Source organism: Kogia breviceps, chromosome 19 (genome assembly GCF_026419965.1).
Source record: "Kogia breviceps isolate mKogBre1 chromosome 19, mKogBre1 haplotype 1, whole genome shotgun sequence".
Classification (NCBI taxonomy): domain Eukaryota; kingdom Metazoa; phylum Chordata; class Mammalia; order Artiodactyla; family Physeteridae; genus Kogia; species Kogia breviceps.
The window spans coordinates 48,832,856-49,057,340 of NC_081328.1; the positions used below are offsets into that span (position 1 = coordinate 48,832,856).

General features: G+C 56.1%; 3 protein-coding genes and 2 long non-coding RNA genes across 18 annotated transcripts; 2 read left to right on the forward strand and 3 right to left on the reverse strand.

Annotated features, from left to right (window-relative positions):
• Window positions 1-386: 386 nt before the first annotated feature.
• On the forward strand, window positions 387-111,205 carry DNAH17 (dynein axonemal heavy chain 17). Of its 5 annotated transcripts, XM_059046474.2 has the most exons (80): window positions 387-731; window positions 1,919-2,112; window positions 2,864-3,056; window positions 3,237-3,336; window positions 3,617-3,702; window positions 3,905-4,030; window positions 4,797-4,949; window positions 5,076-5,165; window positions 6,880-7,047; window positions 7,447-7,563; window positions 13,913-14,178; window positions 14,923-15,118; window positions 17,429-17,575; window positions 22,147-22,255; window positions 22,572-22,675; window positions 24,517-24,657; window positions 26,613-26,756; window positions 28,567-28,749; window positions 31,343-31,597; window positions 33,174-33,343; window positions 33,869-34,091; window positions 35,945-36,061; window positions 36,157-36,243; window positions 37,596-37,748; window positions 40,695-40,943; window positions 42,654-42,776; window positions 43,684-44,031; window positions 44,132-44,223; window positions 44,601-44,727; window positions 45,480-45,632; window positions 47,221-47,346; window positions 47,490-47,597; window positions 48,259-48,390; window positions 48,720-48,880; window positions 49,483-49,639; window positions 50,729-50,833; window positions 52,655-52,812; window positions 53,272-53,410; window positions 53,595-53,822; window positions 54,252-54,389; window positions 55,267-55,399; window positions 56,933-57,060; window positions 57,775-57,923; window positions 61,668-61,950; window positions 62,052-62,225; window positions 62,473-62,680; window positions 63,118-63,283; window positions 65,942-66,044; window positions 66,729-66,876; window positions 67,250-67,341; window positions 68,741-68,902; window positions 69,398-69,562; window positions 69,663-69,854; window positions 74,678-74,944; window positions 75,898-76,059; window positions 78,125-78,358; window positions 79,554-79,718; window positions 81,353-81,448; window positions 81,595-81,812; window positions 84,094-84,301; window positions 84,529-84,644; window positions 85,416-85,608; window positions 85,852-86,087; window positions 86,726-86,848; window positions 88,347-88,551; window positions 89,143-89,307; window positions 89,917-90,057; window positions 90,271-90,441; window positions 92,006-92,128; window positions 92,698-92,891; window positions 95,937-96,085; window positions 96,840-96,967; window positions 98,788-99,015; window positions 102,065-102,256; window positions 106,125-106,304; window positions 106,673-106,858; window positions 107,972-108,154; window positions 108,548-108,691; window positions 109,097-109,322; window positions 110,378-111,205. In XM_059046474.2, the coding sequence occupies exons 1-80, from the start codon at window positions 387-389 to the stop codon at window positions 110,623-110,625; spliced, it is 13,395 nt and encodes a 4,464-aa protein (XP_058902457.1). In that variant the 3' UTR covers window positions 110,626-111,205. The 5 variants fall into 5 exon arrangements, with proteins under 5 accessions (XP_058902457.1, XP_066877772.1, XP_066877773.1 ...); XM_067021671.1 differs by lacking the exons at window positions 387-731; window positions 1,919-2,112; window positions 2,864-3,056; ... (32 more) ...; window positions 50,729-50,833; window positions 52,655-52,812 and having other exon boundaries at window positions 53,287-53,410; window positions 54,264-54,389; XM_067021672.1 differs by lacking the exons at window positions 387-731; window positions 1,919-2,112; window positions 2,864-3,056; ... (33 more) ...; window positions 52,655-52,812; window positions 67,250-67,341 and having other exon boundaries at window positions 53,287-53,410; window positions 68,784-68,902.
• PGS1 (phosphatidylglycerophosphate synthase 1) lies at window positions 104,435-148,994 on the reverse strand. Of its 9 annotated transcripts, XR_010838265.1 has the most exons (12): window positions 148,822-148,984; window positions 139,666-139,855; window positions 136,530-136,607; window positions 134,475-134,574; window positions 133,486-133,675; window positions 132,244-132,422; window positions 129,719-130,240; window positions 119,837-119,985; window positions 115,252-115,380; window positions 106,721-106,792; window positions 106,218-106,352; window positions 104,435-105,058 (listed from the first exon to the last, which is right to left on the reverse strand). XR_010838265.1 is itself a non-coding variant. In XM_059046475.2 (10 exons), exons 1-9 carry the CDS (start codon window positions 148,959-148,961, stop codon window positions 115,261-115,263), a joined length of 1,668 nt encoding a protein of 555 aa, XP_058902458.1. In that variant the 5' UTR covers window positions 148,962-148,991; the 3' UTR covers window positions 109,814-110,470; window positions 115,252-115,260. The 9 variants fall into 9 exon arrangements, 5 of the variants coding, with proteins under 5 accessions (XP_058902458.1, XP_066877778.1, XP_066877777.1 ...); XR_010838266.1 differs by lacking the exon at window positions 119,837-119,985 and having other exon boundaries at window positions 148,822-148,979; XR_010838267.1 differs by lacking the exons at window positions 104,435-105,058; window positions 106,218-106,352; window positions 106,721-106,792 and adding an exon at window positions 109,814-110,470 and having other exon boundaries at window positions 119,837-119,912; window positions 148,822-148,994.
• A 4,098-nt stretch (window positions 148,995-153,092) lies between these two features.
• LOC136793194 (uncharacterized) lies at window positions 153,093-158,499 on the reverse strand. Its single transcript, XR_010838156.1, has 3 exons — window positions 158,334-158,499; window positions 155,935-156,017; window positions 153,093-153,407 (listed from the first exon to the last, which is right to left on the reverse strand). It is a non-coding gene; the product is annotated as an uncharacterized lncRNA (long non-coding RNA).
• A 3,642-nt stretch (window positions 158,500-162,141) lies between these two features.
• SOCS3 (suppressor of cytokine signaling 3) lies at window positions 162,142-165,315 on the forward strand. The gene is made up of 2 exons (XM_059047302.2): window positions 162,142-162,340; window positions 162,899-165,315. The coding sequence occupies exon 2, from the start codon at window positions 162,987-162,989 to the stop codon at window positions 163,650-163,652; it is 666 nt and encodes a 221-aa protein (XP_058903285.1). The 5' UTR covers window positions 162,142-162,340; window positions 162,899-162,986; the 3' UTR covers window positions 163,653-165,315.
• Window positions 165,316-169,951: 4,636 nt separating this feature from the next.
• On the reverse strand, window positions 169,952-177,107 carry LOC131745886 (uncharacterized). Of its 2 annotated transcripts, XR_010838032.1 has the most exons (4): window positions 177,012-177,107; window positions 172,829-173,008; window positions 170,337-170,453; window positions 169,952-170,004 (listed from the first exon to the last, which is right to left on the reverse strand). It is a non-coding gene; the product is annotated as an uncharacterized lncRNA (long non-coding RNA). The 2 variants fall into 2 exon arrangements; XR_010838031.1 differs by lacking the exon at window positions 169,952-170,004 and having other exon boundaries at window positions 170,043-170,453.
• Between the last annotated feature and the right edge of the window lie 47,378 nt (window positions 177,108-224,485).

The following is a 224,485-nucleotide window of genomic DNA, read 5'->3' on the forward strand; positions in this document are numbered from 1 at the left end:
ACCTTCAGACTATCTTGCTATGTATGATCCTTTCCTTTTCTCCTTTTCCCCAGAGCCCATCTCAACCTTTCCCAGCCTATTAACTTCCTGGTCACAGTTAACACAAGCACACACCACTGCCGTGTGGCCCTGCTCCATGGTGATACCCACAGCGGGGCAGAGGGCAGCCGTCCAGCCAGAGCAGACAGACACAGCCCCCTGGCCCTCCCTCACCCGCAGCCCACCCTCGGCTGAAAACAGTATATTCACGATGACCCTTTCCTTTCTCGATTGGTTAGAACAGGGATTTCAGATGGTTCCAGCGACAGGAAGGAAATGGAGATTCCCCAGGAGACTGTGCTGTGTCCGTGTCTCTGTTCATTTAACAGGTGTGAGTGAACGTCAAGATGACGCTTATACCAGACGTCAGGTTAGAGTATTTGGAGAGTGTCGCTTCCATCATCCTAAAGTTCAAGCCGGACAAGTGGAGTAAAATGGTCGGAGCAGAGGAGAACGTGGGTTTGTTCACCGAATTCTTTGAGAAACCGGATGTCCTAGTTCTGGTGCTAACACTCAACCCCGCCGGCATGATCATACCCTGCCTGGGCTTCCCGGCCTCCCTCAAGTCCAAAGGGATGTACTTCGTCAAGAAGAAACCTGAGAACATCAGCAAGGACAACTACAAGGACCGTCTGGTCTACGGGGACATAAGCCCCAGTCCTGTGGACCAGCTGACCGCCATCGTGGAGGAGGTGGGTGCATCCCGGCCTCGCTGGGGCGGGGCAGAGGGCTCAGGAGGAGCAACACCTGTTTCTCATACTTTGAGGGAGTGGCCGTGAGCGCTGCTACTCAGGGAGCAGGTCCAGGGGCCAGCAGCGCCTGCGTCACCTAGAAGCCGGTCAGGTATTCGAGAGCTCAGGCCCGGCCGCCCTGACGGCTGAGACAGATCGGCATTCTACCATGACCTCCAGCTGATGCTGTGCGTGTGAAGGCTGAGTGGTCCTGGCCACCACCTGTCCTCTCTCAAAATCATTAGAACCTTCATACTGCACTGGGGACATCCCTGCCTGTAGCCTCAGAAGGCATGGGCCATTTGAGATCCAGTAGATGGGTTTCCTAGTTCTGAGACTTCAAGCAAAGAAAGGGAACAAGCAGGTGCTGCTCTGTGTGTCTCTCCACTGTTGGCAGGCATGGCAGGTGCAGCTCCCTCTGGAGAGTCAGACCAGCCAGGGTTCCAGTGACTTAGCTTTCCTAGTCATCGTTCTACTCCTCTGTGAGATGGGGACATGCGTCCCTGCCTTGTGCAGACTCAGGCCACAGGGCTGCTCAGCCAGGACCCAGGCCAGCCTCCTCTCACATCCACTGAGGCAGCTGGCATGGCACAAAGCTGGAGCACATGGGTGTTTGTTGTTCTCTGCCCGGGCTGCCCTAACAAAGCACCACAATCTGGAGGCTGCAAGTCCCAGATGAAGGTGTGAGCTGGGCTGGTTCCTTCTGAGACCCCTCTCCTTGACATGTAGATGGCCGACTTCACACGGCCTTGAGTCTTCACGTGGCCTTCCCTCTGTGCGTGTCTGTGTCCTCGTCTCTGCTGAGGACAACTGTCATATTGGGTTAGGGCGCCCCTTAATCACCTCTCGAAAGGCCCTCTCTCCAAATACAGTCACATCTGGAGGTGCTGGGGCTCCCACGTGTGACCCGGGGGCGGGGGCACAGTTCAGCCTAAAACAGCACTCTGAGGCAGCGCGAAATGTTTGCTTTCAGCCACGAGTGTGTGCTCTTGGGGTCTCCCTTCATGGAGATGGCACAGGGGCTGGGCTGTCGTCCCTGGCCTCAGCACCTCGACTGGCCCCACCTCCTCCTGCAATGGGAGAAGGGCTCGGTTCCCCCCCACCCCCCGCGGGCACCCAGGCACCGAGGACCCTGCTTCTCCTTTCAGGTCCTCTATTCCCTGTTAAACCAAAGTGAAAACGTGAGCGGATGGCCCCGTGTGGTCTCAGAGGACATTGTGAAGCAAGTCCACAAGCTGAAGAACGAGATGTGTGTGATGGGCGGCAAGATCAAGGGGAAGACACTGCTGCCCGTCCCGGAGCACCTGGGCAGTCTGGATGGCACCCCTGAGTCCATGGAGAGGTAGGGGCTCGGCGGGGAGCTGGCTGGAAGGAGGGTCATCTGGTCCCCGACCACCAAGGGTCAACTGTCTCACCGAAAACTGGTTTCGGAGCCGATGAAACCGAGGGGGGCAGGATGGTGCCTTTAGGTGCTGAGGCTGAGATCGAAGGCACAAGGACAGAACAGGACGAGACACTGGAGCCCCTGAGAGTCCAGCTCTGGCAACTGCTGGACACCTGTGCTCCAGCCCCTCCTCCGTCAGACACAAGGACTAGGCCAAGGACGTCACATTGTCACATGTGACACAGGAAAGGGGATACCCAGCTTTGGGACGTGGGTACTGAGGGACAGTGAGGGGCGTGGAAGGGGTTTGCAGCAGGTGGAGGCTGGGCTTCTAAATCGAGGCTGAGGCATCCCAGTGGCCCACAGAAGCACGAGGACTGCGAGGTGTCGCCTCGCAGCTGCCTGAGCGCCATTTGCAACCACCTGGTGTGTGCGACGCTTGAAGCAAGTTGCAGTGACAATGTGTTCCCTTACTCCCATCAGAGGGCGCCCGCTCCTGCAGGGCTTATCACACGGCAGGTCCTCTAGGCCCCCAGCACATGCCCCATGGTGACCCCTATCAGAACTGCTGGAGGAGCCGTCACGAGCGTGGATTTTATTCCAGAGCTGGCCCTCCTCATCCTCTTTCTTGGGAATCCCTGGCAACACCCGGTGTTGGTGCAGGGTCTCTCCTGGCTGACAGCCTCTCCCCGCCGACTCTGCCTGGCAGGATCCCCTCCTCCCTGGACACCTCGCTGCTGCACGCCATCGAGACCATCATCATCGACTGGTCCCACCAGATCCGGGATGTGCTAAGCAAAGACTCGGCCCAGGCCCTGCTGGATGGACCGCACCCCCTGCCCCGAGTCGAGTTTGAGTTCTGGGACGCCCGGCTGATGAACCTCAAGTGCATCCATGAGCAGGTGACGCCTTTTCGGCCCCTGGCGACCGGGCGCCCACTGGAGTCCTGAGCATCCAGCCTCCCCAAGGGGACCCCTGAGGGGACCCGGGTAACCCGCGTAGATCCCTCAGCACTGGCGATGGGGTCAGGCAGCCTTCGTCTAGAATCTGTTGAAAGGCTAATTTTCTTCTTTCCTTCTCAGCTCAACAGGCCCAAAGTGAACAAAATCGTCGAGATCCTGGAAAAAGCCAAAAGCTGCTACTGGCCAGCCCTGCAAAATGTGTATATGAATGTCACTGAGGGTAAGAGGGTGGCCCTATGAGAACACCTCCCCCCTCCAAGAGGAAGGTATCAGCCCCTCCTGGGAGGGGCTGGGCAGGCCCCTTGCTGACCCTGGGGTGGAGGCACCTTCCGCCTCCCCCATCAGCAGCTTCCTTGGGCCCCGCCTTTTGAGGAAGGCCCGTTCTTGAGGCAGTGGGTGTCCATAAACACACAGAGGGGCCCGTCACCATTTCTGACCATCGGGGGTGGGGTCCGGCTTCCGCTCCCCTGTGGATGAGCCCCTGTTCCTGTTTGGGGCAGGCCTGAAGGAAGCCAACGATATAGTTCTGTATCTGAAGCCTCTGCAGATCTTGTTGGAGGAGATGGAACGGGCTGACTTCACGATGGTACGTTAGCAAGAGAAAGGTCACGTGGCAGGGGCTGGGCTTGTGTCTTGGGGGAGCAGGGGCTGCAGGCTTCCTGGCTGTGGTCAGGCACGAGGACCTGGCCAGTGCCTCTTCCTTCCCCCTGGGGGTCCCCTCCTGGAGCCGTGGGGAGGGGCGTGCTGAGGCGCTGCGACAAAGCGCCTCCCGGCCTGTCTCTCCCCAGCTGCCGAACTTCATCGCCAAGGTGCTGTTTACCATCTGCTCCATCTGGGCCACGTCCGAGAACTACAACACGCCCTGCCGGGTCCTCGTCATCCTGCAGGAGTTCTGCAACCAGCTCATCGAGATGGTAGCCCCCCGGCCCTGGCCACCTTCCCTGCCTCCTGATTGGCGCCCCCCCATCCCGCCCCGTGTTCCCCAGCAGTTTTAAAAACAGGCAGACATGCTGGTGCAGGGATTTATAGGCTCCGGGCTAAGGCTGGGCCCTCTTGGTGGCCACCCAGTGTTCTCCCAAGACCTGGGCAGTGCCAGCCCAACCTGCCCCACGCCAGCAGTGGGGGGGGAAGAAAGTGGGGTGGCCCACTGAGTCCCGGCACCCCAAGACTCGGCCGGGGCTTTGTGGGGTTTATCTGCTCCGACACCAAGCCTCCTCCCGTCTCCCTCAACACCGATTCCCTTTCCTTCTTCCATTTCACAAGCACAGGTTACGCAGCCTCCAAGGTGTGAGTTGCAGCCTCACGCCGCTGGGCTGCCTGTGTGTGTTAGAATCATGCTCGCAGCCCTGTCTGCAGGCCCAGAGGGACCTAGTGGCCCAGGATCCCGCAGCCGTAGCAGGACTGCGTTTCTGGACCCCTAGAGGGCCCCTAGTCATCTACCATCAAAATCCGGCTGTGCTGTGGCCTTAGCCCGGGGTGGGGGTCCCGGTGAGAGAAACGGCTCGGGCGCCTGCAAATGCCCCGCAGTCAGCAGATGGGCTGGGACAGCGGATGTGTCAGAAGAAGTGGCCCAGGGACCCGGGGTGGGTCATTCTAACCAGTGAAACAGCTGTGGACAGTGCACCTGGATGTCACCCCTCCGGCCGGTCCGAACTTGGGGACACCTTCTCTTCTGCCCAGACTCGGACCTACCTGAGTCCCGATGAGGTGCTGAAAGGCCTGCAGGGTGAAACTGAGGCTGTGCGGAGCAGCGTCTCTCTGTCCGTGAGCGTCCTAAAGGAGCTGTACCGAGCCTACGAGTTCTGCTGCACAAACATGAAGCTTTTCTTCAAGGTACGGTCTGGTTTGTAGAGAGCGAACCAGGGGAAAGAGGTCGGGGTGACGTTGGCCCCGGCGTCGGACCCCATGGACGTGTCAGAGGCAAACGCAGCCTTTTCTCTCTCTCTCTCTCTCCCCTAGAAAGACAAGGAGCCGGTGCCTTGGGAATTCCCTTCTTCTCTTGCCTTTTCCAGAATGGATTCCTTTTTGCACCGCGTCCAGACTATCGAGGTAAAGGTGGAATTTGTCTCACCTCCCCTTGTACCACTCCGGCTGCCCTCACCTTAGGAGAGCTGTGTCTTCCGTCCTTATCTCGCTTGCAAGTAGGCTGCCATTAGGGAAATAAAAGTCACCCCCAAACATCTGCGTCATGGGGAAACCGAGTCCCTGGGCCGCCTCTGCCAGGCCCAGAGCTGTTAGCCCGGAACAAAGAGACCCATTTTGCTTACTTTTCCCCTTTTTCCTGCTTTCTGTCTATGAGCAGGTTAATGACAAGGGCAGTGACCCTGGTCAGGAAGCCTGCAGGCCAAGGGAGAGAGTTAGTGGGACTAAGTTAGCCCAAGTGATGATTTAAGAAGGACCCTATTTGGATACATGGAATGACACATGGCAAATTAAAATTTTTTAGAAGTTTCAAAATGATTTCCTCTGGGGAGAAGAGGTGAGAGTTGAAGGCATGGGTAGGGCAAGAAAGTGTTTTTTAATTTTTTTTCAAACTCTGTGCACATTACATCCTTTAAAAAAAACAAAAACAAAAACAAAAAACGAGGCACCATTCATTCATTGGGCAGTGATTTTATGATGGACGCCATCAACAGTGGCTCCAGGAAGGCAGGTCTAGCTCTCATCCACACCCTCTGGGAGGCAAAGCAGGAAGCCCCCTTAAGACTCCCAAATTCCCATGATGGAGTGTTTCTTCATGCCTGACGTCTCGAGCCCAAGAACTGGAAGGTCCCAGCCAAGTTTCTGGCCAAGTAGCCACTGGTTCCTACATCATAGATTGTGAATCAGGAGGCTGCTTCTAGGAAAAGAGGGGCTTTTGGGGGTGGGGGAAATGGCCGTGCCAGCCACCCCCTGCCTGAGGGCTGTGCCACCCATGCCGCCCTCCTTGGGTGTAAGGGCCCCAGAGCTCAGCACATGAGGATGCTGTTACTTTGCGTTAGGTTTGCTTGGGTTATAGCTCGATTCATGTTGGACATCTGGGGGGACGTGGCGTCACCCTGGGCACTGGCTTAGGGGAGGGGCACGGGTACCCTACAAGCATCTTCCGTCTAAGCAGTGCCAGGCACTGGGTCAGGCACCTGGGGGCTGCTTGTCATCCTAAGAAGCCTTTGGGGTCTCGATCGGGGAATAAGAGCTACACACAGAAGCGTTAGATGACGTGATAGGACTGAATGGAGTCAAATGCCAAAAGGAAGAGCGCAGGTAGCAGTTGGGGATTCTGGAAGAGGAGGCAGCACCGTGGGCTAAAATAGTTGGGACGGCTTCCAGGAGAAGGCGAGGTGAGACCCACACCTCGGAGGGAGTGAGGGAGTGGGATATACACACAAACATCCATCAGGCACCCTGTACGTGAGGCCATCAGGAGCCCCCGCGTGCCTTTCCAGCTGCTTCATCCCACAGCTGAGGAAGTGGGGCCCCGGTAAAGTGTGATTTATGTAGAGGCACATTTCGCCCAGTGTTGGGTCAGGACAAGAGCCCGACCTTCACCTCCTCCTCCTCCACGGTCACAACTTGGAGGTGACTCATGGGACCCTTCCTTCCATCTCCTTTCTGCTACGGCGACAGCTTTAGAGAACATTAACACCAATACACAGAGGGCCCCTCCAGACTGCTGTGTGGCCCCGGGGCTCCTCCCTGCCGGGGTCAGAGCTGGATGAGTGACTGAACCGTTGGCGTAGTTAGGAAGATGAACTGACGAGGGTGCTGGGGTTTCCTCCACCAGGAACTTTATAAAACAGCCATCGAGTTTCTGAAGCTGGAGAAAATTGAGCTCGGGGGCGTGCGGGGCAACGTCCTCGGAAGCCAGCTGACTCAGATCTCTGATGAGGTCTTTGAGCTGGTGAAGGTTTTTGCCGACTGCAAATATGACCCCTTGGACCCCGGAGATTCGGTAAGTCGGGGGCCTTGGCAGGATCGATGGCAACTGCCCCAAGAGTGGGAAGGCACATGGAGGGAGCACGTGTGGCAGAGCACAAATGGTGCGAAAGATCTGCCCCGGGGCCTTCCCTGGCGGTCCAGTGGTTAGAACACTGCTGCCAACACAGGGGGCGAGGGTTCGATCCCTGGTCGGGGAACTAAGATCCCACATGCCTCACGGCAAGGCCGAAAGATAAAACAAACACCCAAAAAACCTCTGCCTGTGGAGCAACCTCCTAGACGGTGAGCTTGCTCAGCCCGGATGTAACGTGAATCCTGCTGAGGGCGCGGGGGGTGCCCATGGGCATCAGAGTGAGCCCACCCCCCTGCTTTGCATGCCGGTTACAAGGTTGGTGTTTCAATTCGCTTTCAGAGTTTTGATGACGATTACGCTGATTTTGAGACCAAAATTCAAGATCTGGATAGGAGGCTGGCCACGATCTTTTGCCAGGGGTTTGATGACTGCAGTTCTATTGAGTCCTGTGCAAAGGTACGGGTGGGCGGGGACTCTGCATTGACTGAGAGTTTGTCACAGCAGCACTGCGATGCCGAGAACGACTGTAGAGATGGTCTAATCATGCAGCCTCATTCATAGGTGAAGAGCTAGGCCCAGAAAAGGCCAGGGACCTTGCTCGGGGCCTTAGAGCAGGTCAGCAGTCATCACCTTGAGTAGCACTGCCACATCTTAGAGTAAGAGAGGAAAGTGAACACGAGGTGGTTATTTTACTGAGTCCTGTTGCGCTCCATTTATCCTTATATGATTCAGTTCCCCCACTCCTTATAAGGAACAGAAGTTAGAGAGAGGCAAAGTTGCTATAAAAATAAAACACATCCACATTTTGAGCCACTGAGCCACACTGACACTTTCTTCAACATTTGAGACCCAAGAAATAAACACAGTATCATTACGGGGGGCCGTCTCTAGGTGGCGAGGTGATGGCTAATATTTGTCTGTCTTCTGTGTGCTTTTCTACAGTTTCCGAGTTGTGTGCGTGAAGTGTGTAGTACTTTTAAAGTTAGAAAAAAAGCACTGATGTTATAAAAATATTTTAAAATAGATTGCAGAAAAGCACTAAAACCCATAGAGAATGTCAACTTGAAAGAGAAGCGCAAATGTCCAATACAGACATAGGTTGTTGGTTTAGCCTCTCAAACAATCAGGAAAGTGCAAGTTAAAACAGCAAGGTGCCTTTGTTATGGGTCAGGCTGGCTGGAATTGTGAGGAGCTAGACACTCAGCCCCACTGCTGGTTGGCGCCCCCCCCCCCCCCGAGGATCCCTCAACAGCAGGCACATCGGGGGGCATGGAGACGGGCCCCCGGACCTGCTCGGTCCAAGCTCACAAGGCAGCCAACATTCAGTGCCAACACACCAGTGCCAGTTCACCGACCTGCAGGCAGAACACCCAACACCAGGCACATTCTGTCTCTGCGGACAGAACTCTTTCCCTAGGGCACGCTCACCCTGCTACTCCCAGGATGGTTTTGAAACAAAGTCCAGCATTTCAGAGACCCCCCCCACCCGCTCTGTCCCAGGCAAACCAGGACCCTCACCAAGCAGGCAGGAGGGGCTACATAAGCGTGGGTGAGAACAGAGTCTGTGTGGTAATCAAATGTTCCACAACATCAGCCTGTGTTAACCTTTCCACTGCTGCTGTGACAGATTACCGCAAGGGAAGCCAGCTAATTTAAATAGTAAACTCAGAAGAACATAATGAAGAGAGTAAATTTGCAGACCCCTTACTCAAAAGAGCAGTGCTCAGAAGTTAGGCAGACATGGTGATTATCGGACTTTCCAGTGTTTTGCAAACATCACTGTGTCATCAGATAATTCAGAACTCGGGCATTTACACCCGTTTGTCAGAGTCACAAATGGATGGCTTGGGCTGCAGAGACCACTGGTGGGTTTCTCCTGGCTCACGTGGGACTTTTGAGATACAGTTCACATAGCATACAATCCACCTGTTTAAGGTGTACAGTTAAATGGTTTTTAGTGCATTTAGAGTTGTGCAGCCATCCACAATCAATTTTAGAAGATTTTCATCACCCCCAGTCATTCCCCATTTCTCCCCGACCTCCCCAATCTTAGACAATCACTAATCTACTCTGTCTCTCTGGATTTGCCTATTCTCACATGGCACTTCTCTAAAACCTTGAGTTAGTCACCAATATTTAAAAATGGAGAGAATGCACATAAAAATCCAGGCTTTCACTCTCTTTTGGAAAAACATCTGGCCACACGGGACACACAGTCCCTCGTGGTAACAAGTGGCTGCAGGGGAGGAGCTGTTCCTCGCGATAGGCAACACATCTGTGCTTCAGTTTGCCCCGCTTCTTATTGGCCTAGCCCAGCATTTGTCACGCCTTTATGGGACCTGCCTTGCCCCTAGGATTGAGAGGGGGGATCTCTGCAGGATGTAGTGTATGTGGCTACAACTCATCTGGACAACAGATGTTGAGTATTTCAGTGGGCAATATATGTATCTGCTTGGGCGGCTTTTTTATTTCTCTGTCTAGTTTTATGCATGTGTATCATCCTTGACTCTGCAGGTCGGAACTATCTCTTCCCCTCACTTTGCAAGCCTCTGGGTTGCTGCCAGTAACGCAATGCCTGGAGGAGATGACCGATAATTAGCCCATTACCTCATTTAATTCTCACAAAACCCAATCTCTTTGCTAAATTCATTACCTACATTGTCTATCCCGTTTTACCAGCTCAGACAGGTCAAGAAAGCTACTCAAGGTCACAGGGCTAGCCAGCAAGTAGGGAAACCAGGGCTCCAAACCGGCTCCAAGGTTCACTGCTGGCAGGATCCCTGTTCTAAACCACTCGTCTGGACGGGTCCCGTGGCCAGGAAGGCGGTCGGCTCGTCCTAGGTAGCATAGGGCAGTGGCCGCTCTTCCAGAGGATGCCGGGGCTGGGGTTGAGTTGGGGACCCGGGAAGCCCGCCACCCCTGAGCACAAAGATCTCTCTCCTGCCAACGCCAGGCTGTCCTTTGCCTTTTAGATTCTTTCAAAAAATGCAAATGCTTGGGGATTTGAAGCTCTGCAAATGTAATGATCAATTCAGTCCTGGATGGAGTTGGTGCTCCAGGCAAAATACCAGTGAATGCAAATTAATGCAGTGCCCGCATGCTGTTCCCCCGGAGCTGCCTCAGGCGCCTCCTTGGAGAGGCCTCCCTCACTTCCTCCTCCTCGCGGGAGCCGTCCCCTCACGGGAGCCGTCCCCTCGCTCCGCTCCCCTGCTTGGTTTTTCTTCTTCATGCTTGCCCGACCCCCCACCCCCACCCCGGCCCCGGCATCTGTGGTGTTTTGATCTCCATGAAGTTTGTCGTCTTCCAAACTAGAATCTAAACTCCCTATGGGCAGGCGCTTGGTTTGGGTTGACTCAGAACCGAGCCTAGCACACAGCAGGTGCTTTGGAGCTTTCCCTGTGGAGGGGACTGGCCCCAGCCGAGGGAGCGGAGCCGTTACCACTGCCCAGTCCCGGGGAAGACCTTAGGCGGAACGGAGAGGCTCTTACCCCCAGGGCTACCCAAGCGCAAAGAGTCCCAAGTAGGGTTTGCAGCCAGTGCTTTTAATGTGGAGACACCAGGTCCTCCCCTGTGGTGGGGTCTCTGAGAATTAAGACGATGCTGGAGCTGACAGACCGGGGTGCCAAGCGGTAAGTCCCTCTCGCCTCCTGCGCGGATGGAACCAGGAGAAGCATCCCCAGACCTTCCGCTGGCTGGGTGCCACGTTGCACTGTCTTCCAGTGATGGGGAAGGAGGTGGGTTGATGTAGCCAAACGGAGATGCCTATTCCCCTCGCGATCGAGAGACCGTAGGCCCCCCCTCGGAGGGGAGGAGCTGGTCCAGGAGGAAATCCGGGTGGCACCGGAGGGACTGAATTCCACCCCCAGGGCCTCAAACTGGCAAACGCCCTAGTTCTACCCCCAGGCGTTCTTGTGGGGAACTTCCCCACTCCTGTCGTGGCCTAAATCGGCTTCTGTACTGCACGAGGTAAAGTGCGTTTCTAACACGTGGCTTTATGTCTGTGCTAGATTAGAAAGAAAAGAAGGCAGAAAACGCTTGTCAACCATTTCTGTCCGCATCCATTCATCCTCCCCTCTGTGCCGAAGAACATTTCCTTCCCCCTTGGCAACACTGTGCTCTAATCAGGACAGGCCCTTGGGGTCCCCTCCCTGCCGTCCCCTTGATCCCCTGCATGTTCCCAAGCTGCCTGGATGCTCTTTCTCACTGTCAGTAATTCACACGCAGCAGGAACAGTTCTAGAGCAATTTTCCACATGAACTCCTCCTGGCGGAAAATGAAATTAACCTCCTTCCTAGAAGCCAGAGGCCAAAAAACATGTAAATGTGAAATAAAAGGAAGAGGAGTGGGAAGGAAAAAAAGTCACGAGGGTCAGCAACCAATAAGAGGAACATGTTTTTCCCAACTGTTACATGTCAGTTTTCAGAGAAATGTCGCTGGTGACCTAATATGTCCGGAGCCCCTCCGCAGGTATCGGTGCTTAGCGGCTCGGAGTTGCGGGGTCTTCCCGGGAGGCCGTGGCTGTTCCGTCTGGTTTTCGGGGACCTGAAAATCTTTCCTCCTTTTTCTGCAGCCATTATTCCACTGTTTCCCCAAAAGGCCAATTTTAGGGACAGTGGTCTTAGTTTTCATACCAAAAACTAGGACAAATCTGAGACTTGGGTCCAGCCCTTCCAGGCACCAAGGGCTGCAGCCCATATCCCAGAGAAAATGGGGCCGTGTGGTCTGAGCCCTGATGAATCCCCGTCTGTCTCCAGGCGTGCTCTGCCGCGGGCACCCCCAGGCTCAGGCACCCCCTCCCCTGGTGACCTCAGGCTGGCTCGGAGCTGCCCTAACATGTCACGTGTCACTGTCCAACCCCACGGCCTCTCTCTCCAGGCTGCAGTAAGGGCCCCTCCCTCACCGCTCAGGCTCAGCCCCGGCCTGTGCAGCCCCTGAGGCCTCCCTGGACACCCACCGCTGTGAGAGGATCTTTTAAGAAACTCTCCTCTATGGCCCAATTTGAGCCATCCTCCAATTCCAGCCAAGACTCTTAACTGAAACACCCAGGTAACTCTACCTTATTTTCTCCTACTAAGCTTTTCTTTTCTTTTTCTTTTTTTTTTTTTTTTTTTTTTTTTTACAATTGCCAGTGCGTAGCATCCGCAGACCACAGGGTGATGAGCTCATTACTTGCCAGGTGCTGGGGCATGTTTATGGTTACCACCCTCAGTTATGTGAGGTGATGTCCCCCACTGGAGTAATCAGGTCAGGGCTCTCGGGCTGACAGGTCATGGAAATGACACATTGAAGGGGACCCGGGCTGTCCCGGCTCCTGGGGGAATCAGGCAGCCCACGCTTGAACCCCTGGTGTCACGGCCTGGGAATGTGCCAAGCTCTCCCTGTAACTTCCTCAAAGCCTCAGGAGCTGAGCTCTCCCGGTCAGCGCTTCCCTCTCTCAACACCTATGCACGATGTCTGGGCCCTGTCCCCACTGCCACCTCCACTTGATCAGCCCGAGGCTAAACACGGGCCCCTTTATTGGTGGGTGGAACTGTGTCCTCCAGAGAGAGAGGATGAAGTCTGGACCCCCGGGACCTGTGCATTATCGGAGATAGGGTTTGTGCAGATGTAACTGAGATGTAAATTGTGGTCCTACCACAGCGGTGTGCACCTTAATCCAGTGTGTCTGGGGTCTGGGCCAGAAGAGACACACACAGGGAAGATAGCCCCATGACCAAGGAGGTAGAGGATGGAGTGATGGGTCTACAAGCCGAGGGTTGCCACCCACCCCCAGGGACCCAGGGGCTGGGACAGACTCTTCCCTGGAGCCTTCAGGGTAGCGCAGCCCTGTCCACCTTGATTGTGCACTTATTGCCTCCAGGCTGTGAGAGGATAAATTCTGTTGTTGAAGCTGCCCAGTTCACGGTGCTGTTATGGCAGCCCCAGGACGCTCCTACAGACCCCCCACACCCAGCCCTTGGCGACTTTAGTGGTTTGGGGACCCCACATGGTTAAGATTGGCCTCCCTCTCACCTGGTTTGTTCCTGTTTTCCCCAGAGCATTTTTCAGAGCAAAACAAACTTCCCCGTGGTGGCTTTTCTTGCCTGGGTGGGTCCTTGAGTATCAGTGCTCTTCCTAAAAGGAATAATTCTCATGACTAAGACATTTCTCTGAAGTGAGAGAGTAGCACTGACATATGTACATTACCAAGTGTAAAATAGATAGCTAGTGGGAAGCAGCTGCATAGCACAGGGAGATCAGCTCGGTGCTTTGTGACCACCTAGAGGGGTGGGATAGGGAAGGTGGGAGGGAGACGCAAGAGGCAGAGGATATGGGGATATGAAGAAACTAACGCATTGTAAAGCAATTATACTCCAGTAAAGATGTTAAAAAAAATACAGAAAAAGAAAAAAGACATTTCTCCATCCAGTTATAGCGTAAGCCCTGGTTATGTAAGTGTAGTATTGTGGCTGCTTTTTTTTTTTTTTTTTCCAACTTTTGAAATGGTATTTCTTAAATGTTTAAATCTTCTTTGCCCAAACCCTGATTTCTCCTGGGCCCAGAACAAATTTTTCCAGACCTTGGACCTAGTTTGTACTGTTGGTTTATAAGCTAAGTATGTAGGGACCCAGCGTACATGAACATGGAAATCATTGAGGTGCCCAGTTAGCCAGTTGCTACACAGAGAGCTTTGTGTGGAAGGCATGTATCTTCCTGCTCCGGGAGGTTGGCTGCACATGGCGTCCCAGAACGGCAGCTGGGGGTGACGCCGGGGACGGGGCAGGTGGTGGGCCCTGGCGAACGTGCGTCTCTCATTTCTCCCCAGCTCCTGCACATGTGTGGCAGCCTCTTGGAACGGCCTCTGATTCTCCCCGAGGTGGTGCCCAGGTACTCGGTCATGCTGGAGCTGTTTGACGCTGAGCTGGACACCGCCAAGACCCTGTATGACATCCAGATCGCGGCCTCGGCAGACGGGAATATCCCCCCCATCCATAAAAACATGCCCCCGGTGGCCGGGCAGCTCAAGTGGAGCCTGGAGCTGCAGGAGAGGCTGGAGGCACCCATGAGGGACCTCAAGCGCATCAAGCACCCGTGAGTGATGGCCCCGGGCAGGCAGCGCTCCTCCACACCTGTGGAGTTTGCGGTGGGTTGTGGGGACGTCTGCCCCAGCTCTGAGGCAGGCCCATGCTTACCATCGGCCAAGCCTTTCCTTCCCAGGGCACGGTCCCAGGAGAGACCCTGACTGCACCTCCCCCTCCTCTGCGGGCCTTCCCAGTGGGCATGTCGGGAAGGTGGCCTCGGTGGTCACCCTCATGGAAATGAACAGAGACGCCCGAATGAGAACAAGCAAAGGCTACTTCCTTGGTGCTGGCCAGAGCAGGGAGTCGGCCACTGTCACTTGTTCTTGGCAGAGCCTGGAAAGCAGGTGGAGGAGTGGAAGAGCCTACAGCAGAACAGAGAAGGCTCCAGGCCTCCTGGACTGGAGGCCATCAGCATGGGGACTGGAGGGGGGCGTCCTGTGTGTTTGCTCAGGGGGCATGTCTGGCGCACTGGTTGGTCCTAAGTTGGAAAGGAGGACAGAAATTAAGGAAGGGGGCAATTATGAATCAAGTCCTGGCCACTCAGGGCCAATGTTACAAGGCTTATCATTTGACTTTCTGGGCTGGTTGCTGCCTGTGAAGGGCATCGTCCGTGTGTATGTTCAGTGTCTCAGCCTGGACAACGCAGAGAGCTGGCTGCCTGCCGCATCGCCCCAAGGTCTGGCAGGCACGGTTGGGGTGCTGGCGAGGCCCCGAGGGAGACGGCACCTGAGCCTCCTCCTAACTCTGATTCCAGGGTCATGTCCGGCGTGGAGGCCAAGCTGATCTACCAGAAATACGATGAGATGGTGGAACTGCTGAGACGCTACCGTGAGAGGATCTACCAGCAGTGGGTGGCGGGGGTGGACCAGGACTGCCACTTCAACCTGGGGCAGCCCCTGATCCAGCGGGACCCCGTCACCAGCCTCATCCGCGTCAACTTCAGCAAAGCGGTGGGTGTCGTCTGGTGGCCGCAGCATCGGGAGGGCAGCTGGGCCAGAGGCTGTCCCGGGGACCTAGGGTTCCCCACGGGACAAGCCCACGTGACCCCGAGGCTGACGCCCCTTCTACCAACAGCATGGATTGTGGGGTTGATGTTTATGTCATATTTAGCCAAAGCTTTATTATTCAAGTGTTGCTTAAAGTATGCCCAGGATGTAGTTAAGATATGGGACAGTCGTAGCCTCCTTGGAAATAGCTGGAACGAGTACGCTATTTTAAAGCTGGGCCACCTTTCATGGGATCCCAAGAGGAACCAACAATTTGAGAATTTAAAAGAAAAGAAAAAAAAAAAAAGGTCTTTTCGGGATCTGAATAAGTGGACCCCCCGGTCAAGTCGGGAAGGCTGGAGGGAATCCACACCGTCCAGGGCTAAAGCCCAGGTAGTTAACCATGTACGCGGGCAGAAACGGGCGCAGCCTGCGTCTCTACAAGCGCCCGCCTTACAAGAACGCGTCTGCCCTGCTCTGAAGTCAGCGGCTGTACCAGGAAGGCAGGGAACCCAGATGTGACTCTTCCTCTGAAACCTTCTTTCGCCCAAATTCGTGCTTTCATTCAACAAATAGTTACTGAGCACCTACTTTGTGTATGTGTTTGGGATAAATTAGTGAACCAACAAAGATCTCTGTCCTTCTGGAGCTTGCCTCCTATGGGGAGAGGGGGAGACAGAGAGAGACAGAGAGAGGGGATGGAGTGGTGGGGACCCGGTGGGAGGGCCAGGAGAAGAGGGGGAGGGGACGATGGAGCAGTGTAACGTACGACACAGGAGAACGTGATGGTCGGGACCTCGAAGAATGGGAAAGGCCGGTGAGCGGGGGATGGACAGCGCCGGAGGAAGGGGGTAGGTCGCGGCTTTGGATCTGAGCAGAGACTTGCAGGAGGTGAGGGAGTTGGCCAGCAAAGATGGGAGGAAAGCCTTCGAGGAGAGCAAACAGGTAAAGCAAAGGCTAGGAGGTGTGCGTGTGCCTGGCGTGTTGTGGGAGCAGCGAGGAGACCAGCGGGGCCGGGGTGGAGTGAGCAGGGCAGGTTCAGGGAAAGGGGGTGAGGAGAGGGTGGAGCACAGAGAGCCTCACGGGCCCTGAAAGGGACTTGGGTCTTTGTTCCAGGCAAGATGGCAGCCGTTGCAGGGTTTCGAGCAGAGTAGGACCCCGATCTGATCGATGCTAGGGTCCCCCTAGATGCTGTGTGTGAATGGACTTGCGGGGGGAGGGCAAGGCCAGAAGCACGAGACCACTGAGGAGTGTTTTGCTGGAATCCAGCTGAGGGAGGATGAGAGGGTGGTGGCCTGGACCAGAGCCCCGGCAGTGAAGGTGCCCAGAGGTTAGATTAGATTTTGATCACAGGGCCGATGAGATCCTAGACAGGTTGGAAATCACGTGTGCAGGAAGAGAGGGGTCAGCCCCAGCATTCTGGGGCTGGGCAGCTGGAAGAGGGGAATGGCCATCAGATGAGACAGCGGGTGGAGGCGGCCAGTGGGCGAGACTGCTCTGTTTCAGTCATGTTGAGTTTGACATGTCAACTGGACCATCCACGTGGAGACGCTGAGCAGGCAGGTAGATACAGGAGTCTCACGTAGGAGAGAGACCCGAGCTGGGGACGTGAGCACGGGAATCATTCACACATAGATGGTTCTTAACGCTGTGACGCTGGGTGAGGTCACCAATGTGAGAGCAGGTCGAGAGGGACCCCATCCGCGGTTCCCCAACACTTAAATCTCAGAAGCATCAGAGAGACTGGTAATGGGGACCAGGAGAGCCTGGTGTCCTGGACACACAGAGGGGACCATGTGCCCAGGAGGGGGAGGGACCAGCTGCTGAGAGGTCACGAGAGACGGGGCCTGTGAAGTGACCCATGGATTCAGCAATGTGAAGGTTACTGGGGCCTCCACAAGAATGGTGTTGGCTGAGCGGCGAGGGCAGAAGCTCTGTCGGAAGGGATGCCCTGCTGTTGGTCTCCTGGGCTGTAACCAGGGGGTGGAGAGGGACAGGGAATGTCAGAGCCTAGGGAGGAGCCTTTCTTTAGACCCCTGGGGGGTTCGAATGATGGTGTGCACCACGCTGGTGATGCCAGCACTTCTAGACATCAGGACCAGTCAATAGGGTGAAGGTATCGTGATCCTGCCGGTGGAGCCCATCCCCAGTCAGACCTCCCCCCAGCTTTGGGGGCTGTAGAAGCATCCCAGGGACAGACCCTCACTTGTGCTGCTAAGTGCCATGCCACTGAGGCCACCCCCTGACCTCTTCTGTTCTCTTCATTCACCTTAGCTGGTGGCAGTGCTGAGAGAGGTCAAGTACCTGAACTTCCAGCAACAAAAAGAGATACCCAGCAGCGCCGAGAACCTGTACTCACAGTACGAAACCTTCCGGAAGTTCGTGGGCAACTTGGAACTCATTGCCGGCTGGTACAATGAGGTGAGCTGGTGTTGCTTTGTTTTGTTTGCCACGTTGGAGGTTTTGTTTAGAACAAACACAGGTGTACGATCCCTACACAGAGTAGAACTGAGAATGTTTTCGTATTTGAAGGTGTTTTCGTATTTGGAGCCACCCTATGGGGAGAATCCATGTCCTTACCTTTTCCACCTTCCAGAGTTGCCCGTGTTCCTTGGCTCGAGGCCACATCACGCCCCCTTCGGATCACAGCACCTTTGCTTTTGTTGTCATGTTCCCTTCCTTTGTTCTTCTTGGCTCCCTCTTATAAGGACCTTGCGATCGCATTGGGCCCACCCGATGTCAAGGTCCTTAACTGATCACGTCTGCGAATTCTCTTTTGCCAAGTGCAAGGTGACATAGTCACAGGTCCTGTAAATTAGGACGTGACGTCTTTGGGGGCCATTACTCAGCCTACCGCAGACACCTCATCCAAAAGGGGCCAATGAGATTCCCTCTCCTTGAACTCTGGGAATTTGGAATTGGGTCCCAGCATCATTCACACTGGAGTCTCAGAGAAACCAGAATGAGGAGAAACACGGGCCGCAGAAGGAAGGGAGCAGACAGGCGGAGAGGCCCCACGAGACAGCGGGGAGCCCGGACGTGGGCTTTGTGGGTCCAGTCCCCGGGGCTCCACCAGCGCACCTCCGCATGACCTGAACCACCTTTAGTGGGCTTAAGTTTCTTGCAGCCAACTTGACCCCAACTGGAGCCACTGTGTGGAACCTGGAATATTTCTGTTTCTGGGTTTTGTATCTCGATCTGTTGGAGAGATGCCTACATGTTCCCAAATCCCTGATGTGACGGCCCCTTTCCTAGAGCCCTGAGGAACATGCCTCGGTCGCCTTCCCTGGCCTGTCTTGTGGGGGCCTTGAACTTAATGCCTGGTTCCAGCCAGAACGTGGAGAGGGAGATTCCTGTCCTGCCCCTCCCCTGCCTGCTTGTTAAGTGCTCTCTGAGTCCGTAGTAACTGGAGCACAGCTCTGCCACGCACCTCCTCCCTATGGTGGCCAGATGCGACCAAGCCTAGGAATTCCCTGCCAAAAAAGAGAACGGTTGGAACATCAAAAGATTCAGAGCAAGGCCTTTGGGACACTGGGGAAGCCTCCCGGTCTTGCTAGAAGTGACCGCCTCCTACCTGAACGTGAAGTGAAGCATGCCAGGTCATGCCATCGAGTGGATTTGTCAAAATGTATCACTCTCCCACGGCTCACCCCGACACACCTACCACAAAACCAACCATAGACCCATTCCTTACTCTGTTCCACAAATTAGAGCACGGGGGTGACGTAACCTGAAATGTGTTCAAGATAAACTGGAGTAAGCTCCTTTTCACTAATTTCATTTTTTAAGATAAAATTTTAATTGACGCACTCATTGGCGCTGCGAACTGTGAAAGCCCAGGGCCCGCCTTAAGTGCGTTTCCTTGAATTAGCTTCCTCCAGAACCAGCTCTCTTCAGATTCAAAGAACGCTGTGTTCATCCGTTCCCTGGAATGCCTCCTGGCCACGGTGTTCAGGAAGCATGGAAGCCTTAGAGATACAGTCACGTGGAAAAATGTTTGTGGGTTACTTTCAATGCAAGAGCTTTTTTTTTTTTTTTTTTTTTTTTAACAACGATGCAATCAGAAACAAACAAAAAAATCCAACAAATGTTATTTAGAATGAAACAAAAAAAATTGATCTTCCACTTCTGAATTTCCAAACAAAACCCAACCAGTCACAAGCGGGGAAGGCGTGTTAGCTTCCACTGTGAATGACATTGTTCTGCTAATAAAAACATTAGACAAGGATGGGGAGTCGGGGAGTGAGACCCAGAGCTCAGCGCCTGCAGTGACCCTTATTACTGATGCCGACTCCCCTCTCTGGAGAGGCTCCTGGTCCCTTAGACGCGCTGCTTATTCTTAACATACTTTCTGTTGCCGAGAGAGACCCCAGGCCCCCAGACTGCTACTATCTATTAATGTTTGAGCTAGGTGAGTGTTGGAGTGGGGCGTTAAGGAATCTGCTGGGCGGGTCTGGGAAAAATGCCCTAAAGGTGTGGATTTATTACATAGGCTGCTGAAAAATAATAAACAGGGCATATTAAATGGATCTCATCGCTGTGAGCTTTGTTTACTCTGGGCAGTCACAAAGGCATAATAACATTTAGCTCTTGTCTGGGCCATTCGTGTAATTGTTTAATATCCAAACTCTGATAAATAGAATCAAGATTTCACATTGACTCACTTTATAATTCCATCAGTGCTTTCTTTTGCTCCTGTCTGGTTTCCACTGGTAATAGCTGTTAAGCTTTACTTCTCTGCCATACTGTACCTTTTCTAAGAGTTAATTGTCTGAAAAGGGGGACATGGGTGGGGAGGGGGCACCATTTAAAGAACCAGATATATGTCAAGAATTATTGTGAGTGGTGCTGGGAAAACTGGACGGCTACGTGTAAATGAATGAAATTAGAATGCTCCCTAACACCATACACAGAAATAAACTCAAAATGGATTAGAGACCTAAATGTAAGGCCAGACACTATAAAACTCTTAGAGGAAAACATAGGCAGAACACTCCATGACTTAAATCACAGCAAGATCCTGTTTGACCCACCTCCTAGAGAAATGTAAATAAAAACAAAAATAACAAATGGGACCTAATGAAAGTTAAAAACTTTTGCACAGCAAAGGAAACCATAAACAAAATGAAAAGACAACCCTCAGAATGGGAGAAAATATTTGCAAACAAAGCAACTGACAAAGGATTTAATCTCCAAAATACACAAGCAGCTCATGCAGCTCAATATCAAAAAAACAAACGACCCAATCCAAAAATGGGCAGAAGACCTAAATAGACATTTCTCCAAAGAAGATATACAGATTGCCAACAATCACATGAAAGGATGCTCAACATCACTAATCATTAGAGAAATGCAAATCAAAAGTACAATGAGGTATCACCTCACACCAGTCAGAATGGCCATCATCAAAAAATCTGCAAACAATAAATGCTGGAGAGGGTGTGGGGAAAAGGGAACCCTCTTTCACTGTTGGTGGGAATGTAAATTGATACAGCCACTACGGAGGACAGTATGAAGTTTCCTCAAAAAACTAAAAATAGAACTACCGTACGACCCAGCAATCCCACTACTGGGCATATACCCTGAGAAAACCATAATTCAAAAAGAGTCATGTACCAAAATGGTCATTGCAGCTCTATTTACAATAGCCAGGACATGGAAGCAACCTAAGTGTCCATCGACAGAAGAATGGATAAAGAAGATGTGGCACATGTATACAGTGGAATATTACTCAGCCATAAAAAGGAATGAAACTGAGTTATTTGTAGTGAGGCGGATGGACCTAGAGACTGTCATACAGAGTGAAGTAAGTCAGAAAGAGAAAAACAAATACCGTATGCTAACACATATATATAGAATCTAAAAAAAAAAATGGTTCTGAACAACCTAGGGGCAGGACAGGAATAAAGACGCAGATGTAGAGAATGGACTTGAGGACACAGGGAAGGGGAAGGGGAAGCTGGGACAAAGTGAGAGAGTGGCATGGACATATACACACTACCAAACATAAAATAGATAGCTAGTGGGAAGCAGCCATATAGCACAGGGAGATCAGCTCTGTGCTTTGTGACCACCTAGCGGGGTGGGTTAGGGAGGGTGGGAGGGAGTTGCGAGAGGGAAGAGATGTGGGGATATATGTCTATGTATAGCTGATTCACTTTGTTATACAGCAGAAACTAACACACCATTGTAAAGCAATTATATTCCAATAAAGATGTAAAAAAAGAGGATTATTGTGACAGGCAAATAGCATCTAATGTACAATTTAAATTCTATGTACATCCCTCACTTTAGAGAGTAGACCTGTCCTTGAAAACTTACATGTAAATCAAAATGTTGCCAGATAGGACAATATTCCAAAGCATAACTGGTGCTTGTTTTTTAAAGGAGTAATTAATAAAAACTGTATACACACTCTGTCTTTTTTTTTTCTGTTCTGTGAATTGAGGTTTTCGAGTGTTACATGAATTTCTTAGCTCAGGGTAGACGCGTATCAAGCCTGTATGGAACCTACCCTTCCGTTCACTCTGATGCTTTAACAAGTGAAACAGCTTCCCCACAGATCCTGGACCTCCTTTGTATAATCACATTTTGAGCCTTAGATCATAGGCAAGGTGATGTTCTGAGAAATGCCCCAGAAGTGTCCCAATTACCAGTGTGTATTCCTCTGATTTTCTTTTTATGACTGTAAGCCAGATATTTTAAGTTTTGGATTATGTATGCACTGTTTCTGCATTAGTGAATTTCCTTCTCTTTCTACCCCATAACATGGGTGATTAGGATTTAAGTATATACATAAATCCTTGGTGATAAAAAATAATTTTAAAAGTTGGAATCTCCTGAACTTTGATGTACACATAATTCCCAATTAAATAACACTAACTGCAGTTGGTTTGGTTGGTATTGAGTAATAAACAGCCTTACTAGGAGAAGATTTTAAATCTGCTTGGATTTGGAACAAAGGCCCTGAAACTGTAGCCCTTGTTTTGCAGGTAAAGACCACTGTGAAGGATGTAGAATTTCCACTGATAAAGTCAGAATTGGAAGCAATCGATGTCAAATTGTTGGACGCTGAGACGACCTTATTCTGGAATGGCAAAGGTACAAAGGTGACAGTCATTTCCCCTTAGGTTAAACTTGGGTGAGGGGGGTGGAGGGGCGGGTCTAACCTGTCGGCCTCTGGAGTTCCTCTGGAATTAGTGATCCGCCTACGTAGAGATAGGGAGGCCCTGTTTCCAAAGACACGATGTGCTTTATTCCTCAGCGTTGCCTTTTAGGAAGCTCTCCTGCAATTTCCTCTGCTTCAGGCTCTGGAGAAGCGGACAGACTCGCTGAGCATTGTGTTGTAATAATGAGTGTTAAGCCAGCCCTTGCTAAATCGTTCATTTTGTAAGATCCCTTTATGCTTCTATCTTAGGTGTGTTTGAATATATTCAAGAGACGCGAGAAATGCTATACAGCTTGCAGAACAGGATACAAAGAGCAAAGCAAAACACAGAGGGGATTTCCCAGGCCATGAAGGTGAGTAACCTGCAAAGCACAGAGCGGGGCTTCAATGGGGACCCCGGAGAGGGTCCTGGGGAAACGGGCCCCCTCGGAGATGATCACAGAAAGTGCCCAAGGCAGTGGGGGCCTGCTGTGTGAGGCTCTGGGCTGTACCATGGTGACGTCGGGTGGCCCCAAGGCAGAAGAAGCCCTGATCACTCTGCAGAGCTCCGTTCCGTTTGGGTCTGTTGAGCTCAGCAAGTGTGTGGGCAGGTTCCTCTGCCAGGCGGGTGCCAGGAACGAGGGTGGGGGTGGAGACGCGCTCAGACTCAGCCCCGCCGGGAACACACTCATCCCTCGATGCAGAGCAGCACAGGTCCTCGCTCTCAAGCCTGATCCAGAAAACCGGGGGAAAGCCTTCGCTAGCACTACCCTCCCCCACCACGGTTTGTCATCAGTGCCTGAATCTGCAGACACCTGCCGTAGGCCAGCGCTGGTTTGTTCATTAGAAAACACCTCTTCTGTTTTGAGACTCCTTTGGCTTATCACCGTGTGAAACTCTTTCCTTCGTTACAATTGGCGTTCATTTCATCACCATCCGCTTAGATTTAACTCAATACATTGTAAGCAAAAGCCATTGCTCACCCCACTTTTTTTCTGATTCAGTTTTCTTTCAATCAGACTATTTCCTCCAGTAATTGCCTCAGAAGGGGTGCACTGATGGCCTACTTTCTGAGTCCTTGCTTTCCAAAACTATCTTTCTTTGGATCTCACCTACGGCTGTCTTGTCCAAGTAAAGGATTTTTTGATATGGTCCTTTTCTTTCAGTAGTCTAGAAGCATCCCTGTACTTGTCTGCTCCGGCTGCCATAACAAAGGACCAGAGACTGGGCAGCTTAAACGGCAGAAATTTATTGTCTCATCGTCCTGGGGGCTAGAAGTTTGAGATCAAGGTGCCAGCAGGGTTGGTTTCTTCTGAGGCCTCTCTCCTGTGTGTGTAGACGGCCGTCTTCTCCCTGTGTCCTCGCACGGTCGTCCCTCTGTGTCTATGTCCTGATCTCCTTTTATAAGAACACCAGCCATATCAGATTTAGGCCCACCCTAATGACCTCACTTTAATCACCTCTTTAAAGACCTTCTCGCCAAATGCAGTAACATCCTGAGATGTTAGAGGTTAGAACTTCAATATGTAAATTTGTGGGAGGAGGCACAGTTCAGGCCACAGCCACCCCTGCTTATAGCCTCAGTGTTGAAAGAGCTGACAAAGGTATGACTTCCCTTTGCTGATATATTTGATATTTCCTTTGAAAGATATTTTTTGACTTTCCTGTTCTCTCCGTCCAGAGGTAGGTAGAGTCCTTGGTCATCTTCAGGGTTCAGACATGTCACCAGAGTGTATCCAGACGTGTGTCTCCTTTTGTTAACGTTCCCTGGATCCATAAAGTACTTTCAATCCGAAAATGGCAACCTTTCCTCAGCCCCCGGGTGCCTTCTCCAGTCACTCATTCTCTCCTGTGTGTCCCTTTCTGGCCTGGACTCTGAGCATCTCCGCACGTGTCTCCAGATCTGGCTGCCATGTCCCCTCACCCCCAGCTCCTGAGGTTCCCCGACAAGAGGGTCAGATGCTCCTTCCCCTAGAGGGGCTCCTTTGGGGCCTGACTGGGGAACATGCACAGGGGTCTCTCTGTGGTCCTCCAAGGCCCTGGTTGGTTTTGAGTCACATCATTGGAGGTTGTCTGGCCGACAGTCCTCGGAGGCCCCTTGGCCTGTGTGAGGCCAGCCTGGGATGGGGACACTCCCTCTGAAGGTGTGTAGGAGGGAGTAGCACCAGAAGCTTTTTCTCCAGACACTTTTCTCCCGCTCACCTGTTCCCTCCAGGACTGGTCGGCCAACCCGATGTTTGAAAGGAAGGACAACAAGAAAGAGGCCCTGTTAGACTTGGATGGGAGGGTGGCCAACCTCAACAAGCGCTACACCGCGGTCAAGGACGCCGGCCTCAAGATCCAGTCCATGGTCCTGGTAAGGAGCTGCCCGGGAGGGCCGTGGAGAGGCCATGGGCTCTCAGCAGCCGGGGAGGGAGGAGGGAGAGCTCGAGGCTTCAGAAAACGTCAGGCGTCTAAGACCTTTAATCCAAGAGTCCGATCTTACAGTAGCAAACCCTGCTAACCGCTCACCCAGAAACCTGATTCCTCTTGTCACGTGTCTGCCCTCCTCCCCTAAGGGTGTCAAGGCCCCCTCCCCCAACCCCACATGAATCGGTGTGGACAAGTGACACCTTCGTGCCAAGTCCTTGGGAGTTGTATCAAGCTTCCCACCCTTGTGTGAGGAAGGCCCAGCAGCACGGGAAGAGAGAGGAGCACGGAATGTGGGTGCCCTGTGGTGTTTGGGTGCCAACACGTTGAACCTGGGATAACGTGCGGACACGTGCCCGCCGGGCTGCCCGGCGTGCAGGTTATTCCTTTCTGCCAGCTGTCTCAAGGGTCCACGGGCCCGGGGCCCCACGGGCACGGGCACGGGCACGGTCGGAGGGGGATGCAGACCGGGAGCCTCACGGCCCTGGCAGCTCTGCCTGATTCCCGGGAGCGTGGGGTTCTCACGCCTTCCTCCGTCCGTGGCCACTTTAGCCAGCTTGCATTTTCGCCTGCTTCTGAGGCAAATGGGAAAGGTGCAGCTCTGCGTGGGCCTGGGAAGGAGAAAACGGCCCGCCCCCCACCCCACCCCACCCCACCCCACCGAGCTCAAGATATTTTTGGGACAGTTTTTCGGGGTTTCCCAGTGCATGGTGCAAATCATTGCTATGGCCTTAAAGTGATGGGTCGCCACATCCAGACAGACCAGCAGGCCCCCCAGGAGGAGGGTCTGTGCTGGGCTGTTCTCATGGTCAAGTCATTGATTGGAAGGTCATTGCCCCTGTGGAGTGACTTGACTGGACCAAGAAATATTTTGTCTTGTTTCCAGATCCTCTTCCTTTCCCCTTTGCCCTGGTGCCAGAAGGTCCAACGAAATTAACATGTTAGACTGCAAAAAGGTTATTTGGAAGAGTTAACCAATTAACCTGTTAACATTACCAGATGTGTTGGGAACAACATGGGAGAGAAAAATCTAGCTTAGCACTGGGAAGAGGTTCACAGCACACTAGCCCTGCTGGAGGGCGAGCCAGGAGGGAACAGGAACCCCAGTGAGGCAGAGGCCAGTGAGCAATTGACAAGGCTTTGTCATCCCAACATTTGTCAGAGTCCTCTACTCCCATAATAGTCGTTTGAACCATTGTTACACTGAAGTTATTTAAGCCTGTGTCTTCTCTCCCCTATTAGAATATAACTGCCTGAGGGTACAGACTGGGTCACAGTCATCTTTGTGTTTTCCCGTAGCAGTCAGTGTCTTACAGTTTCATCTATCCACCAACCCATCCACCCACCCACCCAAACATCCACCCACCCAAACATGCATCCACCCATCCACCCATCCATGCATCCATCCACCCACCAGCTCCTGCTCTGTTCCAGGCATACTCCTTAGTGCTGGAGGTATAATGGTGGCAAGGACAGTCATTCCCTGTCCTCGAGATGCTTGACCTCAAGGGAAGGTACAGACCCAAGACAAAATAACTCAGAATTGTCATCTGTGCCATCACAGGCACGAATAACGAATTGCTAGAGGGAACACAGGTCGGGCGGCAGGGACAGGAACCAAACCTGAGATGAACGGGGTGGGGGGGTGGTCAAGAAGGGCCTTTGTGAGGAGCTGACATTTGAGCTGAAACCTAAAAGATGAGAAGAAGCCACACCTGGCGTGAATGGGAGGGAGCAGCCTGTAGGAAGAGCCTGGAGCGTTCAAGAAGCCAAAAGCAGACCACTGTGCGTGGGGGGTGTGAACAAGGATGAGGGTAGCCCAGGGAATTGTTGAATAAATTGCCTAAAGAGGGAACAGGTGGACCAGTGAAACGACAGCCAGCCCTGTGGTTCTGTCTGCAGGAAAATGCGGAACTCTTCAGAGCCAATACGACGAGCCAGTCCTGGAAGGATTATGTCAACTACATTGACAGCATGGTCTTGGATGACTTTGACCATTTCATTCGCAAGTCTCTAAATTACCTAATGGACAACATGGTTGCAGATGTAAGTTACAAATGTGAGAGATATATGTGCATATACATATACGTGTATTATGATATTATAAATATGAGAAAGGTTTACACTGGAATCTATAATCTGTGGTTTCCTGGTGAAAGAACAGACTGTCATGTTACAAATGAACAGACTTATTAAAGTCTTCCCAGGGTGACCAGCTCGTCCCGATTTTAAACCTGAAAGTCCTGCGTCCTGGGACCCTGCTCAGTCCCAGGTGCTCAGGACATCTGGTCCTTAAATATGCTGCAGCGTAAGTGGGCTATAGAACACCTACAGGGATCTGAGTTGTCCTATGCTGCTGCCAGGTGAGGAAAAGCAGGTACCACTGCCCCCTCCTTATGCTGACTGGGGGTGGGAGTTGCCCTCCTATCGGCAGCATCAGCCACTAATCCGCTCAACCCTCTGCTGAATTGAGTAGAAGCTTAAACCAGGTCAGCAAAGTGGATTTGCTGGTTAATTGCATCCCAGCCTGTTCTCCGAGAGCTATTCCCTGCCCATGTCATTTTCACTACAATGGTTCCCAAGTGATTTTAAATACTGCCGGGAGGGCAAGATGAAAGACACTCTCCCCCAACAGCCTACCGGCAGGAAAGAATGCTGGCCACTGCAGTGAGATGCCCTTACACGAGCTGCAGAGGGCGGTTGTCACCAGAAAACAGACCCCAGATTCTGTTGATGAAAGTAGTCGGCATTACCAACTGCTAAGACTTACCAGGCAAGGCACAGTGACACGGTATCAGCAATGAAGGTAGCTAATTTATAGTAAACTTATAAACTAATGCATCACTACGAAGAGAGGAGAGTCACAGATCAAAAGCATGATGAGACCCTCATAACAAAGCATCCTCAAAACATCCCAGGGAGTCCCCGTATTTGCAAGTAGCCAAACAGCGGGAGCTTTAGAAAAGTCTGGTCACCTGAGTTTGTGACAACTGACCTTGCCCACTTAGCAACTCACTCAGGCACTAGTGCAGACCCCCCACTCCTCAGTCATAGAACCAGGGGTCTGTCAAGCCAGCCCCCCACAGGGCCAGCATGGGACTACGTTTGGAGGAAGATCAGTGGCCGTGGAGCAGGTCCCGAGGGCACCCGTGGGCCGTGGCCCACGCTTTGAGACTCGCCGGTATGTTGGGCGAGCCTCTACCCTGTCCCCTTACACGTGAGGCTGCACCTCAGCCTCGCAGCCTCCCAAGAGGGAATAGACAGGGTTATGGCGTGTGTGCTTTAGAAACAGAACCTCCAAGGGACGTGAGGGCTTGTCCTTTCTGGAGCTCAGCGGAGACCATCCTGCCTGTCTGCGACACTCCCTGCCCCACTGGGCACTGGCCACGGCTGCTGACACTTACACCTGACACAGCCACCACCCCACGCACTCTGTGTGTTAGCCATCCCTCTAGCCCTCACGGTAAGCCGACGAGATGGGGACAGTGATTGCCTCTGTCCTATAAAGCAGCTACACTCATTTTGTATATTTGGGGAAACTGGGAAGCCGAGGGTCTCGCCCAAGCCCACGCAGCTAGACAGTAGCAGATATGGGCTTTGAACGGAGGTAACGGGTCTCCTCAGCACTCATGATCGCTGCTGTATCCCGCCCTGGCAGCCAACCTGCATTTGGCCCGATGGCGTTGCATTTGGTTGTGTAGTTCTCGCTCAGGGGCCCTCGGGAAGTGTGTTCTCTGCAGTGGCCCCAGCCAGCAGGAGTTAGCCATATACCTTGTCTGGTGCTGGGGTGAACATCCGGGCGCTGAAGATGGTTCGGCCGAGGGCAAGGCTTTGACCCCTTGACGGGCTGTTTCAGGAGAGCATCGCACCGCTGTTTGAGATCCGCATGGAGCTGGACGAGGACGGGCTGGTCTTCAATCCGTCCCTGGAGGTGGGCGGGGACCGAGGCTTCCTGGCGCTGATTGGGAGCCTGGTCACTGACATCTACAATGCAGCCAAGCTCATCCCCAGGCTGGCCAAGGGCAGGATGAACTACAAGGTCAGTCTGGGCTTGGTATGGCCCCACCCCCTTTCCCTGCCACCAACTGCTACCCCTAATGGGTCCTGAATGTGGAGAGGAGCCCAGAGGCTTCCATTCCATCGGGTTCCCCGGGACGGTGGCCCGGATTTCTCTCTCCACTCCTGAGATCCCATCTTTCTCCCCAGAGCGGCTTCTCCTCGGTCGACCTGGTTGTCATTCCCCTGACGCCTCCCCACCCCCAATAAGACGCCAAGTTTGCGTCCCCACCCTCACTGGTATTTCACTCCCTCCAGTAATTTAAACCCTGTGATCCTCTGAGCATGCAGACTCTTTGACAAATGTGCTCTTGCATGGGCTCCCGCACCCATGTGCTCTGAATGCATTAAACACCTAATGTGCGTCTGGCATGTAAAATGCGGTTAGATCAGATCCTGGGGAAGCGAAGGCGTGGGAAATTGAGCCCCACCCCCCGCCAAAGGGAGGTCTGAGAAGGTGTGTTTGTCGGAGCATGGTTTGTGGGGCAGTTAAACAAAAATTGGAAAAGACCTAAATGACCATCAAATACAGGTGTCCTTCAGTAGATTCCGGCCCATCCAGACAAAGGCATCCGGATGAGTCCCATAAGGGAGCCCGGGATGGAAAGCTGCTCGTGACACGTTTGTTATTAAGTGTTTACGTTGTGGAACAACGTTTAGAATGTGATTTCATTCGTTTAAACCAAACAAAACCCTGCCCTCCTATGGATACACTCCAGACTGGTTAAGAGTGCTTGCTTCTGGGAAACAGGATGGGGGTGAGGAAGGTAGGAGGACAGGGGATGCCAAGGGAGCTTTTTATTTTATATGCTTCTGCCTCATTTGAGCTTTTTGATAATGGGCGCGTATTATTTGTAATAAATATTTACAGCAAGATGCTCTGTGCTGTTACGGACAGAGGCGTGTGTGCATACGTGTGCATCTGTGAGTGAAGGTAGTGATGTGAGGACATGAGGAAATACCTGGCAAGGTCAAGGACAGCTTCCCAGAGGAACTGACGTGCGTTCTGAGTCTTGAAGGGTGGAAGGGGGTTTCCAGGCAGAGAGAATGGCTTGAGGATTCCGGAGCAGCAAAAAGGTGGTATTTCCGGCCCAAGGGCACGCAGCAAGCTGTTCCACAGCTCAGGATAAAGTGAACTATGCCCCCAGTGGTCAGCTCAAGAATAGACCCGGCACAGAGCTGGACTCCCACGCGTGCTCCAGAATCTGACAGGATATGCATCCGGGGCTCCTGCACCCACCCCGGGGTCCTGAGGGGCTTGCCATGATGAACAGGACAGAACAAAGCAGAATAAGGGTCCCGGTGATCAGGCCATACCCCAGGCTGTGCACACCCCGCTCTGGTCTCACTTGTGTCCATGAGATTTTAATTTACAGAAGCGACCGAGTGACAACATGGGGAGGTCAGTGCCATCGATAGAAAACGTTAATGTCGCTCACAGCTCCCCCGGAAAGGAGAAGCACGGCTGGCTACTCGGGCTCTCCGGGGAGGCAGCAGGTTTGGTCAGAAAGCAGAAGTAGGACGGAGGGCGAAGCCCAGGCCAGAGGCTTTGCTGGTGTTTCTGCGGGAAGGCAAGACAGGACCAGGGCTACAGCTCGGGGCCAGCCAGTCTGCACGGCGGCGGCTCGGGGCTATGGGGGTCGTCTCCAGTTATCTGGTGCCTGGCCCTGGGCGATGGGGCGGGGGGAACATGGGCTTGGAGCGCGAGGGTTAGTTAGATAAAGTAGGCGGTTGGGGGATTGGCTGGGTTTCACGTGAAAGGTGTGCTCCCACCCCAGCCCTTTGCTCTCTTAGAATTGGCTGGCCCTGCGAGGGGCAGTCTCTCCCCAGCCAGCAAGATTTTTTAAGATGCCAAAGCTTCTTAAGATACAGGAAATTTTAAAAACATGGTTAACACACACCCTCCACCTTGAGATTCTCCAGTTACATAAGGCCATCACTGCCTTTTCGCTAACACCAATTTGGGTTGGATTTTCTGTCACTTGAAACTCAGAACATCCTGTCCAGCCCGGGCCTCCCGTGCTCCTACTCTGGCCATCCATGTGGTCTCCACTCAGGTCCTCAAACATCTGCTTCCTCCCGGCACAGGGCCTTTGCATGTGCTTTGTTGGTACTCTTGCTCTTTACCTACAGTCCAGCAGCTCTCAGACCAATGGTCACTTCCTCAGGGAGCTGTCCCCGACCTCCTCCCTGTTACACCTGAATGCAAGGGTCAGAGTCGTGATGTCTCATTTCTGTGATTTTTTCTGACGAACATCTGACCCCACTCCTGGGCTCTCTACATCCCCATGAGCCCTGTCGACACCCCTAGGGCCCCCTCCCACCGCGTGCCCATAGCAGATGCTGAGTAACTACTTAATGAATGAAGCTATGTGTGAGTCGTCCTGGGGTTTGCCTGGCAAAAGTCACGTCCAGTGTATCTCCTCACGGGAGAATGTTGCAAACATTGTTTGCAGATGTCCCCATGTCCCATATTGAGAGGTTAGCAACACTTGCACCAATGGGGAGCCACTCTCCAGGGCGGGGAGACCACGGGCGAAGTGCTCACCCATCTGCGCCCCTCCTGCCCCTTGCAGACCGACCTGGAAGACATGACCGACCTCATAGAGATGCGGGAGGAGATGTCCAACCTGGTCCTCAGCGCCATAAAGGAGGCCGAGGAGTACCAGGACTCCTTCGAGCGCTACGCCTACCTGTGGATGGACGACCCCCAGGAGGTCATGAAGAACTTCCTCATCTATGGGCACGCCATCAGCCCGGAGGACTTGGACCCCCAGGCCGAGGAGACCCTCCCCAAGATGCCGCCTACCCTCTCCCAGTTCCAGCAGCAGGTGCGTGAGAACCTCACCCACCGGCTTCCTCACCTCCAGAATCCCTGCCGTGGAGGGGCACTGGACTTGATTTAAAACTTGGGTGAACTTTTTTTTTACATTTTAATTAATTAATTTATTAATTAATTTATTTATTTATTTATTTATGGCTGCGTTGGGTCTTCGTTGCTACGCGTGGGCTTTCTCTAGTTACGGCGAGCGGGGGCTACTCTTCGTTGTGGTGCGTGGGCTTATTGCAGTGGCTTCTCTTTGTTGTGGAGCACGGACTCTAGGCGCCCGGGCTTTAGTAGTTGTGGCATGCGGGCTCAGTAGTTGTGGTGCACGGGCTTTAGTAGTTGTGGCATGCGGGCTCAGTAGTTGTGGTGCACGGGCTTAGTTGCTCCGCGACATGTGGGATCTTCCTGGACCAGAGTTCGAACCTATGTCCTCTGAATTGGCACATGGATTCTTAACCACTGCACCACCATGGAAGTCCAGGGTGAACATTTTTTAAATGTAAGTTTTATTATAATTCAAGTATGGAGAGACCAACAGATCAGCAGACGCCTGCTGTGAAAAGAGAGGTTGTGACTCACGGCTCCCAAGAGGAGGGGTCACTCCATGCCATGTAGGGCCATGCGGGGAGGCACCAGTGTCAGGCAGGAGGCCCAGGGAATGAGGGGAAAGCGTGGCTGAGAGCCTGAACTGTGGTCTTCATGGGAAAGAATGGGCAAGGCGGGGCAAGCAGGCTTAGGATCGGCTAGTTTGAATCATGTCAGTGATTCAGGGGCATACCGGCTGTCCCAGGTTGTCAGGAATCTGGCCCTGCGGTGATTAGGGCAGGTGGACAGTGGCCTGGAGTGTGAGAGCCCCATAGAGGAGGCGGTTGGGTTGTGAGCTCTGGTTGGTTGTTTGCATATGAAAGGTGTGGTCCTGGGGGGTTGTCTGCCATCTCTAGGATTTAGCCAGCCAGGGGGCAGGGGCAGTCCCTCCAGGGTCAGCGAGGCCCCCAGTACCAGAGCATCAGTAATGTAGAGCATGATGGGAATTCCCTGGCAGTCTGGTGGTTAGGACTCAGAGCTTTCACTGCCATAGCCTGGGTTCGATCTCTGGTCAGGGAACTACGATCCCGCAAGACGTGCGGTGCGGCCAAAAAAAAAAACAGGATGTGTAGGACATGAGAAAACATAGTGAATTTACAAAACTTCACCTCTTTTCCTGAAGCTCAGTGAGGGTGACCCAGCCACAGGGGAGATGCACGTGGGGTGGGGGGACAGCTGGCTGGTGGAGCTTGAGAGCGCGAGGATGTGCAGCAGCATAGAGAGTTAAGGGGTGCCCCGTGGGCGCCCAGCACCCCATTCACCCCTTGAAACTTTCGGCCTGCTCTTTTCAGAAGCCCTGCTGGCCTTGCTTGATGACGTCCCTTTTTGACAGGCTGTCCGGTGTCAGGGATAGACTGCTGGGCCGCAGGGGACCCCGGGGGTGCTGGGAGAAGGAAACTAGTGCCTCGTGAGGGCCTCCCCCACACACGTGTGCTGTGCTGGGCCTAACCCCTGGCCCCGGCAGCCCGACAGGTGAACGGGGTTGTGTCTTCCAGATCAACTCCTATGAGGAGCTGTATGAGGAGGTGTCCAAGTGCGAGAACACCAAGGTGTTCAACGGCTGGCTGCAGTGTGACTGCCGCCCCCTTAAGCAGGCCCTGCTCAGCACCATCAAGCGCTGGAGCCTCACGTTCAAGCGGCACCTGAGCAGCCACGTGGTCAACAGGTGGGCACCAGGACCGCCGGCCTGATGTTGATCGCGCCCCAGAGAGCCACGTGCTAGGGGCACCTGCAGGCGGCCTTCCATGAAGTACCGGTTGGACACCTCCCCCAAACCGGGTGGCTGTTGGGGTGAAGGTCAGGCTCAGAGGCCGGCAGCCCCACGGGGGGTGGGTCCCAGCAGGAACGTGTCGCCTGGCAGGGCGTGGAGGCCCTGGTCCCTTGGTCATTGCTTCTTTACTGAGCACTTACCGTGTCTGGGCGACAGATGCCAAGGAACCCTTCAGGAGCCCTGAGTCGGGCCGGGAAGCCTGGCGTGAAACGTGCGGGTGGTACCTGTGCAGTTACAGGTGGGGTCGGGGCCGGAAGGAGCGTGGAGCCAGGAGAGCGTGTAATCCAGCTCTTCTGTCCGGGAGGCCCAGCAAAGGCTGCCCTGAGACGTGGCTGCATGCGGGACTCGCCGACCAGTCGAGCCGGTGAGGCACGGGGGTGCTGGGCAGGCACCCATCGCAGGCGGCCTCTCGCCCACCAGCCTCGTGGACTTAGAAGCCTTCATGAAAGTCTCCAGGGCGGGCTTGACGAAGCCTCTCAAGGAGGGGGATTATGACGGCCTCGTGGAGGTGATGGGGCATCTGATGAAGGTCAAGGCGAGGCAGACGGCCACCGACAACATGTTTGAGCCCCTGAAGCAGACCATCGAGCTGCTCAAGTCCTATGGGGAGGAGATACCTGAGGAGACGCACGTGAAGCTGCAGGTAAACAGGCCTGCGGGGCCCCCGCTGGGGGAGCTGGAGCTGCGGGCGGGCTCTTGTGACCCGGAGCCTGCAGGCTAGACTTCCTCTTCTAGACATGGGGTCCCAGTGGAATGGCAGGGTGGGAGGACAGAGGCTCTCTGGAGACTAGGGGACAGTGAGGTAGCCTCCAGAAGGGTTGGGGGGGGAGTAGCTCTTCCATTCGATTAGAATTTCAGTGGATAAAAAGTGCCTTCAAGTCCCACGCCTCCTCCTGAGCACAGCAGGAGCCTGGGCACGAGGGATGGGAGACCAAGAATGGTGTCAGGGCTTCCCTGGTGGCGCAGTGGTTGAGAGTCCGCCTGCTGATGCAGGGGACACGGGTTCGTGCTCCGGTCCGGGAGGATCCCACATGCCACGGAGCAGCTGGGCCCGTGAGCCACGGCCGCTGAGCCTGCGCGTCCGGAGCCTGTGCTCCGCAACGGGAGAGGCCACAGCAGTGAGAGGCCTGCGTACCGCCAAAAAAAAAAAAAAAAAGAATGGGGTCAGCAAAGACCTGACCGGGTGAGGCCTGGGCCGGCGCCTCAGTAGGGCAGTGGGGTAGCTGCTCTGGGAATCTCCCAACCCAGAAGGCCCGCAGCTGGCCCCGTCCCCACATGGGACAGGTGGGCCACAGCAGGGAGGCTGAAGGGGACTTCCAAAAGCCCAGTGCTTTACAGCTAATTCGCAGAGTGTCAGCTGTCGGTGTCAGAGCAGCTGTATGTGCAGCTGCGCTGGGGCGGTGGCAGTGCAGAAGCTGGGTCCTGAAGCAGGGCCCAGCCACCCCGCTGGAGTTTGTCTCCTCCCAGACCTGGCTGCCCCCACCCCTTCTCTGCTCTGGCTCTGAGTCTGGTCAGACAGGCCTGACTCCCCGGGCTGGCAGGCACTAACTCCAGCCAGTGCCCGAGACCCCACAGCACAGGGGTGACAGGATTGTGTGTCAATCGTGTGTCGGTGGCCCGGTGGTCTCCACGGTGATCTCGTGCTGCCCAGGCCCTGCTTTAGAGCAAGTTGTGTTTTGCCCCAGCTGCCCCGCCCGGGGCTCAGCTAAGGACCAGGATTCGAAGTGTTTGTGGCCGGGCCCCAGGGGCTCCAGGGCCACGGACAGGGCGAGTGGTGAGATAAAAATTCTGACAAACATTTGAGGCGTGTTGCTGCCAACAGAGATTGTTAGTTAAATCATAGAAGAATGTGAAACAATGTCTATTTGTGGGTAAAGAATTTGGGGGCTGACATTTTTTTCTTTAAAATATTGTATAATAAGTACAATATTTGCTGAAGTGTGGAGAACTTGGAAAATACAAAAATTCGTCTGACTGCTAAAGCCATTCTTGCCATGACAAAATCGTAGAAACGGAGGACAGGTTAGTGGCTGCCCAGGTTGCCGGTGGCGGCGGTGCTGGGTACAGGTACAAGGAGGCAACACAAGACAGTTCCCTCACAGTGATGGGCAGCGAGGGATGTGGATCGTGGCGGGGGCTGTGGGAATCTGTGCACGAGATAGAATTGCCGAGGGCTGCACACGCCCACGACGCACGCATGCCCACAACACACACGTGCGTGCGTGCCCACAACACACGCACACGTGGATTCAGCTTAAAACACAGGGTGAAAACCGACAAGTTCCATCACCTGCTAACAGAAACGCCCCAGTGTCGGATGCCGGTTGGGGTATCGAGCCTCCGCTTTGTGAGATGCCACCACCACGGGAGGTTGGGGGCAGGCACACAGGACTCTGTGCTATTTTTGCAACTCCCCCTGAGTCTGTAATTATTTCACAGTAAAAAATTTTAAAAAGAGCAGGAAAAGGGAGTGGTCCTTGGCCTTTGCCTGTGTAGGAACTGCCGGAGCAGTGGACAAACACCAAGAAGATGGCCATCCAGGTGAAGCAGAACGTGGCACCCTTGCAGGCCAACGAGGTCAGCATCCTGCGACGGAAGTGCCAGCAGTTTGAGGTACCACAGCCTCAGGGGGTGGGGCGGGGCCCAGCGTGCACCCCAGCTGGGCCCTGGGGCGGGAGCCTGATGGTTTCCACGTGGTCCTCCTGCAGCTCAAGCAGCACGAGTTCAGAGAGAAGTTCAGGCAAGAAGCCCCATTCAGCTTCAGCGACCCCAACCCCTACAAGTCCCTCGCTAAGGTACTTTTGCTCAAGGGGGAGATGGGCTGGTAACTCTGGGGACCCTGACGCTTTCTCATCCTTCCTCAAGCTGTCGTTCTCACGAGCCCAGAAACACGGCCGTGATGGGACTGGGCTCGGGGCTGTACACACGTGTATGTTTGTGCGCGCGTGTGCACATCTGAATATCCCACGAGCCTCACAAACCCACCCTGTGGCCCAGCCCCCTCCCCCTCCTAGGTCCCCACGTTCAGCAGGTCGCTGTCCCCTCGGGCTTTGCACTCACCCTGCTCCCTGGCACCACCTTCTCCCTGACTCGCCACGTGCAGCCAAGCCTCTCCTGTGTCCCCTGGTTCCTACTGCCCAAGTTCATGGGCAGTGTCCAACGTGCAGGCCCCATGGACTTCCACCTGGCAGGGGCGTTTGGGGTGCATGGGGCCTGGGCGGCCCCCAGGAGCACAGGGGAGCACCACAGTGCTCCCGGTACGGTGCTCTGCCCCCACTGTGCCCGGGCCCCAGCCCACACCTCGACCACACTCTGCAGTACCACAGGCGTGAGTGCAAGGGAACCCCAAGATGTCCTTTAGGGCCACCCCACAGTTTCCCTCCCCCGAGCCTCTGCTCTTTGCCCTGCTCAGCCACGAAGCCCACCATTCCCAGAGGCCAAGATCCTGCCCTTTCTCCATGGGCATTTTCTCAGTCACACCCCCGATCCACAACATAGACGCCACCGTTCTCTCCTCGAGCCCCCCAAGCACTTAGCCGTGGACGCAGGCTAGGTTCTTCGAAGAGCTCCCCTGTCAGGTCTGTTTAGGAACCATGTCCATGGTGAGAGAGGCCAGCAAGGCAGGGTGCAAACACTCGGGACGCCCCTGTGCACCCAGTCGAGCGTGGTACACACTCCACACCAAAGCTTTCGCAGCTGCCCGCACTTAGTCGTGGGGCTCAGGACGAATCTTTTTTTCCTCCTCATTGCTTATCTAGATTCTTCTAGTTTTCAAAGCCATCAAGCATTACTTATATACATTGTAATACAATACAAATACATACAGTGAGAGAATGGCGGAGATTCTGGGCAGTCAGGAAATGTTAGGAAGAAGTCTGGCGTTCATGCCACGTCCATTAAGAGTCAGTCCTCACACCTGAGCTCGCCGAGATGCCCCACCCTCCCATCAGAGGAGAAGCTGGGGGCGGGCGGGGGGGCGGGGAGGGCGCTGCCCTCCCAGCTGGAAAGTTTGCCGCCACCCTGTGTGCGTGGTGTTGGCTCTGGCAGCGCGCTGATGGCTCTGGGCTTCACGGGGATGTGGCGGGGGAGACGGGGAAGTCTCCACCGAGTGCCGGCACCCTGTTCACCGGCTTCTGCGCGCCCCCAGCAACAAAAGAGCATCGCGGCCATGGAGGGCGCCATGGAGGCTCTGTGCAAATCCGGGAGCCTGTTCGAGGTCACAGTCCCAGACTACAAGCAACTCAAGGCTTGTCGCAAAGAGGTCCGCCAGCTGAAGGAGCTCTGGGACGTGATCATCATGGTGAGGGGGGTGCCAAGCCTCAGGGGGTGGGATGGGGGGGCTCCATGGGCAGCATCCCAGCACCAAGAGGGGGCGCTCCCGTTATCCTTCCGTAACAGCCGCCTCTGATGGTTGATGGAGGCAAAAAGAAGAGCAGGAAGCCCCACTGCTCCTGGTATCAAGTCTGTGTGTCCGCAGCGGATGTGCACGTGTTACCTCCCCACGGTCTCACCTCTTGGCTCCTGTATTTCCAGAGATATTTTAGCTCTTCTCTCTTTTTATTTTTTATTTCATTTTATTTTGTGCTGGAGTATAGTCAATCAAGAGTGTTGTGTTAGTTTCAGGTGTACAGCAAAGTGGTTCCGTTATACACATACATGTATCTATTCTTTTTCATATTCTTTTCCCATTTATCACAGAGTATCGAGAGGAGTTCCCTGTGCTAGACAGTAGCTCCTTGTTGGTTATCTTTTTTTTTAAATAGATAATGGCTTAATTTTATTTTTTTATTTATTTTTTGGCCATGCCGCAAGGCATGCAGGATCTTAGTTCCCCGACCAGGGATCGAACCCGTGCCCCCTGTAGTGGAAGCACAGAGTCCCAACCACTGGACCTCCAGGGAAGTCCCTGGTTATTTTTATTTTTATTTTTTTTAGAGAAATTAAAGTATTTATTCCATATACGATTTAGGGTTATTTTTAAGTTTTTATCTTATATTGGAGTATAGCCAATTAACAATGTTGTGATAGTTTCAGATACACAGCAAAGCGACTCAGCCATACATATACATGTATCCATTTTATTTGTTTTGTTAATGTATTTATTTATTTATTTATTTTTGGCTGCGTTGGATCTTCGTTGCTGCGTGCGGGCTTTCTCTAGTTGCGGCGAGCGGGGGCTACTCTTTGTTAACGGTGCACGGGCTTCTTATTGCGGTGGCTTCTCTTGTTGTGGAGCACGGGCTCTAGGTGCGTGGGCTTCAGTATTCGCGGCACTTGGGCTCAGTAGTTGTGCCTCTCGGGCTCTAGAGCGCAAGCTCAGTAGTTGTGGCACATGGGCTTAGTTGCTCCGCAGCATTTGGGATCTTCCCAGACCAGGGCTCAAACCCATGTTCCCTGCATTGTCAGGCGGATTCTCAACCACTGCACCACCAGGGAAGTCCCTACACATATCCAATTTTAAATACAGCAGCGTGTACCTGTCAATCCCAAACTCCCAATCTATCCCTCCCTGGTCTTTCCTCCTGGTGACCATATGTTCGTTCTCTAAGTCTGTGTTAGCTCTTCTGTCTTGTGCTCTTGAACGAACTTCAGAGTCTCTGACAAACCCTCCTTCCTCCAAAAGAAAACTCTTACAACTGTAGCTAGAGTTAAATCTACTCCATAGGCTAATCTGGGGAGAATTCCCCTCTTGACAGCCATATACACTGTCCCCACCCAGGAGCAGGCTCTGTCTTGTCAGGTATCTTATTTTTTTTATTACATCATAGTAAAATTCTGTAAATGTCTTCATCGTGACCATGCTGAATCTACCTATTTCTCACAGAGAGGGGGAAAAAAATCTTTGGAGCCCCAGGCTACCTCACAACCACCCCCAAAGAGAGAGAACCCATCGATGCCTCTCGATGCTTTCTTTTTTTCGCAGTTCACTGAATTCAAGTCTCTTGTGCATGAACAGTCGGTGAAGTCAGATTAGGCTGCTGCACTTTCCCTCGATAAACAACACTTAGCGCAGACCCAAGAATACAGGTTACTTTTCCCAGGAGATAACGATAAGCATTTCTGGTCAGGGTGTTGCAAGAAAAATTCTCCAAAACAAACTAGCCAGGACAATTTTATGATAACAGGATACAGAGCAGCTTAAACCCACCAGAAAGGGCCATTAACTCCTGTGGGGATTAAGGTTTCGGGTCTTGGGATCTGCAAGGTAAATCTCTTGTAAACACCCCAATCGTTTGTCTTTATCTGACACGGATGTCTGTCAAGACCACATCTTGCCACCCGAAGCCTGTCTCAGCAACCTCTGACCCCCTCCAGGACCGGCCCACCCAGCTTCACAGCTGTTCTCAGCCTACCCTGAATTACAGACTGTGGCTTCACGGGGTTCTGTCTCCACTCTTGGTAGGCTTGTCCCCCAGTAGTGCCTGTGTCTTGTTTCATCCTGTCGTCAGTGAAATATCTTCTGGTGTTTTTAATCAGTCAGTATAAGCTAGGTTACTCTGCAGTGACAGGCAGCCCTAAAAAAACCCCCAAAACTGTGTGGTCAACCACAGACATGTATTTCTCATTCACGCAAAGTCCACACTCCAGTTCTAAGCAACCCTTGGGCAGCTCAATGCACGCATCCACCGTCGCCAAGGCAGACGGAGGGAACTGTGGGTAAAGCGTTGGCAATCCAATGCTTCTGCCCCCAAGTGTCAGGCATCACCCACATTCCATTGGTCGAGGCAACTTACGTGGTGCACCAAGAAGTGGGACAGAACGAGATCCTGGTGAGCAGTGACAGGGCCCACGTTTTGCCAAAATATCTCTTAACTGCTGACTTTTGTTTGTTTGTTTTGTTTTGTTTTGCGGTACGCGGGCCTCTCACTGTCGTGGCCACTCCCGTCGCGGAGCACAGGCTCCGGACGCGCAGGCTCAGTAGTTGTGGCTCACGGGCCCAGCCGCTCCGCGGCATGTGGGATCTTCCCGGACCGGGGCTCGAACCCGTGTCCCCTGCATCGGCAGGCGGACTCTCAACCACTGCGCCACCAGGGAAGCCCTAACTGCTGACTTTTAAGTTGAATCTTTCACGATAGAACTGGGTTGTTGTTGTTTTTTCCCCTTGTGTCCACACGCTTGACCAAGCTCTGTCCTTAGTTTTCAAGACTCATTGGATTTTGCTCCCTGAGAGCAATGGCAGGAAGGTGGCACGGGTGCCTCCCTGAACCGTCCCCAGTAGAGGAGACTGTGAGCGTCTCCGTCTCAGGTCCACACCAGCATCAATGACTGGAAGACCACCAAGTGGCAGGACATCAACGTCGGGCAGATGGACGTGGACTGTCAGAAGTTCGCCAAGGATGTGAGGTCCCTGGACAAGGAGATGAAGGGCTGGGATGCCTTCGCGGGGCTGGACAACAGCGTGAAGAACATGATCACGTCCCTGCGCGCCGTGAGTGAGCTGCAGAACCCCGCCCTCCGGAACCGCCACTGGCAGCAGCTCATGCAGGCCACCCAGGTACCGCGCCCGCCTCGGGGGGAGGGGGGAGGAGGGCGCTGCTCCTTGGGAGCTCGCTACAGGGTGGGCGGGGCTGACGCTGATAAAGCCGGCTTTGAGCATGCTCGGGCTCTGCACTCAGAGGGGCCCCCGCTCTGGGCCGGATGCTCTGCTGTCACCATGTTGAAGTCCTTAATAATTTTTTAACAAGGGACCCCATCATTTTCATTTGCACCAGGCCCCTCAAATTATGCAGCCAGTTCTGGTTGTAAGGTGAATGTCCCTGGGGCTCAGGACGTTTGGGGCGGAGGAATAGCTCTCCAGGTCCCCCATGCGCCACGGGAGCACAGAGTCCTAGCACCCAAACTTTCCCAGGGATATTCCCCAGTGGAGGGGTGGGGGGTCACTGGCCTTGACACTCACAGAAGGCAAATAGGAACATCCCCACCGTCAGCAAACATTGAACAAAACTCTGTGGAACGGCTGCTCTGCAGAGGCCCCACGTAGATGCCAAGGATGCAGAGAGACAGAGCACGGGCCCTGCTCTCAGGGGAGCAAAGGAAGAAGGAGCAGCGTGGGCCACGGCGCTTGGGACGACAAATGGGGTGCTCAGGGCTGCTTCTAGGAGCATATAGAGCAGGCAGAGTCACCTCGACGGCGAGGGAGGAGTAGAACGGCTTCAGGAGCACACGGGATGTGGCCTGGGCCTCGGCGGGGAGAAACAGACTAGCGGAAGCGTTATCCCGAGTACTGAGACCGCCGGCCAGCAGGCTCGTGTACCCCATCCAGGGCCTGGGAGAGACCCCCGGGCGGTGATCAACAAGCAACTGAAACGTCCCAGGAATTGGGCATCGCCGAGGACTGTTGAGACCCGGGCAGGCATTTTCCCAACCGTGATTGAGAGACACTCGATTCCATCACTTGGTTAGGCCAGTTTCCATGGCAGGCTTGGAATCGGGGCCTGGAAATGTCTATGTGACAGCAAGAAGGATTTGAGGACTGGGTGACACCATGAAAATACCTGGTATTGTAACTGGAGTAATAGTACCTGTGACTTGGCCACAACTGTTACCAACACGGCAGCTTCCTGAGGTGGTGGGTCAGGTCCTGCGACTGCTGTAACCGAGTCCCACACCATGGGGGGCTTAAAACCACAGAAGTGTACTCTTCCCTGGCTCTGGAGGCCAAAACCCTGAAGTCAAGGTGTCGGCAGGACCGCGATCTCTCTGGCAGTCTAGGCGAGGGCCCTTCCCTGCCTCTTCCAGCTTCCGGTGGCCCCTGGCGATCCTTGGCTTGTGGCCGCATCCCTCCGATCCCTGCCTCAGAGGTCACGTGGCCTCTTCTGCGTTTCAAATCTCCCTCCCCGTCTCTGATGAAAACACCTGTCATCGGATTTAGGTTCCCTGCAGTTGATCCAGGACGATTTCATCTCAAGATCCTTAACAGCTGCAAAGACTCTATTTCCAAATAAGGTCACATTCTGAGGTCCAGGTGGACATGAATTTGGGGGGGACAGTATTCAATCCCCTATCAGTGGACTCTGCTGTTACCAGTTTTACAGGGAAGAGATGTGAGGCCTGGAGAAGTGACTGCCCAAGTCACGGAGCTTCCAGCTGCCCCCGCCATGGCTTGGGTTCCTGCCTCGCCTGCCTCTCCATGAAGGACAAAGCGGTCCCTCAACTGGAGAACATGTGTCCTTATGTGGAATGTGCCTATTTTTTTTTCCCGTAGGTGAAATTTGAAATGTCAGATGAGACCACCCTGGCGGATTTACTCCAGCTGAACCTACATAAATACGAGGACGAGGTCCGAAACATCGTAGACAAGGCTGTGAAAGAGTCTGGCATGGAAAAGGTATCCCTTGTTGACAGCAAAGTGCGTTTTGTAGGGGATGATGCTGAACCCGATCCACCTGCCTAACCCTACGGAACTCTCCTCTCCCCCGAAGCACCCTCATTCGTGGTCCATCCTGCCTCTGCCTTCTGAGAAGCTGAAGGGGGGGCGGGGACAGGAGGGCTGGCCATCAGCCAGTACCTGGGGCAGTTCCAGGACACAGAAACTCTGGATGACTCCTTCGCAATTCAAACCTCTCTCCTCACCTGTTTTTTGAGTTTGAATTTCCACATTTGGCTTTCTTTTTTAAACACACTTATTGAGCTCTAAATCACGTACCATACCATTCACCCATTTAAAGTGTACAATTCAATGGCTTTTAGCACATTTACAGATATGTGCAACCATCACCTATTAGAATTAGTCAATTTTAGAACATTTTCATCTCCTCAAAAAAAACCAATGAAACCCAGATGCTTTGGCTATGACCCCCCAGTCTTCTCATACCCTCCACCCCAGCCCTAAGCAACCACTAACCCATTTTCTGTTTCTATAGGTTTGCCTTTTCTGGACATTTCATATAAATGGAAACATATAATATGTGGGCTTTTGTGTCTGGCTCCTTTCACTAAGCATGTTTTCAAGTTCCCTTCATGTTGTAGCATGTGCCAGTGCTTCATTCTTTTGTACGGCCAAATACTATTTCATTATATGACTACACCACATTTTGTTGATCTGTGCGTCCATCGAGGGACACTTGGGTTGTTTCCATCTGTTGGCCATTGTAAATAACATTGGCGTGAACATTTTGGCTTTCTGAAAAGCCCTTCCTTTCTGAAGGGGTTCCTTCCATGTTCTAGGAAACTCTGGGTCCTTTTCAGCCCCTCATGCCAGACACTTGCTGACCCGATTTCTGTTCCCCCAAAAGGTGCTGAAAGCCCTAGATAGTACCTGGTCCACCATGGAGTTTGTGCACGAACGGCACCCGCGGACAGGCACCGCGATGCTCAAGGCGGACCAGGTGCTGGTGGAGACCCTGGAGGACAACCAGGTGCAGCTGCAGAACCTGATGACGTCTACGTGCCTGTCCCACTTCCTGAAAGAGGTGACGAGCTGGCAGCAGAAGCTGTCCACGGCGGACTCGGTCATCTCCGTCTGGTTCGAGGTCCAGAGAACCTGGAGCCACCTGGAGGGCATCTTCGTTGGTTCCGAAGACATCCGCGCCCAGCTGCCGGAGGCCTCCAAACACTTCGACGACATCGACCAGCAGTTCAAGGTGAGCACAGCTCTCTCGCTTCTGCCTGGCCGCTTTCGGAGATGGCTCCGTTGGAGAAAACAGGGCTCCTGATGCCGTGGCGGTCCCTTTCTCGTCCCAGGCCTTGATGGAGGAGGCGGTGAAAACACCCAACGTGGTCGAAGCCACCAACAAACCAGGTCTCTGTAACAAACTTGAGGACCTGAAGAAGAGGTGGGTCCCACATGGTCCAGGGGAGGGGCTTCACTGTGGCAGAAACCCGAGTCATGTGGCCCTTGCTGGCCAGGATGGGGAAAGCCCCGGGTTGTGGGCTAACACATCCCCTTCCTCAGAGTGTGAGCTCTCAGGCCCGCCGGCCACAGAGCGGGCCTTCAACCTCAGAAGAAGCATTGGCTACAGAGATTGAACCATAGCCCATCCTACCTGGGGACACCCACCAGGTCAGGGGCTAGCAGAGGACACGTGGGGGAGACTTGAATCAAACGGGCTGTGAACAGCCGGGGCCCCTCTGTCTGTCTAGCACGTGGAAGGATGGGCTGGAAAAGACCCTCTGTCGAGCAGGACTCGGCAGCCTTGTTTCCTCCCCCAAGGTTGGCCGTGTGTGAAAAGGCCTTGGCCGAATATTTAGAGACAAAAAGACTGGCCTTCCCAAGGTTCTACTTTGTCTCCTCAGCCGACCTCCTGGACATTCTCTCCAACGGAAATGACCCCGTGGAGGTAGGTGGGCCCCTGGCATTGTGAAGAGAGGCCGACCTCAGGTGCAGGCTCCAGGCGGGTCCCTGCTTGGCTCCATGTCCGGGTGGCCCTGGGATGTCGGAGGAGTGTCCACAGGTGTCCCTGTGGTACCTCCACGAGGTCATCCACACCTGAAACCACCCAGGGGCTGGGTCATGACAGAAAGACCTGGGACTGGTCTCAGACCCTGCCCCTCCCTCCCCGAGCCTCATCTGCGTGTGTCCTCTGGAAAATGGGTGAGATGCCCGTTTCTGAGAGACACGCCCGCTCATCCTAATAAATCCCAGGCACCAGGAAGAAAAGGTCCCTTGAGGTTCCTCTTCTACGAGAGAGGAGGGTTAGCTACCCCGGCGAAGGGAAGTGACTGTATCTTATTTTAATCATGAAGTTCCAGACGCACAAGAAGGTAGCCACAGGGTGGCCCACAATTTAGGTTCTGAGCGTCTGACCTAGGCACGCGGGTCCCATGCCCGGGACAGAACCTTCTCAAGGAAAAGAAATCTTCAGGAACAGACATTCGGAAGGTTCCGCCCGAGAGCAGTTTTTGCCATTTGTTGGCTAAGTGCGTTCAGTCAACATCCCAGAGGCGAGGTGGGGGGTGGGGGGGGAGTATAAGCCAAAAAAAAAAAAAGATGCTTAAAACCACCCAAGGAAGACCCAGGCTGCGTGTCTCCCACCTTTGAACCCCTTGGCTGCAAAATCCAGTGATTCCCCCCCACCCCCGCCCAATCCAGGTGAGCCGCCACCTGTCCAAGCTCTTCGACAGCCTGTGTAAACTGAAGTTCCGCTGCGACGCCGACGGGAAGCCGCTCAAGTTTGGCCTGGGCATGTACAGCAAGGAGGACGAGTACGTGGACTTCGACCAGGAGTGTGACCTCTCGGGGCAGGTGCGTGCGCGCGGAGGGACGCCCCCGCCCCAACCCAGGACGACAGTGCAGCGCGTATAGGGCCACACGGCCTCAGGCAGGCTGTCGCCCCCAGCCTGGGACCACCCCTCTCTCCTCTTCCCACTGTGCCTCTCAGAACAGATGCCTAGGGGGCTTCTCTATGGAATTTCCAGCACAGCCTTACCTACACTGTATGAGGTGCATTGTGAGAAAAAAAAAAAAAAAAAAAGAAGAGAAAGGAGGGGAGGGAAGGGGAGAAAAGGTGTATTAATGCCATTGAGTCTTTATTATTTTATTTATTATTATTAATGCCAAGGGGTTAGGGTTAGCGGCACCCGCACCCGCTTTGAAGGGGGCCCCACACACCTGAACCAACCAGTTCTCATTCCTGCTCTCAGCGTGAGGGGCTTTACTGCTTTGCTTTAGCAGAGGGGTCCCTTTACCTTGGGCAGCCCGGCCCCCTTTCCAGCTTACCCCCCACCCGGGAGGCTGCTCCCTTCTGCTGACACCAAGCTTCCTGGCTGCCCTCCACACACCCCCCTCCCCCAATCTCTTTGCCCAAGTATTGAGCAAGCCTCCGAATCGATCTTGACATTAGCCTAAGCAAAATGTAATTCGGAGGTAAGTCAGCTTGGGGGGTAAAAATCGCACGCAAAAAAACCCGAGCTCCCACAGCTTGAATTCGGAGAACCTGGCCAGATGGGGTTGACAGGCCGGTGGCAGGATCCAGTCCTCAGTTTGTTCAGATGCTTCCCACACGTAACTGCTTACAGCCATAACCACGAACCACCGCGAGCCCTGCCTGCACTGTCGTTGTGGTTTAAAAGAAAAGCCAACCCAATTATCTCATTTGGGTATTTCCCCACCCCACCCCCCGGTTGCAGTTAGTTGAAGTTTTGTATTTTAAGATACACACAAGGTGGGCTTCCCTGGTGGCGCAGTGGTTGAGAATCCGCCTGCCGATGCAGGGGACACGGGTTAGTGCCCCGATCCGGGAAGATCCCACATGCCGCGGAGCGGCTGGGCCCGTGAGCCATGGCCGCTGAGCCTGTGCGTCCGGAGCCTGTGCTCCGCAGCGGGAGAGGCCACAACAGTGAGAGGCCCGCGTACCGCAGAAAAAAAAAAAAAAAAAGATATACACAAGGCTTGTCAGTAAGTTTGTCCACGTGACAATCTAAGACCCTGCGATGACGCACTAGGGGAGCTAGTGGGGGCCCCACTAGTAAGGGACACGGGGCAGCGGGGCTGCAGGGCCAGGCCCCGCGTCTCTGCACATCAGCACCACTTCACAGGGTCAGACGTAGACTATCTTCTCCTCTTGATTTTCCTCTGGTCTCCCCTCCCTTCTCTGTGTAGAAACAGTTAACGCATACGAATGCCCAATGCAACTGGTTTTGCGGGTACAGCTGGGCTTGCTGACCCCGTTTTTCAAGCTGGTCATTCTCACTGCTCTGAAAACCTGGGTATTTCTACCGCTGGGATGAGGAGGAGGAGGATGACAAATGGTCATTTGATTTTTCAATGACAAAGCAAGCGGTCGGAACGAGCTGTGCCCACGCCTCTCTGGTCCCCGTGGCTCCGTCCGCAGGTGGAGGCCTGGCTGAAGCGGGTGTTGGACAGGATGCGTGCCACGCTCCGCCACGAGGTCCCGGAAGCCGTGGTGACCTACGAGGAGAAGCCACGGGAGCAGTGGATCTTTGACTACCCTGCCCAGGTCTGGGGCCGGGTGGACGGAGCTCACCTGTCCTGGGTTAGCCGCGGTGGGCGGAGAGCTGCCACCTGACTGATGTGAACTCTTCTGTCACACTGAGAAGGTTGCTCATGGGGCCGGGGGGCCGGGGGCCGCTCTCTCTTCAGATTGCACTCTTGTGCACCCAGATCTGGTGGACAACCGAGGTGGGCCTGGCGTTCGCCAGGCTGGAGGAAGGCTACGAAAACGCCATCAAAGATTACAACAGGAAACAGGTGTGTGCCCCCAGCCCATGTCCGTCCAAAGCTCGTGCTCTGAGGCGCCCCCTTGGGCCACTGCCCTTTCTGTGGGTCAGAAGCAACCAAATACTGGCACCCCCCAACATCGTCCTGCCCAAGAGTAACCGCTTTAGAGGTACATGACTTTAATTCTCCCTTTTGATTTAACTTTTGAAAAGATTCTTGGTTCGAAACTAAAGATTTAGAAAGGCTTAGAAACTAAAGGTTTAGAAACTAAAGATAATTTTTAAAATAAAAGCGAAAGCAACCAAAAACCCCACCACCCATGTGTAATCCCGTCAACAAATTCTTATCTAACATTCTAATCTTTTGGTGTGCATATAATCAATTTCTAGGCAAAAATATGTAACTGTCCACACAGCTTTAAAATCCTGGTTTTACATCACGTCCGCCGTCTTTCACGGCATCCGATCTTCTTCTACACCATTTTTAGTGGCTCCTTGATATTCCATGGGGGGGCCTGTTCCCCAGCGTTCCCCACCCCCAGTTGGGGGATAGCGAGAGCTGCTTTCTGTGTTTCGTTGCTGTGAACAAGAGCACGGGGGTCTTCCCTACCCTACCGTGGGCCCCCACCCACCCCCAGCCCGGAGTCCGCCCCGCGATCGGCGTCCCAGCCGAGGTGCCTTCGCTCCTGCAGATCAGTCAGCTGAACGCGCTCATCAGCCTGCTCGTCGGAAACCTCAGCGCTGGGGACAGGATGAAGATCATGACCATCTGCACCATCGACGTCCACGCCCGGGATGTGGTCGCCAAGATGGTCACCGCCAAGGCACGGGTGCCAGGAAGGGCCAGGAGCCCCCCTGGGGGCTGGTGCCTGGGACTCCAGCCCACGCCCCATCCCAGTTATTGCTGCCTCATCCTGGGTTGAGGGAGGCGGGTGACACTACTCCGGGCAGCGGCTACCGCCTCCCTCGCCCCTTAGTCTCACCCCTGGTAAGCGATTGGACGAGCAGCCCAATCAGGAGTGCCCGTGGTTCCGCGAGACTCAGTGACGCACGGAGTTTGGCTTGACGTGGGCACCGCGGGAGGAGCAGGAGGCCGGGGAGCACCCCCGGGCCAGGGGCCATCAGGAGGCAAACCGGCCTGCTCCTCGCGCAGGTGGAGAGCTCCCAGGCCTTCACCTGGCAGTCCCAGCTGCGGCACCGCTGGGACGACGAGAAGCAGCACTGCTTTGCCAACATCTGCGATGCCCAGATCCAGTACTCGTACGAGTACCTGGGCAACACTCCACGGCTGGTCATCACCCCGCTCACCGACAGGTAAGGACGCACCGGCCGCCTGCCTGCCTGCCTGGCCCTGAGCGGTGCAGCGGGGGGGCTCACACTGTCCTCTGGGCTCTTCCCCAGGAGCCCTTGCGCCGTCAGACCCGAACGTGCCCTGCTGAGGCTGACGGGTCCGGGCACTTGGGTCAGATTCAGTCCTGCTACCAGCCAGGCACCCAGACTCGGGGGCCAGGATCTTCCTCCCTCCCTCCGGCACTGGCTGTGTGGCCTTGGGGGTGTGGCTCAGCCTCTCTGAGGACCTGCGAAGTGGGGACGTTATTTTATAAATCCTCAGCAGCTCGTTGAGGGTCAAGCGAGTCATTTAACAGCAAAGAGCTCTCAGACCAGCAGCTGCTCAGAGTGAACCGTCAGTGTCTGTGTTAGGCAGTGGCCGCCTCCTCTAACGCCCTGGTGGGTACAGACCCCATGTGGCATCCGCCCCGGCAAGACGGTGTCTGCTCTTTGGTGACATCACAAGTGCTTCCCACTGGCTGCCTTTGGTGCCTCCTTGGGGCTTGGGGGGTGTCACTGAACCACAGTGAAAGAAAGTGGGCGGCGGTGGGGTTGCCGCCCGCGAGGTGATCAGAGGTCCTTTGCAGATGCTATATAACCTTGACCCAGTCCCTCCACCTGATCATGGGCGGAGCCCCCTCTGGCCCCGCCGGGACTGGCAAGACAGAGACGACGAAGGACCTGGGCAGAGCCCTGGGCACCATGGTCTACGTCTTCAACTGCTCCAACCAGATGGACTACAAGGTACGCAGCCCACGCCCGGGGGACCCTGAAGTCCCCAGGGAGGACCCCCCACGGCCCCTCCCTCAGAAGGCACAGCCTCCACGCCCCAGGTGAGCTCTAGATGTGTGGACGCTGCAGGCCGGGCCCAGGCAGGAGGCACCAGCTCCCCAGTTTGCTGACGGCGTCCACCAGACGGACAGGCTGGGTGGTGGTGCCCCCACTGGCGGCCTTGGCCCTCCTGGGAGGCTGGGCCTCTGCAGCATGACCGCGTGTCTGGTAGAGGCTCTCAGGGTGGGCACAACCGGCCCCAAACGTCCTGCCCCCCCCGGGGAGGTCACCCCTCCCAACCTACATTCCAGGCTTGTCCCCAGCAACTGGGGGCACCAGACAGAGTGAGCGCCTTCGAGAGCTTGGGGGGCGGGTTAGCATGAGGGGCGGGTAGAGGGTAGGGGCCGGGTCCTAGCGGTCACTGGAGACTGCAGGACAGCCACGGTTCTCAAAGGGCCCGGAAGAGAGGTGACCATGGAGGTCAGGTCAAAGCAGCCCCTGGGGGCCGGGGGGACACTGAGATGAGGGGCTCGGGCCTGCAGGGGGCCTCCCTGCCCCACCCCCATCGGAGCCCCGCAGCCCGGGGTACTCCATCTTGAGGCTGAGGTGGGGACAGCTGCCCCTTCTGACTCTCAAGGCCACAGCCCACACCGGCCTTCTGGGTTTTAGAAAAGTGAAATCTGAAGCCGGATACCCCCAGAAGGAATCCTGTATATAAACACTGAAGAATCATCCTGATTATCCGGTTGGGGCCTGCTGTCCGTCCCGCTACCGTAGAGGGAAGCCCCCTCTCTCGTGTGCTAGTGGAAAATGCAAGGCTGAACTTCACACAAACTCGCTAATCTGAGCCCAGGCAAAGCCCCCATGCCAGGGAGGGTCTGGGCTCTTCCTGGCACCTAGCTCCCGGCAATATTAACCCTCCCAGGGAGTGAACGTCCTGCCTCTAGCCTTCTGAGGGCCCCAAAGTTCCCAAGCCCGACCCTCGGCCAGGGGGCTGATGGGGCAGGTAGGGGCTCCCGGCAGGGCTCTCCACGCGTGCTTCTCCCATCTCACCCTTTCTAGTCCTGTGGCAATATCTACAAGGGCCTGGCCCAGACTGGAGCCTGGGGCTGCTTCGATGAGTTTAATCGAATCTCCGTGGAGGTCTTGTCCGTGATCGCCGTACAGGTAGGGCCCGCGTGGTCTCTGGGTCACGTACGGGAACTCACTGCCCTGCCAGCTTGGGGCTCGTCAGCTTTCCTGGAGGGTCAGGTCAGCCTCACTGAGTTGGGGGTGTGGCACAAAGCTGAGTGCAACCCCAGCCCTGTCCTTCAGGGGCCCGCAGTCTGGTGGGGCCCACAGAAGGAAAACAGTAAGTATCAGACCCAGTGGCACATATGTAACCGACTACAGGCGAGGGGATAATCAGTTTTGCCTAGGGGGCCAGGACAGAGGGCTCTGTCGCAGTTACCAATGGAGCTGGGCATTGAAGGATGTCTAGAAGTTTATCAGTTAGACAAGGGTGCTGGGAGGGAGAGAAGGAGGAAATGAGCCCAAGTATTTTGGCAACACCCATGACAGAGTGCAGGACTGCCTAGTTCTGGGCTTTATTTGAACTCTCTGTGCCTTCATCTTCTAATCTGTAGAGTGGGTTTGCTGGCGGGATTAGGGGTGAGTACAGGTAGCTGGGCTTCTCCACTGTTGTTTCCCCACCTCGGCATAGACATGGAACTATCCCCAAGCCCTGGGGCTGGAGGCCAGTACGGCAAAGAGAGGACGAGGGCAGCCAGCGCCCCCTGGACCCATGGGCAATGCTGACGGCTGCCTTGGGGACCCCCGCCCCCAAAGTCAGTGCACAGAACCCCAGGATAATTACGGAGAGCTCTGTTGACTCCGATGGAGGAGCAGGAACTGGAACAGAACATTTGGAGAGGCTCCACGTGGAGGGGAGGGGTCCCACCGCCAGCCCCTGCCCTGCTGGGTCGTGAGGCATACACTGCAGACCCGTCTGGGAGGAAAGTCCTGGACAACTAGGCGTGAGCTTTGCTCCAAAGCCCTGGGCTCGTAGGTCAGGGCTTAAACTGTGGCCGCAGGGCGCCCTCCAGTGGTGGCTTGGAGCTTTGCATCTGCTCAGCACCACCGAGGGGCAAAGGCAGCTAATGGTCCCTGAATTCAGATTTCACCTGGGGCTGACTTTCTGATGTGGGGATGGCTACTGATCAGCCCTCCCACGGCTCACACTGCCCGAGCAGGAGCGGGACACACGGAATGGCTAGGGGGTGGAACGCCACTCAGTCGTATCAAGGAGCAGCCACAACCTGGAGGAGTCCCCGGGGCGTCTCGCTGAGTGACCAAAGCCCGTCTCAGATGACACACTGTACCGTCCCTATTACTAACGCTCACGGAAACGGGAGCAGACGAGTGGTTGCAGGGGGTCAGGGGAGGGCAGGGTGGGAGAACGGTGGGGGTGGCTCTAGACGGTGACAACACCCGAGGTCACAGAAATCTCCACGTTGCTGTCCTGGTGGTGCTGCTGCGCTACGGTCACCCTCGGGGGGCGCCGGGGAGGGGCCCGTGGGATCCCCTCCATGTTCGTTCTTACAACTGCATGTGAATCTACAGCTGTATCAAAGTTTAAGGTTTAGGGGCTTCCCTGGTGGCGCAGTGGTTGAGAGTCCGCCTGCCGATGCAGGGGACACGGGTTCGTGCCCCAGTCTGGGAGGATCCCACATGCCGCGGAGCAGCTGGGCCCATGGGCCGTGGCCAGTGGGCCTGCGCGTCCAGAGCCTGTGCTCCGCAACGGGAGAGGCCACAACAGTGAGGCCCGCGTACCACAAAAAAAAAAAAAAAAAAAAAAAAAAAGTTTAAGGTTTAATTTAAAAAAAGAAAAAGGAATCAGGAAGGTCCTCTGCAAATTCACAGCCACACGCTTTAGCACAAACGAAGATCCGTCCAGCCCCTCGAAGGTGGCCATTCCCCCATGAACGCGTCTGTGTACCCACTGTTTAGGTAAAATGTATCCAAGATGCAATTCGGGCCAAGAAAGAAACGTTCAATTTCCTGGGAGAGATGATAAGCCTCATTCCCACTGTTGGCCTTTTCATCACCATGAACCCCGGGTACGCCGGACGTACGGAGCTGCCCGAGAACTTAAAGGCCCTGTTCAGGTGTGTGGGGGGCGGGGATGGCATGAGGAAGTGCCCAGGAGCGTGCTGCGGAGGGCGAGGCCGACCAGAGGGGGCTGTGGGAGAGGAGGAGTCTAGAGACAAGGCCCGAGCGAGGGGGGACCAGCCCGCCAGGGCCTCTGGCATCTGGGGTGGAGGTCCCGTTTCAGGCACAGCCGGCCAGTGAGGGAGGACAGGGCTCAGGTGACTCTCAGAGGAGTTGAGTAAAGGGTTGCAGGGCCTGGAGACGCCCCCGTGCAGGGCGTAGGAGGAACAAGCGACGCGGGGAGTGGAGCCAAGCGGCGGGTGGGGGCCTGGGAACCCGGCTCCGCGCCTAGACTCTCAGCCAGTGATGCTGTGCTCCTCCTGGCAGGTGAGGTGTGCCCCTAGGTGACCAGGGGCAGGCGGGGGCGTGGTTGGAAGAGGAGGAGAAGCCAAGGCAGACCCCGCTGACCCCCTCAGGCCCTGCGCCATGGTGGTCCCCGACTTTGAGCTGATATGCGAGATCATGCTGGTGTCTGAGGGCTTCCTGGAGGCCCGCCTCCTGGCCAGGAAGTTCATCACTCTCTACACCTTGTGCAAAGAGCTGCTGTCAAAGCAGGTGTGTGACGGCGTCCTGGGCCCGCAGAGCTGGGGTCGGGAGGGGTTACAAACGCAGGTGGCCCGGATGCCTCCCAGACAGCCTGGTGGAGCCTCCACGCGTCGCGGCGGTGGGCTGGCCTCGGTCCCAGCCCCCCCGCCGGCGCGCTCACGCCCGCCCGCCCGCCCCTGCCCTCCGCTCGCAGGAGCACTATGACTGGGGCCTGCGAGCCATCAAGTCTGTGCTGGCGGTGGCCGGCTCCCTGAAGAGGGGCGACCCCAGCCGGGCGGAGGACCAGGTGCTGATGAGGGCGCTCAGGGACTTCAACGTCCCCAAGATCGTCACCGACGACCTGCCCGTGTTCATGGGGCTCATCGGGGACCTCTTCCCCGCCCTGGACGTGCCTCGGAAACGGGACCTGAATTTCGAAAAGGTGAGTACAGCCAGGGCCGCGCCAGTCCGGGAAGCCACACCCGGGCCTCCTTCCCGCCGAGGGTGCCTCTTTCCGCCACACGCCGGACGGCTACCTGCCTAAGCAGCAGGCACCACGCTGGGGTGCTGCTCACGTCTGCCGGCGGGCAGTGGCCACATGTGTGCACGGCTTCCTCTGCCCCGAGGAACGTCCTGAGGCTACGGGTTGCCTCTCCAGCCCCTCTTGCAACGCTGGGGGATCGGGAGAGGAAGGGGAGGATGCTTTGGGCAAAGCCATTCCCCTCACGCGGTTCTCGGTAGCACCCACGGCAGAGCACGTAAACATCCCCAGGGGCGGGGCTGCTGTTCCCTTCTGATCTCTCCGCTGGGCAGGGGGCTCCCTCGCCCTGTGCGGCGGGCCCAGCACCCCGTTCCCACGCGCCTTCCCCAGGTCATCAAGCAGAGCGTGGCGGAGCTGAAGCTGCAGGCGGAGGACGGCTTCGTGATGAAGGTGGTGCAGCTGGAGGAACTGCTGCAAGTCAGGCACTCGGTGTTCGTCATCGGGAACGCGGGCAGTGGCAAGTCCCAGGTACACGCCCACCCGGGGACCCGGCCCGGTGCGGCCCCGGGCGGAAGCGTGTCACGGATCGGGAAGGAAGCTGTGACGGGGGGCCAGGGGCGGAGAAGGAGGCTTGGAGTGGCCAGCAGACCCTTGTCCCACCGATGAGGCCCTTCTCCCAGGTCCTCCTCTCCTCCTCCTCCTTCCCCCTTGGTTTCAGTCACCCCGCCTCTCTGCAGCCAACCCCCCACCCTCCTGTCCCCCACCCCCCGCCATTGCCTGGGGCACAGTGGAAAGCAGAGGCCGGCGGCCAACATGACTGACGCCTATAACGTCGGAAAATTCTAAACCAGCCGAGTATTCAGCCAGCCACCCACAGGGTGGGCTGTTACTCTCTTACTAAAGATCATTTCCAAAGACTGTGTAACATGAGGGGCGCTCACTGCAAGTTATTTTTAGAAGGCAGAAACTGTACGAACCAGTTCTCTAAAAAGGAACGTGTATATGTATGTCGACACATATACCCATGGGAAACATCCTCAGATGTCCTCAGAAACCCTTTTCTCTGGCGGGGGGGCGGGGGGGGGGGAGAATTACAAGTAGTTTCCTTCCTTTAATTTTTCTTTCCGCGAGCACGTTACTTTGATCATCAGGGAACTAGTATGAGTTTCACCCGCTCCGGGCACGAGCAGCCCTCTGCTGTGCACAGGAAGGAACAATCGCAGGGCGTCTTCCTGGATGTTGTTTGGGGGTCGCAAACTCACCTGCGTGTCGCCAAAGCGAAGCAGGCCCAGAGCAGGGATTCTGCCTGTGGGTCTTCAAGAGCCCTTGGAGCTCACACGGGGCCCTAGCGCAGGGTGTGGGCGCGGGACGCGGCCCTGAGTGAGCGGCCCCCGCCTCGGTGCAGGTCCTCAAGTCTCTGAACAAGACCTATCAGAACCTGCAGAGGAAGCCGGTCGCCGTGGACCTGGACCCCAAGGCCGTCACCTGTGACGAGCTCTTCGGCATCATCAACCCGGTGACCAGGGAGTGGACCGATGGTAATCGGAGACGCATCCCCGGCAGGGCCGAGAGGGCGAGGGCTCGGAGCGGGCGTCCCAGGCCTGCGTCCACGGCGGGCCCGCTTTCTCGTGGCCGCTCGGCCGGCCTCTGTGCGGCGAGCACGTGGCCGAGCCCCCGAGGGAGCCCCTCGGCAGGCCCAGCGGCGGTGAGGGGGCCCCACACATACACGTGGTGCTCGTGGAGAGCAGGAAGATCACAGAGCGGGGCTGGGTCACTTTCCCAGGCGGGAGGAACCGGGGAAGCCGTGGACACCAGAGCATCGGCACACCTGCCTCAAGCAGGGCTGAGGGGAGACGGGGCCTCCACCTCATGGCCCACAGGCGGAGAGCCCTGAAGCGCAGGCTGGAGTCTCGGGTGCTGGGAATGGTGTTTGTCTGGGGAAGGGCCTTGATGAGATCTCTGCTTTATATTAAAAAAACCCCAAAACTTGGGACATTGGAGAAAGGACAGGTGAGGGGCTAGGGGAGATGGGGGGCCCCAAGGGTGGTCCAGGCGGAGGAAGGGGCACTGGAGGGGTTGGAAGAGGCGGGTGTGTGCGGCTTGCCAGGGGACCATCCCCACCCCCACCCCACCCAAGCTTCCATGTGTCCCCCTCCCGGGACAGGAAGCCACGGAGGTCCTGCTCCAGTCTCCCCTCTGTGAGGGGCCCCCTGCCCTCCACATCCCCCTCTACCCCTCTCCCTGCTTTCTTTTTGTGACTTGGCATCTATTTCCGCACGTCGTCACCCCCTCCACTGGGATGCAGGCTCTGTGGGGTGGGCAGGGGCTTCAGTTGTCCCCACGCCCCCTGCTCTGAGCCCGACTCTTTTTTTTTCCTGTTTTGTTTTTAATTAATTAATTTTATTTATTTTATTTCTGGCCGCATGGGGTCTTCGTTGCTGCACACGGGCTTTCTCTAGTTGCGGCGAGTCGGGGCTACTCTCCGTTGCGGTGCGCGGGCTTCTCGTTGCGGTGGCTTCTGTTGTGGAGCATGGGCTCTAGGCGTGCAGGCTCAGCAGTTGTGGCGCATGGGCTTAGCTGCTCCGTGGCATGTGGGATCCTCTCGGGCCAAGGATCGAACCCGTGTCCCCTGAATTGGCAGGCGGATTCTTATCCACTGCGCCACCAGGGAAGTCCCTGAGCCTGACTCTTTAAGACCACTCAGCAAACTTTACTGAGTGACTGAATGAAAGAGGGAAGGAATGAGTGAAGGGGTGCAGGGCCGGGCAGTGGCCTTCCACGTAGGGCTGTTGAATCTGAGAACTGGACCCGACTTGGGGGGGATGTCGGGGGGCAGGGGCAGGGGTGGAGTCACAAAGGTGGGTCCTCGGGGTCAGAAGGGCAGGAAATGAGCCAGGTCCCCTCCTGTCTGAGGGCGTCCGCTGTCCCTCTGAAGCAGGGCACTGGCCACCTGTGAGAGAGAGGCCAGTGTTGGCCCAGAGGGGACAAGAGGGGGCGAGCTTGGTCTCAGCCCCCGTGGCCCCAGGGCGAGCCGCCCGGAGCTGGAGCTGACAGAGCCCCACCGCCCACAGGCCTCTTCTCCACCATCATGCGGGACCTGGCCAACATCCCTCACGACGGCCCCAAGTGGATCGTCCTGGACGGGGACATAGACCCCATGTGGATCGAGTCCCTCAACACCGTCATGGATGACAACAAGGTACGAAGGACCCCTGGATCCCAGAGCTGACCCCCCAGAATGGCAGTAACGTGGGGGAGGGGAGCATAAGGGACGTGCCACGTGTCTCGCCTGCCGTGCTCAGCAGACAGGACCCGCTGTGCATGGGGACTCGGGGGGGGCCTGCCTGGAGTCCTGCACAAAGCGTTATGGGCGAGGGAAAGCGCCCCCCATCACAAGACACGTTCCTCGCAGGACGCGGGCCCGCGCGCACGCGGCTCACCTGCTTTTTGGCCGCAGCGTGGGCGAAGGACGCAGGCGTAGAGAGCGTTCCTGTCCGACTGACGCGCGGCACGATGTCGGAGGGGTAGCTAGTATCTTGGAAGGCGCGGACAGTGTTGAGAATTATCTAGAAGCAGCTTAAGATAGTGGTTCTCAAGTGGGTGCAGGAGGGAACCCCAGAATTCCTGGGGAGAGGTCGGGGTCATGGGTTGAAAGGCAAATTTAGCCTCAGAGTGAAGTCCTACGTCACCCACGCACATCCGGACGCTCTCCATGGCCCCCCCGGGGGGGGGGCGGGAAGGGCGGGCGGGGGGAGGGGGCGTGGCATCGAGGACGGCAGGGAGACGCTGGATTAGGGAAGCTGGTTGGTGGCTGGCGGGGGTATGGGGAGTGTCCCCGACCTCCTCCTCTTCTGAGACCCTCAGGACGAGGGTGCTTTGGGGCTGAAACCCAGAGGCCTGTGTCCCTCGCTAGGTCCTCACCCTGGCCAGCAATGAGCGGATCCCCCTGAACCGCACCATGCGGCTGGTGTTCGAGATCAGCCACCTGAGGACGGCCACGCCGGCCACCGTCTCCAGAGCCGGCATCCTGTACATCAACCCGGCCGATCTAGGGTGGAACCCGTGAGTTGGGCTTTTGTTCTCCTGCTCCAAACTATGCAGAGAAAAAGGAGGCCATTGGCGTTTCAGAGTTTCCTGTGTACGCATTCACTCATCCACTCACTTGTTCGTTCCTACGCTAAATACCTTGTGCTGGGCCCCCCCCAGGCAGCAGCGTGGGGACAATGAAGGATGCGGGGCAGCTGTGTGAATAGGTGACGTAATGCATGGAGACTCGGCCTCACGCAGCTGAGGAAACAGAAGTTGGTACCACATGCAGGGAACTCTGAGGAGGAGGGAGGGAAGGAGGGAGGGAGGGAGGGTCAGGGCCTGTTGTGGAGACAGGAAGTCTTCCTGGAGGAGCTGGAGTTTGGGCTGACCCCCGAGAGGAGAAGGAGCTTTCCAGGCAGACAGACAGGGGAAAGCATTCCAAGTGAGAACCAACGTTTAAGGGGCTTCAGGGCAAGAGTGTGAGGTTCCCAGGAACCGGTGGTGGTCAGGTGTTCGTGGATGGAGCGTGAAGCGTGAGGGTGCTCTTGGCAGGAAGGGACTGACCCTGGACCAGCCTCCAGGGCCGGCACGGGGCCCTTTCTGACGTGACGAGGAGAGTTCATGGCGGCAGGTGATGGGTGGCCACTGGGGACAGGGGAGGAGGGGTGGATGTGAGAAACGTTTGAAACCTTAAGAAATGGAAGGCTTGCTGTTGATCCTGGAGGCATGTTTTTGTACTTGGACACATGGCTAGTAATTTATACGCCAGGACATCTCGCATGGTCTTGAGCAGAAACCCCAGTGCAACATTCTGGGACTGACAGGCTCAGGAGAAACACCTTGGCTGCATTCATCCAGTCGTCCACTTCATTCATTCATTCATTCTTTGAACCAGTGCTTTGCGCACCTGCTGTGTGTCTGACCCTCGGATGCTCCGTGCTGGGGAAACTGGGTCTCCCAGAGAGATGTGGAGAGTGGTAAGAGATGTTGGGAGGAAGAAGAATCCTTGAAGGATTCGAGAAGGAACAGGTGGAAGGGAAACCAGGGAGGGGACGCCCCACATAGCCAGGGAGGAAGAAGCTTCAGGAGGGAAGCGGCGTCGAGAGGGTCACGTCCGGAGGGTCAAGGAGCCAAGGACAGAAAGTTGCCACTGGATTTGGCAGCTGGGAGCTCACCATTAACTCAGGAAGAACAGCTTCCTGGCGCGACAGGGGCAGAAGCCAGATGGCAATTCATGGAGGAGGAATTGAGAGGAGGCCCTGGCAATGAGGGTCTTTCTGGAAACGTCTCATAGCAGCTGGGGTGAGATGAGCAGGCACGGGTGTTTCCAGGCACAGGCGAGTGTGCCGGTGGGGAGACAGGGGGAGGTGGAGAGTTCACGCTCGCTGCGTCTGTGCATCGAGTGGGAAGTGAGACCGCCATCTCCCGATGCAGCGAGGCCGGGGCCGGGGGGTTACACGAGCGCAGTGACCCTGCAGGGACAGAACCAGAGCTGGCCTGACCCACAGGGGCCTGGGAGCCGCTGAGACCCAGCACCACTATGCCGCCTTCTCCAGCAACACCTGTCATCCTGCTTTGTTAGTGTCCTGTGGCCTCCACGACAAAGGACCACAAACCGGGCAGCTTCAAACAATGGAAGTTTCTTCTCTTCTGGTTCTGGAGGCCAGAAGTCTGAAATCAGGTGTTGGAAGGGTTGGTTCCTTCTGGAAACTCTGAGGGGGAATCTCTTCTAGGGCTTCCCCCCCAGCTTCTGGTGTTGCCCGCAATCCTTGGCTTGTAGACACATCACCCCATCGCACAGCCACCTTTCTGAGTCTCACGTGGTCTTCCCTCTGCACATGCCTCTGTGTCCTAATTGCCCTCTTCTCGTAAGGACCAGTCGTTGGATTGGGGCCACCGTCATCCAGGATGCACCCTCTCGAGATCCTTATCTCTATTGCATCTGCAAACACCCTTCTTCCAAATAAGGCCACATTCACGGACCGTGGGTGGACACGTCTTTTGAGGGGCCCGCGCTCTTCCCGCTACTCATGTCTGGGCATTTCCAGGGTGGGCAGCAGACAAGGCAAGAGAACTGGAACAGAGTCTGAGTGGGAGCCGCTAAGACGCAAGAGTACGGGAAGGAGACGGTGGGGCCGAGGGGCACCCAGCGGCCGCTCAGCGGGGGCGGGAAGGAGAGCGGAAGATCAGCAGGGGTGCGCAAGGGCGGGCCCGAAGGCTCCCGCTTCAGCCGGGAGTGGTTCTTGGGGCTCCCGAGGGATAAGCGACAAGAGACTGAGTGGCACCCTGGAGGCCAGGAGGAGACCCGGGATTTGCTGGAGAGAAGTGGCGAGGCTGAGAGCGTGCTCAGGGCCCCCGCCCGACCCAGAGAAAGAGCAGCCCGGCAGGGGCAGCCATGACTCAAGGCAGGGGTGGCTGCGCATATCCAGGAGGGGGAGGTGAAGCAAAGCTCCAGGGCCAGAGGGGCCCCGCGGCCTCTGGGGACAGGGCAGGAGCCTCCCGGGGTCTGGGTCTGGGTCGGCTTTTCCGATCAAAGCCAGCGTGCACATTTGCATGCAGTAAATGTCTCTAATGAGGCAAAATTTAAAATTTGATATATCCGCCTTCAAGATAGAAGGCAAATGCAGCGGTCTATGTATAGATTTGCAAATTGGTCTCCATTCTGAAGACCGGCTGTATTTGGAACTCAGTTCTCAACTGCACTGTGTTTGCTTGTGGACGTAGAGTGTTTAAAGGTTTGCTCTGTTGCCTAGTGAACCCAGGGACAACGGGGCAGTTTTTGAGCTCTTGGTTCTCTGTTCTGCTAGGGGTGCAGTAAGAGGCAGAGCTTCCAGAACATGCGCTCACTTGCAGAAAGGCACATCTGCTGGGGCTGCGGAGGGCAGGCGAGCTGCGTCGGGTAACGCGAGCCTCCTGCTTACGTTCTGGGCATTCTAGAAAGGACAGCTCACTGAGCTCATCAGCCCGCAAGGGAGCCCGACGCTCTTTGCGCTTTTAGCAGGCTCTTGTTTAGCACTGACCGTGGACCAGGCTCCCCTCTGTGAGCTTTAAAAATATCAGCCCAGGTAGTCCTTCGAATATGGGAGTAATTATCATCGCTCCCATTTACGGATGAGAAAGCTGAGACCCGGACATGTCGAGTAACTTGCCCGAGGCCATGGCTGGCCACGCTAGAGCCATTCAGTCCAGGCAGTGGGGCTCTAGAATCCACACCCCTCACAGCCGTGGTGGGCCACCTCTATGCAACCCACTCCAGAGATGTATGTGTGCCAGACAACCCAACATGGCTCCTCAGGAGTGCCTGTTGTATTCGTTTGGACTCTTCCGTTAAATGTGTCAATTGGCTAAAGTCACCATGTATGCTTCAGGCATGGCTGGATCCAGGAGTCCAGATAATGCAATGATGTGTCCCTGCTCCTCTCCTTTCCTTTTCCTTTTCTTCCCTTCCCATCCCCTCCCTCCCTCTCTCTCCCCCAGATGATGTTATGAAACTTCTCTCTCCTCTCCTCTCCTCCTATATCCAGCTCTGCTGTCCTCAGTAGTATTTGCATTTGGGGGTAGGAAGGATGGCTCCCAGTTGTTCTAGGAGGACAGCACCCCACAGCTAGAATCCCAGGGAAAGAGCACACCCTCATCAGATCCTCTTAAGGTCTGGGACCGGCCCCATCGCCAGGCAGGAGTACCAAAATCATGTGGAGGCGTTCACCAAGCGGGGAGGGTGGCCGGGGGGACCCAACGTGGTGGCCCGGGCCTCCTGCACCTCCCCGTCTTCCCCAGCGTGGTGAGCAGCTGGATAGAGGGGCGCAAGGCGCAGTCGGAAAAGGCCAACCTGATGATCCTCTTTGACAAGTACCTGCCCACCTGCCTGGACAAGCTTCGCGTCGGGTTTAAGAAGATCATTCCAGTGCCCGAGATCGCGGTCATCCAGATGATCCTGTACCTGCTCGAGTGCCTCCTTACCGAGAAGAACGCACCGCCCGGCTCTGCCAAGGAGCTGTACGAGCTCTACTTCGTGTTCGCCTGCTTCTGGGCCTTCGGAGGGGCCATGTTCCAGGACCAGGTGAGCAGCCGGCCGCGGCGGGTGCCTGGCCACCCAGACTCAGTCTCCCGGCATCCCTCTCAGCTGGGCCGTTTCTTTTACTTTATTTTGTTTCCCGACAGCTTGTAGATTATCGGGTCGAGTTCAGCCGATGGTGGATCAATGAATTTAAGACAGTCAAGTTCCCCTCGCAGGGAACGATCTTTGACTACTACATAGATCCCGACACCAAAAAGTTCCTGCCGTGGACGGACAAGGTGCCCCGCTTCGAGCTGGACCCCGCTGTCCCGCTGCAGGTAACTGCCCAGAGCGGTGACGGTTTATGACGATTTAGGAGCAGGACTCAGACCCCATCCCACTCGCTCCTCAATGGGATGTCCAGTCGCAGACGTTTTTCAACGATAGGACCTTTCAAGTAAGCCTGGGGACTTGACAAACTGTCCAGGTCTGCAAGTTTGTTCGGAAGGTGGGAATTGGAGGCTCAGGTGTGTCTGGGGTTACAGCTCCTCCCTCTCTGCCCCCGTCCTCCTGCCCCTCCGCCAGGCGTCCCTGGTGCACACCACGGAAACCATCCGCATCCGCTACTTCATGGACCTGCTCGTGGAGAGGTCGTGGCCGGTGATGCTGGTGGGGAACGCGGGGACGGGCAAGTCGGTGCTGATGGGGGACAAGCTGAACGGCCTGAGCACAGACGACTACCTAGTGCAGGCCGTGCCCTTCAACTTCTACACGACCTCGGCTATGCTGCAGGGTGAGCTTGAGGGCAAGCGTGGCTCCTCACAGCCTGGCCTCGACACACCCAGTCGCTCTCATCCGACGCGACTGCCCCCCCATCCCACCCTGACGTTCCTCACAGCGCCTTCCTACTGCAGCCCCGGGAGCTTGCCGGCGGCCTCCCCACTTCCCACGCCCCCACCCACTGCTCTCTGCGCCCAGAGCAGGGGGACGAGGGCGGCAGACCCCACAGGGAGCTCCCCTCATAGCCAGTCTCCGGCAGCCCCGAGGTCGATGAGTGCAAGGTTCCTGCCTCCCTGCCTGGAGCCAGCGGGGGTGCCCACCACCCTGTCCTTTACTCCTGAGGTGGCTGGAGTCCAACCCACGTGTCTCTGGTGCCCCGGGGCTACCCTTTGGGCCACCGCCTCTGAGATCCACCAGGCGCCGTGGGAGTCACCCCATTCCCTTCTCTAGGTGTTCTCGAAAAGCCGCTGGAGAAGAAATCAGGGCGGAATTACGGGCCCCCAGGCACCAAGAAGCTGGTCTACTTCATCGACGACATGAACATGCCCGAGGTGGACAAGTACGGGACGGTGGCCCCGCACACCATCCTCCGGCAGCACATGGACCACGGGCACTGGTGAGTTGGGGGGTGGGGTGCCACAGGGAGGATGCAGGGCTGGGACACAGGACCACGCTGATGGGGTCACAGGTCTGGGGAGAGGTGGGGGGTCAAGGTCTCCTCCTCTCATACATTCCACAAATACGCCCTGGGCATCTGCCAGGCCCCGGGCTGGCGGCTGTGGCCTGCAGTTCCATGGAGCAGGGACAGACAGGTGCCCCTCCAATTGAAGTGTCCATAGGGCAGAGAAGACAGAGGGTTGCAGTTCCAGGGTGAAGGGAGCAGTCACAGAGGACCCCAGCGGCTGGGTCAGAGACCTGGGGTGGGAGGAGACAGCTGGGAGCTCCCTTACTGGCCTTAGTGTCAGTACTTTGGAGGGAGAGCATCTCGGGCACAGCAGATGCTATGGGCGGGGGAAGTGTGGCCCCTGCAGGGGCCACCGGAGCCCAGCGTAACTGGGGCATGAGAGCCAGAGAGAGAGAGGGTGCTCAGGGCAGGGCGGCCAGACCCCAGGGCTCATGGACCACCGGACAGGGAACACTTTCTCCCAAGGGCAACGGAAAGCCGAGGGTGGCATGTTTACATTTGCAGTCTGGAAAGGTCAGAACATTCAGTGTGGTTAAAACAGGTATCACTTGTGGGCTTCCCTGGGGTGGCGCAGTGGTTGAGAGTCTGCCTGTTGATGCAGGGGACACGGGTTTGTGCCCCGGTCCGGGAGGATCCCACATGCCGCGGAGCGGCTGGGGCCGTGAGCCATGGCCGCTGATCCTGCGTGTCCGGAGCCTGTGCTCCGCAAGGGGAGAGGCCACGACAGTGAGAGGCCCGCATACAGAAAAAAAAAAAAAAAAAAAAAGTATCACTTGAAAGAAGTGTGCCATGATGACCTGGCAAGTGGCCCAGGCCAAAGCTGGGGGTTTTGAGACCAAAGGAACCCGAGAAATCTCATCAGAGGTCAGTGAGGGGATGCGTGGAGCCTGCTGCTTACTGCCGAGAAATAGGGCACAGAGGGGAAGAGTGGCCTGCTGGAGGTCACAGCCCTGATGAAAGGCCCAGCTGGAGGTCAGGCCCCCATGTCCGACTCCATGGCTGGCCTTTCCCCACAACATGACCCCGATGCCAGGGCTCACGGGCTGTAGGAACCCAGCAAGGACAGCGGTGAAGCCATGGGGGCTGTAGGGCTGTGATGTGGGAACGGGGTGTTAGGGACGGCTCCCTGGGGTGGGGACAGAGCTGGGCCGGGGCGGGGCACACTTGAAGAGCAGCCCTGCGAGAGCCCTACATCTGTGAGGACATGAAAGTGGTGTGGGACAGCCAGAGCCCGGGACAGGTCTGGGGAGGGACAGGGCAGGAGGCCAAGGGCAAAGCAGGAGGGATACGTGAGGGCTGCCCGTGCCCCTCTCGGGAGGATCTGCTGGGAGGCCCAGGAGGGCCCAGGGGTGGCCCCTGACTCTCCCGGGCCCTGGTTGCATGCTCTCGAAATGGGCTCACCAGGTCGTGCATCCTTGCAAAGTTTACAAAACTAAGATGTGTTGTACTCTTCTTTAAGAGGGCCCTAAGAGCTGTGAAGCTTCAGCCCTGGGTCCACATCTGCCCTTGAGTTTGTCCTGAAGAATCTCTCTAGGAGGGGGAGGCATAGTCAGATTTGGAAGATCCCTCTAGAATTTCAGATAAAGGGGCCCCACAAGCAACAGGGAAGGCTGGACTGTTCAGAAGCTCTGTCAGCAAGTGCAGAAGAAGCAGCAACACAGACCACCCCCTACCACGTAGATCGGGGGGGCCCCACATGGAGGGCAGACCCACAGGCCAAAGGAGAAACTGCCATGTTGGTGGAAGAACATGTGACCCGGGGAAAGGTGGGAGCGGGAAGGACTTCTCAAACCTAGAGGTTTCAAAAGCATAGACCAGAAGGCCAAAGAGTGGTTACTCTGACTTACCTGAAAACTGAGGAACATTGTTCACCAAGAGACACCACGGACAAGCACAATGTGGAGTTAGCTGGAGAAATTACTTGCAGTGCCTGACACTGGCAGTGGATTAATATGTGGGGCATACAAGGAATCCCCACAAATCAACAAGGGCCGGCACCAACTCCCAACAGAAAACAAAACAAAACGATGGAGGGGAAAGCCAAAAGGTAAAAGGCACATGGAAGATGCACAAGCTCTTTATAGCCTTTGACCTCGTCTGAGCCCCTGGAAGTGTTAGCAGAGCCCCGGCACCGAGGAAACTCTTCAGCTTATTTGATCATCATCACCATCATCATCCTTGATAATTAGAGTGATAATGGGGGCAGTGGTAAACATTTATGGAACCCTTGCTCTATTTCAGGTGCCCTTCTAAGTTTATTTTCATGCATTAGCTCCATTCGTCCTCATAATGACCCATTGCACAGATAAGAACACTGAGGCACGGAGGGGTTAGCCAGCCTCCCCAGAGTCAACGATGCTACTGAATGGAGGAGCTGGAACATAAACCCAGACCTGCCACTGTGTTGCCTCCTGTTTTGAAATTTTTCTTAAGAGCATGAAGTACAATTGGCCATTTCACATGTAATTGTTATTTTGAGGTTCTTTTTTTTTTTTAAACCATATGCAGGGCAGTACTGGGGTGGGTGGGGAGCCAGGGGTGGCTCCTGGGGGCCGGCGGCAGGACATCACGCTGGCCTTGCCCGCGCAGGTATGACCGACAGAAGCTGACACTGAAGGACATCCATAACTGTCAGTACGTGGCCTGCATGAACCCCACCGCTGGATCCTTCACCATCGACCCCAGACTTCAGGTAGGCAGAACCCAGACTCATCTCGGTGAGCTGCAGGAGCCCAAGGCTCACTTGGGCAAATGAGAAGGAAAGCATTGATTTGGGATGGTGGGGCTGCGGGCTGGCATTCCCTGGAGAACGCCCCAGCCTTTCAGAAGATGTCAGGACATTCCCAGTGGGTGGGGGAGCGGGGGATGTTGAGAGGGTAGTCAGCTCTCCCTGTGAGCCCGTAGGGCTGCCAGACTTAGCAAAGAAAAATACAGATGCCTGCTCAAATCTGAATTTCAGATAAACAGAAAATCATGCCCCATATGATGTCTGAGACATATTTGTACTAAAAAAAAAAAAAAAAATTTTCCTATGTGAAATTCAGATTTAACAGGAAATCCTGTACTCTATCTGCAACGCCACCCAGGCAGGACCTCACCTCTGAATTACCTAAGCAGATGGAGACCTGGAATTTGAATCCAGGCTGTGCTCTGAGGCACTCTGGCCAGAGCATGACATGAATTTGGCTGTTTGAGATGTAATCAATATTTAAGGGGGCTTTAGCACACACATGGCACGAGGAGGGACCCTGTCCATTCTGACCATGCCCACGAGACATCAGGCAATGAGGACAGAGTCTGCTCCCCAGGAAGGCGGCCCCACCCCAAGCTGGTCCCTTCGAGCAGCCTGACGAGGGTCTCTGGTTGTTCCGGGCAGCGCCACTTCTGTGTGTTTGCCGTGAGCTTCCCGGGCCAGGAGGCTCTCACGAGCATCTACAGCACCATCCTGGCCCAGCACCTGGCCTATCGATCGGTCCCCATGGTAGTCCAGAAGATGAGCAGCCATGTGGTGGCCTCCGCCCTGGGTAAGCTGACCTGCCTCGCCCCCTCTCCTGTCAGTGAGACCTGCTGCTTTATGGGGCCGATGGAGGCTCCGTACTTTCCCCTGGTAAATATTTTGTTTTTACTTCCAAGTCAATATTTTTTTTTAACGATGCTGTTGAGGTGTTGTGAAATCCAATTGCTTGAGGGGGAGGCAGAGGATAGGAAATTCAGTATACAGAAACAATTTACACATCATTAGAGTAGCGAACTTCCTCCCTCCTTAGCTCTGCAGATTTCTTACTTAAACTGTCACCATCTCACAGTCCATTTGCTTTAGAAACTATAGCTTAAGCTTTGCACTTCCTGAGGCCATTAAGAGTGGGCAAGAACCGATGTGTGTTTTTCCTGTAACAGCCCTGCACCAGAAAGTGACATCAGCGTTTCTTCCCACGGCCATTAAGTTTCATTATGTCTTCAACCTCAGGGACCTCTCCAATATTTTCCAGGTACTGCTTTTAGCGCTATGTCATGTCACCTTATGGCCAAGGCCTGACCCACGGATGCTCTCCTCCTCTGCTGCTCTCAGGAGAGAAAGCAAAGTGACCTATGGACTGATTACAGGGGTGATGTTGATGACGATGGTGACCGTGGTGATAATAATGGTGATGGTGATGATGGCGACGATGGTGGTGATGGTGGTGATGGTGATAATGATGGTGATGATGGTGACCATGGTGATAATAATGGTGATAGTGATGATGGTGATGGTGGTGATGGTGGTGATGGTGATAATGATGGTGATAGTCATGATGGTGATAATGATGGTGATGATGGTGACCATGGTGATAATAATGGTGATAGTGATGATGGCGATGATGGCGGTGATGGTGGTGATGGTGGTGATGGTGATAATGATGGTGATAATGATGGTGACCATGGTGACAATAACGGTGATAGTGATGATGGCGATAATGGTGGTGATGGTGGTGATAGTGATGATGGTGATAATGATGCTGATGATGGTGATGATGGTGACCATGGTGATAATAATGGTGATAGTGATGATGGTGATAATGATGGTGATGGTGGTGATGGTGGTGATGATGGTGCTAATGGTGGTGATGACGTTTCCTCTTATGTACTGACTGAGCTGGCCGATGGGTTTGGCCACTTACATCCCCATTTTCTCCTCCAAACAACATGTAACGCTCGTATATCCCCATTTTACAGATGGGAAGTCTAAGGCTCCCTCCACTTCGAGTGTCAGCTCAAATGTCGTGCCCTCAAGAGGCCCCTCCTCATCCCCACACACTCTGTCTCACGGTCCCTGTTTATGTCATTCATAGCACACATCACAATGTGTAATTGCCTTGTGATTTTGTCTGGTTACATCTCCCCACTAGAAGGCAAACTCCATGAAGGCAGGGACAGTCCCATCATCACTGTGTTCCCAGAGCCCAGAACAGGGGCCTGGAAAAAAAAAAGCACCTGTTGAACTTGCCAGGTCCCTTGGTTAGTAAACGGCCAAGCCAGGACTGGGCCTGGGCAGGCTTGCTGCACAGCCCAAGATCGCCGGCCACTCCATGGCCTCCCATAGTCGGGCTTCTGCCTGATCCGCCCCCTTGTCCCTTTCTCCACCGTCCACCCCCTTAGAGGGGGCAGCCCTTAACTCTGTCTCGTGAGGAGAATCCCCCCACGTCTCTCAGGCCACAGACACACCCTCCAGCCTCCAGGATTTGCGCGGCCTTGGCAGTCCGTGGCTTCCTGGACCTCAAATGGACGCTGTACCACAGCCTAAAGGGTCATCCCTGGGGAAGCGGCCACTTTCTCGTTTAACCCACACGCGGTGCTCGGCTTGCCTCCCGGCCACAGCTAAGGATGCTGACCACCCCGCATCTGGGGCAGGGGCTCCTGTTCTCCACCACAGAGACCCTGAAAATCCCACTAGACCTCGTCCGCCTCTGGCTGCACGAAGCCGAACGTGTGTACGGCGACAAGATGGTGGACGGGAAGGACCAGGAGACGCTGCGCAGAGTCACCATCGCTTCCACCAAGAAGTTCTTCGACGTACGTCAGGCCACCATGTCCCCCTGCCAAGCCCAGGAAGGCTCCGAGGGACACAGTGTCTGGACCCCGTGACGATGCCCGCCCCCCTGCAAGGGCCCTGGGGTGGGACGGGAAGGACCACGTTGGGTCCCACGAGATGACTCTGCCACGTGGGTGTGGCCCGAGCGCGGAGGAGTGGAGCCCTCGACGGGTCAGGATGTGAAGACCTTCCTCTAGCCGCTGGGCACAGACGGCTCTGCTGGGGTCGACGTGCTCCGCCAGTGTGTCCGGGGTGTTCGTGGTAGAATCATTTTTCTGGACTCTCAGTTCATTCCCGATGTGGCAGGGACCGGGGCATTTTGCCCAGTGGTCTGCAGGGCCCCTGAGAGCAGCAGTGTGGGCCCCTGCAGACGTGGCCTGACATTCTGAGGCCGCCGGGCTCTGTGCTCGGGCTGCTGTTGGTGATCTGTGCGCCCGAGGCAGCGACGACAGAAGCATCTTGTCTCTGACGTCTAGGATCTTGGTGACGAGCTCTTATTCGCCAAACCCAATATCTACTGCCACTTTGCTCACGGGATCGGCGATCCCAAATACCTGCCGGTGACGGACGTGGCTGCCCTGAACAAGCTCCTGGCGGAAGTCCTGGACGGTTACAACGAGGTCAACGCGGTCATGAACCTGGTGAGCGCGGCTCGTGCAGGCGGCAGGGGTGTGGGGAGGGACGAGGGAGGCGTGTCTGCGCGGTGAGACGCCCGGGGCCTCTCTGGTCTGGTCTCTCCAGGTGCTGTTTGAGGACGCGGTGGCCCACATCTGCAGAATCAACCGCATCCTGGAGTCCCCACGGGGCAACGCCCTGCTGGTAGGGGTGGGCGGCAGCGGCAAACAGAGCCTCTCCCGCCTGGCCGCGTACATCAGCGCGCTGGATGTGTTCCAGATCAGCCTCAGGAAGGGCTACGGGATCCCAGACCTCAAGGTGAGATGTCGCCTCTCAATAAGCCGCCCTTCGCGAGGGGGAGCGGAGAAGAGTCTCCCCACTCCCGTTCCCCAAATGAAGCATCCAGCGCAGAGAACGTGAAGGTCACCAGCAGGGTGTTTATCTTAGATGGTAAAGGCCAGGGACACATTCGGCCGGTGCCCACAGCCACGTGACAAAGGTATAAGGAAGTGTGGGTTTCCGGTAGATAAGAGCCAGTAGAGAGTCACCTCAGATAATAGCAGCAAAGAGATTTGGTTCTCGTCTCTGGTCATCAAATCGTGCCGCATCTTTCCCAGTTTTCCAGATTAAATAATTCAGAACCGGTACTCACTAGCTGTCTAACTACCTGCTCAGGGCTCTGGGAGGCTGCTTTTTTGAATTAATCAAATAAATATAAGCTTGACTCGGGTCTCCCATCCCCAAGACGTGCTGCCGAGGCTTTTTATTGATTTCTTTTTCCCGACAATTTGCTCCCTCGGGGACCTGTGTGCTAGTCAAACACCATCGGTCTAGAGCTTACCATTGTTGTGTCTCGGATTAGAGCTGAAATTGACTGGACCAGGTTACGCGGCTCATCTCTCTTTGCCTTGGTGTCGAGGCTGCTTCTGTGGGCCAGGACAATGCCAGACCCAGGGCACCCTCCCCTCCGCTCATGGCTCCGAGGCAGTTGCTGGCCAGGTGGCCTTAGGGGGGTGGCCTGGACCCCTGCCAGAGCCTGGCGCCCTGGGACCTCAGCAGGAGGGGGTGGTCTGCGGGCAGAGGCCCCAAGAAGGGCGATGGGGACGGACGGTGAGCTAGTTCTCAGCCCTGCTCTCCCGACAATGCCAAGCAGGCTGTGCCAGGGACAGCAGCCTCCAGGTAAGCGTCCAGCTTGTCCCTGCCCCCAGTGCGTTCTACTCTTCCTACCAGAGGACTAGCCAGCTGGCTGTATTTTTAAAATCCCAGCCTTAAGGGAGAGGTCTCCCTAAGGTAGGTTCTGCCAGACGCCGCCTCCTGAACTGAACCGGCGTGTCCTGGGTCTTAGCGGTGCTCAGCTAAGCCGAGCGAGTGGGTTTGCGCTGACTCCCCCGAGTGCACTCAGGGTGGTTAGAATCCTCGCATCCGGAGCTGTGTAGCTGTACTGAGTTGTCTCCGCTGGAAACGTTTCTAGTCTGTTAGCTTAATTGTATTGCTTTATTTTCTTGATTGCGTCATACTCTTTGCCCTGTCCTTGTGAGGATTTTGTTGGCCTCACTTTGGGGCCAACTGTGGCAGCTGTTGTTTTATCCCCTGGCGTTGGCTGCAGCAACTCTGTGGTCTGTTTCATCACGAGTCATTGCTCCTACGCTCGTGACGAACTGGGTTTGTACTCCTCATTTGTTATCATTTATTAAGTACTTATTATTATATTTGTTATTTATTAAGTAGCTTCTGTGGATTCGGAAGTAAGGACAGCCATAAACAGGTCTATAGGACGTTGCGTCGGACCTTGCGTCACATTAGGGGAAGCAGACTCCTGAACAGTTATAAGATGTACTATTATTGTTCAAATGATAGTGTCACAGTAAGAAGTTAACAGTGTATACGTTATTAGCATAACAGATGCGTTCATGATGATGTAACGTTATTATAAAGTCGTACCATAAGCCACGGGCACCCTCTAGAGTTTGGAGACGTGGCGGGAAAAGGGTCAGGATCCAAACCCAAGGGCCATCGTGTGCCTCATGGAAAATCCTGGACTTGGTCCCAAGACAACAAGATACTGTCAAGGTCGTTTGCGCAGAGGAGGGGCAGGATCTGGTGGTGTTCTGGGACAGAGTGGAGGAGGGCTTGAAGACAGCAGAGATCGCTCAGGGGTGGCGGGTAGGGGGGTACCACAGGAGCCCCGGTGACCCCACGAAGGCTGGAACCAGGCAGTGCAACAAGGGAGGAGGCAGAGACGGAGCGAGACCCTTGTGGTGGGCGAGCGCCCTGCCCTGCCCTGCCAGGAGGAGCGGGAGCCTAGCTGGACTCCCACCTGCTGGGTCCCCAGGCCCACGTCTCAGCAGCAAATGCTGAACGGGGAGGGGCGGGGAGCAGCCCTGAGACCCAGGGGCAGGAGGGGGACTGGGCTGGGGGCGAGGGCGGCCAAGACTCCAGTCCCAGGAGAAACCAAGATAACGTGCGGCCTCGTGTGCGTGGCCGTCAGAGGAACTGAGGGGACGCTTGGCAGGAGATGGCCAAGGTGCCCTGGGGCCTGTGGGGCTGGGAAGTGCAGGAGAGGGCGGCAGGTGGAGGTCTCGGCCCCTCAGCCTGAGCGCGTGCGGGTGGAGGAGTCCGTGCCAGAGAGGCGGAGAGGCTGACGAGGACGGGATCCCGGGCAGGCAGGACGAGGACGACGGGCCGGAGCAGGGATCAGCAGGGACGGAGCAAGCGCCACAGCAGGAAGGCCGGAGAGGGCCGAGCTCCACGACGGTCAAGGCCGCAGAGGCTCCAGGCAGGACAGTGGGCTGCGGCCGAGCAGAGGCCCTGAGGTCTTGGCCTCCTTGGCCCTGAGGTCTTGGCCGGAGCAGGTTCCCCTGGGGGCCCCAGGAGAGAGCCCGGGGGCAGGAGCCAAAGAGAAAGGGCAGCGGCCAGAAGGCGCAGCAAATCCCGATTATCCAGGAGCGTGGCAAGCGGGATAGGGGGAAGAGCGGTGCTGCAGGCCCGGAGCCACCGCGCCGGCCCTCGGCCTTTAGGGACCATCGGTCTTTCCAGGATGTCCCGCTCTGACCTGGGTCCCTGCAGCAACCAGCTTCCCCGGCTCCAAGCAGTTCCCTTGCCTCAGCCAGTGGAACCGGATTCAAGAGCTGAACTTGGTGGAACTTCACGGCCCCTCACAAATTCATTCATTCCCAAACCACAGGAGGGAGGAACACTCAGGGATCAGCATGACAGCGGTGCAGGTCGAGCCCGCACTAGCCAGGAGCTGCCCTCTGTTGTGCAGCCGCCACACTCGCCTCCCCCAGGACGGCCGCCAGGCTCACGCGCGCGGCGAAGCCCCCGCGTTTAGACGCGTACGGCTGATCCCGGCGTTGTCGGCCCCCAGCCCACATCCATGATGGACTGTAAAATGGGAAGAGTGACGTGTCTCAACACCAAGGCCCCGCCGCCTCTCCAAGTAGGACCTGCCTTGGAGGCCACGCCCGAGGGCGCGACCAGGGCTCGGATCCCACCTGAAGCCTCTGCTCTCCCAGGCTCAGGGCTTCCCTTTGATTTGCTTTTTAAGCTTTTCCCAAAAACCTGGAATTTGGAGCTTGCCTTTTTGACCCCAGTTATACCCCCGTCAACGCCAGCTGAGGGACCTTGGTGATGTTTCTCTGAACAGATGTCAGGGAGGTGCGCTGCTTCCAAAGGGCAGGAGAGGGCTACTCAGGATACCTACAGTGGACATTTTAAAGCCTTTAAAATAATTGCAGAGGCTCTCAGGTCTTATTTAAAAATTAGACGGTAAAGAAAAGCAAATCACCAAACCCCTGAAAATTGACCTTCATACTTGGATGACACTGACAGACATTTTAATATATATTTACAAGTTACACACGTAAATTGGCACTTTTCAAACAGAGCAAGCTGTTCACACTGCTCTGTAACATGCTTTTTTTTTTTTTTTTTTTTTACTATTTTCCTCCATTTATTCATCCAGAATTACCATGCAATTGTTTTGTCAAGTTATTTCTTTAAAACCCACTAGTAATGTGATAGGAGTTATGATAAAAGCAGAGGGAATACTTCGAGGCCTATTCGTTCTCTCCAGCCTCCCCCTCCCAGCCGGTGGTGTATTTATTCGGGGCCCCTTCCAGGGTCTCCATTTAAGCTTTATATTCCTTTTTTGTGGTAAAGCACACACAACACAAACTTTACCATTTTAACCACACCAGGGCATTAATACGTTCACATAGTTGTGCCACCATCCCCACCGTCCGTCTCCAGAACTTTCTCGTCTCCCCAAACAGAAACTCCGTCCCCATTAACACTAACTCCCCCTCCCCGCTTCCCACAGTCCCTGGCGCCCACCGTTCTACTTTCTGTCTCCATGAATCCGACTCTGCCAGGGACCTCGTATGAGTGGAATCCTACTCATAGGAGGAAAGTCCTATTTGTCCTTTTGTGACCGGCTGATTTCACTCAGCATAATGTCTTGTAGGTTCCTCTGTGTTGTAGCATGGTCAGAATTTCCTTCCTTCTTCTTTTTTTTTTAATTTAAATTTATTTATTTTTGGCTTCGTTGCTGCGCTTGGGCTTTCTCTAGTTGCAGTGAGCGGGGGCTACTCTTCATTGCAGTACATGGGCTTCTCATTGCAGTGGCTTCTCTTGTTGCAGAGCATGGGCTCTAGGCACGTGGGCTTCAGTAGTTACGGCACACAGGCTCAGTAGTTGTGGCTTACAGGCTCTAGAGTGCAGCCTCAGTAGTTGTGGCACATGGGCTTAGTTGCTCTGTGGCATGTGGGATCTTCCCAGACCAGGGCTCGAACCCTTGTCCCCTGCATTGGCAGGCGGATTCTTAACCACTGCATCACCAGGGAAGCCCTTCCTTCCTTCTTAAGGCAGAATAATATCCCGCTGTGTGAACAGACCCCATTGTGTTTATCCATCCATCCGTCGAGGGACGCCCGGGTTGCTTCCACTTTGGACCTGTGGCGAGTAGAGCCGCCACAAGCCTGGGTGTCCTCCACTGAAGGCCCTGGGTCTCCATCTACAGACCCTGCCCATTTCTTACGGAGCTGATCTCTGGGTGCCCCCGTGTGGGTGGTGGTGGAAGATGCTTCTACACGAGTATCTTCGTGGCAAGACCTCTGAGGGTGTGTCCTCCTCGGGTCCAGCTTGACCTCGGCGCCCAGTACATCAAGTCGGCCGTGAAGAACATTCCGTCGGTGTTCCTGATGACGGACTCCCAGGTGGCCGAGGAGCACTTTCTGGTGCTGATCAATGACCTGCTAGCCTCGGGGGAGATCCCGGGGCTGTTTATGGACGACGAGGTGGAGAACATCATCTCCTCCATGCGGCCGCAAGTGAAGTCCCTGGGCCTGACGGACACCCGGGAGGCGTGCTGGAAATTCTTCATTGAGAAAGCGCGCAGGCATCTGAAGGTAGGGGGTCCCGGGCTTGGTGGGTGGCGGGGGCGGGGGGTGTCCCGGGGACCGTCTAAGGGCTGGTTCTTCACTCGGGGAGGAGTTAGGGGCTGCTCCCACACAGGAAATGGAAAACTGTTAGGAGAGTGTGGTGGGCTGCCTGATGGAGGTGGGCTGTTAGAAGTGCCTTGTGGGGCTTCCCTGGTGGCGCAGTGGTTGAGAGTCCGCCTGCCGATGCAGAGGACACGGGTTCGTGCCCCAGTCCAGGAAGATCCCACATGCCGCAGAGCAGCTAGACTTGTGAGCCATGGCCGCTGAGCCTTCATGTCCGGAGACTGTGCTCTGCAACGGGAGAGGCCACAACAGTGAGAGGCCCACGTACCGCAAAAAAAAAAAAAAAAAAAAGAAGTGCCTTGTGGCTGAAAGAAGTGACTTCTATGTGCACATCCCCCCCGCCATAGAGCACGTTTAAGTAGATTAGTTCACCTTGGCCTTCAACATTCCCCCTTGGGGAAGCTGGCTGAGCTACCCAAGTTAGACCGACAGCACTTTGGGTCCTTCTCTCCGTCCTCGTCCGTGACCAGTAGGACAGCTGCCCCTGGCCAGGCAGCCATGCTCTCATTCCTCCCTCCCCCCAAGGACCAGACCTGCTGAAGGACCATAGCCCTCCCTGTTCTGGTACCTCACCTGCCCAGCGTGGTTGCCCACGCCCCACTCCCTCCTGCACCCAGCCCTCCTTCCCCCTTTGTGGGGGCCACCTCAGGAGGGCTCGGGGCTCCCCTGCACCCTCACATCGTGATGCGATGGCCACACTGCCAGCCCGGACCTGGGAATGTTCTCCCCACCCCCGCACTTGGAGACGGACACCATGCAGAGAGCTTTTGCTTCTCAAGGGCCTTTTCTGCAAAGGCAGCACGATTCGGCCCCAGCACTGCCGTCCCCCAACCAGCAGCAACTGTGTCCACTTCTAGGTAATCCTGTGTTTCTCCCCCGTGGGTTCCGTCCTGCGTGTACGAGCAAGAAAATTCCCTGCCGTGGTCAACTGCACAGCCATCGACTGGTTCCATGAGTGGCCAGAGGACGCCCTGGTGTCCGTCAGTGCTCGCTTTCTCGAGGACACCGAGGGGATTCAGGTGAGTCACGGGGCACAGAGCTGGGAGGGAGGGGTCCCCGTCGGGCCGGGGGTAGGGTGAGGCAGCTGAGGCACTCGCCTTGGGTGCAAAACTTAAGGGGGCACCAAAACCTTAATCAAGTTCAGTGATGTTTTAATGCAGTATTTTTAAAAATCAACATTAATGCTGAAATGCTCCAAAGTATCAAAATTGTAAACAAAGACAGGCTGCCGTTTGTTGGTTTTCTGGCCCCGAGTTACTGCGCCAGGGAAATGGTCGTTTCAATCAGCTGGGGGTTCTGGGCCTCACGCGGCCGCGGGCCCACAGAGCTGGTTCCGGGGGATCCCACGTGCGAACAGTTTGAGCAGCTCGGGCTTTGAACATAGTCCCTGATTGGAGCCGACTGCAGAGCCCGTATTTACCTTGATAAGCGTACACGGGCGCACACTTTTTCCTCTTGCCTTGGGCTCCAACATGGCTCTGCCCAGGGCTGCTCCCTCACCTTTGACCTGCCTTTTATAGGGCATGACAAGTAAGACAGGGTGATACAAGCCTTCTTTTCTTTTTTCTTTTTTTTTAAAGGCTCTTTTTTTTTTTTAACATTTTATTTATTTATTTATTTTATTTTTTGGTCGGGCCGTGTGTTTGTTGCGGCATGCAGGATCTTCTTTGTGGCACACGGGCTTCTCTCTAGTTGTGGCGTGCGGGTTTTCTCTCTCTCGTTGTGGCCCACGGGGTCCAGAGCGCGTGGGCTCTGTAGTTTGCGGCACACAGGTTCGCTAGTTGAGGCGCACGAGCTCAGTCGTTGCCTGCGGGCCTAGCTGCCCCGTGGCATGTGGGATCCTAGTTTCCTGACCGGGGATCGAACCCACGTCCCCTGCATTGGAAGGCGGATTCTTTACCACTGGACCGCCAAGGAAGTCCCTACAGTGTCTTTCTTTCTTTTTTCTTTTTTTTTTTTTTTTGCTGTACGCAGGCCTCTCACTGCTGTGGCCTCTCCCGTTGCGGAGCACAGGCTCCGGACGTGCAGGCTCAGCGGCCGTGGCTCACGGGCCCAGCCGCTCCGCGGCACGTGGGATATCTTCCCGGACCGGGGCACGAACTCGCGTCCCCTGCATTGGCAGGCGGACTCCCAACCACTGCGCCACCAGGGAAGCCCCGAGTGTCTTTCTTTTATTGAAAGACGGTGCCCGCATTCACCGTTTGTGCTCATTGCCGGCCTAGAAATGGGCACTAACCTGTGACCAGCTGATGCAAGTGATACGCAGGCCTAGAATAAGTCCCACGTGGTTATCGTGTCTGATTTATTTTGAACACATATTCAGTTATTAAGTGGAATAAAATAAGCCTGAAGTTAACCTCTTCCCTAGTTTTTAAAGATGGGTAAATCCCCCCGTTTATCACTGTTAGAGCATTCAGTTGCAGGCCGAGCCTTTCCCAGAAATGCCGCCGTCATGTGTCCTCCACACCCCGAGTGCCTGTAGAGGCGGGGGCCTCCTGGGACCGGCAAATGGCCCCACCACTGGCACCAGCGAGGGCTGCAGAGTAGATGCCAAAGAAGGTTGTGTCGGATGAACACATTCCCAAATTAACCTGAATTACAGTTAATATCCCTTGAACAATTCCTGGGGCAAAGCCGCCCCCGGTACCTGTCTTCGGGCAGGTGGGGCAGGCCCGGGTGGTGGGGCCGTGACCCTGGCGTGGACGCGGGCCAGAGGGGGCTGGGAAAGGAGTTGCTAAAACCCCAGGGCCTGGAACAGGAAATGTCCGATAAGTGCTTGCAGAAATTACCTGGTTATTCAAGCATGTTGTATATGCAAGTGTGTGAGTCAGAGAGAGAACAGTAATAACCTTGGCTGTGACCGGGCCCCTTGGTGGTGCAATACCACCGTCACCCATGAGAGCCCTGCAGGCCTTGTTGTCTCGAGCCTCATTTGACAGCTGAACCGCCAAGGTTGACAGAGCGGGTACCACTCATCCAGGCTCCTCAGCGAGGAAGGGAACCGACCTTGTGGTCCACTGAGGCCAGCAGCCTCCTCTTCCACCAGGGCACCAGGCAATGAATGGTTCTGTCTTGTCTTTGTAGCCGGAAGTTAAGGCCTCCATCAGCTTCTTCATGTCCTACGTGCACACGACCGTCAATGAGATGTCCAAGGTGTACCTCGCCACCGAGAGGCGCTACAACTACACCACGCCCAAAACCTTCCTGGAGCAGATCAAACTGTACCAGAACCTACTGGCCAAGAAAAGGATGGAGCTGGTCGCCAAAATCGAGAGGCTGGAGAACGGGCTGATGAAGCTGCAGAGCACAGCCTCTCAGGTAGGAGAGCTGGGGCCTCGGGATGTGCTTCCAGAACCTTCCCCCAGGCATGTGACACAAAGTAAGGGGACGGGGACCCCTGCCTCGGAGAAACTTCCACTGGCAAACCACAGCAAGTGTACGGGTTTTAACCTAGATGGTGGATCCCAAACGCCTTCCGGGTGCTGCTGTTACGTCGGGTGCTTCCCGGGGGTCCCGCGTCTGGTGGGGTTTGCCCATCCAGTCAGGTGCAGCCCGCGGAGGCGGGTGCATCCCGGAGCCCCGTTCACACCGCGGTGCCCACAGGGAAGAGCAGCATCTGCCGTCCTTTCACACCGTGTTAATTTTTAGGTTTTCTGCCTGGTTTTAAATATCCTCCGCGGTGTAGCCCCGGCTCCCTCTTTACTGCCCACTGCTGGCGTCTCCGCGAGACCCTGGCAAACAGCTGCCGCAGGCCTCGGAGCCACAAGAGCACAGGTGGAGGGTGGCCCCTGACACAGGCTGCTGCCCGGAGCCAAGGCCACCCCATGGGGGCGGAGAGGGGAACACGGTGGTGGGGCCGTCCATTCCTTGGACAGAGCTTTGCCGGAGCCAAGAAGCAGCCTGCTCCCTCCCTGGATAGGAACAAGGGAGACGCCCGGCTCAGCAGGCGTTTCTTTTCCCCCAAATGTGCCTTCTGGGAGTGGTCCCGGGACACAGGAAATGCACCCAGGAGAGGGCGGTCACAGCGACGACGGAGTGGCCTCCTCGCGCTAGAAATCATGCAGATGGGGAAGGGTGTCTCGGCCCGTCACTTACCGCTTCCCAGAACTCCCTCCGCCTGGCTGCCTAGGGCCTCACCCGAGTGCCCGAGGGAGCTTTCTACCCCCGGCTGCTCCGGGCTCGCCCAGCCCCACCCGCCTCCCCAGAGCCCCTCAGCGCCTCTGCTGACGCTGTTTTCGTCCGGCCACCTTGATTGCCACCTCCTTGAACGACAGGAATGGGTCTCATGCTTGCAACCCTGTGCACACAGTCGGGGCTCAGTAAATACTCACCTTGGAGAAGCTGAAAAAGCGCTTAGAAATGCGTCACAGGGAGTGGTAAGCCACGGGCAGGCCTGCCGTTCTGCCCGGCCCCGCGGCTCCCACGGCCACCAGCCCGGCCGAGGAGGGGGCAGCGTGCAGTGGCCGGGGCCCCAGCCTGCCTGTCTCCCTGCCTCCCCTACCTCCTCCTCTAGGTGGATGATTTAAAAGCCAAGCTGGCAACTCAGGAGGCTGAGCTCAAGCAGAAAAACGAGGATGCGGACAAACTGATCCACGTGGTGGGTGTGGAAACAGAGAAAGTCAGCAAAGAGAAAGCCGTTGCTGATGAGGAAGAAATCAAGGTGGAGGTCATCAACAAGGTGGGCAGACCGGCTGCGGCAGGCGGCTCTGCTCAGCTGGGCCCCTTCCCCTGGTGGCCAGTATCTCCTATGGGCCCGGGCAAAGCAGCAGGAACCCCGCAGGGAGGGCATCTCTCCCAAGTGCAGGGCCCCCAGCTCAGCAGAGGGCTGCCCTCCCAGGCCCCAGCAGTGGCATCTCCTGAGCTGGTAAGAAATGCGGGTTCCCAGGCCCCAGCTCTGCTGAATCAGGTCTGCATCTTAGTGAGACGCCGGTGGCCTGTGAGCACGTCAAGGCTTGAGAAGCCTTCCTCGGAGCCCTGGCCCCTCAGACTTGCTGCACCCGGAGCCCCGAGATGTTCCAGTGCCACTGGCCCTGGTGGGCTCCACGCTGAAGGTTCATGTGCTTGGGTTGATTTCTCATCGCCTTTTCCTGCATGCCTTTTTTGTCATTAGTCGTGCACCTGTGTGAGTGTCTAAATTAAGAGTCCCGGTAACTGTCTGCTGTCTCTTGAGAGGGAGGACAGCAGCAAGTCATTTCTTGGCCTGAGACAGCCTCCTTCCAAGGCCAACAGGAGGGGGACCTGAGCCCTTCCCTTCCCACCGGTGCTGGAGTGCGGAGGGTCCCGGGCCAGGTGGGGTAGCCAGGAGCGCTGCTCCATCCCTCACTGTAACCTGCATGACCACAGCCCTGTTAGGGTGCTTGGCAATGTGCCCGAGGTCTCAAAATTAGCGAGTGACATAGTCAGGATCCAAGCCAGGACCCACACCTGCACCCTGAACCCAGGGACCTGCCGTCTGATACTCACATGCAGCTGTGAACAGCTGGGTGCCCACCCCTCTCCAACCCCTGATCCAGAAATGGCCCCATCAGGCATGCTCCGGGGAAGCCTGCAGCTTCCCAGCACCACTGGCGAAGCCAGTGCCTTCCATGCCCTGTTCCCTGAGTCGTGTCCCACACGTCCCTAAAGTAAGGTATGGAATGGGATTCTCCAGGAGGTTTTCTGCAGAGAGACCCTCTTCTTTCTGTCCTCCTTCCTCCTTGCCCAGCAAGAGCTCCCAGCCCCAACTGGCTTCTTTATCTCTGTTGTCACGCAGATGCTACTCCTGATTGATAGGTACCAAGCTTCTCCTGGTCTCTCTGCCTGATGCCTGAAGGCTCAGAGGGGTTCTTCCCGACCCAAAGAGCGAATGCATGCGTGAATGAATGAATGCGTGCATGCGTGAATGAATGAATGCGTGCATGCGTGAATGAAGATGTTCTCACTTTAAGGGGAGGGTGGGCTGTACCTCTGAAACGGTCCGTCCTGGAGGGATGACACAGCGGCACCAAGAAATAAGGCCTCAAAGCCAGGGAGGGGCCTGTGTGGCCCCAGGTTTCCCCTCTGGCCCTGGAAGCTGGAGCCAAGAGAAGGAACAGTTCCCCTCCCTGAATCCCAGGTCAGCTGACAGCCAGCTCCTTCTAACCTGAGTGTTTCGGGGCAAAGGAGGCAGGGCGGGGAAAGGCGGGCTTCAGACGGTGACCCAGCAAGCGAGCGCGAAGGGCGACTCCCCTCCTCACCCCTCCTTTGCCCCTCACACCACCCAGGGCCCCCGCTTCACACACGCCACCCAGACGGACCCCTGCATCCATCTCTCCCATCTGCTTTCCTTTCCAGAATGTTGCTGAGAAACAAAAAGCTTGTGAAACAGACCTGGCCAAGGCAGAGCCGGCCCTACTGGCCGCGCAGGAGGCCCTTGACACTCTGAATAAGGTGAGGGCAGGAGGGGGAAGAAACGGGGATCACGACGCCTGAGAAGAAGAGAGGAAGAGAGGAGACGCCGTGGGGTCATCACCGGGGGCCTCCTGGTCCTGCTCGGGGCTAAATCCCCATTCTAGGCTGTCCGTCTGTCTTTGCAGAACAACCTGACAGAGCTGAAGTCCTTCGGGTCCCCCCCAGAAGCCGTGGTCAATGTCACGGCCGCCGTGATGATTCTGACTGCACCCGGGGGCAAGATCCCCAAGGACAAGAGCTGGAAAGCTGCGAAAATCATGATGGGCAAAGTGGACGCCTTCCTGGACTCCTTGAAGAAGTTTGACAAGGAGCACATTCCCGAGGCCTGCCTGAAAGCATTTAAGTGAGTTGGGGCTCGGCTGCCCTCATGGGGTCAGCTCAGTCCTCATCCTGTCGGGAGCACGTCACCCCCGGGCACCGTGTGGTCCCGAATCTTCTCCCGCCCGCCCCCGGCCCCATACCGCATGGTCCCAAGGGAAGTCTATGCTTGCTGGCGCGGGCAGGGTCTCGGGCGGCACAGGGCGAGGTGGGACCCCCAGAGACAGCAGGCAGCAGTCTGGGCGAATCTGCCTGCCCCTGAGCTGCCCAGGCGTCAAGGTGAAGCATGATGCCGAGCTTGTGGGGAGCCTCATCACCCTCTGTCTCCCCAGCCTTGCTCGGGGGGTGGGGGGTGAGCTGATCCCGTAAATGGGGGGAGGGCAGGGGTGGATAGGTGGGGGGGGTCGGAGGGGGGGCTTAAGTAGACTGCCCACCCCCTTGGTGGTGCCCTGTGCAAGGATCACGCACAGGACCCTGCTTTGGCCCCAACACCCCAGAAAAGGCAGTTGGGTTTTAGCTTTTGTATCTTTTTGTTCATAATTTGCCCCAACTGTGCATGTAGTATTTTTAGTCCCTTATAGTTTCTTTGTATTTTGCTGCTTGAGGAGATATCTGTCCAGGTACAAGCACTCCAGCAAAGGGTCCTAGTGGGACTTGGGAAGGGTGTACAGGGGGGACCTCCACGTTTTGCGCCATAAATCCAACGCGCTAGCATTGGCGAGCACCGCACCTGTGAACGCCCTTTGCCTGGCCGTCCCCCGGCACCCCGATTTCAGGGCCGACCTCACCCGACCCCGACTGAGCAAGGGAGCCCCTCTCGTGACCCCAGGTGAGACTCCAACCTCTCTCAGCTCCATCTGTGGAGGAAGAGGGCTGGACGATCGAAAAACATTCGATGACTAAGGAGTAGTTTAAAGTTTAAGAGAAAAGACAAGAAAAACACAGACCCACCTCCAGGGAGCGGCCTGTATTTCCTTTCTGTCTCTTTTCTCGAGGTTTTTCCCTGTAGCTGAAAGAATACTGTGTATATGCAATCATCTGCTCTGCTTTTTACCTTTTACTTAACATCGTGGGGGAGAAAAGACTTTTCCCTATGTTGGCAAAAAGCACTTGATCGGCTTGATTTTTTTGCTGCAGATGAACCGTAATTGACTTACTATACCTGCATTGCTGAGGGTTTAGGCTGTCTCCGTTTCTGCCGTCATAAATAACGCCATGACAAATGTCTTCTCCTTGTGACCCGGCAAACTCCTCAACTGCCACCTCCCCATACTGTCTGGAGTGTGCTTAACAGACGCAGACCCATTGTTCTATTTGCCTAAATGAAGCAAATTCAAATCACACTTCAATCATTATTTTGAACTGTCCATTCAGAATTCGTCCTGCAGACAGCTCAGTCTGTTGTGCTCAATGATGTTGCCATTATTTTTAAAACTCCAGTTAAGATGCTCTAGTTTCTAGAGCATCTTAACTGCATCTATGGACATTTTTCCTCATCCCTCTAGTACAATAACACCTCCATCATCACCCCTTGTAAGTCTCATCCTTAGAGCCTTAGCCTCACTGGTGATCCCTGAAAACCGGGCACTGAGCTGAGGGGACACAGAAGTGGCCCGTTGTGTGTGGGGGGTGCGGGGGAGCGGCGGCGGCCTCTGGGGCAGCCTGGCTCCGTGTGAATTCCCGCACTGCCCGGTCCAAGCTGTGTCACCTTGGGAGAGACACTCAGCCTCTCTGGGCCTGTTACCCAGAGTCAGAATGCGTGAGGACACATGCCAGGGCAGGGGCGGCTCCAGGACCTGACATATGGGCAGTGCTCAGAACAGCACCTGCCACGCGGCCCCTGATGTGAGAATTTGGTGAAGAAACCCTGGTTCCAACACTTCCTGTCGGCGTTACTCTGGGCAAGTTGCTGACCCCCCGAACCCCAGTCTTCTTGCCTAAGACTGGAGTCGTTGCAGAATGAAAATGAGACCAGCCACATAAAGCAGCAGGAACAGAGAGGATTAAAAAAAAAAAATTTTTTTTAAAAACCACAGGTTTTCTTCCATCATCTAGAATATAGGACTTGAAATCACTACTTCCATTCCCTTCACCCTCCAAATTCTACTCCAGAGGCCAGAATTCTGAGTTTCATTCTTTCTTCTTCTTTCTTTCATCACTAAGATACGGGGAAAAAAAAAAAAAAAAAAAGTGAAACGTGCTCCCCGTCCTGTTGCTTGTGATGGGTACCGGAGCCGCGGACGGATGCGGAGGCGGGGCGGGGGTGGCGGGAGGTCTGCGTTCTCAGTGCCCGCTTCCTGCCCCAGGCCCTACCAAGGCAACCCGACGTTCGACCCCGAGTTCATCCGCTCCAAGTCCACGGCCGCCGCGGGCCTGTGCTCCTGGTGCATCAACATCGTCCGCTTCTACGAGGTCTACTGCGACGTGGCCCCCAAGAGGCAGGCCCTGGAGGAGGCCAACGCGGAGCTGGCCGAGGCTCAGGAGAAGCTCTCCCGCATCAAAAGCAAGATCGCTGTGAGTGCCGTGTGAGGCACGGCTGGCCCACGTCTCTGTTTGAGGGGGCGCGGCACGGCCGCTGCCATGAATTATGGAACAGTGCGAGAGCACGCAGCCGTGTGGGGACCTGATCAGCCGGAGGCCGCCGGCGTCGGCCGTGTTCCCGCCCCCCCCCACTGCTGGGGGGAGAGCTGGGGACACCCAGCGTTGCCTGATTTCAGGGCCTGTCTGTCTTGTTCCTTCAGGAGCTCAACGCCAACCTGAGCAACCTGACGTCGGCATTTGAAAGAGCGACAGCCGAGAAAATCAAGTGTCAGCAGGAGGCTGATGCCACCAGTAGTGTGATCTCACTGGCTAACAGGTGCCTTCCTCCCTCCGAGGGACCCCTCCTGTCCTCAGACACCACCCCCGGAAAGGGATGAGCCCACAGAATGGCCTTTCGGGGGGCTACGCCCCAGCTGGAAACAGCAAGGCCCCCAGCCCCCACTTTCTGAGCACAAAGTGATAAGATAAACCCCGGGAGACCCCCAGGCTGTGTGCCTGGCCTCCCGTGGGATGCGGACTCACCTCTGCCAAGGTAACGTGGTCTTTTGGTCCCTGGCAAGGAGGACGCTAGAGCCAGACCTCAGGCTAACCAAGCACAAACCTGTCAACACTCTCAGACTCCTGGGGTGCCATTTAGGGTCAGGGACCAGCCCTCGAGCCGGTGGCCTGAGAAGCATGAGGCGCACCCTGGAGTCCCCACCCCACACAGGGCCAGGTGGCCGCCTCCGGACCTCCGGCTGCCCAAAGCGCACGCTCGGTGGCGTCCAGGCGGCAGCCTTGGCACGTGGGTGATGTGGTCAAGTAGCGTCAGCATCCACGTGCCATCGGCACCTCGGGGAAGGGAGACTCGGCGTTCCCAGCCGCCTCCAGAAGGCGTCCGTTTTGCTTCCCTCAAGCATGTATTCCCCGACACTTCCCCCAAAGCGTGTTTTTCCCTGAAGCGCTGAGCAAGCAGAGTAAGGGTCTGAAACCAGGGGGTCCCTGGCACGTTAAAGGTGGAGGCGCGCCTTTCCCGGCCCTGCAGTCCGTCCTCTCCCATCCGACGCACGTGCTTCTCTTTCGCCCACTGACCCCTGTCCCATCTCAGGCTGGTAGGCGGACTAGCGTCAGAAAACATCCGCTGGGCCGAATCGGTGGAGAACTTCAAAAGCCGGGGGCTCACTCTGTGTGGGGACGTCCTGCTGATTTCCGCCTTCGTCTCCTACGTGGGCTACTTCACCAAGAGATATCGAAATGAGCTCATGGAGAGGTTTTGGATCCCTTACATCAATCAGTTAAAGGTAGGCGGTCCTGTCGCATCCGTCACTCAGGACCTTTGGGGAGGTCCCCGGCAGGGCAGCTCCGGCCACTCAGGATGCAAACGGTGGCCCTGTGAGGCCGACATCCCTTCTGGCCGGGCTCCAAGCCGCTCCTCAGGACGACGCGAATGGCTGTCCTCCCCCGCGCGGCCCGGCGGCCCCCGTGTTGTTCGGAGAGCCGCTTTCCGCTGAGCGGAGGGTAAGGCCACATCGCCCCCTCGGCAGGTCCCCATCCCGATCACAGAAGGGCTGGATCCCTTGAGGCTGCTGACCGACGATGCGGACGTGGCCACTTGGAACAACCAGGGGCTCCCCAGCGACCGCATGTCCGCGGAGAATGCCACCATCCTGTGCAACACGGAGCGCTGGCCCCTCTTCGTGGACGCCCAGCTGCAGGGCATCAAGTGGATCAAAAACAAATACGGCAGCGAGCTGAAGACCGTCCGCCTGGGACAGAAGAGGTGATTGGCCGTGGCGGGTGGGGGAGGGGCCCCGGAGGTGGTGGCCGGCCGGCCGGGCCGCGGTGCTGGGAAGTCCACCCGGGGCCTTTCATACTCGCTGAGTGGCTGGATGGGGTCCTAGAAAACAAACACTGACCCACGTGTGGATTTTTTTTAGTACTTGGCCCTGGGCCGCAGCACTGGTAGTAAAGAATTAAACTCGGGGCCCCTCTGTCCCCCGTTTCCTGCTGCTTCTGCTGGGGGACAGCACTGGCCTCGGCTCCCGCCTGTGCTGGTCCTGCCTGCTCGCTCGCCAGCCGGCAGGCTGCGTCTCCTGTCTCTCACGGTCACAGATGAGAGGCGACGGCCGTGACACAGCTGCACTGGGAGCCTTCCCAGCGAGCTGGGCAGTGAGAGGAGACGCAGCTGTGGAACGTCTGGCTCAATAGCCACGGAGCGGCTCCCCGTTCACCTCCCCCCCGACCCCCGTCAGCCTGGGGGTGATTTACGCAGAAGCCCGGAGCTCCTCTCGGGAAGGAGGCGTTTGGGAGAGGAATGAGCTGTTGGGCCCTCCGTCACCTCTCTCGGTCCCTCTGGGGCAGGCCGTCGCGCCGTCGCCGGGCCCCGGGGCGTTCACGGGCCCTGTGCTGTGCCCACAGCTACCTGGATATCATCGAGCACGCCATCTCAGAAGGGGACACCTTGCTCATCGAGAACATTGGCGAGACCGTGGACCCGGTGCTGGGCCCCCTGCTGGGCAGGAACACAATCAAAAAGGGAAAGTGAGTGGCTGCATCTGCCTCGGCGGGTTCTCCCACGTGGCCGTCCTCAGCGGCGAGGTCTGGCCTCTGGGCTGAGAGAAAGGGCGGGGCGTTTCCTTTCCCGGGAGGCAGCAGGGGCTTCGGCAAAGTGCATGAAGGGACCCCCAGCTCCCAGGGGAGAGACTCTGGCAACTGTGGGACCACATTCCAATCAGGAAGGAAGACCTACACCAACAGTTTATTAGCGACTGCCTGCAGATCGCGATCCTTAATGGTCATCTTTTGTTTGTATTTCCATGCATTTTGCAAATCTTGAGTCTATTTCTTTCTATTCAGGTGAGATTCACGTAACATAAGATTAACCAAAAGTGACCAATTCGGTGGCATTTAGGACACTGGTGCCTGGCTTCTTTCACTGAGTATCTTTTCCAGGTTCATCTGAGCTGTAGCAAGTACCCATGTTTCATTCTCTCTGTGGCTGAATAATATTCCATCGTGTGGATCTGCCACGTTTTGTTTACCTGTTCATGTGTTGATGCATCGAGCTTGTATTACTGGTTTTATTTTTTTGGCTGCACCGTGTGGCTCATGGGATTTTAGTTCCCCGACCAGGGATCGAACAACCCGGGCCCTTGGCAGTGAGAGTACGGAGTCCTAACCCCTGGACCACCAGGGAATTCCCTGTATTGCTTTCCTAATATAAAAAAATTAAATCAACTTTAAAAATGTAAAGGTCGGAGTTGATCTGAGCCACCTATAAATGCAGGGGTGCAGGCAGAAGCCCAAACAGAGGTGACATAAATGTGCTGATGTCCTAGGCTCTGAGAAGGGCCTGGCATGAGTAGTGATGCCCAGGGCTGAAGTTAGAGGCCCCCCAAAATGTGAGCTCGGCCAGAAAGGGGAGAGCAGGGTGGGGAGCCGGAGAGAAGCGACCCCGCCCCCCCCGCAGTGGGTGAGCCGACCCAGCTTCCCACCCTGGCCGCTCATCAGATTCACCTGGGGAGCTCCAGGGAAGTCCCAGTGTTCTGAATTGGGGTGCCGACGTCTTTCTGATGTTAATGGCTTTGGGGTGGAGCCCAGGCCAGAGTGTTTCTGCAGAGGCTTCCAGATAGACAAGATGTGCAGCCAGAGTCAAGTAAATGCTCCAAAAAAATCAGAACAAACCAGCCAGAGAGAGAGCAGGTGTGTTTTCTAGAAGGGCCGGTCACAGCCCAGAGAGGGATGGTTGTGGTTTTTTGATTTTTATTTTTTTTTCCAAGTTTCAGATTATTTATTAGGGTAAACCCCAGCACAATATGCCAACGTGATTTCGTGCATTTAGAGGGGAAATACTTCCCGGTTAAGTGGAAAATTGTGCCGATGGCTTCTGGAAGACCTTTATTCTAAGCAGCTTTAGAGTGAAACATTTCGCTGAGAAGTCTGGACCTTCCTCCCAGGCTGGCGGGAAAGGCGGTCTGTCTGTGCTGCCGTCCCTTGGTCGCTGGGGGCCCTCCTAACCCCTCCCTCCACTGACCACCAGGTTCATTAAGATCGGCGACAAAGAGGTGAGGTACCACCCCAACTTCCGCTTGATGCTGCACACCAAGTGCCCCAACCCCCACTTCAAGCCCGAGATGCAGGCCCAGTGCACCCTGATCAACTTCCTGGTCACCAGGGACGGGCTCGAGGACCAGCTCTTGGCCGCCGTGGTGGCCAAAGAGCGTCCAGATCTGGAGCAGCTGAAGGTATGTCGAGACAGGAGGAGCAGGCAGGCAGCTCAGAGACAGCAGGGGGCAGGTCACCGTGACCTAGGCGTCTGGCGGCTTTGAAGGTGCCCTGCTAGTCACACTGAGTGCGTTTGGTACGACAGAATGAGTCACTCCTCCTCCCCGGCTGCCTCCCAAATCTAATTCTAAATCAAGTGATGGCTTCACTGAAAGAACAGGAGTCGCAGCAGTGCCCAGGCTGCCCTACAGCACCGAACTCCTGCCCCACGAGAATGTCTTTGCTGCCGGCGCCTGTGTGCCAGGCCCTTCCTTGGTTGGCTGAGCCATACACGCGGGCTCACAGGGGTCCCGGGCCCCACTCACGTCCCATGGTCCCCACGTCCTTGCCGCACAGCTGCCCATGACAAGCAGCTGCAAGGCGCAGGTGCAGGGCCCCCCTACCCCGCACTGCTTGGGGGCCTCCACTCCAGCCCCTTTCTTCCAGCCTTGCCGTGTTCCTCCCGTTCCGAGTCCCGGGGCCTTGGCCCCGAGCCCTCCGAGGCCCCCAGCTGGGGGACCAGGCCGTGCCAGCGACTGATTTCCCTTCCCGGGTCTCTGCCCCTCCTGCAGGCGAACCTCACCAAGTCTCAGAATGAATTTAAGATTGTTCTGAAAGAGCTGGAAGATTCTCTGCTGGCCCGTCTGTCAGCCGCATCGGGGAACTTTCTGGGAGACACAGCCTTAGTTGAGAATCTGGAGACCACCAAACACATGGCCAGCGAGATTGAGGAAAAGGTAAGAGACCACCTTGGGGGCTACCCCCTTGCACCCCCAGCCGGAGCACACAGGGGGCATGGGAGCTGGGCCGATGGTCACTGAGAAGAGAAGCTGTAGCCACCCGGGGCAGGGTCAAGGGGCATGGACGCCCGCCAGGGCACATCTCCATCCACTCACCTGTCGATGGACATTGAAGTTGTTTCCATGTCTTGGCTATCATGAATAGGGCTGCCACGAACACAGGGGCGCATGTAGCTTTTTGAATTATAGTTTTGTCTGGATATATGCCCAGGAGTGGGATTGCTGAATTGGACGGTAGTTCTATTTTTAGTTTTCTGAGGAACCTCCATACCGTTTTCCAGTCACTGCACCAATTTACATTCTCACCAACAGTGTAGGAGAGTTCCCTTTTCTCCACACCCTCTCCAGCATTTGTTATTCGTAGACTTTTTAAGGAAGGCCATTCTGACTGGTGTGAGGTGATATCTCACTGTGGTTTTGATTTGCATTTCTCTAATAATTAGTGATGTTGAGCGGCTTTTCATATGCCTGTGGGCCCCCTGTCTTTCTTCTTTGGGGAAATGTCTACATAGGTCTTCTGCCCATTTTTTGATTGTTTGTTTTGAGGTGCAAGAGGCAAAAATCACAGAAGTTAAAATCAACGAGGCGAGAGAGAACTATCGGCCAGCTGCAAGGAGGGCGTCCCTGCTGTACTTCATCCTGAACGACCTCAACAAGATCAACCCCATCTACCAGTTCTCCCTCAAGGTGCGGCTGCATCCGGGCCCGGGGTCTGGGGCCACTGGGGCCCAGGCTGCAGGTGGGCTTGGGGGGTGGGACCCGGGACACCAGGTCTGACCAGCACCAGCACCCGGGTCCGAGCAGCGCCCCAGAGCCCGCGTGGGCAGCGTGCAGCAGCCTCGCAGCCCACCCGCAAAAGCCCCCTGCGTTCGGTGACCCCCCGCCCCCGTCCCCGACCAGGCCTTCAACGTGGTGTTCGAGAATGCCATCCAGAAGACCGCCCCCGCCGACGAGGTCAGACAGCGTGTGATCAACCTGACGGACGAGATCACCTACTCCGTGTACATGTACACGGCCCGCGGGCTCTTCGAGCGAGACAAACTCATCTTCCTCGCACAGGTGGCATTTCAGGTAACATGTGGCCTCGATGCCCCATGAGTGGTCCTTGGACCGGCAGCACCGGAGCCCCGTGGGGTGAGGTGGGGTGCTGGGGGAGAGTGGCGGGGTGGGGGGGTTGGAAATGCAGATTCTCAGGTTCCGGCTCAGACCCCCAGTGGATCCAAACCTGCATTTTTAACAATATGCGGAACACACCTGGGCTCCTGAGTTGGTACCAGGAAAGGTGTCCCAGTGGGAGCCATCAAAGGGGAGGTCAGTTAAAGAGAGACGTCATTCTAGTCCCTTGAAGTCATGCCGAGCCGACAGTCCTGCCTTAGCGGTTAGCCCGCTGTGGATGGGAAAGGAAGGTACTAATGAGTAAACATTCCCCCCGTGTTTACAGACCTCCTGAAATATTTAAAGATTTTGGTTCCACTAAATTGATTAAACAGCTGCTCCGCCACTTTGTTTGCACCGTGTTATAAGTGTTACTGGGGACACGGATTTCATAGCTAGCTTGGGCATCAGTGTCAACCCAGCTTTCCATCCAAACTCCAACTTGGAATTAGGGGTCCAGGTTAAGGAGGTTTCCTTTCCATGTGAATCTCTGAGTAACGGGTCCACTGTTTCTCTCCCTGCTAAGAGCGCATCAAGACAAGTTTCTTTGATGCTCCCCCTAATTTTACAGAGTAATGTATTCTTTTCAGGCCCGAAGAACTTTTTATTTTACTAAGATTTAAAAAAAAAAAAAAAAAAAAGAGACCCTGACTCAGGGGACACTCTCTGTGGAATGTGAGAAAGCAGCTGTGTGAGCTCCTGACCGGGGAGGTTACAGTGACCGCGGCCCCGGCTCCCCTGCCGTCCATCGGACATGCAGGGGCTGCGCCAGTTGCCCAACGAGCCACTTCAGTGACCAAGACAGGGCCTGCTAGAAGCCCAGAGAGCTTGTGCACACAAGTGGCCAGGTGACTTCGAATGTGACCGGAAAACGTATATACCCAAAAGAATTGAAAACATGTATTCAAACAAATGCATGCAGACAAACGTTCATGGCAGCGTTATTCACAACAGCCAAAAGGCCAGAAACAACCCACATGTCCAACGATGGACTGCTGGGTAAACAAGATGTGGTCTCGCCATACACTGGCCCGTTATTCGTGCATAAAAAGAGTGAAGCACTGACACACACTGCAACACGGATGAACCTTGAAAACACGCTCAGATGCAAAAGGCCTCGTGCCCTGTGACTCCATTTACTGGAAATGTCCGGAACCGGCACATTTGTAGAGACAGAGAGTAGACCGATGGTTGCCCGAGGGGGGGACTGCCCGAGGGCAGGGGCTTTGCCTCTGGGGGGATGAAAAAGCTCTGCACCTGGACGGTGACGGTTGTACAACAGTGTGAACGCGCTAAACGCCACTGGACTTTAGACTGTAATAGAGTTAAAATGGTACATTTTTATGCTGTGTGTATTGTACCGCAATTTAAAAACAAACAAGGTGCTGACCAAGCTTTGGGCTGACCCCAAAGGGGCAGGACAGCGCTTCCTGAGCCCCTGTTGTAGGACAACATCTAAGCGAGCCCCACGGCCCCTCAGGTCTTGTCCATGAAGAAAGAGCTGAACCCGGTGGAGCTGGATTTCCTTCTGCGGTTCCCGTTCAAGGCCGGGGTCGTGTCACCCGTGGACTTCCTGCAGCATCAGGGATGGGGCGGCATCAAGGTAGGCCTCCGGACTGGAACAGCGTGCTCTCTCCCCACCTCGCGGCCTTTCCTGCTCGCCCTGGACACGTTTACAAGGTGCTCCGGCCGTAACATTCAGTGGAACGAGGAGGCCTCGGAGGTGGGACGGGGCGCTGATGGGCTGCCTGCCAGCCCACGGGGACTGTGCTGTCCTACGGGAACGCAGCAACTTCACCATCACGTCCCTGCAGGCGGCGAGCTGAGCCGCGATGGGCGCCAGGGTGTGTCCAGGGGTCACCCCTCCGCCGCTTCCCCTCACTTCCAGGAAAATGCAAAGTGTCCAGGCTATTCCTCAGAATCCTGGGGCCCTCACTGTGTCAGTTCAGAAAGACCAGAGGAAGGTGGCCCCCCGGGACGAGCAGGGCCCCTGTTCAAGCCCCCGGGGAGGCAGCCAGGAGTCCCAGCCCCGATCAGATTCCTCCCTCGCGCCAGCCTTTCACCCCCGGCAGCTCATCGTTTGCGCGACAGGCCCCACGGGCATGCTTTGCCCGGGGCCCGCGGGGAAGGCGCCCACGGGACGGGGAGAGCTGAAAGGCCATCTGCCCCCAGGCCCTCTCGGAGATGGATGAGTTCAAGAACCTGGACAGCGACATCGAGGGATCCGCCAAGCGGTGGAAGAAACTCGTGGAGTCGGAAGCCCCTGAAAAGGGGATCTTCCCCAAGGAGTGGAAGAACAAAACGGCGCTGCAGAAGCTGTGCATGGTGAGGTGCCTGCGGCCCGACCGCATGACCTACGCCATCAAGTGAGTGCCCCCGCCCCACCCCCGCCCCCGCCCCCGCCCCGGCCTCCGGGCTGGGGAGTGGGGGCCTCGGCCACAGAGTGGATGGGATCCCATCCCACCCACCAACTCCCGTGCTGAGTTCTCGTAGCTCTGGGGGCTCTGAAGGTGGCCAACGGGAACACCCGCCTCCCCTGACCCTGGGCGAGGAGAGGTGCCCCGAGATAAGTGACGGGAAGATAAAACTCCCCGGGTTGTCCAGCAAGATTTTATAAGAGCCTGGGCGCGCTGCCAGTGCAAGGAACACGGATTCAAGCCCCGGTCCGGGAAGATCCCACGTGCTGCGGAGTGACTAAGGCCGTGCGCCACAGCCCCTGAGCCTGCGCTCTAGAGCCCACGAACCACAACTACTGAGCCTGCGTGCCGCAACTACTGAAGCCCACGTGCTGCAACTACTGAAGCCCGCGTACCTAGAGCCCGTGCTCCACAATGAGAAGCCACCGCAGTGAGAAGCCCGCGCACCGCAACAAAGGGTAGCCCCCGCTCGCCGCAACTAGAGAAAGCCCGCGCGCAGCAACAGAGACCCAACGTGGCCATAAATAAATAAATAAATTTATTTATTTATTTAAAAAAGAAAGAAGCTTGGCACTAATGACCTCCGAGGCCACGACCACACAGGGTTCTTTAAGGATGCTGTGGGGAGAAAACTGGCAGAGCCACCAGCACCCGAGGACTTGCATGGCCTCAGTGGCTGCATTTGAAGTAAATCTTTTATTTTTACGGCTCGTTTGCAAAGAGAACCGTTCTGCTTTCGTGAACGATCTCTCTGGACCTGAAACGCCTCCAGGACTGGAAACGTAACCATCGGGTTTCAGCGCCCGTTCCTTTCACTCCCCAAAGCACAGAAAGACTTCAGGAATATCAACAGCTGTAACATCTGCACGGCCGGCCCGGGCAGGCCACGGCGTCATGGGGAAGGGAGGGAATGAAACAGGCCCCGTTCTGAGAGGGGCATCTTGGTTTTCCGTTTGTCCTGGTGGCCTGAAAGCCACCGGATTTCCCAAAAGACGCCCACGCCCCTAAAAGAATTCCCCTCTGACAAAGCAGAGGCCTGACTCACACCCACTGGTTGTTCCCAGACGTGTGTTTCTGTTTTTTTGCTTTGTTTTCCTGGGACTGAAGAGGAAAGGGACCACGAGGGGTCCTGGGTGCAGGCGGGGAGCGGATGGAGTGAAGCAAGAAATGACGTCACGAGGGAGAGTCGAGCTGGTCCAGGGAGAAAGCAGGAAGGCATCCCGGGAAGGTCGGATACGGACACAGTGTGGGGACGGCCGAGGCGAAGGGCACTGAGCGTCCGGGGGACACCGCCTGCGGGCGAGCCGAGCACGTGCGGGTGTCCAGACCCACGGCCCCCAGAGCACCCTTGAGAGTCACCCGAGTCACCACGGCAGAAAACGCATCGGGACCGCGCGGGCGACCGCAAACGCCAGGCGGACCCAAGTCATGCTCTGCGGCGGCCGCGAGGAAAGCAGATTCACCTCCCGAGTCAAACAGGGCAGTGGAGCTCAAGAGCAAGGAAATTCAACTCCAAGTCCACAGCGAATAGTAATAGCACACAGTCGTCCAGAGCGTGGGTGCCAGGCGCGCTCAGAGCCTTCCCCCCCTCACCCCGGGTTCACCCCGCCCTCCGCCAACCCCTCGAGCCGGGCCCCTCCCCCCCTCCGGGTCCACAGGCCCAGGGAAGGTAACTCGCCCATGGCGGGCCGGGGTGCTGGCAACGGGCTCCCCAGAACAGCGGCCCGGGTCTGTAGCACCTGCCGGCGTGCAAGCCGCTGGGGGCGGCTCCCGCACTCCTGTGCCCAGGACGCAGCGCCAGAAGCAGCGGAGCCCGACCGGAACCAGGCGCCCTCTATTCTGCATCATCACTGCAGCCGCGGAGAACGGCCACGTGGCCGGGCCACGCCAGGAGCAGCGGGGAGCTCAGCTCGTGACGTTCCTGCCCCAGGCAGGACCTGCTCCTTCTAGAATTCTTTCCTGGGCAAGGACTCTAGCACCAACGTGCCGCGTCAGTTCCAAAGGGCAGAATCAAGCACAGCCAGGGGCCCTGAGCAGGAGCCCCCCCACCGGCCTGTGGCCAGCACTGGCTCCGGAGTCTGTACAGAAGCCAGCAAAGGCCGCGGGAGTGGGCAGGCCCGCCTGGCACCGGCCCGCAGGCTCCCCGCTGCCCCAGGGAAGCCTCTGTGTGCGCGGGTCCACCCGCGGGTCTTCACGGCGGCGCTCAGAGAGCTCAGACTGCCGACTCCTCGGGGATAAGTGCGTTCTCTCCCAGGGCGGCTGCCATCGTTCTCCCTTCAAAGACCGCACCGGGCGTCACTTTAGCTCCTGTGGTCCGTTCAGAGACAATGAGCTCAAACGCCTGTGGTCAAGGCGGAGGGGCAGAGAGCTTAGATCCCAAGGTCACCCTAAGAGGGGCCTCGACTGACCCCGGCCTTATCAGGGTCAAGGTGGAGTTTGGGGCTTGGAACAGAGGTTTGGGTTTTTTCTGTGACCTTCCTGATGATCCATGTTTCGCGGTCCGTGGAGCTCACCAAAGCGACGCTAATGCACACATCCGTCCTCCTCAGAGCCCCCGTCGGGGGGGATCCTCAGGACGCAGAGGCCGATCTACCTTCTGCTGCTTGTTGCTTCCCTGGTCTGGAGAGCAGACAGGAAGTGTGTGGGAGACAGGAAGTCACTAGAAACCGATCCCTTCCTTGGGAGCGCTGAGGTGTGGTCACCTGGAACCCTTGTGGCCCGGGTGCCCTCCAGGTTGACCTTGCACGCCTTTGGGAGTGGGGGTGGCATCAGATGACTGAGAGACTCTCACGTGTGTGCGCACAGGTGCACGGGAGCAAAGGGTGCCCGGCGGGCACTCCGCCAAATACCGCGCACGCCCCCGTCCACCCCCTCCCCGCCTGCGGGAGGCCCCTGTAGAGACCGACTTTCCAGCTAGAGGCCCTTCTCTGCCTAGGAAAGTCCCCCAGAACAACGGTCCCTCGCCTCGGGTCTAACCGGGCGTGTCCCCCTCAGGAACTTTGTGGCGGAGAAGATGGGCGGCAAGTTCGTGGAGGGCCGGAGCGTTGAGTTCTCCAAGTCCTACGAGGAGAGCAGCCCCTCCACCCCCATCTTCTTCATCCTCTCCCCGGGCGCTGACCCCCTGAAGGACGTGGAGGCCCTGGGTAAGTGCGGCCGGGTCTGGGGAGAAGCGAGCCCAAGCCGCAGTGAGACGGCCCTTCACAGCCCCTAGCAGGGCAGGTGTCAGACCCACGGGAGTGACGGGTGGCGGGAGGGCGTGTGTGCACTGCTGGTGGGGACGTGAGCAGGTGGTCCCTCCCCAATTCCACTCCTGGGGACGTTCCCAACGGGGCCGAGAACAGCTGTCCAAACAAACAGGTCCCCTCACAACGGCCAAAAGGTAGATGCAACCCACACGTCCATCAGCTGGTGAATGGCTGATGGCAAAGTGGTAAATCATAAAAGGGAACGAAGCACTGACACAGGCTACACCGTGGACGGAGCGAGAAAACACGGTGCCGAGGGCAGGAAGCCAGACACAAAAGGCTCCACGGTGTACGATTCCTGGTATCTGAAACGTCCAGAACTGGGGAATCCGTAGAGGCAGAGGGCAGATTAGTGGTTGCCAGGGGCTGGGGCGGGAGCAGGATGCAGAATGACTGTGTAATGGGTACAGGGTTTCCTTCTGGGGCGACAAAAATGTCCCGGAACCGGATAAACCGTCGCACGACACTGAATTATTAAAAGTCCCGAAGTCGTACACTTTAAGATGGCTTTTAAAGTGGGACATGGGATGTTATGTGTATTTTACCACAAGTTTAAAAGGGGGAGGGTGTGGAATTCCCAGCTGTGGATCACAGAAGCTCCACTTTTGTCATTCAGCCGTCCCCATGCTTTTCCCGTTCTCCTTTCCTTTAGGGAAAAAACTGGGATTTACCATAGACAACGGGAAACTCCATAACGTGTCCCTGGGGCAGGGACAAGAGGCGGTGGCGGAGACTGCCCTGGACGTGGCTGTGGAGAGCGGACACTGGGTCATTCTGCAGGTGCGGGGCTGGGCGGCACCCGTGCCTCTTGGGTGAGGGCTTCCAGCCTCAGCGCTCGGGGGGCTTGGCCTGAAGGCCCGACAGAAAGCAGGTTACGGGATTCGCGTTCACAAGCGGGGCTGGGAACCCTACGGCCCCTGAAGGAGGGGGCAGGAGGCGCCCCCAACCAGGCGCAGCTCCGCCTCGGTCGGCACGTGGGGCGAGGCGTCACCACTGAAAGTGTGCCTCCTTCAGCAGTCAGAGAGACACCCCCTCCTCCCCCTTGATGGCTCGACTGCCCCTCCTCGGTCCTGCAGCCTCCCCAAGCACACAGCCCCCACCCCGACCACCGCCAGGTCCCGGCCGGTCCCACCGCAGGCCTGCCTCAGCTTCCGCAGACCCACGGGGCCTAGCCTGGTGTCCCATGAGGGGACCTCGGGTTCGAGTCAGTTCTTTCCGTTCATTTTCTTTTACAAAATGATCGCCATGACAAGTCCAGTTACCATCTGTCACCACAGACATTACCTCATATCCCCCACACCGTACATTTCATACCTGTGACTCTTCTGTTTTGTAGCTGGAAGTTCATACCTCTTAATCGCCCTCACCTATTCCTCTCCCCGCCCGACCCCTCCGGCAACCACCTGTCTGTGCTCTGTATCTGTGGCTCTCTGTTTTGCTGTGTTTGTTCATGTGTTTTGCTTTTTCGATTCCACGTATACGTGAAATCATACAGTATTTGTCTTTCTCTATCTGACTTATTTCACTCAGCATCATATTCTCTAGGTCCGGCCATGCTGTCACAGGTGGCAAAATTTCATTCTTTTTTATGGCTAGTATTCCATCGTGTACATACAGCACATCTTCTTCACCCACTCACCTGTTGATGGGCACTTAAGTTGCTTCCACATCTTGGCAATTGTGAATAACGCTGCTATGAACACAGGGGTGCACGTATCTTTTGGAATCAGTGTTTTCATTTTCTTTGGATAAATACCCAGAATTGGAATTACTGGATGACACGGTAGTTCTATTTTCCATTTTGTGAGGAGCCTCTAAACCGTCCTCCATAGTGGCTGTGCCAATTTACAATCCCACCAGCAGTGCATGAGGGCTCTCTTTTCTCCAAGTCATTTCTTTTTTTTTTTTTATAAATTTATTTATTTATTTATTATTTTTGGCCGCGTTGGGCCTTCGTTGCTGCGCGCGGGCTTTCTCTGGTTGCGGCGAGCGGGGGCTACTCTTCATTGCGGTGCGCGGGCTTCTCGTTGTGGTGGCTTCTCTTGTTGTGGAGCAGGGGCTCTAGGGCCTGCAGGCTTCAGCAGTTGTGGCACACGGGCTCAGTAGTTGTGGCTCGCGGGCTCTAGAGCACAGGCTCAGTAGTTGTGGCACGTGGGCTCGGTAGTTGTGGCTCGCGGGCTCAGTAGTTGTGGTGCACGGGCTTGGCTGCTCCGCGGCTTGTGAGATCTTCCCAGACCAGGGCTTGAACCCGTGTCCCCTGCATTGGCAGGCGGATTCTTAACCACTGCGCCACCAGGGAAGTCCCTCCAAGTCATTTCTTTTTACCCAAGCCTCTCGGAGGGGTGGGAACCATATAATCCCAGCCCTTATGCCGGTGGAGGGCGGGAAGGACTCGCCACAAGGTTGGAGGTCCTCAACGAACTGAGAACAAGCTTCAACTCTGGGGGCTCAGCTGCTCGGTGAAATTAGCGAGCGTGGCCAGCGCCCCGGGAAGGGTGGACAGCGGGGTGGGGAGTGTGGGCGCCACTGGGGAGGGGCCTGCCCTATGGGCCCGGGGCGGGGAGGAGCGTGTGGGTGCTAAGCCCTGGTCTTGGCCGCAGAACATCCACCTGGTGGCCCGGTGGCTGAGCACCCTGGACAAGAAGCTGGAGCGGTACGGCGTCGGCAGCCACGGTGACTACCGCGTGTTCATCAGCGCCGAGCCGGCCCCCAGCCCCGAGTCCCACATCATCCCCCAGGGCATCCTGGAGAACGCCATCAAAATCACCAACGAGCCGCCCACGGGCATGTACGCCAACCTGCACAAGGCCCTGGACCTCTTCACCCAGGTAGCGTGGCCTCCCCCTGCCTCCCGTGCCTGGCCCAGCGTCAGTGCCTGCCGGTTCCCTGCCGCCCATGCCACCCCCAACGCGCACACACCCCTTGAGCCACAAAATGAACAGATCCCCGAAGGACTGTGCAAAATGCAAATGATCTCAAGTGCCTGGCGCACAGCTTCACAGAGCAGAAATGCGTATCGTCCGTCAGTTTCATGACCTGCATGTCAGCCCCGGTAAGTGCGGGCCGGGTCCTTGGCTTGTCCAAGCACCTTAGGAGGGGGCCAAGCTCCCAAGGTGGTTCCCTGAGGGTCATTCAGCCTTGCCGGGGCCACAGTGCCGCCCAGACCCCTGCTCTCACTCCCCGTGAGACGCGGTGCCGTGGGAAGGCCGGGTGCGGAGGGGATGGGGCCGCAGCACCCGGCTGGAGGGCGGTGGTGACAGACGGGAGGGCGGCAGTGCCCGCCGCACAGGGCTCCGTGCTCTGGTCCCAGGCCCGGTCTAACTCCCTCGACAAGCAGGCCCCACCGCCTTGTGGAGGGACGCCGGGAGCCCTGGCCCTCCAGCGGGGTGGGTAGGGGGCCCTCGGCCTGCCTGTCCACGCTATGTCTGCCTGGACCTTTGTTCACGCGGCTCCTCCCCCATCCAAACCTCCCAGTCCCCGACCTGCCAAGTGGGTAGCCTTCCCCGGCACCCCTGCTCCCCGCTGCAAATCCCTAGCATCTATGTCCGTCCTTTTGGTACCTGATCTTCATCTGTTCTATACTAGAACTTTCTGGGTGCATGCATTTGGTCTCCCAAGTGAGTCTAAAACCGTTTTGAAGAAGCAAGCCCGTATTCCCTGATAACACCCAGCAAAGATCTACGTCTGGAGCACGTGGTGCCAGTGTCGCCTAACGTCTATATCTGATTTCTTTCATCTATGTGACAATATCTGAGTCATCCACTAACCACTCGCTATGGGCTTAAAGGACCCACCAAGGTCAGAGTGTAAAGTCACAGAGAAGGGAAAGCAGGAAAACAGATGTGCAGGTCGGGTCCTTCCTCCAAACAGTACGTCCGTGTGCCCAGGACATGGTAGGCTCAGGGAACAAACAATGAACAAGACCCGTTACGCGGGTGACCGGCCTAGTCTGGTGAGGGGCGTGGGCGCGTTCACAGGAGTGAGAACGGGGTGTGATCAACAGGTGGGGGTGCGCGGAGCCCCAGGGTGACACAGCTCACACTGGGGGCCGCAGGCCAGCGCGGGGTCCCAGAGCTGTTTGCTGCTGTCTGTGCTGAGTCAGCACGGAGGTGGAGAGGAGGCATGCGGTGAATTCTGTAGCATTTCGACATCGCTGCCAATCCGAGCACGTGATCCGTTTTTCATTTCTATCATATTTTGCTAAAATATCAGTCAGTGATGGAGTGGAGGAGGGTGGCGAGGTCGGCAGGAAGTTGGTCCCCCACTTGCAGGAGTCTGGGGGCTGCTCCAGGCCGCAGAGTGGCTCCCGGGCCGGGCTCGGCCGGGGGGTGGGTGTTGAGGTAGAGACAGCTGATGCCCAAGGGGCAAGCAACAGAAAATGCAAGAGCCTCGGAGGCCGGGAACAGCTCCCCACGGCGCGCGGAGCCTGCTGGGGCCTCTGGCAGGGGACATGGGGGCCGGGAGGATGCGGACGGGCTGCCGGGCTTTGGGGAGATGCTCTGGCTGCTTGGAGTCAGCGGGAAGCGCGGTCGCTGTCGGGCAGAAGCGGGGTGGGGCTGCCCGGCTGAGGACAGGCAAACGGGGACGCGGCCGGGGCTCGCTGAGGTGCTTGAGGGCTCCCTAATTTTGTGCGTCACGTAAGGCATCTGCAAAGATCAGAAGGGAAGCCTTGAGGAAAGCTGGGCCCTGCTGCTTCCTGAGGGGACCCTCCCAAGTTCGGGGGCCCTCTGCCCTCGCAGAGTTTCACAGTTAGAGGCAGCAGGGGCTGGGACGCGCCCAGACCATCCTCGGGCACGTCTGTGACCACAGAGCCCAGAGGCCCGGGAGGCCAGTGGCGAGCGGTCCAACGGGAGGGAAGTCTCTGGAGGCAGACGGAACCCGCCTGGCCTTCCCTTGTCCTCGGGACTGGCGGGTCCCTCCCTCTGGTTGGCGGTCTCAGCCTGCACCCTTTCGTGGCCGATGTCTGGAAGGTCCAGCCAGGCCTGTCTCCTGGGCCCACAGCTGACAGGTGACGGCGCCGTCTCTTACGACAGGAATTGAGGAAGGATCTGGGGGGTGCTGTTGGGATGACAGAGCCCCCGTCTGCGCCCCTCCCTTTCCATGTTTGCTGGAGGGGACCCCAGCGGGGCATGTGTGTCAGGGCTTCCCTGGAATCAGGACAGGGCCCCTCCCATGTTAACACCTGGTGCATTTTTTTCTGGCACTTTTCCCGACGATGACCATTTGATAGGCATCTGTCTGTCCGCTGGTCCAGCTTTCTGGCCGCCGTGCCTGCTGCCCCCACAGAGCACCCAGCCACTGGGAGGCACTCATAGGGCTGAGCGGGTGAAGAGGAGCCCAGCTTAACTCCCAGAAGCCTCTGTGTGCAGAGGCACCCACTTAGCAAAGACTAATCCGTTAAAGGTCGCACACACCCCGAGAGAACTGGGCTTCAGAATTTGGGCTGGGTTGGCCTTTCCCAGGGGCCGCCTGCTTTCAGAAAGGGGTTTGTTCAGCATCCCCTCCTCCTTTGCAGGTCGTTTTTGGCGAGTTTGGGGTACTGCTTGCGTGTAGATGACGAGGAACGTTGATAATTGTGGGGGAATTTTATTGGGGAATATTTTATTAGGAAGATGTATCAATAATTTGACTTGTAACCAATACTTAGAGTGATACAGCTGCATTTCTGGAGGAAGCAAGGACGAGAAAGCGTCCTCTACCCGACCCGACAGGTCGGGAGAGACTCACGAAACCAGCTCAGAGCAGTCGATGGCCTTAGACCCCACCCCTCATCCCCACCTGCACCCCCAGCGAAGCAGCTGGCAAAGACGGCCCTCCTGGTCCTGCCCGGCCGTCTGTGCGGACCCTGCCTGACCCGGAGTGCCTCCCCTCCCGCAGGACACACTGGAGATGTGCACCAAGGAGGTCGAGTTCAAGTGCATCCTCTTCGCCCTGTGCTACTTCCATGCCGTGGTGGCTGAGAGGCGCAAGTTTGGGGCCCAGGGCTGGAACAGGTCATACCCTTTCAACAACGGGGACCTCACCATCTCCATCAACGTGCTCTACAACTACCTGGAGGCCAACCCCAAGGTAAGGGCCCACCTACAGCCCAGCTGTGTGGTCCTCCCGCTCTGCCTTCCTTTCAATTATTCTGTCTCATGTTTAAGAGACACTGAATAGGTTTCATATGCCAAAGAAAATCTGAAAACGTGTGACTCCTCTGTGACCCCAGCAATCTGATATAATGGTTACCACCCAGGCCCTGGCCACCACCTCCAGCAGCTCTCAGCCGTCTGGCAATTTTGCTAACTCCACGGAAGTCAGTATCTTTGGGGACCTGCTAGTCCTGCACCCGAACAGGGATTCCCCCAGAAAGGCCAGCCCCCCGGGCGGTGTGAACCGAGAGAAGACACGAAAGGGCTGCCTGGGCTGCAGGCCTTGCCGACAGAACGCAAGTTCAGAGGGAAGGCCAACAAAAATCTCCCTGGAGACACGGAGCGCTTCCTTTCGTTTGTGTTGAAACTTAAAACCAACGTGTCCGGTGCTGTGTAGGTTGTTGCGAGGGCTGCCGCAAGGCGGCTCCGTGGCCGGGGGTGCCCGTCTGCGGGCCCAGAGGGGAGACTCACGCCCCAGGTGGGGTGAAGCCTGCTGCGAGCCCCCTCCAGAGGTGGCCACTCCCTCGGGAACTGGGAGCCGGCCGTTCTCCCCACCCGACGCGGCTCCTCTTGGGATCTTATGTGGAGCGTGGCGCTGGCACAGGACCCGTCTCCGTGACCCCCAGGGGGAGGCAGAAGGAAACGCCGTAAGCCCTGGGCCCCTCCGTGCTCCTGCGGCCGGCGCCTTCCTACACCGACAGAGGTGGACGCTCCACTTACGCAGAAGGCTCCTGAGAACCTGCCCAAGGCGCCCGGACACACCCCTGCGTCACCCCCTCCCTGTCCCAGCGCCCCAGGACCAAGGCGCCCGCCGCTCTGGGGCACGGTGGGCGCCCCAGGGGCCTGGCTAGAGGCCTGAGGCTCACACACCCCCTCCAAGCTTTGGGGACTGAGTGGCCAGGGGCGGAGGGTGTCCCGCCCATCGTAACAAAGCTCAGACGCACCAGGAGGGGAGACCTGGGCCAGCTGCTCCCGGACCCCCGAGGAAGACAACCTCCCGGGACGGCCGCCACCCCAGCCTGAGCCTGGAATGTCGTTGGCTTCGTTCCTGGCCAAACACCGAAAAGTGGGCCCTCCTCGGGGGAGGGGGACAGCGGTCTCCGTGGGCAGGTGCCGGGGGGTCACCTCACCTATGACAGGGTCTGAGCGGAACGCCGGTGGCACATCCTACAACACGCGCACAAGTAAATGAACGCAAGAAGATGTGAAGAAAGAATTTCCTCATCACAGGAGCTTCGTCAGAGTTCTCTCCGGGGAGATTCGAGTGGAAGGAGCAGTCTTGCTAGAAGTTCCTAACGACATTTACGCAGACGCTTCCCTCGTTACACACCCACAGAACCCTAGCTGGGTAAGAAAGTGCTCAAGAACGCACACCGGGTGCTCCAGCGACCAGCGGGGTGAGGCGTGAGTGACACTCGGTGTCCCGCTCAGCAGTGTGTGGTCGGGCCGGGGCCCCAGGCCGGCGCAGCCTGACCTTCCCTTTGTCCCAGCTCGCGGCGGGGAGGCAGCGTTGAATAACCTCCTGTGAGGATGTCGCCCTGGGCCCGCGACGAGCCAGTCCGTCCTCCCGACTCTGAGGAAGTCGACTCAGGCTCCAAGGGCGAGGCGTGGCAGCGTGTCTCTGGCGGCACTCGGACGGCACCGCCCCCGGGGTCAGTGTCACTGCCCCGCACCCCAGGAGGCAGCTCACGGGCACCGGAGAGGCCAACTGGGGTGTGCCCAGCCCTACTTTGCAGCAGAAGCGGAAGCTGTCCCCAAAGCAAATACGCAAAATGCAGAAAAGGCGGCTCGGCACATACCCGAGATAACCAAGCTGGGAGAGAAAGTGCAAGTCACAAGATGACGATCAAGAGGATATTAATGGGATGTGAGGGCGATCTGGCTGCGACATCTGTCACCCCACTGATCGCCAGGGTTGACTCGGCTGATCTGGCTGGCTAGGCGGGGTGTCCCCTTTCTCCCCCACCGCTCCACGTGCGTCCCTCCCGAAGCTGCGCGCTTGGTCGAAGAGGACGACCGTCCCCGATAGAGGAGGACCGCTCTTCAGTCAAGGGTATACGAGTAGCTGTGCTCCCCTGCTAGAACCTCCAACCAAGAGGGTATTAACGGTGTGTTTAGTTTTGTTTTGTTTCTTTATTTACTTTTCTGGCTGCACTGGGTCTTCGTTGCTGCACGTGGGCTTTCTCTACTTGCGGCGAGCGGGGGCTGCTCTTCGTTGCGGTGGCTCCTCTTTGTTGTGGAGCACGGGCTCTAGGCATGCGGGCTTCAGTAGTTGTGGCTCGTGGGCTCAGTAGTTGTGGCTCAGGGGCTCCAGAGTGCGGGGCTCCAGTAGTTGTGGCGCACGGGCTTAGCTGCTCCACGGCGTGTGGGAGTCTTCCCGGACCAAGGCTGGAAGCTGTGTCCCCTGCATTGGCAGGCGGATTCTTAACCACTGCGCCCCGCTGGGAAGCCCCGATATTAATGTTTTAAGCCAGAGTTCATGAGAGCACATCAGACACTTGATAAATCAGCAAGTTCTTATTCAATTAACTTCAACTTGCCCGCATTTGGTAAACAGCGGCCATCCAGGCAAGGCACTGTGGGAGTTACACAAATGCCCACCTTGCCCTCAAAGAGCCACAATCCTCAGAGAAACTCGTGTGTGTGCTGTGCTGCCCAGTGCGTCAGCTGCCTCCACACGTGACATGCAGCAAGTCCCAGCGGAGGGGAACGAGACACTGGATTTCAAAAGCTTGGTCTAAAACAGAAAAAGAATGTAAAATACCGTATTTATAGTTTCTATGCTGAGCGCCTGTTGGAACAATCTTTCCACTTAAGTGGCTGCTGGAAAATCTGAACTTTGAACGTCGCTGGCCCGTGGGGCTCCCACTGCTGGACAGCGCTGTGCAGGAGGAACAGCTACGTGCTGGGACCGCGGCGGGGGACTGGGTTCCTGGCTCTGTGGAGGGGCTGCACTCGAGCCACTCTGGAGGAGGAGCACGGTCATGGCCACGTGGTGGCCAAAGGAGCGGCATCCCAGGCTGAGGGCACAGCGTGGAAGCAGAGGCTGAACAGAGGGCAGTGAGAGTGGCCGAGGGGGGGATGCACGGAGAGACCCGGCTGCCAGGGGGCGCACTTGTGTGCACCACCTGGTTTGGTCCGGTTCCCTCGGGCCCGGGAGCCAAGGTTCTGGCGGGGAGGCTACTTGCTGGAGCTGGCTGTGCCACCGAGACCTCAGGGGCACGCGTGGGCAAGGCTACTGGGGTATAATCGGAACCAGGGCCCTTTGGGGGATCAGAAGGTAGACCCACTCGATAGATCCTGAAGGCACTGGACGTGATTCATGGCCAGAAAGACCTACGGTGCCCAAGAGCCAACACCCCACCCACAAAGAGTTACCGCTCTTGCTGGAGACGGCGGTGAGGGGAAGGGTCACAGGTGGCTCCACACTTGCATTTCCAAGCATGAGGCGCAGGCAGAGGGAGGGTGTGAGAGCTGGGGGGGGAGGGGCGGGGGGAGGCCTGCGGGATCGGGGAGGTCACGTCAAGGGAGAGCGCAGAGGAGAGGGGCGGGCACACGGCCGGGCGGTCCTGGCGGGGGCTGGGGTGGAGGCCGGGGAAGCTGGCAAGCCCCTCGTGCGAGGAGCCCGGCAGGAAGAGGGTCAAGGAGGAGCTGGTGGCCGAGTCAGGGGGGAGGAAGGGCCAGGTGACCAAGGGTAGCTGGTGACCCTGCAGCCCGGGTGGAGGCAGGGGTGACGGGAGGGGCTGGCAGGCCCAGGAAGGGGCGAGGCACAGGGTCCCCTGACGGCCGCCGCCCTTCCGAAGGTGCCCTGGGACGATCTCCGCTACCTCTTTGGGGAAATCATGTACGGCGGCCACATCACTGACGACTGGGACCGCCGGCTCTGCAGGACGTACCTGGAGGAGTACATCCGGGCGGAGATGCTGGAGGGAGAGATGCTGCTGGCCCCGGGCTTTCAGATCCCCCCCAACCTGGACTACAAGGTGAGCGCTCCTTCCAGGGACGGGTAACGCATTACACACGAGCTCCCTCTGTGAAACAAAGCAACAGAGGTCAGTGCCATCCCGCGGGCTCCCTGGCGAGAGCCTCTGTCGCAGATGGACCACCGATAATCGTGCGAGTGGACAGGCAGCCCAAATAAGGGGGCTTGAGAGGCAGCCTCCACACAGGAGAGTGGAAACTTCCTCTGTGTGGCTGGGGAGCAGCCCCAAAAGGGGGTCAGGGAAATGAGGTTTGGTACAGAGGGCAAGACGTGGACAGAACGTTCTGGGAAGCGATACTTAATAAACGGAGGACACGGGTCCTGGCTCGCACAGCTCTCCCTGCTTACCCAGCCCCCCTCCTTTTGCAGGGTTACCACGAATACATCAATGAGAACCTGCCCCCCGAAAGCCCCTACCTGTACGGCCTGCACCCCAATGCAGAGATTGGCTTCCTGACGGTCACCTCGGAGAAGCTGTTCCGCACCGTCCTGGAAATGCAGCCCAAAGAAACCGAGTCGGGAGCCGGCGGCACCGGGGTATCTCGCGAGGAGAAGGTAGGAGCCTGACTACCCATCCGGCAACAGAGGAAGGGCAGGGCCTGGGACCTGGGGCCACACGACGGGCAGCAGCCCCTGGGAACTTGTTAGCAGCCTCGTCAGGCCCCACTCCAGACATCGGGATCAGGAACTCGGCGGGAGGGGAGCCTGCAAGCGGGCTGCTGCAGCCCAGACACAGCAGCGAGGGCTGAGCTAGAGAGACGCGGGGCATCTCACGTACTCGCCCGGGCAACCTCCCTCCCTGCGGCTCCTCGCTTCACTGGCTGGGCTGCCGAGAGCGCCTGCCCTTCAACCCGCGAACACAAGGGCAGCAGCCGAAGTCCTGGGAGGGCAGCACATGTGGCTCAGGCAGGGCAGTCTAGACGCTTAAACCAGTCCCTCCAGATGTGCTTAGGTGAGCACAGGGGACAGATCCCATGAACACTCACGGCAATAGCACAGCACAGACAACGTTAAGAGCATTTGATCAATTCCCAGCTGTCAGGGTTACCTCTGCCGTCTCAAGAGGCAGCGGCTCCTTGGTTCTTCTTAAAATATCCCGGACAAGCTCTACTAAAACTTAGCTAAGTACTGGGCTTCCCAGTTAAGGAGACCACATCCTTGATAGGAAGCCTCTCTGCTCTGAGGCCCCTTGACCTTTTCTTTGTCTAACGACTGAAACCAGAGACCTGCTGATGGTGCTCTGGTGGCAGTGGTGCCCGTGACCACCACGTGGGCCACCCCTTGAGAGGCTGTGCCCAGCACGGTCCCTGCAGACAGCCCACACCAAGGACAAGGTCACAACCCCACGGCCACCAGGTGGTCTGATGGGGGAGGGAAGCAGTGCATTCAGGGACGGCTGAAGGCACCAGGTGAGGGCAGCCTGATGCTCCCGCGGCCAGAGCCATATGGCCTTGACAGCGAAGCCAGAACACTAAAGCCCGATGGCCGAGATTACCTTCCCCTGATCAAACGCAGGGCTGCACCTCCGTGATCCCGTTTTTCTGGCAGCTCTGCCTGCCTTGCTCCTGGGCTCGGAGTTGAACGTCAGGGCAGCACCCGGGCCCTGGCGCTGGGGGAGGACTGGGGTGCGGGCGCAGTGACATGGGCGGGCTGGGGGCCGGCTTCCAGGTGAAGGCCGTGCTGGATGAGATCCTGGAGAAGACCCCGGAGACCTTCAACGTGGCCGAGATCGCGGCCAAGGCCGCCGAGAAGACCCCCTACGCGGTTGTCGCCCTCCAAGAGTGCGAGAGGATGAACGCCCTGACCAACGAGATGCGCCGCTCGCTGAAGGAGCTGAGCCTGGGGCTGAAGGTAAACGCGGGGGTGGCAGGACCTGGGGTGTGACTTGGGCCGCGGGCTGGCCACCGCAGGCTGACTTCCCTTGGACACAAGACCCACAAGCCCCAGGCCACTGGGCCTCGGCACCTCGCGTTCCCCGGTCCGGAGGAGCGGGCACCTCACGGTGTCTGCAGAGGCATCCAGGTGGCCGTGGACGCCATCTGGACTGTTCCCTGGCAGGAAACCCTGGGGTGGCCGCCACAGGGCATCTGCAGGGGCACCGTACAGACCCACGTCAAGTCTCGGGGCGGGGGCAGGGGCGGGGGGGGGGCTCGCCCACCTGACAGCAGGTGAAACAAGGCCTAGGACTGACCGGGTCCGCATCTGTGCCGAGCGCCCCAGCACCCCTGTCTGCGTGTCCCTCAGGGAGAACTGACCATCACGACCGACATGGAAGACCTGTCCACGGCTCTGTTCTACGACACTGTGCCTGACACATGGGTGGCCCGGGCCTACCCCTCGAGGATGGGCCTGGCGGCCTGGTACGCCGACCTGCTGCTCCGCATCAGGGTAAGGACAGGCTTCTGGGGAGCCGCTGCCCTGACTCTCAGCAAACCTGCCCCCGGGGCCTGAGGAGTGAGGCTGGGGTGGGGGGACACGCGTCCCCGTCAGAGGCCTGGAGGCCCCCGCTGGCCTGGCCTTGATCGGAGCACAGCCGGAAGGGCCTGGGCCACACCACGAGCATGCAGGCCCGACAGCGCCAGGAACTTCCTCCCCGAAGCAAGAAAAGGGCGAGCGCCTGGGCGAGAACGAGAAGAGCAGCCTCTTTCAGACCCAAATCCTCTCCGTCGTGAGCCCTCCCCCGCCTCCTGGACCCTGCTCTCCCCGTCCAGACCGTGAAGGGGCGTCTCGGGCAGGCAGCCGTCTGCGCAGAGGCGGGGAGGCTCTAGCGCGGCCCCACTCCTCCCCCTCCAGGAGCTCGAGGCCTGGACGACGGACCTCACGCTACCCACCACCGTGTGGCTGGCCGGCTTCTTCAGCCCGCAGTCCTTCCTCACGGCCATCATGCAGTCCACGGCCCGGAAGAACGAGTGGCCACTGGACAAGATGTGTCTGTCTGTGGAGGTGACCAAGAGGAACCGGGAGGACGTGACCGCGCCCCCCCGGGAGGGCTCCTACGTGTACGGGCTCTTCATGGAAGGTAACAGGCACCGGCAGGGGAAGCACGGGGCACGTGGGCTCACAGTGGCCTGAGGAGCCCAACCATGCGCCGGCCTCCGCTTGGCTCTGCTGCGGTGCAGGCTCATCTGCAGACCTGAGCCCCCGTTTTGAGGCCACGAGGAGCTCAGCCCTGGAGCCCAGGACAGGCATACATTCTGGGGCTGAGGGTCCAGGAGCCCACCTCTGTGAGGGCTACCGTCCAACCACCGCACCCCCAAGGCATAGGTTCAAGGGCAGGGAGGCCCGGCCGGCCCCCTCCCCTGAGCCCTGTGCGAGGCCATCACATGGCCAGGTCCCAGCAGTGGTGGGAGGGGAGGGGGGGGCGAGGCTGGCACTCATTCAGTTCCACCCACGTCACGCCTGTCCCGCACCGGGCAAGGTCAGAGGGGACCGGCCGGCAGGCCCACTCTGAGCTGAGTGCCAGCGACTCCCCCACCCTATGCCCACATCACCAGAGACAAGCACAGCAGCAACCATTCTGCATGTTTATTTTGGAATTACAGACAGGAAATCTAGGCATCATTAAATAGGGTGAGCAGAAATAAGTCTGGCTCAAGGCAGTAACAGTTGTATGTGCATATACATATTTATACTGTGCAGGTACACGTAGGACAGTCGCTACATAGGGAGGGAAGCAGGGAGCTTTAGTCTGCCATTTTCAGCTGGCGTTATGATTTCCTGCCACTGAAATGAACAAGGCTGATGCGTGAGGCTCTGAAACCACCACGCACACAGACAATGGAGCCCCACGCTTTAGGGCTGATCTGTCCCTCAGAGGTGCACAGCGAGACATACAGGCAGTCACGCCGTGTGCACACGACCCCCCACCACCCCGTCCTCTGCCTACAGACGCCCCCCCCGCCCCCGCTTGCAGCAATTCCTGTGCAGCCCAGGCCCTGGCACCTGGCCGATCTCTGCAGGGGTGCGGGTGCAAGCCAGGCCCCGCCCCTCCCCTCCCCCACTGCCAGCACGACAGATGGGAAGCAGTCACCTCACCCTGGGCCACCCCGACCCTCGGCCGTGCTGTCCCTGCAGGGGCTCGCTGGGACACGCAGATGGGAGTCATCGCCGAAGCGCGGCTGAAAGAGCTGATGCCTGCCATGCCCGTCATCTTCATCAAGGCCGTCCCTGTGGACCGCATGGAGACCAAGAACATCTATGAGTGTCCCGTGTACAAAACACGCGTCCGCGGCCCCACCTATGTCTGGACCTTTAACCTGAAGACTAAGGAGAAGGCAGCAAAGTGGATCCTGGCAGCCGTGGCGCTGCTCCTACAGGTCTAGCTGGAGCCCCGGGTCCCGCTGCGAGGCCCACGCTGCCCGGGGCCAGGTCCTGACCGCAACTTCAAATTTACAGTTAGGAACTCAGCCTTGCAACTATCACTTATTTTCACAGGAACTGATGATTGCCTTTTTGTTCTCCTGAATAATCGAGGCACTTTATATAACCACGCACATCTAGACTAGCCAGAGGGTGGAGGGCAGCCTGGGAGAGGGGGGTGTGGATTGGATTAAAACAATGAAGCCACTTAGCCAGGTTTGTCTGATTCACTTGAGCCGGCCTCCGGCCTGATGGCCACCAGGGGCCTGGCACAGGCTTGGGGGTGAGGCCCCAATTCCCAGCAGCCAGGGGAGCATCCCAGGAACCAAACCCCCAAATCCTGACTCTCCACGGGGTCAGCTGGGTTTACTTTTCCCACCGGAGGCATGTAGGGCTAGAGCTGGAGGCAGTCACACCCTTGCCTGATGCTACCTGCAAACACCCACCACCGAGGGCCAGGGTGTTCCATTCCCGTACAAACAGGAGCGGCCACTGCCACAGGCACCGTCCCCTCAAGCACTATTCCTTCTCTCAAGCAAGAAAACCTCCCTCGATTATGGTAATGCCGCCTCCCTGCCCCAGAATTCTAAAAAGCAAACTATTCCACGGAGGGGCCATTTCCATACAGCTCAAGTGCTTCCCTGTCAACTGCCCACTTTCTGAAATTGCTGGGAACGGGAGGGACCACTTTAAACACGTCTGTGTCCTGGGAGGTCACGATAAATGGTCGTCCCCTCTTAGTTCTGGGCAGCATCTTCGTTGTCTTTTGTCTCCCTCCCCTCTCCCCACCATCAGTTCTCACTTCCTGCCACCAGACAAAGTAGACTTTAAAACAAAGTCTACAATAGTAGACAAAGAAGGGCATTATATAACGATAAAGGGATCACTACAAGAAGACAATATAATGTTCACTAAACATATATGTACCTAATATAGAAGCACCTAAATGTATAAGGCAAATATTAACAGATGTAAAGGGAGAAACTGACAATAACACAACCAATAGCAGGGGACTTTAACACCCCTTTAAATCAATGGACAGATCATCCAGAAAATCAATAAGGAAACAGTAGTCCCAAATGACACCTTCGATCAGTTGGACTTAATAGATAACTAGAGCACGTTCCATCCAAAAGCAGAAGAATACACATTCTTTTCAAGTGCACATGGAACGTTCGAAACCAGGACGGATCATGTGCTAGGCCACAAAAGAAGACTTGACAGGTTTAAGAGTACAGAAATTATATCAAGCATTTTTTTCCAACCACAACGGTATAAAACTAGAAAGCAATTCTAGGAAGAAAAATGGGAAAAATACAAACAGAGAGACTAAACAACATGCTACCAAAAAAACACCAATGGGTTAATGAAGAAATCAAAAAGGAAATCAGAAAATACTTCGAGACAAAAATAAAAACACAACTTTCCAACATCTATGGGATGCAGCAAAACCAGTTCTAAGAGGGAAGTTCATAGCGATACAGGCCTACCTCAAAACAAGAAAAATCTCAAACAACCTAACCCACCATCTAGGAATTAATTAGAGTTAGAAAATGAAGAACAAACAAAGCCCACGTCAGCAGAAGAGGGACAGCTGCTCAGCAGCCGAGACACCCTGACTTCCAAAAAGGTGAGCTTGTCCACAGGCACTGCACCCCAGGGCTGAGCGCTGCAGCATGGCAGTGGGCACAGGGAGGCCAGGGCATGGGCGACAGGGCCAAGGAAAGGTGGTATGCACACGCACGCACGCGCGCCAGGAGAGAAGGGGCCAGAGGTGGCCTGCCTCATCCGGCCTCATTCCGTGAGCTCCTGCCCCAAGGGGAGCAGGTGGCTACCGCAGTGCTGGTCCCAGCGCTGCCCTGGGACAGGCCCCCATCTGACGGACCCAGGTAATGGGTGCAGACAAAATGAGACGACGATGAACTGGAAAACCAGGGGTACAGGAAGGCAGCTAGCAGGGCCCACAGACTCCAGCGGGGGCCCATAGGCTGGCACCTCGGTGTTTTCTAGCTTCAAAGCAGAGTAAAGCAAGCACCACCCCACCCCCACCCCCACCTGGCCTCCTTCTAAGTTCAACTTGATGATGAAGTAGTTTTGTGAAAACTTTTTTCCAAGTATTCACTCAATCCATGGGTGAAGAAGAGGTCCTAGAAGCCCTAATTCCGAGGCCAATAATTTACAACAATCCTGGGGCCTTGGTGGGGCTAAGAGGGAGAAGGAAAAATGCCCCTCAAATCCTCCCTCCCTGGGGCCTGGAGAATCCACCCCTTTGGAAGGCAGGAGTCCTGCCCCCAGAGCCTGGGCACCGGGCAACCACCTCTGCTGGCCAGGAGGGGTCACTGTAGCCCTTCGTGTCCAGGCTGGAAGGCCAGGAGAGCCACCACTCTGACTGGAGGACATAAAACTGCCAGTGGCCACCAGGCAACTCATTTTCATCCCTGGTAATAACCACAAAATAGGGAGATTTTCCAGTTTTGCCTTTAGAGCCTGAAATAAAACACTTATTCTACACTCTACACACTGTGGGTAGATGACAAAATTCTCTTCGAACTTTGCGAGAGATGCTTGGAGTTGCAATCCAGCCTTGGGGAGACAGAGCCTGGGACAAAAGCTATGCTGCGTCTGAAGGTGCCGTGACGCCCCGCAGCAGTCCTGGTGGGTGGAAGGGTAGGGGCCCTGGCTGGGGCGAGCGCCCGGGGGCGGGGGGGAGGAGAGGGAGGGCCCCGCCCAGGACCGAACCAAAGGCAACCGGCAGAGACGAAGCGAGCAGCTCGCAAAGGGAGCAGCCACGGATTGCTCAAGCCAGGCCGTGGCACAATGCTTGCTCTGGCCCCACAGCATCTGCAGGAATGCAAACGCTGTTTACCGAAAGCCTCTCTCCAAACAGAAACCCAGTGCCCTGGCACAGGCACATTCTTTTGGCTTCCCTCCTCTCACTGTCCCACAGGACAATTTAATAACTGGTTTGGAGGCAAACAGTGTTAACTGATGTGCTGCTGCCCCCAGGCAGCATGGAGTGGCCACTGCTCCACCCAACTCCCCACCACGAAAGCCTGCAGCTCTGCCCAGGCCCAGGGCAGGGACTGTGGTGCGCCGTCTCAGACGAGGGGCTCCTGGCGCCGGCGCCCCACGCGCACAGCAAGGTGGCGCGGGCTAGGCCAGCCACGGCCTCCCAGGACCCACGGACGAACGCGACCATCGTAGCCGCCAGCCCTTTGGAGGGAGACACGTGAAGCTGCCTCCAGAGCAGGTGGGCGGGGATGGAATCCCGTCTGCTGCCCCCAGCCCCAAGGATGAGCTGCCATGCCCTGGCGCTGTGAGGCCTTCTCTCTGAGCAAGGTTCAAGCACCTGAAGGTGTGGGGACTGGGCAGGGAGGTTCTGAAATCTGCTCCTAGAGACACTGGGGGCGGCGCAGGAGCACACGGGTAGGTATCAGAAGAAACAGGTAAAAGAGTCAAAAGTGGCTGCTAGGGAGAAGGAAGGGCAGCTGCATCTTGTTGGCCTTTCGGTATTTTACCCTCTGAATCCACAAGTTATTTGAATGAAATTAAAGTAATTAAAATGCTGAGAAAAACATGAAGCAAATAAAATTTTTTGAAGCGAGGCTGAAAAGAGAACCACGGTACCGGGACGCAGGCCGCACACAGTGCCAACGCGGACGACGCTCGGCCGCTCGACCCTTTATCCTTGTCCTCCCGCCTCCCCTCTCCCTTCCCCACAGGCCAAAGGCCCAACCATTCCCCACCCCCCCACCCCCCTACCCCCCAGTGTGGGCTGGACCAGCAAAGTCCGGCCCAGAACATCCCACCCGGGAGACTGATCCCATCTGGGGCCACACGGGAGGAGGTCAGGGTCTAAAGGGATCTGGAACCCACAGGTGACTCAGGAGACACCCCACCTCCGACGGCAGCTGCACCCTGCCTGGCCTCCCGGCATCCGAACAGCCAAGGGGCAGCCCAGGAGAGGCCTCGTCTCGTCCTCCCGTGGGACACGGCCAGAGGCCCAGCCGCTAGGGGACGGCTCCTGGGCGGGTGCAGCATGTCCTGCTACCAGCTGCCAGCACGACAGCATCTCATCTCCGCAAGTGCACATCACAGAAACGTCAGGGAGATGAGGCGGCAGCCCCGGGGCCTCTCATGCTGGCAGCTGCAGCGGCCCAGGGCAGCAAGCCAGGACGCTCCTGACCAGGCGCTGCCCCTCTGCTCCCACAGCCTTCGGAACGGCGTGCTCAGTGGCGAGGAGGGGGCACAGAATCTACCTCTGTACCCGCCGGCCACCAGGCCCTCACCCCAGGGCCACCTCCGGCCCCCAGGCACGGGAGAGCATAAGCGTGCCCCACAATACTGACCACACCACAGCCCCAGGACGTGGCAGAAGGTAAAAGGGCTGCCTCACTTAGCACCAGGCTTCCAAAACCTCAACAACCACCCACGAGCCCAGACATACACCCCTGGACATGTAACCAAGAAAAGGACAAAAGGGCCCTGGAGTCCCTGCGAGAGGCCCTGTGGACCCCCGCTGGGGGGAGCCCCCTGTCCCCCTAGTGACCCCCTGGGAAACCGCACTGGGCCAGCCTGGTAGTCAGTACCTGCTGTTCTCAGAAGAAGTTCTTGATCAGCGGCGTCACCATCTTCACCCACAGCTTCACCTGCCGGCTCGGCTGCTCAAAGGTGGCAGAGGACACCACACCAGACCTCAGGTAGAGCTGCTCTTGCTCCTGGGGAAGAGGGACAGACGGGTTAGGGGTCGGCTCCAGCACCAGGGGACGTGTGGCCTGCCGGCCCGGGGGCTCCATGGGGGCCCCAGCACAGGTCACCCCTGTACGCACTCCTTAGAAAAGCTAAGAAGCCAGTGTGTTTAAATTTTTAAGACCAAGCAAGACGTGTGTGGGACAGGCAATTTAGAGCTGAAGAAATACAGCTGGTGGAAAAATTTTTTTTAAGTTCTCCCTCACTAAATGAGGTAGTGCCAATTAAAATAATGAGATTTTCTTTAAATGAGACACAGTTTTTTCTTCTCTCAAACTGGCAAAAAGTTGTTTTGTAACATCATCGCCCTCTGCTGATGAAGGCCCAGGGAACAGGCACTCCCGGACATGCTGATGGAATGAATGGAAAGGGGGCTCGAATCATCTGTCTGTCAGAGCAATTTGGCAACAAGTACCAAAAGCCTTAAAAAGCTCCACTTGCAAGAGTTTATCCGGAGAAAATAACTATGCACTAAGATTTTCATGTACTGATATTTATCACACCAACATTTATGACAGAGAAAACCTGGAAACCCCCTAAATGTCCACCAACCAGCTAATTAAATATAATAAACCCATGTGACAAATCAGCATTCACCATGAGATAATCATACTCTAAAAAACATTTACTTAGCGATACGGGAAAGTGCACAGATATATTAAGTCAAAGACACTGGATATGAGTTAACCTACACAATATAATCCTACTTTCGTTAAGAAGAAGAAAACAAGTTCCACCTCTCCATACGCACAGAGGACGAGACAGGCGAGGCACGATCACAACGATTTCAGTGACTCTCTCTGGATGAAAGGGTCAGCGTCTTGTAACTCGTCTTCATTCTTACAGTGAACGAGTGTTACTTTCATATTTAAAAACAAGTTTAAAAACACTGATGTAAGCCTCGTCTTAAATTGTGTTTAGAACCTTTGAGAGGAGAAACTGCCTCTTTTTTAAACATTACACCCTACAAGTGCTGTGTTTCCTTAATAAGGTATTGAAGCTTTCAAAGGGCACACGGCAGCAGTCAGGGGATGTGATTCTGTTTCCACCCCCAGGAGTGGTGACGTCCCTCTCTGAACCTGTCCCTTTAATCTATAAAATACTGACTTATCCCACACTATGGTGAGGGTCCCCCAACGCTGGCTCTGCAAACACCCTGTCCACTGCGGACCAGGAGCCCCAAGGGGACAGTGGATGCCACCGCACCATCCCATTGGGAGCTGGACGCTCTCTTCTCCGGGGGCAAGAACGGAAGCCACGTCCCTGGCAAACTCCTCTGACCCAGTGAGAACAGAGGATGAAGGACACCGCGCCCTCCAGGCCACTACAGAATCTGTCCACAGCTCTTCCCGTCACGGGCTGGGGAAATCTAGTGCCCGACTTCACGTCTTCCTGCACATTTTTTGCGCTCACTCCCTTGTGAGCGGTGCTCCCAGGGCCGGGGGTCCCTGGCGCTTCAGACTTTGCCAGCCGCCTGCTGACCACGGCTGGATGGGCCTCATGGAGGAGCCAGCCTCGGTCTCAGGGGGCTGCTTTGCAGAAGTCTCCACAGACCCGGCTCCAGCTTTATGTTTTCCAATGAATACACAGCCAAGATTTCAATTAAATTACCAGAAACACTTAAGTTTCCTCACAGACTCCACACGGGGATGGAGAAGGAAGTCAGCTGGTTGAGGTTACAATGCCGTTCAAGGGAGTCTTTCTTAGGTCACAAGTGGTAAAAACCGTGTCCTCTGAACAAAACCAGGAAGCTTTCAGTTTTTATTGTACGTACTAAGTGAAGGGAGGGACTTCGGATTCGGATAAAAATACCTCCCCACTCCGGTGCCCAGTGTGACATGAACAGGGCCCTTCCCTGGGTCCCAAGGAGGACTCCAGAGGCAGCTTCTGAGAGCAGGGACCCGGGCAGACGGGGGTTTTAGGGACTTTCTGGGCTCGGGGAAGGTTGTGCGGCTGGGCAGTCCCAGCACCGGGCATCCTACGGGCCTCTCCGGAGGGTGGCTGCAGTCCCAGTATATGAATACACAGGGGGAGTTCTCCAGAAATGCATTTTTGCACTTCAAAGGCACAGAAATCAACGTACCTCTAAAGAACCGAAGGACTGCAGTCGCATGAACTGCCACCCTCCCACCATCAAAAGCTGCTGGGATTCAGGTTTGGGAAGAAAAAGAAAATATCCCAAATATGTCATTTGGGAAAGCAGCTCCTGACCACAACCGGCCTAGCTTTTCTCAAGATCCAGGATGTGGGTTCAGTCCCCTTACCCAGGAAGTGGGGGAGAGCGGCCAGCACCGGGACCCTGGGCAGAGACTTGCTCCCCCAAATCAGCCCAGACCCATAGAGACCTGGTCCTCGCCAGAGGCCACGTTCACACTGACCACTCGCTACCGTCTGAGGAAACCCGGCTCTCAGCAACCGAGGCGCAAGTCCAGGAGACCCCACTGTTCCTCTCAACCCAGCCCGCTCTGAAGCCGGCCGGCCCCTACTGGCACCTCCTCACTTGCTGGAAGCCTCACCATAGCATCTGTGATCTGCTGAGCAGATCAGATTCTCCCGCTGGCCACCCAGAGCCCGACCGCTGCCACTTCCTCTCGGCCCTGGTCGTGAAGCCCTTCCCGGCACCACGGCCCCACTCAGTCACTGACAAGATTCCCAGATCGCAGGAGGCAGATCCCGGGGAACAAGGCAGTTACCATTTCCTCGTCCATCAACAAAGGCTCCAACAATTTCGCAACAGCAGTTCCCAAACACAAGAATAAAAGCTTAACTCAGTCTATACGCTTCTGAGGGCTGCCCTACGGCAGTGTTATCTACATTCCCATGACTCAGGAGGGAAGCTGGCACCTTCCCTGGAAAGGCTTTGTTGTCAAGGTCACAAATTTGTGAGCCCAAAGGACCATCTAGGTTTCACATACACAGGTGCTGTGCTTGCATTCTCGAAAGTTCAACGGCACTGCTGCAGGTGCTCAAATGCGAAGATTCACACAGAAGCACTAACTTTCACACAGAAGCACTCGACTTTTAAAGTCGAGTTATTCTCGACTTTAAACAGAAGGCCCATCACAAAAGGAGGCCGAGACCGCTGCCCCTTTGGGAGTCAGTGCCACATTCCTATCCCAGGGAGCAAATGGTGCTCTCCCCTGCCCCCCCCTCCCCAACCTGACCATGGGTCTCCAGCAGCCGGCAGCAGGGGCTCAGGGTCCCGTCCCCCATGACTCTCCAGCCCCACCTCGGAAGAAAGGGCCGCTCTCCCGTGAGCCGTGCCGGGAAGACTCTTCCCAGGGGAGCGGGAGGTCCTCGGTGGGCCACCTAACGCGCCCACCAAACCAGACAAAGCAAGTTCGGTTCTCTCTCAGGCTCTAGGTCCCCGCTCTCAAGAAAAATGCCTGCCTTCCCCTCTCACAACTGTTAAGGAAAGAAATCCTGTTACAACTAGGAGCGTGACAAAAACAACACAGAAATTCCAAGACACCTTGGTAACGGGCCTGCCTTGCCCAACCTCCGTCCCCTGACACGGGCAGGAGGCGAGGCAGCCACGAACTTCCACTGCGTCCCGCCCACCACCGGCCCCCACAAACATGCCACAAGGGGCCCCTGCGCCTGGCCAGGCACACCTCTGAGCAGTCCCTCCACCAGATCCTCTGTAGGTCGATCCCAAACCAGATCATTACCAAGTGAAACAATCTGAACTAAAATAAACAGAATTCAAGTTCTCGGCGCAACAGGACCGTGCTTGCTGACTCGAGGGCACAGACAGAAATCTGTGGACGGGACTGTCAGAGCGCTCGCAACGGCTTAGCTCCCCGTGAACCATCTCTGTCTGCACGGGCCTCTAAGTTCCTTCTAAGGTTCGGCTCTTTTTTCCGGGTTCTCTGTCTCCACGTGCAGAGACTCTGGCTCCCTGCGTGCCCCTTCTGCCTGGGTGGCAACGCTGCCTCCTGCCTCTCCCTCCCCCGACTCTGGAGCACCTTCTGGCGAGGGTCTTCATCAGAAACGACCGAGGCCGCCTGAAGCTCTTCCCTAACGGACCCAGGTCCTGTGTAACCCTGGCTCCTTACCCCCTCTCACAGTCGATCCGCAGTCTCAGAAGAGGTTGGGAACCAGCACCGTACTCACATGCCACTGAGAACAGTGTTACCTTCCCGTGCAGGGAAAGAAAATGTCCCCCAGGATATAAGGGGTTGGGGGAGCCCCTGCAGGGCAAGAGCGAGCCCCAGGCCGGAGGCAGAAGGGCCCGGGCTTTGAAGGACAGCCCTGCAGCAGGCGTCCCTCAGGACCAGCCACCAGGACACGCGAGAGGACCCCGGTTCTTTCCCACTGTGCTCAGCCCCCGGCAGGAGACGACGGCAGAGGCAGCCCTCGGGGACCTGGCAGCCAGCTAGGCCCCCCCACCCCCCCGGGGAGGTCCCACCTGCCCCAACCAACCTGGTGAAGCTGCTGCTGCAGGGCCCGGCTCTCCGTCACAATGGCGATCTGGGCCTCCAGGTCCCGGTGAACCGACCTGTACCCAAAATTAGGAGAGCCAATCAACGTGAGACAGGGCAGGCTGCTCCCTGCCAGGTACAGCCAGAGGCCTGCAGGGAAAAGGAAACGTGCAGACAGGAAGTGAGCACAGCAGCTGCCACAGCCTCTCCAGTCGCGCTCCAACCTAAGAGGAAAGCAGCCCCCCACGGGGTTTGCGTGAACAAGACACCGAGGGGACGGGCTAAGCTGGGGCCACGTCTGCCCAGCCCAGGGTGCTGCCAGGAGGCGCAGGGACTGCAGCGTCGGCGGGGCAGCTGGCACTAGGGACGCTCCCCGGGACGCTCCCCTCTCTGCCGCGTGGCTCGCTGTGGCCTCTGCTCCCGACAAGGCGAGGAGCGGGTTCTTCAAAGGACCCTGGTGATGCCGTGCTCAGGCTCTGTTCTCACCCCCACCCAGCCCGCAATGCTACCAGAGCCCCTCCCAGAGAGCACAGGACCTCTAATCCCCGCTCTCCGAACTGCCTCAGCCGCGTCCTGGCCACCATCCAGCCTCCCCTGTCCTTCCGCAGGCCCGGAGGGAAAGCGGCCCAGCAGAGCTCAGGTCACACCTGCTTCTCAGGAAAGAAGCCAGCTGACCCATGGGCTCGGGAACAGAGATGCTTTCACCCAAGCCGGCAGACGTGGGGCGGTTACAGGCGTGATGAAGGACTGGGTTTAAGAGCAGGTTACTTGGCAAGGCAGGCCGTGAGCAGCCTGCGGGGTGGAGGGCATCTGTCCTTCCTCCTAGAACTGGCGTGAGGACGCCCCCACCACAACCCTTACAAGAGCAGAGGGCAGAGAGGCGAGGGGACTGATCCGGCTCCCACCTCCTCCCAGAGGAGCACTCCATGGGCCCCTGAGTCAGAGCCCTCGGTGTCTGGGCTCCTTTGGGATTTTGTCCCAAATCTCTCAAGGTGGAGCCTGGGTCTGGCCGAGCTATTAAGGGTCCCTGCAAGGGGAGGAGCAGCCCAGCACGGGCCCTTTAAGAGGATGTTGGGGCGGGGGACAGCCGATAGAGCCCCGGCCTGAAAACAGAGCTCAGGTTACTCCACGCTGCATCTACCTGCTGCATCTACCTGAAGACAAGCTGGGCCCTGCCTCCCCAGGGCCACTCGACTCTCCCTCACTCAGGGGCTCGGGGCTTTAGGCTAGACAGACGAGAGGTCACGAGAGGCCAACGCACGAGAGAACCTGGGAGGCCCTGTCCGTTTCAGTCCCACCCCAGAGAACACTGCTTCCCCCTTTTTTGCTAGAAAATGAGCCAGTTAATACCACAGACAGAGGAAAAAGCAGGGCTCGGTGCGAGCAGCCATGTGGTAGTGGCTCCTGCCTTGCCCGCCACCCTCCCCCAGCCCCGGGAACTCGCCATCTCTGACAACACCACGGCGACATCTCTGTAATGAAGGTGATGGATTCTCTCAGAATCCTACATATGCCACCTGAAACACGGCAGGCAGGTCCTCTGCTTTGCACCCCATTCCATCCCCTCTGAGTTCCAGGCCCCATCAGGACTACTTCTCCTCAAAAGACTATTCCCCAAACCTAACCTCTCAAGGACACCTGCTGCCCAGACTTCCTTCCTCCTACGGCGAGCCCGGGCTTGCATCTGGCCTCTATCTTTCCCTCCACGCTGCACCAAGAGCGCCCAGGCCAGGACGCCCAGTGTGGCCACGTCAGTCCCAGGCTCCTCTGCAGGCCACCCTGCACGGGGCCGGCCTCCTCGCACCCTCCCACCACCACGGGTCTCTCCCCTGCCAACGTGACCCTTTCAAAGGGCACACAGGCATGCAGGAGCAACACAAGCAAATCAACAAGATGTAACACACACCAAGCTCCTAAAATAGAAGGCCATTTCCTAATTCTCACTCAGAACAGGAGCATTTCCAAGAACGTCTTGGGTAAGAGATGACGACTCTCTGCTGCCTGTTCCTGTCAATACGCCCGCCATCCCCCCAACACACACACACACACGCAGGGGCCACATCAAAGCCACAGGCTTGCCCGTGTGTATCGCTCGATCGACTGTAGCCTGCTCCGCTGGGCCGCTGCATGTCACCTACCGTGTGGCCCACCTTAGCACGCAGCCAGACCACGCGGGTGGGCAGGCTGGCCCTGGCACACCGCTTGATGCCCAGGGGGGTCCGAGCCTCCTCCTCTGCAGTACAGGCCCTCCATCTGCACTAGGCCCCAGCCCTCCATAAGCCCAGGGCGGGGCAGGACAAGGCGAAATTCTCCACCTGTCGCTACTGCTCCAACTCTTCTTTTTTTCAAAGTATTTTATTATTTCGTATATTTTTTTTGGCTGCACCACGCGGCTTGCAGGATCTTAGTTCCCCAACCAGGGATCAAACCTGTGCCCCCTGCAGTGGAAGCCCGGAGTCCTAACCACTGGACTACCAGGCAATTCCCTGTTCCAGCTCTTCTGATGCCAAGATTGGCCCCTTAAAGACACTGGGTCTGCTTGGCGCTACCTGTCCAGCTGGCTTGCCCAAGCCCACTCAGAGAGGGGACAGGTGACAGCCAGGACTAGGGAGGCCCAACACCCACATGGGTGACGTGGGGTTAGGCTGGTGTAAGTCACTTGCCACCATGACCCTGTGTCCCTCCAAGGCTCCCAGACCACAGGGTCTCGCAGGGAAGGTGGGAAGGGCCTGGTCTTACACGTACTTATTTGCAAAATCTGCCTAAATGCAGACCGCCTCCTCTCGAGGCCACCTATGGGTCAGCCATCAGAGGCAGGCAGCCCATCTCAGCCCAGCCCGCAGCTCCCCAGTATGGACCACTGCTTCTCAACCTGTTTCCATTCCTGATCCCTGAAGGAGCTTTTTAGCCCTGCTGAAGACTTTTTCAGCACCCTCCCCAAGAACCAGTCTCCGCTCCGTGGGGTAGCATCAACCCTGTTGGTTAGGTATGACATACACCTACTTCTTCTCTTTTCTCTCTTCCCTCTGCCACCTCTGCCTCCCTCAGCTTCTTTCCTCTCGGGCCCAGGGTGGACTTCAGGTGAGTGCTTGGATTAAAGAGGCAGCACTTTTTTAGCCTACTGACCACTTTGGTGAGGCCTGCAGTCACCCAACCAACTTTCCCTGTAGTCTCATTTGCACGGTCTTTCTCCATCAAAAAGAAAATAAAGACCATAAATGGCGAGACGGCCACCCTTTGGCGTGCCGTGATGGGGTGGGGGGTAGTGCAGCGTGGGAAGCCAGAGGGGGATGCCACGCAGTGCCACCAGCAGCTCCACATGAGGCCCACAGCCTCAGAGAGCCCGGGACAGGGGGGCTGCTATGAACAAGAGTCCTTCTAGATTGAAGATCACCAAGTCAGGAGTTTTTAGCTATTGGTCTGTGCCCTGAAGACAACTGGGAAATTCTCACTCGGGGAGGGGAGGCCCTCCCAAGAGGCCCTTTTGAGCTCTTGAGCCGTCAGAACCTCCAGCCAGACACACAATGCCACTCAGGATGTCGGGGCGAATACACACAAAGGGTGAGACTGCCGGGCAGGGACTCACTGTCAGGAAACACAGCACTTCCCAGCCCGGCCATAAACCTGTTATCAAGCCCCAAGGCCTCATCCCAGGGCCTGACCTTTGGGCCCAACACCTCTAGCATTCCCAGAACCAGTGGATCAGGGAGAGACTCTGCAGCAGCAAGGACGGCACAGGGGGGGAGAAAGTGCCTTTGGGCGGGGGGCGGGAGACTCTGAACTTCAGCACCGGGGACAGCAGGTCTCACCACCAAGGGAGCATGCCGTGGGTACAGAGATGACTGGACTTGGAGGCCAACAACTTCCACTGCCTCCCAGCTCTGCAATGAGACACCCTGCCCCACGCCCTGGCCTCCACTTTAGGGAGAGAGACACCTGCTTCCACCCTGCTCGCGCCGCCGGCCCTTCACAGTCCCAGCATCGTGCTGAGGGGTAAAGCAGATAGACAGCCCCAGGCTGCCCGCAGCCCAGGCTCACCTGGCCTCCAAGCCCCTTCCAAGCTCGGTGCCCGTCCTCCACTCTGACCACCCTGGCCCAGGGGGTGTCCTCCAAGCCTAGTGCAGTCTCGGGGCTCCACGCTCTGTTCCCTCTGTCCGGACATCTCCTGCGCGGGGGTCTCTGCTCAGTGTCACCTCCTCAGAGAGGCCCTCCCTGACCCCCATCTAACAGATCCCCCTCAACCTGGAGCCCCTCCTGCTCTGGTCTTCATTTTTTTTTTTTTTTTGGTGTTACGTGGGCCTCTCACTGCCGTGGCCTCTCCCTTTGCGGAGCACAGGCTACGGACGCGCAGGCTCAGCGGCCACGGCCCACGGGCCCAGCCGCTCCACGGCACGCGGGATCCTCCCGGACCGGGGCACGAACCCGCGTCCCCCGCATCGGCAGGCAGACCCCCAACCACTGCGCCACCAGGGAAGCCCCGGTCTTCAAAGCCCTTTCCACAACCTGACGCTGTATTTGGATAGATTCATCCACTTATTATCTGCTTCCCAGTAAAACCTACACCTTCTGAGGGCAGGGAGTTAGCCTAGGCCCCAGTGATTTATCCCCAATGCCCTGAATGCTGCCCGGCACACAGCAGGCCCTCAAGAAATACTTGTTTGAACAAAATAAATAAAATGCGGATAAAAATACCTCTTCCGACAAATGATTAAGTATAAAGGGCCTTGAGGTTCTACAGCAGGAGCACGTGAACATTTCAGGTTAGAGACCTTCTGTGAGGATCTCTCCACGAAAAATTCAAAACTATGCACCCCTCCCTCTCCTCCCCCCCACAAGATTCTGCAAGAAATTTCAGAGGGTTCTCAGATCCCTGTAAAAACAAGAGGGGACAGAAGACATCACAGTCCTAACCTCAGATGAATGAATAAGCATCACCTATTCTGAGGCCCGAACAGAACCAAAACACTCCAAGAGGCCCGGAGGCTGGTACCTACTCGGTCCAAGGTGAGCGGCACTGCCCCAGGCGCACCCCCATCCCCAGGTGAGAGCTGTCCCACCTGTGCCCCACAGACAGGATGGAGCTGCCCCGGTTCTCACTACAAGTTCACCTTTGGGTGCCATGCCAAGTGGCCTATCGGGAAGGCAGTAAAAATAGTGACAACTCTCACAATCATTAACAGATTCCTCTGTCAGCAGGAGCCAGAAATCTCTTAATCCAATGGCCCTGCCCCACCCTCGCCACACACATCGTGCTGTTAATGCTGGAATATTGCATCCAGATGAAATCAAAGTCAACATCTTAACAGCAGGCAGAGCCCACGTGCCCCAGCATGGATGTGGCCCTTGCTCTCACAGCAAGAAATCCCATGATGGTGCATACACCACCTCTCAGCCCCCTCCTCTCCATGGAGCAGAAAGCTAAGAAGAGGCGAGAACTAGGCTAGACACACTTCATACTCACTCAGACTCCCCTGAAGTTGCTGCCTCTCCAAGACCTCAAGAGGTTAGTTCACTGGCACAAGGTAGACATAACACGCACAACCTCTGACAAAGCCATCCTGCTCCTGGTTCCCTGTACCCTACTCTCAACCAGGACCAAGTTTAAAAGGGGAACCCCTGGAGGCAACTGAGATGTTGTTCAGTAGGCGAGAGGATAAACCGTGGTCCATCCATACAATGGAATACATTCAGCGCTAAAAAGAAATGACCTATCAAGCCATGAATAGACATGGAGGAAACTTCAATGCATGGTAAGTGAAAGAAGCCTGTCTGAAAAGGCTTCAGTATGTATGATTCCAACTGTATAATATTCTGGAAACGGCAAAACTATGGAGACAATTTAAAAAATCTACAGTTGCCCAGGGCGGAGGCTGGGGGTGTGGGGGGAGATAGGCAGAGCACAAGAACACAGGGGCGGGGAGGGGGGGGGGTCCCCTGGTGGTGCAGGGGTTAAGAACCCGCCCGCCAATGCAGGGGACAGGGGTTCAAGCCCTGGTCCGGGAAGATCGCACATGCCGCAGAGCAACTAAGCCCGTGCACCACAACTACTGAGCCTGCGCTCTAGAGCCTGCATGCCACAACTACTGAGCCCACGGGCCACAACTACTGAAGCCCACACACCTAGAGCCCGTGCTCTGCAATAAGAGAAGCCACCACAACGAGAAGCCTGCACACAGCAACGAAGAGTAGCCCCTGCTCGCCGCAACTAGAGAAAGCCCATGCGCAGCAACAAAGACCCAACACAGCCAAAGATAAACAAGTAAAATAAATGTATTTTTTAAAAAACAAACAAAAAAAGAGCACAGAGGGATTTTAGGTTAGCGAAACTACTCTGTACATTTGTCCAAACCCACAGAACGTACACCACCAAGACGAACACTGATGTAAACTGCGGACTCGGGGTGACAATCACGCGTCTCTGTGGGTTCATCAATTATAATAAATGTAGTGGGGGGCCTGTGCATGTGTTGGGGGCAGGGAGAACACGGGAACTCTCTGTACCTTCCTCTCAATTTTGCTGGGCACCTAACACTGCTCTAAAAAAAACCAAGTCTTTAAACTCCTGAGCTGGTGGTGCTCCCCTCCCCATCAGGTCGGAATGCTCCCCCGCTCCCAGAACCCTGTCCCACCTCACCCACCAGGTGAGGAACGAAGGCCGGGCAACAGGAAGCTGACAAACCGTCAATCAGAAGAGCTGCCAACTGACGGATGTCAAAGGTGGATCCCTACCCTCCAACACCCCCAAAGCCCTCCTGAGGCCAAGCAGATGCTGGTAATAAGACTTCCGGGTTCAGTGTCGCCTTTCATTGACCCATGGGGAGATCAGCAACAAAACTACAGGTGAGGAGGATGCCTCTCCTCGCCAGGGGTCCCAGCCCTCCAACGCCACGCACGGCGTCCCTGCCACCACCCCCGGGACTCCGCTTCTCGCCCATAATCGCACGGTCACTTCACAGAAACTCGAATGCATGCATGTCGCCATTCCCTCCTGAGTACAACCCAAAGCCGTCGCCCCAGCTGACACGGAAGTTGAACCTGGTCCCCCCACTCGCGCCAAAGGTACATTTGGGCTAAGAACCAGGCTTCGAGACTCCCATCCTGATAACCTCTCCACCACATCATGCTTACCCAGGGTCTCCTTGACATATCAAATACGCGCCCTTTGCAAAACTCCAAATAAAAACTAACCAGATGGGACCACATTGCCAAAGGGGTCTCTAGTACATGTCTTTAAAGAGTGGAAGGTCCCTCTGGTTCTTTGAAGCAGCTCAACTTATTAAAATGGGATATATCTTCAAGTCTGCTAGGAAGTCAACAGAGTAGCCAGTGAGGCGGCCTCCACTCAGGCCCCTGGGCAGAGCCAGCCGAGCACACACCCCTGGCTCCATGTTCCTGGTGGCACTCGGTGAGCGGAGAACAACAGAGTACACCCCAGCCCTCGGGGCCTCCCGCCACCACACTGCGCTGCTATCCACTAGCACCCGTGGACCAGCGTGGCCGTTGCCCACGAGACGGCTGTTTCTCCCCACCTCGCCTGCCAGCGTCCACAGGCCTGGACCGAGCGCAGCTTTCCTGCATCGCCTCGCACGTGGCCACAATCAGGTTCAACACACAGTCAAGACCCAGAGCCTAGGGGTGCCTGACTCCCAGAGGCGTGCAGCGGTGACAGCGCTCTCGGAGGGCAAGGATCTGGAAGCAGGAACACGGTATCCCCGTTCCCCCTCGTCGCCCAAGGGCTTCTGGGAGCAGGAGGAGCCGCGATCAGCCCCGGCCTGCCCTGCAGGAGCCTGGGGAAGGGAGCTGTAGTGTAGGCTACTCAGCCATGGGGAAGAATTTTCCGGGGCCCAAACGCAGACACACCGCTTGCACCCAGCATGGCCCCTGCACAGGGCAGGCAATCAGTAGATGGTCCACCCACCACTCCACAGTCCAAATCCAGCGCCACCTGCTCCTTGTCCTAGGTTGCTTTGGGGGAAGTGACCATCAAGAGATGAGCCAGAAAGGGGGGCTGACTTAAGACTCCCCACTACCGAGCACAGCCACTAAGCAGGGAAGGGCCTGGCCTCTCATTTCAGCACTGAGTGACCTCTGGCTCCTGCTGTTAGGGTGAGGTGTCGTCTGCGCAGAAGCCCCTCCCCACGTGTCCCATCGTGCTCTCCCCCTCCCCCTCTACTGCACACACCCTGGGATTCCTGGCCTTCCCCACTAAGCCAGCTGCCAGGTGGCAGGGCTCCACCCGCAGCAGGGCGGGCGTGCGGCAGGCAGGAGGGAGCGGCTGGAGCATGCCAGTCCGGGAAAAGGCGAGACACACTGGAAAAGCCGGTTGGGTGTTTCTGTTTCAACGGTAACTGGGGAGTCACTGCACGTTTATCAGCGCAGCTTCACGGAAATAACCCACGGCACACTCAGAACTGATGGGCCAAGCTACACTGGGGGCCCCAAAGTGACAAGGGACCCCCCGCACCGACCCAGCCACAGGGCAGACGAGCCAGCGCTCTCGACGTGCGTCTGTGCAGCTCGCCAGTCACACAGGTGCCCTCAGAGCTCAAAGCTCCTCCCACTATCCAGCTCTCGGTCTCCACTACCCCACCCCAGGCACCACTGTTATTCTCAGAAGTAACAGAGCCAATCCTAAAATACCTTCCACACCCCCGTGGGCTGGCCTGCCTGCCCGGAGACACCTAGCCACCGGCCGGGTTTAGCCCATGACACATCCAGGATTGGTACAATGGAAGAGCTCACTTCCCACACCAGACAGTGCCACCTGCCTGAGCAGGCACGCAGGCCTCACAGTAGCAAGTGGAAACCACCCAATCCCAGAGGGCTGGGCCCAGGAGGCCTAGGGTGGCCTGGGGGAATTTCCTAGCATACCTCCAAATGGAAACCAATGGTTTAAGGAAACAAGAGTCCAACCTGAGGGTTCAAAGTGATCTCAAGTCTAAACAACATAGATGAGTGGCCATGACACCACCATCCCCCTCCTGCCTTGCTCAGGCTCTCCGGAAGCCCCCAGGACCAGCACAGGAGCAAAATGGGTCTCTGAACCGCCAGCGAGAAGTCAGGAAAGCCAGGCACCTTAGTCAGGGCTTGGGGTCCCCACACTGTCTACTATTCCTTCAGACACAGAACTAACCGAGTTGGCCATGGGGTCTCCCGGAGCACAGAAAGGAGCAGTCACACTCGAGAGACAGGTGCCCTTGGCGTGGAGAAGCAGCCGGTGGTCCCACTGCTAAGCACAGGGTGCTAAACCCGTTTGTTCACATCGTGGCTATCCCCTGGGACTGTGCCACATGTAGGCTGCTCCACAGACACACACAACTGTGCAAGAGAGACCACTACAATACGCTGACCCACCCTGGGGCAGCCCTGTACACGTAAACATTCTAAGTAGATAGCCTCAGTTTTCTCAGCTATCAAAAAAAAAGAAACACGAAGGTTTGGCACGTAGGGGAAAAAACAGGACTGGTGAGGAAGGGACTGAAAAAGTGGGTTGTTTGATGCCAAACAAATGATCCCTAACGAATCCCCTCTGTCCCCAAGAAGGGCAGGGCCAATGCGGGAGAACTCGGATGATCACAGAAAGACTAAAGCACGTGCCTTTTCATGTGTTTGAGGGGAGAGGTTACGTGTATATTTTTTAAAACAGCTCCCCAAATGATCTGTGTTTATAAGTTTTGGGAGAGATCTCGCATAACTGAAATGCACATAAATGCAGTGAATGTGATGCGCCCGCAGGGCTGCCATGAAGACAGACGGGGGAGGGCAGGGCTCTACCAGGCAGGCACCGGCACCGGCACCATGGGCGCTAACAAGTGGGCCACCTGGCCCACCCTCCGGCTGTCCCGCATGGGGGCCGTCCTCTGGCCAGCCGGCTGCCACGTACCTTTGGCATGAAACGTCCAGCCCCTCCGCCAGTACTCCTGCAGCTGGACCCGCTCCTGCTGCCCCAGGCTGCACACCTCACTGTAGAACTGCCGCTCAATGTGCACGTAGGCAGCCGGGATGGCACCTGCCACCCCTTTGGCCCCGAAGAAGCCGTTCACCTCCGGCGAGGCCAGCAGGATCTGGTACTCGGCTCGCGTGCCCAAGACCAGGTCCATGTAGGCCTGGGTCAGGTTGAAATAGCCGGTGGTGAGGTAGACCTTTGCGCCTCGCTCGGCCTCTGTCAGCAGGGTCTCGGTGACAATCTCATCGATCTGAATCTCAAAGGGCTTCATCTGGATCAATGGGTAAATCCAGGTGTCTGGGGCTGGCCTCCGGTCTCCAGCGGCTGCTGCATCTTCCTGGGTTAAGAGGGAGTTGCTGTGGAAGGTCTGGGTATGCAGCATCTGCTGGCGGGTCCTGGCTGAGTTGATCACATCCATAACCCTCTTATTGGCTGCCTTGCAATACGCAGCCCGGTCACCTAAAGGGAGACATGGCAAAGGGGAGTCAAGAGCAGAGAAGGGAGGCTCTGGACTCCCATTCAGCACGGGAGACACACCACATGGCACGTGACAGGCAAGCACAGATGCCACGACTGATCCTTCACCAAACACATCTCAATTGAGCACAAGACACCAGGCCCATGTGAGGCTCCTCTGTGGACAGAAATGCCCGGAAAAGGGTCTTGCCACAAGAAGCCTGCACTCAGGGGGAAATGAAAAGGCCTCTACCAATCCACTTACGAAAAGTTCAAAAACAGGCAAGACTAGTTGAGGGCGACAGCAGTCAGGATAGTGGGCACACTCGGGGGGTCATGCCTGGCTAGGGACCCGAGGAGGCTTCTGGGAGCCAACCCACTATGAACACGTACCTAAGCTGCACACCCGTGACTAGCGTGCGTGTTACACGTCAGAAAGAACACATGTCCGACAGAGACACGTTTAAGTATGACCAGAGAGCAGGAAAGGGGGCCACTAAGGGTCAGAGGTGAACAGGCAGGCTCTGGGCCTTGTTTTCACACGGACAGCAGTGACGAGTGGCTGCATGGACACAATGAAGGGAAGAGAAGTGAGTCTAAATTCTATCACGAGATGATAAGAGAGTTAATGAGCTAAGCATCCAACTCAAGAAGTTAGGAGGAAAAACAACAGGAAAAGCCAAAAAATACAGTACAGGAAGGACATTATATAAAGCAGAAATTAAAAGAAAACAACAATATACAATATAAAAATAGGGAACTTCAACATTGTCAAAAGTCGATTCTCTGAAAAACTGACAGAATAGCAAGCCTCGGGCAGGGCTGATCAACAAGAGAGACGGGCAGCACGACCGTCCTGGTCACCGCTCACGCGCTCTGGGCTGGGAACAGGCGCGCACACCCGAGTGCCTCCAGGGCTGGGCAGCCGCCCAGAGGAGGAACGTTGCTTGCAGGGATCCCTCCTTACCAACGGCGGCCACCATGGGGGCCGCCCACTCACTGCTTCTCTTGAGCTGCCCTGGTCCCGAACACGGCTGTGCCCAGCCCCCCACGCCCTCTGAGCGTGCTCTCAATTCTTCCCCAAATGGGGGCCCTTTTTTCTGCATATTCATGCCAGGCCTGTTAAGTTAGATCAGGGGTCAGCCCGTGTTTCCTGTATGGGCCAGACAGTACATATTTCAGGCTTTGTGAGCCAGAGGGTAAAACTGAGAACACTATGTAGGTAACTCATATAATGAAAGAGAAAACAGACTTCCAAAAATTCTCATTGTTGAAATTTAAAACATAGTAGTAATTATCATACTACTCTAGCACACAGGCATAGTGGCGGCAGGCAGGGCAGGCACACAGATGACGGGCTGGCTCCACAGTGCACGGATCCCCAGGCCCCCGAGACAGGGTTCCCGCCAGACATCCCCACTCAGATGCTTCCTTTCTGGCTCTTCTCCGCACATGGGCTAGGTTTAACCCGTTCCCCACATTGCTGACACGGCTGCAAATTCAGCAGCAGGCCTCCTTAAAGGCCACCAGGAAGCCACGGCCACAAGAATCACAGGAATGCAAATAGCCCGGGAACACTAGCTGCCAGGGTTTGCCTGTTTCCAGTGAGCAGGACCGAGGACTCTCTGATTTCACGTTCCAGGCAGGAGGCCGCAGACCTCAATGGAGCCGAGAGCCACAGACCCTCTGTGCTCCAGAGTCACGGGAGGTGGCCCTGAGGGGGGTGGCCATTTAGCAGGCTCCTTCCTGTAAGTGCAGGGCAGGCTCCCGGCTCACTCCCGCGGGCACCCAGACCCGAAGCCCACAATCCCACCTTCCCCGGTGGCTCCCTCACCCACAGAGCATGACCGATAGCCAGTGAGTCACATCTGTCTGGCTCCAAAGACAAAAGCAGAACAAGGCTCTGCCACCCAAGTCTCCTAAACCCGTGGCAAGGCCACCAGAGGCGTGCCCTCCTCACCCTCACCACCCCCAGGCTCAGGAGGGCGAGGAGTCCAGGACCCTACCTTTGTAAGGATGCACCATCCCCTCCACCACCTGCACCGTGTTGTCCCCCCGCAACTGCAGGGACACGTCCCCCACCGCGTCCACCAGCTCCGTGAAGAAGTCTGCAATCTCAGGACAGTCCTGCAAGAACACGTAGCGGTCCTGCCGGTTGGTGAAGTAGGAGTCACTCAGGTTTGCGCTACAGGGAGGAAAGCGGCAGGTGAGGACTCAGGCGACAGGGTGCGACAGCAAGTCCTGGTGACCCTGGTCTCAGGGTCACCAGCAGGAGCAGGGGAGCAACCAACTCGGATCAGGATGTACCAGCAGCAGCAGCAGCCAATTAACAAACAGCTACTGATGGGCTTCCCTGGTGGCGCAGTGGTTAAGAATCCTCCTGCCAATGCAGGGGACATGGGTTCGAGCCCTGGTCCGGGAAGATCCCACATGCTGCGGAGCAACTAAGCCTGTGCGCCACAACTAATGAGCCTGTGCTCTAGAGCTCACGAGCCACAACTACTGAGCCCACGTGCCACAACTACTGAGCCCACGTGCCACAACTACTGAAGCCTGTGCGCCTAGAGCCTGTGCTCTGCAACAAGAGAAGCCACTGCAATGAGAAGCCCGCGCACCGCAACGAAGAGTAGCCCCTGCTCGCTGCAACTCGAGAAAGCCCACGTGCAGCAACGAAGACCCTACAGAGCCAAAAATAAATAAATAAATAGATAAAATAAAATAAACAGCTACTGAGCCTGGCCACTCACAAGAGGTGGGCGAGAGTGACACTAAGGTGACACAGAGGAGTGACCGCAAGGCCATCCCCTCACCGAGCTGACCACCGAGAGGAGATGCGGACACTTACAGAGCCAAGGACCACTCGGGCTCGGCCCCAGTGTCCCCCAAGGGGCCTGGATTCCCACCCGGCCCTGCCTGACAAACTTATTTGTCCTCTCGGGTTTCTTGTGTACAAAGTGAGGGAAAGACCACGCGGGGTGACAGTGAGCGTTAGCTGAGACAGTACACGAGGGGCTCACCCAGGAGCAAACTCAGAGTAAGGGCTCAGTAAACCATGGCCAGCTTTCAGTCGCCCTTCGTGGCTTCCAGCTTCCATGGCAGACAGGACACCGGGAAGACGCCGGGAGGGCTAGGCAACCAGACTAAACACGTAGCAGCAGGCCCTCGAAGGCTCGTGGGGATGGACCTTCCCTTCTCCATGTCCTGCCGGTCTCTGCCCTGGAGACCCCGACGGAAGGAAGCCAACTCACCCGCTCAGGACGACGCTGTTGTCAAAGAGGTACACCTTGATGTGCTGGAGGCCGATGGTCTCGTTGAAGCGCTCGGGGGTGAGGAGCCGGAGGAGCCCACGGAGGTTAGGCGTGTGGAAGAGGGACACTCGGACCTGTTCTGGAAACCTCTGCAGGAGTGGGAGCAGCATGGTGCGAGAGTTTTTCCTTCCTGAAGACGTGGGCAAGCAGGAGAGAAAGGACGGCAGAGTCACACCGGAAAAACACGCAGCCCGCCAGTGCAGCACCACCTACCAAGGGCCTGCGCAGCTGTCCAAGTCAGACCGCCGGGGGCTGTTTTCAGCCAGAGGGGCTCCCAGACAGCTTCTACCTGGACACCCACCACATCTCGGGGCAGGACTGAGCGGCCGGTGTAGTGGACATCCACCCTTCCAGCCCCACGGCACCCATCTAACCGCCTCCTGGTAAATGCGCCCAATCTCCTCCCAGGGGGCACCACCCAACCCGCTCTCTCATTTCTGCTCTGGCTGAAGATGACTCTGTCCGCCCTGGCTCTGGGAAGGCACACAGGCCCAGGGTGGGCCGGTCAGCACACTCAGGAGCCCGGCACAGAGCCCGAGGCAGGCTGCGCAGGAGCTCCAGCCTGACCGCGAGGGAAGCAGATGCTCTTCCAATGGACAAGATGCGGCAAGATGGGCCTGGGACTGCCAGAGGCTGCCGCAAGGAGCCAGAGAATGAAGCCAGCCCAAAGGTCCAAGCCCCAAATCACGACCCAACCGAACCAGATCAGACGTGGAAGTCAAAACAATTCTCTTTTTCCCAAAGTCATTTTTACTTGGACTGTTGGTCACTTGCTGCAGACAGAATCCTGACGGACAGGCCATCCTGGGCCAGCCCAGACGGGCTTCAAATAGCCTTGCTGCTGGCTGAGGACAGGGCATAGAGGGTGTAATTCCTCGTTCTTCCTGAACGAGGAAGAATCAGGGGGCCAGGGAGGGCGTCAGACCTACCTCTTGAGCCCCGCGTGAAGTCTAAGAGAATGGACACCCTGAGGTCGGAAGGAAACTTCGCCTGGAGTGACTTTTCTAGAGTGCTTTCTAGGCAATCCACCTGCCAAGAAAAGACCCCAAAAGAACAGAAATGAAAGATCTGAAAAGATGGTTACGTATTAAAGAAATGAACCAACCTGTCAGCTAATGCCCCCATGGTCCTCTCTGAACACACACATATACACAAGCATGTACACGCACACACCAGCCCAGAAGCTTGCCCAGAAGCCAAAGCTGCAGAACCTCTTCACCTGAGGCCACCACGGGAACCGTAATCCGAAGACACGGCGTCTGCGGCCCGGGCCTGGCAGGATGAGGGCTCTGGGGGTCAGGGACGCAGAGCCCAAGGGTCTGGACCTCGCCGCTCTTGAAAACACTAAGACACCAGCTCCCACACACGTTCCAATGGCTCATCCTTACAGGCACACAACAAACCACGCCCCGCACACGGAGAGCACTCGGTAAGTATTTGCTGAACGAATAAATCCAAGACACAACCTGCCCACTGCCACTCTGCACAGGCTGGACGTGGCATTCTTCTCCCAGGAGAACAAACATGCTTCCCAAGCTGGCAGCTAAGACTTAGCACGTCCTGAAAGTGGGGCAGCCCTTCCTCAGACAGGAAGGGAAGGGGTGGGCACTCTCCTGCCCCCTACCCTTCCCCCTCATCCTCTATCACAGCCCCTGTTCTCTTCCAGCTCTGCCCCGGGGGTTTCTGAACAAGGCAAACCAAGAAACAACACTTGCTATGGGCAAGGGTCCATCTGACTCCCTCAGAGTACAAAGCCATCCAGGGACTCTGACAACACAACAACCTCATTGACACTCACTTCAGCTCAATCTACAGATTCTGCACTGGGCTCATCCTACAGGAAGCACCCGCTACACAACGGGTGACGTCTGCTCCTTCCCAGCCCCACGTGTCTCCTTGGAAGGGACAGGCACGGCATGACAGCAAGTCTAGGTGGAGCCAGGCTGGCTGCAGACCCGCACCCGACACCAGCCCTGGGCGAAAGCAACAGCCAGCTCAACCTGCAATGCTGGCTCCTCTAATACAGACTCAGAAAGCCTTCTCTATAAAGGACCAGAGAGTAAATATCTTGGGCTTTGCAGCTCAGATGGTCCCTGTCACAGTTACTCAGTTCAGCCACTGCAGCAAGAAAGCAGCCATAGACAAAACAAAAATTAATGAGAGTCACTATGTTCCAATAAAGCTTTATTTATGGACACAGAAATCTGAATTTCACATGCTTTTCATGTGACACAATTACTACTCCTCTTTTGATTTTTTGTCAAACATTGAAAACGTAAAGCAGAGGACACGGGTTTGAGCCCTGGTCCAGGGAGATCCCACATGGGGTAAGATCTAAGTGCACGGGCTTCAGCAGTCGTGGTTCGCGGGCTCTGAAGCGCAGGCTCAGTAGTTGGTGGCGCACGGGCAGAGCAACTATTGAGCCCACGCTCTAGAGCCCGCGAGCCATGACTACTGAAGCCCGAGCGCCTAGAGCCTGTGCTCCGCACCAAGAGAAGCCACCGCGATGAGAAGCCCATGCACCACGACGAAGAGTAGCCCCCGCTAGCCACAACTAGAGAAAGCCCGCGTGCAGCAACGAAGACTCGACGCAGCCAAAAATAAATAAATATATAAATAAATTTTTAAAAAAGAAAATGTGAACACCATCCTTAGCCCATAGGCCACACATAAATAGGCGGTGGCCAGATTTGGCCCGCGGGTCACAACTCTCAGAGCCCCGGCTTGGCAGACAGACGGCCTACGGCCCCTGTGCAGGGTGAGGAGGACATGGGCCAGCGAGGTCAGAAGGCCCAGGATCACATCTCCCTACACCCCTAGCTGATCCTCCTGACGTGCCCCAGAATCTGGGGCAACAAGAACAAAAGCTGGCCCGAGACGCAGGCCAAGGAGGGCGGCTCTACCCCAACTCGACGGCTCTGCACAGCCCGAGGTTTTAGGGTGACTCACTACTGTCAGTAGGACCACCCCTGCTTAAACCTTACCAGTTCCTGTTCCAAAGGACCTGTCCCCAGGTAGAGGGACGCCATCACGACCCGCCTCTTGGCTACTTTTATCTGCCCCTGAAGAGAAGAAACAATTCAAAATTCATAATCACCATTTTCACAGTTCACTGAGAAAGATACAGTCCTTTGATATTGGAGGCAAATAACACTCCAAGCTGAACTATCCTGTATCTTCACCAATTAATATTTAAAGCAAGCCCCAAACCTACCAGATAAGGACCCACAACCCTAATTTAAAATACTCTGCCTGAAAGTAAGGCATGATCTAGCCATGCTATAAGATACAGCACAGCCACGAAAAGAATGAAGGTCTGTGTACATTGACCCGAGAGGACGTCCACAGTGCACTGCAGGGACAGAAGCAAATCACTGAATAGAACGTAAACTGTGTTCCCCTGTCACCACCCCATGCACACCTGTATAGGTAGGGTGTGTGTGTGTGTGTGTGTGTGTGTGTGTGTGTGTGTGTGTGTGTGTGTGTGTGTGTGTGTGTCTCTCTCCAAGGAGCAGAGTATAGAGTATAGGTAGGGTGTGTGTGTGTGTGTGTGTGTGTGTGTGTGTGTGTGTGTGTGTGTGTGTGTGTGTGTGTGTGTGTGTGTCTCTCTCTCTCTCTCTCTCTCTCTCTCTCTCTCTCTCTCCAAGGAGCAGAGCCAGACGAGGGAGTGCGGGGGCAAACTTGCACTCCAGCCCCGTCTGCATAGCTGCGGTTTTATAATGAGCATGTAATTTTTTAAAAAATAAATTTATTTATGTTTATTTTTGGCTGCGTTAGGTCCTCGTCACTGCGTGCGGGCTTTCTCTAGCTGTGGCGAGCGGGGGCTACTCTTCATTGCGGTGCGTGAGCTTCTCGTCGCGGTGGCTTCTCTTGTTACAGAGTACGGGCTCTAGGCGCACAGGCTTCAGTAGTTGTGGCACGCAGGCTCAGCAGCTCTAGAGCGCGGGCTCAGTAGTTGTGGAGGACAGGCTTAGCTGCTCCGCGGCATGTGGGATCTTCCCAGACCAGGGCTCGAACCCGTGTCCCTTGCATTGGCAGGTGGATTCTTAACCACTGCGCCACCAGGCAAGTCCAAGCATGCAATAGTTTTGAGATGCAGACAGACAGGTACCTAGCTAGACACACAAACAGAACACACCAACATTCGAAGATGATGCGTCAGTACCAATAGCCAGTGTCCTCTCCCTAGACCTGCTCCAGCCATGGGAGGACACCGGACCCCTCACCAGCGCGGCCAGGCCCCAGAGGAGGTCAAGAGCAGGAAGAGGGGCAGCACCACCCTCAGGGCAAGCTGGCGAGGGCACCGGGGAGGCAGGACACACGCACGTGCTGGCTTTCCCACATGGCCCCCACAGCCTGCACTGTCAACGGAGGAAGAGGGGCATCTTGACTAGATAAACACACCAACACACCACTGGGAAAGACTTATACGCAAGGAACAAACAAAAGAATTTCCTATGCTTGCTGTTTCCTTCATTTTGTTATTTATTCAGATGGTTGCTTGTGGGAAAAGTGAGTATGGAGACAGGAAAGAGAGGAAAACAAGTAAGGTGTGAGGCAATCAAGTTCGGGCAGCAAAAGTCTATGCAATTGTTTGCCATGGCGCCAGGTCCTCTGGTACAAGCTCAGCTGTCACAAAGGCCTGGGCCCAGGCAGAAACCACGCTGCACTCTCTTCTCAGGGAACATGGGCCACTCTGTCCCAGGAAGAAACACATCCCGCTCCACACAGAACGTGCCAGAGAACCCGCCCATGACTCAGTGCAGAAGGAAGGGAACGGTGGCCTTGGCTTCTTCCTGGACTGCTGGGCTGAGCCCCTCGCCTCCCTCCTGGCTGCCACAGCCCCACCCACCCCGGGCAGGTGCGCCACGTGGCCTCACCTCCAGGCCAGGGGACCCCCACGTGGAGACTCAGTCCATCCTTCACCCGGAGTTGATTGGGACACTAAGAACCACCTCCTTTGAAAAACCTGTTTCTTCAAGCCAAGCAGAGAACCAAGTAGGAGTAAAGAGCAAACAGCCTCAGCATCAGTTCTACACAAACAAGGATACACAGGAGAGTCAAGCAGCGTGCGCGCACACACACACACACACACAGCATACTGGAATAAGCCAGCTGGAAATTAAGCTAAGAGTGGATCTACAGAACAACAGGGCAAAGGAGGGAAAATGTGCAAGCATTCAAATGAACTAGAGTTTGTTGTGCAGAAAAAGGAACATCTACATGTATTTCCTGTTATGTCCCAGCACTCCTCCTGACCGCATCACACCTTAATTCTAACATCACTGTATTAATACCAACTCAGAATTCATGTAACTAAAAATTAATTAGCGTTTAATTACTTCATTCCGATGAGCAGTTTAGCCACAAATAACTATACGTGGCATAAACACCTGACTAATGTATTGTAAGTTGAACCCCCCACCCCAAATGCAAAGTTTAGCATCTCTACCAAGAGAGAGAAGGTACAAAAACTTTAGACAGAATTACGGGAAAGAGTCAGGATCACGAGACCTAACACCAGATCATCCAGACTTTCCAGTTACCTGTAAATACTCTCCACTGAACTGAGAGGCTCCCGGCCACTTCCTACATATCAAATCCCATCCACAGGTCATTATGTCTCCATTTCCTGTCGTCTTCTTTATGGAGCTACTGTGTGTTGGAGATGCTGCCAGGGTAGGAGTCTGCCGTGCCCTAACCAGAATGCGGTTCGTTCCCTCCCAGACGTCCTCAGCGGGGACGTGCCTGCTGAGGTCTCCAAGCTCTCAGAAACCTCCCGTCTAGCCTACGCCTCCAACTCGGAACGAAGGGAATCAATCTGTCCACAAGAACCAAAACCTAGGACCTGACCCTCAGTGCCCGCAAGCTCTGAGCTGCTCCACCTGAGACATCCATCAGCCACTCAGGGGGGCTTCTGATCACGGCTCAACTCAGCCGTCTGTGAAGCTGAAACCTAACAGGTGGAACCCACAGGAATAAGCTGAGCAGCCATCAAAAGTTTCTAGAACACAAGGTGCTTCGGCCCAGGACTCGGCGAACCTTATGTCCCCAAACCTCTGATTGCATGTCTGGGCCCACCCCCGCCCCGCCTCTCTCTCTCTCTCAGACGCAACTCACCTTCATGAGCTCAAAAAACTCTGCAGGTGAAGCAAGCAGCCTGACGTGAGAGCTGGAGACTCCAAACTCTGGAACCAGGTTTCTGATCCACTGGAAGCGATGCACGCCCTCCGGACACAGGCAGCAAGGAGGTGAGGTGACGTGGGGGACGGCTGGAGACAGCAGAGGCGCCAACAACAGCCATGGTGGCCTGGGGAAAGAGACATACAAAGGGTCACACTTCTCAAATACTTCCTCACAAGTCTCTCTCAGCTCCTGTGGGCAAATAAGAATTTTTTTTTTTGTGGGGGGCGGGGGGGCGCGAACTTCAGATTTCCTAGACCATCTTAAGTGAGTCCCAGTCAAACTCTGCAAAAGAATTTTTCAGCCCCTACAAGTTGAGCAACTTAAGAACTGCCAAAGCCTATGGATAAGCCCCAAACTTTACGCTGATTCCAAACAACTCAAAATTTAGAGTAGCCACAAGTAAACTCAGAAAAGCCATCGCCTGGTTAATGCCCCCAACGAACCCACCCGCAGAAAGCGGCCAAAGGCTGCCTGCAAGGGCAGGTCTGGTCTCAGTCTGGTGAGTACAACCCAGACCCCCGGTTGTCTGACTGATGAGATAAACGGGCTTTTATTCAAGGAAGGACCCAGAAAAAATTAAGTTTTCTCTTTAATACCAAGATACAGAGAGAAAAGCTGGCGCTGGAAGAGGTCATCTCAAGAGGGGCCAGCAGTGACGACTACTGCCCCTTCACCCCTGGACACATTCTCCTCAGAGGTCACACCCCGTCTCTGGCTGGTTCCCGTCCACTGAGGCCAAGACGGCAGTAAACGGTCCCCTGCCCGCTGAGCCGCATCTTTGTCCGGATGGCGAGACACCTGCGGGGGCCGGGGGAGGGTAGTGCACACCCAGAGCCCCACACCGACCAGCCCCTCATCTGACTTCCTGCAAAGAGCAGCAGGAAAATCCTTTTCAGCGTGTGACCTTCACCACGGCCTCAAGAAGGACTCTAGGGAAAGGACGCTTAAACACCCCAAGGCCTGAAGGGCCACAAATTCCAGGAAGATGATTTCATTCACTTGCCTCCTGATAAAACGCTGAATCTTCCCAGGGTTCCTGAATGTCCCTACACACACGCCAGATGGCCCACAGCTGTGCTTCCCAGAAAGCCCACCAGGCTGTCACAGCGACTCATTGCCAAGAAAAGTTTAGTCAGCGGGTGGAAGACACCGGGTCTGGACCCTGGGAAGCCAGGGGTCACCATGGGCCTCCGAGCAGAGGTGGGGACCACAACTCCCAGCCATCAGCTTGCTACACTCCTCTGGCTTCCGGGTAACAAGCAGCAAATGAAAGGCCTAGACGTGTAAACAAGGGACTGCGGCCTCGATTTCCCCAAAGTGGAGGCCATGCTCCTGCTGTGCTCAAGGCTACCTTCCAGAGGGGAGAGGGAGCGCCTTCAGTCCAACGGAAAACCATGAGAACGGGAAAGGTGCACAACAATCTATCAACGTGAAGCCACAAAGGGGGCCTAAAGTCTAACGTTCGTTAATTAAACATAGTCTGAGGAGGAAAATCCCACAGCACTGTAAGATCAACTGATCTCCCAATCTCACAGCACTTATCGCTCAGACCATATAAAAAATATCCAGGGCGTTGCCTGCAACCCAGGCCACGCAGTCAGTCCCCACGCGTTCTTCAGATGAGCCAACAGGCTCAGAGCCGCTCCCAAAAAGGAAGATGAGGAAACACCTCTTTGGCACACAGCAACCCAGGAGAGGGCAAGTGCCAACTTGGGCCTCAATCCAAGTGGTCCTGTGAGCACCCATGGTGTTCGGGGGAGGCACGGCCGGCCTGGGCACCACTGCCCACAAACCTGGTGGCCTCACCAGCGTACACACCTGAAATCATCTAAGAACACAGAAGAAAATGCTAAGGCTCATGAAGGAAAGGTCAAAATATACATGCGGTGCATGTGCTTCAAGTGACCAAAAAGGGGAGCTGCTGATGCCTGAGCTGCTGGGGAGGCCTCACAACACCCTCCCTTCCAAATGGGCTTTGATCGCCCGGTGGGCTTCAGACAGGAAGTGCGGGGGCTCCAGGTGAGGAGAGCTGCGAGCAAAGGGAAGAGGCAGGAACTGCCAAAACCCACCAGCGCCAGAAAAACCCAGGGGGGGCTCAACAGGCAGTCCAGAGAAGACACAGAGCGACTGTACGGGGGTCGGGCCCCGCCACCCAGGAGATGGGCTCGGCAGGTCGCGGGCCTGTCACGCAGCTCTCCTGGGAAGCTTCAGTCCAAGTCCAGATCAGGGCCTCAGTCCAAGATCTGCTGAGGGCTTTTTAAATGTTGCTTCCTGTTTAACCTGTGTATTGACAGGTTTATTTTTGTTAGAGAGGAGAAGAACTGAAAGCCAATTAGGTTTCAGGGATTCATCGTGGAGGAGACCCAACCCTCGAGTGGTAACTTCACATTCCAAAGAGGAAGGTGCTTGGAAAAGGAGCACAGAGTTTTGTTTTGTTTTTGTTTGTGGTACGCAGGCCTCTCACTCCTGTGGCCCCTCCCGTTGCGGAGCACAGGCTCTGGACACGCAGGCTCAGCGGCCACGGCTCACGGGTCCAGCCGCTCAGCGGCATGTGGGATCTTCCCGGACCGGGGCACGAACCCACGTCCCCTGCATCAGCAGGCGGACTCTCAACCACTGCGCCACCAGGGAAGCCCTGAGCACAGAGTTCTATAAAGGCCCCACAAGGTCAGCAAAGGAGGCGAGACCACATCCAGACCCCAGACACTCAAAATCTAACTGCAGCACCTGGGCTGGGGCAGAAGCAGCCAGTCCCCGTGGGAGCCAGCGCAGGGGCCCATGTTCTCTGTGCATCTCAGCCAGATCCCCACCGGGGCGAGTTCCCGCTTTCCATGACGGACGCCTGGGAATCTTCTCAGAAAACACTTCTCCTCGTGTCAGCCACAGCCCCTGCTGCACAGTAATCCCAGCCTCCAGGGGCCGACCACCTGCACAAGAAATTCCCCCCTCCAGGCCGCTGTCCCAGGTCAAAACCCTAACCCCCAAGAGACGGGAGGAGGCAGGGAGCTGTGGTTACTCTACAAAAAATGCAGGGCTCACACTCACCATTTAGAGAACTAAACAAACACACATACAATTTCCACATCTAGGCCTGCACTCCCCTGAATCATCTCTTTCTAGATAACATCTAGCTCCCATTTCTAGTTATAGGAGGAGGAAGTGGCAGGGGCTGGGGGGCCAGATAATAAGGTTCTGCAGCCCTCTCCCTCCTTTACTCCGGATTATCAGGGAAGTTTGGAGGACAGGGCTAGGGCCAGAGCAGGGGCGTGCCCTGGTACTCAAACTCAGGCAAGCCTAACTACTTTGCTACAGCCCTCAGCAGGTGGCAGAGGCGCCACAACAGTGCAAAACAATCCTCAGCCCACAATTCTGAAGGTGAAACTGACGGCATCCTCTCCAAAGGGTGGGCTCCAGCCACCACCCACACAGACACCTGACTCTGGGGAAAGGTCCAGCCAGGTGATTTAGGGCTTCCTGTGAAATTTGCAGACAAATTCGCCGAGCTGGAGAGTGGGCTGGGCCTAAGTGCTGAGGACCCCTGACCTGGGGCCACTCCCTCCACCTGGAGAGGGGCCTGGGGGAACGGGGTGAGGGGGGGGTGACGCTAGGAGGGCACAGTGAGTATGGAGGGGGAGGGCAGTGGGGAAGAGAGGGAAGTTTCTTCCCAGCATCTCTAAAAGGAAACCATATCTGGACCGCCTTGACCAAGAACAGCATGCAGTAACACTCTTGTCCGTGGTCCGGGGGCCACCATTAAGGCAGGGACAGCAGAAGCCTGCCCTAGACAGGACGATGCACCCACCCGACTCGTGAGAGGCACAGCACGGCAGCGGGACTTGAGTTCAGAGTAGCCAGCCAAACCGAAACAGCGAGAGCAGAACGGCTGCTGAGAGGCCGTGAACATAGCTATGAGCAAGGGAAGCTTCAGAAAACGGGAGAAGGCATTTCTCCTTTGTGTGCGGAGACAGGAGTCTTCCACTCCACCAACATTCTGAAGCTGCCGGTGCTCCATGGAAAAATACTGCCACACCTTGCATCCTCCGTTCCTCAGGATGCACGACAGTGCGCCTGGAGGTCCAACCGAGCTCTCACGGGGGCAGTGGAGGTGCTACTAAGGAAAGGTAACACCAGAGAATCCCACCTGGGTCTGCACTTCACCTCCACCAGGCCCTGCACAGCTTTCACGGCTTCAGAGGACACAGGTGCTTCCCCCGGGGCCACAGTGGTGTCACCCACCCTATGGGACACGAGGAAGCAGGCCCACTGCCTAGCGTCTTTTCAAAACAGGGTCTGCAGGGCTTTGAAGGAAGAAAACGGTGATGCTGGAGGACTGTCTGCTACACTAACCACAACTCCACCGTGGATGGCACAAGAGCTCTAACCCCCTGTACCATGCCAGGGCACTACTTAAGTGTCCTGCACTCAGGGTCATGGTCTAAAGGTCCATGAGCTCTCCCGGGACTATAAGATTCGTGGTACACACTCTGTGGTTTGTATCCCACCCAAATCTGTACAAAACGACGAAAAAAGAAAGAAGTTTTTAAAAGAAACTGAGCTCTCCGGATTGCAATATTTTCAGAAACTACTTTTTAAGAAAAACCCACCCTCCCCCCGTCACACACATTTAAACGTAAAGAGGTGAAGTGATGAGAAAAGACCAAGTCATAACGCTTCCTGAAAAGGGCTCAAAAAACTACACGAAAGGACAAGACTTCCTGCAGCCCCAGCAGCAGGCAGCCCTTCCTGACTAACGCAAGACCTAAACCCAAGTAAGGGAAATGAGTGTGAATTCCCGTAGGTCACAGAAGACCAACGGCCGCTGAACTCCCACAAGTCCCGCACGAGGCCGGGGCTGCCAGCATGTGGCAATACGGTGACTCTCCTCTTGGCTTGTCCAAAAGAAAGTCGATTACATCAAGGCGCTAGAAACCTAACATATACTTACAACACACAACACACCTCCGTAGCCAAAGGCACCTGGCATAGCCAAGTGCCTGCGAGAACCACTCACACATTCTACTAATCCAAACTGCTGCAACCAGCCTGACTTCCCGGCAGTGAAAATGACTCGTTTACATTACTCGGATCACGTGTTTACAAGGGAATCATCTATCAGACCGCTTCAATCCCAGCCTAGTTTCTATCTACGAGCACACAGCTGATGGACCAGCCTAATTCAGCAGCAGCAGCAATGTGCTCAGAGAGTACTCAGGTTAATATGAACCTAATAAAGCTACAATTTACAAGTCAATCACCTGCAAATCTTATTTTAATTCTCTGCAAGATCGAATTTGAATTATTTGGGGAAATCATGCTTTGATTCTAAATATCCCCCCCTCTCACCCATTCTACTGCTATAATACAAGAGATGGCACTACTGAACTCTAATGAATAAGGAGGACTGGGTCCCAGCATCAGAAAACTCAGAGAAAAAGTAATTTCTGGAAATCTGGTGGTCCCTCAGAGTAGAAGCCACTAAGAAGCTGAATAAGAGTATGTTGAGCTGGCATTACAAGGTAAGGAAACCTAATAAAAAGAACAGTTTGCTGGTTATGTTTCCCTATTACACTCAGGAAAGTTAGGACACCCCACCACCACCACCACCACCACCACACCACACCACACACACACACACACACACACACACACACACACACACACACACACCTTGAATAAAGAAAACAGAACTTGGGTTTCAAAAATAAACACTTTTCTGCACACATAGCTCAAATTGAAAATAGTTTTTAAAAAAAGAAAAAGGAGACGACAGAGAAAATATTTCCTTGTATGGCAGCAAACTCAGTTAGGAACTAACGCCCTCTTGACACATTTTCCACCAGGTCTCATACTCCAAATAACAAGTCAATTCTGTGTAGTCTGATGACTCCAAGAAACTACCTGAAGTTTCTGTCTTCCTCTCCTGAGCGCCGGATCTGCCCTTCACCTGAGCAGTGCGCACCTCCACTTGGACCCACCTGGATACTAACGGACACGCTCCGAACTCACCTTATTCGTCATCCCCCAAACCCGGTCCTCTTTCTCGCTCCCTGTTTTAGTGAAGCATGCCACCATCCATGTGGTCACCCGAGTCAGAAACATGACCTACCTCCTCAGCACCCCCCTACACAACCCCCACCAGAGCTGATTCCAGTCCAGACCTCTCTTCTCTTCCCACTGTCCATGACTTCATACAAGCCCCACCCCCTCAGGCCTAGACCATTATCAAGAGAAATTGTACAGGCACTCTCAGAGCTTGCCTCGCTCGCTGGGTCTCAGCCCAGCTCCTCTCTCTCCCTCCCGTCCCTCCTCAGTACCCAGTCGGCTCCTGGAAACGGTCTGAGTTCCTGTGGCACCTCAGAGCTGCTTTCCGCTGCTGCCACCATCAACCTACAACACTCACTATCCTTCCTTGAACACTGGCTCCCCGCTTCCTCACCTAGCCTACTCCTACACGCCTCCAAAACACAGCTCCAAGATCATCACCGCCAGGGAGCCTTCTGTGACTTCCAGGTGTGCCTTAGTGCTGCCATGACCTTTCCTACCTTACTTTACTATTGTCTGTTTATGGGTCTGAGCACCTTGAAGGTGGGACTATGTATGTTTCCTTGGTACCTAGCACAGCACAGCAGTGCTCTATACACGCATGCTGAATAAGTGAATGAATCCAGCTGTCCATGGTAATGAGTCAGATGCCTGCTTAATTAAAAACAGCAGTATTTCCAAGTCACTAATTAGAAGTAATTTTTTAAATTAATTTATTTATTTATGTCTGCTTTGGGTCCTTGTTGCTGCGTGCGGGCTTTCTCTAGTTGCAGTGGGGGGGGGCTACTCTTAGTTGCGGTGCATGGGAGTCTCATTGCCGTGGCTTCTCTTGTTGCAGCACGGGCTCTAGGTGCACGGGCTCAGCAGTTGTGGCTCACAGGCTCTAGAGCACAGGCTCAGCGGCCATGGCGCACGGGTTTAGCTGCCCCGTGGCATGTGGGATCTTCCCGGACCAGGGCTCAAACCCGGGTCCCCTGCATCGGCAGGCGGATTCTTCACCACCGTGCCACCGGGGAAGCCCCTAAAGTAATTTTAAATAGCGTTCTCTGTCACTATGGCCGTCTCTAGAACTGAAAGGAAACCACTGCAGCAAAGAACTGTTCCCTCTCACCACTCCCCTTGCTAGTCACGAGGGTTCACCAGGCACTCCAACAGCTGAGTCAGATTGGCAAGCTAAAATCTAAAATAAGTTCATGGCTACACAAAACTATTATCAATGAATCAATGATCAGAGTTACAAGAAACCACATCATTCGGGGAATGAGGAATCGGTTGGTGCAACTGAACAATGGAGAAGAAATGAAAGTCAGCAGCCACTGGAGGTGAGTGGCCATACAGACATGAGTAACCCCAAACACCCAGGCCACAGAGAAGCAGAAAAAAATCTGCAAACCGAATAAGGCAAAGAAAGGGTCAGAACCCCACAGTACTGCAGTAATACTGCTCAAAACATTTATTCTCCGTCCTAGCACAGGCATCACCTCCAAGGATTATAAAACGCAAATATCTGACATTTGTGTTTCTATGTCTGTGATTTAACTGAGTTCCTGGTTTAATTTTTGACCCAGAGCCTTAACCAACTTAATCAAAAAGAAATATGGAGCCACAAGTCCTGCATCCACTAATGCTATTTACAAAAAAGACTTTTAAGAAGTCAATTTAGACTATCTCCACGGCCACACTGTCCTCCCCCCAACAGAAAAACACTCAAGAGAAATGTCTTTCTTAAAAGAATTTGTGGTGACTGCCCCAACAGCCTTTAGTAATCAACTCCAATGTTAAACAGTGATTAATCATGAAGTGCTTTTCTGTATAGTTTAAATACATACAAAGGAAATGACAAAATGGCCTAAACATCTTGTCCTTGAGAACATTTCTTGAAACTTTAAACCAAATTTCTCAGTGGTTTGATACCAGGACGTAGAAGTCATCTGACTTCACTACCCACTGGAATAAACAGGTCTTTGCTAAGCACCAATTACAGAGAACGGAGGCCACCTCTTCTACACCCCACTCCCACCGGGTTCACTGATGTGAAACTTAAAGCTTTTCTGATCAGTAAGCTTCCAAGAGTTCCGTCCTAGGCTGATTCTACCACAACAAGTATCCCCTAAGTCAAACCTGAATTTTTGCTGAAAATCTTCCAAAGTAACCCAATAAGAAGCAAGTTCCTTTCCATACCTAGAATCAGCACACATGACTGGACCACAGATCTCTCTACCAAAGGCCAGAAGATCACATCTCACCCTAGTAGCAGATAAAAATCTAAGGCGCAAACTCTGCAAAAAGACTCAGTTCCAAGATTTTTTTCCTTAAGAAACAAGTGTAAGGCTCGAGTCTCTCCAACAAGAAAACTATTTGCACATAAGTCTTTTTTTTTTTTTAATATTAGCAACAGCAGCAGGTCCTCTTAGGTCAGCATGTACTTGGCAAATGTTTACTTCGAAAGACCACTGCCTGAACGAACTGCTTCAAAGCCTACTTCACTATTTCCATAACTCACTTCAGTACTTTTCCAGAACACAGGCCCTATACTAAGTGCAAAAGGGGCTTCAAGTGGTTCCTCTTCCCTGGCCTGAGTGTTCCTGACTCAGGATTGCTTCACAGCCCTCTCTGGCAGGATATGAGAAATGCTGCAGGCACAGAATCCCAGCAGGGCTGATTCACTCCCGTCAAGTCACCTCGCAGCTAAGACTGCTTAAGGAAAAGACCCCTCCGGACCCAAACAGTGTCTCTCGCGAAGACTCTCCAACACACACACCCCGGGACCCAAAAACAACACACGAACTCACCCCCACCGTCCCGGGTGTGCACACACAGCCCCTTCGCTCCAGCGTACGAGGACGGAGGCCGGGCTCGCCCTCCGCAGCCCCAGGCCGGCCCGACCGACCTCGGGTGGGGTCCCCCTCCCCGGGAAGGCCGGCAGGAAGGCGGGACTGCAGGGGCCGGGCGGGCCCGCGCGCGGGGACACGGAGAGCTCACCGCGACGCCGGGGGCGCGGAATGAGGGTCGGGGCCGGGCGCGCCCTCAGCCCCACCGCTCTCTCACCTCCTGCGCCGGCGGTCCCGGTTCCTGCCGAGTCGGTCGGACAGGCGCCCCAGGAGGGCGGCCAGCCCGGGGCGGCCAGGCAAGAGGCCCAGCAGCCGCCTCCAGAACACCGGCCCAGCCGCCACAGCCGCCGCCGCCATGGAGACTCGCCGCTTCCGCTTCCGGCGCTCGAGAACTTTATTGACAACAGCGCGCGCGGACACGGGCGGCGCGCGGGAGCCTCGAGGGGAGGCGGACCCACCCCGCAGCCTCCGTTTCCCGCCAGGAGGGCGCAGGTGTGCTGCGCGCAGGGGCCAGGCCGTGGAGGAGCAGGGTGCGGGCACAGGCATCCCCTGCCTCGGTCTCGATACCGGCTGGGGGTGGAGAGTGAGGGAAATCACCTGTCAGACCCCACCACCAAGTTCAGGCTGGACCTGACAGGCCGAGCCCCCGCTCCAAGGCGTTAGCTAAGATGTACAGAAGTGGGTGACCGTTGACTCACCTGGGCGCACTGAGAACGGAAAATCCCCACCAGACCCAGGCGGGACCATCTTTCACCTTGTCAGCCCCGGGCCTGCAGCTCCAGGGCACAGAGCAGCTCACCCAGTCTAGGCGCAGTAAAGACCCCTCCGTCCTCCCCGTGCGCCCAAATGCATACACACGCTGTAACCCGGCCCTGGGAACTACGGCTCCGTGGCCAAAGAGGCTGAAGGAGCTCATCCCCACAACCAAGAACACTTTCTTGTAGCTGATTTTAAAAAGCTAACGGATGACTCTCATCTGTATCATGTGGTTCCTTGGCAGGATCCACATAGGCTGGGACTTGGAAACTGGAAAAGCTGTAGGAGATAATCATATCCTACTTATGGCGGGGAGGGGAGGTGTTGTGTGGTTAAAAGGTTATGGACACACAGGATACAAAACATTCCGAATTCTGCTTTCAACAAATTACCCGAGGATATGAATTATACATTCCCTACAAGAATGTTCATCTGAGCACTGTTCATATCAAAAGTCTGGAAGCAATCAACACTGGGGAGTTGGTTAAGTAATGGTAAATCACTATGTTGAAAGACCGTGCATTCATTTTAAAAAAGTATGTTCTAGAAGAATGGTTAATGGGAGTTCCCTGGCAGTCCGGTGGTTAGGACTCTGTGCTTTTACTAACATGGCCCTGGGGTTCAATCCCTGGTTGGGGCACTAAGGTCTCACAAGCCGATCCTGCAAGCCACGCGGTGTGGCCAAAAAAAAAAAGAGAATGGTTAATGAGGGCTTCCCTGGTGGCACAGTGGTTGGGAGTCCGCCTGCCGATGCAGGGGACGCGGGTTCATGCCCCGGTCTGGGAAGATCCCATATGCCGCGTAGCAGCTGGGCCCATGAGCCATGGCCACTGAGCCTGCGCGTCTGGAGCCCGTGCTCCGCAGCGGGAGAGGCCAAAGCAGTGAGAGGCCCGCGTACCGAATAAAAAGAATCAGCCTCCCAATGCAGGGGACACGGGTTCGAGCCCTGGTCCGGGAAGATCCCACATGCCGCAGAGCAACTAAGCCCGTGCGCGCCACAACTACTGAGCCTGAGCTCTAGAGCCCGCAAGCCACAACTACTGAGCCCACACGCCGCAACTACTGAAGCCCACGCACCTACAGCCCATGCTCCACAACAAGAGAAGCCACCGCATTGAGAAGCCCGCGCACCACAGTGAAGAGTAGCCCCCGTTCGCCACAACTAGGGAAAACCCGTGCACAGCAACGAAGACCCAACGCAGCAACAATTTTAAAAATAAATTTATTTTAAAAAAAAAGAATGGTTAATGAAATTAAGAGTAAAATCCAGATTTCAAAGAGTAGTATAGAGCTTATCCCATTTTGTTAAAAATCTGAGAGTGTGGGTACAGACAGACTGAAACTAAATACACCAAAATGTTAACATTGGTTATTTGGTGCTATTTAAGAATTTCCAAATTGTTTACAATCAGAGAGTACTTCAGATTTTAATTTTTCCTCTAAGTTCAGATAGCTTTACAAATACAGGGCGGAATTTGATTCAACTCTTCCAAGTTAGAAGTGGTGAGAATCATCAAATTGCCTAATTTCCAGGAACTAGAATGAAAATATCCCTTGCTTGGTTCCACTTTTGCACCATGCCTGGTACAGGGTAGTTGCAGGGTCAAGGTGCTGAGTGGCTGCACCATGATGCTGGGCAATGAGCACCACGTGGACCACAGGAGCACCCCAACCATCCTGAAAAGAGCTGGCAGCTTCTTTTCGCAATGTGATGCTTTGCTGGGTGGGATATTAAGTGAGACAAACAACCATAGTACCATCCCACTGGGAATTTCTGATCTAAAGTAAACTATAGTAGCACACAGAGATATTGACAGTACGGTAAGTTAAACTAAGGAGTATTTACATTAAGTGTAAACAGCAGACAATGACCCCAGTCCTTTCTGAAGCCACACACCGAGAGCCTCTGGCCTTCCTGGCTACTTTGAAACAGTCAGAGCTACAACCAGAGTGAGGCAACTATGACTTTGCCCTACAGCACACACATTTAGAGTTGCAAAAATTTTAAATAATGGTTTTCAGGGATTGAGCAATTTTTTAGATGGTTACATTTTTACATGGTGACAGCACACAAACACTGTTTCCTCCAAGAAGTCTCATCTGGGCTAGTTAGGGAGAATAAGTAGAGACAAATCACGCTCAGCTAACACAGGTGGCCCAGAAAGTCTGCCTGGGAGCACCCCCAAGCTGCTTGGAGGACAGGCAGTCTGGGAAGACACGACGACAGCTGCTGGGGGTTCTCAAGTCACACCTTGATGACCCCAGACGAGAAAGCATCTGTCCTCTGAAACCCCTCGGTGGCTCGGAAGCCCATCCGCCGAGTCTCCCTCATCCTCCTGTCTGCACCCACTGCCTTCTCGTTAGTCTGCTTGCTTCTTCCCAAACAGGAGGTACCAGGCTGAGAATGACAGGGTTGATGGACCGAGATCATGTCTTCCCAAACGGAAAAGGAAACCCATTCATGAAAAGGAGAGTTGACGTCACGGAGTGGTGGGCTGCTGCCCCTGATAGCGGGGCTGCTCTCCCGGGCAGGAAACACCAGGAAATCCTGAGCCAAGGGCCCGTGCCTCACTGTCTGTGATTCACTCCCTGGACCGAAAATCATGCCAGTGTAAGAGGAAGGCCCCTCCTTCCAGAGCTTGCTTTGTGAGCGAGGGTCTCTCCCAAACACAGGGCTATTGCAAATTCAGGAGGGAGGAAGGGGCTGGCCAGCCCACCTCCTGCCTCGGTGATGAGAAGCTCTCCTAGGTTAGTTTGACCTGGGGGCTGATGGGCTGCCTCTGAGGACCGCACTCTTGTTTTGTAGGGAATGCAGCCTAGGTACTAAGGATGGCATGAAACCAGCCTTGGGGCCACAGCCTGCATCCCCCTCCATTCTTCTACTCTGTCACCCCGCCTCACCAGCCTGGCCTTTTTACCACCCTTCAAACTCCCCACACACATTGCTGCCCTAGGATCTCTGTGTTAGTTGTTCTGTCTGCTTACAATGTCCTCCACCACTGCCCCCCACCCCCCCATCCTTCGGAGCTCTGTCTAAAGCTCTCCCTCCCCTAGAAAGGCCCTCCTGGCCCCATAACAGGATTTTATTTTCTTTCTATTAAGAACTGTGATCTAATCTTATTCATTGGTTGATTGTCGTGTGTCTTTTGTCTTCCTGCTCCGCCCCCCACGCCCAAATGTGAGGCCTTAGAGCACTGAGGCACTGAGCCCCCAGAAGAGGACGTGGCACCAGAAGCCAACTCATTCATGCTGGTTTGATTAATGCATGCATGGCAGGAGGTGTGAGCTCTGGAGCCTCCCGGCTGCAGGAGGGAACCAGCCAGTTTGTGCTTTTCCACCAAGGGTGGGGCGATGGTGGCTTGGCCTCCTGGGATTTTACTGACCTGCTGCCACAGATCACTTTGCAAATGTGGCAGCTCACAGAGCCCTCGGTCTCCCCTCAGGCCACCAGCCCTTTTCCTGCCTTCATTCTCCCTGGGATATGCTCTCCCCACTGAGCTGTTACCCTGATCTTCTCCAGCCCTTTATACTCTTCCCCCGCAAAACTAAGACCTGACCCCAGTCCTCCCTGGCATGAGACAGGCTTCTGTTCTCCCAGAGCAGAGATTGCCAGATGCTTTCTTAAAGGGCTCAGTGGTAAATATTTCACACATTGGGGGGCCAGTCTCAGTGGCAACTACTCAAGTCTGGTGCAAAAGCCACAAGCTGTAGAAATGAGTGTGGTTGTATTTTCAATAAAACTTTATTTACAAAAGCATCCTGCCAGCCTTGCACCACAGTTTGCCAACGTCTGTTTCAGAACTTGGCTTTTCCCTGGGCTGCAGCAGTGGACCTGGCATGGGCCCCACCGGGCTTGTATGGCTCTAAAAGCAGGGAGAGATGAGATCTTCTGGCAACAGGGACCTGAGGAAGTTGGAGTTTGGGGTTGTGAAGAACAAATTGGCCAAGCACTGAGTTCCAACCAGCAACCTCGCTGGTAGGGTTAGAGAAGCGGTCAAGGTTCTTGCATTTGTCATTTAAACTTTTCAGTGTCAAAAATCTTGTCATCTGCAAAACAAAATACCTATTGCTCAATGGCTCTCTTGCCACAAAGAGGCCCAGGATAATCTGGCATTTCATCAGCAAGAAGTCAGAGCCCAAATTTCTGGAAATGCCTCCTGGGCAGAGCAAGCCAGTTTGCTTCTCTGTCCCAGCGAGAGATAAATGTAGCTCTCAGCTTCAGGGGAATCTCAACCTCTTGTGGTGTGGCAGGCAGCCAGCACCACCCCAACCAGGAGCTGCAGGCCTCCTCGTGATCCAGCAGCCCAGCCCGTGGGGAGACACGGCGGCCCGTGGCCAGTTATGTCCCAGGGAAACCCAGGCTCCCCGGGAACCACTTGGGTGGCGGAGGTGAGCTGCTGGGGGGGACTTCCTGGCAAAACTCCACCCTGCCTCACCTTCCTCTGCTTCTCCCTGCCCAGCCCTCACGGTGATTTGAAGCAAGAGGCTAGGTGTGCCCCACGATTGGCACCAGAGTCTCCAGCAGGACAAGTCTCCTTGCTGAGATGAGGCCAAATCAGACCAGGCCCCAGCAGGTGGGAGAAGAGGCTCCGGACTCCCAGGCTCGGGCTTGATTTATTTCTAGTCTCCTGGAAGTTAGAAAAGAGACTCAAAGGAAATCCCCCAAAGTCAATCGTCCTTCTTACCCCTTAGGCTAGAGAGGTGGGAAGACAGAAGCCAGGTAGAGTTGCCACATCTATGCCTGCAGCTCCTGGCAGGAAGGGGAGTGGGGGGAGGGCGGTCGTCCTGGGTGGTGGGCTCTGCTGAGCTGGAGAGCCCAGGTCCCGTCTAGAGGGCCCACCAGACCTACCAGATTGTTCTCCGAAAGCCCCCAATTCAAATGTGGATGTGAAATTGCCAGATTTTTAAATGTTGTCTCAAAAATGTTAAATTCTGTACAGGTCAACCAATGCATCTGTGGGCTTCATTCAGCCTGTAGCTCACCACTTCACAGGCATCTTTTGATCTATTTTTAAAAAAATGCCCCAGATACCACAGGAGGAAGGGTAACTGTAGAAGGTCACAGTCCATCTGTACCTTTTGCCTTTTTTTTTTTTTTTTTGTGCTACGCGGGCCTCTCGCCGCTGTGGCCTCTCCTGTCGCGGAGCACAGGCTCCGGACGCGCAGGCCCAGTGGCCATGGCCCATGGGCCCAGCCGCTCCACGGCATGTGGGATCCTCCCGGACCGGGGCACAAACCCGCGTCCCCCGCATCGGCAGGCGGACTCTCAACCACTGCGCCACCAGGGAAGCCCCCCTTTTGCCTTTTGAATGTTGAACCATGAGGCTGTCCTGCCTGTTCCTGAAACATCTTTTCGCTTTACAAAGTTCCAGAAGTCAGAGGTTGTGCCTGACCCACCTCCCACAGTAGAATGGAGTAGAATATTCCATCTTCTCTGCTCGTAGCTGCCTCAGGTTGAGCTTGGAAGCTGGGAACTAAGGCCTTTAGTGGGTGGGAGGGAGAGTGAGAAATGAGACAGAAGTGAACAGTGGGAAAGATGCTTGGGAGCAGAGCCCAGGCGCCCTGATGCTGGTCGTGCCCCTGTCGCAGACTCTGCTTGCTCCTAGCACCCACAAGCTGGGAGACATGGGAAGGTGACCTCTCCAGACCTCGGCTTCCCATCTCTCTGCACGTGTCCCTTCCTCAGGGGTTCCCTTCAGATGTCCCCCCCTACAGACTGGGTGTCCCCATAATATGCTCACACAGCCCCTGTGACTTCTCCTGCAGAGTACCTAGCACAGTCGAAATTCATTAATCATGACATAAATTGTGGGAGAACCTTGTACTTCTGGAAAGAGTCTAAGCTCCCTGAGGGCCCAGAGTGATAAATTCCAAGCACCCAGACCAATCTCTGACACATAGCAGGTGCTCAAAAGTTACCTCTTAGGGCTTCCCTGGTGGCGCAGTGGTTGAGAGTCCGCCTGCCAATGCAGGGGACACAGGTTCGTGCCCCGGTCCGGGAAGATCCCACGTGCCGCGGAGCGGCTGGGCCCCTCAGCCATGGCCGCTGAGCCAGCGCGTCCGGAGCCTGTGCTCCGCAACGGGAGAGGCCACGACAGTGAGAGGCCCGCGTACCACAAAAAAAAAAAAAAAAAAAAATTTACCTCTTAAAGAAATGAATGAATAGGGACTTCCCTGGCAGTCCAGTATTTAAGACTCCACGCTTTCAATGCTGGGGACACGGGTTCGATCCCTGTTCAGGCAACTAAGATTCCCCCATGTTGTGGGGCATTGTCAAAAAAGAAAAAAAAAAAAAGAATGAACGAATGAATGGTTTTGTAAAGTATGTCTTGCAGGAGCAAGACGTGACTCTGAGTAGGTCCACTTAGCCCAGAAATCTGGACTGCCACCAGCATTTTGTTTATAATTATCGGGGTCTTATGAAATCCTGGGCAGGGGGCGTTTCACATACCCAGGTGAAGACGCTCTGAACTCCACTCATGTGAGGCCAGGTGAGTGCAGCAGGGGCAAGAGGCCAGGTGGAAAGCAAGGGGATCGGAGAGCCAGCCCCCAATGTCATACCTTAGAATCTCACCTCTGTCCCTGCTGGAGACTCCCACCTCCCATTCCTTCTGAGCCACTTCTCTGTCATCCCGGCTGGTTCCGGACCTTGGGAGCCTGAGAGAGGATACATCACATCCCTTTGAATTTGTCCAAGAATCAGTGCGTGCCAATGTGTGCTTCAATTCAGAGGAGCCAGGGACCTTCCCGGGGGTGTCACACACCTGGATGGGGGACTCAGGAGGTTTTCGTGGCAACCCAGCCACTGCAGGGAACCTGAGTGCAGGCCCAGGAGGTCAGTTCAGATGCTGAGTGCATGCCCGGGGAGAGAGGGTGAGCAGCCCCTGACCCAGGAGCCTGGGAGGTCGAGGGCTGCCCACTGCCGTGCTCCAGCAGCCAGCCCATCTGGCTACTGTAGGGCAGGCCGGAGCCTTGCACCCACCTGGTCCCCCACCCATCCTGGCTCTCCAAGGGCGTCTGGAGCCCAGGAGCCTGCCTCCATCCTCACCACCCCCCTGCCGGCTCTCCCTCTCGGGGCACTGCCACTTCAGCTCCAGGCGCCCGGCCAGGCCTCATTTGCATTACAGCCCAGATGGTTCACCACAGCCTTGCTTCCCAGAACTGCCCGCTACCCCGGTGTCTGTTCCCGGGCGCTGGAAAGGGCACGGGTACATGCACAGTGGTCGCTTCAGAGCAAACAGAGACTATTCCCATCCCAGCTCAGGACAGAGCAGGGCTGATTGGTTTGGGGTCAGGGGAGATAACTGGCTAGATGCTAACGCCCCTCCTTTTCTACCCCCACTCCGAACTGGGAACAGATGTGGATTCTTCTTCGAGCCGGTGGAAGAAACTTCTCTCCCCTCCCAGATACCCCCCCCACGCTTCGTACTCTCCAGGCCCTCCTAGAGTCACCCTCCCACCCTCTACCCCCTACCCCCTACCCGCTACCTACCCCCTATCCCCTCTGCTGTGGGTGGAGGACTGGGGCCCCCCGGGCAGGGGGTCAGAGCTCAGACCCACCCCGAGTACCAGAGGGAGAGGAATCTGAGAACGCAGGGTGGGTAAGTGGGTGGGTTGGTAAAGTGTTTTCTTTCCCTCCCTCGGCACTTTTTCTGGGAAATGCCAGAGGCCAGCTGGGCCTGGAATGTCAGAAGGAACTCCTCCACTGCTCACACACATCTGAGCCATAAACCTTTTCATTAGCTCTGCCGCCCCTCCCCGCAGAAACAAAGGCCTGCAAACTGGAATGGCGCTTCCGGCTGCGGGCCATTGTCCAGGCCTCCCCCGCCCGCCCCTCAGGATTGTCTAAAGCAGGAAAGAGAGAGGTCGGTCGGGGTCAGCCTGGTATGCGACCCTCGGACCTTTCCTCCTGCGCAGGAAAGGGCACCCCTGCCATTGCCCCGCGGCCAGCAGGGCCGGCTCCCCCCATCAGCCCTGGTGGGCAGGGGCTTCAGATGAGAGGGGCTAAGATGCCCAAGGAAGCCCAGCCCTGGGAGAGACTCACTGGGGCAGTGAGGGGCAGGGCTTCCAAGAGGTCAGGTGAGACACTCCCCCCACCTTCTCCAAATTGTCCAAGAGAAAGGGGGGCAGGAGAGGAGAGACCTCACTGCCTCCTGCCCGTTTCCTGTAGCCCCAGAGGGAAGGAACCACAGTCTTTTCCCCACCGTTGTATCCCCAGGCTTCCCCAACTAACTGGCATGTGGTAGAAGCGCAATCAACGTGGGATAAGTAATATCAGGCCACCAGGCAGTTGAACCCAGGGTGCCTCCTTGTGCTGTAGAAAGCCCATCAGTCTTGAGACAGAGGGAGGCCTTGGGCTTGGTGTTGAGCAACTCCTGTGGTCTGAGGCCAGTCTACTAAGCCATCTGGCTGCAAAGGCAGCCACCAAACAGAACAATGGCGACAGTGCCCACGCCCAGGCTGGCCCCCGGAGGATACGGAGATCATGTGCGCAAGTATGGGACCTCGTGTTCACCAAGACGAGCCAGAGCTTCCTGCGACCGCCCCACAGGCACCAGCATTCCCATCTAAGAGGTTTGGGCAAGAGCTCATCATCTGTCACACACCATGAGTAAGTGAAGCCCCACGGGCAGCTGAAACCACTGTGTACTTCCCCTCCATCATGAATGAATATCTTTATTATCTTTATGACCAAGCACCTTTGCCTGGAAATGGGATTCTGACTTCATAAGAAATCCTGCAAAGGGAGAGATTCTGAAAAGGCAGGAGGCTCCTAAATCCCTTAGCCAGGGAAACAGCGTGGAGGGGCAGAGGGGCCAGACCTGGATAATGGTTTCTCACCTCTACCCCGTCCCCAGCAGACAGGGAAAGAGCCTTAGGTCAGGTCTGCCCTGGTCTGGGCATCTCTCTTGCCTGGAAAAAGGCGTCTGGGAGTGTGCCCTGTATTGTCCCGATCTCTCCTCCCCGACTTACCCAGCAAAGTTCGAGTCTTCACTCCCTTTGTCTTCTGATTAGCAGGCCTCATAGTCTCCACCAACCACACAGGGGCTTCTATACCCTCCTTCCCAGCTAAGCAGCCGCTCCTGAGCCCTTCAGGAAAAAACCAAAAGCTACTCTAGAAGAAAGCGGTCAGTAGTATCTAAAAATGATGGAAAACAGAAGTCAACACAATCCCTTATTTAAAGAGCCATTGAGCACTTTCTATGTACCAGTTTCTAGGCTTCCATAGGGGGGAAAAAAAAAATCAACTATAGCCCTTTTCCTCTAGGTTATCAGTGGATGAGTAGGGCATGTTTGTCAGCATAGAAAGAGCTACCCTGGAAGTTTAGACGGCTCTCTGTCAAATCTTAGAGGAAAAGTAGAAATCAGCCAAGGTGTGGAAGGTAGTTCCACCCAGAGGGAAGCAAACATGCAAAGACCCAGGCCTGGGGAACGTTCTGGACACAGCCTGGAGCTCCATGTAGCTGAAGCTTGAAGTGTCAGTGGGGCAGAGGCAGCTGGTGAAGCTGGGAGGGAGCAGAGAGCCTTAGACATATACTCACTGAGAGGTTCGGGTCACCACAAAGGCAGTGCGAACCCCCTGGAGATATTAGAAAGCCAAAGGGAAACTTGGTGACTGGCTGAACCGTTGGAAGACAGCAGCTTTTTGGAGTATATCTTATATAGGAGATATATAGCTCTCCAAAACATAAAGCCACTTGTAGCCATATGCATCCCCTAGTAGCCCATGCGGCAGCAGCTCAGCCCTCCTCTCCTCCCTCTCCCCAGAGACTCCTCAGTGCTTTCAAAATGATTATAGCTAACATAAACTGAGCATTTAATATGTGCAAGGCACTGTTCTAAGCATTTTGCATGCATTGGCTCAGTCCTCACAAGCACCTGATGAAGTAGGTACTATTATCAGCCCGTCTTACAAATTAGGAAACTGAGGCACAGCTGGGAAAGTCAGTGGCCCAAAGTCATACAGCTACTGGGTTGTGGAGCCCGGACGGCAGTTCAGTCTCCTGAGTCAGTATGCAGGGAGCCCTGCCCCTCTCCAGCAGGACAGCTTCTTTCAGGCCCCTGGGCATGCATGATGACCCTGCCCTTCCTCTCTGCTCTTTAAATCGTCCAGGTACTCTGGGGCCCACTCTGTGCTCCCCGCCAGTCATGCAGCCTTTGCTGCTGGCCCTTGGCAGAGCCCAGGCTCACTTGGGTACCGTGCTGTTGACATCAGGACTTACCTATTTCAGAGGTATGAGTCTCTCCAACCAGACCGGGGAATCCCAAGCTCAGGGGCTGTTTCTTCCTCCTTATCTCTCCCGTCCCCACTTCTGACCCCCTCTCCCCGCAAGAATGAATTATCACAGTCTCATAGGATCATAATTACAACCACTTCTTTCTCACGCCGCTCAACACTTGGGGGTCCCATGTCCCCTCACCTCCCCTGTAGCCCTGCAGGATTCACCCAGCCCTTCTGTGTTCCCAGCGCTTTGCCCCATGCCTGGCAAAGGTAGGCACTCAATGAGGGTTTTGGGAATGGATGAATGAATATAACTTGTGTCCGAGCCTTATAATTTACAAAGCAGTTTCTCATCCATTAACTCAAGGGCTATTCCTCGTGAGTCTTCCTTGTCCTCCACGGGCTCAGCACAGAAGTGGATGGTCATGGTGGCAGCCTCCTAAGCAATGGATGAGAAAAAGAATGAACTCCTGATTCTACAGAGAAGGAGAATCCATTTCATTAGCCCGCAAGTATCTGGAGGGCAAAGACTAGGTCTTATTCGTCATTGTATTTCAATGCCCAGCACAATGTCTGGTACACAGAGTCCAATATTTGTGAAATGTGTCGAATAAATCAATTTCCCCCTCTGCAGAAGTAACAAGACTTCTTCCTGACTACTGCTCTCCTAACAGAATCCAAAGGGAGAATTGGACTGAATTACTTCCATGTCTAGCACATTTTGATGTGCAGAATCTTTTCTTGTCTTTTTAATCTCAGATCTCTGATGGGAAAAGATTATTATTCCTACTTTACGGATGGCAAAGCTGAATTCCAGAGAGACTGGGTGTCCTGACCACATCTCACTTAGTCCCCTGACATCTGTGGGGGAGAGAAGTGATGGCACAGACCGAAGACACAGCGGCAACTTGGAGGCACAGTGAGGTGCCTATCAGCTCCTAGAGAAGCAAAGGAGCCAGGTCTCTGAGTTCTAAACTCCCGAGGATCTCCCCCTTCCTTTCTGACTCCTTATCTTCCGTGGTATGGCATCTGGGAAAAGGGCAGCGTCCGAAGCTCTCAGCCCCTGCGTCCTGAGAGATGACAATCTAAGTGCCACTTAAGCTAGTTCTCAGGTGTCTCCAGCACCCCACTGCCTGTTTGGGGACGGATGGCAAAATTTTCCATCCTTTGTAAAGCTAGCCCTGTTTAGCTCAGACCACCCACATCCACGCCGACGTGACCAAGAACAGATCCGCTGTTCACCTCAATCACCTCCTCTTCTCACCCCCCGGGGAGAGATCGGCCCCCAACATTCAGAGGGGGCGCACATTCTAGGCAGTCCTGGGCTATCTGCAAGCGGGCTGAACCGAAAACTGCTTTCCGGAAATCCTCCACTGCTGGACTTTTATTCCCAGGTCTAACTCCAGACTGTGATGTGAATTCTCCTCGGTCCCCCGAGAAGGTCGCCCCCCCGCCCCAGCTCCTGGGCCAGCCTCCCCACCGCCACTTCGGGTCTTGGCGGGGGTGAGCAGCACCAAACTCCGCTCCGACTAGCAGACCCCAGGGCGCCCTCTAGCGGACGCGGGGCGCGGGGTGGGGCCATCGCTCGCCCTCGGGCCAGTCCCGCCGCGTTAAGAGCACCTGGCCGGACCCACACCTCACCTCGCAGGTTTGGAGACCCAGAAGTGCGAAAGCGGTTGTTTGCGTTTGTGTTTTTTTGGTGGTGGGAGGCGGCACCCGTGTTGCGTCGGCAAAGAACCTAGCAGTGGGCCGATGGGCTGAGGCCGGACGGCAGCCACTCAGGCTGCGTCCGCTCCACCCTTAGGACTCCCGGCTTCACCTCGGGGACATGCCCACAGGTGACTGTCGCGCGTCCCCACCCTGCCGGGCTCCCAGGTCCGGTCCCAGTTTCGCTGCCCGGCCTTGGGGTGTCCCCAGCTCCCCTGAGGCAGGCATGGGCCTCCTGGGGCCGCGATCGGGATCTCGGGCGGGCGCGGGAGGGCGAGGGGGTCTCCCCGCGAGGTCCGAGAAAAGGGAAGGGGAGCCGGGAGCCTCTCTCGCTCGGCCTCCTGGAACTGCCTGCGCTCCGGGAGCGGCGCCCCCGCCTCTGCCAGAAACTGGCCTTCTTAGAAGGGAGGGGGAAAGTGTGAATGAGAAGTTGGGGGCGGAGCGCGCGCGGGGGAGGGGCCGCTGCCAGGAACGCGCCGCCGGGGCTGGCGCCTAGCCCGCCGGCCGCCCCGGCTGCCTCGCGTTGCGCTTTGTCTCTGCGCGCGTCTCTGCGGGTCTCTGGCCCTGCTCGCGGCCCGCCCTCGGTCGCCCGCGGCCCCTCCCTCCCATCCGCGCACAGCCTTTCATTGCTGCGAGTAGTGACTAAACATTACAAGAAGGCCGGCCGCGCAGTTCCAGGAATCGGGGGGCGGGGCGCCGCGGCCGTGTATATACCCGCGAGCGCGGCCTCAGCGCCGGCTCCGACTCGGACTCCCCGCGCCGCCGTCGCCGCCGCCGCCGCCGCGACTCCGGCCCCGCACGCCGCCCGCCCGGCCCAGCTCCCGCCGCGATCCCTCGCCTCGCCCCCGCCCGGCCAGCCCGGGGGCGCGCAGGGGGCAGGGCGGGCGTCCCGGCGAAGCCCGAGGGACGCCCGCGCGGGGCCCCTTTGTGGACTTCACGACCGCCAACATCTGGGCGCAGCGCGGGCCACCGCTGGCCACCGCGCCGCCGCCGCTCCTTGGGGACCGTAGGAGGGGCAGCCCCAAGGCCAGAGACTTCGGTTTGGGACCAGGTAGGAAGGAGGGGCGCGGCGTGGAGGGGGGGGGGCGCGGTTCGCTAGTCCCGGGAGCTTTTCCCGGTTTCCCCTCCCCTTCCCGGGTCATTCCCGGCAGGGAGGGGATGAGATAGGGGGCAGAGCGGATGGAAGCCGGAGATCCCAGGTTCCCGGAATACCCAGGCTGGGGCCCTCGGGCTTCTCGTGTCCCCTCCCTACCCCCATGCCTCGGGTTTCTTTCTCCGTCCCTGCCGCCCGGGGCCACCGGACTGAGCGGCGCCCAGAGCGCCCCGGGGGCCCTTCTCCCGCTCCCCACCCCGGCCACGCTCCTGGAGACCCAACTTCCGCGCCCGAGTTTCCCACTCGGCGCCTTCCCAGTGCGCGCTGGGGAAAGGACTGCCCGGAGGCGGGGGCTGGGCGGGCTCCGTGGGGTGTCTGGGTCGGAACGAGGGCCCAGGCGAGCGCCTCCGGGGCAGCTGGTGTCCCGGCCGCTCGGCGGAGGCAGGGGAGCCGGGGTGGGCCGGGCGCGCTGGAGGGTTCCGGGTACTCACGCGGCGCGCGCCTTCCTCCTCGCAGCCCCCCGGGATGCGGTAGCGGCCGCTGTGCGGAGGCCGCCGAGCAGCTGCAGCCGCCGCCGCGCAGATCCACGCTGGCTCCGTGCGCCATGGTCACCCACAGCAAGTTTCCCGCCGCCGGGATGAGCCGCCCCCTGGACACCAGCCTGCGCCTCAAGACCTTCAGCTCCAAGAGCGAGTACCAGCTGGTGGTGAACGCAGTGCGCAAGCTGCAGGAGAGCGGCTTCTACTGGAGCGCGGTGACGGGCGGCGAGGCGAACCTGCTGCTCAGCGCCGAGCCCGCCGGCACCTTCCTCATACGCGACAGCTCGGATCAGCGCCACTTCTTCACGCTCAGCGTCAAGACGCAGTCGGGGACCAAGAACCTGCGCATCCAGTGCGAGGGGGGCAGCTTCTCGCTGCAGAGCGATCCTCGGAGCACGCAGCCAGTGCCCCGCTTCGACTGCGTGCTCAAGCTGGTGCATCACTACATGCCGCCCTCCGGCGCCCCCTCCTTCTCCTCGCCCTCCTCCGAGGTGCCCGAGCAGCCGTCGGCCCAGCCGCTCCCGGGGAGCCCCCCCAGGAGAGCCTATTACATCTACTCGGGGGGCGAGAAGATCCCTCTGGTGTTGAGCCGGCCCCTCTCCTCCAACGTGGCCACTCTCCAACATCTCTGTCGGAAGACCGTTAACGGCCACCTGGACTCCTATGAGAAAGTCACCCAGCTGCCTGGGCCCATTCGGGAATTCCTGGACCAGTACGATGCCCCCCTTTAGAGAGCAAAGGGCAGGGGTAGGGGCTAGGGGCCCGGGTCCCCTCTCCTCCATGGCACATGGCATAAGCACAAGAATCCAGCCGTGAGAGTCCTGCAGCTCTGGGTGAGCTAGGGGGCGGACAGGCCCCTCCTTCCGGTCCTCCCCCACGCAGAACTGGGCGGGTGGTACCTGGAATGTGTTTGAGGGGAGGGGGAGAGCCACCTGAGCGCCCCTCCCCGACGCCAGCTTCCCCGGAGGAGCCGGCTGGCCCAGGGGGACCACAGCAACGACCTCAGTGGATTCTCTCTCCTCTCCCGCTTTCTCGACCCCCCTGCGCTTCCAAACAGGGGACATTGCGGGCGTGTTGAACTGGTGAGAACTGCCGGGGAATCTTCGAACTTTCCAAAGGAACTTGTTTGCTCTTTGATTTGGTTTAAAACAGAGCTTTAAACCTGAGCAGGTCGCGGGCCTGGAAAAGGGTGGACGAGAGAGAGGGCGCCTCAGGGGTCCAGGGCTACCGGCTGGCCAAGGAAATGGTCACCCCCATCGCCCAGCCCAGGTGAGGAGGGTGGCTGCCTGCTCCACCTCTGGCACTGGGGAGAAGGGCAAGAGGTGACCTGAAGGGGATTCTGCTCCCCCTCTTCCTCCCCCTTCGGACAGCCACCAGAAACACCGGTCCTAGAGTCCATCTAACGCTGGAGAGCCCAGGGCCCTTCCCCCATTTTAAGGGGGTAGTGGCATTTGGAAGGGGATGGACGGCTGGTCAATTCTTCTTTCCCCACCTGTGCTATACCTTTCGGCACCTGGGGGGTGGGGCTGGAGGAGATGGAGATGAGCCACCTTTGACCCCAGATCCTGGACAGAGAAGATGGGGGATTCTACATTGTGCCTCCTGACTATATCTGGCTAGGAGATTTGCCTTAAATGCTCCCTGTCCCATGGATAGGGACTGGTACACAAGAAGCCACACAGCCAATCCAGTCAGAGGCCAAGAGATTCTCAGAGGGGCGCATACACCAGCCACACACCATTTGGCGGGGGAGGTCGGAGAAGGATGGGGGGGAGGGGCAGAGATCCATGCCTTCCACCTGAGCGCAGGAAGAATGCCAGCCCAGTTGGTACTGGCCGGCCAGTGGTGCCTGGGCTCTGGCCAGAGCAGAGCCACCAGGCTCCACAGCCCCCCAGACCCTGCACAGCCCTCCCTCCTCACCCTGGGGGACTGGCACAGGCAGGAAGTCATCGAGAGGCCCTGCCACCCAGCTGCTCCCGCTCTGCAATAGCACTGATCAGTGAAAACTTACAGGAATGTAGCAGAGATGGAATTACCTGGAACTGTTCCTTTTTGGGGAAAACTAAACACACAAAGTTTTCTGTGTCAGGTATTGGGCTGGATGGGGCAGCTGTGTGTTGGGGTTTTTCTTTTTTTTTTCCTGTTATTTTGTTTGGGTTTTGTTTTTGTTTTTTAATAATGTTTACAATCTGCCTCAATCACTCTGTCTTTTATAAAGATTCCACCTCCAGTCCTCTCCCCTCCCCCCACCCAGGCCTTCGAGGCTGATAGGAGATGCTTGAAGAACTTAACAAAATACCAATCCAAGTCAAACTTTGCACATATTTATATTTATATTCAAAAAAGAAACATTTCAGTAATTTATAATAAAGAGCACTATTTTTTAATGAAAAACCTGACTTGAGCCTTTCTCCCCCGCCCCTCCTCTGCCTTGCTCGCTCTTTCACCCACACCTACACTCTACATCAGAGGGCGGCGGCCTCTACCGCCTTGCTGCCCTGGCGCTCCTCGTGATGGAATCAAACACTCGGCTTCACGTCACTGACAAGCTAAGGCAGCCACCTAGACTGTACCGAGAGGGGTAATTCCTGCTAGTCTGATTCAGATCTGACCAGAATATGCAAAGCAAGTTCGAAGGAAGCGCTTCAAAGGGCTTGCAGGGAGTATAAGCTGAGCTGTGGTCAAAGCTTTTAGAGGCTCCAAGCTATTAGAGGCGCTGGGCTCCTTGGCAGGGAGGTGTTCCGAGAAAGCCCAGACTATGGGGTCCTGGCGGTGACCCGTGACCTCAGCACAGCCCGGTCCATGGGAGGTGGGGGGAGGGGGAGTCCCGATGCAAACCCTGCATGCAGTGGGGCCCTCCCCAGGGGTAGGAGCCCCAGCCTGAGAAGTGGATGGGGCCACACGCCTCCCAATAAGAGCAGCGCCTCCCAATAAGAGCAGCCGTCTATTCACCTATTTTCAGCCACTCCCACCCTCCGGGCACTCAGAGACCACCTACCTGGGTTGGTGGTCACCTTCCCAGCCACCCCCATGTGGCTGGTGTTATCACCGCATATTCTCAGGCCCAACTGTGTGCTCCATGGGAGCGGGGACTTGGACTGGTCACTTCTTTTTTTTTTTTTTTTTTTTTTGCGGTACGCGGGCCTCTCACCGTTGCGGCCTCTCCAGTTGCGGAGCACAGGCTCCGGACGCGCAGGCCCAGCGGCCATGGCTCACGGGCCCAGCTGCTCCGCGGCACGTGGGATCCTCCCGGACCGGGGCACGAACCCGCGTCCCCTGCGTCGGCAGGCGGACTCTCGACCACTGCGCCACCAGGGAAGCCCGAGGGACTGGTCACTTCTGATACCTAGAACGGTGCTCAGTAAATATTTGTTGGCTGAGTGGGGGCAGCATCTCAGGTTCACGGAGGTTAAGCAACCTGCCCAAGGACACACCTCTTGGGAATGTGGGAAAGACACAGGAATCTGGGAGCCTTTGATTTTTCCAAAGCCCAGGAACTCTCTCTGCCTCCCTTAAGTAAGCACAAAGTATATGCCCGGGGTTGCCCCTAGGTAGGTCCCCCTTGCAAAGTCAAGAGGTTGGTAACCGCCCCCCCCGCCCCCCACACACTCAGCACTAGGGTTCTGCTAAAAAGACAAACTAAAAGTGCCTGCTCTGTGACATTTTCCTTCCATGCTTCTTCCTCCCTCAAGGCCCCAAGCCTGACAGCTGGATCAGTTTTCTCCCCAAGTCAGGGGCCCCATCCCCTCCTCTGCTCAGATGCCTGAAACAAATGCCAGAGCCCTCTCTCTTCCTGGCCCCCCGATAAGCTGCTCAGGAATCAGTGTCCAAAAGGCAACTGAGAGTAAATAAACAAAGTCGTTTTTCTTTCCCATTTCCTGGACTTTTGGGGAAAATAACCTAAAGTGACGAGAAAGGGCCAGGCCAGGCCAGGCGTGAGACCGCTGAGTAGACAGAGCACTTTAGGAACCACACCAGAGAGACTACCACCTCTGGAACTGGGAATGCAGACCCAGGCCAGGTCACCTTCCCAGAACACAAGGTCAGGTGAGGGGACCCAGCGGGGCCTGGCTCCCCAGTGCCTCGTAGGAGGATGAGAGCCCGGGAGAATTTTTCCCCACCCCACCATCTGCTGGCCTGACAGCCTCGATGCAACCTTGGAACCCAGAGCACACGAAGGCCCCGTCCTTGGCCCAGAAGGCAGCTGTTTAGCCAGGATGTCCAGTGTTTAGAGGGTGCTAACGAAAGGGCTTGCAGGGGTATGTGGCTCTCCCTACCCCTTGGAGGTGGAACTCAGAGGCAGAAGATCCCCTGACTCCTTTCCCTCGCTGCCTACCCCACCCTTCTTCCTTCCCATAGGTCCCTCCATTTTCAGACCACAGACCGGACCAACCTTCTGGTTTGCAGACAAGTCAAAGTGACTCCTAGAGAAGGAAAGCAACTCACTGGACTTCACACAGCAAGCTAACGGCAACACCAGGGCAAGAATCTCTCAGACTGGTCTGCTCACCAGCACTTTTCCCTGTTTTCCCTCCTCATACCAACCCGTGTTGCAGAAGTCTTTCTGTACTTCTCAGTCCTTTCAGAGGCAGACACCGCTCCTCCAGAGGACTTTGTGGGCGACCCTCTGTCCTGGCCACCAGAGGAGGGGTGAGCCTGGTTCCCAGATTTGCTAAGAAGTGTCCTGCAGGGCATAGGGAAAATTCTTTGCGGCTTGAGCCTCAAAGGGGGTTAAGCAAAGGGGGTTAAGCCCCGCTGGGGGTCCCTGGCCAACAGAAAGGGAGGAGATGGAGCTCCCCAGACCGTGGGCCCTATTACCCTGCTTCAAGCGCTGTAGGAATCCACCCCCAAGAGGTCCTTATCCTCTCCCCGGTGGTGCTGCCTTTGGGCAGGCCTCCTGATGAGTTAGAGCCAGGAACGGGAACTCTGAGGCCTGCTCTGGGGGAGGGAAGGAAGTAGGCCACAGACAGGGGAGCTGGAGATGGAAAATAAGCGGGCACGTGTGTCCTAACCTAAGGATGTTTGGGAGGGGGCACCGCCGGAGTACCAGGCAGAGAGAGGAGAGAGAGACTGCAGAGTCAGATAGTCACAGAGGGAGTCTAAGCAGAGACAGAAGCCTGCGGGGTGGGGGACAATGTGCACAGGGGCGGACCGGGAAGACCGAGACCGAGGTAGGAAGAACCCGGTCCCGGGCGCACCTTCCCGCGCTGCGTCCCGCCCCCTCCGGATCGGGCGGCCGCCGGGCGAGCGGGCAGGCGGGCGCGTCGCTCTGGAGGCCGGCCTCTGCCAGGAAGAGTCACTTCCCGGACACCGCGGGAGCCCTGACGGAGCTATGCGAAGAATGTCCGCGCGAGGCCGGGCGGGTGGCATCTCCCGGGCCCGCGCCGCCGCCGCCGCCGCCGCTGCCGCAGCAGCAGCCCAGCCGAGAGTGAGCGCGGAGGGCAGGCCCCGCCACGCCACGCCCCCGCCACGCCCCCGCCGCCCGCGGAGCGGTCGCCACGGCAACGGAATTACAGGCGCAGAGTGCTGTTTATTCTCAGACGAGTGCCAGGAAATTCGGCCGGGAGGCTGCCAGGCGCACCTCCCTGGGGTGGGGGGCGGGAGAGGGAGGAGAGAGGATGGACCGGCGCGCCCGGGGCTCCTGGGGGGAGAAAGGGAGGGAGGCAGTCCTTCGTCCCTGGCGGTCACTGACCCCTCCGAGGGGAGGCGCTCAGAAAACCCTGACTCTTTGCCGGTCATGAGTGGATCAAGTTTTCCCAGGGGAGCCGAGATCCCCCTCCAGGCCGGCGGCCCCTCCCCCCCCAGACCACTGTCCTTGGAGCCCCCCAGCCCCTGCCTGTCACTCATTCACTCACTCATTCATTCATTCATTCACTCAGCGAGTACCCATTAACACATCCTGTGTGTCAAGGGATTGAGTGTGAACAAGACAAGGCCCTGCTCCTCCTGCTCTCCAGAGATTTAGTGGACGTGACAGACACTAGTTAAAATGTAAATAAAATAAACAGTCTGCTATCTGTGCCGCAAAGACTCATCTTTAAGTCACATTTCCAGTACCTGGAACATCCACAGTTCTGTCTCCTCCTCAGGTACGGTGACCAGCTTGTCCTGGGTTAGTAGCCCTGAATGTCCAGGACATTTGATCACCCTTCCCTCGGGTCACACATCCATTTCAGTGATAGTGAAAGTGAGACTTGGATTACAAGGGCAGTTATTCCAGGGTCATGGAGCTCATTAGAGAGAGCCGGAGGTCCTACCTGAGAATACAGGGCTTTTGGGGCTCAACCCTTCTCACCTCCCAGAGCTGCCTCCCTCCTGAGGCTCATGAAAGCCAAAGAACCACCTGCGGCTAGCCCCCAGGGAGTGGATGAAATTGCGGATTCCCGGACTCCAAGCCCAGCTTTTCTGAATCAGAAGCCCCAGGGAGAGTGGGGAATCTCAATACGCAGCACCTCCTCAGGTGACTCTGAGACCACTCGCTTCCTTTGGGGAAGACAAGCCTGGACCCTCCTCACTTCCTGGGACAGGGAATTTCCTCCTTGAACCTTGACTAAGCCAGAGCTGGGAAATCATCAGGGAGGGAAGGCCCAGGATCACTGCCCCAACTGGGGCAAGTGCAGACAAGTGCAGCCCTTCCCTCTGCTGGGCTCCAGCCGCTGGGCCCCAGCCTGAGGATGGCAGGGGGAGGAGGACGGCGCTCCTTCCCCCAGTGCTGAGCCCTCCCAGCTGTGCTGTGCTGGGAACAGGCCAGGCATTTGTGAAACCCTGGGTTAGCCTGACCCACTGTCATGAGGACTGCCTGTGGAAGCTGGCGTGCGGGGAGGGGGATGGAGGGCTGTTCCCAGAAGTGGGGAGAACTCTGGACTTCCCACTCCTGAGTGCTCCGGATTGCAGCACAGCCTTAAGCAACAGCAGTGGCCTGGAAGGCTGCATTGCAGAGAGAATCAGAGGCCCCCGGCTCTCATCTGAAGAGAAGCCAGGGCTCTGAATACTAAAACTGCACGCTTTCCTCGTAAATACGATCACAGCTGCTATTAGTTGTAATAATCAGGCCCAGCCTTAGAGAAAGGTGGAAAACCTAGACTTAAAAGAAGAAACAAACAATGCAAGTTCGTTATTTACATTACACAAGAAAATGTTTCCTCTCTTTCACCTCCCCTCCCCCAAATCTCAAATCTTCTTTTCATACAGAAAATGCTATTTGGTATCCATAGCGTACAGGATGATGAAGGTAATAGACGTGAAACATAAAACCCATGAGGATCCGGTCCTCCAGGAGGCTGATGTGATGTGTACACAACCACAGGGGGCGCTATTCACAGTATGATCTTTGTGGGTGGGGGGGTCCCACGAAGTTGTGTGATGGGGGCTTCAGCGTTTCTGAGCTTTAGGGTGCATTAGTACCTGATGCTTACCTGCCCAGTGCCCCAGGTGATATCAGTGCAGGTGGGAGCCCTGTTCTGGGCACTGTGACCAATGCTGGAGAGATCATTGCCAACCAGGAAACATTCCGACTTCAAGAGGCTTACAGTCTGAAAGGGGAACCAGATGTGAAAACCAAGAAGTATCCTAAAAAGGAATGAGTATAAAAATAAAATGGTATACAGGGTACAGCTGGAGGCCCCCAGGAGGAAATGACCTACAGTGGTTTCCCAGAAGAGGTGACTGGTGATGGGAAACAGCAGGTGTTCCCTTGGCAGGCGTGGGGCAGTGGGGCATTCTAATGACCAGAAACAGGGAAATGGCCAAAAAAGGGAAAAGAAGACTTTGGGGAACTTCAAGTCGTTTGGTGTGTCCCCATCAGGCACTTCCATGCCAGGTTCATCTTCTAAAAATACTGCTTTCATCATCATGTCACACACACGGCCCTTCCCCATTGGATGCACACTGGTTCCCATGGCATTTTCCTCTGAGCCGCTTCCAATACATTCAGGCTCTCACCCTAGAGGAAAGCTCATTGTCTTCAATTCCCCCACCCACTCCACCCCACACTGGGAGACTCACTTCCTGCCATCCAGGTGGTCTCCTCACCTGCCCCCCCGTAGTGAGCCCGTTTCACTTTCACCAGCCCAGACAGCCCTCTCGCTCTTCCAATTCTGCCTCTCTTTGGTGGTTGCCAGTTTCCTCCAGATTGGACTATGAACTCTTGGAAGGAAGAACTCTCTTATTCATTCCTCCGGTGATAACGTATTGAATGCCTATTCTGCATCAGACACTGGATCTTCCAGGTTTTTACATTCATCACAAAATCTGGCAGTCGGTGGCACCCGGTGGAAGCCCACCAAACGCCTGACCCCTGACTGTACAAAAGAAAGAAATGTCTTTAAATAAAGGGGCTTTTGGAGTCGTTAAAATATGATGTAAATCGTTTACAACTTTTACTTCGGGAAGCAAATAGGCATCTTTTATTTTTAATACCTTGTGTTGGCATGAATAGCGCTTCTGTTTTTTTCAAAACACATCCTAATGTATTATCTCACTCTTCCCTCCTTATATAACTCAGAGGTAAGTGAGGCAGCTCAAATGCAATATGTTGCGTTTTCCAGATGAGCAAACGAAGGTGTCAAGGGATTTAGGCGTGCCTCCAGTCACACAGTCGATTAGTGGAAGGAGCAGACTTAGAACACTGATCACCTGCCCTTTCCACCACTACCTGCACCTGTGTGAGGGAGTCCCCACCATCCAGGACCCCCATGTAGCAGCTACTGTGAAGACTCCCCAAAGGACCCAAATGGCAGCTGGAGCCACACTTGGCTCTCATCAGAGACCAGTCAGCCTTGGGGGACAGTCCTGGGGCTGCCATTCCATCCATAGAGACTTTGGGTGGTTGCAGGGAACGCCAGGGTCATCCCATCTCCCAGCGGCTGGGAGCCTCAGACGTTCAGGACTGGTGTTCCCAATGGACACGGGATTGCCAAGGAAACCCCAGCGAGACCTCCGGCCAACCCAATGTGCAGAGTTTTGCGTAAAGCCTCAGAGAACCCCAATATCACTCTAAACTATTCCTTCTGGAAGCCGGGGGAGGGATGAGATGACCTTTATATCCCCTTCTGTAATACAATTCTATAAAAAGGAGGCTGGAGGGAAAGGAGGCAGCTTGGGAGGGAGGCAGGCTGGCTTTTGAGCGTGGTCCCCTAGCCATTCGCTGCCCTTTTCAGTGTTCCTTGGCACCTGGTGAAAGTAGGCAAGGGGGTCTGGCGGGAAGGCCACCCAGAAGGTATTCAGAGACCAGCCAGCATTGCCCAATCAGGGGGTGGGGACAGTCAATGGAGTACTGCCCTACACACTGGGGTTTCCCCCACTGGACTCCTCAGTCCATCACTCTGGGGGTTGGCTGGGAACTCAGCAAGGACCCTGACCAGGCTCTGGCCAGAGCCCTGGGGTGGAGGGGAGGAGCCTGCAGGCATCCTGCCAGGCCTCTCCAGCCTTAGAGAAGGAGCTGAGAAGGTCAGCCAAGGGGCCCAGCTGCAACAAGAGACCTTGTGCCCACACCAGGGTAAGGACTGAGCTGGTCCGTCCTGAGTGGGGTAGGGGACGGGCCTCAACCCTGGCAGAATATACAAGGCCCTGGGACCATCAGGCCGGACTCCGTCACTGGTAGGAGAGACATCTGGAGAGGAAGCCATTAAAAGGGCCAGAAGGCCGGTAGAGGCTGCAGGCCCCCGAGAGAAACATGGAGAAATGGCCAGAGATGCCTGGAGGACATCCTGGATGTGCCCGGGCTGGGCACGTTGCTGCGCGCACAAGCTGCTCAGCACATTTTGAGCTCCGTCTGTGAACGCAACGCCCAGTACCATCCCTCCGACGTGCGCTGTAGATGAGCTTCCCATGGGGTGATGCGTGATGGTGAATCACCCCAGTCTAGCTTCCCACTGTGAGCAACACAGTTAACTGGTAGATGACTGACCGGGATCCAGCGGCGAGGAGATGGCAGGTGGCCTTGAAGGGAGGATTCGAGCAACTGAGTCAGCCTGCGCATGACTCTGCTCTCTGGTCTCAGGGGCCCTCCCTGCTGGTCTCTGGAGGGTTCAGTGGGAAACAGACAAGGACGGCATGAGGATGCTGTTGGCCTTGGTCTCCGCCTGGCCTGTGGAGTGAGAATAAAGAAAGGTTCACCATCCCATAGACCCTCTTCTTGGCCCCGACCCTGCAGGGAAAGGACCTTCACCCACATATTTTATTTATTGCACACACTTTCGTGGCCTGCTTCAGATGCGCCAAGCACTATTCTAAGCACGCGGAAGGTAGGGACGCATTTAATTCTCCAGCAACCCCATGAGTTAGTTCCTATTATGGTCCCCATTTTTATAGCGGAGGGAACTACAGAACAGGGATGTAATGTGACGTGCCTAAGGTCACACAGCTAACCAGGAGCAGAGCTGGGTCCAAACCCAGGCGGTTGGGCTGCAGCATCCCTGCCCATGGCCAGCATCTGCCAACCCTTCCGAGACACCGGACATGGGCACAGGAGCCCCGGGCTGGCAGAGGGCAGAGCGCCACTGTGTGGCAGGAAAGCTGGGTGTGTGTCCCAGATCACTGCTTCCTGGCAAATGACCTTAGGTGGGTACTTAACAGTCTTGCCCTGGTTCTTAATCTATACACAGGGATCTCAACAAAACCCACTTCATGGATTGTCGTGAGGTAGAGAGACAAGACCATGTCGCAGGTTTAGTATTATTAGCAGGGTCTCCCCGGGACCAGCAAGATTCAAAATGACCTCCCACATTCACCCCCATCCAACCCCCCACACCCCTGCTATGAGGAAAGTGGAGCCCGGCAAGGCTTGGCCACCATTTCCTGTCCCGGGTGGGAGGAGGATGCTTAGGAAGTGTTCCTTCCTGTCTCCTCCTTGGTCTCTTCCAAGCCTTTCCTTTCTGTGCCTGCTGCATTTCCTTCTTGTTTTCCACAACTGCCCTCTGTTTGACATCTGGTGCTCGTATGAGTTTCCTGGGGTTGCTATAACAAAGGTCCACAGACTAGGGGGTTTAAAACAACAGAAACAGATTTTCTCACCGTCCTGGAGGACAGAAGTCCCAAATCAAGATATCAGCAGGGCCATGTGCCCTCTGAAGTCTCTAGGGGAGAATCCTTCCCTGCCTCTCCCCAGCATTTGGTGATCACCAGCAATCCTTAGCGTTCCTTGGCTTGTAGACACATCACTCCAGGTTTTGCCTCTGTCTTCACATGGCTGTCTTCCCCGTGTGCCTATGTCTAAATCTCCCTCTTCTTGTATCCAGTCATTGGATTAGGGCCCAAACAAATCTAGTATGACTTCATCTTTAACTACATCTGCAAAGACCCTATTTCCAAATAAGGTCACATGCACAGACTCCAGACGGACATGAATTTGGGGTATACGATTCAACCCTGTACTGCTGGTTGGTCCTGCAGGATCTAAAATTGAGAACATTTTTTTTTTCTTTCCTTGCATTTTCCAGGAAGAGCCTAACAGATGTGTCTTTCTTTGCTCTTGGGCAGAGGAACAAGAGGAAGGCCCCTTTATACTCCATCCAAGACACCTTGAGCAACGGACAGGCTTCAAAGGTGCCCAGGGATGGGCCCAGCAGATGGCCTGGCCAAGGGCAGGGCTGAGAGGTAGTCTGCACAGACAAGGGCAGTGCCTCTGGGGGAGGAGAGAGCATGCGTCTGTAGCCTGCTTGGCATGGCCTGGTCCTCTACAGACATTGCCTCATTTAGCTGCAGGGATGCTTCCTTCGTTTCTCTGGTGAAGAGCTTCAGTATTAGCAACCTCAGATGACCCTACACACAATAAAGAGCATCCTCTAGAAAGCTTATTCCGAGCTTCCATGGGCAAAAGAGTGGGGAAGGTGAAGCCTCGGGGCTGGGCGTGGGAAATCTGGCCAGTGCCACATTTCCTTGGCAATGTCACCTAGGGAAGAGTCCAGGGGATACCCAACAGCCAGCTCTTTGCAAAGCCCTGGGTTATGTGATGGTGAAGTGGACACAGGAGCGCGGCAGCCTCCATCCCTCAGATGTTCCAGACAACCAGGTTAGAGAGAGCTGGGGCTATGAAGTTAAGGGACTTTCACCTGCATCTTTCGTCCTTGAATCATTATCATCATCAGAGAGGAAGCGTGATGAAGAAAGCTCCAGGCGGTCTGCTAGAGCTGAAAGCAGAGTTCTCAGATCCTCCCCTCAACCAGGGCCTGCAGCCCCTTCTCTCTGCCCCCCTCGGCCCCTCACCTACAACTGGAGACTCCGGACAAATCTCTGGCCCTGAGAGGCTTTCTGGGGCATACAGTTCTGTCTGACATCTAGAGCCTGGGAAAGGAGAGAGGGAGGATGACACGAAGGCATGGGGTTATGCTTTTACCTGAACCACAGGAAGGGGACCGCCCTGCCCCAGCATACCCGCAGCTGCTCTTCCAGGGACAGGAAGTCAGCTGAGTACCGAGCAAACAGCGTGCCTGGGGGGAGGGGTTCAGACACCTGGGTGGTCTGCTGGGCCATCCACTACTCTTCTGGGCCACACTGGTTCCCAACCTCAGGAGGCCAGACGGAATGGGGATTAAGAGCCTGGGTTTTCATCCTGGTTCAGTTCGCCTCCTCCAAGTTGGGAGACCAGGGCAGGTCTCTGAATCTGCTCCCCATCTGTTACAGTGGCGATAATAACGGTGCCCACTTCCTAGGGCCGTTGGCATAGATCAGTGAGCGAACACCCACGTTGCCCAGGACATAGTGAGTGCTGGGTCAACAGTGGCTGCTCTGATGCCCCTGGGAAGGGGCTGAACCCTGGACCAACTATTTCTTGCAAATAGTCTGGCATTTAACTAGTGGCCTGACCTGCTTAGGGGAGAAATGGCACCCTCTTGGCAGGCCCACCTGGTCTAGTAACTCTCCTTGGGAAAGCAGTCATGCCTATCTCCACTTCACACACTGCATGAGCTCTCCCTACACCAGGGCCCCTCTCTGGCTGGCCTCCCCAACCACAGGACAATCAGGCTTTTAGCCAGGCAGTTACAGTAAGCCAGGCCCGCCCTTCCTTACAGGGGGTACCACTGCTCCCTGGCCCCGGAGCCTCGGCTCCCAGAGAGGAGACAAAGGGGGAACAAGAGCCCCTTACCAGCTTGGTATGCCGGGGTTGGCTCTTAACCCCGCCCCCAGGACATGCTGGTTTTCCCAGCGATTTCCAGGGGCCGCTTAGTCCTGGCAACCAACCGGTCCAAGCTGCAAAGGGCAGCTGAAGCAGCAACTAATGTTCAGGAGAGGCTGACTCACTTCAGCCAGGCTGGGCCCTCTGTTAATATTCTTGGACCTCAGCCTGGGATTCCTGCAGGTTCCGACAGCAAGTTGAACCATCCTTTTGTATAAGGAGGGTTCCAAGGTAACCCTGAGGGGAAAGGAGGTGGGGAGAGCCCTGGCAAGGGTGTTGACCCACCCGAAGCTCCAGGCCTGGGGGACGGGATGTTGACAAGGACGACCTAACTGATCCCAGGTCTGATTGAGGAGGGGGGGGGGGGGAAGGGAAAGAGGACCCCATCTACAGTGCATAGGGCACATTACATAATTATTCTATTTTAATCACAACCACCCTGTATGGCAGATATGATTAATCGCTGGTTAATAGATAAGGAAACTGAGGCTGGGAGAGGTTAAGGAGGTTAGCGGGTGGGTGGAGGTCGGTGAGGGGTGGTGGCTGCACGGGCAAAAAGTGAGGTCAGGCACCTTTTAAACTCTCAGCCTCAGGGTCCAAGGAGGGTAACAGCGGGGAGCCTGTGCTGGTCCCCCCACTCCCCCCGCGAGGCGCACCTCTTGGTGGGCAGGGCAGTCACAGAGCCTCCTCAGCACACCCTGGTCCAGGACTGCATCTGACTGGGACACCGCGGGGGCGGGGGGCGGGCTCGGGGTGGGGTGTCCCTGGAGGCGGGTCCCTGACACCCTTCCCCCTCCGGCGGTATCTCCCGACTCCGTTCCCCGGGCGGGGCCCCGCGCCAGGACCCGGACCAGGACCGGACCGGGACGTCGGTCCCGGCGCGCCTCGGTTTCACCCACGCCCCCTTCCCAGTGCGTGCCCATGGCAACCGCTCCTCTCCGGGCCACGTTTAAAGGGGAAGTGTACACACACGCACATGCCCCATCGCGCCGCCAGCTGCGGATTCCTCAGCCCTTCTTCCATCAGCGCGGCCGGCCCCCGACGACGGGCTTCCTCGCGGACTGTGAGGTCAGCGCCCCGCCCCGTCCCCCCGCGGCTGGCCCCGCGCCCGGCATCCCGGCCGCCGGTCCCCGATCCCTGCCGCGTACCCGGGTGCCCGTTCCCCGGCGCGTCCCCGAGCTGGGGCGGTCCCTCGCGCCTGCCGCCCGCCGCCCCCGGGCCTCCAGGCCGAGCCCTATTTCGGGCGCTGGCGCCGCGGGCCGGGGCAGCCCTGCCCGGAAGGGAGGCTATTCTGGGCCGGGCAGCCCGAGCAGCTGCGGCCCCAGGGCTTCCCGGCAGGGTGCGCGCCCGGGACAGAGGGCACGCTGGGCCAGGGCTCCCTTCCCTCCCCACCGCCCCACCTTCCTCCCAGGCCGCGCCCAGCTCCCTCCTCTATTTTGGCCAGACCCAGGTCCTTCCCTAGGCCGGGAACATTCTCTGGTGCCGGGTCACTGACAGAATGTCCAGAGCCTGTGGCCACGGTGCTTCCTCATCCAGTGCCCACCACGCAGGTGCTGGCGCCTGAGCCTCTCCGCCCCTCTGCTCCCATCTCTCGGTCTGGGGTGGCCTTCCCAGCACCCTGTGCTTGCCTGGGCACAGCCAGTGTCCCCATGTGTCCCATTTGCCTTCCCTTCCTGACTATAGCCCATCACCCAACTGTCACATTGAGGACACCAAACTCCAGCCCCTTGGGATCTTTTTACATCCTCTCCAGCTAACCCGTCTGATGAGCATATGCTCCGGCTGGCCCCTGGATCCCTTCCCCCAAGAGAGGGAGTGGCCGCTTCCATGGGTAGCCTGGGCTTGGTGGTTGAAGCCTTGAGCATCTGCACATGTGGCCCTGGTCCCCTTGGGTCTACTCTGTAACCTTAGGACCCATTGCTGGACTCATAAGGGCCGCACTCTTCCATCGGTGAACCAAGATAAGAATATCTGTGGCCTATCCCACATCATGGTTGTAAGGAGACAAAATATATGCGGCACCATCAGACTGCAATTCACATTCATGATCTAACCTAACCTACATCCCGTCTGAGCACAATCAGGGAAGGGAAGAGGAGGGAAACTAACATTGCCAAATTCTCTGCTAGGCGTTTTATTTATTTTTTAAAAAAACCTTTAGGTGTTTTAAATACGTCATGTCGTTTAGCCCAGCACGAATCAAACTTGGTCAGCACAAGCCACCTGAATCTTGTTAAAATGCGGAGGCCCTGAGATGCTGCATTTCTAACCAGCCCCAGGTGGTCCTGACCCCGCGTGTGCACCTCGTTAGAAGAAGGGAGGGGGAATCCACACAGCGGTCCACACAGCGGTCATCCTGGTGTTCAGATGAAGCATTTGAGGTTTAAAGAGATTAAGTGGTTTGTTTCAGTAACGAGGCCAGCGCCCAGACCCAGCTGGCCCACAGAATGTCCTCTGCCCCTCCAGCCTTAGCTGCTGGGTCCTCAGATGCCCCACTTTTAGCCCCAGACATCTTCCCCCTTCAGTTTACGCCCCGCAGCTTTTCTTTCAAATGAACCGCACGAATACCTGTGAGTAAAACACGTGTACCAAGTGTATACTTAAACTCAGTGAAGATAAATAAAAACTCAATTGTATGTGGATAAAAAACAAAACATCCCCATGTCCAATTCCTCTCACCTCACTCCCCAGAAAAAGAAATATGGTCTACAGGACTTCCCTGGAGGTCCAGTGGTTAAGACTCTGCGCTTGCAATGCAGGGGGCTCGGGTTCAGTCTCTGGTCGGGGAACTAAGACCCCACATGCCGCGTGGCATGGCCAGAAAATAAAGTAAAATAAAAGTCATCTTAAAAAAAAAAAAGGAATATGGTCTACAGTTTCCTGCCAATGCTTTATGGCGCCATATAGTTTTGTTTACACCTTGGGTTGGCCAGGGTCAACACTGTGGGGTGTGGGTAAAAGGTCAGGCAAAAAGCCACCAGACCTGGGATGGAAATCATGTGTGTGTGTGTGTGTGTGTGTGTGTGTGTGAGAGAGAGAGAGAGAGAGAGAGAGAGAGAGAGAGAGAGAGAGAGAGAGAGACAAATATGGGCCCAGGAAGAGTCAGGAAACCACTTTCTCCCCAGGGCCCTTTACTTCCATCTCAGGGCAAGCTGGAACAGGTGAGGGGAAACCCAGCTACACGGACACCCTGGCTCATGAATAAGTAACAGCCACCCGATGCTTTGACTCACTCGTCAATACACAGTTGACTTCCTGACAGAGAGGCTAGCGCCTTCACACTGACACGTGTAAGTGAAAGGGTAATCAACTGACAATTAATTACAAGTGGAAGTTACTGGGAATCCAGAACTGCTCATTCAAAACTCCGTGGGGAAAGAAGGCCGCGTTTCCCAGATGTGCATCTGTGTCAAAGGCCAGAGCTGCAGCTGAAATACTCCAAGCGGTGTCCTAGTTTCCTGAAAGAATAGCATTTGCCCAGTCTTGAGGGGGCTTACTGTCCAGGGGGGGGGCAGTGGCCCTGGGGCCAGAGTGTGTGGGAACTTGGCTGGCGAGGTCAGCTCCTGGTCCCGCCAGCCACTCACTGCCAGTGAGGGTGGGGACACCCTGCAGAGGGTCCTGGATCCCTGGCCTGACGCTTAGTAGGTGCTCAAGGTGGGGGAGGGGGGGGTTACTCCTTTGCCCCTCCTTTCGCCTGCTCAGCCCCACTGGGTGCCCCAAATCGTTTCCTCAATTCTGGGGCTGAAAAGAGGCTTACAAGTCTAGTTTCCTTTCAAGACAAACATTTCCTCAGACTTGGGTAACTGGGGAAAAGTCACAGGTCTCATTTCTGAGAGGGAAGGAGGCCCACACCATGGGGGAAGGGCTGGGTGAGAAGCGGGGGGAGGACCGAGAAATCTCACGGCTCTCACTTCTGCTTTGCGGCTTATGGGCGCTGAGCTGCCCATAGCCCTCTCCTCTCATAACTTCCTCTGAAGAGCCCACTGACCATTTGCATATGTCTCATTGAAATTCCCGATCAGAGCCCACCGTCTCCTCCCCTCGGCCCCCAGAGGGTAGCTGGAACTTCACTGGGGAACCAAAGACCGGGGACAAGTGGCCATGGGACGGCGCTGAGAGCCCCAAACCTTCCCCGGCTGATTCACCCTTATTCAGTAGACGGACCATTTTTCCTAGAATGTTGCAACAGGGGTATTAGGGTTTTTCCAGAACTTTCCACCCTCGATGACCCAACTCTGAACCCCCCCAATGGAACTCAAGATGGCTCTCACTGGCAAGGGCTGGGCACTTGCCCTCTGACCTTGGTGTCCCCTCCGCTTTATGCTTTCTCACAGAGCAGAGCTCAGCCTCCTGAGAACGGCCTCCTTGTGCACCCAACCATGCACACAGCGGGCTCTCGGCCTGTGTTTTGCTTTCTTAATACATACTTGTTTCATGGATGGGATGACTGGAAATTACTTACCCCTGATGAAGAAACAGGAAGGCAACACCGTTTTAAAATTCTTTTAAAAAAACACAGAACTATCCTGATTTTACCCGCTTCATCTTTTTGCTCCTTCATTTTAGGTTGTAAGCTCTCCGGTATTCCAAACCTAAGTTCTTAGTCATTAGATTCTAAGCTCTTTGAGGGCAAGGCCAATTCTCATCTATCTTTTCTCTCCCCAGTTCCCGGTTCACAGTCACATAGTCGGTGGCCAGTAGATTGTGTTATATTGGATCACGTTGCCTTTCGTAGCCATTATTTAGAAAGGCAACCCCTTACAGAGCCAGGCATAGCATCAACAGTTAATCTTGGGCTGAGCTGATGGATCTCAGTGGCAGTGGAGATGGCGATGGTCTTTATTCCAGTGAAGAGGCTGATGTTTGAGCTCCAGGAAAGGAATTTTCCTTCTTTCTTTCTTTTTTTAAAAAATATTTATTTATTTATTTGGCTGCGCCGGGTCTTAGTTGCGGCATGCAGGATCTTCATTGCAGCACGCAGGGCCTTTAGTTACGGCATGCGTGCGGGATCTAGTTCCCTGACCAGGGATCAAACTCGGGCCCCCTGCATTGGGAGCGTGGAGTCTCAGCCTCTGGACCACCAGGGAAGTCCCCAGGAAAGGAATTTCACTGTGGGGGGGTCACTTGCAGGTGATTTCCTATGGGTTAATGATAGCTAAGGGGAGAAACACTGGGATTTGTCAGGTGGGTTCCCTAGACTTTCGGGGACGTTTTTCCAGAAAGTTCAGGGAAACTCTGGCCCAAAAAAGCTATAGGCCCTAGGAGTGAAATGGGTCAAGGAAAATCACGAACTAGGGAAAAAAATCCACAGATCAGACAATCTAATCGCAACTGAACTCTATGAGAAAAGAGTGCTGGTGGCTGGGGTACTAAAGAAAACACTTCTAGGGACTTGCCTGGCGGTCCAGTGATTAGGACTTGGCGCTTTTCACCGCTGGGGCCCGGGTTCAATCCCTGGTCGGGGAACTAGCCACATGGCGAGGCCAAAAAAAAAAACCCAACCAACAAAAAAAACCCCACACTTCTAGGGAACTGAGGTTCCCTAGAACCTCATGTCTGCATGAGGGAACCTAGAAGGTTCCCTAGATGAGGAGAGGGCTTCCCTGGTGGCGCAGTGGTTGAGAAACTGCCTGCTAATGCAGGGGACAGGGGTTCGAGCCCTGGTCTGGGAGGATCCCACATGCCGCGGAGCAACTAGGCCCATGAGCCACAACTAGTGAGCCTGCACGTCTGGAGCCTGTGCTCCGCAACAAGAGAGGCCACGATAGTGAGAGGCCCGCGCACCGCGATGAAGCGTGGCCCCCGCTTGCCACAACTAGAGAAAGCCCTTGCACAGAAACGAAGACCCAACACAGCCAAAAGTAAATAAATAAATTAATTTTAAAAAAGAAAAGATGAGGAGAGAGGGAAGGAAAGGAAGGAGGGAGGGCTCTCCACCAACAGTGATCCCTCAGGGGCAGACCCAGTCCTTAGGGGAGAAGACTGAATTGTGTCCAGTAAAGGAAGAGGAGAGAGACAACTGCCTTGATTGAGCACCTACTGTGTACTGGCCCCACCCCCAAACTCTGTCAGTCTCACCCAAGCCCTAAAGAGCAGGGGCTTTTGTATCTTTCTCACAAGGGAGCCACGCAAGGCAGCCACAACCTCACCCCTTCCCCAGATGGCCTCCCAAGGCCATGCGGACCTGCTCCAAGCTTACCTGCTTCTCAATCAAATTCAGAAAGAAAGGAGGGCCGGGGAGGCTAAGAGAGAACTGAAGTCCGAGATAGGAGAGGAGACAGACCGAGAGAGTGGGCAGGGAGGCTCTGAATCAACTCGTGTCAGCCCAGGGCAAGGCCATCACCATCCTGGGACCGTGGGGGTGGGACGGGGGAGCTCACAACTCTGGCTGCACTTTCTCTCATCCCTGAGATTGGGCGAGGGACCAGAAGATGGGCAAACCAGGCCCCACTGGGGCAGAAACCAGACTTCGGGAACTAGAAACCAGCGAGTATGATGTTAATCACCAGCAAAACTCTAGAATGAATCATTAAATAAATTCGTTTATCCATGCCCTTAGTCAACAAATATTTACGGAGTGTGTCTAAGTACAAGCTACCGTGTTAGGCATTAAATTGGGGTGGTCTGTTCCCTAAAGGATCTTAGTGGCTACAAGCAGGGAGAAGATAGTGTATACTTTTTGTAATGGAAATAGGTTCACATGAGAAGTATAGATAAACACTGTAGGGATTCAGAGGATACTTAGAAAAGGCAGAGTATAAGATCTGAACTTGTTTCAGGGAAGGAATAAGACATGTTCATAATAGGTTTATGTAGCAAGGTTTATTTATAAAGGCAAAAAAATTGGAATCCACTAATGTAGGGTCTGTTGAATAGATGTCCTGATAATGGAATACTACACAGCCAATCAAAATCGTTTAGCTGTACACTTATTCATACGTGAAGATATTCACAAAACATTAGTAAGTTGAAGAAGCAGATAACAAAAGAGTATTTAGGTATGATGGCATTTTTATGAGTTTTTTGGCAAACATACTTCTAGACGTTTTTAGAAACTTGTAGAAATATATACCAAAATGTTTGAAGTACTTATCTCGGCCTAGGGAGATTTGGAATGCTTTACAATTCTTTTTCATCTATCTGGAAATGATAATAAAATGAATACTCACTATCCTTTTTTCAAGGATTAAAAAAAAATTTTAGGGCTTCCCTGGTGGCGCAGTGGTTGGGAGTCCGCCTGCCGATGCAGGGGACACGGGTTCGTGCCCTGGTCCGGGAGGATCCCACATGCCGTGGAGCGGCTAAGCCCGTGAGCCATGGCCGCTGAGCCTGCACGTCCGGAGCCTGTGCTCCGCAGCGGGAGAGGCCACAACAGTGAGAGGCCCACATACCGCAAAAAAAAAAAAAAATTTTAACTTACTGTTAGCAACTCAGGCCAAATAAGTCCTTTCTTCTTTGACAGGACTGTCAGATCATAGAAATACTATGGATAGGGAATTCCCTGTTCCCTGGCAATTCAGTGGTTAGGACTTCACGCTTCCACTGCAGGGGGCACGTGTTCGATCCCTGGTCGGGGAACTAAGATTCCGCAAGCTGTGCAGCTCGGCCAAAAAAAAAAAAATTCCTATGGATATAGAATACCTTGATTCCATTAGAACATTCGGCTTTCTGTGATCGCCTTATGGAAGACATTGAAAAAGTTAGCCTTGAAAATCGCATGGTTAGGTTGTAGCAGGTAGAAAGAATTACTAAAAACAAAACAAAAAGCATAGGACTTCCCTGGTGGGCCAGTGGTCAAGACTCTGTGCTTCCACTGCAGGGGGTGAGGGTTTGATCCCTGGTCAGGGAAGTTCCGCATAGGGCGGCGGCGGCGGCGGCGGCGGCGGTGGAAAAAGTAATTGTATGGGACTTCCCTGGCCATCCAGTGGTTGAGACTGTGCGCTTCCACTGCCAGGGACATGGGTTCGATGACTGACGGGGTAACTAGGAGCCCACCTGCCTCACAGTGGGGCCAAGACACACATAAACAAACAAAAAACCAAAAAAAGCAACTGATTAGGAAACAATGTCCATCTGGAGGTAAGTCTCTAGAGATGTACCACAAGTCTCTGGCCTTGCGGAATATTTTCATCCGCAGGAAAAACAAAGTCGGGGGGTGGGGGGATAATCCAATTCATCTGGATTCAAAAATGAGGACAGGCTGGAACAATAGCTTGAAAGAGACAGATGAGATTGAAAAGGATTGAATAAACAGTCCTGGATCAGATGCCCCAGGGGCCCTAGAACTGGGGAGCCTCGGAGGAAAGACGTGGACGTATGAAGACTCACATTCTGTGAGGGGCAGGATGTCTCCCTGAGAGAAGAGAAGGATGACAAGTTTCACCAGCTAGTTGACAGTCATGGGGAGATGGCTTCCCCCCAGATCAGAGAACAAGGGAAGTATCCAAGAGGCTGACTTCAACTCAGTACAATGAAAGGGGAAACAGTGTTCCTCTGAACGCCAGGTACTCAGAGCACTGTCTCATCCAGCGGTCTGGGAGCCTGCCATCGACAGGACTGCTCCAGCAGAGGCCGGCTGGACCAGAGGACACCCAGCTCCCTTTCCAACTGGCTGGGAGCACCTCCCCTGGGTCTGTTTGCACCAAGGAAGTGGGAAGTGACCCTGCAAAGCCGAGACGGGGCCCTTGAGTGGGGGTGGCCCGAGGGAAGCCACCACTGGCCCACTGGCTGTTGGAGAAATGACAGAAGCCTGCCTGATGACAGCGCAGAGGAGGGCAGGCAAGGGAAGGAGAGAAAACAAAAGAAAGAAACAAACAAAATTTAAAAAGAAAGAAAAGGACGGAAAGACGGAACAGAGTGGGAAATCAAAGGAAAGAAAGAGGAGCAAAGGTAAACACACAGGACACACAGGAGAGGGACAGTCGGGAACAGGGGAACAGATCCGGGGAGTGAGCAGCTAGGAGGCTGCAGAGGAAGCCGGAGAGAGACTGGCCTGGAGGTGGGCACCAGCACCCGGCAGCCCCGGAAGCGATCTCTCACCCACCAAGCAGGGTAAGAGGAACAGGCGCAGGGTAGGTGTGGGTGGGGTTTGGGGCCAAGGGCTGGTGCTGGGCCTGAGTCACCCTCCATCAGACACTCAGTCTGTCTGAAGCCATGCCCGAGCCCCCGACGTGTCAGGGAGTGCAGAGTGCTGGAAGGCTTCAGAAAATAAGGAAGCCCTCCTCCCGGCCACCCCTCCTGATCCACCCTGGAGCTGGAAGACAAAGTGTGGACACAGGAAAGACCACGAAGAGTCAAGGAGAACGCACAGCCCTCAAGGAGCGATAAAGGCGGGGTGGACTCTGGAGTCAGGAAGACGCGAGTTCAAACCCAGACTTGGTGCTGTGTAGCTTCCAGAAGTTCCTTAACGTCTCAGTTAAGCAGGGAAACTGAGCCTCAGTTTCCCTCTGTGTTATGAGGATACGTGAGACAGCAGATGTGCAAGCGCTGGGTCACTTTTATGACCACCCTCATAAATGTGGTCATGCCTTCATTTTTCTTTTTTTTCATGCCTTAATTTTTTTTTTTTTCCCGGTACGCGGGCCTCTCACTGCCGTGGCCTCTCCCGTTGCGGAGCACAGGCTCCGGACGCGTAGGCTCAGCGGCCATGGCTCACGGGCCCAGCCGCTCCGCGGCACGTGGGATCTTCCCGGACCGGGGCACGAACCCGCGTCCCCTGCATCGGCAGGCGGACTCTCAACCACCGCGCTGCCAGGGAAGCCCCATGCCTTAATTTTGAAGTGAGTAATCCCAGCCCTAAGTGAGAAGAAAAGCTGGGACGGTCAGGGTGTCTTGGAGGGAAGACACAGACTGGGCCCTGAGCAACCTTCATTCACTAACTAGTCCAGGTGCTGGTTTTGAACCTACCGGTCAGAGAGTAGACCGTTTCCCAGCACAGGTCTCCCAGGCAAGCGGGAAATGCCATAGAACTTGAGTCTTCACAGGCTGGAAGGGCCTGGGCCCCGGGGACCCAGGCACCTGGGTGTCTGTGTGACTTCTGGGTGCTAACGAGGTCCCTGATGAAGGCACCTGGCTGGGGCATCTGGCAGGGTTGGGGACTGTGGCAGCGGCTGCCAGCTTTGCAGACAGTGGGGAATCCTTAAGGAGTGTCCAGCATTGCCCATATGCCCACAGATGGCCATGAAACGCCGCAGGCTGTGGGCAGAGCGGACAGAGGGCAAGTTCAGCCAGCCCCCAGGGGGCCCGCCTGGCGGAGTGCTCCAGGCCCGGCCTCTAGAGTGGCACTCCCTGGGCACATCACTGTGGGGTGCAGACCCCCGTCATTGGGGGCCGTGTCTGACTTGGGGCATCAGCTGCTATCCCAGCCTCCAGGTGGGAGGGAGCAGAGCCATCCATGAGTCACTGTGCCCACTTCCTGCCACATGGAAGCCGTGGCTGAGTCACCGGCCCCCCAAAGGGAAAGGCTGGCCACGAGGCCGGAAAGCTGGAGCCCGATGGTAGCAGGAGTGGTGCGGGGCGGGGGCTGGTACCGCGGTGCCACTGCTGCCCTGTCCCACGGCCGAGGTGCCTCCTGCAGAACCTGGGGTCCTCCAAGTAGCACCGACCCGCAGCCAGCAGGACTAGCTCTTTGCTGGTATTTCCACACCTCCCAACCCCCGGCAGTAATAATTGTATCATGCCCTTCAAAACAAAACGAAAACAGAAAAGCCCAACTTTTTGTTTTGACATAACTTCAGGCTTACAGAAAAGTTTCAAAAATACTACAAAACATTACCATATACGCTTCACCCAAATATCCCAAATGTTAACATTATACCAGGTTTGTGTTACCATTTTCTTTCCCTCTCTCTCCCCATTTTTCCCCTAGGCCATTTGAGAGTAAGTTGCAGACATGATGCCTCTTTCCCCTGAAACACTTTGGCGTGTGTGTGTCCTAAAAACAAGGGCATGTCTTACAGAATCAACATCAACGTCAGGAAAGGGACTTTGCATCAGGTGCTTTTTATGCGCCTTCTCAGATGCTCCTGGCCTACAGGGCCAGCCCTGGTGGGGGTCTCCACCTAGCCACACCTGGCGGGGAGCCAGCACCCCGCCTGGAGTGCTGAAGGACCACTCGGCATCTGTGAAGTCCGGGATGTCAATCTGCTGGAGGGTGAAGCCGTGTATACATTCTCCCTTCCTCCCCGCATCTGCGCTCCGGTCGGTCCGTTTTATTCAGTCTCTTGGAAGACATCCCAGGAGACAGCAATCAGTCACATTACATTCTCAGGGGCAGGCTGTCACACAGGGCCTTGCACTCAGAAGAAGGCCCCGTGCTTGGGGCTTAGTGCTCTGCAGTCGCCTTGAAATTCTTTATAGTTTTATCTTTCAATCTGTGTTTTCTACAGATGGGACGATGGAGCTTGCACTAGGGATTGCGCCTCGGCTCTCACGTGGTCCTGCCTCCCGCCTTCCAGAGATGGGTTCTTGGTCACGGCTCTCCCGCCCCGGACCGGCGACCCCTGCCACCAGCATCGCAGCCTAGCGCCCCCCAAGCCCTCTGTCAGCATCCCCCTCAGTGGGTACTGTTCTGCTACCCAGTTCACACGTGAGATAACAGAGTCTCAGCAAGGTTAACTTGCCCAAGGTCCACCAGCAATGAATGAATCTGGATTCAAACCCAGCTCTTCCTGCTCTGAAGCCCGGGCTGTCACTCAGCCACTGACCGGGTTGTCTATGAGGTCTCTCCTCTGATCATCTAGAAGCAGTGTAATTGATTTCATTCTGTGCACCGCGCTGGGACTGTAGATGCAAGGAAAAGCACGGGACTTGGAGCTGGGAGTTAGGTTGCTGAGACCCATGGGAGTGATGCTGGCACTTTAGGCCACGTGGGCCCAGGACAGGCTCTCCGAGGTGGCCGAGCCGGGGCTGGGCCTGGGACAGTGCTGCGTTCTTTCCTGAGGCCCAATTCGCATCTCTACCAGCTGCAGAAAGCGGGTCTGAGTCATCGGAGTCCCTGTCCCTGACTCCTCAGCCATACGTTGTGCATTCCGGTCCCTGGATCTCGGCAAAAACCCACTAATTTCTTAGTTCTCCCCACCCTCTTCCCTGAAAGAAATCAAAAAATTTCAAGCTGGGGAGGAGGTCACTTGATCCAAGCTCTTCAGTCTGCAAACGGAGGACCTGGGTTTCAGATGCTTGCATCTGGGTGGAATTCCAACCCTGCACCAATCAACCTCTCAACATGCTCCTGACTGGGGCTGATAATAGTAGTAACTTACAGGAAGAATCCCCGGGACCATGAACTACAAGGGCCTTCTAGAGAGAGCTCCAGTGATTGCACCTGACACCTTGTGACACCATTGCCCACTGGACAGATCTGTTAGGGAGGCACTATTAGCTTCCCCACTTTACAGAGGAGGAAACAGAGGCTCAGAGAGGTTAAGTAACCTGTCTAAGGCAGCCCAGCTAGCAAAGCAGAGCCAAGGTCTACCAGACAACTGTGCAGAGCAGCCACCCTTCCCACCAAGTACTGGCCCAGAGGAGCAGCGGGCACTGGCCGCCCGCCCGGGGCTCCCAGAGTCCAGGGCTGCAGCCATCCCACAGCGGCCAGCCCGAAGGAGCAAGGAAACCGACCCCCTCCGGATAAACAAAGCACTTCCTCCCCAAAGCCTGGGCCCAGAAGGAGGAGGTGCCCTGCACAACTGTTTATAGAGACAGATGTTTGGGACGGAAAAAGAGAGACAGCCCTCCTCCATCCCCATGGAGACAGAGGAAGTTTGCAACTTGGGCAGAGGCAACTGGAATTGAAAAAGGAGAAGGGGAAAGAAGGGAGGGAACCAGATCTGACCCACTGGAAACAGTCTGACATTTTCAGATGCTGGTGCCTAACAAAGAGGCGTTGCCATGGCAACCAGGCCTGCGTGGCCCCGGGCTGCCAATCCCAGCTGGACCTGGGGCCAGAGCCAGAAGATAAATAAGCACACGTGGGATAAATACCGCCAAAGAGCAAATAAATAAGCACATACACACCTAGGGGCCTCTCAGCCACCACCACAAAGTGAGGCTACTCACGGCCCCCTCCCCTTCTCTCCTTCCTTCCTCTCTCCTTTCATCCCTCTTTATTTTCTTCCATCCCCTCTCTCTCCATCTTTCTATCCCTCCCTCCCTCCTTCCCTCTCTCTCTCTCTCTTCCCCCACCTCCTTCCTTCCTCCTTCCTCATTCCCTCCCTTCTTTCCTTCCTTCTCTCCTTCCTCCCTAGGTGTTCAACCTTGCTCCTGCCCTGGCCTAGGAACCACATCCCCATCTTCCTGGCGGCAGTTGGCAGAGACCCTGGGCATTTCAGGCTGTAGTTATGCGGAAGGAGGGGGGAGAATGGGAAGAGAGCTTCGGGCTTCTCCTAAGGGATCTGGTTCCTCAGAATTCCTCTGCCTGGCTCCCCAGCCCCTTCATCTGCACTCACTCCCCGTTTTTATCTCACTGCCCCCAAAGCCGCGATGTCCTTTGAGGGATCTACACAGTGGCTACCAGCAGGCTGACCTCTCCCAAGACCCTGCTGCCTCACTACACCCCCATCACCGGAATCCTCCAGCCCCACTGGACCATCCTGGTCTCTCTCCTCCTTGCCTCTCTCCAGGGGAGAGGGGAGGGGGCGGAAGGGGGAATGTCTGATGAACTCTGGCCAAGGTGATGGGAATCCCTGAGGCCAGGATGTTCTGTGGGAAAGAGCTAGAAGGGAGAGCTGAGCTGCAGTGGTCCTGGGGTCAGGGCCTGCCAGTCCAAAGGAGGGGCCCATACCTTCCTGCCCTCAGCCTCAGAAACCTCCCGAGATGTCCCATGATGGGAAGGCAGGCCACAGCTGGACCACATGTTTATCCGGCCTGGCCCGCCCACGAGTGCGCCCCAATTCCCAGGCTGACAATGGGACTGGAAGGTGTCATGGTCATCATCCCCCTTTGATACATGGGAAGATTAACACTTGGCAGTAAGGACTGGGCTGGAGGCCGAGTAGAGGCCTTGGCCAGTGGGGACGTGTCCACAGCTGGTGGGGAGGGGAGGACAGCTGTTGCAGGCTGTGTTACGGGTGGCTCAGATGGGAGGCTGAGGAGGGGCGACGGGTGACTACGGAACGGGATCCATTGTTCCTGGGTCTAGCCCTGAGAAGGAAGCCCAGAATCGAGTCACAAAGAATGTCGCCATACGGAAGGACAGGGGCCTTTGGAAGGACAGAGGCTGTTGGGAGACTCCACCAGCTGCCGAGCAAGCCTGGTACCCAGGATGAAAGGCAGGCTGGGCTCCCTGATGTCTCCAGAAGCCTGGCCACACCTTCTAGAAGCCTAACTTCAGGACAAGAGGCCCAGGACCAGGCCCCTACTGCCCAGCCACCCAGGAAGCAGTCTGCAGGCTCAATTCCTCCTCTGTCCCAGCTAGCTGGGTGACCCTGGGCAGGTTACTTAACCTCTCTGGGCTTCAGTTACCTTATCTATAAAATGGAGATAATAGCTATGCCTCACTCAGATGTTGTGAAGATCAAAAGAGACAACATGTAGGAAGCACGCTTAATTCTCAAACACCCACTGAGCACGTACTGCGTGCCAGGCTCAGTGCTGGGCTGTCTGTTAGGAAAGAAGTAGTGCAGGGCATTGTGGGTATGTCCAACAGGATGTTCCCACCTGGTCAGGGAAGGGATGTGTGAGCTGTGGCCTGAGGAGGATTTAGCCAAGGGGGCAGCCTAGAACAGGGGGCAGCAAACTGTAGCCCACAGGCCAAATCTAACTTGCCACCTGTTTTGGTTCAGCCCATGAACAAAGAATGTTTCTGTATTTTTATTATTATTATTATTTTTTATTATTATTATTTTTTGCGGTATGCGGGCCTCTCACTGTTGTGGCCTCTCCCGTTGCGGAGCACAGGCTCCGGACGCGCAGGCCTAGAGGCCATGGCTCACAGGCTTAGTCGCTCTGTGGCATGTGGGATCTTCCCGGACCAGGGCACGAACCCGTGTCTCCTGCATTGGCAGGCGGACTCTCAACCACTGAGCCACCAGGGAAGCCCATGTTTCTATATTTTTAAACAGTTGAGAAACAAACCAAAAGAATACTATTTCATGACATGTGAAAATTATATGAAATTCACATTTCAATGTCCATAAATAAAGTTTTATTGGAACACAGCCACACGCATTGGTTTGTTAATTCTCTACGTCTGCTTTTCATGCCACAATGGCAGAGACGCAAATAAGGACCACCTGGCCCTTTTCAGAAAACGTTTGCTGACCCCTGGCCTCGGGAAAGCATGTTCAAAGGCCAGGGGGTGAGAGAGAGAAAATCTTTCTGGACCCTGGGAGAAGCCCAGTGGGGATGGCGTGGAGCGATGGAGAGATTGCAGGTTGGCAGTGGGGGGAGGGAGGCCACAGAGATGACCCGCCCACCGTATCCCAGAGCTGAGGGTGGGTGGGTAGGCTCTGATCAGCTGCCACCAGCCGGGTGCCAACCTGCACAAGCCTGCTGGGGAGGGGAAGGAGAGGAGGGAGAGGGAGGAAAAGAGGGAGGGGTAGAGAGCTCCCTAGTCCTATATCACCAGGAAGCAAGGAGCTGCCCATGGGGCCATGGGAAGGCTTGGAAATCAGAACATTCCCTCTCCTTTCCAAGGAAACTGGGAGAACTCTCTCCTTCTGTGGAGCTTGACTATGCCTTCCTCTCTCAGGAGGCCAAGACTGGGCTCAGGGCTCAGGGAGGGAGGGATGGGGAGGGTACCAGAAGCTGCTGTCCTTATTCCAGGGGGGCCCCAGTAAGGCCTGGGGGGTATTCACTCTACCTCTCTCCACTCCTGCTCAGCCAGAGCTGGAGGGATGCTGACACAGCAGATGGAGGGCTCTCCCAGGGGCCTGGTGTGGGCCCACATCTGGCCAGGGGATGCCGAGGTCACATGGCCTTCGAATGAGGGCAGAAGGGCATCAATGTTCAAGGATCCCCTTAGGAGGCTGGGACCATGGGGGGCTCTCAGGGTACCCTGGGTATCTATGGGGCAAACCATCCAGCTGGGGGAGAGTGCTGCCTTCTGCCACCCCAATGCACTTGGGGCTGCAAGATTGGGCTTAGGCGGGAAGAGTGGTACAAGCCCACGAGGTTGGGTGGAGGTGCTTCTCCTTTGCGTGGCGTTGGGAGCTGGCCTTTCACTGGAGTGCGAGGGAGAGATGGATTCCTCCAGGGGTCTCCCCTCGCCCCACACAGACCGGCAAACCAGGGGTGGCGGGGGTCAGGCCTCCTCAAGAAGCCGCCTTTGTGCATTTGTTTCCAAGCTCCCTTCCAGAGGTGGGGCCCCTGGGTAGATGCCTGAGGACTAGGCCCCAGGCCACCTCCTCCTCTGAGTATCTGGGACCAGTTAGAGTGACTCCATCAAGCCCTGACCCTCAGTCGTCTCAGTCGTCTTTGCTGCAGGCAAAGGGACTGGGGTGGGGGTGAGTCGCGGGAAATGCAGGTCCATTCCTGCGACGACGACCGGGGCTGCAGGAGATCAGATTCCCCTGGTTAGGCGGGGAGAGCTGGCTGGAGGCAGGGACTCCTGCCGCTTGGGCTGAGCCTGCCTCCGGGCCTGACTTCAGAGGCTCCCTCCTCCTCCGGCCTCCTCAGCAGCACAGCTTCAAGGAGCGGGAGCCTGCGACCTCAGCCCTCCTTGCCTCGCCCCCCCCGCCCCCCCCTACCAGCCCCGTCCCGGGCAGCAGGCCCTCCCCAGGCGCTGGGAGGCCTCCCTCGGCAGGGCCGAGGCTCCAGGCCAGGTCTCCCGCCCTCTCCTCTGCACCGTACCCAGTGGGCTCCATCACCCGGGGGAGCCCCACCTCCTGCCATCCTTGGCCGGGGAACCGGAACGCTCAAGTCCCTAGATGTTGCCTCACTCTTCACAGAACCTCCCAGCCAAGGTCCCCACCCTGGCCCTTTCCCACTCCTCCCTCTCTCTCCGAACTTCCTAAAGCCCCTCCCCTGCCTGCCTGCAAGTCACCTGACTGAGTCGCTGGAGCCCAGCCCCACCCGGATTCCCCACCCAACTCTCCCAGCTCTGGAAACGCCCCGAGAGAGCCGCCCCCGTGCTGCCGGCCCCCATCCAGTCCCAGCTGCACACTCGCCCTCCAAGAATGTGCACACACCCACACAGGTGCACGCACACACGTGTACATAACGCACGCACGGTGTGCACAGGAGTGCACACGCACCTACCTGTGCACGTGCAATGCACGGTCATGGGTGCAACATGCACACATAGACACGTGCACACGTTCACGTGTGCCTGCACATGCACGTGCGCGCGCACGCGCGCACACACACACACACACACACACACACTCTTGCACCATCCAGTTGGTTTCACGCCCCACGTTCCTTCCTCCCAGGCTCCTGCAATGCTCCTTCTTGCGTCTCGAATCCCCTCCAGGGCCCTGCACTTGTGACTTGGGGTCAACATTAGCTCCCCAAGGCTCCTTCCAAAACGGCACCCGCCTCACCCCTCAGGACAGTTGCACTCTCCTGCTCCCAGGAACTGCCATCTTAGGCTACAATCCATTTTTTGCAGCTGAGATGAAAAAAAACCAGAAACCAATCCCCTATCCCTGTCCAATATTGGTGAATGACTGGGGGGAGGGGGAGATCCGTGCCCACAAGGCTCAGTTTCACTGGGAAAGGGACTTTCCTTAGAAGGAGCAGAGGCATCTTGTATCAGCTCTTAACGATTTGGGAAGGGAAGCTGAATAGCTCTTTACTGTAATTCGAACAACTAAATTATTCATCGAGAGTGGCTGACAGAGATTGGACAGTGACCAGAGAGCCAGGAGACCCCGGCCCAGCCCCGTGACCCAGGCCTGTGGCCGCCTCCCTGGTCCTGAGGGGCTAGTGAGAGGGGTCTGGGAAGACGGTGGCCCCAGGGGTCCCGCACCGATTCCATCTGGGAGGTGGGGAGGGGGGTGGGAGGAGACTGAATTGAAGGGCCCTGGCTATGTGGGGAGCCACAGGGCCCCCGGCCCCTCAGGGACTTGTCTTAATGGAGGGGTCTCACCTGCTCTGGCCAGAGGGACCCCAGGCCACAGCACGCTGGCACTGTCCTGAGAGGCCAGGTGCGCAGGGGCCTGGCTCCCCTATGCCATCCCCTTCCTCAGCCTGGAAACTTCCCTGCTGCCCTCAGAGGTTTGGGTTGGAGGGGGCATGCCACAGAGTCCTGCCCAAAGCTGAGGCCTGGCCTCCTCCTCCCACAGGAGGCTCAGGATGGGGAGACAGGGAACAGGTGGCCATGAGATCCCATCCCTCAGATTCAAAACACAGCCCAGCTCCTCGTCACCCCGGCTCTGGGCACAAAGAGGAACGGTGGGCGAGAAAGGCTTCCCCCGGCTCTCCTGCCCTGCTTGGTTGGGCCTCCCCAGACACCCCCTCAGCCTGTGGCCCTGTACTCTGATGGGGAGGGAGGCAGGGACAGAGAGCTTGGAATGAAGTCCTCAAGCAATTGGTTGGGGGCCAGCTCTGTCAGTCCCAGCGGAGGGAGTGACTGGAGGAGCGGGGGGGGGGGGGGGGGGGGTGGAGGCGGGAGGATGGAGTGTCCGGTAACATCCTCTTAGGTCTCCTAGCAGGAGTCTCCCTTCCCCACAAGCTTGGGGGCAGGGGAAGCTTTCTCTCTTTCTCTGCTCGTCTTCCCTCCCGCCCACAACGCCCGGACCTGGCAGGTGCTCTGTACACACGAATGGTACTTATGAACGCACGAACGATGCAAACAGGGGCCGAAGGATGGAAAGCGATCAATGCGTGAGTGCGCATGCGTGGGGCCACAGTCTCGGCGAGGGAGGCGAGGCAGCGGAGCAGGAGGGGAGAGTCGGGAGAGGACAAGAGGAAAGTAAGGGAGAAGGAGAAAAACAAGGGGGAGCCTCGTGGTGGCAGAGAACGTGCTGAGACGGGAGGTTTAAGTCAGTGTCCCCGGAGGGGGGACAGGGAGGGGCGGAGGGGGGCAGGGGAAGAGGGCGCAGCCTTTTGGAAAGTGGACCCCTGGGGGCAGCACGTGCTGACTCACCCGCCTGCCTTCAATTTTCCCTGTTTCCTGGGGATTCTCATTTTATTTTCGGGAAAGCTGCCTGCTCCGTGACTAATTTGTTCTTAAACAAACCAAACCCAGGCGGTGGGGAGGCTGGGCGGGGCCTGAGTCACTCTCCGCCCAGGGGGACCACACCTCAGCTCTGGGCCTGGCTTCCCCCCAGCTCCTGGGGGCCCCTCAGCCCTGGCCTGAAGGTGGCTTCGATGCTCCCTGATGGGGGACACCCTGCTGCCTCAGGTTTACAGAAGAGGACACTGAGGCTTAGAGACGCCCGAGGTCACTAAGCCAGGAAGCAGCAGATGTAAGATTTGAACCCAGACCTCAGAGCACCTCCCAGTATACTAGCCTGTCATCTGCTACCCTCCACTGAAGTGGGATCCAGAGCCCCAAAGACACCTCAGCCTTGGGCCTGGTGGGGATCAGGGTGAGAGTGGGGGTGTTTTCTCCAACTCCAGGTCCAGCCCAGATGCAGCCACTAAAATAAACCCAGGTCTCGGAAGGCGGGGCATGTATGTGCAAGACAAGCCGTTGGCATATGGAAAGAAACACAACGTCTCTATTTCTACTCTTTATCTCATCCTTTGAAAATTTCAACTTTCGTGGGTACATGATATATAAACCCAGTAATAGGGTGCCTATGGTTTACAAATAAATAAATCCACAAACTCTGGAACATTTTCCTGAAGGGGAGAAACAGCCCCCCACCCCAGTCGGCTGCACCCGGGGACTCACGCATAGTAGGTGCCCAATAAACATTCTGTGCCTGAAGGTGTGCCAAGCGGTTGTGGTTGGGAGGCAGCGGGTAGGGGGTTCTTACTGCATCGGGAGACCGGCCCCGCCGGCCCATCATGGGGCCCGGGCCCACCTGCAACCTCAAGGGACGCGGCTACGGCCGGCCCCGCCCCCTCCCGGCGCGGCACCACCCCCCTCGGCGCGGCCCCGAGCTTACCCGGAAAGGAGGCGGGCTCACCCCTCAGCAGCTGAGATACCGCCCCAAGGCTTCCCCAGCGGGTCCCCCTCCGCCTCCCGCCCGCCCGCCCGGCGGCGCGTCGGATCCCCTGGGGCTGACCCGCGCCCCGGGCGGCCCTGCGGGGGCGGCAGCCCGCGGGCGCCGCGGTGCCTAGCCCGGCCCTCGGGCGAGGCGGCCCGGGGCTGCAGTCGCCGAGCGGCTCCTCGCCAGCGAGCACGTTTCCAGGAAGCACGCGCGGAGCCGGCTCGAGTTCCCGACAGCCGGCCGGGCGCGGGTGCGCAGAGAGGCTGCGTCTACACCAGCGATCAATGCGCGCCCGGCTCTCCTCCCGCCACGCGCAGCGGCAGGGGTGCCTGGGCTCATTTCAGGGGTGCTTCCCATACTCCCTTCTTGGTGGGCAGGTCCCTTCGTCTCCTTGCCTGTCTTTAAAATGAGAGTGTCAGTCAGCCCCACCCCAGAGCCGTGTGAGCATCAGCGGTGCAAGGGCCCAGGACCGTGCCGGCCGAGCCCTCAAATCGCCGCTTTTATTGCTACAGAACAAATCCGAGCGTAGGCCTCGCGGGCCAGGCGCACTGACCTGCAGTTGAACCAGCCAGCTCCTCCCCCTTAACTAGAACTATTCTCTCCCCCCTCCTCGCTTTTTTTAAGGGTTTCGAGTGATCAGCAAATATTCCCTTGGAAAAAAACTCCTTAAAAGAAGGCGAGGAGGGATTGCTCTAGTCCAGGGTTGGGGGCCTCCGATTTGCCTTCCTAACGCGGAGGCTCGCGGTTATGGGGAGGCTAGGAATGAGGGGTGCGGGGCAAGGAGGCGCAGGTGCCCTCGGATCAGCTCGGCTCGGGCTGCGGGAAGTGCCCGAGAAGGGCTGCAGGTCAGCTCACCGGCCCCCACTCCTGATTTGGGAGGCTGGTGTGGAGACGGAGAGGAGAAAGACGGGGTGCAAGACCTTTGGGAAGGCGCAGGGATGGCACCCACCCTGCTGGGGAGGTCTGACAGGGCAACAGAGGAGGGGGCTGCAGGGCCTTTCCCCGCCCTGGGCTAACTTTGGGACCTAAAGCACAAAGGAGCGAGGGGCAGGGGGCGGGGCTCCTGCTCTTACTAGGCCACCTGGGTCAGCCCCTGGTTTCCCACAAGACAGAAAGGGGGCTTCTATTGCAGCCAGGCAGCAAAGTCAGAGTAGGAACCTTAAGGCTGCTCAACCCTGCACAGGGTCCCCCCTCCCCCTTCCCCCCAAGCTCTGGGGATCGACCCCTTCCTGGGCCTCGGTCTCTCCTCTGAGTGAGGGAATGAGGCAGCATGAATCTGGGACCAGTGGGACCCTGAGGGCTGATTCAACCTCCCAGAGCCTCAGCCTTATTCCTGTTCAGCGGGGATGGTGACATTTCCTTTCCTCCTAGGGCTGTTGTGAGGATTAAAACACTGAGTACAAATCATCCCAAATGCACCCAAAATGGTAACCTGTGGTCGTGGGAAAGCTGGTAACAGAGCCACCTGCCAGCTTTGTGTTCAGAGTAACCTGCTGTATTCCCCCCAGCAGAGAGAAAGCGGTGCTCCACCCATGTCGCGCTCCTCATGGCCCCCTCCCCCTGTGGCACCTGGCAGTCCCCGCCCCCACTGAGACCCGGCTCCCTGGGACAGAATCCCAGCCTCGCCCGAGAACTACATCCCTACTCCCAGTCATGGAGGTGGCATGGGAGGCTCAGGAACTGACAGCATATGATCCTGGAGTCAGGCGGAACTGGCTTGGAACCCAGTTCTGTCCCCAGACTGGCTATCCACTGCCTTTGTCTGCCCAGCGCCCCTTCCCCTTCTTTCGGTAAAAGCCCTCCCAGTAGGCACTTCTCCACCATTCTTGGTCTTTGCGGCTCATTGATGGGGCTGACCTCCCCCACCCCCTGGAGCGGGGAGTGACCCAGGATGGCCCCATCAGAACATGCACACCCTTGCTGGTCCCAGCATGGGGACAAGACCCAAGCAGCCCCACGGCCAGTCTGGACTTTGCCCAGAGCTGCTGCAGCCATTTTTGTCACCACTAGTGAGAGCCTGCCTGTGAGTGAAGCCAGCAGAATGGAGAGATGGAGAGAGACAGGGTTTAGGTGACACCACTGGCGAATCTGGACCCAGTGGTGCCTGACGCCCAGCTCTCATCCTGTGCATTTTTGTTGTGGGAACCAATAACATAACCCCCTTCTAACTGCTTAAGCCAGTGTAAGTTGGCTTCACACAGTCCTAATAGTTGTTAGTTAAATGACCTTGGGCATTTCGCATATGTTCTGTGCCTCAGGACATATAGTCAATGACAAAATAATACATGCTCATATGGTTGCTGTGATACTTATATAAGGTAATGAATTAAATTACCTAATTAGGCACATAGTAAGCTCAGTTGTTATATGATACTTTGTAGGAGTTGGGTTAGAGCTGCGTTAATCAAAAGAGTAAGCATGACACAAATGAGACTGTGCCATCTTACCAGGGAGAAAAGCCTAATTATTGAGAAACCAGCCATACTGGACTGAGATCAGAACATCTCTCTGTTGGGAGGCAGACACCCTCTCCCTCTCCAGAGCCAGCAAGACTCTGGCAGGAGAAAACCCCCAACAGCATCTGTGGACACACGCTAAGGTGACCCCAGAGCATCACATTTGTGTATAGTCTCCTCTTTTTGAGTGTGGGCAAAACCTAGGACTAGCTTCCCACCAACAGAATATGGTAAAGGGGATAGGATCTCGCTCCTGCGATTACCGTATATTATGTAAGACACCATCTTACAGCCTGGAGCTAGAGCCTCGGTTCTTCTTCCTGGGAGCTTCTCCATGGGGTAGTTTGGGTATCCTCATGGAATGGTGACTGGCTTCCCTGAGAGCAAGTGAGCCAAAAGACCACGATGGAAGAGGCTACGCTTTACAACCTTGCTCTGGAAATCACACGCTTCCACTTTGTTGTATTCTATGGGTCACAAAGATTGGCCTGACTCGGTGTGGGAGTGGCTACTGGGGGTGTGACTACCAGGAAACGGTATCACTGGGGCCATCTTGGAGACTGGCCGCCATACAAGGGATGGCAGCAGGGACAGGGGCTGGTGGGGGCTTGGAGAGGGCTATGGAAGGAAGACCCAGGCACTTGAAAAGCTAGAGCACATCCCCAATGCCCTAAAGTGTGAGGCCACCCCTGGCTCCTTCCTGAAGCAGTTCAGGGAATGAGCTGATTCGGGGAAGAAAATCACAGCTCCCGGTCTTGCTTCTCTGATTAGGGACGTGGAGCCCGGCCGGGAACTGGAGCCCTGCAAGGGGAGGGGTAAGGGGAGGGGTACCCCATCCAGGCCACCCCTCTTTGCTGCATGGTACTGGCTGGTAACTCCCTTCTCTGAGCTTCTGTCTCACCTCTCTCCACGCAGGTCAGCTTCTCTCTCCCTCAGTGTAGAGACAGGGGAACTGGGGAGGGGAGACGGGGGTTAACATCTACTGCGTGCTGCCATGGCTGGCCCTCTACAGCGCTCTCCCATTTAACCCTGAATGACTCCCATGCTGGGTGCTCTCCAACCACATGATCCAGATGAGGAAACTGAGGCTCAGAGGTCCCGAGGTGAGTGGGGTGGAGACTGTGGACGACTCTGCCCTGATGTCCTCAGGTAGTCAGATCAAGGCTCCTGCACCCAGGGCCCCCTTCCGGGACTGAGCTGGGACTCAAGGGAGGAAAGAGGGGAGGAAATGGTCTGGGGAGGTCAGTGCCTGGCAGGAGCTGTGGGGCTGAGGCTGGGAGACGGTTGGAAGCCCTGCCCAAGGCAATCCGAGACCCAGGCTCCGACGCTGCTGGCTGCCAGCCTTCCCCCCATTGATCTGGGGAGTTCAGGCTCACATCTCGCTGCACAGTCTTCCTGGAGCCATCCTGCTGTCTCCTTTGGGGCCAGCCCAAGCTGGCTGCAGCAGGGAGGCCCATGGTGGAAGGAGGGGGGTGGCCAGCACACTTACAGCCAGCTGGATATTCAGATCTCCTCTGCCCCCTAGAAGGCCCTGGGCTCAAGACCCTGGAAAAGATCTGCCTACTTCAAGAAGAGGGTCCAGCAGGAGGGCTGAGGCCAGATTTGAGCAAGGAAGAAAGCTTGTGGACCTGGAATCCCAGGGCAGAGAACCGGATAATCTCCTGGTCACGTAGGTCAGGTAGACCTAACGTGCCCCACGAGAGGGTTCCTGAAGGCTGGCTGGGGAGCCCTGAGGAATGATACAGGAGAGAGCGCAGAAGTGAGGAAAAGCTGAGGCGTCCCCTACAGAGCCCGGGAAGGCCACTTCTGCCTCACCCTCTGGGCTCACTGCCCGGGCTGAGTCCCACCGAGTCCCACCAAGTGCCACCCATGGATCCTCACCATGGCCCCACGGGCAGGGTTACTCCCACCCCCTGTGGACCGGCCGTGAGAGGTAAAGTTGCCCACTTCACTCCCTCCCCAGAGAGCTGCAGATTCCGAGGCTAACATGGAGGCTGACCTCTGCGAGGACTGTGCACACTGCTTCCCGTGCATGAACTCATCCAAACATGAGAACTAGGAGGTTGGAACTGGTGCAGACCCCACGTCATAGATGAAAGGTCCAGAGGCGTCCTGTCACGTGCCCAGGTCCCCGCTGCCACTTGGTGCCAGGATTAACATCCAGGCGTCCCACAGTAGCCGAAAGGTGGGAGCAACCCAAGCACCCACAGACAGATGAACAGATACACAAAACGTACCCTATCCACGCAGGGGACGCTTGGGCCAGTGGAATCTTAAAGAGGAAGGAAATTCTGATACATGCAATGACATGGATGACCTTGAGGACATTATGATCAGTGAAGTAAGCCAGTCACAAAAGGACAGATACTGTAGGATTCTACTTAATACGGAGTATTCAGAATAGTCAAATCCACAGAGCCAGAAAGTAGACTGGAGGTTGCCAGGCGCCCGTGGGGAGGGAGGGTGGGGAGTTAGTGTTGACGGGCAGAGTTTCCGCCGGGCAAGATGAAAGGGTTCTGAAGATGGATGGTGGTGACGGCTGCACCATAACATGAATGTGCTTTATGCTACTGGACACTTAAAAGTGGTTAAAATGGCAAATTTTACGTCGTGTATATGTTACCACAACACAAAATATTAAATGAAAACAAAAAACCCCAGGCATCGATCTCGGTGTCCATGCCGCAACCACCAGACTGCACGAAACTGGCTGCTGAGTCCAAACCTTTGCTTCTGCCTGTGCTTACAGTCCTGGGGCGGTGGGAGGAGGATGCCAACACGCTGGAACCCAGGACCCCACAATCCGGGAGTCCTGAAGATGTTCTGGAACAAACGCCGAGGGCAGCCATCCCTCAGCGCTGATCGGTAGCGGACTAGACAGCCAGACCCAAACCGTCCCTCCCCTCGATGGATGCAGATCCCGAATCGAATACGAAGGCTGACCTCTGGGGAGACAGTGCCCGTTGCACCCCTCGGGGCACCCCCACAGAGAAGACAGGGCACGCCCACGTCCTTCACACTCACCTACACACCCTGGGATACTCAGACAGACGTAGGCCTCTGATCCCCGGTTTCAATGCAGCGCACACACAGAGGTCCCCTCCCCCAGGTCCCTTGAGCTTCCAGAACAGCACAGGTGAAAGGGGATCCTTGCCCCACCACAGGAGCCCAGCTCCCCCCATGCCATCCTGCCCATCTCAACTACTGCCCCAAATAAGAGAGCAAGTGAACCCCAAACATGGGCGCCATGGCACCAGGCTCAAGGCAGGCCAGGGCCAAGACCTATACGGAGACCGCCTAGAAATAGGAGGCCAAAGAATGCAGTGGGCAGCTTGGCAGAAAGACAGAGCTGCCGGGCTTCCAGTAACACGCTGGCCCTGCCCCGACCTCGCCCACCAGCCCAGAGGCTCAGCCAATGGATGCCCGGTCCTGGGCACCAGCTCCCAGCTGCGCCCAGCCCAGCACAGCTGCTGCAGGGCCCTCCTGGTCACCACCCCCTGCCCCCCGGTGACAACAGGACAGGAACTGGATCCCTGTCCTCTCAGCGTTCTAGGCATGCCGGGAAGGGGGTATCTTTAGCTGTCCTTCCTGGAAGCCCACTGGCTCCCGTCCCACCATGGCCCAGCAGCATCGCCTTCAAGCCCAGGCCACCTCCCCTTCCAGCACCAATTCCCTAGAAGAGGAGCAGCCACCCCAGAAAGGTCTGCTTGGCTGTCTCATCCCCCACCCGGCTCAGGAGCCTGTGCCCAGCCTGACCTGAGTCTGCTGACCCCAGTCCTTCTCTCACCCCATCCTGAAGCTGCTGCACGGGGGGCATTGGCCCAAACACGCACCTCCCCCTACCCCCATCTAATTAGAGGAGCTTAAATAGGATCCAGCTGAGAGGGGATGGGAGTGGCCTGGGGTCACTGCAAACAGGGGCAGGACAAGGCCCGGGGCTCTTCCCAACAACGTCAGTCTGTCTTCCTGGCAGCAGGGTCTGAATCACAACCTGAACAGCTGTCCATGAAGTGACCTGGGGAGGGGCTCCTACCTGCACACCTCCTGATGCAGGGCTGGGCAAAGTCGGGGTGCGGCTTTGAGAGAGTCAGTCTGTAAAATGAAAGAGAGGGAGGGACACGTTTGCCAGGGCCATGGGGCTGCTGGGAGCAGCCAGAGGAGAGGCGCTAGAGACTCTAGAGGGAAGAAACAGTACTCTGCAGGAAGAGGGCCTGGGGCTGGACAGGTGATAAGGAGCTGAGTCAGCCACAGGGCGGAGAGGACTGGCCCATTCTCAAGCTGCAGGGTGGCCCTGGGGCCTGGAAATGGGCTGAGGGTGCAGTGAGCCCCTGGCCCAGGAATGAAACCAGGCAGGTCAGGCCTGGCCTCACTTGCAGGCCCAGAGAAGACACTCCAGCCTGGATCCCTGGATCGTTAAACCAAGACCATGTTTGGTCCGCTCTCGTGTGGTGTGCTGAGACTGCAACGGAGGGAAGAGTGAGAAAGTCATTCTGTCTGCGTCCCTCTCCCAGGGGCTTGTAGTTTGTGTGGGAAGGGAAGGCAGAGAGAGCAAGTAAAAAGAGAAACAGTGAGTGCCCAGGTAGCTGCAGTGCAGGCAGAGAGCAAGAAATGTCAGAAAAAAGGAGTAAAGCAAAATGCCTCCAAGCAAAGGTGAGGGAGTTTGCAGCTGGTTGAGGAGAAGCTCAGGAAGCCTTCAGGGAGGAGGTGGCCCTAGAAGGAGGCCTGACAGGGTGAATGCAGAGCGATGGATGGCAGACATGGGGTCAGGGGGCACAGTGCATGGAACAGCATAAAAGGATGGGAGGTGTGCAACGCTCAGGCCTGTGATTTCAGCCACGAGTAACAAAACAGGTTTAAGTCATAAAGACAATCACTGTGGGGGTTTTATTTGTTTTTTTCTTTTAAAATATATTTATCTTTTTTAAAATACAATTTTAAAGGTTATACTCCATTTACATTTATTATAAAATATTGGCTATATTCCCCATGTTATACAATACATCCCTGTAGCCTCTTTTACAACAGTCATTGTTTATATAACCAAAAAATCCAGAGGTTAAGGGTTCCAGGGCTGGTTGACAGCTCAAGGCTATTGGTCAGGGCCCAAGTTCTTTCTATCCTTCCATGTCACCAGTTTAGGGTGACCAATCCATCCTATTGCCTAAGACTTTCCCAGTTTTAGTGCTGAAAGTCTTGCATCCTGAGAAATCAAATCCAGACTTTTAGTTACTCTAGTACTGAAGATGCTGCTTCTCAGGGGCACAACATAATTGCCACAGCTCCAAGCATCACACTCTCATGAAATGACAGTGCACTGAGCAAGAGGAAGCGGGGTGCAAGCAAAACACATTTCTCCTTGAACTTCTCAGAAGCCTACAGAGACACTTCCCTTACGTTTCATGGGCAGGCCTGGGTCTCAGGGTCACCCGGGACCCATCACTGGCAAAAGAACAGGGGGTTGGTATGACCGGCTAGGCCCCATCACCGTTCATCCCTGGGGCCAGGACTCTGGAAGGAAGGGGGGAGGGCTGCTTGGTGGCACCCAACGGCGGGAGGACTGGTTGGACAAGTCACATCGAGGGACTCAGCCTGCTCGAGTGCCAGCTCCGGCCCTCCATGGCAGGTCACCTGTGCTTGGTGAGTTTCACACCCCTCACCTGAAAGAGGGGGACACTAAGAGTGGCTGTCCTTGCAGAATCTTGGGAGGAGCTAATTAAATCATGAAGAAGAGCGCTGAGCGCTGTGTCTGGCAAACACAAAAGAGGATGGCAGCTGGTGTCAGTGTAGACCAGCCATGCCCACCGTCTTTAGTTCAGTTCCCATGACGGCTGATGCTGCAGCACAGACCCCTCCGCTCTGGGGCCTCAGTCTCCCTTCTGGAGGAGGGTGTGTGGGAGGGTGGGTGAGGAAGGGTCTTCAAAGGGGAGCCTTGAATCCGCTCCACTGAATCTTGTTCTTCCTGTACAAGTCTTTTCATTTATGTAGGATTATTTCTTTGAGCTGTTTTCCCAGAAGTGCAAATATTGAATCAAAGAGAATGGACTCTGAAATGATGCTTTATTTTAAATTATGTATGTAATTGATGATCCTTGTAGAAAATTAGAACACACAGGGAAGCAGAAAAACTAATATTAAAACCATCTGGTTGGACTTCCCTGATGGCGGTACGCGGGCCTCTCACTGCTGCGGCCTCTCCCGTTGCGGAGCACAGGCTCCGGACGCGCAGGCTCAGCGGCCACGGCTCACGGGCCCAGCCGCCCTGCGGCACGTGGGATCTTCCCGGACCGGGGCACGAACCCGCGTCCCCTGCATCGGCAGGCGGACTCTCAACCACTGCGCCACCAGGGAAGCCCTGCTTTTTGTTTTTTAATCTTTTTTTTTTTTTTTTTAACTGAAATACAACATATATACAGAAAATGCAGAAATCCCAAGGGTGCAGGTGGGTCAGTTTTTAAACTTAACACGCCTATAACCAGCACCCAGGTCAACCAAATATCACCAGCACCCCAGAAGCCCTCTAGTAACCTTCCCAAGTTATTCATAACCACTCCCTGGACTTCTAATGCTGTATCCTTTTTTTCCTTTTCTTGGACTTTTTACGTTGATGGAATCACACAGCGTGAGCTCTTTTCTTCCTGGCTTCTTTCGCTGCCATCGAGTTGGAGAGATCCGCCCATACTGATAACGCAGGCCCTTGTTTGTTCGCATTGCTGGGCGGCTGAGTCAACATTTATTTATCCATCCTTCTCCTGTGGACGTTTGGGTCATTTCCACTTTGAGGTATTACAGGTCGTGTCGCAACGAACATTCTAGTCCATATCTGAGTGCACACCTGGGAATGGAATCGCTGGGTCACGGGCTATGAATAGATTCAGCTCTGGGAGCAGTTTCCAAAGTGGTTACGTCAGCGTAGCTCCCATCAGAAAGAATGAGAGTTCCGTGTGCTCTAGGTCTTCACCAGTGCGAGGGGTCTCCTGTCCTTCTCACTGTAGCCATTCTGCAGGGTGGGCAGTGGCAGTCCACTGTGGATTTAATTTGTGAGCCTTTTTTTGGTTTACTAGCCATTTGCCACGTGGGTATCCCCTTTGCCAAGTGCCTCTTCGAATCTTTTGCCCAGTTTCCTTTTGTACCCTCTGTCTAACCGATGTGCTTTCTATATTCTTTATGCTTATAATCTGGGTCCTTTGACAACTGTAGGCAGTGCAGTGGTCTCCTTCCACTTGCGACTGGTCTTTTGCTCTCTTACTAGCCAGGCGGAGGCTAGGGATGGCTCAGGGGACGTCAGCACCTCTCCCCAGTGTCCACCAGGCCTCCCCAAAGAATATTCCATCTGAGTGGAACAGTGCGCTTGCCAGACGAGCAGGACCAAGGTCCCCGAGTCCCAGCTCTCCCTGGAGGGCAGCCCTCTAACCCCCTTTGTAGACTCTTCACAGAAACTCAGGGACTGTCACCGTCCGTAGCTAAGCAAGCGTGTGTCCACCTGGACTGCATCCAGGAGGAGAGGTAGGGGTCCAGGCTTAGACCTGAGCATGTCCCCAGTTCCTTCGCTGCAAGCACCTGAGCGGGGCTTTCCGTACATATGTGGGCAGAGATCTGGGGGCTGTAGACCCCCAGGAATCCTATGCCCTTTCCCGAGGCAGTTCCCTCGCCAGCTCGCTCCTTGTGACTGTTTCGCACCAGCAGGGACCTCTTCTGTCTCCTTACACCTCCCTGCCCTCTTCGTTCACAGATGAACATAAAACTGCATCCATCTCCAGGCCGCCCAGCCTCTCCAGCTGGGCCACCTTGCACATGCCCAGGACCCTCCCCAGTGCAGGTCCTCTCTCTCATGCCAGGGACCGTCCCTCCTCCCCTGTCACTGTCACCTCCCCAGCAGTCTTCCCTCCACCTCCCACCACCCACCCCAGAACAGACACACTGGGCCATCTCCCATCTCATAATCCCTCCCAGGACCCCATGCGGAGCTCCTCTCCCTACCCCCTCGACAGAGAAACTCCCCGAAATTGGCATCCGTGTCCCTCCCCGCTCCACACACAGCCTCTCCTCAGCCCACCCAGGCTGGCTTGTGTCCTCACCGCACTTGTCAAGGTTGCCAAAGAGCCACCCCTCATCCCATCCTGGTCCCCTCGCGTCTGCAGCAGCATCTGACACTGCTGGTCCCACCCTCCCCTCGGACCCACACACGCTCCCAGGGTTTTTTCCTCCCACACCGAGCAATTCTCGGTGACACCAGCTGGCCATCCTACAATTTAACTCAATTCTGACACTGTTTACTTGGAGATCCCACAGGTTAAGGGCTCAGTCCCACGAGACTGCCCCCCGCTTCAGATACCAATCACAAGTGGTGGGTCCCCGGGTTACCCACAGCTTCTGTGTAACTTGCCGACGACTCAGAGGTTCCCATGACCTCCTCCTTGATTATTCGTTGGAACAGCTCACAGAACACAGGGAAACACTAACATTGACCAGTTTATTATATAATAAGGGACGTGAAAGGACACAGATGAACAGCCAACAGAGAGATACACACGGTGAGGTCTGGAAGGGTCCCAAACACAGGAGCTTCCGTCCCCACTGGGGTGGTCACAACCCAGAAGCTCCCCAAACCCTGCCCTTTGGGGGTTTTTCTGGAGGCTTCCTCATGAAGCCGCGACGGATCATTAACCCCATTCCCAGTACCTCTTCCCTTCCCGGAGGATGGGGGATGGGCCGCACGTTCCCAGCTTCTAACAGGGCCTGGTCTATCTGGTGACCAGTCCCCACCCAGAGTCGCCTGGGTGACTATCGCCCAGGAAATTCCAAGAGATTTAGGAGCTCTGCGTCGTCAGGAACCGGGGTCAAAGACCAAATATTAGAACAGAAGATAATCCGAGTGCCCTTAGCACTTAGGAAACTACCAGGGTTTTAGGTACGTTGTGCCAAGAACTGGGGCTGGAAGACCAACATATATAATATCATATATGGTCATAATAATAAACACACATATATTTCTATTCACACAGATTCCCCTCACCTTTTCTTTTCTTTTTTTTGGCCATGCCATGCAGCTGGCGGAATCTTAGTTCCCCAACCAGAGATTGAACCCAGGCCCCCGGCGCTGAAAGCAGCGAGTCTTACCCACTAGGCCACCAGGGGAGTCTCATCCCCTCACCATTTCAAACACCACAGAAGGGAAGATAGACGCAGGAAGCACATTCCCTTTTAAATGGTACCAAGTACAACGTACGGGTAGTGTCCCCACCGCAGCGCTCCCCGGGGCTTCTCACAGACTCAGCCCGGGGCCAGCGTCACCATCCAGGCAGCTGACCCCTAAGACTGTGTGTCTGGGGCGTTGGCCTGGCAACCTGGCCAGACCCATGACTGGCCTTATTTCTGAGATAGTCTCCCCACTTAAGGAGTGAGGCCTCGTCCTGTGGTAACACGCAGGGGACGTCAGCCGGGGCACAGGCTGAGAGCCGAGATTGGCGCACACTTGGCCGCCTGGTGTCTACGTGTCCCGGGGGCTTCGCCGAGTCCCGCGTCCAGCGTTCCCATGTTCCCAGCTGTGCCTCGCCCTCGAGGGGAGTCCCCTCTTTGTAGTTTACACTCTATCTGCCTCCGGCACTAACTATGGGCCCTCATTGGCCCCTTGAAGGCCTCTAACCCTTGGGGCGTCCCTTGGCGGACCTCTCATGCCCTCCCTCGACACATCATTACCTGTGTCCGTCTTGCCCCTAGGAGACTGCCCTGAGGTCACGCAGGGCAAGCTGTTGTGGACCTGAAGACCCTCTGGCAGAGGGATTCTGGAGAGACCCCAAAGGGTGTGGGCTGAAGCCAGGGTTTCCAATGTGTGTTCCTGGGCAGAGACGGCACATTGAGTTGGGGAATAACTGATCCAAGACTAAGGCTAGAAAGGTCAGGAAAGCAAAATGGCAGATCTAGGGTCGATATCAGTATTCTCGTGCGTCAGAATGTTCCAGAAATCAAGTGGGCTGGCTGCCTCGCCCAGCAGAAGGCTCCCCGTGGCGGGGCACTCAAGGAGGGACTGACTCCTCCTGGGATTACAGAGAACTGCCTGCTAGGATGCTGTGGATTGCAAGGACACACAAAAAACAAGTTCCACCCAGCTTCGACCTCGAGGGGCAGTGATTGGCTCATGTATCTGAGTCATCCAGGGTCCCGGGAAGGGGCCTCCGCCAGAGGGGCAGCCGTGACAGGGTCCGTGCTTCCTGGGAACCCGCTCTGTCCTCCCAGGCTCTCCTGCATGGTGGAAAGATGCCTTGAAGCAGCCCCAGGGCCTGTGCCTCTAGGTCCAAATGCAACAGAAGATGAACATGTTTAGCTACTGCCAGCCACAGCAGAAGTCTGGGGTTTACATCTTAGGGCGCCCATCTTCCCTGAGTTGGGATCTATGTCCTGAATTACTGTGACCAAGGGACTGAGATATTATTAAAGTGGATTAAACCAATCAAGGCTCACCCCTGTGGGTGGAGCTGGGTCAATGGGGAAAGTGGATGGTGGGGAGGAAAGCAACAAATGTCCACTCTAAGAGGGGGTTGGGTGGAACCTAAAACTTCTATGATTATAAACGCCCAGAGGACACATGTGGCGGCACAGGGTGTCCACATGATAGATGTTTAATAAACGATTGTTGAGTGAATAAAATGAAAGAAAGGAAGAATGGAAGGAAGAAAGGGAGGAAAGGAGGGGGGAAGGGAAGGGAAGGGAAGAGAAGGAAGGAAGGAAGGAAGGGAGGGCAGATTAAGAGTAGAGGGTCCCAGTGACAAGGGGAGAGTTCCTTCTGAGCAGCAGCTGAAGCCTGCTCTTCCCCGGCAGGAAGCCAAGCCAAAAGTGGAGAATGAAGCAGGAGGGTGAGACTCACGGCAGGCGATTGCTTGGACCACCAAGCAATGGTATGGGGCCTAAGTGGAGAGGGCTGAAGTGACCTGAGACGAGGTGGGCTGACCAGGGCTGATCTTGGGAGCTGTGGCCCCGACACTCCTTTGAAGTCTGTCTCGGCCAACTTGGCAAACCCGGAGATGAATTCTCGAATCAGAGAAGGGTGGGGCAGGTGTGAGGGACACAGCTGGACCAGGTGCTATGGGTGGGAGGCCAGGTGGAAGGGACCGGCCCCCATTCCCTCCTACCCAGTGACCTCAAGCCCTCCTCGGCTGGTCTGTATCAGGCGAGTACCCACGGCACCTGGGGGGTGGGGGGGCCTCGGGGGCTCCGGGTAGACCTCGGAGAGCCTCCAGCTCTGGCTGCTCTCCTGGCCAGGACACGGCCTGTTCCCAGAATACTGCCTGCCCCAAAGGCCATTCACCCTGGCCGGTCAGGCTGGGCCAAGGGCAGGGGCCCAGCCCAGGAACCAGGGGTGAAGAATGAAAGGTGCCAGCTGGAAGGCCCCACGTGCCCACTCGGGCTGCTGGATGCGGATGCTGTAGGTGCTCAGAGATGCAGGTCTGGAGGCGAGTGGACAGTCTGAGGGGAGCCGGACACAGGCTTCCGCTTGGAAGCATGAGAATTTCTCTTTCCAAGTGGTGCAGCGCTTAGCCTAAGGCGCCAGACGTTGGCCTCAGGGCTCTCACCAGGGTGAAGAGGGGGGTGCCGGGGAGGCCCAGAAAGCGTAACAGATGGTGGAGGCCGAGATCCCTGCTAACAACCCAGGCTGAACGGGTGTGGGCTCAGAGATGGCACCACTGCAGCTGGGGGACCCAGAGGTCTTCCGCCTTCAGCCACGGTTTAGGGGGAGCAACTGACCCGGATGCCGAGTGACTGTGAGGCCGAGAAAGAAAGGCTGCCCCCTGGGGAGGGGAGGTCCTGCGGCCTGGGGAGGGCCACCTCTGTGGTTCTTTGCACACTTTTCATATGGAGGTGGCTCCTTGCCTGCTGCACCCAGTGACGCAGGGATGGGGCAGTGACAGAGACAGGAGAGTTGGCCCGGCTGTCACACGTGCAGGGTCCAGTGTAGAGCAAAAATGCAAGGGCCCCGGGGTCAGAAAGTGTTGAGAATTTCAAGATGGCGACAGCAGAGCATTAAGCCCGGCACAGGGTCCTTCTGGGCACACCCAGAGGGAAGAAGAGGAGAAAAGTCCATGGTGGGGGAGCCAGGACATTACAATAGGCACCATAGGGGCACACAGCGTACACACCAAGGCCCTGAGGCCACATGCCAAGGGTCCTAACAAGAGCCCTGGAGTCTGCCTCCCTTTCCATCTCATGTCTCAGTTAAGCCTCTAAATAATGCCCCTCCCACCCCAGATAGCTGTCATTAGTTCCATCTTACAGAGGAGGAAGCCAGGCTTGGAGGTGAAGAGACTCAGGGGCATGCAACGAAGAGCTGTCTCAGGCCTGTGCTCCCCTCCCCAGAAGTTTGGGGCCCAAGCCCTGACTCCCCCTCCCTGGGTTCAAATCCCAGCGCTGGCCTTACCACAGCTCTGGCAAGTTATTCAGGCTCTCTGGGCCTCAGTTTCTTCATCTGTAAAATGGATCTTGTATTAATAGCCCCTACCCTCCATAGGGTTATTTCTCATAATGTACACAGAATGCTCATCAACGGCACTGGGCATAGCAAAGGCCCCCAGGTACGTGTCCTCCACTGGACCCACTGTGGTTCTTATCTGCTGAACTTCCTCCCCGGTGCCAGCTCCCACAATACCCCCCAGCTTCTAAGTAAGTCTCAGCCACCATCGAGTAAACAGACTTCCACCTGCAGGAAGCCAGACCACTGCCCATTGCCCAGAAAGGACACACACACACACACACACACACACACACACACACGCTTTCTCCTGCACACACTCACCCCCTTTAGCCCGCCGCTCTCACCACGGCTGTGCCGGGCGGCTGCACCCAGTGGCTTTGGTGGAACACACAGCCGGGCCGAGAAGGTCTCCCTCTAGTGGCCCCAGAAACAGCAGCTGCTCGCTTGGGCCTGACGCCAGACCCTCAGCAGTTGGCAGCAGGAAATGTGCTCTGACCCCAGGCTGAAGCGGAATCCCGAGGGGCCCCAGCTCCCTCCCAGCGCCCAGAGTCCGGCAGGGCCACCTGCCTTCGGTGCACGCATTCATCTGCGCCATGGGAACCCAGCACTTGCCAGGAGCAGCCCGATCTCAGAGCGGACGACAAGGTCGGAGACCTCCAGAGCCCGGGCTGTGGGGAGCTGGAGAGCAGGTGCCGAGTGCCACGCCAGGCTCACCCCAGATCCAGAGCATCAGAGGGATAAGCACGGCGGGCTCGGCGCCCCACAGCCCCTGACGCCCCGCGAGAGGAGGGGCGGGAAAAGCACTGCAGCCCTCCGGAGGCAAGCAGCTGGGGAATGTTTGCCACTCTAGGCCGTTGGGCTCTGCTGAAATGTGAGGAGGCTGGGGGTGCAGGAAGAGGGCGGGCGGAAGGGCTGAGCTGACAGCACGCAGAGTGGCCAGAACACGGAGCGATGAAAGCAAGCGAGTGAACGTGAACGGCGGGCTTTGCCATCCTTGTATCACACGAGTGCCTCGGCCATTCCTGGCAACAGATTCCAAGGCACCTTCCCCCGACCTGTTGATTGGGACGCAGCAGGAAAGAAGCCGGAGAACCCATATGTTGACAAGCGGCGCAGATAATTCTGAGCCCAGGTCTGGAACTTACCAGGGTTCTCTGCGGCACCGTCAAATTGCCTGCAGAGGCCCCAGGCCCGAGATTCTGAGCTGTGGGTTCTGGGGTGATCCCCAGAAGCTGCCTGTGTAACAAACACCCCAGATTCTAGGGCAGGAGGCGCGGCTACACTCTGGGGACTCAGGAGGCACCCCAGGGCTAACGGTTTAGGAGGGAACTAACCCAGGCTCTGGTGACCTCAGCCACTCCCACACTCTCTGGGCCTCTGGTCCCACTCGGGAGAGGAGGCAGCCTGTCCCCAGCCTGCTCCAAAGGTGCTGATGGACACAGACCAGGCTGGGGACCTGCAGCTCCTGCCTTTACCACGGAATAGCCACGTGTCCAGACAGCCTTCCTCGCCTCTCTGAGACCCGGCTTCTGCACAGCCAGATGGGACCGTAAAAGCCCGTGCGCTCTTATGAAGCTTCTTTTCTGCTTCTTTTAAAAAAATTGTGGTAAAATACACATACCATAAAAGTTGCCATTTTAACCATTTTTAAGTGTTTTAACTCAGTAGCATTAAGGGCGTTCACATTGTGTAACCATCACCACCATCCACTTCCAGAACTTTTGCAATTTCCCACGTGAAATCTCTATCCCCATTTAACACCAACTCTCCATTCCCCCCTCCCTCAGCCCCTGGTACCCACCATCTCACTTTCTGTCACTATGAATTTGACTGCTTTAGATGCCTCATATAAGTGGAATCATACAGCACTTGTCCTTCTGTGATTGGCTGGTTTCACTGAGCACCATGCCCTCAAGATGCATCCATGCTGCAGACTGGGTCCGAATTTCCATCCTTTTCAAAGCCGAATAATATTCTGTTGTGTGGAGGGACCACATGGTCCCCAAGGTCATCTCCTACTTGATTCCATCCATGGGGCTGGTGCTTCTCAACTTTTCCATCTTACCTCCCAACTGGCAATAATAATAATGTGACTTAAATTGACCCCCTCCTAAAAAATATGTCCACCAAGAAGCTATGAATGTGATCTCATTTGGAAAAAGGGTCTTTGAGGATGCAATTAAGGATCTGAATGAGGTCATCTGGATTAGGGTACACCCTAAATCCAATGACAAGTGTCCTGAGAGGAGGGACAAGATGGCCGAGTAGAAGGACCTTGAGCCCCCCCAGATCACAAATAACTGCTGAACAACCAACAGTACAAAAGACTGGAACCTACCAAAGAAGATATTCTACATCCAACGACATAAAGAAGGAACCACAATGACAAGTATCCTTGTAAGAGACAGGAGACAGATGCAGAGACACAGAGAGACCTGAGACCACAGAGGCAGAGATGAGAGGGACGTGGCCACAGGCTAAGCAACGCCTGTGCCACCAGAAGCTGGAAGAGATGAGGAGGAATGCTCCCCTTGAGGCTTCGGAGGGAGCAAGACCCTCCTGACACCTCGATTTCAGACTTCTGGCCTCCCAAACCATGCAGCATCGATTTCCACGGATAACAGCCACCCAGTTCGTGGTAGTTTGTTCTGGCAGCCCCAGGAAACCAACACAGCGATCACCCAGACGGAGGCCACTGCATGCCCTGGTGACCAGCCCTTCTAAGCCAGTGGTTTTGGTCCCACTTCACAGGCCACAGAGGCTCTCCAGGTGGCCTGCAAAGAAGTTGCTTCATCCTTTTGAGGTCGGCCCAGGGAACCCTGACTGCTAGGCTGGGCTCCTGACCCCGTCAGTCGAATCAGGGGAGACACAGAGAGACCACTTTTTCCGAGAAGGATGTTTTATGCGTTTCACAGGCATTCTTTTATTATGTTTATTATTTACAGCCAGCTTTGGGGACATAAAATTGCAGCTGTATTGTTGGGAGTAAATTTTATTTCGTGGCTTTGAAACACAAATGAACAGTAACCCCATTACTAGATGAATATTGTCATAATTCTGTAGAATATAAATTTTACTGCAATAATAATTGTAAAATACCAAGAACCCATTGCAGCAAAATTTGGGGGAATAAATGTTATTGTTGGGCCTCAAACACTAACCAATAATTCCACCCTGGCTGCAAAGGAACCTCATACTGGTGAGCATAAAATGTCCCGGGTAGGTAACTATAAAGCACCAACACTGAGGGAATATTTAAAAACTGCAGTGGTGTGACTGGGAACCCATTTTATGCCTCTGACACAAATACAACAAATGATTCCCCTTGCAGTTAAATTTTCAATCATCCTGCTGACAAGAATTTTTTTTTACTGCTGCTACTGTGAAGCTATAAAAGGCAAAAAGAAGTCATTTCAGCTCCAGGAGAGGTGGAATGATAAAAATGCAGCTTCCATGCAAGAAACCTTATGGGGTGGATGGGACTATGGTTGCCAGATAAAGGACAAGATGCTCAGTTAAATGTGAATTTCAGATAAACAACGAATAACTGCTAGTATATCCCACATATTGTGTGGGATATACTTATCCTACAAAACTTCTGTTGTTTATCCAAAATTCACATTTAACTAGGCACCTGGTCTCCTGTTGCTTCATTTTACTAAATTTGGCAACTTTTGGTGAGACTAAAGAACAAGGATGAACCTCCACTCCCCAGTAAGTGAAGAAATGCTCGGATACCAGGGAACACTCACAGGTACAAGTGCTCAGAGGTGGCCAAGCGGGTGTTCTTGGTCTCAGTGGGCTTTAAACACACTGGAATCCTTACTTCCTGGCGGTTACTAGGGCTCCAGCTAGAGCACCAGCTCACCAGGTGGGCGTTTCTGTCTGCTGTGCTGTCCCAGCCCCTAAACAGCACCTGGCACGTAACAGGCACCAAGCAGATGGTTCCAGAACAGATGAACGAAGAAAGGACTGAGGGAACAGCCTGCTTCACACTGTCCATCTCTGGGCATCATTCTTTTTTTTTTTTTTTTAAATTTTATTTATTTAATTTATTTATTTTTGGCTGCGTTGGGTCTTTGTTGCTGTGCGCAGGCTTTCTCTAGTTAAGACGAGCGGGGGCTACTCTTCGTTGCGGTGGCTTCTCTTGTTGAGGAGCACGGGCTCTAGGCACACGGGCTTCAATAGTTGTGGCACACGGGCTCAGTAGTTGTGGCACGTGGGCTCCAGAATACAGGCTCAGTAGTTGTGGCGCACGGGCTTAGGTGCTCCGCCGCATGTGGGATCTTCCTGGACCAGGGCTCAAACCCGTGTCCCCTGCATTGGCAGGCGGATTCTTAACCCCTGTGCCCCCAGGGCAGCCCTGGGCATCATTCTTCATCCTGGAGGCGGAAACACCACTTGCCGGCCCATCACCTGTTGGCGCTGTGTCCGTCTGCCTGCTCCTTGTCTCCCCACTGGGATGAAATCCTCTGAAAGCTGCCACCGCACCTCCCTCCTCACGGCCCCGGCCCCACCCGCCTGGAGACCCTGCACTCCGTAGGTGTCCCTGCATCTCTGCTGCCACAGCTGCTGGTGGGGACAGGCCAGCAGCTGCAGGCACCGGCTTGAGTGGCTCTTCTCACCGGGAGTGGGATCCCTGGTGGAGGCGGGGCCCCCTCCTCATGTGCTTTGCATATGCTTTGCATATGCTTTGCATATGCTTTGCATATGCTTTGCATAAACACTACCCCGGGCGGGAGTTTAAAGATCTCTCTCCACCACTGTTGGAGCCTGAAGTCTGGTGCAGTCAGAGGAAGGGCCTTTTGTGCATCCCCGGGTGGGAAGGGGCAGGGGGGCGGGTGGGCGCTGCGGGCAAGGTGAGGGTCCTCAGGGCAACCTGCTCCCTGGGGCTGGGCAAGGCTTGCCATGCCAGCCAGAGGGCAGAGGGCCAATGCAGGGCCCTGGAGAACTGGGAGAGTCCAGATGCCCACCCCTGCTCACGCTGGGCCTGGGAAGGGTGCCCCGGCACCCCACAGGGCTGGCCCCTGAAGCATAGAGGGCAGATGTCCTCCCTGGGGGTTCCTAGGGGACCGACTCCACCCCCAGAGCTGGCCCATCTCCCAGAGGCCAGGTCACAGGGTGAAGCTTCTGGCCACAGAGAGGGTGGGGATGGAGGCTTTGTCCCCAGATGCTGCGCCTTCCTTCCTCTTTCTGGGAAAGGAGAGGCCGCCCGGTAGGCCCTGGGAACCTGCCCAAAAGTCTCCCCCAGGCCACTCCGGGCTCCCTGCACCTGAGTGGCGGGGAGGGGGGATGGAGTGGGCAGGGGCAAGCAGCCCCCACCTCTAAGGGTGAGCCCCAGATCCCAGGGAGCACAGATGAGGGAGGGGGACGGGAGGGAGTGTCAGCTCAGCAGGGAGCACTGCAACCTCTGCCTGGTGCCCCCGGCCGTGCCCCCCAAGAGTGGCGGAGAGGGGCCCGGCCCCCCGGGAGAGGATCACAGGGAGCTCTGGTGAAGAGCCCTGTCCACCAGCCTGGGAAGCAACGTGTCCCTTTCGTGCCCGGCAGACCCTTGGACGGAGGCCTCCCAAGGGCCACCTGCCCCCCCAGGGCAGGCAGGGAGCACCATTCGTGGAGCTGGGCCGCGTGGGGCTGTGGGCTGGCAGGCGCCCACTTCAGGCCCGGCTGGGACGGCATCCGGGCTGGTGGTGAGGTTGGGAAAGGGGGGCAGGGGGCCTCCCCCGACCCCTCACAGGCTGCACCAACCCGGGCAGGGCCCCTGTGTCTCCTCCCGGCTGTCATGAGAATGGTCCTTCTGTACCTGTCATCTTCCAGGGAGGGGTTAGCCTGGGATTCAAGCGCAAGAGGAGGGGGAGGAGAGGAGCTTGGTTGTGAGGGGAGCAGGTGGGAGACAGGCGAGGGGAGGGGGTGGCCCTGTGCGGGCAGAAGCTGGCGCCCTACCCCGTTCTGGCATTACCGGAATCGAGGAGGGCCTCCTGGGGTCTCAGCAGAGCTGCCTGCTGGGAAGTCCCTTCCTCAGAGGCCCTCCCCACCCCTCCCACGGGCCCAGCTGTGCCCGCCGCCCCGGCCCGGCCCCTCTCCTGGCTCCGCTGCAGGTGATCCCCTGTGGCCCTGAGGCTCGGGGTTCGCATCCACGCCGGCTGGCTCTGCCCCTCTCGAAGGAGGCCTCCCCCCGCCGCCACCACTGGCTTTACAGGACACCAGGCACTGATGCCCAGGCTTCTGGGCCACGTGGGGAGCAGAAAACCCCTGCTGAAGGGTGGGTGGGGCCGTGGGCACCGAGCAGGTGGGAGGCCCTGCCCGGCCTGCCTGCCTCTGGGTCCCCAGCAGGCAGGCTCTCCTCCGCGTCACTTCTGCCCACGAGATCCACCCAGCAAACCCGTTCCCCAAGGAGCTCGATAACAGGCCAAGGCCCTGGGGACCAGGCCAAGGAGCAGGGTTCTAACTGAAATCTAGCAATTTATCTGAACACAGTCAGCTTACTGGTGAGGAGGGGTTCGGCAGCTTCCTTCTCAACCCCCCTTCCCAGAAGGAAGGAAGTCCATATTTTTAGATGCCACAGCAGCCCTTTTGGGCAGTGAGCTCCTCTTCCCAAGATGCTATCAGCCTCCAAATGCCTCATCTTGGGAGAGAAGGAAGGAGTCTCAGTGCCTTCTCTCCTCCCAGTCTCTCCTGCACCCCGGTGCTGTCCAGAACCCTGACACCAGTTCTCCAAGTCTTGGGCCAAGGCAACAGGCAGGCCTCCCCTGGCAGTGACCTGACAACGCCCACCCTACCCTGGCAGGGGCCCAAGGTCACAGCTCAGGTGCAGACCTGCCTTTGAACCCTAGCTACGTGCCTCTGGGCAAGTCACCTATCCACCCTAGCCTCACCGTACACTGTGCCTCAAAGCACCCCCGCCCCCGCACACTGGGTTGTTGGGGGGGTTGAATTGGGATGGTGCTCAGGACTGAAGAGCCTGGCTTGCAGTAAGCTCTTAGCACATGTTAGGTAGAACCACAGGGCACTTGCCGCTAAACCCACCCTAACTAGTACCAGTTTCAAGAAGCAGAAACCCACCTCAAAAGAGAGCTCAAGTCAGAAGGAGATTGAAACACAAACCAAAACCACTATTAGACACGACTTCATACCCATTAAGATGGCTGTGATGAAGAAAGAATGAATGAAAGAAAGGAAAGAAGGAAGGAAGAAAGAAAGAAGGAAAGAGAGGGAGAGAAAGAAGGAAAGAAAGAAAGAGAAAAAAAGAAAGAAAAGAGAAAAGGAAGGAAGAAAGAAAGGAAAAAACAAAGCTGGAACCCTTGTGCATTGCTAAAAGGAATGTAAAATGGTGCAGTCACTGTGGAAAACAGTATGGCAGTTCCTCAAAAAGTTAAACAGAATTATTATATGATCCAGCAATTCCCTTCTGTTTATACACCCCAAAGAATTGAAAGCAGCATCTCAAACAGATACTTGTACCCCCATGTTCACAGCAGCATTATTCAAAACACTCAAAAGGTAGAAGCAACCCAAGTGTCTATCAATGGAAGAATGGATAAACAAAATATGGTCTATACATACAGTGGAATATTATTCAGCCTTAAAAAGGAAGGAAATTCTGACACACACTACAACACAGGTGGACCTTGAAAACATTATGCTATGTAAAATAAACCAGTCACAAAAGGACAAATACTGTGTAATTTCTCCTAGATGAGGTACCTAGAATAGTCAAATTTATAGAGATAGAAAGCAGAATAGTGGTTGCACGGGCCTGGGGGAGGGGAGAAGGGGGGTTAGTGTCTAATGGGGACAGAGTTTCAGTTTAGGGCAATGAAAGCGTTCTGGAGATGGATGGTGGTGACCATTGCATAGCAATGTGAATATCCCTAATGCCACTTCACTGCACACTTAAAAATGGTTAAAATGGTAAATTTCATGTTATGCATACTTTACCTCAATTTTTTAAAAGTTTAAAAACCAAGAAAAAAAAGCAGATCAGACAAATATAAGAAGATATTTACAGTTATGGAATCTGGGTGATGTTCTATGGGGAGTTGCTATGTCCATCTGCCTACTTTTGTTTTCTATAATTTATTTATTTTATTTATTTTTGGCTGCGTTGGGTCTTCGTTGGTGCGCGCGGGCTTCTCTAGCTGTGGAGAGTGTGGACTACTCTTCGTTGCGGTGTGCGTGCTTATTGTGGTGGCTTCTCTTGTTGCAGAGCACGGGCTCTAGGCTCACAGGCTTCAGTAGTTGTGGCACGTGGGCTCAGTAGTCGTGGCAGACGGGCTTAGTTGCTCTGCGGCATGTGGGATCTTCCCGGACCAGGGATCGAACCCGTGTCCCCTGCAGTGGCAGGCAGATTCTTAACCACTGCGCCATTAGGGAAGCCCTACTTTTGTTTTCTGATTTTTAAAAAACTTTTAACAATTATTATGATCCTTTTCTTTTTATAAAAAATTTTATTTATCTTTGGCTGCGTTGGGTCTTCGTTGCTGCGCACAGGCTTTCTCTAGTTGCGGCAAGTGAGGGCTACTCTTCGTTGAGATGCGCGGGCTTCTTATTGTGGTGGCTTCTCTTGTTGCGGAGCACGGGCTCTAGGCACGTGGGCTTCAGTAGTTGCAGCAGTTGGGCTCAGTAGTTGCGGCACGTGGGATCACTAGTTGGGGCTCGCCAGCTCTAGATACAGGCTCAGTAGTTGTGGCACACGGGCTTAGTTGCTCCGTGGCATGTGGGATCTTCCCGGACCAGGGATCGAACCCGTGTCCCCTGCATTGGCAGGCGGATTCTTAACCACTGTGCCACCAGGGAAGTCCCCAAAACTATTTTCATAAAAAAATTAAAAATAAGAGGGAATTGAATTATCAATCCTGCCTTTTCACTCCCTTCTAGCAGACTTATGCATCCATATCCTTGACATTGGGCATAGCCATGTGTCTTAGTTTGTATAAAGCCACAGACTGAGTGGCTTATAAACAACAGAAATTTCTCCGTTTGGGAGGCTGGAAATCCAAAATCAAGGGGCCAGCATGGTCAGGCTCTGGTGAGAACGCTCTTCCTCGTTCACAGTCGGCACCTTCTCACTGTGTGCTCACATGGGGAAAGGGGTTGGGGAGGTCTGTGGGGTCTCTTTTTTTTTTTTTTTTGTGCTAGGAGGGCCTCTCACTGTTGTGGCCTCTCCCGTTGTGGAGCACAGGCTCCGGACGCGCAGGCCCAGCGGCCATGGCTCACGGGCCCAGCCGCTCCGCGGCACGTGGGATCCTCCCGGATCGGGGCACGAACCCGCGTCCCCTCCATCGGCAGGCGGACTCTCAACCACTGCGCCACCAGGGAAGCCCTGTGGGGTCTCTTTTATAAAAACACTGATCCCATTCATGAGACTGGAGCCCTCACCACCTACCAAAGGCTCCACCTCCTAACACCATCATATTTGAGGGTTAGGATTTCAACATCTGAATTTTCGGGGGACACAAACCTTCAGACCAGAGAGCCATGTGACTTGCATTGACCAATGGGATGGCAGTGATATGCACTGAGCAGACTTGAAATGCACTTGCACAAGGAACCTGCTCTCTTGCATGGCTGAAACAGCCCCGGGAAGAACACACTTAGGGGCTCTTGCTGGTCTAAGGAGGACAAGAAACATGTGGAGCAAACCTGGACCCAACCCACAGCCCGGAGCCAAGCCTGGACCTGCTGAACCCCATCAAGCTCACAGACATGACAGCAAAAAATCAATGCTTACTGTGCAATGCCACTGAGAATGTGGGGCTGTTTGTTATAGGGCCTAATTATGGCAGTAGCTGACTGATACAGGGAGTTTCTCATGGAACACAAGAGAAGTCACTAGTCTGTACTGCATCTGACAGACAGGTGCTCTCTGGTTAAGACAAGCAGAAAAGTAGCTTATGAGTGTATTGGTTAGCACTGAACAGCCTGCATAGAATAGCACTGCTGGACCCTCATTGCATGCTGTCTGACCCTACCATAGGCCCCAGGAAGGCTGTCTGGACACCAAGCAACCAGGAGGACAAATGTCCACCACCAGCGGGAGTGCAGGGAGGGGCTGGAGGCAGGCTTGGGCTCTCAGCTCTACCTCTGCTCCTTCCTGGGACGCAGACTTCATCACACAGGCTCCTCCTCACCTCCTGGGTGCACCAGCTTCCCAGGCTTCAGCCACCTTGAGGGAGACCTGCTTCTCTTCCTCAGCTGAAGAACCCCTTAGGTGAGGTGCCCATGAGCTCCCACCATAACCCTGCTGAGGGCAGGGAGGGAGGTTCCCGGAGGTGAGGAAGAGGAGAAGGTAGGGGAAGCAATAGGTGCCACTGCGGGGTCGCGGGGGGGATGTCTCATAGACGTGGGTTCAAGCCTCCGCTCCGACATTCACTCACTTGTGACTTGGGGTCATTGTCTAAGTCAGGTGTGATATGAAAGTCAGTTGTTCGACAACCTCACTCGTAGAACTGCTAGGATGTATGGAACCCCCTGGCACATAGCAGATGCTCAAGAAAAGCAGACAAACAGCAATGCTGACAGCAGCTCTGGAAGGAGAGCTGAGCGCATGGGGAGGGCTGCTGACAGGAGCTGTAGGTTGGGAGGGCGCACACACCCACTGAGCTGTGCTCAATGCCCCCCATCTCTGCCCACACCTCCCGCTTGTTAAACACAACAGGAGGCAGAGGAAGAGGGAACCCACTGGCGTGGACCATAGGGCAGCCTTCCGGTCACAGAGCAGGGGGGTGGTGGGGTATGGAAAGATGACTGGGGATATCGGGCCGGGGACATCCAGTTCCCTGAGGGCTGCCCAAGTGAGAGCCCCTTCCCTGTGCTTCCCGAGCTCTCCCCTCACTCGCAGACACACGTCCTCGTGTGAGGTGTCCCCTGGGGTCATCTCCAACCCTCTGTCCCCTCATCTCCAGGTCCATGAGTCAGTCAGTTCCATCCCCCCTTTCCTCCTCCCCACAGATCAGAGCTGTCAGGGCTTCTGCATCCCCACTGCGGTGGTCTCGGCCCAGCCCCCACCATGGCTCATCTGGACCAGCACTCTGGTCTCCAAACAGCCCCCCAGCTGCATCTCTCCCCCCCACCGGCCCGTGTGCCCCACGGCTGCACAGCTGGGGTTTCTAAGGCAGGTCTCCCGGTGACTGCAGGTGCCTGCTCTCCCATTCACTGAGGTCCAGCGGCCACAGAGGCAGGGGCTGACACCCCCCAACCCTGCGCAGTGCTGAGGGCCCCCACCTCCCCTGGGGATCACAGATGCAGCAGAGCATGGGTCCTCGAGCCAGACAAAAGGGGGTGTGAGCCCAGCTTTGTCACTCAGTTTCCTCACGTTCATTCGTTCACTCATTCATTCAACAAACCCTCACCTGTGCTAGGTTCTGCCCTGAGCCCTGCAGACCCATCAGGGAACAAGTCCACGCCCCTGCCTTCATGGGGTCTGCACTGAAGCGTAAGGGAGGTAGTCCTCGGAATGTGTTTAGGACAGGGCCTGGCGTGGAGTAAAGGCTATAGAGATGTTTGCTGTTATTATGAATCGCTAGCACCCACCTAGCGAGCCAGCCGGCTGTTTCCAGGCTGACAGCGACCCGCCCTCCTTGGTCCCACAGATGCCCGGATGTTTACATGTCTGATCCCACCACCACAGCCTGGAGGGCTGGACCGCTGCCTATTTTCCTGTCACCCCCCTAGGCCCACACAGGGGCTGGGGCACAGTGGGCGTGCTGGACTCAGCAGAGAGAGACCCATGGAGCCCAGAGCCAGCCCACAGGTCCCCTGCGGTGGGGTGCCTCTGCCCCGAGGGACATGGGACCGTGCCCAGAGCCTGGCCCCAGGACAGGAGTTCAGTGTGCTGGGCGAGTGCTCCCAACGTCGGGACATGCCCTGTCCCCACTCCTGGGGGGGGGGGGGAGGTCCCTACTTGCCTCTTGGAAGATAAATGAAGCAGAGCTGGGGCGGAGGGGCGGAACCTTGCAGCAAGGGGCCAGCGAGTAGGGGCTCGCAGCCTGTACCCTTCTCTGGGTGAAGGCAAAGGCTGAACCCCGGTGGTGCTGAGGCAACCCAGAGTGCAAATTCCACATCTAGCTGTGGGCCGGCGCAGGCACAGTCGGGGAGCTTTCCCTTCGTCATCTGCAGCAAAGCATTTACAGTCAATAAATGGGCTAATTAATTCTCTTCAAAGACCTCTCAATTATTCATCCTGGGCTACAGACAGAATAATTAGAGCATCGCCCACTCACAGCTCTGAAAGTGGAAGCAGGCTGGGCCACAGAGCTGAGCCCCCTGGGCCCGCACAGCCTCAGGGGTCCCCAGGGGCCCCTCCCCCATACAGACAAGGCAGGGTTTATCCCTGGGGCTCAGCAGGATGGAACCCCTCTTCCTCCTCAAACTTGCAAGCAGCCCAGATCATTACCCTCACTTCTCAGGGGAGGAAGGCAAGACCCCAAGCAGTCAGTGACTTCTTTTGCCCAATAGGCCCTCAGAGCAGACCTATGGACACAAAGCCAGGCTCCGGGCACGCAGCCTCCCTTGGGGGGCTGCCAGGTGTGGGCAGTGGGGCTGCTGGACTTGAGCTGAGCCCTCTCTGCCTCTAGGAGAGAGGTCTGCGCTGGGAGGAGGGGTGAGAGGAGGGAGAGGGCAGAGCAAATACGCCAGCAACTGCAGGCCACGCCAGGTGGGTCTGAAGGCACCCTTGGGCGGCTGGAGCCCAGCGGGGACCCTGGGGTTCCACCAGGAGCAGTCCTGGCGCCCCAGCAAGACTCTTTCCAAGGCGGCAACGGTGGGGAGCTAGCTTCCCTTCTCCACTCCAACTTCCTGGAGTTGCTGAAGTCCCATCCTGGGGCCCTGAGGGAGAGGGCAGCCGGCCTGCCCCTGTCCACCTTCTCCTCTCCAGCCCAGGTCCCCCACTGCCAGCTCTCACTCCCCTGACTCCCCCAAAGAGCATCGGCTGGCCGGCAGGCGAAGGGTTAACTCCCAGCCGCTCCCAGACCGCGCCGAGTAGGGGGTGGGGGGCCGGGGGCGTGCCTGTCGGGAAGTATGGATTTCTGCAGTGGTTTTACTGGAAAAGCTGTAGCTGTAGGTGGGAGGGGGTCACCATGGCAACTTCAGGCTATGGGAACAGGTTGGCTGGTGGGAACCAATTCTTCCAGGGGCCCAAAGGGGCCCGGCTGGCGCTAGGCACCCGGGAGGTAGTGGGGGGGGCCCTCGGCCGCCTCCCGGAGGATCCTCACTTCTTGAGGCGGCACTGAGACCCTCCCCAACCTGGAATTACCGCCTTCTCCGCCTCCCTCCAGCAACACTCCCCCAGGGCTGGGCCCCAGACTCGGCCGCCCCACCCCCACCCGCTGAAGCGCGCCCCACACCCGAGCTGTTAATCGATGAACCAATTACCCAGGGCCGCCCGGAGCTCGCGGGAATCTCCCTCTGAAAGAGCTTTACCTCTGGAGACATCCTCGACTCCGAGGCCTGGGGTGAAACCCAGGGAATGCCAGGGATGAGACTCCCCTTCCCTGGC

Bases quoted from the DNA above. Each gene is read 5' to 3' on its own strand.
- DNAH17 (XM_059046474.2), top strand. From the start codon at position 387: ATGACGCTTATACCAGACGTCAGGTTAGAGTATTTGGAGAGTGTCGCT. The intron at 89,308-89,916 runs GTAAGAGACCAC...GTTTGTTTTGAG, and splicing joins CCAGCGAGATTGAGGAAAAG to GTGCAAGAGGCAAAAATCAC. The intron at 92,892-95,936 runs GTGAGTGCCCCC...TGTCCCCCTCAG, and splicing joins CGCATGACCTACGCCATCAA to GAACTTTGTGGCGGAGAAGA.
- PGS1 (XM_059046475.2), bottom strand. From the start codon at position 148,961: ATGGCGGCGGCGGCTGTGGCGGCTGGGCCGGTGTTCTGGAGGCGGCTG. The intron at 139,856-148,821 runs GTGAGAGAGCGG...CTCTTTCCCCAG, and splicing joins CGGGACCGCCGGCGCAGGAG to GCCACCATGGCTGTTGTTGG. The intron at 134,575-136,529 runs GTAAGGTTTAAG...TTTTCTTGGCAG, and splicing joins GTCCTTTGGAACAGGAACTG to GTGGATTGCCTAGAAAGCAC.
- SOCS3 (XM_059047302.2), top strand. From the start codon at position 162,987: ATGGTCACCCACAGCAAGTTTCCCGCCGCCGGGATGAGCCGCCCCCTG.